Source organism: Lepus europaeus, chromosome 15 (genome assembly GCF_033115175.1).
Source record: "Lepus europaeus isolate LE1 chromosome 15, mLepTim1.pri, whole genome shotgun sequence".
Lineage (NCBI taxonomy): Eukaryota > Metazoa > Chordata > Mammalia > Lagomorpha > Leporidae > Lepus > Lepus europaeus.
The window spans coordinates 60549410-60837767 of record NC_084841.1 but is presented as its reverse complement, the minus strand read 5'-3'; the positions used below and the strand labels follow the sequence as shown (position 1 = coordinate 60837767).

General features: G+C 40.5%; 5 protein-coding genes, 1 non-coding gene and 1 pseudogene across 9 annotated transcripts; 3 read left to right on the top strand and 4 right to left on the bottom strand.

Moving 5' to 3' along the window:
- Window positions 1–9023: 9023 nt before the first annotated feature.
- LOC133774301 (mothers against decapentaplegic homolog 5-like) lies at window positions 9024–48072 on the bottom strand (annotated as a pseudogene).
- LOC133774745 (small nucleolar RNA ACA64) lies at window positions 45610–45740 on the top strand. Its single transcript, XR_009868141.1, has one exon. It is a non-coding gene; the product is annotated as a small nucleolar RNA ACA64 (small nucleolar RNA).
- An 8722-nt stretch (window positions 48073–56794) lies between the features above and the next one.
- Window positions 56795–142011, top strand: FAM169A (family with sequence similarity 169 member A). Its single transcript, XM_062212047.1, has 13 exons — window positions 56795–56859; window positions 85424–85558; window positions 86930–87029; window positions 87329–87414; window positions 91151–91322; window positions 113963–114142; window positions 117965–118093; window positions 118855–118967; window positions 123083–123122; window positions 123551–123701; window positions 127470–127626; window positions 139112–139315; window positions 141411–142011. The coding sequence occupies exons 2-13, from the start codon at window positions 85427–85429 to the stop codon at window positions 141957–141959; spliced, it is 2013 nt and encodes a 670-aa protein (XP_062068031.1). The 5' UTR covers window positions 56795–56859; window positions 85424–85426; the 3' UTR covers window positions 141960–142011.
- On the bottom strand, window positions 105592–105723 carry LOC133774636 (large ribosomal subunit protein eL39-like). The gene has a single exon (XM_062212511.1). It carries the CDS (start codon window positions 105721–105723, stop codon window positions 105592–105594), a length of 132 nt encoding a protein of 43 aa, XP_062068495.1.
- A 4305-nt stretch (window positions 142012–146316) lies between the features above and the next one.
- On the bottom strand, window positions 146317–153276 carry NSA2 (NSA2 ribosome biogenesis factor). The gene is made up of 6 exons (XM_062212255.1): window positions 153152–153276; window positions 151667–151854; window positions 151420–151570; window positions 150438–150617; window positions 147988–148180; window positions 146317–146608 (listed from the first exon to the last, which is right to left on the bottom strand). Exons 1-6 carry the CDS (start codon window positions 153152–153154, stop codon window positions 146541–146543), a joined length of 783 nt encoding a protein of 260 aa, XP_062068239.1. The 5' UTR covers window positions 153155–153276; the 3' UTR covers window positions 146317–146540.
- Window positions 153277–153383: 107 nt separating this feature from the next.
- On the top strand, window positions 153384–216537 carry GFM2 (GTP dependent ribosome recycling factor mitochondrial 2). 4 transcript variants are annotated; one of them, XM_062212252.1, is made up of 21 exons: window positions 153384–153573; window positions 158388–158474; window positions 161358–161442; window positions 162967–163024; window positions 163376–163473; window positions 166212–166337; window positions 168208–168296; window positions 171883–171971; window positions 173962–174022; window positions 174279–174323; window positions 185844–185924; window positions 187116–187264; window positions 189712–189852; window positions 189934–190033; window positions 191227–191413; window positions 200876–200952; window positions 205129–205267; window positions 208926–209105; window positions 209296–209411; window positions 214977–215159; window positions 216400–216537. In XM_062212252.1, the coding sequence occupies exons 2-21, from the start codon at window positions 158412–158414 to the stop codon at window positions 216535–216537; spliced, it is 2205 nt and encodes a 734-aa protein (XP_062068236.1). In that variant the 5' UTR covers window positions 153384–153573; window positions 158388–158411. The 4 variants fall into 4 exon arrangements, with proteins under 4 accessions (XP_062068236.1, XP_062068233.1, XP_062068235.1 ...); XM_062212249.1 differs by having other exon boundaries at window positions 174279–174458; XM_062212250.1 differs by lacking the exon at window positions 153384–153573 and adding an exon at window positions 158739–158820 and having other exon boundaries at window positions 158387–158474; window positions 174279–174458.
- Window positions 216349–242044, bottom strand: HEXB (hexosaminidase subunit beta). Its single transcript, XM_062212253.1, has 14 exons — window positions 241696–242044; window positions 238565–238710; window positions 235931–235996; window positions 234376–234422; window positions 234020–234130; window positions 228387–228488; window positions 226005–226134; window positions 222034–222214; window positions 221391–221477; window positions 219789–219861; window positions 219095–219269; window positions 218027–218117; window positions 217421–217525; window positions 216349–217061 (listed from the first exon to the last, which is right to left on the bottom strand). The coding sequence occupies exons 1-14, from the start codon at window positions 241917–241919 to the stop codon at window positions 217001–217003; spliced, it is 1599 nt and encodes a 532-aa protein (XP_062068237.1). The 5' UTR covers window positions 241920–242044; the 3' UTR covers window positions 216349–217000.
- Between the last annotated feature and the right edge of the window lie 46314 nt (window positions 242045–288358).

The following is a 288358-nucleotide window of genomic DNA, read 5'->3' as shown; positions in this document are numbered from 1 at the left end:
TTTCACATTTTAGGATCTTTTCTTTGTGTTTCACTGTGGTGAGTTTGATTACAACGTGTCGTGGTGAGGATCTCTTTTGATCATGTTTATTAGGGGTTCTATGAGCTTCCTGTACTAGGATGTCTCTGTGCTTCTCCAAACCTGGGAAATTTTCTGCTAGTATCTCACTAAAAAGGCCTTCTAATCCTTTCTCTCTCTCCATGCCTTCAGGAACTCCTAGAACCCGAATGTTGGGTTTTTTAATAGTATCCTGTAGATTCCTGACAGTATTTTTTAGATTTCTGATTTCTTCTTCTTTTCTTTGATTTGACTGTTTCCTTTCCTGTTCTCTGTCTTCTAAGTCCGATATTCTCTCTTCTGCTTCACCCATTCTGTTTTTAAGGCTCTCTAATGTGTTTGCCATTTGATTTATTGAGTTCTTCATTTCATTGTGGTTTTTGGTCACTATCTCAGTTTCCTGTTCTACTAGTTGTTTCATTTCATTTTGATTCTTCCTTAATATTTCATTTTTACGAGAGAGATTTTCTATCTTGTCCATTAAGGATTTCTGTAGTTCAAGAATTTGTTTTTGAGAACTTCTTAATGTTCTTATCAATTTTTTGAGATCTGATTCTTGCATTTCCTCTATCTCTTCATCTTCATAATCTTGCATTGTCGTGTCTTGTTCATTTGGAGGCATCATAGTGTCTTCCTTGCTCTTGTTACCTCGGCTTCTATGTTTGTTGTTTGGCATGTTGGAGATAATTTATGGTTTTTTTTTTTTTTTTTTTTTGCTGTGGTGTTTTTCTTCTCGTTATACTATGCCTCTAAGTGGGCTGTCTGCTTTGTTGGATCCTTAGGGGCTGTGATGGGTGTGGCCAGAGATCTCTGCTTGATTCTTCAGGTTTAAGGCTGTGCAAAGAGTGACTCTCCCAGATTGCTCACTCCCTTGCTCCTTGCTGGCTCTCTCTCTCTCTCTCTCTCTCTCTCTCTTTTTTTTTTTTTTTGACTCAGTTGGGAGTGGAGTTGAGGGTAGTTGAAATCTGGCCTCTGTGAGTATTCGTTTGATCTACCCCTGGGACCACACAAAGAGTTTATGCAGCCCTCAATGTGTTCTCGAGTTTCGCTAAAGTTACTGAGTTTGGCTGCACTTTACATATGTAAAATCGCGATGCTCTTTGTTTTGCTTGGTGAGTGAAGGGAGAGGCCTCTGTTCCCCCCCCCCCCCAATGTCTCGGGTTTCTGAGGTTTTTGTCTTACCCTCCTCCATTGGTTCCCGCGCTGGCGAGATTCTGTGGCTCTGGGTCGTCTCCCGCTGCTCGGCTCGTCTCGGTTGGTTTTCCACGCGGTGGGCTCCCTGTAAGTTCTCTGTGTCACATCCACTAGATCCGGAAGCGTTTCCTCTGCAGTTTTTTTCTTGAGTCTTTTCCTGAGGCTACAGTAATTCCACTTTTATGAAACTTTATTTTCCCAAACTAAGGCGCATGTCCTCACTATCCGCCATCTTGGCTCCGCCCCCGTGAAAATGAATCTTGATGTGAATGGAATGAGAGAGGGAACGGGAAATGGAAGGGTTGTGGGTGGGAAGGAAGTTATGGGGGGTGAAGCCATTGTAATCCATAAACTGTACTTTGGAAATTTATATTTACTAAATAAAAGTTTTTTTAAAAATCATTCTTGCTGGCTTATTGGGCAGAAAGAGCACATTTGATAGAGAGATCTTTCTCCAAAATGCTTTTGGAAATAAACTCATTCCTCTTACCAGTACTCATCTCTGCTGAATTGGCTATCCAGGCAGTGAGCAGAAAAGGCCTGATTATTTGTACAGTAACAGTGAGTTTAGTCTTTAAGTTTGGATATGAACTTCAGATGCTGGTATTTGGAGAATGTGAATTGGATCTGACCAATACACCAGGCTGCAGAGTTAACTACATACTAAATCTAAAGTTCTTATAATTACCTGATGCTGAGATATAAACTTTGCATGATCTCTCATTCTGTTGTGGGCTAGATTGGGGTCTAAACCTCTATTCCAGGCTCTCATCTCTTACTTATGAAATCAGGGACCTTTGCTCAAAATTTTGAGGGTTCTTGCCACATAGTTAGATAAGAATTCTAAATATCAGCTGCTTACAAATAAACAGGCAACATGGTACATTTTTTAGTATTTATTCAATGAGAGAAATATGCAGGAAAGTGAGGGCTTTATTTAGGGGAGATAGAAGCCTAAAGTGAGGAGTTTATCTGGGGGAGAAAGAAGTCTAGAAACTAAGTTGGGTCCATAGCAGGCCAGGAGCCATGTGAAGCAAGCATGCAGGCAGGAAATCAGAGGCAGAGCAGTGGCCCAAAGGCCATTCACCTGAAGATGCAGGACAACAAGGGAATGCCCACTGTGAATGCCCACTTCTGAAGGAGCATAGTTACATACTCTGATTGGCAGGTGGTATACAGGTGAAGTCAGACATGGGCATGAGATCATGAAAGGGGGCAGGGAGAAGGCATGGTTTTGAGTTCACAAATCTAATCAATTTACTCCAATATGCCTGCCTATATCACTTAGAGAAGCATTCTACATACAGGCACAAATACAATGGACAAAATGATAAAATTTATTTAAAAGGTGAGGAAAACACACACACATGTAAGCACTGTTCAGAAAGAGTGGGCCAGGCAAGGAAAAGAATAGGGGAGAGGAAGAAGGTATTTCATTACCCTGACTCCTCTGATTCCATGGAAACACAGAGAGAACATGTGCCCTTGAGAGCTTCTTAAAGGGAGCAATTACATGGCACTGTCCGCAGGTCAGGAGAAGTACATCCTGGGAAAGGGTCATTTGATAGACAGGTGGGCAGATAAGGTTACATGGAGCAAGAGGATTATGCCTTCCAGTTCATGATCCTCATATTTGCTTTATCCCATTTCTATGCCTTCAGAGATATCCATCCAGATTTAAAACTAGAAGACACGATATATTCCAACATGGAAAAGATATACAATACAAAGAGGGGCCACTGGAGGGGGAGGGGAATGTTGTGGTACAGCAGGCTAAGCCACTACTTGCAATACTGACATCCCATGTGGGCACAGGTTTTAATCATGGGAGTTCCACTTCCAATCAGGCTCACTTGCTTTCTCACTCTCTCTCAGGGTGTGTGTGTGTGGGTGTCTGTGCCTGTGTGTCTTTCTTTCCCTCTCTTTCTGTAACTCTGCCTTTCCAATAAAGAAAAATTTTTAAAGTAGTGGGCTAGTGTTTATGGAAGTAGGACAAACAACAATCTCAGCACTATGTGAAAAGAAGCCAAGGTTATTTGCATTAATAAACTTGAGTTTATATCTGCCATTCTTTTATGAAAGTCTCTCATTGTCACATAAATTACCTTATCTGGCTCCAAAGGGTTCTAGGCTTGCCTGTAATTGAGAGCTCATTCAGGAATGATGAAAAAACTATGGCTAAAGTTTTAGAGGATTTGGGAATAGGAGCTTTGTTTTTAAAAATGCTTTTCTGGCTAAACAGAAATTGCAACAAAGGCAATTATGTCAAAATTTGATTGTGAACATCCCAAATGTGTGTGGTTAAGTAATATAATTAATTCAACCTAAGTTTTTGTTTGGAAATGTAATTTAGGAACTGATATTTAGGGATTGTGAATTGCATCTGGCAAAGCATCAGGTTGTAGATTTGGCCAAGTAAGGAGGCCAAAGTTAAGTTCTTACAACCTCCAGCTGAGGAGATGTAAACATTTTCAAAATCTTTCTGCTGGAGATATCCACATCAAACCACAAATGGAGACTAATTCCTAACTTCCTAATGAGAACAGCTTTAAAATGAGGTAAAGACTAGATGTATTTCAGCATTCAAAGGAGTGGGCAGGCACTGATGGCAGTAGGACAAATAAAGAGTGCAGCCCTCTATGTAGAGAAACAAACTGCACTTTCTTTGGGTCATTTTTGCCATTCCACCATCTGAATGCAATAGCCCTGTCTGCATTTCAGGCATGGAAAGCCAAGACATAGTGGCAAAAATGGTTCTGCATGAAAGATCTCTGTGAGTGAGACCCCAGTGGAAAGAAGGGGCAATCAAAGAAAGATGTACTTTTCTCTGAAGGGAGGAGAGAACTTTCGTTTTTATTATGGCCCTGTCTAAAAACAGAGTTTGTGGACTCAAAAGGCTTCCATAGCCTTGGCAGCTCATTTCAAGAGTCTTGGATGATCATTGATGTCATAAATAAGAGTGTCAGTTATTAAATCAACAACAGGAGTCACTGTGCACTTGCTCCCCATGTTGGGCCTCTGTCCTTAATGTCCTATGAGAATTAACAGTAAAACTTTCCTTCAAACTGTACTTTATAATCTGTGTGTCTGTGTGGTTGCAAATAGTTGAAATCTTTACTTAGTATAGAGTTGGTATTCTGTATGTAAAGTCAATTAAAAATGAATCTTAATGGAAAATGGAATGGGAGAGGGAGTGGGAAGTAGGATGGGAGTGGGGGCGGGAGGGCAGGAATGGGGGGGAAGGAACACTATATCCCTAAAAGCTGTTCATATGAAATTTGTATTCATTAAATAAAAGCCTTCAGAGAGAGAGATCAAGAGAGAGACTGACAGAAATAGTGAGAGATCAGGAAACAGCAAGAGTGAATGAGAGAAAAGAGAGAAGAAAAAAAGATTAAGCAAAGGCAGAGATAATGAGATATTTATCCCTAGGAAAAAGTAAGTAAAGAGACAAGGATTATATTGGTATCTGAGAGAAAAAGGCAATAAAACTTTATGTGTGTTATAAAAGAAAAGAAAGGAAAGGAAAAGAAAAGAAAAAGAGAAAAGAAAAGAAAAGGAGAGAAAAAAGCTTCAATAGGTACCATGAAAAACACCTGGGGCTGGACACTAACACCTCAAGCCCACTGAAGTTTTTGAGAATGTAGGGACAGAGATGTTTCTTTTACAAAGTTTCCTGGCTGAGCATCATATGCCAGTGTAGAAAATTAAATCAAAGTTCATGAGATCAGTGATGTCTCCTGAAATATCCAGTAGAATCAATACAGGTTGTGCTTGTGTTATAAAACGAGCTTTACAAGTTGATCTCTGGAAAAATGTGAATTGTATACAGCTGGGAGGCCAGGTTGCAGAAATGGCCAAGTTATAGAGCCAAGGTAAGTTTTCTACCAGCTGAGAAGATGAATATTGTGCCCAACACACCTTCTGCTGGAGAACCCCATATCAATCACAAAGGGAGACTAATCCATGATTTCGTATTCTCCCTGTGAGAGTAGATTTAGAAGTAGCTAGTTTCCAGACGTATCTAAGCATGTAAGAGGATCTTCAAACAAAAATGTGAACACTGAAGAGGTAGACTTTTAACCCTAATTTTACTGAGGTAGTTGTGCTAAGTTGCACCTGGTAAGGTCCCTTCCATTTACGCTGCAACTGATCTGAAGAGGATCTTTCTATGAATGGCTTGCTCAGGAATTTCTAATATTGGAGCTTCTTTGAAAAGCTCTTTAATTCTTTGGAATATCTTTTGTAGCTCCCCTGTCCAGCACAGTACATCTGTGTTAGGGCCTTTTAAAGCTTTATACAATAGCTTGGAATCCAAATCTTGTATATTCCACAAGAATCTGCCATGCCCAGAAATGTCTTTAGCTATTTTTTAGTCAGTGGTGACCCTATAAATAGAATAGGTTCCTTACTCTTGCCTGAAAGAGCATGCTTTCTTGGGGTTAGAACATACCCAGGTAATCTGCCTCTTGTTTAAAACCCTGAGCTTTTGTTAGGGAAATTCTGTATTCTCACTTTCTCAGATTCTTGGTTTAGTGGGATGTAGAAGAAATTATCCCCTAGGTGAAGGATTAACACACAATAAGATGCATTGAAACAACTGTCTAATTAAAAGCCCTGAGGCCTTGAACCCTTCTGTACTTTTCATCTGACTTTGTTAAAACATATGAATATCACAGGGAGACAAGGATCCAAGAGTACAAGTTTGAGGCAATTAACTTTGAAGAAGCACCTAAGAATGCAGGCGATGGAGTTGGACACTTAGACATAATGAAAACTCATGATACATAAGAATATAACACACTAGAACAAAGTAAATTTTGGGGAACAAGGGTTTTTTTTATTTTTTTATTTTTATTTTTTTTGACAGGCTGAGTGGATAGAGAGAGAGAGACAGAAAGAAAGGTCTTCCTTTGCCGTTGGTTCACCCTCCAATGGCCGCCGTGGCTGGCGCGCTGCGGCCGGCACACCACGCTGATCCGAAGGCAGGAGCCAGGTGCTTCTCCTGGTCTACCATGGGGTGCAGGGCCCAAGCACTTGGGCCATCCTCCACTGCACTCCCTGGCCACAGCAGAGAGCTGGCCTGGAAAAGGGGCAACCGGGACAGAATCCGGCGCCCCGACCGGGACTAGAACCTGGTGTGCCGGCGCCGCAAGGCGGAGGATTAGCCTTGTGAGCCGCGGCGCAAGCCTGGGAAACAAGTTTTATCATTAATTCTAATTCTGTAACTCTTTGAGAACAGAGGTCCTGCACTATTGTTAATTTAACAATTAACGCTCATATATATGATGTCAGTGATCACCCAATGCTCTTGACATAAGCTACCTAGGCTATGGAAGCATTTTGAAACACAAACTCTATCAGTATTTAGACAAGGCCATAAACAACGTGGAAGTTCTCTCCTCTCTTCAGAGAGAAGTATATCCTTCTTTGATGACCACGTCTTTCTATTGGGGTCTCACCCAGGGAGATCCTCCATGCATGGACGCTTTCACATGAGTGTCCTGGCTTTCCATGCCTGAAATGCTCTCATGGTGTAAGGACAGATTTTTAGGATGAAGAGGCTTGTATCTAGGTTTGGCTCTGGCAAACAAGTAACTTGTCCACTGAAAGACCTTCTCCTGCTCCTTGGGAGCCTGGGAGGAGGATAAAGGAATGTTTTTGATAAACATATGGACATGCTTCACGTCTCAGCTCTCTGGCCAAGATCCGAGACAGGACACACTGCTTGCCAAGAATCTTGGCAATGAGACACCTTTGTCCTTGGGGGCTTCAAGTGGGAGCCAAACGAAGAGCTGGTTTTTTGAAAAAATAAACAAAACTGACAACACCATTGGCCCAAATAACTAAAAAAAGAAGAGAAAGGACTAAAATCAATACAATCAGAGATGAAAAAGGGAATGTAACAACAGACACCACAAAAATAAAAAGATACATTAGAAATTACTACAAGGACTTGTATGCCAGCAAATAGGGAAATCTGTCAGAAATGGATAGATTCCTGGACACTTGCAACCTACCTAAATTGAACCATGAAGACATAGAAAACCTAAGCAGACCCATAACCAAGAGAGAAATCGAATCAGTAATAAAGTCCCTCCCAACAAAGAAAAGCCCAGGACCGGATGGATTCACTGCTGAGTTCTACCAGACATTTAGAGAAGAACTAACTCCAATTCTTCTCAAACTATTCAGAACAATCAAAAAAGTGGGAATCCTCCCAAATTCTTTCTATGAAGCCAGCATCACCTTAATCCCTAAGCCAGAAAAAGATGCAGCATTGAAAGAAAATTACAGATGAATTTCCCTGATGAACATAAGCAAAAATCCTCAATAAAATTCTGGCCAATAGAATGCAACAACACCTCAGAAAGATCATCCACCCAGACCAAGTGGGATTTATCCCTGGTATGCAGGGATGGTTCAATGTTCGCAAAACAATCAACGTGATACACCACATCAACAAACTGCAGAAGAAAAACCATATGATTATCTCAATAGATGCAGAGAAAGCATTTGATAAAATACAACACCCTTTCATGATGAAAACTCTAAGCAAATTGGGTATAGAAGGAACATTCCTCAACACAATCAAGGCAATTTATGAAAAACCCACAGCCAGCATCCTATTGCATGGGGAAAAGTAGGAAGTATTTTCACTGAGATCTGGTACCAGACAGGGATGCCCACGCTCATCACTGCTATCCAATATAGTTCTGGAAGTTCTTGACAGAGCCATTAGGTAATAAAGTGACATTAAAGGAATACAAATTGGGAAGGAAGAAGTCAAACTATCCCTCTTTACAGATGATATGATTCTTTATTTAGGGGACCCAAAGAACTCTACTAAGAGACTATTGGAACTCATAGAAGAGTTTGGCAAAGTATCAGGTGCACAAAAATCAACAGCCTTTCTATACACAGGCCATGCCATGGGTGAGAAAGAACTTCTAAGATCATTCCCTTCACAATAGCTACAAAAACAATCAAATACCTTGGAATAAACTTAACCAAGGACATCAAAGATCACTATGATCAGAATTAAAAATCTTAAAAAAGAAATAGAAGAAGATACCAAAAAATGGGAAAATATTCCATGCTCATGGATTGGAAGAACCAATATCCTCAAAATCAAAATACTAAAGACATTCTTCTCAGATCTGTAAAAATGATGCTGAAATTCATATGGAAGCACAGGAGACCTCAAATAGCTAAAGCAATCTTGTACAACAAAAACAAAGCCAGAGGCATCACAATACCAGATTTCAGGACATAATACAGGGCACTATGTCCCCTACCTGCTGCTGGAACCCTGCCTTGACTGCCATCCCAAAGACATCCCTTTTCAGCATGAAGCTTTTAGAGCAGTCATCACCCAGTTTTCCAACAGAAGTTAGGGTCTGTTCTGGGGGAAGGAATGTGAGGAGTCAGGTAGGTTAATAGGCAGTCAGGTTGGTCCCACTGGAAATTTAGGGCACAAAATGCTTGTTTTCCCCAAAAAATTATCTTCAGCAAAATCAAAACTGCCTACCATACTTCCTTAGGAATCTCCAATCTTCTCATGAGAATATCAAGGGAGTGGTGACTCCTTCTGAGCTCCCAGTTTACTGTAAAGCAAATTAGGGATCCAATACTTCTTTTTTTTTTTCTTTTTTTTTTCTTTTTTTTTTTTTTCTTTTCGACAAACCCTTGTGTCGAGGGCTGACTTTCAATAGATCACAGCGAGGGAGCTGCTCTGCTATGTACGAAACCCCGACCCAGAAGCAGGTCGTCTATGAATGGTTTAGCGCCCGGTTCCCCACGAACGTGCGGTGCGTGACGGGCAAGAGGGCGGCCCCCTTTCCTGCCACGCCCCATTTCCCGGGACGAAGGGCTCTCAACACCGGACCCCGGTCCCGACGTGCGGCGGGGGGATCCCATACTTCTAATAGTTCTTTTTGTTTTATCATGAACAAGCCAGACAAGGTAAAACATTGCAAATCAGATTGTAAATGAGTTTTGTCTCCTCCTTGTAAGTGAATGTCTATCTGATTATCAAGTTTTTATTTCCAAAATTGTGCTTATAAACCCCACTACCACCAGCTCCTTTGGGTTTTGCTTCTCTTGGAGCCCCTCTCCATGCCACTATGGCTGGTGGTCTCTGACTCTAACAAATCTTGCTTTTAAATCTCAAAAAAAAAAGAAAAAAATGAAAATAATCTGTCACAACCTGGCCAGCCTTACAAATGATACTTAAGGATGTACTACACACAGAAACAAAGAAAGGTAATCAGTATCACAAAAGAATGTGAAAGCAGAAAACCTCCTAGTATTAACAAAGGAGAGTGAAAACAATTTAGCCAGAAGCTGTATCTTTACCATGATGTTCATCTGGAAGAGTCCACAGACATATTGTGTTCTGCTCCTGAGAACCAAGCCAAAGTCATCAAGAAGAAATTATGGAGAAGGGGAATTTATTTTAATATAAACACAATTTATTTATATCTAGCACAAAGTTTGTCTCCTGAAGAAAGTTATTTATGATTGAGAAAAATGCCTTAATAAATCAAATTTTTGTTAGATGGATTCATGGATCAGGAATATTGGAGGGCATTATAAGAATAGAGGATATGAGTGAAACTTCTTTCAAAGGGCAAGGGGAGGAATTTGTTTTGTTCCTGAGATGGAAGAGTGAACAAAAAGGAGAGAGGAAATAAGGAAATCAAGAAATGGGAACCTGAGGGAAGGGTCATAAGCAGGCAGATCAGGGGTGAATTTAAAGGATTTATGACAGAAACATCTCTTCACTCACTCATTTATCAATATATATTCTTGAGCTCCTATACTTCTGTGCTAGGAGCTTTGGTAGTCAGTAAAGATAAGTTCCTGTTTTCATGGGATGCACAATCTAGTGAGGAGAGAGATGATCAGTTATTACATGAATAAATTTATAAAATGTCCATTCCCAGTGTCATGAGAAAAACAGAGCCAAGCAATGGAATGATAGGTTTGTAGGTAAGAGTGCCTGTGAGATGAAATGATGATGTAGAGAATTGGATGCAGTGGAGGGCTGAGGCTTGGAAATATATGAAGGGAATTCCTTCAGGGGAAAGTAAGTGAAGTTTATGTGACTGGTGCAGAATTTTAACATACATTAAAATTATGCTTATTTGGAACAATGGTAAATAGATCTTTCAGGTGAAAGGGAATCCCACTTAAATCTTATCAACAAAACATGCAATGTTCTCCATAGAGGGTTCTCATGGGTATATTGAGATTTGTATTAAGGCTCTTGGAGAAGGGTTATTGTGTTGGTGAGATGTTCAACTAGTCCTTATATATGGCTTGATATTAGAATCACCTGGAAATTACTTTTAAAATAATAGGTTTTTGGGGCCAGCACTGTAGAACAGTGGGTTAAGCCACTGTCTTCAGACCCAACATCCCATATGGGTGCCAGTTCAAGTCCAGGCTGCTCCATTTCTGATTCAGTGATCTGCAAATACACCTCAGAAAGCAATGGAAGATGTCCCAAGTCCTTGGATCCTTGTGCCCACATGGGGAGACCTGGAAGAAACTCTTGGCTCCTGGCTTTAGCCTGTCCAGTCCTGGCCATTGCATCCATTTGGGGAGTGAAGCAGAGGATGGAAGTTTTTCCTTGTCTCCCCTTCTCTCTGTAATTTCTACCTTTCAAATAAATAAATAAATATTCAAAAAATTTTAAAAATAAAAATATATGCTTCTTGGTTGTTATTACAGAAACTCTAAATGAGAATTTCTGGAAAATGTGGACAAGGAATCCATATTTTAAAAAAGAAGTTCCCTGCAGCTCTTTTTTTTTAAAAAAAAATGAAAACATGAGGAGTTGTTTTATTTTATTTTATTTTATTTTATTTTATTTTATTTTATTTTTGGACAGGCAGAGTGGATAGTGAGAGAGACAGAGAGAAAGGTCTTCCTTTTTGCTGTTGGTTCACCCTCCAATGGCCGCTGCGGCCGGCGCATCGTGCTGATCCGAAGCCAGGAGCCAGGTGCTTCTCCTGGTCTCCCATGCGGGTGCAGGGCCCAAGGACTTGGGCCATCCTCCACTGCCTTCCCGGGCCATAGCAGAGAGCTGGCCTGGAAGAGGGGCAACCGGGATAGAATCCGGCGCCCCAACCGGGACTAGAACCCGGTGTGCCGGCGCCGTAAGGAGGAGGATTAGCCTGTTAAGCCACAGCGCCGGCCCCCTGCAGCTCTTAATGCAATTAAAATACAAACCAACATTTGTAGACTACTAAATTAATTGACTTTTAAAGTTCCCTTCAGTTTGGACTTTTTGATGGGATAAAATGCCAGCCTCCTAGAGAGATCCAGGATGGCAGAATAGAGAGACTCTGCTCATCTATACCACTGAGAACCACAAAGAAGGACTGCTTCCAAGAGGTTGACTGAAGGAAACTGCAGTATGAAAGTGATGAGAACTCCAAATAGCAGAGACTGAGAAAGTCAGAATAGAAAAAGGAACAAAATACACTACATATCATACCCCAGATTCCTGGTCGTGGGGATCTGGCACCCATATAGGATGCTGGCGCTGCAGGCAGTGACTTAACTCACTGTGCCACAGTGCTGGGCCCAGGAGCCCATATTTTTTTTGACAGGAAGAGTACACAGTGAAAGAGAGACAGAAAGGTCTTCCTTTTGCTGTTGGTTCGCCCTCCAATGGCCATTGTGGCTGGCACTCTGCGGCCGGCACATCGCGCTGACCCAAAGCCAGGAGCCAGGTACTTCCTCCTGGTCTCCCATGCGGGTGCAGGGCCCAAGGACTTGGGCCATCCTCCACTGCACTCCTGGGCCACAGCAGAGAGCTGGCCTGGAAGAGGGGCAACCAGAACAGAATCTGGCACCCCAACCAGGACTGGAACCTGGTGTGCCGGTGCCGCAGGTGGAGGATTAGCCTATTGAGCCGCGGCGCTGGCCTAGAAGCCTATATTTTTAAAGCAAGTTCCAGGTGATTCTAATACCAAGCCACGTATAAAAATTAGTTCAACATCTCACTTAACACAATAACCCTTCTCCAAGAGCCATGATACAAATCTCAATATACTCATGAGAATCCTCTATGGAGAACATTGCATGTTTCACTGATAAGATTTAAGTAGGATTCCCTTTTACTTGAAAGGTCTATTTAAGACTGTTCCAAATCTTCATAATTTTAAGGCATGTTAAAGTTCTGAACCAGTTATCTTCCCAGAAAAATGTAAGTGGAAAAATTCATGACTCCCACCATCACTGAGACTGGCAACACCAACTACAGGAGAATGCCACAGTTCTCAATGGCTTTTTTTAAAGAAAAAAGATTTTTTTATTCAAAAGGCAGAGTTACAGAGAGAAAGGGAAAGACAGAGATAAGGTTCATTCCCCAGATGGCTGCAATGGCCACAGCTGGGTCAATCCAAAGCCAGAAGTCCAGGAGCTTCATCCAGGTCACCCACGTGGGTGCAAGAATCCAAGGACTTGGGCCATCCTCCACTGCTTTCCAGGCCATTAACAGGGAGCTGAATTGGAAGGGAAATGGAACAATTGGAATTCAAACTGGCACCCACATGGGATGTCAAGCGCCACAGACAGAGGCTTAACTTAATAAGCCACAGCCCTGCCCCTCTACTGGCTTTAGATCCAGTCTAAAGATACAACAGGGGTCTAGGAAACTGCTTTGCTCCAAAAATGGAACCCACATTGTCTCCCACCAAAGCCCCAGCAACACAGTCTCTGTTAACTTCCATTCTAATTTTTTTGAGACAAAGAGAGAAGCAGAGTTACAGACAGAGAGAAGGAGAGATAGAGATAAAGGTATTTCATCCACTGGTTCACTCCCCAGATGGCTGCAATGGCCTGAGCTAAGCCGATTCGAAGCCAAGAGCCAGGAGCTTCCTCTGGGTGTCCCACATGGTTGCGGGGTCCAAAGAACTTGGGCCATCTTCTACTGCTTTCCCAGGCCATAGCAGAGAGCTGGATTGGAAGTGGAGCAGCCTGGACTAGAACCAGCATCCATATGGGATGCTAGCACCACAGGCAGAGGCTTAGTCCAGTACACCACAGCGCCAGCCCCTCTCCATTTTATCTTAAGGAAAAGCTGGCAGCTCCACCACCAAGAGCTTAAAGCCAGAGTCAGGGAAATTCACAGATCAATGAGAAGGCACCTCTGCATCCTGCAGTTTTGAGAATATTGGGCACAGGCCTAAAGCCATGCTTATTCAGTGTGCACATGCTAGGGAAGTTCCCCTCTGCCTCTTGAGGTTCAATGCCAACAGCAACTGATACACAAGTGCAGAAAGCTAGACCTCAGGAAGCCCCCTTATATATTTGTTAGCTTAGGATTCTGTATGTGCAGATCACAGTCTCCAGTATCACTCCTGGATGTCATGTGGGAACTAATGGCAGTCCATTCTCTATCCTACACTTCTAGGGCTATGCCTGTTACTGCTGCTACAATACCTGGAGTGGCTCACACTCACAGGTGAGTCCCACCTTTATTCTGCTGCTTCATTTTGGCTGCCAGTCCCCAATCTCCAGCATAACTTTCACTAACCTTGTGAGACCTTGGTAAGGACTACAATACCTCCTTCAGCACTGAGTCTAAGGCTGTTGTCTAAGTCTCAGGGACTTGAACTCATACTGTGGGGCCTGGGAAGGCTGTATCTACATCCCACTGATCTAGTCTTGCACCTGCTAGCACACAATGCCCAGCATAAACTATGCTAACCATGTGGAATGTGGGTAAGTTATCCCCAGAGTCCTGCAGCTCTGGACCCAAGACTGTTGAAGCTGTATTGCACAGGATCAACTAAGTTCATCCTGTGGAAATTTAGGGGAACCATATCTGCATTCAACTACTCCAGATACACGCTTGAGAGTGCACAGTTCCCAGAACAGCCTCTGCATGAAACATGGGAACTGGGTGGAGTTTCCACCACATCCTGTAGCTCTAGGAGGGTGACTGTTGGCTCTATAAGTCCTTGGAATACCTGTTCTTTCCCTGTGAGACCTAAGGAAAGCTCTACCTCCATCCCACTGATAAGAGCCTATGGCTGTCAGCACACAATCCCCAGCATAACCTGTGCTTTCCCCATGGGACTTGGGAAACATACAATTGCTGTTCTGTAGCACCAGAACTGTTACTGTTGGTACTGTGTTATTCAGATTCACCTGAACCCACCCTCTGAAATGTAGGGAAGACTCTACTTGCATTCTATTTCAAGCCCATACCTTCTTTTTTTAAGATTTTATTTATTTATTTGAAAGTCAGAGTTACAGAGAGAGAGAGAGAGAGAGAGAGAGAAGTCTTCCTTCTGTTGGTTCACTCCCCAAATGGCCGCCAAGGCCGGCGCTGTGCCGATCTGAAGCCAGGAGCCAGGTGCTTCCTCCTGGTCTCCCATGCAGGTGCAGGGGCCCAAGCACCTGGGCCATCCTCCACTGTCTTCCCAGACCACAGCAGAGAGCTGGACTGGAAGAGGAGCAACCGGGACCAGAACCCGGTGCCCATATGGGATGCTGGCACCACAGGCAGAGGATTAACCAAGTGAGCCATGGCACCAGCCCCTCAAGCCCATCTAATACACAATACACAGTACCATCTTTATTTACCCCATGGTACCTGAGCAAGGTCCACTTCACATCCCCCAGCATGGTAACTGGGACACTGGGTACTATAAGTCCAAGTGATATGGCCAAGTGATATGGCATTTTCAATGTAGGTTCTTGCCTCACACAGAGATAAGAATTCAAACCAGAGGTATCCATATTATATTATATCCATATAAATAAATGACAGCAGGATTTACTTAAAAGAGAATAAACATACATTCAAACATGAGTGAGGGCCATCCTACATACAGAAATACCCATCACAAGTGGTCCACAGAGTTGCCAAAAGAGACATAGAGAAAATACCAGAACAGTATCACCAACCATGGTCAAGGGAAAAACAAAGAGAGCTCTCCCCCATCCTCAGGTGGCGATGCATTAACAGATATGAAGCCATCTGGGAATTTTATGGCACCTCCATATGGAGTTTAATATGTGCATATTCATCATAGCATCTCCCTTTCCTAATCCCAGATGAGACACAGGGTCATCTTGGGAAGGTGGAAATTTTTGACTGACAGGTAAAGAGGTAACATTATATGTAGGACTAAAACAATTTCAGGTCATTTGAATCTAACTAGTTTTCTGCCTATTCATACCAAATCAACAGAATCAGTTACATCCACTCAACAGGACCTGAGGAAAACTCCATCCACATCCTGTGGTCCAATATTGGCACCACCAGCCCAAACATCACTCAGACTTGCTGTGGGGGACAAAAGGACTGCCCCCTATATGTCCAACAGCACCAGGGACAGCAACTGCCATCAAAAACCACAGGGTGATTGACACCCAGTGCCCTGGGGCCCAAAGACACCTACTTTGGAAGGCCATATCCACTTCAAAGCCATATTAGTACCTCCATGAATGGCTGCAGACTAGAAAACTGTGGCACTAATGAGACTTCTGACATTGATTACAGCTGAAAAAATTACTCAGGTCACAATTATGGCTTCACTTAGAACCAAAGCCAAAGAAACTGAACGACTGAGGCCTTGTATTCCATATGAACAAAAAAGCCTTCCAATGAAATACACTCAATAAAGAAGAAGAAGGGGGGCCAGCATTGACACAGCAGGCTAAGCCACTGTGACCCATATAGGCACAGGTTCCAGTGACCATATAGGTACAGGTTCCAGTCCTGGTTGCTCCACTTTGATCCAACTCTCCGCTCCTTGGCAAGCAGCAGAAGATAGCCCAAGTGCTTGGACTCCTGTGGGAGACCAAGATGGTCCATGCTCCTGGTTTTGGACTGGCCCAGTCCCAGTTGTTGTGGCCATTTGGGAAGTGAATGAATGGATGGATGTCTCCCCCAATCTGTAATTCTGTCTTTCAAATAAATAAATCTTTTTTTAAAAATAAAGAAGAAGGAAGTATTGGACATCAATATAGGGATACAGGAAACATGAAAAATCAAGGAAAAGGGCCAGCATCATGGCTTACTTGGTTAATCCTCCGCCTGCGGCGCCAGCATCCCATATGGGTGCCAGTTCTAGTCCCAGTTGCTCCTCTTCCAGTCCAGCTCTCTGCTGTGGCCCAGGGGGGCAGTAGAGGATGGCCCAAGTGCTTGGGCCCTGCACCCGCATGGGAGACCAGGAGGAAGCACCTGGCTCCTGGCTTTGGATCAGCGCAGCACCAGCCATGGTGGCCATTTGGGGAGTGAAACAATGGAAGGAAGACCTTTTTCTTTCTGTCTCTCTGTCTCACTGTCTATAACTCTACATGTCAATAAAAAAAAAATTAAGGAAGCACGCCAGCTCTAAAGGAACATAATAGTTCTTTAGAAATGGATCCTTATTTGAAGGAAATCTATGAAATGCCTAAAAATAATTCAAAATAGTGATCTTAAGGACTCAATGAGATGCAAGAGAATATAGATAAACAATTCAAAGTAATGGGGGAGACAATTCATTTTATGAATGAGAAACTCAACAAAGAGATTTAAAAAATCAGAAGTTTTGGAACTAAAAATCTCAATGAAATGAAAAGTACAACTGAAAGCATCAACAGAATATGCCAAGCATAAAAAAGAATGTCTGATCTTGAGGACAAGTGTTTATAAATATTCCAGTCAGACAAAAATAAAGAGAAAAGAATGGAAAAAATTTAAGAAAGTCTATGAGATACCAATAAGTGAACAACTATTTGGATTATAGTGATAGTTCAAGGTGAAGAGAAAGAAAAAAGCATTGGGAACCTGTTTAATGAAATAATAGTTGAACACTTCCCCAAGTCTTGACAGAGACAGAGAAGTTCAAATACAGAAGGTAAAAGGACCTCAACCAGGCTCAACCTAAAAAGACCTTCTCTAATGCATATTATAGTCAAACTGTCAAAGTTAAGGACAAGGAGAGCACCTTAAAGACAAGGAGAGAAAGGCACCAAGTAATATATAAAGGAAAACCCATTAGACTAAGAGAAGGCTTCTTAGCATAAACCCTACAAGCCAAAAGAGAATAGGTTAATGTATTGAAGGTCTTAAAAGAAAAATACTCCTGGCAAAGAATATTATATCCAACAAACCTATCCTTTAAAAGTGAATGATAAATATTTTCTAGACAAGCAAGACTGAGAATCCATCACCACCCTACCAGCCCTACAAGAGACTCTGAAGGGAGTCCTACATTAGAACTAACTATCATGAAAACCTACAATAGCAAGAAGTGCACTAACAAAGAAAATACATGAGGGCTGGTATTTGTGGCATAGCAGTTTTGCAAGAGTGGAAATTCAGTACTATATACTACCTTGGTCACTTGATTATTTACTTCGTGTCTCTTGAGAAGGGCAGATAGGGCAGGGTTGTGCCAAATAATAACAAAACAATGCCATTAAAATGAACACTTCAGGGGATAGGTGTTTGGACTAGTGGTTTAGAATCCCACATTCCATATTAGAGTACCTGGTTTGATAACCGCCTCCATATCCCAAATCCAGTTGCCTGCCAGTGCAGGCCCTGAAAGGGAGCAAGTGATGGTCCAAGTAGTAGGGTTCCTGCCACTCATGTGGGGGACCTAGATGAGCTCCTCCTGGCTCCTGGGTTCAGCCTTTCTCAGTCCCAACTATTTCATGAATTGGGGAATGAACCAGCAAAATGAGCTCACTCTCTCTCTCTTTCTCTTTCTAAATCTTGGTTTAAAAAAAAATGTTAAGGCTGGCGCCACGGCTCACTAGGCTAATCCTCCACCTGCAGCGCCAGCACCCCAGGTTCTAGTCCTGGTTGGGGCACCAGATTCTGTCCCGGTTGCTCCTCTTCCGATCCAGCTCTCTGCTGTGGCCAGGGAGTGCAGTGGAGGATGGCCAGGAGGAAGCACCTGGCTCCTGGCTTCGGATCTGCACAGCACACCAGCCGTAGTGGCCATTTGGGAGGTGAACCAATGGAAAGGAAGACCTTTCTCTCTCTCTCTCTCTCTCTCTCTCTCTCTCTCTCTATAGCTCTGCCTGTCAAAAAAAACTGTTAAAAGTAGGGCCAGCATTGTGCCATAGTTGGTAAAGCCACAGTCTGCAGCACTGGGATCCTATATTGGCACCAGACGGAGACCTGAGTGCTCCACTTCTGATCCAGCTCCCTCCAAATGGCTTGGGAAAAGCAGCAGAAGATGACCCAAGTGTTCAAGTGTTTGGGCCGCTGACACCCATGTGGGAGACCCCAAAGAAGCTGTTGGCTTCAGCCTGGCCCACCCCTTGTTGCAGCCATCTGGAGAGTGAACCAGTGGATGAACAATCTCTCTCTCTTTCTCTCTCTCTCTTCCTCCTCCCTCCCTCCCTTTCTATGTAACTCTGACTTCCAAATAACTAAATAACTAAATAAATAAGGCTTTAAAACAACTCTTAAAAAGAAAAATGAATGCCTCAAAATGAACTTCGGTATACAGTATCCCCCCTACCCCTTACCACAGGGGATACATATCAAGACTCCTAGATGGTACCAGCCATAAGGTTTTATTCTCATATAATTATTCATTCCTATACATACATACCTATAATAAACTTTTACATTTTCACTTTTTTTGGCTCACCTTGAAAGAATTATAGCATATATGTTTTGGCTATCTTGTGTTTGAATATCCTCATCTAATCTTAACATGCATTCATATTGTGGATAAAGCTTTCTTTGTAGATTTTTATAATAACTTATGTATGTATTCTCCAAGATATCTTGTACAAGATTTAACTCTATGTTGTTTAAAGGTACTCAGTTTAGTAATGACATGCATGGTCTAAAAGTGAAAATGTAGGAAAAGATATTCCATGCAATAGGAACTTGAGCAAAGCAGGGATCATACTTGGATCACACTTATTCACATTTGTGATATCTTCAGAAATTTCATGGAAAATACTCCCATAGTATAAAAAACTATGGGAGCCTGTATTGTGGTGTAGCAGGTAAAGCCACCACCTGCAATGCCAGCCTCCCATATGGGTGCCAGTTTGAATACCAGCCACTCCACTTCTGATCTAACTCTCTGTTAATGTGCCTGGGAAAGCAATGAAGGATGGCCCAAGTATTTGGGCCACTGTACTCATGTGGGAGACCTGGAGAAGCTCCTTGTTTCTGGCTTCTGACCAGCCCAGCTCTGCCTATTATGGCCATTTGGGGAATGAGACAGTGGATGGAAGATTCTCTCCTTCTCTCTGTAACTCTGCCTTTCAAATAAATAAATAAATAAATAAATAAATAAACTTTTAAAAAACTATGCATAAATTTCAAAATTTTGCACCAAAATAAACTATTCCATTTTCTACAAACTTTTTGAAATATCCTTGAATGTCTTTTCATTGGTGTGTTTGATCTGTTTACATTTAAAGTAAGTACTGGGGGATGTATTAAACCTGAAGACTAAGCCAATTGTGATGCCCATATCTCATATTGGAGTGCCTGGGATTGAGCCCTGGTTCTGATCTCAATTACAGCTTCTTGCTGAGCAGACCCTGGGAGGCAGTGGTGATAGCTCAAGTTGTTGAGTCTCTGACACCAATGTGGAAGGCAGGGATTGAGTTTCCAGTTCCTGGCTTTCATATGGTGCAGTACCTGCTGTTGAAGGCACTTGGGGAATGAACCAGCAAATGGAGGCACTCATACTCTCTTTCTCTTTCTGGCTATCTCTGTCCCCCACTCCTTTGTATAAGCTTTAATTAAATACTTTTAAATTCTCCAACTTCTAGCTTTCCACAGCACAATACATGTTTTGTTACAAGTTGTGGTCATACTTATCTAGGTTTATACAGCCTTCTCTTTTAAGGAACTCATTTATATGTTTCAGGCTCCTCCAAAAGTGAGCCTGGATGAGGTGCAAGAGATTTTATCAAAGTAGTCATGGACAGAGATGGGAATGAGTATCCTGCTCTCCAGTTGTTTTTCCCCAGATCTCACTAGAAATATATGTTAGATATAGCTACTGTATATAATGTGTATATTCTTGTCACAGAAGAAATAGCTGATCTCAACATACTTCTCATATCATCTGTTGTAGGAAAAGAAATTTTCCCTAACAGGAGGTATCTGAAACTGAACTGATAGAAATATATACATTTTCAGCTTAAAATAGTGATTATTTTTCTAAACTACAAATTCATACTCATTTTTGTGAATCTGAACTTTAAATGCTTGCTAGTTTTAGAATAATGTGCATGGATAGTATGGTTTTAAGTAAAATTGTTCTCCTTTCTGCCTCTCCCTTCCTTACCTCCCTCATTCTCTCCATCCCTCCATCCTTCCTTCCTTCTCTCTGCCATATGTATGTGTGTGTGTGTTTGTTTGTATGCAAGGCAACTTCAAAAAGTTCATGAAAAATGGAATTAAAAGATAAATTTATTTTTTAAGATTTATTTATTTGCTTGAAAGGCAGAGTTACAGAGAGGCAGAGGCAGAGAGAGAGAGAGAAAGGTCTTTTATCTGCTGGTTCACTCCCTAGGTGGCCTCAACAGTTGGAGCTGCACCAATCCAAAGCTAGGAGCCAGGAGCTTCCTGCAGGTATTCCAAACAGGTGCAGGGGCCCAAGCACCTGGGCCATCTTCTACTGCTTTCCCAAGCCATAGCAGAGAGCTTGATCAGAAATGGGGCAGCTGGGACTAAAACCAGCACCTATATGGGAATCTGACACTGCAGGCTGCAGCTTTACCCACTATGCCACAGCACTGGCCCCAATAAATTTATTTTTGATGCAAACATATTTTGAAATCTATGCATAATTTTTTGTAATATGTAAATATGCATTTCCACAAACTTTTAGAAAGCTTCTTGTGTGCATGAGTTCTTCATATTTTATAAGTATTCTTTTTATCAAATGCTTTCTCTGCGTCTATTGAGAGAATCATAGGGTTTTTCTTCTGGAGTCTGTTAATGTGGTGTATCACGTTGATTGTTTTGCGAACATTGAACCATCCCTGCATAGCAGGGATAAATCCCACTTGGTCTGGGTGGATGATATTTCTAATGTGATGTTGCATTCTATTGGCCAGAATTTTATTGAGGATTTTTGCATCTATGTTCATCAGGGAAATTCATCTGTAATTTTCTTTCAATGCTGCATCTTTTTCCATCTTAGGAATTAAGGTGATGCTGGCTTCAATAGGAAGAATTTGGGAGGATTCCCTCTTTTTTGATTGCTCTGAATAGTTTGAGAAGAATTGGAGTTAATTCTTCTTTAAATGTCTGGTAGAATTCAGCAGTGAATCCATCTGGTCCTGGGCTTTTCTTTGTTGGGAGGGCCTTTATTACTGTTTCAATTTCTGTGTCAGTTATGGGTCTGTTTAGGTTTTCTATGTCTTCCTGGCTCAATTTAGGTAGGTTGTATGTGTCCAAGAATCTGCCCATTTCTGATAGATTTCCCTGTTTGCTGGCATACAAGTCCTTGTAGTAATTTCTGATGATTCTTTTTATTTCTGTGGTGTCTGTTGTTATGTTTCCTTTTTCATCTCTGATTGTATTGATTTGGGACTTTTCTCTTCTTTTTTTAGTTAGTTGGGCCAATGGGGTGTCAATTTTGTTTATTTTTTCAACAAACCATCTCCTTGTTTGGCTGATGTTTTGTAATTTTTTTATTCAATCCTGTTGATTTCTTCTTTGATTTTAATTATTTCTCTTCTCCTACTAGCTTTGGGTTTGGTTTGCTGAAGATTTTCTAGATCCTTGAGATGACTTGAAAGCTCATCTATTTGGTGCCTTTCCAATTTCTTGATATAGGCACCTATTGATATAAACTTTCCTCTTAACACTGCTTTTGCTATATCCCATTGGTTTTGGTATGATGTGCTGTTATCCTCATTTACTTCCAGAAAATTTTTGATTTCTCTTTTAATTTCTTCTATGACCCATTGTTCATTCAGGATCATGTTGTTCAATCTCCATGTGTTTGCACGTGCTCTAGAGATTCCCGAGAAGCTAATTTCCAATTTCATTCCTTTGTGGTCTGAGAAGCTGCATGGTATGATTCTAATTCTTTTGAATTTGCTGAGACTTGCTTTATGGCCTAGTATGTGGTCAATCCTAGAGAAGGTTCCATGTACTGCTGAGAAGAATGTAAAATTCTTTCTGTGTAGGATGAAAAGTTCTGTAGATATCTGTTAGGTCTATTTGAGCTATAGTGTCATTTAAATCTACTGTCTCTTTGTTGATCTTCTGTCCTGTTGATCTGTCTATCTCTGAGAGTGGAGTACTGAAGTCCTCCAGAACTATTGTATTGGTGTCTAAGTCTCCCTTTAAGTCCCTTAACAAGTCTTTCAAATAAACTGGTGCCCTGTAATTAGGTCCATATACATTGATAATCATTACATCTTCCTGTTGAATGGATCCCTTAATCATTATATAGTGCCCCTCTTTGTCTCTCCTGACAGTTTTTGTGGTAAAGTTTATGTTATCTGATATTAAGATGGCTACGCCCACTCTTTTTTCATTTCTGTTGGCATGGTATATCTTTTTCCAGCCTTTCACTTTCAGTCTGTATGGATCATTGTTGGAAAGATGTGTTTCTTGTAAGCAGCAAAAAGATGGGTTTTGTTCCATAGCCCAATCAGCCAATCGGTGTCTTTTAACTGGATTGTTCAGGCCTTTAACGTTTAATGTGACTATCGATAAGTAGTAACTTTGCCCTACCATTTTTTGGTTTCCTGTGATCTTTTGCTGTGAGGTTTCCTTCCTTTACCTTCTTTCATATTGGTTACTGTGTTTCTGTGTTTCTGTGTGTAACACATCTTTCAGCATCTTTTGCAGGGCTGGATGAGTGGCGACAAATTCTTTCAATTTCTGTTTGCTGTGAAAGGTCTTTATTTCACCTTCATTCACAAATGAGAGCTTTGCAGGATATAATATTCTGGGCTGGCAGTTTTTCTCTCTTAGTACCTGGGCTATATCTCGCCATTCTCTCCTAGCTTGTAAGGTTTCTGATGAGAAGTCAGCTGTGAGTCTAATTGGAGATCCTCTGAGAGTAATCTGGCATTTCTCTCTTGCACATTTTAGAATCTTTTCTTTATGTTTTACTGTGGTGAGTTTGATTACAATGTGTTCTGGTGAGGATCTCTTTTTGTCATGTTTATTAGGGGTTCTATGAGCTTCCTGTACTAAGATGTCTCTGTCCTTCTCCAAACCTGGGAAATTTTCTGCTAGTATCTCACTAATAAGGCCTTCTAATCTTTTCTCCCTCTCCATGCCTTCAGGAACTCCTAGAACCCGAATGTTGGGTTTTTTTTTTAGTATCCTGTAGATTCCCGATAATATTTTTTAGATTTCTAATTTCCTCTTCTTTTCTTTGATTTGACTGTTTCCTTTCCTGTTCTCTGTCTTCTAAGTCCGATATTCTCTCTTCTGCTTCACCCATTCTGTTTTTTAGGCTCTCTAATGTGTTTGTCATTTGATCTATTGAGTTCTTCATTTCATGGTTTCTCATCACTATCACAGTTTCTTGTTCTATTAGTTGTTTCATTTCATTTTGATTCCTCCTTAATATTTCATTTTCACGAGAGAGATTTTCTATCTTGTCCATTAAGGATTTCTGTATTCAAGAATTTGTTTTTGAGAGCTTCTTAATGATCTTACCAATTTTTTGAGATCCGCTTCTTGCATTTCTTCTATCTCATCATCTTCATAATCTTGAATTGGTGTGTCTTTTTCATTTGGGGCGTCATAGTGTCTTCCTTGCTCTTGTTACCTTGGTTTCTACTTTTGTTTGGCATCTTGGAGGTGTTCTTTGTTTCCTTCGCTGTGGTGTTTTATCTCATTATACTATGACTCTATAGTATGTGGACTGCCTGCTTTTGATGGATCCTTAGAGGCTATGCTGGGTGTGGCCAAAGAGCTCTGCTTGGTTCTTCAGGGTTAAGAGTGTGCCCAAGGTGACTCACCCAGATTGTTCTCTGGCTTGCCTTCTTGCTCTCTCTCTCTCACTTTTTTTTTTTTGGACTCAATTGGGAAGAAATTCCACAGAGCTCACCAGGTTGCCTAGGTTACGGAGTTTGTTTTACATATGTAAAATGGTGCCTGCTCCTTGTCTTGCTCCTCTTTGTAGGGTGAGTGGAGAGAAAGGCTAGTGGCCCTGCCGGTTCCCCCTATTTATTCACCTTTTTTTTCTCTCCTCCAGTCAGCCTGTCGCTTTGTGCTTTGTTTATCTTATTGTCCACTGAGATTTTCACGAACGCTGAATATGCAAGGTAAAGAGTAGAACTGAGACTCGAGAAAATCTAGGCCAAGGCTCTGCATTGCACAGCAGGTGGACAGTCTGGGCAGGAGAGGAAGTGATCCTCTTGGAGATCAATTGCAGCATGTCCTGGAACAGCAGAGGCTTCCCATTGTCTGCCACACTCTTTTGAAAGAATGGATTGTTGGAAGCACAGAAATCCACAGTATCCATGAACAGAGAGACAAAGGTGCATGTCAGCAGTCTTCCACTGGACATCTCTGAGTTATCCCTCACTCTCTGAGAAGAACTACTTCTTCCTTTCTTTGGCTCCTCCACTCTTACTGACAGTGACTTGTTAACCTTTTAGTGTCTGCATTTTACCACTTCCTAATGTTGGACCTCTCAGTTGCAGAGATGCCCACTTGCTCGGGAGGACGCCCAAAGATCCAGACTCCAGACCAGTTGATGCAAAAAGCACGAGGTTTTTATTGAACGTTTGCGCAAACGGGCCCCTACCTCAGGTGGTGAGGAGCCCTGAGCAGCAGTTTCACACAGGTTATATAGGCAACGAATTAGCATATTCCTAATGCGCACGCGTAGGATTGGTCAGTTCAGAGGGACCATTAGCATATGGGAGAACACTGGTGAAGAATGCTGGTGGAAAGTGCTGGTGGAGAATGCAGAGGTGTTACAGGATTGGTTGGTTCGGAGGGACAACCAATACCGGAGAGTGCTGAGGGAGAGTGCTGAGGTGTTACAGGATTGGCCGGTCACAGTGACATCATAAGTGAGCACCTAGAGACTCTCCGAAGGGGAGGGGCAGTTCTGCTCTGGGCGCCTAGAGATTCTCTGAAGGGGATTGACTTTTCCTTCCCAGAGAACATCCTGCCCGCTAGACTCTGGGGAACATCTAACCTCTTAAGAAGTCCCTGATATTTGCCCAGGTCTAGTTTCTTGTCCCTCCCCCTGTAAGGGTCCTTCACTAAGGACACTTGGGTGCTATGAATGTTAACACAGTCCATAGTGTGGGATTAGTGTGCCCAGCTCATCACACCTTTTTGTGGACTCTCCCAGTCTGAACACTGAGACATGAAAATTGCCCCCAGACAGTTAGTTTCCTCTGAAGCTATCCCACTTACACCTTGATCATCAGCAAGCCTGCTTACTGCTTTGTATTGTGTACCTGTAGTAGGGTTTCTTTGTTTTGAAAGGAACTTTGCTGGGGCTCAAATGATGAACCTTTGGTAATAGGAAGCAGTCTGGTTTCAACCAAAAAAATGCACCCATTTAACTTCAAAGTGGACCAGCTCCATCAGTGAGACCTGGAAAGCAGAATGTAAGAAATCATATTTTTTATGCTAGAGACACATTTAGAGGCCAGGTCAACAAACCTAAATAATTATAGAATATAAGAGCTTAAATTTTAAAATGTGTTTGAAGTACAAATGAAAGGAAAACTTACATGTAATCTGTGAGCTGAAATTTGCTCTGATTTTTTTTGAGCATCTACTACATGCAAAATATTGTACCCAAGGCTTGATAGGTGAAAGATACAGAACCTAGTACTTGACCTTGAGGAGCTCAATCTTGGAAGCAGGATAAGAGAAGCTAATTTTTATTGAGTCTTGTCTCAGTATGTTTTGAGCTGTTACAATAAAATACTTGATCCTGGGTACTTCATAGATGTTTATTTTGACTCACGGTTTTATATGCTAAAAAATTCTAGCTTAGGCAGCCACATTTATAAGTACCTCAGATTGCATTACAACATGTAGATGGCATCTAGGAGGTGAAAAGTGCAGAAGAGGCCAAATACATGCAATGGCCTCACTTAACAAGAAGCCAATCTTGCATTCAGTATTCAATCCCTTGAGAACTGCCCACTCCCATGAGGACAGTAATCTCTTCCAAGATGTAATTCACCTCTCCTGTGCCCCATATGTGCATATGCATTTACTATAGTCACATCTTCCTGTTGAATTGATCCCTTAATCATTACAGAATGCCCTTCTTTTCACTCTTTTAACATTTTTTTGTGTTAAAGTCTATTTTCTCAGGTATCATGATGGCTACTCTTGCTCAGTTAGTGCAGAATATCTTTTTCGACCCTTTCACTTTTATTCTGTGTATATCCTTGCTGGTGAGGTGTTTCTTGCAGGCAGCATATATGAGTCTTGTTTTTTAATCTATTTAGCCAGCCTGTATCCTTTAACTGGAGAATTTAGGCCATTTACCTTGAAGGTTATTATTGATAACTAATGACTTTGTCCTACTATTTTTCCATAAATATTACTATTGCTTGTTTTGGATTTCCTTTGTACTTTTACTAGATTTTCTGTCTTCACATTCTTTCATGATGCTGACAATCTTTCACTGTGTCTGTGTGCAGCATATCCTTAAGTATTATTTGTTGGGCTGAATGAGTGGTGACATTTTTTCAATCTGTTTGTTTTGGAAGGTCTTTATTTCACCTTCCTTTATAAATGAAAGCCTTCTGTAGAGCCCATGAGAGTATTTTAGGCATGGAAAGCCAAGACATTCTAGAAAAAAAACCTATATGAAAGATTTCTGCGAATGAGATCCCAGTGGAAAGAACAGGTCATCAAAGAAGCAGGTACCTTTATCTGAAGGGAGGAAAGAACTTCCACTTTGACTATTACCTTTTCTAAATAAGATCAGAGTCAGCGAACTCAAAAGGCCTCCATAGCCTTGGCAACTCATGACAAGAGCCTAGGGTGATTACTGACTCCATAAACAAGAGTGTCAATTTGTTAAGTCAACAACAGAAGTCACTGTGCACTTACTCATCATGTAGGATCTCTGTCCTAATTGTGCTGTACATTGTGATTTAATGCTATAACTAGTACTCAAACAGTATTTTACCCTTTGTGTTTCTGTGTGGGTACAAACTGTTGAAATCTTTACTTACTATATTCTAAATTGATCTTCTGTATATAAAGAGAATTGAAAATGAATCTTGATGTGAATGGAAGGGGAGAGGAAGCGGGAGAAGGGAGGGTTGCAGGTGGGAGGGAAGTTATGGGGGGGGCAAAGCCATTGTAATCCATAAGCTGTATTTTGGAAATTTATATGCATTAAATAAAAGTTAAAAAATAAACAAATAAATGAAAGCCTTGCATGGTACACTACTCAGATGACAGTTTTTTCTTTTAGGACTTGGACTATGTCTCTCAGTTCTCTCCCAGCCTATAGGGTTTTGGATGAGAAATCATCTGTCAATCTAATTGAAAATCCTTTAACTGTAATCTGGCATTTCTCTTGTGAACACTTTAGAATCTTTTCTTTATGTTTTACTTTTGAAAGTTTGACTACAATGATTATGTCTATTAGGAGTTTTATGTGCTTTTTGTATTTGGTTGCCCCTATCATTCTCCAAATAAGGGAAGTTTTCTGCTATTATTTCATGGAATAGGCCTCATAACCCATTCTCTCTTTCCACACCTTCAAAGAAACATAAGACATGTATATTTGGTTATTTAGTAGTATCCCATAAATCTCTCATTTTTTTCTAATTTTTTCTTCCTTTTTTGTCTGAGGTATTTCCAAAGATTTGTCTTCTAGCTTGGATATTCTTTCTTCTGCCTCAGCAAGGTTTTCCATTGTATTTTTTAATTTGATATATCAATTTTTTTATTTCCAATATTTCAGTTTGATGTCTCTGCAATATCTCTATCTCCTGGAAGAACTTCTCATCCATGTCATGTATGAATTTCTTTAACTCATTATTTGCATTCTGGCTTTTGTAATCTTATGATCATTCTCTTGAATTCCTTTTCAGGAATTTCATCAGTCTCTTCATCATCACATTCTAATATTGAAGTTCTGTTGTGCTCCTTTTGAGGAGTCATATTGTTTTCCTTGTTCATGTTTCTTGTATTTGTACATTTATTTTTTGGAATTGTGGAAACACTTGTTGGCTTTCTCCTCTAAAGTTTGATGTCTTTTATCTTTGAAATATGCCTCTGTGTTTCACTTCACCCCGGTGAGAATGGCTCACATTCAGAAATCCAACAACAACAGATGTTGGCGAGGATGTGGGGAAAAAGGGACACTAACCCACTGTTGGTGGGAATGCAAACTGGTTAAGCCACTATGGAAGTCAGTCTGGAGATTCCTCAGAAACCTGAATATAACCCTACCATTCAACCCAGCCATCCCACTCCTTGGAATTTACCCAGAGGAAATTAAATTGGCAAATAAAAAGCTGTCTGCACATTAATGTTTATTGCTGTTCAATTCACAATAGCTAAGACCTGGAATCAACCTAAATGCCCATCAACAGTAGACTGGATAAAGAAACTATGGGATATGTACTCTATAGAATACTATACAGCAGTAAAAAACAATGAAATCCGGTCTTTGCAACAAAATGGAGCAATCTAGAAAACATTATGCTAAGTGAAATAAGCCAGTCCCAAAGGGACAAATATTATATGTTCTCCCTGATAGGTGACAACTAACCGAGCACCAAAAAGGAAACCTGTTATAGTGAAATTGACACTATGAGAAATGGTGACTTGATCAGCTCTTACCCTGACTGTTGATGAACAACTTAATATGTTATCCCTCTTAGTATTTTTTTGTCTGCTCTACTTAATACTATTGGTTGAATTCTGTAATTAATACACAGTTATTCTTAAGTGTTGAAACCTAACTGAAAAGTGATCCCTGTTAAATATAAGAGTGGGAATAAGAGAGGGAAGAGATCTCAATTTGGGACATGCTCAAGCTGACTTGCCCCAAACAGTAGAGTTAAAAACATACCAGGGGATTCCAATTCAATCCCATCAAGTTTGCATGTACCAGTGCCATCTCACTAGTCCATTTGATCAATTTCTGTTCACAATTGATCATAATGATAGGACTAAGAGTCAAAGGGATCACATAAACAAGACTAGTGTCTGAAAATACTAACTAATACAATAAAAAAGGGAGAGAATGATCCAACATGGGAAGTGGGATACACAGCAGACTCATAGAATGGCGGATGTCCTAAACAGCACTCTGGCCTCAGAATCAGCCCTTAAGGCATTCGGATCCGGCTGAAAAGCCCATGAGAGTATTTCAGGCATGGAAAGCCAAGACACTCTGTCAAAAAAAATGATCTAAATGAAAGATCCCAGTGGAAAGAACAGGTCATCAAAGAAGGAGGTACCTTTCTCTGAAGGGAGGAGAGAACTTCCACTTTGACTATGACCTTGTCTAAATATGATCAGAGTCGGTGAACTTGGAAGGCTTCCATAGCTTTGGCAACTCATGACAAGAGCCATAAACAAGAGTGTCAATTTGTTAAGTCAACGACAGAAGTCACTGTGCACTTACTCCTCATGTAGGATCTCTGTCCTTAATGTGCTGTACATTGTGATTTAACACTATAACTAGTACTCAAACAGTATTTTTCACTTTGTGTTTCTATGTGGGTGCAAACTGTTGAAATCTTTACTTAATATATACTAACTGATCTTCTGTATATAAAAAGAATTGAAAATGAATCTTGATGTGAATGGAAGGGGAGAGGGAGCAGGAAAGGGGAGGGTTGTGGGTGGGAGAGAAGTTATGGGGGGGAAAGCCATTGTAATCCATAAGCTGTGTTTTGGAAATTTATATGCATTAAATAAAAGTTTTTTAAAAAAAAAAAAAAAAGAAATATGCCTCTGTGGCTCAGTGGAGTATCTGCACCTTCAGCAAATATCCAGAGGGGTGGGAGGGGCCAGGGAGCTCTGGCCAGTACTCAAATGTGGGACAAGAGTTCAGAACGACACCCAAGTTGGATGAGGAGGATATCCTCTATCTTGGCAGGGGGAAGGGTATTATTGCATGGGCCGTCCTGATCATAGCTTCAGCCCCTCTCTGCCAATGTGAAGAAACTGACCAGGGTGTGTCCATGGAAGCTATGCAACCTACTCATGCAGGCACATAAACAGCACAAAGGATCTGTGCATTAAACCCTCTATGATGACTCATCCCAGGCACTCAGGGAATGTTGAGATTCTGAAGCCAGACACAATGATTGACCAAAGACCCAGCTATGCCACACATCATATGGCACAGTCACATAATTCCCACAGTCACAGTGCACAGATCCCCACAGTCACAGGGAGCAGAGGCTCTACTCAGCTCTGTGAGCCTCCCCTGCCCGAAGAGATAAGCCATGGCATTCCAAGAGCAGCTGTCTGCCTGATAGAAGTTGGTTGGTGCTCTGCTTTGGAAAACTGAGTTCAGGTTCCTTGATAGAGTAAGGGGAGGGGAGTGTTTCACAGGCCTAAACAGGCACCCTGCCCCCCCCAACCCTAGGCCAGAGTCAAATTCAGTGGGAACCATGGATTTATCACTCCAATAAAATCCTTTAGTTGCACACAGGCTGCAGCAGCCTCTACTTGCCTTATAGAAATGGTGCTTCTTCCCTGCTAGTCATCAGATGCCTGGTTCCAAGAAGATAGCACCCCTCCCACCACCAACTGCTGGAGCTGTAGCGTCCCATTTGCTGCTGCATAATTGTACCACTACCACTGCTCCACAGTGTCTCTCTTTTTTCTGTAGAATTTGTACTACAATCTTCTCTCCAACTGTCCCTCCCCTTTATTTCTGTCATCTTCCCATAGTCAAAATCAGCATGTCTTTTCCCTGATCAGCCATCTTGGATCCTCTGTTATAACTCTTAACTCCAAATTCCAAATCTAAATCAATCATTTACTTACGTTAAATTGGAGTTGCAAAACTAATTCAATAGAATCCTCTAATTTGCCAAAGCTTCTTAAACATCACAAATACTTTACACAAGATACATACAGACTGTTCCTTGGGGATGACAGATCCTAAAGTGAGTCCCAATGAGTCCTGTCTCTTGGTGTCCATGCTTTCATTTAATCTCCTCCCCTTGAGTGTGAGCAGGTCCTGTATCCTGCTTCTAACCAACAGAATAAGGTAAGGATAAAGCAAAGTCACTGCTTCGATTAGCTTGTGTTTTATGGAAAAGGTGATGTGATGTCATGCCTGTGTTATGTTATGTCGTGTAAGATTCTGTTTTAGCAGACTCAAGTAAGAAATCCTCCTCTGAGCTTGATGAAGTGATGGACAGACCCATGAGGCAAGCAACTGTGTACTGCTCTAGAAATAGAAGATGCTTCTAGAACCCAAGGAGGTCATCCAGCTGACAGCCAGCCAAGAGCCAGGGTCCTCAGTCATGCCAAATAAGGAAATACTTTTGCCAATTATCTGAATGAGCTTGGAAATGGGTGTTTTCTCAGCCAGGTATTAGATGAAAATGCAGATGGCCATCCCTTTCCAGGCCCTCAGCTTCAAAGCTCCAGCATAGACTCCTGATCCTCAGAAGTTATCAGATAATGAATGTACATTATCTAAAGCCACTATGTTTGTGCTAATTGGTTATACAACATTAGAAAATTAGTATTTTTAATTTTAATACAGAATACTAATATCATGAATGTGGTTTACATTGTTTTTCTTTTTTTAAGATTTATTTATTTATTTGAAAGTCAGAGTTAGAGAGAGAGACAGAGAGAAAGAGAGGCTGCAATGGCCAGAGCTGTGCAGATCCGAAGCCAGGAGCCTAGAGCTTCCTCCAGGTCTCCCACATGGGTGCAGAGGCCCAAGCACTTAGGCCATCTTTCACTGCTTTCCCAGGCCATAGCAGGGAGCTGGATCAGAAGTGGAGCAGCTGAGTCTCAAACCAGCACCCATATGGGATGCTGGCACTGCAGGCAGCGACCTCACCTGCTACACCACAGTGCCGGCCCCAATCTACTTTATTTTTCAATAAACTCTAATTTCCTATAATTAAAAAGTATTAATAAAATAATGATATCATCCAAGCAAACAGGTTCTTATCTCAGCCAATTGAGGTTGCATATCAAATAGAGAGGTTTTTTTTTTTAAGTTATTTATTTGAATGACAGCATGACACAGAGAAAAGGAAAGACAGTGAAAAACATTCATCTGCTGGTTCACTTCCACAAATGAGCACAACAGCCACAGCTGGGCCAGGAGCCAGAAGCCAGGAACTCCATCCATATCTTTTACACGGGTGGCAGGAGCTCATGTACATGGACCATCATCCACTGCCTCCCAGGTGCATTAGCAGGGAGCTGGATCAGTTGCATAAAGTAGCTGGGATTCAAATTAACACTGTGGTATACGATGTAGGAATCTCAGACAGTCACTCAACGAGCTGTTAACACAGGGCCTGCCCCAACCAGAAAGATTTTTGTTTAGCTGAAATTTATGGTTTGATTTTTCTACAACTTACAACTGTTGAATTATGAATCTTTCAAATAGAGCTCTGTAGACTGGCATTGTGTCTCAGCATGTTAAATCACCACCTACAACACTGGCATCCCATATGGCTGCCTCACTTCTGATTCAGCTGCCTGTAACACACTTGGGAAGACAGTGGAAGATGGCCCAAGTATTTGGGCCCCTGAACCCACGTGAGAGACTTGGGTGAACCTTCTGGATCCCAGATTTGGCTTGGCCCAGCCCTGGTTGTTGTGGCCATTTTGGGAGTGAACCAAGGGATGGAAGTTCTCTCTTTCTGTCTCCCTGTATTTATATCTAATTCTGTCTTTCAAATAACTACAATAAATCTTTAAAAAAAATAGGAATGATCTGAGGCTAACACATTACCTAGATTCAGGTCACACATTACCTAAAATTCTGTCCAATTTGCATCAACTACCCCACCTCACTCTCCACATGGGTACATAAGTCATAGCTTGTTTTTTGTTTCTTGTTTCAGTGTTTCATTTATCTGACTTTATCAAGAACTGTAATTGTCTTTCTTCATGACTCAAAAGTTATTTTAATGACATTCCATAGGACTTTTCCCACTATTGGAACTCAGAAAAAAGATATCTCAAAGTATGACATTTTAGTGTACTGAGTAGTTTTTTTTTTGTTTTTTTGTTTTGTTTTGTTTTTTACAGGCAGAGTGGACAGTGAGAGAGAGAGAGACAGAGAGAAAGGTCTTCCTTTTGCCGTTGGTTCACCCTCCAATGGCCGCTGCGACCGGCGCGCTGTGGCTGGCTCACCGCACTGATCCAAAGCCAGGAGCCAGGAGCTTCTCCTGGTCTCCCATGGGGTGCAGGGCCCAAGGACTTGGGCCATCCTCCACCGCACTCCAGGGCCATAGCAGAGAGTGGGCCTGGAAGAGGGGTGACTGGGACAGATTCCGGCACCCCAACCGGGACTGGAACCCGGTGTGCTGGCGCCGCAGGCAGATTAGCCTAGTGAGCCACGGCGCCAGCCTTTTTTTTTTTTTTTTTTTACCTAAAGGACACTGGAAGAGCCTCAGAAGCAGAGCCTCTGACCTTCCTCTTCCCTTCTGTATCCTGCTCACCTTTCCACCTGAAGTCAAGCCATAGAAACTAGAATTTCTCTTTATCATGGTAGATCATAGACACTTGAATCCCTATCCCACAAAGACAGCCATAAAACCTAGAAATAGTACTCTAATCTTCCCCTGCTTTAATGTGTAAGAGCTGGCCATGAAGAAATTCTCTAATCTGCATGCCCAATAGTAGATCATATGACTCTTATTTCAGAAGGGGCCCTGCCCCAACACCCAGGAATGCTACCCAGAGAGACCAAGAAGAATCTGAAAGAAAGATCTTTCAGGCCTTCCCTTTGAGCCCATTACCATCTATTACCACTAGGTTTTACCCATTTAGTTCAATCACATCTACACGGCTGTCCATTCTTCATTGCCCCTAAGTATAAAAACAGAGTTTTCCTTGAGTCTTTAAGTTTTCAGTTCTGAAGGCTCCCATGTCCTGTGAATCTCCAATTAAATAACTCAAGTCTTTCTCCTGTTAACCTATCTTTTGTTACAGGAGTGTCAGCTGTGGCCTTTATGATAGAAATAGAAGGCTATCATTCTTTTCCTACTCTTTCACCACACATACATATATTATTCCTAATAAGCTTCTTTGGCTCAATTATTTGGTATCCTTTCATTTGTTATCTGTTTTTCAGGTCATTATCCAAAAAGACATTTACATGGTATCTGGGGCATGCTGCAAACAAAAAACATTTGATAAGAAGCTTCCAACATGAAAATATAGACAAAGCAAACACAAAAATAAACCTGATGACAGCTAGATACTCAAACAGTACCTTACACTTTGTGTTTCTATGTGGGTGCAAACTGTTGAAATCTTTACTTAATATATACTAAATCGATCTTCTGTATATAAAGATAATTGAAAATGAATCTTGATGTGAATGGAATGGGAGAGGGAGTGGGAGATGGAAGGGTTGTGGGTGGGAGAGAAGTTATGGGGGGGAAAGCCACTGTAATCCAAAAGCTGTACTTTGGAAATTTATATTTATTAATGAAAGTTAAAGAAAGCAAACTAGAACAGATTAAAACAAAACCAAACAATAAATATCCTTGAGAAAATAACAGAAAAAGGTGTTTCCATAAAACAAAGATAAGGTATTAAGAAAAATCAACAAAGACCAAGAAAGAACAATTGAAAATTTTAAAATACAAAAGTAGAAATTACATATTTTTATGGAAGAGTTGGGAAGTCAAGTCAAGATTATCTTGTAGCAAATATAACAGAGAGATGAAAAAAACAGAAAGAGGCTGATTACATGAAAACAGAGGATTAAACCAGTAAATTAGGAATCATGAAATAAATAAAGAAAATGAAAAAGAAACCCAAGAAAATGTTGCAGGATCTCCTGACTGAAAAAGCCTATCTAAATGTCTAGCATCATGATGAGAGTATTTAAAGAGCAGATGGACCACTTGGGAAAATATTGAAGATAAGTACATAGAAAACAGAGTTTTTAAAATTATTAATTCCAGGGAAATACAAATTTGTAAGAATATGATATATAATTAATAGGATCATCACTAAAACCTACTTACATAGATTTATCCAATATTTTTATAGTGAGAGAAGAAGAGTAGAAGTTTGAGCAGTAATATACAAGACTAAGTCATCATCTACCTGAAAGGAAATTAATATCTGTTTGATAAATCAAGAAATAGCATTAATTTATTTATAAATATGAATATAGATGCCAGGATTTTTAAAAAGCTAAATTAGCTCAAAATAGTCACCACTGAAGAATAGGGGACAGATATTTTAAGATATTTCAGTATTGTTTTGAACCCTACTATATGCCAAGCATATATCTCCCTATCCCCAACATCCATACCATCAGAGCCAGCCCCCTCACCAAGAGATAAACAACAATCCCTCTTCTGTCTTCTCCAAGGCCCTGTTCTGTCTGCTATAGCTTCTCACATTTCCAACAGTCAATCTCTACCTTTCTACTGGCTTCTTTCCCTTAGTTAGCCTCATCCAAGAATCCCCAGCTCAGGAAACCTATCAGCTAACTTTGGCTTCATCTCCCAGATTCTGATCTCACTTCTTGGCATAGAGTAGGGTTGGAATGCTATCCACTACTTATGAGTCCTCTTTGGGCACAACTCCAGGACTTCCCACATAAGGTTACTTGTTGGGTACTCTGTCTACAACAAAGCTTGTATAACACATAAAGCCAGTCTTAACTGCAAGCGATGGGCATTTAGGAGTCAGAAGAACAATAACTGAAAATAATTTGAAGCAAGAAAAAGGAGAAGGAAAACTGAAGAGAAAGTGACAGAAATACCTGAAATTCACATCTTCCTAATCAAATGATCCCAGAAATAGAAGTACAGATACTCCAGCTTTCTTGCCACTGATCCGGATTGTTCTAAGGCATGAATGTCTGCAGAATTCCCTTGGAGAATTGTTTAAATTATCCTACTGTTGTTTGGACTTGATTTGAGTGTCCCCCACAGTTTCATGTGCTGGAAGCTTGATTCCAGTATAATTTTATCAAAAGGTGTTAGGACAATAAGAGGTGGAGTCTCTTGGGAGATAATTGGGTTTTAACTGTCCTTGTGAAGGAATTAATGCTGGTCTCAAGAGTGGGTTAGTCTCACTTTCACATATATCTTCATCACAGGGTCTGCTTCCAGGAAGTCCATCCTAAGACAGTGTTGTAGTCACTAATGCTGATTATTAATTTTTTTTTGTAGATACATGGTAAGGTTGTAATTCTGGCCTTTTCTGGGTGATGGGGCTAAGTAATTAGGTCTAGTAGAGTGATACATGTCACTTGTGGACTGAGCATCAAATTGCCAAAATGAAACTCTTTAGAGCTATTTTTGCTCTCTGCGGTGACCAAAAATGTTGCACAACCTGGCCACTCTGTGGCCCTGGATCTTAGAATCTGTTTGACAAACTGTAGCAGAGCCCCCAGCCCTAGCTCAATAATCAGAGTGAAAATAAATTCCTGCCAGGAGTTGTTTATTCCTGAGGGGTTGTCTGTTACTCTGACATAACCTAGTATATCTGAACAACACAGAGGGTGAGACAAAGAGAATTAAAGACAATTAAAATGTCCAACTTAGACTATTGGACAGATGGCACTGATATTCTTTCAGGGCAGGTAAAACAGAGGAAGAAGGGAATTTTTTTTTAATTGAGGTGGTGAACTAAGTGAAGTTTTAGATGTTTTGAGTTTCAGATTCTTGTGGATATCCAAGTGGAGATGTTGAGGAGACCACTGGTAAGTGGTTCTGAATATCTGAAGAGTAATCAGGGCTGGAGGCTGACATTTGGGACATAAATAAACTAGGAAAATAGAGATAGAAAATTACTAGCAAGAGGAAAATAAGCCGGCGCCACGGCTCAATAGGCTAATCCTCCGCCTAGCGGCGCCGGCACACCGGGTTCTAGTCCCGGTCGGGGCACCGGATTCTGTCCCGGTTGCCCCTCTTCCAAGCCAGCTCTCTGCTGTGGCCAGGGAGTGCAGTGGAGGATGGCCCAAGTACTTGGGTCCTGCACCCCATGGGAGACCAGGATAAGCACCTGGCTCCTGCCATCGGATCGGCGCGGTGCGCCGGCCGCGGCGCACCAGCCACGGCGGCCATTGGAGGGTGAACTAATGGCAAAGGAAGACTTTCTCTCTGTCTCTCTCTCTCACTGTCCACTCTGCCTGTCAAAAATACAAAAAAAAAAAAAAGAGGAAAGTAAGTACACAGTGTAATGCCAAACAGAGATACTATGACTGAATTCTTACTTTTTTGGAAGATCTGCTTATGTATTTGAAAGGCAGAGAGAGAAAGAGTAAGAGAGAGAGAGAGAGAGAGAAATCTTCCATGTATTGGTTCATTCCCCAAATAGCCATAGCAGTCAGGGATGGGACAGGCTGAGACCAGGAGTCTGGAACTCCATCCAGGTCTCCCTCATGGGTGCAGAGGCTCAAGCACTTAGCCCATTTTCTGCTGTTTTGCTATGTGAGTTAGCAGGAAGCTAGATCATAAGTGGAGCAGCTGGGACTCAAATTAGCACTCATATGGGATGCTGGCCTCACAGGTGGTGGTTTAACTCACGTACTCTATGATTGAACTGCAAGCTGGACATTGATTACCCTGGCCAGGGAAACAGGGATACACAGCATAATACACTCATGGAAAGAAAAAAGTGTACCAGTTGCTTAAAGAAACTGAGTTCTCAATGTCCTGCTGTCACTTCAACCAGAGTAACTTCTAATAATATTGTCTTAAAGTAGGGATTTCTTGACCAAAAGAACTTATTTTACACAATTATAGGTTAGGTGGGCATTTGGCACAGCAGTTAAGATACCACTTGAGACTCCCACATGCCACATCAAGAGTGCATGTTTAGGGGCCAGCATTGTGACATAGCAGGTAAAGCTGCTGCCTGGGATACCAGCATCCCATATGGGCTCCAGGTCTTGGCTGCAATACTTCTGATCCAGCTCCAGGCTAATGTGCCTGAGAAATCAGCGGAAGATGGCCCAAGTGCTTGGGCTCCTGCACCCATGTGGGAAACTTGGAAGAAGCTCCTGGGTCCTGGTTGTGGTCTGGCCCATCTCTGGCTGTTGTGGCCATTCGGGGAATGAAACAGTGGATGGATCACTGTGTCTCTCCCTGTCTCTCTCTCTCTCTCTCTCTCTCTCTCTCTCTCTCTCTGTAACTCTGCCTTTAAAATAAATAAATCTTTAAAAGAAAAAAACGACTGCATGGTTGGAGTCCCAGATCTGCTTCTGAACAAGTTTCCTGCAGCTGTGAATATTAAGAAGAAAATAGATGGCGGCCAAACTACTTGGGTTCCTGCCACTAATGTGGGAGACTTAGATGGAGTCCCTGACCCTTGGATTTGGCCTAGCCCAGCCCTTACTGTTGCAGGCATTTGCAGAGTAAAACCAGTGGCTAGAAGATATGTTTGTCTTTCTTTCATATAAAATGAAAATAATTTTTTAAAAATTAGAAAAAAACCATAGGTTATATATAAATATATTAAACCATAGGTTTTATATATATATATGTGTGTGTGTGTGTGTGTGTGTATATGTATATATATATAAACCATAGGTTATATTCCTCTGGGGTAGATTTATTATGTAAATGCCAGAAAATTCAATATATATTTTCTGAAGAGGTCTTGGAGTGCAAGCATTCCACTTTGTAAATCCCAAGAAGGTGGTAATGTAGACAACTAATCATGAAAGTTTAAGTGCTTAATCAACATTCTCATCTGGGGAGAAGACTACTGGAACTTCATATAGAAGAGAGTCCCAGATATATCAAGGCCACGGAACTTTCCTCTAGGAAGCTTTGAAAGTTTCTCAGCATTTCATTGAGCTCTCACTGCTATCCTATGAAGTTCTGTGGCTTATACCCCATCCTGATCTCTATGAGTTTGGACAGGGCTGCTCTGTATTTACCAGCACTTACACTGAATACTGATTACTATTGCTTTTGTAGCCATGAAATATTCTCAACAGGTATTACAATGTCTTCGATAGAGCAAAAGGGAGCAGACAACAGAGAGGCCTGGAAGTGATATCAATCACTGAGAATGACATTGGAAACTTGGCTAATGTGATGGTTAGGTGTTATTTCACAGAATAACAAATCAACTCAGGTAACGGAACAGATATGGTCCTTGGTAAAACTTTCATTTGCTTGCAATAGTGTCTAGTAAGATTTATGATAGTGAAAGAATAATTCTGGTATATATGTGAAATACTAGCATTTGGGGGAAAAGCAATCATAGGAAAGAAAGTGGGAATCTTCCACAGAAAAAAATAAAAATGTATAATGCACACAAGAATCACAAAGATATGTTTAATAAGAAAACATGATTGAAAGGGGGGAACCTTGTTCAATTATTAATTAAATTAGGATTAAGATGGCAGAGTAGGGAAGGAGCTTACTGCTCTAGTCTAGGAGAAAATAGTTTTTTAAAAGGTAGAGAGACAGAATCAGCCCTTAAGGCATTCAGATCCAGCTAAAAAGCCCATGAGAGTTTCTCAGGCATGGAAAGCCAAGACCCTGTGCCAAAAAAATGACCTAAATGAAAGATTTCTGTGAGTGAGATCCCAGTGGAAAGAACAGGCCATCAAAGGAGGTACCTTTCTCTGAAGGAGGAGAGAATTTCCATTTTGATTATGGCTCTATCTAAATAAGGTCGGAGTTTGTGAACTCAGGAGGCCTCCATAGCCTTGGCAGCTCATGACAAGAGCCTCGGGTAATTACTGACATCATAAATAAGAGTGTCAATTGTTAAATCAACAATTGGCATCACTGTGCACTTACTCCCCTGTAGGATCTCTGTCCTTAATGTGTTGGACTATGCAAATTAATGGTAAAACTAGTACTCAAACAGTACTTTGTACTTTGTGTTATCTGTGCGGGTGCAAACTGTTGAAATCTTTACATAGTATATACTAAATTGATCTTCTATATATAAAGATAATTGAAAATGAATCATAATGAAGAATGGGATGGGAGAGGGAGTGGGTGATGGGATAGTTGCGGGTGGGAGGGAGGTTATGGGGGGAAAAGCTGCTATAATCTGAAAGTTATACTTTTGAAATTTATATTTATTAAATAAAAGTATAAAAAAAAAAAACGGTGGAGAGAGTGCAGTACCAGAGAAGAGTTAGGGAGAAAACTGGCAGAGGAAACTCCTTGCAAATTAGAGGGACACAATGAACCTACATAGAGGGAGTAGACACACACAAATCAGAACCCCAGCAGCTGAGAGTCTCCGCACAAGCTTTGGAAGGTGAGGTGAGACCAGGCTGCAGCAGCCCAAGCCACTGGCAACAAAGCTGCTGCAAGAAGAGCCTGTAGGGAATCAGGCTTGGAGCTCTATGGGGGATAGTGTACCTGCCAAACTAGAGGAGAAAAGAAAGGGGGGGCATGTTTCAGTCTCCCTGATCACCCTGTAACAACATCCTGCAACAAGCCAATAGAGATCAGGCATCATTTTGGAAATGTAATAGCAGATAGCTCATGTTCATGCCCAGTAACCAGTAGAGCAGAGAATCCTGGGTCTGGTGATGAGAACTGAAAGGGGGCTGGGTGCTTGGGCTGTAGGAGACTTGAGTGCCAGGACTGTGAAAACACAAAGGCTGCGGGACTGTGAAAACATGGAGGCTGTGTGGGAGGGCTCAGGGTGTGGTTAGGACTTTGGGCACTGTGTGAGGCTCCACATGCTCAGGGTTCCCCAGTTCCCTAGAGAGGGACATTGCTGGGAAATCTGTGCTTACGCCAAGGACTGCACAGACCCTTTTTATGGTTCTTGTGGCAGCATGGGCAAATATTATACCCACTGGAGCTAGTGCCCAGGCATGGTGTCCATTGAGGAGAGCAGGTGAGCTGAGTCTATGCTAACAGAGCAGAACAAACTCTCCCCTGATTAAAAAAAAAAAGAGATTTCCCATGGCCAACCTGGGTGTCATGTTAGATACTGCCTTCATCCTGGAGCACTGAACAGAGCTCCCTAGTCACACCCACCACATGCCTCTAGGTATTCACTGAAAAAAATAGACACTCCAATAACCCACATAGTCCAAAGATAAAAAGCCACCACAGAAAAAAAAAAAAGAAACCAACAAGTATCTCCACAAATGCTGAATAATAAATGTACCAATTCAAGACACAAGAATAAGGAACACAAAAACAATATGATGCCCCAAAAAGAATACAACACTTCAATACTGGACTGTGAAGCTAAAGAGACTGAAGAAATGCCAGAAATGGAATTCAAAAAATTGATCATAGGCTTACTTAGAAATCAAAAGGAAATGCACAAACTGATAAAATATGTACATGACATGAAATGTCTCCCATGAAATTGAGATCTTAAAGAGAAGCAAAATGAAATCTTGGAAATGAAGAATTCAATAAACAAATAAAACATGCAGTGGAAAGCCTTAACAACAGAATCTGTGGAGCAGAAGAAAGAATATCTGACTTAGAAAACAAATTGCAGGAAATTATACAGCTAGACCAAACACAAGAAGAAGAAATCAGAAAATTAAAAAAACACTGTTGGGAATCTATGGGATACTACCCAATGACCCAAAACACATGTCCTAGGAGTTCCTGAAGGCATTGAAAGAGAGAAAGGATTAGAAGGCCTCTTTAATAAAATAATAAGAGAAAACTTCCCTATTTTGGAGAAAGAGACATCCAAAAACAGGAAGCACATAGAACTCCTAATAGACATGCTCAGAAAAGATCTTGACTATGACACATTGTAGTCAAACCCTCCACAGTGAAACATAAAGATTCTAAAATTTGCAAAGGAGAAATGCCAGATTACTTTCAGAGGATATCCAATTAGACTCATAGCTTACTTCTCATCAGAAACCCTACAAGCTAGGAGAGAATTGTGAGATATATTCCAAGTCTTTTTTTTAAATTTTTTATTTGACAGATAGAATTATAGACAGTAAGAGAGAGACAGAGAGAAAGGTGTTCCTTCCATTGGTTCACCCCCCAAATGGCCGCCATGGCTGGAGCTACACCAATCTGAAGCCAGGAGCCAGGTGCTTCCTCCCAGTCTCCCACATGGGTGCAGGGGCCCAAGGACTTGGGCCATCCTCCACTGCCTTCCCTGGCCACAGCAGAGAGCTGGACTAGAAGAGGAGCAGCTGGAATGAGAACCCTGTGCACATATGGGATACTGGCACTGCAGGCGAAGGATTAACCAAGTGAGCCATGGCACCAACACCAATATATTCCAAGTCTTAAGAGAAACTGTCAACTCAGAATACTGTACCCTGCAAAGCTCTCATTTATGAATGAAGGTGAAATAAAGACCTTCTATAACAAACAGAAATTGAAAGAATTTGTCACCACTTGTCCAGCCTTACAAAAGATGCTTAATGATGTGCTACACACAGAAACACAGAAACATGGTCATCACTATGAAAGCAGGTGAATGCAGAAAATCTCCCGGTAAAAGTAAAATGGAAATCCAGTGTAAACGATCGGAATATTTATGGGAAAATGGCAAGGCAAGTTGATACTTATCAACAGTCATCTTGAATGTAAATTGCCTCGACTCTCCAGTTAAAAGATACAGACAGGCAGAATAGATTAAAAACAAAACCCATCTATTTGCTGCTTACAAGAAACACATCTCACCAACAAAGATACATGCAGACTGAAAGGGAAGAATGGGAAAAAAATATTCCATGCTAATAGCCATTCTAATAGCAGATAAGAGACTTTAACACAAAAATTGTTAACAGAGACATAGAGGGGCACTATGTAATGATTAAGGGATCAATTCAACAGGAAGATATAACTATTATAAATGTATAAGCACCTAATTACAGGGCATCTGGTTATTTAAAATAATGTTAAAGGATCTAAAGGGAGATGTAGACTCCAATACAATGTAATAGGGGAATCCAATACCCAACTTTCAGCAATGGACAGATCAACCAGACAGAAAATCAACAAACAACAGTTAATCAACACTATATCAAATGGACCTAATGGATATCCACAGAACTTTTCAATGCACAGTTGCAGAATACACATTCTTGTCACCAGTGCATGGAACTTTCTCTAGGATAGACCACAGGTTAGGCCATAAAGCAAGTCTTTGCAAATTCAAAAATATTGAAATCATACCATGCATCTTCTCTGACCACAATGAAATGAAGCTGGAAATCAACAACTCAAGAATCTCCAGAACATATTCAAACACATGGAGACCCGAACAACATGCTCCTGAATAAACAGTGGGTCATTGAAAAAATCAAAAGAGAAATCAAAAAACTTGAGGAACAGTTTTCTTTTCATATTATTTGTTTAACTCTTTACTTAGTATAATCTTCTGTGTATAAAGTTAATTGAAAATAGATTTTAGTAAAAACTAAGAATGGGAATAGGAGGGAGAGGACGAAAAAGGGTGAGAGAGTGGGTGGGAGGACTGGTATGGTGGGAAGAATCACTATGTTCCTAATGTTATATTTATCAAATACATGAAGTTTGTATGCCTTAAATAAAATGTTTCTGGAAAAAATTAAAAAATGGAAAGCTATACATATATGAGGATGTTTCAGAAAATGTGTGGCAAAATAAAATTAAAAGATAAGTTTATTTTGGTGTAAAAATTTTGAAATCCATGAATTTTTTTCATAATACTCATATTCTATGAACTTTTTGAAGACTCCAAGTATAAGTATATATATGTATGGTATATATTATATATAAGTGTATTATATATGTATGTGTGCACTTACTATACATAATACTGTAGACATAGAGAAACAGAGATGAAAAAACTGGATGGATACTTCCCTAATTATCAAATGTGGTTATCTCTGAATGCTGGATTGAAAGGGAGACTATCAATTACTGTTTCACATTCTCTGGTTTTGCTTGAATTTGATTTAAGAGCAACATTAGGCCAGCGCCTTTGGCTCAACAGGCTAATCCTCTGCCTTGCGGCGCCGGCACACCGGCTTCTAGTCCCGGTTGGGGCGTCGGATTCTATCCCGGTTGCCCCTCTTCCAGTCCAGCTCTCTGCTATGGCCAGGGAAGGCAGTGGAGGATGGCTCAAGTCCTTGGGCCCTGCACCCGCATGGGAGACCAGGAGAAGCACCTGGCTCCTGCCTTCGGATCAGCGCAATGCGCCGGCCGCGGCGTCCATTGGAGGGTGAACCAATGGCAAAAAGGAAGACCTTTCTCTCTGTCTCTCTCTCTCACTATCCACTCTGCCTGTCAAAAAAAAAAAAAAGAGCAACATTAATTTTGTAATATAAAAATATCAAGAGCAGAAAAATTTGAAGATTGTCATATAGATTCAGGCTAACAAATTTGCAGTCTTGATGAAATATCCCTTGTCCTGTGAATATACAGGAGCTGCAGCAGCACTGGGGGTAAAGGGATAGCAGGCAAGAGCTGGATGTAGGAGGGAGGTGCAGGGTAGAACGCTCAATCTGGATGTGGGAAAGGTCAGCAGGAAATTTGGGAGAAAACTGCATCTGAATTAGACACACTCTTTCATTGCTGATACTTTGTGCTTGTAGTTCTCCAAACCTGAAATCTGCCCTTCATTCCTACTTTTCTACCTACTGAAATACTGCTCAGCCTTCAAGGCTTAGCTCAAATCCTGCTTTCTCCATAAAGCCTCCCCATTCCCCATTCCTCCCCATTCTTTTTACTGTTCCTGTAACATTGTTTAAAATTAAGTTTTTAAATGCTTATTTATTTATTTTCATCAGCTTGAAAGGCAGAGTTATTCTGCCTTTTAAATAAATAGCTAAATTTTAAAAGAAAAAACTGTCATTTTCTAAATTGGTTTTATGAGGTGCTTTCTTGTTGTTGGTCAGAGTTTCATTTAGTTTTTTCTTCCTAGCAGGTTTTTTATTTTCTATGTATAGACACATGGGCATCCTTAGGGATTAGAAAGCAGTTGGAAAAAATAAAATTTTCACTTCAAGTCCACAAGTGTGGGGTTGACAAATTTTAGTAAATACCAAAGGTTTAAATGAAACTCTTTAGCAGTTAATAGCTTCATAAAGCACCCCTTAGAGAAAACAAAGACTAGGCCAATCATGTAAAATCCTGCTAACTAAAACTGATGATCACAAACAAAAATTACGCAATAATTTCTACTAACTTTAGAGCCCACTGGAATTGATGACATCATCTGTCATTCAACTTGAATGATTTTTTCTCCTATGGATTTGTTCCAAATATAGTGCCATGTACCTGGCAGGTAAAAGAATGATGAAAATACCTAAGTCCTATGGTGTTGATCGAAAATCTGCCCAGCTTTGGCCATGGCTGTGGGTGAGATTCGGCACCCAAAGCTACCAGCAGCCACAGCTCACCTCACGCTGCTTGTGGTTGGGGGTGGAGATAAAACCCAGGCCCCGATAGAAGGCAGAAAAAAGAAAGAGAGGAAGGAAAGAAGGTAGGACAAAATTACCTAAGTTCTAATTCTATAAGCAAAACTCTCGCAGGTGGCTGACACAGCTGTGGGACATTCGGAATACAGGCCATGTGATACTTATGTGTAAGTCTCAAGTGGCCGTCACCAATTAGACCTTCTACCTAGGACAGTGAGCTGGAACACAAATTGCATTTCATCTGAAAGAACTAAAACCGTCCATTGGTTACACTTTAAATGCAATAAATAATGACACAGAAAACAATAGGAACTGCATTATCCTTTTCTCAAAAATGTACTTTTTAGGCAGGTGCCGCAGCTCCTCAATAGGCTAATCCTCTGCCTGCGGCGCCAGCACACAGTGTTCTAGTCCCGGTCCGGGCGCCAGATTCTGTCCCGGTTGCTCCTCTTCCAGGCCAGCTCTCTGCTATGGCCCAGGAGTGCAGTGGAGGATGTCCCAAGTGCTTGGGCCCTGCACCCCATTGGAGACCAGGAGAAGCACCTGGCTCCTGGCTTCAGATCAGCGCGATGCGCCAGCCGCAGCACGCCGGCCGTGGCGGCCATTGGAGGGTGAACCAACGGCAAAAGGAAGACCTTTCTCTCTGTCTCTCTCTCTCTCTCACTGTCCACTCTGCCTGTCAAAAAAAAAATGTACTTTTTTTCCATAAAATCAGAAACAGCAAAGTAGAAAGTCAAACTGAATTGAGATTTTAAAGCATGACAAGGCTCCATCTGCTTTCAAAAGGCACCAGAAAACAAAGCTTCTTGTGTCTGGGTAAATTAGGTCATTTTCTTCCAAAATAATTTCTTCATTCTAATGCCATAATTAGGTAGCCATTCAACTACATCCTAGAATAAAATGATCAAAACGTTTTTTATTTAATAAACATTTTAGAGTTCTCATGTATTTTCTATTGGAAGATTATATTCTGGGAGTGTAACACTGATGTTGAAATTAAAAACTGGAAAACTACAGAGCACTGATGGTGAGAGAATAGTGTCTGTGTTCTCTGATATGTGAAGTTTTAAAATCAGCTATCCCAACACTCACTGCTGATTCATGTGAGTGCTACACCAATATCCTCAGACTTAGGCCTACTGTAAGGACCTCTTAAGACTATGGTGCACAGGTTCCCACATGAGCAGACTGACAGAAGAGCAACTGCATTAAGTACATGGTTTTCCAACATAAATAACATGCAGGAAACTGTAGAAAACTTAAGCTAGAACTACAGAGTAACAGTCTTATAACCTAAATTAAAAATATAAAAAAGTACCTAAAAAAAGTCTAACTCCCACAACTGTAGTATAAAAGTTGCAGTGTTTGTTAATACAAAAGGGGTAACCAAGAAAGTAAGGACAAGTATCTAGGTCCAAGTCATTTGAATGTATTTTACCAAAGATAACACTAAAAGCTGTTACCCATCAAAGTGCAAAATGAAAGATTAAAGCATGTAAAAATCAGAGTTCTTGCAACATTGGCCAAAAACAGCAAACAGAATTGAAAAGATAGATTTTTGTTAAAAAATAAATTTATCTATTCAAAAGACAGAGTTACAGAGATAGAGACAGATCTTCCATCTGCTGGTTTGTTCCCCAAATAGCTTCAATGGCCAGGTCTAGGCCAGGACTCTGGAACACCATCTGGGTTTCCTACATGGGTTGCAGGGGCCCAAGCACTTGGACCATCTTCTGTTGCTTTCCCAGGTACATCAGAAGAGAGCTACATCGGAAGTGGAGCAGGCAGGACTAGAACCAGCACTCATTTGTGATAACAGTGTTTTAGGCAGTGGCTTAATCCACTGTGCCACAACACCAGCCCTGAAAAAATACTTCTACACCATGAAATAGAAGATAGAGGATTCTGAGGAGAGTTCATCTGAGCAATGAGTTTGTCCAGCCAATGAAGAGGCCCATGAAGATGAATGTCAATCCAACATGGGGTGCTGGTAACATCCTGCCAGTGATATTCTGCTCCCCAGCCCTTGACAAAACTCATTCTAATGGTGCCCATTTTGAAGAGCTCATATACTGCCTCAAACTCATAACTGAAAAACTGAACCAGAACGTTTGTTAAAAATTTGGAGGCTGTAGCTACTAAGAATCTTACAGAAAGTGGTGGGATGAAACTTGCAGTTCCTACTCTACAGATGCGCCATTGTCACTGAAACACTCTGCATACACTTCCCCTCAAACATAGTTCAGATAAACACCTTTTCCAATATTTCATCTGGTGTTTTCAACTGTCAAACTGATTAAAATTTGACAACTCGAAACAGAATCTACCTGTGCTATTGAAAGTCTGTGAATCCGTCTACTAACATACTAGCAGAAAATGCATAAAAGTCTCCCTAGTAGGATTGTTTAATTCATAGCAAGACAACTGAACACCAACATTTGGGCTCCTCACGGGAACAGGCTGAACATCTCTGCTGGATGTACTGGGTATAATCAGAGGAATCATATTAGTGCTTTTATCAATAGGCTGGAAATTATCTTGACCCAATTGATTATCAAGTGGCACATAAACAGAAACAGCCATAACTGCTGGAAGCACACGGGATGTGTGCTGCTAGCAGAGGGCCATGTTGTGAACTGAATTCATTAAGATGAGGCACTAATACTGGAAGTAAAACTAGACTCTCTCTTATAGTGATATGAGTTGATACAAACTTCTTTTTGTTTGTTTGTGAAATTCACAAATATCCAATGGCTTTAACTCATGATGACTCTGCAAATCAGGCCAGCACCAAACATAACATGAGCCTTGTCTGTGAGAAATCTGCATGTATCCATCTAAAAATCTGGGGATAATGCCACATTTACTTGTCCTGCACTGCTCAAGCCTTTTTCCAGTTCATCCATGGCACCTTTTTTCTTTTTTAGCCTTTTCACCAAATGATTGATTGCCTTTCCTGCCCATTTCTCTGCCTCCAGCTGAGCCAAGGCTGAAGCTGGGAGCTGTAAACTCAATTCAGGTCTCGCATGTGAATAGCAGAAACCCAGTTACTGGAGCCATCACCTCTGCCTCCCAGAGTCCACATTAGCAGGAAGCTGGAATTAGGCACCAAAGGCAGATATCAAATCCAGGCACTCTACTATGGGACATGGCATCTTAACCACTAGGCCAAATGCATGCCCCATCAAATTAAACTTTTTTTTAAAGATTTATTTATTTATTTGAAAGTTAGAGTTACACAGAGAGAAGGAGAGGCAGAGAGAAAGTCTTTCATCTGCTGGTTCACAATGGACAGAGCTGTGCTGACACGAAGCCAGGAGCCAGGAGCTTCTTCCAGGTCTTCCACGCAAGTGCAGGAGCCCAGGACTTGGGCCATCTTCTACTGCTTTCCCAGGCCACAGCAGAGAAAGCTGGATCAGAAGAAGAGCAGCCAGGACTCAAACTGGTGCCCATATGGGATGTGGGCACTGCAGGCAGTGGCTTTACCCACTACGCCACAGCAACGGCCCCTCAAATTAGACTTTAATACAAAAACATTACTAAAGACAAGTATATTTTTAATAATAAAAGAGTCAATTTATTAGGAAAGTAAAACAATTATTCTCAAACGTTTGTCTAAAACTGAGGTTTGGGGCTGGTGCTGGAGCATAGAAGATTAAGCCAATGTGTGCAGTGCTGGCATCCCATATAGGCTCAGGTTTGCATCCCAGCTGCGCCATTTCTTATTCAGCTTTCTGCTAATGTGTGGGGAAAGCAGTGCAGGATACCCTAAGTCCTTGGGTGTGGTGGAATGAGAAAGCCATGCCAAGATGGCCTCTGGCAACAGAAACTGCCTGGCAACAGGCTGTGATTGGATGACTACGGAAACCACATGACAACGGAGCCTGACTGACAACAGGTCATGATTGAAAGGCTTCGGAAACCACATGACAACAGGCTATGATTGGATGGTTTCAGAAACTGCCTGGCAACAGAGCCTGACTGGCAACAGGCTGTGACTGGATGGCTTCGGAAACTGCCTAGCAACGGGGTGTGATTGGTTAGGGCATAGACCACCCATTGACCAGATTGGCTGTCTTGACTATATAAGCTGCTGTAGCAACTGAAATAAATGAGTCTGCAGGCTGCTCACCTCTGGCCTGCTTTCATCCGACTCCTGGGGTCTATGTGGTGACTCCGCACCTCTTGCCCACACCACGCTCCTCCTCTCAGAACGAATCCACAGCAACACTTGGACCTGCAACCTGCACCTATGTGGGACACCTGGAAGAAGCTCCAGGCTCTTGGCTTTGTCCTGGCCCAGACGGGCCACTGCAGTTATCTGGAGAGTGAACCAGTGGACAGAAGATCTCTTTCCCCCTCCTCTCTCTCTCTGTATCTCTATCTTTCAAATAAATCAATAAATCTTAAAACAAAAACAAAACAAAGCCTTTACATGAGCAAAATCTGACAGAACTGAAAGGAGAAATAGACAGTTGGACAATAATAATAGTTGGATTTAAATAATTCACATTCAATAATGGATTATAAAATTAAATGAAAATCAGCAAGGAAATAGAAGATTTGAATAATGCTGATCAACTAGATCTAACCCCACCCAGTGGACAACAGAACTCAAGTGCATTTGGAATATTCTCCAGGATAAATCATAGGCCATAAAACAAGTTTCAATAAGTTTTAAAATATTAAAATCATGCAAAATATGTCTCTGATGACAATGGAATAAAATTAGACATTAATAACATAAGTAAATTTGGAAAATTCACAAATATATAAAGATGAAACAGCATATTCCTAAGTAAATGATGAATCAATGAAGAAATCTCAAAATAAATTTTAAAATGCTTTGAAGTGAATGAAAAGAAGACTATAACATACCAAAACTTATAGAATTTGGCAAAAATAGTGCCCAGTAGGAAATATGTACCAGTAATCACCTACATTTAAAAAAGACCTCAAATCCATACTCTAACTTCCATGCAGGAAACTAGAAAAAGAACAAATTAAATCCAAAGTATGAATAAAGAAGTAAACAAAAAGAAAAATAAAAAACAATAAAGATGGACAAAGCCCAAAGTTTCTCAGACAAGATCAACAAAATATGAGAAGCATTTAGACAGAGTGATCAAGACAAAAAGAAGTCTTCACAAAAGTTGAAGAGAGGGGCCGGTACTGTGGCTGACTTGGCTAATCCTCCGCCTGCAGTGCTGGCATCCCATATGGGCACCGGGTTCTAGTCCCAGCTGCTCCTCTTCCAGCCCTGCTCTCTACTGTGGCCAGGGAAGGCAGTGGAGGATGGCCCAAGTGCTTGGGTGCCTGCACCTGCGTGGGAGACCAGGAGGAAGCACCTGGCCCCTGGCTTCTGATCAGCCGGCGTAGCTCCGACCGAAGCAGCCATTTGGGGGGTGAACCAACGGAAGGTAGACCTTTCTCTTTGTCTCTCTCTCTCTCTCACTGTCTAACTCTGTCAAATTAAAAAAAAAATTGAAGAGAAACATCATTGACTTCACAGAAATAAAAAAGACATGAGAATACTATGAACAATTGTATACCAATAAATTAGATAACCTAGATAAAATAGACAAGTTCTTAAATACACACAAATTATCAAAACTGAATCAAGAAAACCTGAATAGACCTATAAAGACAAATAGTATTAGAATGTTACACTACCATCATTTGAATGATCTCTGATTACTTTAAAATTTACTATAGAAGAGTGAAATGGTCATTTTTCCATTCAGTTATTGTTTATAGCCATTGTCTGTATTCCCATTATACTAGGATGTTTTTGCTTTTTACCTGTTAAATTTGGTGAGGTATTAAGCCTTTTTACTATAATGTAATTTTAAAATATGCTATCTCAAAAAAATATAAAAATAAATGGAGAAGGAAAGAGGGTAAGAGGGAGAGAAGGGGAAGGAAGAAAGGAAAGAGGGAGGAAGGAAAGGAATATCATAATGTTCATAGAATTGCATCTACAATTTACACTAAATCTGTTAAAAACTAATTAAAAATTAAAATAAAAAATAAAAGAATTAGTAATTAAAAACTACACACACACACACACAAAGTTCAGGTATTGCTGAATTCTACCAAACATTTAAAGAATTATTAACACTAATTTTTCACAAATTCTGCCAAAATTAGAAAAAGAAATGCTTTCTGAATCATTTTCTCAAACCAATATTAACCTTGTAGCAAAACCAAACAAAGACATCACAAGAATATAAAACTAGAAACCAACATTCTTTGGAAACAGATGCAAAGATTTCTCAACAAATACTAGAAAACCAAACTAAATATCATATTACCAAGTAGGATTTATCTTACAAATGCAAGGCTTGTTCAACATACAAAAGTTAATCATTGTAATACACCATATTAATAGAGTAAAAGAAAACTATAGGTCATCTCAACAGACAATGGAAAAACAATTGACAAAATGCAACATTATTTCATAATAAAACACCACATGTAATAGAAGGGAATTTCTTCATCTGATAAAGGTCATTTATGAAAACTCACAGCAAACATAATTAATGGTACCAGACAGGAACCATTGTGTGTATTTGGGGTGTGAACAGGCCAATGGGAGCTCTCTAAGTCTTTTTATCTAAAGAAAAAAAAGAGAGAGAGAGAAAGAGAAATAGATCTAAATCAATGGAAAGACATGCAGCGTTCATGTATGGGAAGACTTAATATTGTAATAAACAACACTGCTCAAATTGATCTACAGATTCAATATAATTTCCATCAAACATGAAAATGAGTGGGCATTTGGCCTACTGGTTATGTCATCAGCTGGGATCCTCACATCCCTTACATGTTGGAGTACCTAGGTTCAAATCTCGGCTGTTCTGGGAATATGGGGAGTGAAATAGCATATGGGAGCTCTCTGCAATCCAGTGTGTGTGTGTGTGTGTGTGTGTGTATGAAATAACTAAAAGAAATTTAAAAAAAAAATAAAAATATAAACTTTTTTGGTAGAAACATCAAGGATATTGTATAAAAATGTTTCAACATATAAATTTGAAGGACACACATTCAGTCCATGGTAGTTATCAAGGTGTCTACATCTTAACAGCTTATTGAATGTGGACATAATACTAGAGACTTTATGTACTTTCCTATAAATTTTATGTAAGACCACACCAAAAAGTTTATGGAAAATAAAAGATAAGCCTAGTTTGGGTGTAAAAAAATGAAATCTGGGGGCCAGCACCGTGAAGCACCAGACCCCATATGTGTGCCAGTTCTAGTCCCAGCTGCTCCTCTTCCAATGCAGCTCTCTTCTATGGCCTGGGAAAGCAGTGGAAGATGGACCAAGTCCTTGGGCCTCTGCACTCACGTGGGAGACTCAGAAGAAGCTCCTGGCTCCTGGCTTCAAATCAGTGCAGCTCCGGCCGTTGTGGCCATCTTGGGAGTGAACCAGCAGATGCAAGACCTCTCTCTCTGTCTCTATCTCTTTCTGTAACTCTGTCTTTCAAATAAATAAAATAAATCTTTAAAAAAAAAAAAAAAAAAACATGAGGGGCCGGTGCTGTGGCATAGTGGATAAAGCTGCTGCCTGCAGTGCCAGCATCCCATATGTGCACCAGTTTGAGTCCCAGCTGCTCCACTTCTGATCCAGCTCTCTGCTATGGCCTGGGAAAGCAGTAGAAGACAGCCCAAGTCCTTGGGCCCCCACACTCACATGGGAGACCCAGAAGAAGCTCCTGGCTCCTGGCTTCGGGTCCGCGCAGCTCCAGCCATTGTGGCCAACTGGGGAGTGAACCAGCGGATGGAAGACCTCTCTCTCTCTCTCTGCCTCTCCTTCTCTGTGTGTAACTCTTTCAAGTAAATAAACAAATTCTTTTAAAAAATGAAATCTGTGCATAGTTTTTCGCAATATACATTTCCATGAACTTTTTGAAGATTCCTCATACCTTAATCTGAAAGAAAAAATCAGAGGTTTAAATTCCTTCACTTTGTGAAAGACATACAAACTTTTTTTTTTTTTTTGCCAGGCAGAGTTAGACAATGAGAGAACAGAGAGTTATAGACAGTGAGAGAGAGAGAGAGACAGAGAGAAAGGTCTTCCTTTCCGTTGGTTCACCCCCCAAATGGCCACCAAGGCCAGCACAATGCGCTGATCGGAAGCCAGGAACCAGGTGCTTCCTCCTGGTCTCCCATGCGGGTGCAGGGCCCAAGCACTTTGGCCATCCTCCACTGCCTTCCTGGGCCACAGCAGAGAGCTCAACTGGAAGAGGAGCAACCAGGACAGAATCCAGCGCCCCGACTGGGACTAGAACCTGGTGTGCCGGCGCCGCAGGTGGAGGATTAGACTAGTGAGCCATGGCAATGGCCTGCAACCTTCTTTCTTAGTCTCTCACTACCCACAGAGCTTTGTTAAACATAATGCCCACAGTGCTTATTAAAACGCAGATTCTGGGGCCAGAGCTGTGGTATAGAGGGCTAAGCCTCTGCTGCAGTGCAGGCATCCCATATGTGTGCCGGTTCAATTCCTGGCTGCTCTGTTTCCAATGCAACTCCCTGCTACTGCACCTGGGAAAGCAGTGAAAGATGGCCCAAGTACTTGGGCCCCTGTGCCCAGGTGGGAGACCCAGAAGATGCTCCCGGCTCCTGGCTTCCACCTGGCCCAGCCCCAGCCATTGGATCTATTTTGGGAGTGAACTAGCGGATGGAAGATCTCTCCCTCTCTCTCCCCTTCTCTCTATCTCTGCCTTTCAAATACATGAGTAAATCTTTTTTAATGAAAATACAGATTCTTTGGTCCCATTCTATATCTCACTGGACTCTACCAAGGGTGGAAGCCAGAGAGCCACTGCAACACAGAGCATAAGGAAGCTGACCCCACACTGAAGGCCTCTTTTCACCCATCCCCCACCCCAGCTCTAATTTTAATTCTACTGTGGCATTTTCACACCAAGGCCAGGCTGAAAAAATGGAACATTGTATATTGTTTCAGGTTTGATGTGGGGGAAGCAGAAGACTGTCCTTTCTCTCAGCCTTGGCAGGACATGCCTTTCCCAGTGGGATCCACGGACCTTTGTGTTGAAAACTCATCTCTGTTCCGGTCTTTTTTGCTCCTTTCCAATATAAAAGAAGCCAAGTATTTCTCTTGCTATTTTTTATTTTCCTATTCAAGCTTGAGCACTCAGAGGTTTGTGTTTGATTTTTGTTTTTTTTTTTTTTCAATTTGCTTTATAGTTTTCTTGATTAAAGAGCCTATTGTTTCTATATGCAAATTTTAACCTTGAAATCCTTTTTCATGCCAACGTTATCTATAAGAAAGACTTTAGCTGTCCATCCAAATTGCTTGGTCTGGTAACTAAGCTGACACTTAACATGCTTTACGACACTGACACATAAAACTCAGAAAGCCAAGCAGTAATGTTGATGAATTCTGCTTTGCAATAATTTTCTAAATCAGTAAGTGAAGCAAGAGGAACTGTAGGGCTTTGAGGGGTGGGTAGAGGATAAATAGGTGTGTTGGGGTGGGATTACAATGCCTGCCTAACTTTAGAATTTATTTACAGGTGTAAGTACTATTAATGTATTGGTTAATAAGAGTGTTTTCTTAACAGTGTTCCCAATGTGTGGGATATGTCACCAAAACAAAAATAATGCACTGAAATTAGTTTTCAATTAAAAGGAGTTAGGTCTTGTGCCTAAATACGATCCCAAATTATGTGGGATCCACTTCTAAAGTTAAAGATACCTGACCTAACACAATGAGGGTCACCTTAGCGCACAAGGGGACTTTGAAGAGAAAAAAGGCTCTCCCTCAGGTAAGACAAATTACAAAAAGCCATCCCTCCTATGGCTGATAAAACATAAAGGCACTGGGTAGGAAAGCACGGCCTGGGCAGGATTTCAGCCTTTTCTTAAGCCCTCCTCTGGTGTAGGACCTCGTGCAAGGCCCAGGTGTACGTGGAAGCCACAGAACAATATGGCTTCCCTGCATCACTTTCATCCACAGGTTGACCCTGCTGGAGCACTGGGCCAGAGACTTACTGATTCCATGGCTGTCTGGGCAGAGGTGTTTGCACAGCTGTGCAGGAGGAGGTCCTTCTCAGCCAGTCCTCGCTCTGTCTTAAGAGTATTTAATCACAATACTGTTTCTCAATACTTAAATAAATACATGTAAGCTATTGCATGCATTAGTTCAAGAATAAGATACCATACTTTATAATAAATGTTGAGAGCTTGGATTTCTTCAGGGGCAGTGTATTCTGCGCTGGACTTTGAGGCGGACGAAGTGAGTTGGGGGGAAAGCAGAGGCAAGTGGGGAGGAGTCCTTGGGTCTTCTGGATCTGGGTTACTTTGATTACATTCTGCAAAGGAAAGGTCAAGATGAAATGCGGGGTGTAGGGCCTCTCCAGATTGTGCATTGAGCCCAGCGTTGCTAAGGTGGCACAGCTTTCAGAAGGGTGGTAGGGCTGGGACTCGCGGTCCTCACCTGCTCGCTGAGAGCATCCCTATCCCCAGGAGAGGAGAGCATGGCCGCGCCCGCCCTGGGTAAACATCAGGAAGGCCTGATCCGGGCTGAGATCCTGATCAGGGGATGTGCAAATGGGATTCTGCGAACGTTGACATTAAAGGAATAAGCAAATTCAGAGTCGTAGCCCCCGCGGCTTATCCGCATCTATTTTTATAGCTAAGCCAAGGTCACTCTTTAATACCGGGCAGTAGCCCTGAGCTGGGTGTCGCGCTGCCTGGTGACGGCGGTCGCGACAGCGAGAGGGAGCACGAGTGGCGCCCCGGGGCTGGCCGAACGCGTACCTGCCCGGCAGGCGCCTGCGGCCGGGCCCGGAGCGAGGCAGGGCGGCGTCCCCGGCGCCGAGGAGGGGCCGCACGGCGCGGGCGGGGGGATTCGCGGTGGGCGCGGGCGCGGCGCGGCTGCAAAGGCTGGAGGCGCTGCGGCGCGAGTGCGTCACGCCGGCGGAGGGCACGGTGGGCTGCGGCCGACCCGCAACCAGGAACCCGGCGTCCAGGACGAGGGGGAGGCGGCCGCACGCGCCAGGCAGCCGCGAACGGCGCTGCCCGGGACAGGCCGGAGGTCGCCAGTCCGCAGCCGCTGGCTCCATTCATTCGCGCGGCTCCGCCTCCTTTCCCGAGCTTCGTCTGCTCACGGGGCGCGTCCGAGGTGAGTGCGCTGCTCGTCCTGGCGGGGGCCGCGGTGCCAGGCCCAGGGTGCTGCGTCCGGGACCTGGCCGCTGCTGGCTGCGTCCTGGCGGCCTCCCCCGGGCGAAGACGCGGATGGCCGGCGGCAGGAGGCCCCTGCAGACTCGGGCCGCGCAGGCCCCCGCGGGCCCTACGGGCCTGGGGCGCGCGTCCAGCTGGCGGCGGCCGGCAGGGGCCCGCCGAGGCGTGTGGCGCCCCCAGGTGCGCCGGCCTCCGCGTCAGCGCCACCATTTTGTGTGAGGGAATGCCTGCTTCTCCTTCCCCGCTCGCTTCAGTTGCCTTCCGCCTCGCAGTTGCCGCCTACGGAGCCCCTCCTCTCTCTTTGCCCACCCGGGGGCCGTGGGTTTTCGCTGAGTGCCCTGAAGGCGTGGAAGGCGGACCTGGTGAGGTGTGGAACTTAAGCCTCGGGGCCAGCCAAGCAGGTGGTCCCCATAGAGATGCTCTGAGCGTTCCCGTAACTACTTTTGGAATCGGTACTGTACAGATTCTCCCTCTTCTAGAATTGCAGTTTTGTTCTCTCTCTCTTTTTTTAATCTGACCGTTATGAAGCTTTTCAGGGGCCCCTGCCTCTGGAGATGGAAGGGTGAAGCCTTGAGCCCTGGATGGTCTGGGTCTGGGTTACATTTATTCCCATTGTTGTCCTCGCCTTTCAGCTTTTGGAAATGTTGATGTTGGTGTTGGTGCCTGACAAGGAGTGGATCCTAAGATAACCACCTGATGCAGGTCCCGTTCCCTCTTTGGGAGACCCTCTCAAAACCCAAATTAATACGGTCATGTGTGAGGATTGTGGATGAGAGGGACATGTTGCTAAAAGATTACCCAAAGGAAAAGTTTTAATTGTGATTCTGTCGGAACTGTTACACAGTTTGTCATTTTCAATGTTCCTGACTGGTAATTCCTCTTTTAATTTGTTGGCTGCTCGCAAATGTGTAAGCGCGGAATGCATTATACCCATGTCGTTTGTATTTTATCCCTGCACCACAGATGGGGATTAACATCTGGAATGGGGGCTGTTGCGTAATACATTTAGGCTGCAGGAGAGTGGTGTTGCCATGCTTTTTTATTTTGAGTTTTTTTTTTTGAACATCATAGGTTGCACCAGTCATCTTTGAGCACTGTATCTTGTTATCCTACTAGGAAGTGTTTACAAAAGGAAAGATTTTTAATGACTAGTATGGACTACACTCAAGTTTTTTTTAACCTTTGCTGTTTTGTTGAGGGGAGGGTGGGAAATGAGATGGTGAGAAGCACCTGGGAAAAGACCATTTGTAATGACTTCAGTACAAGCAAAGGTGAACCCCGATAGTCTCTCTCTCTCAGAGAGCTTATAGTTTTTATAATGGGTTCTTCTCTCGGATGAGGACCAGTTTGAGGAGCTTAGAAATAGCTTATGTGACTAGCAACATCAGTCTTTGTGTGAGTGATCACAAGTTAAGTTGTTTTACCCGTGGACATTAGGTTTGGACAGATTTCAGTCTAACCTTTGAAATAGTATTAAAGTCTTTACAAATGGTATCTTTTCTTTAATAAAGCTGCAGTACTTGTTTAAAGAGGAGAACCATGATTTGGAGAAAAGAATATATTTAATAATTAAATGCTTTTTGAGAGTGAACATTCCATGGCACTCTCCTGAGTCGAACACAACTGTTAACACCTTTACATTAATTCTGTGGATGTGAAAGTTGAAGAAATTAGTCACTAAATTAGTACAGTTGTATTTAATTGGCCCAAGATTGGACGTGATTGTGGTGTGCTTTTTATCTTTAAGGTAGTTTGAAAATTTGAGCATTATTTTTACCAGTGGTTGAAAAATTGGAGAAAAAACAGGATCTAATACTTTTCTGCAGTAGCTCCTACTTAAATAGCCATTTTAAAGCCTTATGTGTATTATTTTACGGCATCTACCTAAAAACACAAAAAGAACTACTTCTTAAAAAATAATTAGAATATAAGAGAATTGAGTGTTCAGTTAGAGGTTCAAAAACTATCTCTCATGGATTGTGTAGCAAGCCACGATTGTTGATTGGGTAGGAAGTTAAAACCTTCATGTTCCTTTCCATCTCTAAGAGTCTGTGATCTAAACTGAGAAAAGGAATGTTGTGATTATTGTGTTTAAGATGATGGATGATGTTCTCTTCACAACCATTAGGCTTCTTTCTCAAGTAAAAGGTTTGTCGATTTAAAGATAATCGAAGAATAGCTAATAATATACCAAAAAGACATCATAAAGTAATTATACTCGTGTATGATACTTGTTATATATTAATGTTAGCCGTCACAAAACACACCTAACGCCGGAGTAAGGGAAAAGGTTTATTGGGGAACACCCAACAGACCGGAGGGGTGGGGCGGCGAAGGAAAAAGAGAGTGTAAGAGAGAGGAGAGGAGCTAGTGAGGAGAGAAGATAGAGCAGAAAGAGCCAAGAGAGAGAGCCAACAGAGACACATGTGCAAGAACAGGCCCTTTTAAAACTTTGTCTGAGGGTGGGCAGGGAAGCAGGAGCAGTGAATCCCATTAGGATGGGGGTGGAGCTTGACAACAGAGGTTGGGCCATGTGGCCACCTACCTTCCAGCAATGGCGGCAGGGGCTAGAGCTTGGGATGTAAATCAGGGTATAGATCGCACCATAGATAAAACTGTGCCAGTTTCCTAACAATACTCAGGAGTCTTATAGCTGGTACCTTAAGATGTATAGGGAATTACTCATCTAACCTGATCTGTTCTTTCGTCTAAAGAGTTTGTGACTTAGCTAGGTTTCACTTTTTTTTTTTTTTAAAGAATATTCTTTGGTTACTATCTGTTCCAATAAGGTGTTAGTTTTAGGTTAAACCAAGAGTAGCTCTCAGCAAATATTGGGCGTTTGTTGTGTGTTGTAGGGCACAAAGAAACAGGTAAGCCCTATCCTCCTGAAGTCTATAGAGAACTGTGTGGATTAAAATGTTAAAGATTCCTTAAAGTCTAAATGTGCCAAGATTTTTTGGAAATACAAATTGGAAAGAAATCAGTTTAATAAACTGCATTTTTTAAAAACACCAAATTCTGTGTCATCACACTTTATTGCTAAGTTCTAAAGTAAGGAATAATTTAGAAAATTCATTTTCCAGCAAACACTTATAAGTTGAGGGATGTACTCTTAATCTGGGACAAAAACATGAATGTATAATCTAGAAGTTGGGTTTTATAGGTGGGACAGACAGTAAACACTGTCCTGTGAATGAACAGAAGAAGGTAATGTGGGACATCCAGAAGAAGGGTGCATTAATTCTGTCTGAATGAGACCAAAAGGGCTTTACAGAACAGTTGAATTTGAACAATAGACAACTGATAATTTGCCAGAGATCCTTAGAGGTGTGGGACACAACAAACAGTCCTACCAAACACTACAGCGCAGAGTTTACTGACAAAGTGACGTCAGTTGAGCTGGCTGAAGTCCTAAAGTGGTTTGGGGTCTGGTTGTGAATGGAGGCGTATGTGTTTTGCTCCCTGGTAATGGGATCTAGAAGGAAAGAGTGGACAGGCTGAGGTGTTCCCTCTCTCCCTCTCCTTCTTCTTCTCTTCCCCTCTCCCTCTCTGTTTCCCCCTCTTTCTCCCTCCTTCTGTCTCTGTTTTTGTTTGGGGGGAATATCATTCTGTTGTCGGTTTAAAGGCCAGATTGAGATAAAGAAATGTTAGGAGCCCTTATGAAGATCTAGCAAGGCTCTGAAGCAAGGCAGTGGCAGTGGAGGCAACAAAGAAGGGGCTGGATTTGAGAGAAATTTGCTGGGCCAGCGCCCCGGCTCACTAGGCTAATCCTCCGCCTGTGGTGCCGGCACACCGGGTTCTAGTCCCAGTCGGGGCACCGGATTCTGTCCCAGTTGCCCCTCTTCCAGGCCAGCTCTCTGCTGTGGCCTGGGAAGGCAGTGCAGGATGCAGTGAAGCATGGGAGACCAGGAGAAGCACCTGGCTCCTGGCTTCGATCAGCGCAGTGCGCCAGCCGCGGCAGCCATTGGAGGGTGAACCAACGGAAAAGGAAGACCTTTCTCTCTGTCTCTCTCTCTCACTATCCACTCTGCCTGTCAAAAAAAAAAAAAAAAAGAAAAAGAAATTTGCTGAAGTAGAAAGGAAGCATTTGTGGTGGAAAGATGTGTAAATTTGAGATAGTTCTTAAGCTTCTCTTAGTCCTGGCTTCTTCAGCTGTAAAAGAGTTTAAGATGTACTTTGAAAGCATATGGGTGACTTCAAAATGTTCATGGGAAGATGGAAGTAAAAGATAAGTTTACCTTGGTACCAAACCATTTTGAAATGCTTGCAGTTTTTTTAAAATAAAAATACAGTTTTCATGAGCTTTTTGAAGACCCTATGATATACATGAATTTCAAAAAATTTTTGCACCAAAACTTACCTGTTAATTCCATTTTCCATGAACTTTAGGCAGGGTGACAGAGAGAGAGAGAGATCTTCCATCTGTTGGTTTGCTTCCTAGATGGCTGCAGCAGCTGAGGCTAGGGCAAAGTTGAAGCCAGGAGCCAGGAATTCCATTTGGGTTTCCCAACTGGGTCACAGGAACTTCAGTCATTACCTGCTGCCTCCCAGGTGCCTTAGCAGGGGCTTGGATTGGAAGTGGAGTAGCCAGGACTCAAAACTCTGATATAGGATGTAGGTATCCCAAGTGACTGCCTAACCAGCTGTGCCTTGACACCCACCTCATTTTTCACAGACTTTCTTAAAGCTCATTCTCTGACCTTTGATGTGCTTGATAACATCATCAAATTCTGTTATGATGGTGAATGGTTGAGGTGATAAGGGAGAGGAATGACTGTAGGATGATTTCTTTAGATCTTGGTGTATAGCTGGGTTGATGATTGCTTTAACGATAGATTGTGAAAAGAAGAAAAATAGCCATGCAGAGGGAGAGAAGTTAACTTTGGGCATGTTTTATTTAATTTTGTTTTTATTTTTTATTTTTTTTGAGGGAAAATCCAGGTAGAGATATTGAGTGAACTGTTGGAAATACGCATCTGTCCTTCTGCAGAGAAATCTAGGCAGATAATATAGATTTGGAACCTACCAGTGTATATAGTTGGTAAATGGAGCTATCTGGTATGATTCTTAAGTTAAAAAAAGAAATGTGGAGCAGACAAGGTTTATCATTATGTGAAGTATTGTAGATTAAAATGTTAAAGTTCCTTGAAGTCTAAATGCATAGTTTTGAAAATATGAATAGGAAACAGATCATTTTAGTGGATTACATTTTTTTAAAGATTTATTTATTTATTTTGAAGGCAGAGTTTGGAGAGGGAGAGACAGAACGAGAGCGAGATATCTTCTGTCTGCTGGTTCACTCCCAAGATGGTTGCAACAGCCAGGGCTGGGCCAAGCCGAAGTCAGGAGCTTCATCCAGGTCTCCCATGTATATTCAGGGGCCCTTCCACTGCTTTTTGTAGGACATTAGCATAGAGCTGGATCAGAAATGGAACAGCCAGGACTCATATGGGATGCTGGTGTCGCAGGCAGTGGCCTTACCTGCCTCGCCTCATCCTCAGTTCCAGTAGCTTGCATTTTTTAAGTGCCAAATTACATGTAGGGGGATCCCTGAATTTAAGGGTTGTGCAGAGGAAATGGTGCAGTTGCTGAAAAGAACAGCAAGGAAAGAAACTAAAAAAGAACAGGAATTTGGAGAGAGTATTGTCCTGGGTGTGAAGGAAGGAGAGAAACTTAAGTGGCTGAAGGTGGTCAAGTGAGTCTGGTTTGTCATAAGGTCAAAAAGAATGAGTACGAACATAAGTTTGGGGTTGGAAGTTTATTGGAGGTCTAAAGAGGAGTAATATAATGATAAAGATAGAAGCCAATTTAGGAATAACTAGGAGTGAGGAAAAAAGTTAATGAGTTTGATTTGTTACTCAAGGGAGAATTTTATAGTCTAAAATCTCATATACAAGTGCTTGCAAGTCTGGATTGAATCCCCCTCCCCCATAGACCAGATTAATTTATTCTGATACTTAAGTTAACAATAGTTATTAATCAATATAGTTTTACAATTTAAGTCAGGCTTAGGTTTGAATCCTGACTTTGCTGTTTCTAATTGCATGACTTGATAAGATACTTATCGCTCTGTGCCTCATTTTTCTCAACTGTGGGAGAGTGGTTAGAACCTCTCTGAAAATGTGTTGACAGAATTAAATGTGGTGAAATATCTAAAGGTGAGCTATGAATACCTCCTGTATGACACTTTGTTGAGGTACATTTTAAAAGCAAACATTTACTTCCTCATTTTAAAAATTAATTGCGGTTTATATAACACTTGTTGGAGCTTTTGATCTATATATGATAAAATATAATAATAGTTTGAGTTGATAAAATTCTAGTTCAAAATTAAGAAAACCTTTGATTTTTTTTTTTCCTTAAGAGTACTCCCCACTTATCACAGAGGATACATTCCAGGACCCCAGTAGGTGCCTGGAGCCATGGATAGTGGCGGTCTTTGTTTTTCCTGTATCTACGTATCTATTCTAAGATTTAATTTATAAGTTAAGCACAGTAAGAGCTTGACAACAGTAAATAGAAATAAAATAGAATGCTTACAATGATATACTGTAATAAAGGTTACTTAAAACTTACACTTTTTTTTTCATTTATTAAACTTTTATTTAATGAATATAAATATCCAAAGTACAGCTATGGGTTACAATGGCTTCCCCCCTCCCATAACTTCCCTCCCACCCGCAACCCTCCCCTTTCCCGCTCCCTCTCCCCTTCCAATCACATCATGATTCATTTTCAATTCTCTTTATATACAGAAGATCAGTTTAGTATATATTAGGTAAAGATTTCAACAGTTTGCCCCCATATAGCAACACAAAGTGAAAAAAATACTATTGGAGTACTAGTTATAGCATTAAATAACAGTGTACAGCACATTAAGGACAGAGATCCTACATGATATTTTTTTAAAGATTAATTAATTTTCCATGCCATTTCCAATTTAACACCAGGTTTGTTTTTTTTTTTTCATTTCCAATTATCTTTATATACAGAAGATCGATTCAGTATATAATTAGTAAAGATCTCATCAGATTGTACCCACACAGAAACACAAAGTGTAAAAATACTGTTTCAGTACAAGTTATGGCATCACTGCACATTAGACAACACATTAAGGACAGATCCCACATGGGATGTAAGTACACAGTGACTTCTGTTGCTGACTTAACAATTTGACACTCCTGTTCATGGCGTCAGTAATCTCCCTAGGCTCTAGTCATGAGTTGCCAGGGCTATGGAAGCCTTTAGAGTTCGCTGACTTTGATCTTATTCCGATAGGGTCATAGTCAAAGTGGAAGTTCTCTCCTCCCTTCATGTACCAATGCCATCTCACTAGTCCAAATGATCAATTTCAGTTCACAATTGATGGCTCTGATAGGTCTAAGAGTCAAAGGGATCACACAAACAAGACAAGTGTCTGCTAATACTAACTGATAGAATCAAAAAGGGAGAGAAGGATCCAACATGGGAAGCGGGATACACAGCAGACTCATAGAGTGGCAGATGTCCTAAACAACACTCTGGCCTCAGAATCAGCCCTTAAGGCATTCGGATCTGGCTGAAGAGCCCATGGGAGTATTGTAGGCATGGAAAGCCAAGATACCATGGAAAAGAAAAAAAGAAGAAGACCTAAATGAAAGATCTCTATGAATGAGATCCCAGTGGAAAGAACAGGGCCATCAAAGAAGGAGATACCTTACACATTTTTTTATTTCTGGAATTTGCTATTCAGTATTTTCAGACTGCAAATGACTGTGGGTAGCTCAAAGTGTAAAAAGTGAAAATGTGGGTAAAGGGGACTGCCAGTTTATTGAAGTACAGAGAAATGTTTATTTTTGAAAAGTTAAAATAATTCATATTGGGGGCCAGTATTGTGGTATAGCAGATGAAATTGTTGCCTATGATTCCAGCATCCCATATGAGTACCAGTTCATGGGCTGGCTGCTACACCTCCCATCCAGCTCCCTGATGTCCTAGGAAAAGTAGTGGAAGATGGCCCAAGTGTTTGGGCCTCTGCCACCACATAGGAGACCTATAAGAAGCTCCTGGCTCTTGGCTTTGGCTTGGCCCAGCCCACACTATAGCGGCCACTTGAGAAGTGAACCTGCAGAAGGAAGGTCTCTCTCTGTCTCTCCCTCTCTCTCTATAACTTTGACTTCTGAATAAGATAAAATTTAAAAAAAAAAATTCGTGTCAGCCCCCTTTGTAGCTACTGTAGATACCAGACTAAAAGCCTGTCTTCTAGTTTTAGAAGTCTTGGTTATTTATATTCATGAGTGGAAAATGTAGCTAAGTTGAGTAAAAAGCACCCAAATTTTAGACATCTTGCTGTTTGGCTTTGGAATGTAAATCTCTCTTGAAATTCATTTCAAACCTTGAAAAAAAAAAAAAAAGAAGTGGTTCTAAATAATTTTGTTGGGAGAATACTAATTTCTATTTTAGCTAGATAACTTCTAAGAATGGAAAAAGGTACAGTTCTAAAGTAATTCATATTGTTTTACAGTTTCACATACAAGTGACCACTCAGTTGAAGTTTATATATTCTCAGCCTCCTTTCCTCAACTCTGATACTGGATTGGATGGAGTTACAGGAAGTTCTTGTGTCTATGAAGAGCACCTATGGTGAAGCAGAGACATACCAGCTGTAACTAACAGTGACTGGTCTATAGAACTTATTGTTGGAAAGTCCTAGTTCTTTTATCCTTTAGAGATATGCAGGGCAAGCCTTAAGTTTTCATCTGCATATTGATTCTACAAACTTTTGAAGGGTAGCTTCCTTGCCTCCCTCCCCAAGCTAGGTTTATTTTTCCAAATACATGTCTCATCTGTAAATGAATTTTGAGATATTTTTTCATCCTGTTGTTCTCCATTGGAGGCAGTACATTTTTTAAGTTTGACATTTCTTGAAATGTGCCCATTGGAATAGAATAAAATATTGCAGATGCTGTTTATCCAGAAAATATGTAAGGATACTTTTCTTCTTTCTCCTCCTCCTCTTCTTCCTTCCTTCCTTCCTTCCTTCCTTCCTTCCTTCCTTCCTTCCTTCCTTCTTTCTTTCTTTCTTTCTTTCTTTCTCTCTCTCTCTCTCTCTCTCTCTCTCTCTCTCTCTCTCTTTCTCTCTCTCTTTCTCTTTCTCTTTTTCTCTCTTTCTTTCCTCCTCCTCCTCCTCTTCTTCTCTTCTTCTTTCTCCTCCTCCTCCTGGCTTCTTCTTCCTCTTCTTGATTTATCTATTTGAGAGGCAGAGAGAAAGATCTTCCATCTGTTCGTTCACTCCTCAATTGACCACATAGGCTGGAGCTGGGCCAATCCAAGCCAGGAGCCTCTTCCAGGGAGCCCCCCAGATGTGGATGCAGGGGCCCAAGCACTAAAGCCATCTTCTTATTTCCCAGGCCATAGCAGAAAGCTGGATGGGAAGTGGAGCAGCCTCGAACCAGCACCCACATGCTATACCACAGCACCTGCCCCAAGGATACTTTTCTATCACTGGATCTGGGCAGTTGTAACCCTCATGAGGAACTCCTATTCTGGAGTCATTTTGCCTTAACTCCCAAGAATCTTAGCTATGATTCATTTTGAATTTAGTATCATCTAAATCTCAAGGTCGTCTTATTTGTGTCTGTCTTTCAGCAATGGATAATTTTAAAACTATAATGCAACTTAGTGAATTTTATTTTTCCCTTAGCTCTGTTTTTGAGTAACTCATTAAAAAATTGGTAAGCATTTTGCCTTGCCAATTTGATTTCCTATTTATTTCTCTGTTTTTGAGTAACTCATTAAAAGAAATTGGTAAGCATTTTGCTTTGCCAATTTTGTTTCCTATTTATTTCTCAGTTTCAACTTTAAAACACATGATTTTGTTTTTATTGTTTAGTGACTACTTAAAAATTCTTAAAAAGATGGATCATAATGATTAGGGTAGATATAGAAAGAACCTATATTTTAAAGTTTTCAAAAAAAAATCTCCCGGGGCCAGTGTTGTGGCAGAGTAGATTAAGCATCTGCCTGCAGCACCGGCATCCCTTATGGGCATCGGTTAGAGTCCCTGCTGCTCCACTTCCAATCCATTTCCCTGCTGATGGCCTGGGAAGGTAGTGGAAGATGGCTCAAGTCCCTGGGCCCTGCACCTGCGTGGGAGACCTGAAAGGAGCTCCTGGCTCCTGTAACTGTGCCTCTCACTCTCAAGTAAATAAATAAATAAATCTTAAAAAAATAACTCCTAAGAATGAGTAAACAATGTTATATTCTGTAATAGTTGTGTTGCACTTAGATACGTCATGGGTTGTAGTGGCTTTTTGTCTTGACCTGGGAACCTGGCCACCACATTAAACAGATTGCCTACGTTCAGAGCCTGACTCGGCCACTTTCTCTCTGTGCCTAAGGGTCCTCATTCAGAAAATGTGTCCAGGAATAACTGCCTCATAGGGTCATATTGAGGGACACATGAGATGAATGTGTACGATATTTAGCACGAAACCTAGTGCAATGTAAGCACTCATTAATAAGTGGTCTCTTGTCATCAGCATCAGAAAACATAAAAAAAAATTATACATGAAATTCTGAGGATTATATACCTCTTTGTGAATTAAGACTTCTCTTCATAGCTTCTAATGCCAGTTAAGCTGTAAGTGCTTTGAAGAAAGGAATTAAGTGTAGACCTGTAACTAACTAAGGACATCAGAGATTATTTGACTCCTCCCCACTTTTCATTTTTATTTATTTATTTTTAAAGATATATTTATTATTTATTTGAAAGTCAGAGTTACAGAGAGGCAGAGGCAGAGAGAGAGAGAGCTTCCATCTGCTGGTTCACTCCCCAAATGACTGCAACAGCCGGAGCTGGGTTGATCTGAAGCCAGTAGCCTGGAGCTTCTTCTAGGTCTCCTAGGTGGGTGCAGGGGCTCAAGGACTTGGGCCATCCTCTGCTGCTTTCCCAGGCACATTAGCAGGGAGCTGGATCAGAAATGGAGCAGCCAGGACTCAAACCGGTGCCCATATGGGATGCCAGTACTGCAGGTGGCAGCTTTACCCACTACACTACAGTGCTGTCTCCTATTTTTATTTATTTTAATTTTTTAAAAAGGTTTTATTTATTTATTTCAAAGGTAGAGTTACAGACAGAGGGAGAGACAGAAACGTCTTCCATCCGCTGGTTGACTTTCCAAATGGCTGCAATGGCCAGAGCTGGGCTTTTCCGAAGCCAGGAGCTTCTTCCCAGTCTTCCTCATGGGTGCAGGGGGCCCAGGCACTTAAGCCGTCTTCTACTGATTTCCCAGGCCATAGGGAACTGGATTGGAAGTGGAACAGCCGGAACACGAACCAGTGCCCATATGTGATCCCAGTGCTGCAGGCAGAGGTTTTGCCTACTACGCCACAACATTGCCCCCCCCCCCCATTTTTATTTTTTAAAAATTATTTATTTGATAGAGTAACAGAGCAAGAGAGTGAGCTTCCATCCTCTGGTTCACTTCCAAAATGGCTGCAAACCAAATAAAGTCCAAATTATTTAATCTGGTGTTACTGGCCTGTTGTGTTCGGTCTGGGATTTATTTTCCTGGCATTTCTGCCACCATTTGTCTTTATGTACTTTAACTCCCTGGATAAACCCAATTACTCACCATTCTCAGTGTGCTTTTGGTTTCATTTAACATGATTTCTCTTTCTAGAGGGTCTTCTCCTCTATCTCTGCCTGTTGAATGACTGTTTTTTGTTTGTTTGTTTGTTTGTTTGTTTTTTGTCTATAAGAAGGTCTTTGACTAATCGCCTGTGGCAGTTCTTCCTCCTAACACCAGCATAGTTTATTTATCCAAACTTTTATTGAGCCACTTATTTATTTAATAAACATGTATTGAAATTAGAAAGCCTATATATCTCTTACATCTCCTTCACATCCTGAAATGAAACTGAGAGGTAAAAGAAGAATTTTGAATTTTTTAAAGATTTTTTATTTATTTGAAAAACAGTTAAAGAAGATGGAGAGATTATAGAGCAAGTGAGCTTCTATCCAGTGGTTCATTTCTGAAATGTCTCCTCTGGTTGGGGCTGGGCCAGGCCAAAGCCAGGAGCCTCGAACTTAATCAATATATGCCATGTGGGTTGCAGGGGCCAAAGTACTTGGGCCATCTTTTGCTGCCTTTCCAGGCACATTAACAGGTAGCTGGATAATGAGTGGAGCATCTGGGGTCTCAAAAAGGCATTGATAGGAGATGCCAGTGTAGCGTTGACTGGTGACTCACTCTGTCACAAATTGATCCCTGAGAAGTGTTTTTAATTTGGGTAAGCAAGCCCAAGTTTACAGGAGAGTAGCAAGAGCAGGTACATGGAACCACGGCTCCAAGTATACAATTGAAGAGGTCTAGAAAGGAAAGAGAATGGCTAGGCTGTGGTTAAAAGGTTGCTGTTTTGCCAAATTGGTGTAATACTCTGCAGATAGTGGAACCCTTGGTTACAATTCTTAGTTATCTAGTGAGAATATTGGGGAATAGGGCTGGGAGGTGGTGGTGCTTGTGATTTATGATATTTCATAAATACTATGCTAAAATTAAGCACCAAGTTTTGTTTTGTTGTTCATTTTTTTTTTTTGGAGGGAAATGGGCATTATTTCCTTTAAATTTTAAACATCAGTCTCTTCCTGATTCTAAGTGAGATGAATCTGTGCTTATGTTAAAGATGCCTGCAACAGTGAGTATATAAACTCCTGTTTTAAAAAAAAATTGTGTCTTTGAAATTTCTGTGCCAAATCCCTGTTAACTTTAATAAAGCCCTGTAAAATCAGATATATGGTAAAGATGCCAGGTAGAAAAGAAAAAACTTTAGATTGTCTAATACTGAAATGGGCAAAGTTTTATGGCACTAATTTAAATAGTTCTTATATTGTCTTTCCTGAACTTTGTAAATTGCTTTTGTGAGACTAAACGGTGTTCAGTAGTCTGCATCATGAGGTACTAGAGTTGTTGCAGGTTCTAGAAACAAGTGTATTATTTCCTTTACCACAGTATACTATGTTTCTGCTTCTTTCTCTCTTAAAAAGATAATCTATTAATTTATTGTTAGACTTTTGCAAATGTATCTGAGGAGTGTAAGTGGCATTCTCTATTTCCTGCTCTTAGTATATGAATAGTAATATAAGAACTTAGCATCTATTTCTGTGTGGGATAATTTAGTATTTGTGTTCTATTGGGCACCTTTTAAATATTATTTTTTTCTGGATGGTATTTTAGCCATATGAGTACTGTTTTGTTTCCCCCAAGTAGAACTCAAAAGAATTCAGGTCTGCCTGTCTTGGAGTTAAGATGTAGGAATGTAACCTAGATTTTGCCTGTTAAATGCATCTGTGAGAGATTGCACCGCAAAGTGAGCCCCTACAGAAAGGAGGCTCTGAATGGAGGTGTACATTCTTCCCTGTGTCTCTTCCCTTGGAGCCCTCCCCTTCTTCCTGTACCAGGAACAACTGCTGATAACAATATAATTGTATGTTTTTACAGGCTTATCTGTACAAATACACAATAGTTTTATTTGTAAGTGAATTTGTTTTAAAAATATATGAAAGTGAGCTGGTGCCGCCGTGGCTCACTAGGCTAATCCTCCACCTGCAGCGCCGGCACACCGGGTTCTAGTCCCAGTCAGGGTGCCGGATTCTGTCCCAGTTGCTCCTCTTCCAGTCCAGCTCTCTGCTGTGGCCCGGGAAGGCAGTGGAGGATGGCCCAAGTGCTTGGGCCCTGCACCCCATGGGAGACCAGGAGAAGCACCTGGCTCCTGGCTTCGGATCAGCGCGGTACGCCGGCCTCAGCAGCCAATAAGGGATGAACTAACAGAAAAAGGAAATCCTTTCTCTCTGTCTCTCTCACTCACTGTCCACTCTGCCTGTCCAAAAAAAAAAAAAAAAATGAAAGTGGACTTCTTAAAAAATTCTAAATGAGTTTTTCCTGTTTTATGAGTGATCTATTCATGCTCTTTATTTGCATTTTAGCTTTAAAAAATGCATTATTTGTCTATAGTAAGATGTTAGTTTCTGTGGGTTATACAGGTTATAATTTGTTTGTTATATAGTTATTTTTTTTTATTTAATAAATGTGAATTTACAAAGTGCAACTTTAGTATTGTTGTGGCTTCCCTCACTCCAACCTCCCTCCCTCCCGTGGCCCTCCCCTCTCCCACTCCCTCTCCCATCCCGCCCTTCATCAAGTTTCATTTTCAATTACTTTCATATACTGAAGATCAACTAGTATATACTAAGCAAGGATTTCAACAGGCTGCACTCACACAACCGCACAAGGTATAGGGTATTGTTTGACTAGTAGTGTTTTTAAGTTTCATAGTAAAACACATTAAGGACAGAGATCCTACGTGGGGAGCATGTACCCAGTGACTCCCGTTGTTGATTTAACAATTGGCACTCTTATTTATGACGTCAGCAATCACCCGAGACTCTTGCTATGAGCTGTCTAGGCAATGGAAGCCCCTTGAGTTCACCAACTCTGAACTTGTTTAGTCAAGGCCATATCACAGTGGAGGTTCCTTCCTCCCTTCAGAGAAAGGCGTCTCTCTCCTTGATGGCTTGCTCCTTCTGCTGGGGTCTTGTTCACCAGGATCTTTCATTTAGATTGTTTTTTGCCACCGTGTCATGGCTTTCCATGCATGTGAGACTCTCATGGACCTTTTAGCCAGATCCGAATGTCCCAAGGGTTGATTCTGAGGCAGGAGTGCTATTTTGGGCGTTTGCCATTCTATGAGTCTGCTGTGTGTCCTGCTTCCCCCGCAGGATCATTCTCTCCCTTTTAATTCTATCCTTCATTATTTGCTTACACTGGTCTTATTTGTGAAATCTCTTCGACACATACCCTATCTTTTTGATCAGTTGTGTATTTATACTTATCACTTTACCAAGTGTGCTGGCATTGGTACCTGCCTCCTTGGTAAGATTGAGTTGAAATCCCCTGGCACATTTCTAGTTCCACCATTGGAGGTAAGTCCGAGTGACCATGTGCCAACCTATATATCTCCTCCCTCTCTTATTCCCACTCCTATGTTTAACAGAGATCACTTTTCTGTTAATTTTAAATGCCTAAGAATGATTGTGCATTGATTACAGAGTTCAACCAGTGGTCTTATGTAGAACAAACAGAGCAACAACAACAACAACAAAAATACTAAAAGGAATAAAATAGTAAGTTGTTCCTCAACAGTCTAGACAAGGGCTGATCATGTCATTGTCTCTCATAGTGTCCATTTCACTTCAGTGGGTATCATTTTAGATGCTCGTTTAGTTGCCATCGATCAGGGAGAACATATGATATTTGTCCCTTTTGGACTGGCTTATTTCACTCAGCATGATGTTTTCCAGCTTCCTCCATTTTGTTATAAATGCCTGGATTTCATTGTTTTTTACTGCTGTAAAGTGTTCCATAGAGTACGTATCCCAGAGTTTCTTTATCCAGTCATCCGTTGATGGACATTTAGGTTGATTCCATGTCTTAGCTATTGTGAACTGAGCTGCAACAAATATTGAGGTGCAAATGGCTCTTTTTTTCTCCCCTTTAATTCCATTTGGGTAAATTCCAAGGAGTGGGATGGCTGGGTCCTGTGGTAGTGCTATATTCAGGTTTCTGAGGACTCTCCAAACTGTCTTCCATAGTGGCTTTACCAGTTTGCATTCCCACCAACAGTGGATTAGTGTCCCTTTTTCCCCACATCCTCGCCAGCATCTGTTGTTGGTTGATTTCTGCATGTAAGCCAATCTAACCGGAGTGAGGTGAAAACTCATTGTGATTTTGATCTGCATTTCTCTGATGGCTAGGGATCCTGAGCATTTTTTCATGTGTCTGCTGGCCATTTGGATTTCCTCTTTTGAAAAATATCTGTTAAGGTCCTTGGCCCATTTTTTTATTGGGTTGTTTGTTTTGATTTTGTGGTGTTTTTTGATCATTTTATAGATTCTAGTTTTTAATCCTTTATCTGTTGTATAGTTTGCAGATAACATCTCCCATTCTGTTGGTTGCCTCTTCACTTTCCTGACTGTTTCCTTTGGTGTAAAGAAACTCTTCAATTTGAGGTAATCCCATTTGTTTATTTTATCTTGATTACCCGTGCCTCTGGGGTCTTCTCCAGGAATTCTTCACCTGTTCCAATATCTTGAAGGGTTTCCCCTGTGCTCTCAATTAGTTTCATGGTGTCATAGCACATCTCTAGTTCTTTGATCCATGTCGAGTGGATTTTTGTATAAGGTGTAAGGTAGGGGTTTTGCTTCATACTTCGACATGTGGACATCCAGTTTTCCCAGCACCATTTGTTGAAGAGGCTGTCCTTGTTCCAGGGGTTGGTTTTAAGTTCTTTGTCGAATATGACTTGGTTATAGACGTTTGGATTGATCTCCGGTGTTTCTATTCTGTTCCATTGGTCTATCCAACTGTTTTTGTACCAGTAACAGGCTGTTTTGATTATAACTGCCCTGTAATATGTCTTGAAGTCTGGAATTGTGATGCTTCTGGCCTTGTTTTTATTGTAAAGGATTGCTTTAGCTATTCTCGGTCTCCTGTTTCTCCATATGAATTTCAGCATCGTTTTTTCTAGGTCTTTGAAGAATGGCTTTGGTATTTTGATTGGTATTGCATTGAACTTGTAAATTGCTTTTGGGAGAATGGACATTTTGATAATATTGATTCTTCCAATCCATGAGCATGGCAGGTTTTTCCATTTTTTGTGTGTCACCTTCTATTTCTTTCTTTAGTGTTTTGTAATTTTCATTATAGAGGTCTTTGACATCCTTGGTTAAATTTATTCCAAGGTACTTTATTGTTTTTGTGGCTATCGTGAATGGGATTGATCTTAGAAGTTCTTCCTCGGCCCTGGCATTATCTGTGTATACAAAGGCTGTTGATTTCTGAGCACTGACTTTGTATCCTGCTACTTTACCAAACTCTTCTATGAGTTCCAATAGTCTCTTATAGGAGTTTATGTGGTCCCCTATATATAGTATCATGTCATCTGCAAATAGGGATAGTTTAACTTCCTCCTTTCCCATTTGTATCCCTTTAATTTCTTTTTCTTGCCTGATGGCCCTGGCTAACACTTCTAGGACTATACTGAATAGCAGTGGTGAGAGTGGGCATCCCTGTCTGGTGCTAGTTTTCAATGGAAATGCCTCCAACTTTTCCCCATTCAATATGATGCTGGCCATTAGTTTATCATAGACTGCCTTAATTGTGTTGAGGAATGTTCCTTCTAACCCCAATTTGCTTAGGGTTTTCATCATGAAAGGGTGTTGTATTTTGTCAGATGCTTTCTCTGCATCTATTGAGATAATCATATGATTTTTGTTTCTCAATTTATTAATGTGATGTATTACATTGATTGACTTTCGAATATTGAACCATCCCTGCATACCAGGGAATAACCCCACTTGGTCCGGGTGAATGATCTTTCTGATGTGCAGTTGGATTCAGTTTGCCAGAATTTTGTTGAGTATTTTTGCATCTATGTTCATCAGGGAGATAGATCTGTAGTTTTCTTTCTCTGTTGTGTCTTTTCCAGGCTTAGGAATTAAGGTGATATTGGCTTCGTAGAAAGAATTTGGGAGGATTCCCTCCCTTCCAGTTGTTTTGAATAACTTGAGAAGAACTGGGGTTAGTTGTTCTCTAAAAATTACTTGTAGCTTAGACAGCACCTTTCTTAGCTTCTCTAATAATGACTCTGTCTTTTGTTCTAAACCCTGTCTAGTGCACTTGGGCCTCATACCTTTGTAATCATAACCTCTACTCTACCTCCAATGGCTCTACTCCCAACCTGTGTGTACTGATGGTCCTCTTCCCCACTTAATGCTGTATAATTGTTCAAACCTGGTAAATGCCACTCTTAGGATCATTGGTTACTATCCTCACTCTGTCTTTTATGACCTTGTCTAAATATGATCAGAGACGGTAAACTTGGAAGGCTTCCATAGCCTTGGCAACTCATGACGACAGCCTAGGATGGTTACTGGCGCCATAAACTAGAGTATCAATTTGTTGGGTCAACAACAGGAGCCACTGTGCACTTGCTCCTCATGTGGGATCTCTGTCCTTAATGTGCTGTACATTGTGATTTAATGCTATAACTAGTACTCAAACAGTATGTTTCACTTTGTGTTTCTATGTGGGTGCAAACTGTTGAAATCTTTATACTAAATTGATCTTCTGTATATAAAGAGAATTGAAAATGAATCTTGATGCAAATGGAAGGGGAGAGGGAGCGGGAGAGGGGAGGGTTGCGGGTGGGAGGGAAGTTATGGGAGGGGGGAAGCCATTGTAATCCATAAGCTGTACACTGGAAATTTATATTCATTAAATAAAAGTTAAAAAAAAAAATTCAGCGGTGAAGCCATCCGGTCCAATTTGTTTTTGATTTTTCATTTTCACATTTAAAAATTTTAATATATTTTTAGTTATCAGCAGCAACTTATTCCTCAACCAGGGATTATTTTCCTCTATATATTTTGTGTTCAAATAATTTGCCCTTGGGTAACACAGCTAGTTATCTTGTCACTTTTGCTGAAAAGTATACTCCTTTATACAGTATTTTTTTAAGAATTTATTTATTTGAAGCCGGCGCCGCGGCTCACTAGGCTAATCCTCCGCCTTGGGGCGCCGGCACACCGGGTTCTAGTCCCGGTCGGGGCACCGATCCTGTCCCGGTTGCCCCTCTTCCAGGACAGCTCTCTGCTGTGGCCAGGGAGTGCAGTGGAGGATGGCCCAAGTCTTTGGGCCCTGCTCCCCATGGGAGACCAGGAGAAGCACCTGGCTCCTGGCTTCGGATCAGCGTGGTGCGCCGGCTGCAGCGCACCTACCGCGGCGGCCATTGGAGGGTGAACCAACGGCAAAAGGAAGACCTTTCTCTCTGTCTCTCTCTCACTGTCCACTCTGCCTGTCAAAAATTAAAAAAAAAAAAAATTATTTATTTATTTGAAAGGTAGAATAACAGAGATAAGGAGAGATAAATCTTCCATCTGCTGATACACTCCCCCAGTTGACGGTAATGGCTGGGGCTGGGCCAAGCCAAAGCCAAGAGCCAGAAGCTCCATCCCAGTCTACTGCATGCTTTGCAAGGGCTCAGGTTCTTGGACCATCTTTCACTGCTTTCATAGACAAATGAGGAGGGAACTGGATTGGTAACAGAGCAGCTGGGACTTGAATCGGCACTCCAGCGTGAAAAAACTGGCGTTGCAAGCTGCAATTTAACCTGCTGTGCCACAATAATGCTCATAAATAATATTTTGTACCACCCTTATCCACACAGAAAATCTTGTGCCATGAGTGGGTTTTTCTTTTTTCTTAGTTTTTTTTTAATTAATTGTCAGCATAAACAACTCAATATATAATCACAATCAATATTAGTGAGATATTTTACCTTTTTAATGTAAGTTACAAAAATTCTGACTTGCTGCATTTCAAGTCCTTTAGACTCTCATTTGACAAAATATATAATGTGCACATTAGGAGCCAAAAAGCTAAACCAGGGCTCCAGAACATTTAAAGCCTGCAAAATCATTTGGTCCAGCCCTGCCAAGGCAACTACAGGTGGGACTCGAAGTTCAGTAAAACTATATAGCAGGCTAATTTTTAAATTGATAATTTAGTATGTCTCACGAATGATGATATAAATATCCAAATGGCCCTTGGCAGATAAAAGGTTTCCAACCTCTGCATCTCCTAGTTAAGTTAGTTTTTAAATTCTCAAATTTGGTGATGAAGGAAGGTTAATAAACAGCCCAAATGCAACAAATATTTTTATAGAGATTAAGTGTAACAAGGACATATATGGGACGATAAAGCTTTACAATAGCAAAATATTTAGTTTTTAAAAGTGCTTCTTCAATTAAAAAGAAAGATTTTAAATAACTGTTAAGAATACCTGAAGGTCATTAAAAAGTTATAAAATATTTTAAATCATTTTATTTTTGTATTTATCAACCTTTATTAAACAAAAGGGTCACCTAGAAAGACTTACTAAAAATGTGCCTGTCTTTGCTCTGCTTATAAAAATTCTGATTTTAGTAGGTCTTATGTGAATCTGGGAAATGGTATGCATATATTAGAAATCTCCATTGTTATTGATATAAGTGGCCCATACACTATCTTGAAAAATACTGTTATAGTGTCTACAGTGATTTAATTTTTCCTTTAGGCAGTAGTCTTGTTTTTCTTTTAACATTAGCCTTCTGAAGAAGTTAAAATTATGAAAATCTTCTATGGGTTCTGTATCTTCAGGGTTGGGGAACCTTTTTTCTGGTAAGGGCCATATAGATATTTATATCATAATCCGTGGGCTATACAAAATTATCAACTTAAAAATTAGCCTACTGGAGCCAGTATTGTGGCACAGCCTGTTGCGCTGCCACCTGCAGTGGCATCCCATGTGATCACTGGTTCAAGTCCCAGGTGCTCTACTGCAGATCCAGCTCCCTGCTAATGGCCTGGGAAACAGTGGAAGACGGCCTAAGTGCTTGGGCCCTGCCATTTACATGGGAGACTTGGATGAAGCCATTGGTTCATGTCTTGGGTCTAGCAAAACCCTGATCTTTGCAGCCATTGGGGAGTGAACCAGCAAATGGAAGATAATCTCTTTGTGTTTCTTTCTCTGTCTTTGTAACTCTGCCTTCCAAATAAATAAATCTTTAAAAAAAAAAATAGCGTGCCATAGATTTACAGAAATTAGTCCCACCTGTGGTAGCCTTGTTAGGCCAGACCAAATGATTTTCTGGGCTTTACATTGCTCCTGGGCCAGATTCTACCTCCCATATATATTGATCTATCTTGTCAACTTATTTATTATTTTTAAACATTTATTTACTTATTTGAAAGAGCTACAGAGAGAGCAAGAGATATCTTTGAAGATCATGCTCTGGTTTACTCCCCAGGTGACCACAAAGACCAGGACTGAGCCAGGCCTAAGCCAGAAACCCAGAATTTCATCTGGGTCTCCCATGTGGCTACAGGGGCCCAAGCACTTGGGCCATCTTCCGCTGCTTTCCCAAGGCTATTTGCAAGGAGCTCGATCAGAAATGGAGCAGCCAGGACTTGAACCCATGCCCAAATGGGATGCTCATTTCACAAATTGTGACTTTACCTGCTACAACACAATTCTGTCCACATCAATTTATTTTTTAACTATAAAAAATTAATATTTAATTTTTAATATTTTTGCTGGTTCCTTTTTCTTTCTGTATGTTTTTAATTTCCAGCTTTGATGTGTTTATTTATAATTTTAAGTATTTATTACTTTTGCAATAGCATTGAATTTTTCTTTTGAAGTCCTAAACCATACCAAATACTCAGTACCTTCATGTGTAAGCAGTTCCTAATGTAGAAGTATTTTCTTGTACGTGAAAAGTAAATTAAACTTTTGGTTAGGATGAACTCTTATAAGACTTTTCTATAGTAAGCAATCTTTTTTTTTCTCTTTTTTTAAACTTTTATTTAATGAATATAAATTTCCAATGTACAGCTTATGGATTACAATGGCTTCCCCCTCCCATAACTTCCCTCCCACCCACAACCCTCCCCTCTCCTGCTCCCTCTCCCCTTCCATTCACATCAAGATTCATTTTCAATTCTCTTTATATACAGAAGATCAATGTAGTATATATTAAGTAAAGATTTCAACAGTTTGCACCCACATAGAAACACAAAGTGAAACATACTGTTTGAGTACTAGTTATAGCATTAAATCACAATGTACAGCACATTAAGGACAGAGATCCCACATGAGGAGCAAGTGCACAGTGACTCCTGTTGTTGACCCAACAAATTCATGCTCTAGTTTATGGCACCAGTAACCACCCTAGGCTATCGTCATGAGTTGCCAAGGCTATGGAAGCCTTCCAAGTTTGCCGACTCTGATCATATTTAGACAAGGTCATAAAAGACAGGGTGAAGATAGTAACCAATGATCCTAAGAGTGGCATTTACCAGGTTTGAACAATTATACAGCATTAAGTGAGGAAGAGGACCATCAGTACACACAGGTTGGGAGTAGAGCCATTGGAGGTAGAGTAGAGGCTATGATTACAAAGGAATGAGGCCCAAGTGCACTAGACAGGGTTTAGAACAAAGGACGGAGTCATTATTAGAGGAGCTAAGAAAGGTGCTGTCTAAGCTACAATTAAGTTTTCTGATTGAGAGGCAAATAGAACCTGACAGAAGGGGCTTGATAATAATCTGTTGGGCTTTAGGCCTTGTAAGTTAAGAGGCCCAGACCTATCTATCTCTTCACATGGAGTACATCCTAAGGGAGGTGTGAACCTCCTGGGGGAAGGCACCCTGTTGACTTTCATTACTTAGCTGGCCTGGGAGGAGAGCTGGCCAGGTAAAGGCAGGTGGCATCTCTAACAAGAAATTTACAGTTCTGCCTTCAATGTTGCTGACCCTACTTGGCCATCCCCTCAGCTTTGGAAGTTGGGCCGAGTGAAGGGCTTTTCAGCTTAGAGCCAATAAGATCTGTGGCTCTGACCTGGGCATCCTTCGACTCCAGGGCAGGTCCATTTCCAGTGATCCAACTCTTGGCAGAGCTGCCAGGGCTCTTCGCAAGTTGACTTCTGCTGAAGCCCAGGCTTACCACATTGAAAGCCACTGCAGTAGACTGGCCTGTTGGGTCTCCTTGAGGGCAGATCACTGTACAGATCAGCCATTAATAGGCCTGCCACCCATTGTATAGTAAGCAATCTTTAACCATTTTAGGACTACCTAAGATGCTGTGCTTTCACACATACCATTGTGATGAATGGAATGGACATTGGAGGCAGTTTTTGCTGCTTGCTAGTCATGTTCCATTGTTTAACTCAAGTGATTTGTTTTATTTTTCTCATCTGCCAAGTGAAGATAAAGTACTCCTCTCTTGGGTTTTTGATAAAGGCTGAAGATATTGTAGGAAAGAATTTAGTCATGTGCAGCATAATTGTTGTGAGCTAGGTTGGGCCTAAATTTTCCAGATTCTTGCCTTTTACTTAGAGAAGAATTTTAAGTACTGGTGCAAACATGGCATGCAATGTGATAAACTTTATTTACAAGGTGAGAAAAAATACACAGGCGCATTAGGGCTTTATTTAGGGAGAGTGGGCCAGGGATTAGCATACCCTGCTCTGCTTGTCCTGAGTCCATGAGGAGGAGAGAGCAAGCTTCCGTTCTACCTGGCTTTTTATGAGCTTAGTCCACCATTAGATTAGTGATTTTTATTTCAAAAGATAGTTTTGCTTTCTACTCAAAAAGAGGCACAAGTATCAATCTCAATTAACTTCCTGCTTCACTATCTACAGATTTATAGGCAGTCCTCATGTACCGTTAATCCAGTTTCATTTCTTAGAGGATAGAAAAGAATTGTTGAGCAGAGATGAGACCTGTTTGAGATTTGGGTATCATTATTTCATTAATGTTGCACTCAAAAACTCACCTGTCAGAGTTAAGGTAATGGTTGGATGAATCTGGGATTTAGGACCTTGTCTAGGGCAGGAGGGAATAGAAGAAAAAGTCAATTTGATTATTGATCTGATGGGTACAGGGTAGGTAGGTAGGAAAGAAATGATTTTATTAAGAAAAGGGAGAAATCAGGAGAACAATCATAGGGTTCAGAAACTGGCTTGCTGTATAAAAGTTGAGTACATTGATGATTACATTGCTTGAATACCTAACTTTTTCTCAGTCTTGGAGACACAATCATGAAATATTCTCATGAACTTGGTTTGGTTGAAAGGGTCATTATTTTCTCACTGAGAATTCTTTAAGCTCTAAACTGTCCATACTTCTTTTTTAATCTGGTCCCCTCTGTAAAGCCCTAAAAGTAGCAATAAAGACTCTTGAAATTGAAATGGCTGTTTAGTGGTTAAGATGCCTATGTTCCACATCAAAATGTGTGGGTTCCATTCCTGGCTGTAGCTTCTGACTCTGCCTTTCCACCAATGCAGAGCCTGGGAGGTTGCCGTGATGGCTGAAGTAATTGGGTTACTGCTATTCATGTGGGAAACCTGGATTGCATTCATGGCTTCTGGCTCCTGACTACCAGCTATGGTACTTGCTCAGCCATAGCATTTTGCATTAAGCAGTGGATGGGAGCTGTCCTTCCCTGTCTCTGCCTCTCAAAAGAAAAGAAGAATCATGAAATACTTTAGGAACTGAATTTATGTTTCCATTTTTAGAGGGTATAGTTGACATCCAGGAATCAATAAACAAGGAAAAGTCACATTAACAGGGATTTGTTTTCCAAATGTTTTTCATGTATTTTGTTGTTGTTAAGAGCAGTCATTCTTTCAAATAGTTATTTAAAAAAAAAAAGGGATAGCAATAAAAGATGGATACAATGCAGCTGATGCTGATGGGCCTCTTAGAGCTCTTATATAAGCAGTCTGAATATTATGTCTTTGTACAGGTTAGCCAGGATTGATGAACATACTCATTTGCTTAATTTATAAATTATTCTGGACACTTTTTACACTTCACTGTCCATTCTGTGTCAGTTTTTTTGATGAGTTAGTTTGCTTGAGGCTGTGCTAAGCTTCCTCATTCATGTAGAAGCTATTTAGGCTTTTTAGTTTATCGCATGGGTAGAGCATAAAGTGCTTGACAAAATTTGATCTGACAGCTTTACAATTATGTAACATAGAACAGAAGCTTAAAAACAACAAAGAAGAGGAGGGGGAACCAAGAGATTTATCCTAACCTGTATTTCTCTCTGGAACCTTACCACTCTATTCTTGCCTTTCTAAATTGTCATATCTGCCAAAAGGCTAGTAGTCTAAAATTCACCAAGATTTTAAAAAACAATTATAAGCATTTAGAAGTTGAAAGGTCTTCAGAATTATCCTGTCCAGTTGTGGCCCTTATTTCCATGGGTAAGTATTTTGCCTGTAGTCAGAAAGCTTGTTAGTGTCAGAACTGACCCAGGAACCAAGGTCACAGATTCCCAATCGCAGTACTCATTCTAGTATAGTACGTGCATAGAATATTTAATAATAAAGTAACTATTATAGTATTTTATAGAAGGAAATTTTATAGAACTGCAACAAATACTATGATACTTGGTTTTCATATTGAGTAATGGTAATTATATTGGTATGTGTATCTGATTGCCTGGGTTCCTAGTCTAGCTCCAGTAGTGATGTAACGTTAGACATGTCTCTTAAACTCTAAAGCTGTTTCTTTCTCAGTAGTGGAGCCGGTATAAATACTTTGTTATATGTGAATATTAAATATGACATTGTCGTTAAAGCCTAGTACATGGATGACACTTCTCAGTAATTGTTAACTGCTACTCTTACTGAATTATAGTAATCTCTGGTTTATTTCCTCTAAGTTCTGATAAAATTTAGCATTGTGAGGAACTGGTAATAAAAAAAATGGATTTAAGAGCAGATTTGCAAACAAAAATGTTTTAGAATGTGTGTTTTTGTGTATATGAATTAGGCCTTTGGAATTAGAGAAATATTTTCTATTTTTTTCATAGTAAAACTTACAATAAATATACTTGTTTATTTAATCACAACTTCTAATTAAGTGGGGTTTTATTCTGTATGCAAATTTTAGAGTATCTTAATTGTCAGACTCAGGGAAAAATTATTTTGTATTTAAGTAAAATTTTGTATATAAATAAAGGTATAATCTGGCTAAAAATAAAAATAAGCCCAGAAGTTATTATTTTGCATTTAAAAGCCTCAATTTAAAAATGTTTAAGAATGAAATGTGATGACTTTATGTTTCCACACTTTAGTCATTTTCTATTTGGCTTTGATCTGTAGTGAAGTCTTCTTGTGATAAACAACCCCATACTATAGTACAATGTTGTCTAACATGTGCCGGCATACCTAAAGTGATTTAAGAGATATTTTTACTTCTTATTTGAGAGAGAGGGAAGGAAAGTGGAGGAGGGAGGGAGGGAAAAAAAGTGAAGGAGAGAGAGAGAGAAAGAGAAAGAAACAAGTACTCATCCCCTGCACTCTCTCAATTACCCACAACTGCTGAGGCTTGGCCAGGGCCAGAGCCAGAGCCAGGAGGATTCCCACCATGAATAACAGGAAACCAATTAATTGAGCCATCATTTCTGCCTTTCAAGTTTTTAGTCGTACATATTTTCTGTTTGGGATAACTAAAAATTTCTGGAAATGGATAGTGGTACCATGTGGTTGCCCAACATTTAGAATTTACTGCTACTGAACTGTACAGTTAAAATAGTACATTTTATTATGTATTTTTTACTACAATTTCAAGAAATTGAGTAGGAATGGGATGAGAGAAATGTGTGATTTTTAAAAAAATAAATTGAGAAAAGTATTCACTAATGGTTTACACTGTTGACACAGAAAAAAATGTTGCTGGTGGTATGCAAATTATTGAAGTTTAGGACAGATCGATGATTGTGCCATTTACTGCTTTCTCTCATCCAGTTGCATTGGCCAGTGCCTGCATAACATCGAGTAGTACTTGGAGACTTACTTATTTTTCTTCATTTTAGTGGGAAAGCCTTTAATGTTTCTGTGTTAAAGTGCTGGCTGTTTTATATTTTTAAACACACACACACCAGAGGGGCTTTAAAAAGCTCCTAGGAAATTTGCTTATCTCTTAATTCCATTTTTCCACAAATTTTTAGAAGCCTCACCCCGTGTATGTATATGAAACAAAATTTACATACTACAAGATTCACCTGTTGAAACGTTACAATTCAATGTGTATTTCTCTTGTTTTAAATGTTTATTTTTATCTAGTTGAAAGGATGGAGGGGGAGAGAGATCTATCCATCCATCTTTTGGTTCACTTCCCAGATGTCTGCAACAGCTGGGGCTGGGCAAGGCAAAAGAGGGGAACCTATAACTCCATCTGGGTCTCCTACATGGATAGCAGGGGCCCATGCACTTGAACCATCACCCACCTGGCCTTGATTTTTTTATTTAGTAAATTTATAGAGTTGTACAACCTTTACCAGTTTTATGACAGTTTTAATCATTTAAAAATCATTATGGTGACTCTTATGTTAAAGATTATATAAGAATATATTTATGTATATTTTGTGTATATGTGCATATATATATATGTCCTATACCTTTATAAATATTTTTACCAACAATGAGTAATTCATTAATTCTGGTTTTATTGCCTGTTTTTAATACAAATGAATAATGTTTGAAAGTTTCTTTTTGACAAACATGGTTCAATTGGCAGGCTTAATTGTCTGTTTTCCTACAATGAATTTTAGAAGTACCTTTTAATAAAATATGATAAGGCTGGCATTGTGCCATGGAAAGGTAAGCCACTGCTTCAGATGCTAGCTGCCTATATTGGAGTGCCGGATCCAGTCACAGCTGCTCTCCTTCAGTTCCAGATCCCTGCTAATGTGCCTAGGAAAGCTTGTGCTCCTGCCACCTACACAGGAGACCAAGGTGCAGTTCTCAGCTTCTGGCTTCAGCCTGGTATAGCAGGATTTGTGAACAGAGATGAGACACCAAGTCCTTTAACAGGAAGTACTTTTTTTTTTTTCAAGATTTATTTATTTATTTATTTGAAAGGCAGAGTTACAGAGAGGCAGAAGCAGAGAGAAAGTCTTTCCATCCGCTGGTTCACTCCCCAGATGTCCACAATGGCCGGAGCTGGGCCTATCCGAAGGTAGGAGCCAGGAGCTTCTTCCAGGTCTTCCACACAGGTGAGGGGCCTAAGGACTTGGGCCATCCTCCGTTGCTCTCCCAGGCCAGAGCAGAGAGCTGGATTGGGAAATGGAACAGCCAGGACTCCTACCTGCACTCATATGGGATGCCAGTACTGCAGGTGGTAGCTTTACCCTCTATGCCACAGCGCCAGACCCGGAAGTAGTATTTTTTAAATTATTGTTATTATTGTGGTTGTTATCTTTATGCCAGCATAAGGCTTAGTTGGATTTTTATCCAAAAGCCTGAGCCTTGAAAAAGAGGGGTGTTTCTTTATATATGGTTTTAGCTTCTTTGTCTTTGTATGGTTACATGCATACATTTGATTGGATATTCTGATGTTACATGGCAACTAGAGGAACTGATACACTACTGCTCCTGCACACATATTCACTGATATGTTTCTTTTACACAGGTACTGAGCTGTATGCTGTCTAGCAAGGGTTAACACCACCGCTTCGGGCTAACAAGCAAGAACTCAAGCAGATAGTAATTTCACAGTCAAGTAGATAATAACTGCGTTTCATTCCCAAGACAGGTTCTTCCCTTTTTTTCTTCTTCTGACCTTGAGAAGGTCTCTACCACAACTTTAATCATGTTAGAAACAAGTTTAATTAAAACACGAAGGCCTCTAACACACCAGTTGTTGACCTTTTGGGGAGTGAGCTAGTGGATGAAAAATGGATCTCTCTCTCTCTCTGTCTCTGTCTCTCTTTCCCTCTCTGTTACTCTGCCTTTCAAATAAATAAATAAAATCATACAATAAAATATGGCAATATTGAGTAAAATTTTTCTGAGTACAGACAGGTAGTATTTCGTATTGTGAAATGTTTTGTTTCATGTTGTTTTGTTAAAGAGAATGGCATTCCCTGTGGATATGCTGGATAATTGCAGTCATGAGGAACTGGAAACTGCTGCTGAAGATTACATGTCAGATTTAAGGTGTGGGGATCCTGAAAATCCAGAGAGCTTTTCTCTTCTCAATGTTACGGTAAGGCATTCTGCAATGATTTTTATCCTTTCATGCCCATTTTTGTACATGAAATCAGTATCCTCTTACTTTCATTTTAAAGTGTTAATCATTCACTTTTAAAATGCTTTTCAGAAATTGATTCAGAAAAAATCATATATTAGTTAATAAAGCACCATGATCAGTTTTTAAGAAGATAAATTCCACAGGTTATTGATAATAGTTATCTTTTTTGCCTTTAAAATTATACCTAAGAAGTGTATCAGTTTTGGTAAGGCTTCTTGCCATACTTGCGCAAACTGATGTTTAGATTTGGAATTTTTCCGGCACCGCGGCTCAATAGGCTAATCCTCCGCCTTGCGGCGCCGGCACACCGGGTTCTAGTCCCGGTCGGGGCACCGATCCTGTCCCGGTTGCCCCTCTTCCAGGCCAGCTCTTTCCTGTGGCCAGGGAGTGCAATGGAGGATGGCCCAAGTCTTTGGGCCCTGCACCCCATGGGAGACCAGGAGAAGCTCCTGGCTTCGGATCAGCGTGGTGTGCCGGCCGCAGCGCACCTACCGCGGCGGCCATTGGAGGGTGAACCAACGGCAAAAGGAAGACCTTTCTCTCTGTCTCTCTCTCTCACTGTCCACTCTGCCTGTCAAAAAAAAAAAAAAAAAGATTTGGAATTTTTGAGTTTAGGAATTTCTTCAGAAATTTAAAAAATAACAGCAAAACTGCACATTTTTGTGTCATGAATCTTGTTTCTTTTTCTACAGTGGTGAAATCACACCTTTTGGTCAGTAAGCCATGATAGAGTATGATGGATCAGTAGACTTGAGATCACTAGAGTTCCACTGAGAACTGAGGTTGCGAATTCTGTACCCTTTCTAGGCCTCGGGTTTTTCTTCTGCAAATTATGTCAGGTTAAAGATGCTTAAAAAGATTTCTTTAGCACCACTGTTTTGTAATTCTCTAAACTGTAGCAATGTCTCTAAATGGGGAATTACTGTTGGATTAATGAAGGCAGAAAAATGTTAAAAGTATTGAATGTATCTTACTGGGAAAAAAAAATGACCTAACATTCACCAGAAAATGGAATATACTCCTTGTGTAGTCTAAGTAAGGGATTACAAATTATTGCTTGTTTTTCTAGTGACTCTGTGAGCCATGCCATGGCTTTTGCTTTTACTCATTTTTCACCTAAAAGATCAAATTCCTCCAAAAGGGAAGTCTACTTGATTTACACCCCCCCCCCCTTTTTTAAAGAAATTAGAAATGTCATCTCCTATGAGTAAAGCTACATAATTAAAATTTATGTAGGAAAAGTTTCGTCCTTTGGTAAATGATTGGTGTTTTTGTTATGTTTTCCTGACAGACTCTTCACTAATCTTTAATCAATTGTCATTTCAGATTCCTATTAGCCTGTCAAATGTAGGCTTCGTGCCTCTTTATGGTGGAGATCAGACTCAGAAAATTCTTGCTCTCTTTGCTCCTGAGGATTCACTCACAGGTCTCTTTTTTTCTTGCTTAATTTTTGTAAATTGAGAACCGTTTTTTCCAAACTGTTAGAAATTCATTAAAAAGATAGCTACATGAAGGAATTTGTTCTTTAAAAACTTACTTCATTTATTTCAGGAAAATCTGATTCTCAGTTGCATATAGTTAAATGTTTAATGGATGAAATGAAAATGTTATAAATGGGGCTACATTATAGAGTATAAGATGTAGGCGTATTTAAAAGTGTAGATAGTCACAATAATATTGTATACTTTAAGACTTAAATGTTAATGATCACTCATTCTCTTTTAGCTGTGGCACTTTACCTTGCTGATCAGTGGTGGGCAATTGATGATATTGTGAAAACATCTATCCCTTCAAGAGAAGGGCTCAAGAAGGTAACAACATCCTGTGGTTTTTAACAGAAATATTTCTTATGAGGCCATCTCAAGTGAGAACTCTTGATGTTGTCGACCTGTTCCCCATTTCAGTATAATCAGGTTAAATTAAATTCCAAAAATTTCATTCTGATGAAACTGGCTGTTGGGTTGGACTTCCCCAATTTTATGTGATTCTAAAGATATCTGAGAATTGGGTGAGGAACAGTGTCTGCTTTTTATATATTTTAGCTTTTAGTTTCCTTATTTCAGTAAAGAAAAAGCTGGTTCTATCACTGTGGTTGCTTATCTGTCCCCAGGAGAGACTGACCGGGAAAGTTTTGTCTGTTAGCAAGGCCTCCTCAGATGTCTACACAGTGTTCTGAACAATATAGTGACCAGGTTGTTCAGAGAGCAAGCTTCCACCCTTTGCAGGGTGTAATAGAACTCAGCCAATGCTGAACAGTGTTGTAGACTTTTTGTTTTAGGGTTGGAAAGAATAGAAAACTTATCAAAATATATAAATACTAGCATAGCTAAAAAGGAGGTATTTTGGTTTTTATGCTAGAGGCGAAAAGGTATAAGAGACATCTCTGGTGTTTTCGTTGTTAGAGGATAAATAGGACACGATGGGGAGATCTGTAGAAATGAAGAAAATATTTCAAGAGGCAGGGAAGGATAATAAATTGTTGACATATTTAGCAACTGTAAGAATGATTTACAGTAACATGGAGGGATAAGAGTTTTGACTTGCTAGAAGTATATTAGACTCGTGAGACTACAAACTTTTTGGAAAAAGACTACTACTCATTCATAGGTGCAGGGATCCTTGCTGAGGGGGGTAGAATTAACAGAAATATATATCTCAGTAGTCTTTTTTAGAATATTTCTAAGATAGGCCAAACATTTAATAACTTGTAAAATCTGCTAGGTGCCAGCTGTGACAGTTCATTATTGTGGGACACTTGACTCAGAAGAAACAAGGAAAGCATGTCAAGAAATGTTGACATCCAGTATAGAAAACTGAGAAACTTTCAAGTTACAGGGGTATTTTCATTTCTTCCTTTTGTGTCTGGAAGTCTTTCAAAGTTCCAAGTGCAAAGGAAGGAAATGATCTGAGGAGAATATTACAGTTACCACAGTTACTTCTGGGTACCACATTCATTCTCAGATGTTTCTTAAGATTGCAGGCTAGTGAGCTCATTGCCTAAGGACTAGGAAAATGTGTACACCTGGTTATCTGCAGATCTGATACAGAACTCTATAAACTAAAAATAAAAGGGAGGAGGGAATTTAAAAATCTGCATAAAACCATAAAATTGGAGGATTAGATAGCATAGAGGAATAGAATTTGTCCTTAGAAACAGTTCTGGTAGATAGCAAAAGGAAGTATCTATTTCAAGAAAGTAAACACTCCAAAGTACTTAAATGTGACTGAGGTTTGCTCACCATAGACGACATTTGAATGTGAAGGTTAAAGGAGACATCTTTTTTTTTTTTTTGACAGACAGAGTGGACAGTGAGAGAGAGAGACAGAGAGAAAGGTCTTCTTTTCCGTTGGTTCACCCTCCAATGGCTGCCGCGGCCGGCGCGCTACAGCCGGCGCACCGCGCTGATCCAATGGCAAGAGCCAGGTGCTTCTCTTGGTCTCCCATGGGGTGCAGGGCCCAAGTACTTGGGCCATCCTCCACTGCACTCCTGCGCCACAGCAGAGAGCTGGCCTGGAAGAGGGGCAACCAGGACAGAATCCGGCGCCCCAACCGGGACTAGAACCTGGTGTGCCGGCACCGCTAGACGGAGGATTAGCCTATTGAGCCACGGCGCCGGCCAAAGGAGACATCTTACTATGATAATATATTGTATCCTGTCCTCAACTGAGAAGGGAGAAGGCTTCAAAACCAAAAATAGCTATTTGGACTTCTGCTGTGAGGTCTTCCTCAGCTTCAATGCCTTTGTGGCTGTACCACCTTTTGAGAAGTAGAGGAATCAGTGAAGGGAGGACTTATTTTAGTCAAATCCTGGTTAACAAGGAAAAAAATGGCTGATTAAGCTACAGAAGAGAGCAACCATTCTATTTAACAAACACATGACTTTGAGAAAGTGATTTTATTTTTATAAACCTTATTCCTCCTGTTCACATGTTGTGGTGAAAATGAAGCAAGGTGATAAGGATCATAACCCTGTGCCTGAAACATACTGCCCAGTTGAATGGAAGGGACGTCTTTAATAGCAGAACTCTGTCCTTTTTTTTTTTCCTGTTCTGGTCACCAGGTTATCTGCTACTTAAAGGAGAACATAGAGGACGGACTTATCAGTCTTGCATACCACAGTGCTGAATGGGGAAACAAATCTGTGGAAAACAGAATTAAGAAACAGAGGATCTAACATAAAATTAAATAAGGATATTTAAAATTAAATAAGGATAACATGATACGAATAGGTTCAAAAAGATTAATTTTATGTGAGCGCCATGAAAACCAACCTGAAACAGCATATACAAAAAGACTTAGGCTTTGCTTAATTAGAAGTAAAATGAATGTAGGTACAATTAATAAAAATGTTAAGTTTATATGGAAAGCCTCTTTCTCCCAGCAGTGTCTTCAGTGCTTCTTATCATAATGTCTTGAGTGCCAAACATGAAGAGAAGTATTAGGGATCTGGAGCGATTTCAAGGGAGAAGACTGGAATGGCAAGAGCACCCTAGATTGCATTAGATTAGCCTTTTCCTTCTATTGTTCTCTATCTCAGGTTTAAAAATTAAGGTAACATCATGGCTGTCTTCAGATGTGTTTGAATGCTGTGTTGTGGCACAGTCTTTGGGAGATTGATTTCAGCTCAGTATGAGGAAGGACTCAGTGCAGAGCTATACTGGGAAGGAAGGAGTTGTAAGCTGGTGGTTCCTTGTCACTTGCTGTGTTGTTTGATAAGGGATATCTCCTGCTAAGGGTATTTTTGAGAGTACTGTGTGTATGTGAATCCATTTTTCCTCCACTAATCTAATCAAAGGGCCAACTTGGCTTCCTTTATGGTAACTTGAGGAAAATAGACTTTATGGACAGGACTCTTGGTTTTAGCAGTGGGAAACTTACTCCTTGATGTTAGATTTGATGTGGTTGGCCCAAGTGTATTTCACTAGCTCTGCCTCTCTCTAGTAGTGTCTTCTGTTACTTGATCTAGGGGAGTGGGAAAGAGAGAGTGGGGATTTCTCCCAGGGTCATCGACAGAGGGCAGGGCGGCTAAATGAACGTTTTACCTGGAAAAGATGAGACAGATTCCTTTCCCAAGAGCATAATATGACTGCCCTCATCAACTGAAGGAATTATTCTTTTACATCTTTAGGGGATAACACCAAGATTTTTTTTTTAATGTGAAGTCAAGCATAGGGTAAAAATGAGTTAAGACAGTATACAGAGGGGCTGCAGTTGGGGTTGGAAGACCTTGAATCTGGGCAGCTGGAAGCAGGAAGGAGACTTGGTGCTGAAAGAGATGCTGGGTGATCCATGCATTGGGAACTTGTTTTTCCTCTTTTTCCACTGAGAAGCAGTGTTCAGTGCAAAAATGTCTATGGAAAGGAATTGCTATTGATATGAATGATTTGTCTCATATCTGTGTTAATCCAGTACTTTAGAAATGATTTTGAATTTAGTCGAAGTATCTTGAATGCTAGTATAAGGTGTCGGAGCATGGAGCAAGGTAAATAGCATCTTCTAACTGATGCATGTTATAACTTGTGTCTGGTGTTTGACTCTCTTTGTAGGTGAGCACTCTTGGGGAGAGAGTGGTTCTATATGTTCTGAATCGAATTATTTATAGAAAACAGGAAATGGAGAGAAATGAGATCCCATTTCTGTGTCATAGCCGTACTGATTATGCTAAGATTCTGTGGAAGAAAGGAGAGGCCATTGGGTTTTATTCAGTTAAACCAACAGGTGAGTCTTCAAAAGTTATCTAAACTATGTTATGGAACTCTCCATTTTAGACCCCAACTCTATCAATGTTTCTTTTAAATTATATCTGTGGAGTGCAAATTGGGGTGATTTCGAGTTAGTATTTTTTTTTAAGATTTTGTTTATGTATTTGAGAGGTAGAGCCACAGATGGAGGGAGGGAGAGACATATCTTCCATCCACTGGTTTACTCCCCAGATGACTGCAATGGCCAGAGCTGAGCCTATCCAAAGCCAGGAGCCAAGATTTTCTTCTGGGTTTCCCATGCTGGTGCAGGATCCCAAGCACTTGGGCCATCCTCTGCTGCTTTCCCAGGCCATAGCAGAGAGCTAGATTGGAAGTGGAGCATCTGGGACACGAACCAGTGCCAATATGAGATCCCGGCACTGCAGATGGAGGCTTAGCCCACTACACCAAAGTGCTGGCCCTAGTTAGTATTTCTTAGGAGTACTTTGATTCTACCATCCTATAAAAGTGAGGATTGCAAGGAAAGTCTTTTGAATGAAACAAAACAAGAATCAACATTTGATCCATATATATGGAGAGAGGGTCTGTACATTAAACATTGATTTTGTCTTGTCTTTCTGTCCCCTTCCTTCCTTTTATTTAAAGTGGTTGTTTACTTTGATTTCTTCCTGCTGTTACTATTACTGTCTCCTTCTAAGACCCCAGTCCACCTGTGGCCCACATGTATAACCCTTTTCTACTTAGAAAAGTGCTTGAACCTTGATTGAACCTAACATTTTATTTATTTTTTAAAAGATTTTGTTTATTTATTTATTTATTTGAGAGGTAGAGTTACAGACAGAGAGAGGAAGAGACAGAAACAAAGGCCTTCTGCCTGCTTGTTCACTCCCCAAGTCAGGAGCTTCTTCCGAGTGTCCCACACGGGTGCAGGGCCCCAAGTGCTTGGGTCATCATCCACTGCTTTCCCAGGCCATGGCAGAGAGCTGGATCAGAAGAAGAGCAGCCGGGACTGGAACTGGCGCCCATATATGAGATACCAGCGCTGCAGGTGGAGGATTAACCTGCGCCACAGCACCAGCACCAAAGCTAACATTTTAAGGACAACATAGCTAAGAAAAAGTGCTTAATGCATTTTTTTACTTTTTGAGTAAAAGTCCTTTAATATATTTAAAAACATAAACAACTTTGTAGTTGTTAATTTAAAATTTGAGTTTCTGGATCCTAAAAATTATCTCTACCCTGTTAATGACTAGTGCAGTTTCATATGAGATATTTCAAAAAGTTTGGGGGAAAATGGACGTAAAAATATGTTTATCTTTGGAGCAGAAAATTTAAATCTATGCATAATTTTTTCACAATATGAATTTTCTATCTCTTTTTAAAGATTTATTTATTTGTTTGAAAGGCACAGTTACAGAGGGAGAAACAGGGAGAGATCTTCCAGCCGATGGTTCACTCTGCAAATGACTACAAGGACCAGAGCTGGGCCAGTTCAAAGCCAGGAGCTTCATCTGGTTCTCCCTCATGGGCAGCAGGGTCAGCCTCTTGGACTATCTTCCGCTGCTTTCCCAGGTCATCAGTAGGGAACTGGATCAGAAGTAGAGCAGCTGGGACATGAGTGGTGCCCAAATAGGATGCTGGCATTGCAGGTGGCAACTTAACCTGCTGCACCATGATGCTCGCCCCTATTTTGTTTTTTAAAGATTTGTTATTTATTTTAAAGGCAAAATAACATGGGGCAGGACGAGGGCAGGGAGAGATCTTCATCTGCTGATTTACTCCCCAAATGGCCACAATGGCCTGCGTTGGGCCAGGCCGAAGCCAGAAGCCTAGAATTCTATCCAGGTTTCTCAAATGGATGCAGGGGCCCAAGGATGTGGGCCATCCTCTGCTGCTTTCCCAGGTACATTATTAGGGAGCTGGATTGGAAGTAAAACAGCCAAATACAAACTGGTGCACATATGAGATGCTGGAATCACGGGCTGTGGCTTAACCTGCCACACCACAATGCTGGCCCTCATCATATGTGTTTTCTGTGAAATTTTTGACGATCCATTGTATTTGTTTTACCCTTCATTCAGCTCATTGGAGCAGGAAGAGCCAACCTACCTCCTCTGTTGTGCACAGGCACCCTACACCTTGTCATCACCACAGAACAAAGGCTTCCCTGATCTGCACCTTGACCAAAAGACGTTTCATGCAGACTATATGTTAACTTTTTTTTTTTTTCGATCTCAAATATCCAAAACGTAGCTCTCCTGGTCAGATCCAGTATAACAATCACACTAAACTCACTGTTGATTTGAAGAACATTTGTGACTGATACTGGAATCTCATAATTAGAACACATGTGTGATGAGAGTTTGTGCATAGATTAAATAAAAAGAAGACATTTTTTCCCCAAAATAAAAATTGTGATATATTTAAAATGGTTTTGTTTTGGGGCTGGCACTGTGGCGTAGCAGGTAAAGACACAACCTTCAGTGCCAGCATCTCATATGGGTGCCAGTTCAAGTCCCAGTTGCTCCACTTCCAATCCAGCTCTCTGCTATGGCCTTGGAAAGCAATAGAAAATGGCCCAAATGCTTGGGCCCCTGCACCCACTTGGGAGACCCGGAAGAAGCTCCTGGCTTTGGATCAATGCAGCACCAGCCGTTGCAGCCAATTGGAGAATGAATCAGTGGATGGAAGACATTCTCTCTCTCTCCTTCTCTCCCTCTCTCCCTCTCTCCCTCTCCCCCTCACCCCTCTCCCCCTCTCCCCCCTCCCCCTCTCCCCCTCCCTCTCCTTCTCTCTCTGTGTAACTTTGAATTAATTTCAAATAAATAAATAGATCTTTAAAAAAATTTTTTTTAAATGGTTTTGTTTAATAGTAAATTTTTTTTTTGTGGTCTGTAGTATGCCACTTTAGTATAAATTTGAAATAGAACTAATGATTTATTTAACTCCAGAAAGATATTATTTATACCTGGGGAGAAAAAGACATTTTCATTGGACATTGAGTGCTGTATTGCATAATGGGCAGCACATTGTTGGTTTTAAGTGTTTTAGTGTTTGGAATTGAGGTGTGATTTAATTACTTCATGCTCTATTTTGTATGACATTGTTCCTATGGGAGTTGAGGGCTTTTTGCTTCTCATTCTGGTTCCAGGGGAGTTTTCTACCTGAAGCTAATTCCTAGATACTTGGAGTACACTTTACTTTATACCTTCTCACTGGGGCCTTACTTCCTAGGAAAGACATAGCATATTAAAAGGCATATAGTTAAATTAAAAGGCACAGCATTCCATCTTCCTATTTCTGATGATTTTTTGACTCTAGGAGTGTTTTATGTGCCTCCTGATCTCCTGGCCCTGGCCTCTAGTTTTGCATATTCTGTATTTACCTTGGTTTTATGTCCTTGAGATTTCTACCACTTTTAGTATCTCCCATACTTCTCTACTAATTGCTTTACATCCTCGCTATTTATTTCAGTTCTTTTCTGGCTCTCAGCTGTCAGATAACAGAGAAATTAAGTATGTAATCAGTAACCATTTAATTCAGCCTGAAAGTGTGTTTTGTATAAAGACCCAGACATAATTAAAATATTTTGGAAGAATTGTCCAAAACAAATACTAACATACTTTGTGATAGATTTTTTCCTGATATAAAAGTTACACTCAAAACAAAAAGATAAAAGCTTCATTAAACAGATTTGTAACTGAATGAAGCTCTTGTGAAGTCATTATTTATGATATTTTTATTAAATAGCAAATCAGTTAATAGGGCTAATAAGGCATGAAATATACCTGATGTGTGAAAGTGAGGCTTTGTTTATGAAGGCAAATCTTATTTACAGTACAGTAAAATTCAAGAAACTGTATAAATTTATTTTTGCTGAAATAGATCACTATTAGGGACTTAACAGTTTGTTTGCTTTTTGGGTCAGGTTGTTATGTTACAAAGGTATTTTTGGTTTTTAATTTTTTTCTACCCTATTTTAATGTAATGAGCTCACTAATTTATGCCTTTAATAAAGGCATATTTCAGTTTTCCTTGTTTGCTAGAGCATTTATATTTCTGAAAATCTCTACCAAAGCATGGTATTTCAAAGTAGTCTTTCTGATAATGTAAATTTCTGGTTTTTTTCTTTTTCTTTTTTTTTTTCAAATAAAGTAGTGTTTATTTTGCAGTTGAAGAAGGGCTTCGGAAAATAGTTGCTTGGTGATCCTGAGTTTATTATATTATACCGATGGTCAGCACTGGTTGCTTAATGTAACTATTTTTTTTTTAACTTTTATTTAATGAATATTTCCAGTGTACAGCTTATGGATTACAATGGCTCCCCCCCCCCCCATAACTTACCTCCCACCCGCAACCTTCCCATCTCCCGCTCCCTCTCCCCTTCCATTCACATCAGGATTCATTTTCAATTCTCTTTATATACAGAAGATCAATTTATCATATATTAAGTAAAGATTTCATCAGTTTGCACCCACACAGAAACACAAAGGGTAAAATACTGTTTGAGTGCTAGTTATAGCATTAAATCACAATGTACAACACATTAAGGACAGAGATCCTACATGAGGAGTAAGTGCACAGTGACTCCTGTTGTTGACTTAACAAACTGACACTCTTGTTTATGGCATCAGTAATCACCCTAGGCTCTTTCTTTTTTATCCTTGGTGATACATTCCTTTTTTTATTATTATTATTATTAATGTGAATTTACAAAGTGCAACTTTTGTATTGTTGTGGCTTTCCCCCTCCCGCGGCCCTCCCCTCTCCCACTCCCTCTCCCATCCCACCCTTCACTGAGTTTCATTTTCAATTACCTTCATATACAGAAGATCAACTTAGTATATACTAAGCAAGGATTTCAACAGGCTGCACTCACACAACCGCACAAGGTATAGGGTATTTTTCTACTAGTAGTGTTGTCTTTAAGTTTCATAGTAAAACACTTAATGTAACTACTTCTTTCATCAAGTATTTTTGACAGAGAATCTAAGAGGGGGCCAACATTTGATCCTATGGTTAAGCTACCACTGTTGATACCCTCCTCCCATATTGGAGTGCCTGAGTTGGAGTCCTTGCTCTTCTGTCCATTCCAGCTTCCTGCTAATACACACCCTGGGAAGCAGTGAGTGATGGCTCAAGTAGTTGGGTCCTTGATAATTCCTGGCTCCTGCTGCCACCTGGCCCAGTCCAAACTGTTGTGGGCATTTGAATAATAAACAGCTGATAAAAAATCTCTCTGTCTGCTTGTCTCTTTCTCTCTGCTCTTCAAACAAAATAAAGGAATAATTCTGGATCTCCTGTTCCTATCTTGTAGCATCTTTAGTTATAATGACTGGCTCAAATCTATGTTTAAGCTCTAGGGAGGTGTGGGTACAAAGAGAAGCAAAGTGTTTTATAATCTAAACAAGTACCACACCCATCACAAGCCCAAGAAAGTGAAAGCATTCATTAGAAATTTAGAAATATCATGAATATTCCCTATTCTTTTTTTCTTTACAAATATCCCAAGTCTGCTGATGAATCTGAACTTGAAGAAATTACCAGTGATTTAGTAGGAGCAGTTTATTCAACCAGACCCTTTTATTGTTTGAAATTCCACTACTCTTTAGCATACTGTAGAATTCAGAAGTTATCTTCAAAAATCAAGACATAATAACATATAGAAGATTTGAGATTTGGGGTTTAGTTATAATGTTACCTTAATTTGTAAGGTTTTCTTCAAGATTTATTTACTTATTTGAAAGGCAGAGTGAAAGAAACAGGGAGATACAGATACAGAAAGAGCTCTTCCATCTGTTAATTTATTCCCTAAATGGCTGAGCCAGGGTGAAGCCAAGAGCTGGGATCTCCATCCAGGTTTCCCAGGTGGATGGCAGGAGCCCAAGCACTTGGGCCATCTTCACTGTTTTCTCACATTCATTAGCAGGGAGTTGGATCAGAAGCACAGTAGCCAGGACTCAAAAAGCCCTCCAATGTGGGATGCCAGCATTGCAGGCGGCCCCTTAACGCCTGCTTAACCCACTGTGCCACCAATGCCAGCTACTCTAATTTGAAAGTTTTTTAACAATTTCTTTGGTTTTCATTCTTCCTTAATACAGAGTGAGTTAGGTTTGACCAACTGATCACTGAGACTTCTGGCTCTGGAGTTTTCTGAATATGCAGCCAGAAGTCAAAGTTTACATGGACAGAAATCCATGATCTCAAGACTGAGTTTAAATGAGAGGGTTGAATGTAAGAGAAACTTAGATCTTAAAGTTGCAAGATTGTGATAGTAAAGAAAAATTTCTTTCCTGCTGTCTTGGGAAGAGAACACTCAACAAAAGTACACGTATAGAGAGTGTTTTATAACCTAAACCTCAGAGCCTGACCATAGGTCATTATTCTATACACATGAAGATTATTTTTCAATAGATACAGTTATAAATTCCATCTCAAAATTCTCTAGCAATCCACTTATCTATTTATACTTAAGGTCAATTGCTTTTATGGCAAATCATACTTTGTATTTTATTTTCAGTAAATTAAAGTCTTTCTTAGAAATTATTATCTATGTTTCAAATTTTGGCATCATCTTCTTTTTATTCCCTCTAGAAACAGTCTGTGAAGCTTGGATCCCATGATTAAGAAAAAAGAAACGTGAACTATATAGTCGTAGTGATAGGTGCATCATTGGTATCAAACTGGGATGTAGACAGTTTGTTGAAATAATGTTTCAAAGTTTTTTTTTTTAAAATAACATGTCTACTTATTATGTTTCCTAATAATAAACAGCTATTTTCATGTATTTCTCATAATCTTCCATCCATTTCCCTTACAGTCCACTAGGATAGTATTTTTTTCTGTAGTTGTCCTTTCTACTTATTTGGATATATCACATCTTCACATAATTGATAGTTACTAGTCACCTCAGGCTGTCAAGTTTGGTTTTCATTGCACGTGTCATTTTGTGTGGACTTCTAGCAATAAATCATGAATAGAAATAAAAGACATTTGTTGAGCACATCATGATGGGCACCGAGGAGTTACGCTTTCTTCTTTTTTATATTTGTTTTACAGTGATCTGTATTTTGAAGTCAAGTTACACTGTAGCTATTCTACTATAAGAGCTTCTTTTTCTTTTCTCATGTTATTCTGTGAGAGAGATTCTGATCTGGTAAATTTTTCTGATATTGTGCTTCTTCACTTTTTCTGATGACTCAGTAGATTAACCAGATTGATATAACATTATTCCTGATATTAGAACCCTTATAAGTGCTGCCTCCATCAGACTTAAATTACAAAGTGATCTTTATTTTCCATAGTTCTTAAGGCTGGCAAACGTCTTATGTAATTGCAAAGGAATTAATTCTTTCCTTTCAGGTATTATCAGATTTTAACGCATAATTTTTTAGTAGAAGATTGCTGTAGTATTACAGGAGCAGTGATTGACTAGCTCATTAATGTCTATGTTTGGCCCTTTTAGGCTGATTTTAATAAAGTTGTGGTGTTGTAGAAGCTATAATGCCATAGAATCCCACCATCTTCTTACTTGTTATCAGTGTGAAATTTTGTCATGTGCCCAAGTTTCCCGAACCAGGTCATGATAGACAAGTGTTTATTATCAGTGTTAAACCCAACACTGTTGATTCCTTTGGTCTTAGAATAGGTTCTGATAGGGGTCTCCTTAAAACTGGAATGTAGAAGGAACTATTCCTTATCAGTCACAGATAGTGATTTATCAGGGCAAGTTAACTATGAAATACAGCAATTAGCGAGGAAAGTCTATGTGTGAGCTTCAAATTTATGGTTCCTAGATACCTCAGGCAGATTTTAGTTTTCTGTAACTGAAACTATGTACAGAGACTTGACTTACTACTCTGGGACTGAAGTTGAGTAATCTTATTTTGAAATCTTTATTTTAAAACATTTATTATCAGGGCCAGCACTATGGCATAGCAGGTTGAGCCATTGTCTGCAGCACTGGCATCCCATTTGGGCACCAGTTGAGTCCCAGCTGCTCCTCATCTGATCCAGCTCCCAGCTAATTGCCTGGGAAAGAAGCAGAGGATTGCCCAAGTGCTTGGGTCTCTGCACCCATGTGGGAGACCCGGATGAAGCTCCTGGCTTCGGACTGGTCCAGCCCTGGTCTTTGCAGCCATTTGGGGAGTAAACCAGCAAATGGAAGATCTTTCTCCTCTCCCTTTATGTCTCTCCCTCTCTTGCTGTAACTGACTTTCAGATTAAAAAAAAATATTATCAAAATAAACATATTTGGAATTGGTTATATTGAAACTTAAAATTATATTTTGTGATTTAAATTCTTAGAAATATTATATTCTTGATAACAATTATGTGCTCAGAACTTTTGTTTACTAAATAATTATTTTAGCAATAATAATGTTTTAGGGCATATATGTTGCCAGTAGAGTGAATGGCCTCATTTTCTGAATTTCTAGATATTTCACATTATAACATCCTTGACATTCATAAATTAATATTTTTCTGTTGCAACCTATTATTTTTGTTAACTTTTTAAGTATAATTCCAAACTAAGTATGTACATAATATGCCTTATAATTTCCAATACCAAATTTTTATAAGTTAATTATGGGTATTTACATAAAAGTTGTACCTAAGGAGCAACCCAGAATTTAATTTAAAATTATTTAGAACTAATAAAAACTTATTAAGAAAAAATAAGAAGAGTTAGATTATGAAAACAGAGACCATTGCTTTATTTAACAAAGTTTTACTACTTATTGAGTTTATTTTTCTTCTGGAGATTCAGAAGGAAAAATAGTCTATCTCTCCTATAACTATTGGTCACAACATCTGAGTGGAAAGTTAGGAAAATAAATACATAAAAATGGGAAATAGACTATAATAAACAAGTGAATCTTTGAATTATTTGGCTTTGTTTTCTCAAATATAAATATACTTGGAAACTACCTAACTACAATTTTCTCCCTTAATTCCTTTTATGTAAGAATTGTAGTCCAAATTTAAAGAAAATAATGGTTTGGTAGACAAGTCTCTGGGTATTTCATTTATATTTTAGCACAAAATTAACCAACTCTTTATCATTGTATTTCAATCTTTAATTTTCTTTAGTAGATTAAATATATTAGGAATATATTTTAGTCATCTTTTGTTGCAGTGAATTATAGATCTCACAAATAGAATGAATTATAGTATTTCTTTTGTTCTTTTTAAAAATTGTATTTATTCGAAAGTCAAAGCAATAGAGAGAGGGAGAAACAGAGATCTTCCTTCCACTGGTTCCTTCCCCAGATGGCTACAATAGCCAGGGTTGGGCCAGGCCAAAGCCAGGAACCAGAATTCTATCCTGGTCTCCAGCGTGGGTAGCAGGAGCTAGTTGGGCCATCCTCTGCTGCCTTCCCAGCACATTAGCAAGAAGTTGCATTGGAAGCAGAACAGCTGGGACTTGAACCAGCACTCTGTGGCTAAACCCACTAAACCACAACAGGGGTCCCTATTTTATTTAAAACAACAACAACAAAAAAAAAAAAAAACCAGACTGCTCTTCAGTAGCATTTTACCTTGGAAAGATGCCTGGCACTGCCATTTTCTTTTTTCAGATAAATAAATTAGTTAACATCTTTTAAATGTCAAATTTTACCTGTTATAGTAGAATATCTTCTTGAGTAAAGAAAGGCACCTCCTCTTCCACCCTTAGGAAACCATTATTTCCAGGTGAAGAGTAACAAAATCATATTCTCTACATTGCAAATCAAGTGTTGAAAAAACTACATGCAGACTAACTTGAGCTTTTAACCCACTTATCTTTTAGATGAAAATCTTGATAAGGATTCACGAATCTTTAAAAATACTTCACTTCAAAATATTAGCAAAGTTTACATTCCAGAAAGCTGCACTTTGTGGAAATCATATTTTCTCCAGGTTTTTAAGGGATCATGACTTTTCCTTTGTCTGTCTAGATCCCTTATGAGTTTGTTTTATGCTTACCGTTTAAAAGTCATTTTTATTTTCTATTCATTTGAGGAAGTAAATGGCACTTTTATGGTTTTTGCACATGTATATAAATTCATAAAATGTGGGCTTGACAACAAATAGGGGACAGATCTGTTTCTTAGAAGAATTGCAAATTACTTCCTGTCTTGGAACACAGATGCTAATTCCATAAATGTCTTTGTGATGGCAAAGCAGTAAAGGTCTAAAGGACAGCACTTGATGAAAGATAATTAAAAACTTTAAAAATTGCAAAATCAGGTATTTGATAGTCTTTTCATAGGAGGACTCTGTGTATAATGAAAAACTTATTTATAAAATCAGCTCACAAAAGGATGAAAATTTCAGAGAAAAGCTTCTTGTGACACAAAAGAGAGCATAAAAGAATTAAGAATTGTTTTAAGCCAAGAGTTTACAATAACTGCTATACTGAGTATTATATTTTTAGATCATTCGTGACACTATTCAGGAATTTGTTCACCTCAGACATAGAACTTTGTATCCAAAGTCTGCCTACAAGTTTCATTCGTAACTGAGGATTCAGTCACATCTGTCCTTTTGCAGATTTTACCCAGAATTTGATAATAAAATTTGGATGGCACATAGAGGAGCTTAGTTTGGCAGGGAAGTGAGTCAGGCCATGGCCACAACACAGATGCTTTGGTTAAAGATGGAGAGCCAAATGCAGGCACCAGCCTCTACTCCCACTTGTAACACTACCAAAATGACAGCAGAGACATTTTTTAAAACACAAATCCAAAATGACAAGCAAATAAGAGGAGAGGTAAGAGGAACACATGTTTTTTTTTTTTTTTAATCTGGAAAAAGGGTCGATGTGTGGTAACTAAATTCTAAGAGGTGCTCATGTGGGAGACTGTTCATATTAGAGAACCTCAAAAGATTCAGTTATTCTGACACCGGTGCTTTGGGAGGTGGGCTATAAAGGAGGAAGACTGATTGCAAGTTCCTTTTCTAGTGCAGCACAGCTGAACATCTGCCCCAGGCTTGTCCTGGGAACAGGCATGCTCCTGAAGATACCTAAGACTTTCAGGTCACAAAGTTTGGCCCAGGGGAGTAAATTACCTTCTTTCTCCCACTTTACAAAATGAAAATATATCTCATGCAACCTTAGGCCTACCATGGTTTAAGTCATCTGGAGACAGGATCTCTAAATAGTTTTGTAGTGGTGAAGAAAGTGACTTAATGTAATGATTAGATAATATCCTTTGGCAAGTCAGGTGGTTTCAATTTATTTGCTTAAAAAAAAAAAAAAATGAAAGGGGATAGTGTGCCTGAACAGTCATCAGCAAGATGGCTGCAGCATCAGTTATCCTCTGGCTGCTGTGCTTGCCCTGGGGCACACAGGGCTTGGGGTGCAAGCATCCACAGAGAAGGTCACACACACCGGTCAAGTTCATGATGATAAAGAATACAGGAAAATTCAGCTTGTGGATTGTCAGAAAGAGGTGAATGCAAACTGTGCCACAGATGTGATAGCAGAGCAGCCTGTGAGTAGTGTGGAAAGTCTTGTGATTGCCTGTGATCATAGCGGTCTGGCTCTTGGGCACCCGGAGGTGTACTTCAAGTTAGAGGAACAAGAACTGGGACTCGGGTCCCAATGGCACCATCACCAGGGCCGGAACTCTGCACAGGAGCACCATGTTGGGGATGGAGTTTCTCAAGACCATGGTTCTGTGTGGGATCCAGTTGTTAATGTAAAAAAAAAAAAAAGTTTTTAATTGAGTTATCAGATGCTAGGTTATTAAAAAGTTTTTTTCAAATAGATCACTGTGTGACTGATAGGTGGCATATAACTAAGGATGCTCACAGAATTTAGTAATACTGCTATAACAAGGTTTTTTATTCTCATATTTGGTTCTTAAGCATTTAAGTCTATAAAAATGAATGATTAATGTTGAACCCTGAATTTCTGGTATTCTTAAACAATATTTTGTTTTAAAAAATAACGTCCATTTCATTAAGAGATATTTTTAGTAAAAAGTTTTACTTAATAGCTTTTTTCTTCAATTAATTTATTTTTATTTATTTGAAAGACAGCTGGGACTGGACCAGCTGAAGTCAAGAGCCAAGAGGAGTTTCATCCAAGTCTCCCACTAGTGTAGCAGGGCCCCAAGCACTTGGATCATCTGCTGCTGCTTTCTTAAGCACATTAGTAGGGAGGTAGATCTTAAGTAGAGCAGCTAAGACTAGAACTGGCACTCAGGATGCTGGCAGCTTAGCCCCCTATGGTACAATGCCAGCCCCAATAGTTTTCCAAATATATAATGTTTTGATTCATTTTGTGCTCATAATGAAAGTCAAGAATTTCTTTTGGAATAATACTTAAAACATTAAAGTCACAAGAAACTTAAAAATACCTAGTTTGGTTTGAGGTGTTTAACTAGGCGGGGGGGGGGGGGGGGGGGGAGCCTCAGCCAGATCATCCTACTGGGAAGCTAATGGTCAGCAATTCCCACCAGGTACAGAGATCTTCTAATGACACTTTACTGTCTCATTCTCAACTATGAATAGATATCCACAGAGAAGGAAAGCTGATTTAAAATGGAGATTAAAACATAAAGAATAAAAAGCTATTTGAAGGAGACAGACAGTGCAAAAATGACAAAAGTCTTGATATTTTTGGAAAGATAAAAGTAGTTATTGTGTTTGTGAAATGAGAACAAATATTGTAAAAGAATGTTCATAGAGCACTTGGAAACTAAAAATTCAATATAAGGAAGATAAAGTTGAAGAAATTGTTCAGAAAGGAGAACGAAAATAAACTCTTCAAGTGATGGAAGATAGGGGGTCAGTCTAAAAATATATTTCAGATAGAACAGAAAAAGTGGAGGGTAAGACATTACCAATGAAATAGTTCAAGAAGAATTCTCAGAGCTGTACAATATGCCTTTCCAGATTGAGCATTCTGTGCATTGAATTAAAAAAAAAAAAACCACATAACAAGGTAGATTATTGTGAAATTCCAAATATCCATATCTCACCTTCCCTGGGTGAGAGAAAGATTTGTACAGTAGGACTAGAGTCAGAATGATAATAGATTTCTTTGGAAAATAACACTTTAAGATGCTGTGGAAAAATTATTTCCAATGTAATACTGTGTCCAAGTTGTCAATGAAGTAAGTAAGTAAAAGAAGGAACTCTCTGGATGGTATATTCCAAAACAGTTCAGCCCTAATGTACTCTTTTTAGGAAGCAGGAAACTTAAGTAACTAAATTGAGAAAAGTGTTGGATCAGGGTACTACAAAAGGAGGAAAAAGGAGATACCCAAAATTAATCGCTGTGCCATCATTCTGGAGCTGTTGCCTCAAGTATGGTAGCCACTAGCTTTATGTGGCTATGTAAGTTAAAATTGAATAAAAACTTGAAATCTAGTTTCGAATACTGACCACATTTTAAATTCTCAGTAGCCAAATGTGGCTCCGGGCTACCTCATTGGACAGAGTAGATATAGAGTATTTTCTTCATTATGTTAAGTTCTTTTAATACTTTCTAGAGATTGGTCTAGAGTGCGTTAGGAAAGAAGACTCTAGGACATTGATTCAGGAAAATGAAATTGATAGAATACTTGAATGTTTGATCTTATCAAGATAAGATTTGCACGGCCATAGAAGACTATGGGGAATACGTTAGAAATAAATAGTAAGGCAAATCAAAAAGCAGTGAAGGAAAGAAGAAATAATTGTATACTCTGTAGCTCAGATATCAAAAGTGTTTACATAGTCATGAAAGTTGATCTAACCAAAATTACGAATTACTGTTTTGGAGTGATCCAGGGAGATCTGTGTAGGAAGTGTGTTTATGGTACAGTTGGTTGGGGATGTTGAATGTAAGAATTAAATTCTCATCTTCTATATCAGGAAATCACCTCTAAAATGGAAAAATCAAGAAGTAGACAGTTATTTAGAGATGTAGAAATAAGTGCTAAGAAAATCTGTTAAGTGGTTTCAGAGTAGTTGCTTGTGGGGTGAGGAATGTGCGTTAGTGTGTGTAGACTAGGGAAGTGGTCATGGAACTGTCTTCTTTCCACAAGTCCTTTGAGACTATTATACTCTAAACAGTGTACATGTGTAATTTGGATTAAAAACAAAAAAATAAGCATTTTCTTTTATTTTTTTCAAAAGGGCTCACATATTTATTACTGAACCAGCCCACTGGTCACAGCCCTAATCAAACATCTCCAGCTGTCCAGATGATGGTGGCGTCTTCAGCTTGATGTGGGGATAGTGACATTGAGACAGAAGAAATGCGCACGCCATTCAAGTGCAATTCCTTATAGACCCAGCTTGGTTCTTCAATATCTCCTCTTGGAGTTATACCTGATTTTATTACTAGTTTTCATCCAAATCCATTGCAGAATGGGGCGGTTTTGTTTTTGTTTTTTGGCCAGGAACCTCTTGATTCTGAAGGTCGTGTGGGAAGACATGGCGAGGAAGAGTTAGGGACACCCACCAAAAATAAGCATTTTCTAAAAATGGAACTGTGTCCAGAGTCTGATCAGTGTCTACCTCAAAACTAGCTGGTCTTTACAAGTCATCGTGAGACCATAATGATCAGGGTCTTTTGTTGAAAGGGCTGTGCTGGGGCTGGTGCTGTGGCGTGGCAGGTAGAGCCACCACTGCCTCACTTCCAATCCAGCTCCCTGCTAATGGCCTGGAAAAGTAGCGGAGGATGGCCAAAGTACTTGGGACCCTGCACCCACGTGGGAGACCCAGAAGAAGCTCCTGGCTTCGGATTGGCTCAGCTATGGCAGTTGTAGACATTTGGGGAGTGAACCAGTAGAAAAAAAATTCTAACTCTGCCCTTCAGATAAATAAAAAAATAAAGAAAAGTCTATGCTAATTAGAACACTAATGAAAAAATTTCTTACAACTGTTTAAAAAATCCCATAACACCACTGCTTAATTCAGTGGAAGTTTTGTGACTTTTTGCCCAATGTTAAAAATAGTAAATATATAAATTTATATAAATCAGATACCTTATTTTAATTGAACAATCTGAGAGGAAAAAGCAAATTGAGGATACCTTTATTAGCTATTATTTGGGAAAACCTGTTCTTATTTGTCTTCAACTGTCAACCACCTTCATCCAATTTGAAGACCCATATTTTGAAGAAGCATGATCTAGTCAATAGCTAAGTGGAAATTCGGCTCATAAGGGATTTATTGTCCAGTGCTCGGGCTTGTAATTCTCCTTTTTGTATTTCTGTAATAGTCTATTATAGAATTTTTTTTTCTTCCTTACTGATCAGGTTTGTTAATGAGTTTCAGTTCTTTTATTGGGAGCTATATTCATGCATTAACATCCATGATTGTCCCTACTTTTTTTTGGATAGATCATTCACTAAAATTTAGACTACTCACCCTTCCCTTTTGTTTTAAGGAACAGCAAGCACAAAGGTATAAAATAAGGATTGATAGCTTAACTAAAAATAAAACATAGTTGAAGTTTTTGTTGGAGGACTGAAGTTAATGTTTTAGGGACCTGAGTCTGTTCAAGGCAATGAGCAGAGGTATGTGGTAATTCCCTACTACTGTGGCCTGAGTGAGTCACTGGGGAGTAAGAACAAAGTAACCCTTCCCAATAAGGGCTCTGTTACTCCTTGGAGACAGACATGACTGCCAGGACATGGGGTTTAGTCCTCAAAGCACGGAAAATGCAGCGGTTGAGACAAAAAGCTGCAGTTGGTAAATATCCTGTGGTATTCAGTTTAATAATTAACATACTTGACAAATCAACAATAGTAGTCATTGAAGAGTGAGCACTTAGTTTGCCTGAAGAAAGGTATTGAGTAAGTGATCCGTGACTTGTCAGTAGTCAGAGAATTGAGGGAGGGCGAGAGCATTCTTCAAAAGCACATAAATGGAATGAAGGAAGGCACAGTCATGAAAGTTCAGGGTGTATGTGGGCTACACTCTGAATAAGCTGGTGGTGCTAAAAGTAGGACTTGTGAAAATGGAGGTCCCATTGTGAAGAGTGGCATGTTGTTGTCCAGGAAGCTCAAAGAATGTTATGTAGGAGTAGTGTGAATAAATATTTTAGGAAGATAATTCTGTAGCATTTGGGTGATGGGTAGGAAAATTGTATTTTGAAGTCAAGGAAGACAATTTAAAAAGCTGTTTTTGTAGTCCCTGTGAAAGGAGGACCAAAACTGGGAAGGCAGCAGTAGGAACAGAAAAGGAAACAGAGTTGAGGGAGGTTTTTAGGGAGATAGAATGTGATGACTCCTTTGTACTGAGAAAGGGCAGGAACCAGCAATGCATCTGGATGGTTTGGTGTGTAGGTATTGTTGGAAGTATGGAAGGAGAAGTGGATTTGGTAGTCCTTGTGTTCAGTTTTGACAAAGGAAATTCAGTGTTCCTGTGGGTTATGTAAGTAGAGATTACACAGTTGGAAATGTAAGTGGGGCACATGGAAAAGCTGTGGATATTTATGTGGAACCCGAAAATCAGCGTAACTTTATGCTGTAGACAAGGTCAGTCAAAAACATTGTGTAAAGTGATTCTGTGTATTTGTGAATAATAGCGTGAGGGTAAGACTTACAAAAACATCCCTGGATGTTTTGCATGGAGCAAAATGTACTTTCTCCTGAGATGTGATCACTGATTTCCTGAAAGTTGAAAAAGAAATGTTCATCTCCCAGGAGGTAAGAGAATGAGGGAAGTCAGCCAAGGCTGGTAGTTACCACCACATATCTGTGTTGGTTTTTCTTTTTTCTGTTTTTTCTAAAGATCTATTTTATTTATTTGAAAGACAGAAAGAGTGGGAGAGAAAGAGAGATCTTCATCTGCTGGTCTACTTCCCAAGTGGCCACAACGGCCAGTGCTGGGCCAGACCAAAGCCAAGAACCAGGAGCTTCTTCCAGGTCTCCCAAAGGGTACAGGAGCCCAAGGACTTCGGTCATTCTCTGCTGTTTTCCTCAGGCACATTAGCAAGGAGCTGGATTGGAAGTAGAGCCACCGAAACTAAAACCAGCGCCCATATGGGATGCCAGCATCACAGGCGGTGGCTTTACACACTACGCCACAACGCCAGCCCTGTAACTTGGTTTTTCTCTATTCTAGTCATTGATCAGCAGTTGCTAGTCATGGATTGTATTTTTATCACTGTTAAAACTACATAAGGCTGGGTGACTAGTTCTCCCCAAAGTAGTTGAAGAAGTGTGTGGGGTGGACATTTTGTGTAGTGGTTAAGACTCCATTTGGAAAGCCCACATTCTGTATTGGAGTGCCTGCTCAAATTGGAGTCCCAGCTGTACTTCTGATTGCAGCTTCCTGCAAAGCACACCCTAAGAGGCAGCAGGTGAGGAGTCCCTGACACCTATATGGGAAATTCAAAATGAGATCTGGGTTCCCAGCTTTTGCCTGACAGAGACCCTGGCTGCTGTATTTAAAGAGTGAACCATGGATGGAGGATCTCTCTCTCTCTCCCTCTCTCCCTCTCTCCCTCTCTCCCTCTCTCCCTCTCTCCCTCTCTCCCTCTCTCCCTCTCTCCCTCTCTCCCTCTCCCTCTTCCTCTCTCTCTCTCTCTCTGTGTGTGTGTGTGTGTATGTGCCTTTCAAAGAAATAAAATTGATAAAAAATTTTTAAAACCAGATTAGTGAGAGAAAATCATGGTAAAAAAAAAAAGTGATGTGTGTGAGGCTTTGAGGCAGGGTGGTTGTGATGCATTCTTTTTTCTTTATCTGTCTACTGAATGCAGAGGATCTGGGGAGTAGAGAATGAGGCTGCCATAAAATGGAACTAACCTGGGTTCCTGTGGTAGTCTGTTTCATTGGTGGTCTCCAGTTGAACCACACTTCTCAGTATTCATATCCTTGTATAGCCTGCTTGATTCTGGAGTGGCCCCATAACTTCATTTAACCTGGACTTGAAGTGGTGTGACACAGTACTAACCCTTAAGACTGGCAGTTTTGGCCGACGCTGCAGCTCACTTGGCTAATCATCCGCCTGCAGCGGGTTCTAGTCCCGGTTGGGGCATCGGATTCTGTCCCAGTTGCTCATCTTCCAGTCCAGCTCTCTGCTGTGGCCCGGAAAGGCAGTGGAGGGTGGCCCAAGTGCTTGGGCCCTGTACCCGCATGGGAGACCAGGAGGAAGCACCCGGCTCCTGGCTTCAGATAGGCGCAGCATAGCGGCCCTTTTGGGGGTGAACCAATGGAAGGAAGACCTTTCTCTCTGTCTCTCTCTCACTGTCTAACTCTGCCTGTCAAAAAAAAAAAAAAAAGTTTCCACTTTGGTGCTGTCAGAAACTAGTCATCTTATAATAAATAGAACTGGGGTGGGTGTTGTGGCTTAGCAAGTAAAACTGCCACGTGTAACGCTGGTATCCCATAGGAGCATTGATTCGAGACCTGGCTGTTCCACTTTGATCCAGCTCCCTCATAATGCAGCTAGGAAAGCCACAGAAGTTGGTCCAAGTGCTTCTACCCTTGTATCCATGTACAAGACCCAGAAGAAACTCGGCTTCTGACTTCAACCCAGCCCAGCTCTGGCTGTTGGAGCCATCTGGGGAGTGAACCAGCAGATAGATGATCTCTTTCAAATAAAATCTTCAAAAAAAGAAAAGAAAAAGGAAGAAAATAGAACTATATCACTCCTCACTATGTGGTAAGGAAGTTTGTGCAGCTATGTTAATGAGAACTGAGGCTCTACTGACAAACTGGTACTCCTGGTCAACAGCCTAGTACACAAACCTGCAGGGTAGAACACCATGTGCACCTTTAGCTGTTGATGCCTCAGTTGATAGTGTGGGAGAGTTGTGATAAACGGTAAATAATGAGCCATTGAAGGGCTTTCAGGGTGGGAGTAACATGATCTAATTTTAATTTGCCTTTTAAAAAGTTAACTGCTATATACAAAACAGAGTACAAGGGTGCGGGGTTGTAGGGGGCGGTAATTAAGCCTTAAGTTTGTTAAGGATTGTTGTAGAAGCCCTAGTGAAAGGTGGTGATGGTGGGCCCAAGGGAGACAGAGTAACAATGGTGAGAAGTGCTCTTACTTGAGATAAGTTATCAAGCTACTTCGAGGGATTTCTGATGGTTAGTATATGGGTTGTGAAGGGAAAGAGACGAGAATGGGTTCTAGGACATTTGTTCTGAGTACCTGGGCAAATGGTGGAGAGTTACTGATAAACTGGGAAAGGAGCAGTTTTGAGGACTTGTCTTTTAAAAATCTGATTATAAATGGTTTTTTGGAGTCATATATATACATTTTTTGTTTCGTTTACATTTAAAAAGCTTGAGATATTCCAGTTGTCCCACCACTATTCATTGAGAAGACTATTTTTCCCCAAAGAATGGTTGTGGCACCCCTGTCAAAAATCAGTTGATCATAACCCTCAGTTCTGTTCCATTGTTCTCTGTACTTAATTCTGCCCATTACATACTATTTTTATTACTGCAGTTTTATAGTCAGGTTTTTAAAGTGAGAACTCCCTTATGTGGTCAGATGCCAGAGAGTGTGGTTTTTAATTTTAAATTCATTTTCACTTTCCTTGAAAGGCAGAGAGAAGCAGAGATTTTCTGTATGTTGGTTTCCTCCCCAAATACCCACAATAGCTAGGACTGGGCCAGGCTGAAGCCAGGAGCCAGGATCTTCCAGGTCTACTGTGTAGGTGCAGGGGCCCAAGCCTTCAGGCTATCTTCGCTGCTTTCCCAGGCAATTAGGAGGGAGCTGGATCAGAAGTGGAGCAGCTAGGATATGAACTGTGCTCATGTGGGATGTATCACAGGTGACACTTACCCCTATTACTCCACAAAGCTGGCCCCTTGGTTCTTTTGATTTCCTTATGAAATTTAAGATGAGTTTCTCACTGGGATTTTGAATCTGTGTATCATTGACATTTTAACAATATAGGACCACAGGATATCTTTCCATTTACTTAGTAGTTCTTAATTTCATTTAACAGTATAGTTTTCAGTGTGCAAGTTTTACATTTCTGTTAAATTTATTCTTAATTTTTTATGTTATTTTAAATAGAGCTGTTTTCTTAATTTCGTTTTGGAGTTGTTCTTAGCAGATGCATTGAAATACAATTAAGTTTTGTGTATTGGTCTAGTGTCTTCGGCCTTACTGAACTTTGGATTAGTTTTAATAGGTTTTTAGGGGATTCCTTGATTTTCCATATACAAGATCATGTCATCTGCAAATAGAATTTTGCTTTGTGCTCTCCCATCTGGATGCTTTTTATTTATTTTTCTTGCCTAATTGCCCTGACTAGAACCTCCAGTGATGAGAGTGAGCATTCTTTTCTTGTTCCTGCTTTTTATGTATAATGTTGACTGTGGGTGTTTTGTAGATGCCCTTTATCAGATTGAGGAAGTTGGTTACTTTTTATCATGAAAGGTGTTGAGTTTTGTCAGATCTTTTTTTCTCCTATGTTGAGATGATCCTTTCCTGGCTTTTATTACATTTGAATGAGCACTCTCCTTCTGATCTTGGAGTAATTATGCATTACAGAGGTTAAGGATAGACATCAGTAGTCATCAGCATTTGTAAAAATGGTAGAGGTCTTGGGAATAAATAGGATTGCCCAGAAAGAGCATATACAAAGAAAAGAAGTCCAGAGATGGAACTTTGAGGAATATATTCACTTTATCATGTGCAATGCTACATTTAATGTAATTTGAGTTAATCAAGTTAATGAAACTTCACGTAAGGCAGCAGGTTGTAATTCTGCTTTGTTAGTTTATTGTGCTGCTGTTTGTAGCTGTTGATGTGTCTTAAGACTGGTGGGGGCTATCATTGTAGTGTACTGGATTAAGCTGCCATCTATAATACTGGCATCCCACATGGGTGCTGATTTGAGGCCCAGCTGCTCCACTTCTGATCCAGCTCCCTGCTAATGTTCCTGGGAAAGCAGCAGATGATGGCTCAAGTACTTGGACCCCTGCACCCACGTGGAAGACCTGGAAGAGGCTCCTGGCTTCAGCCTGGCCCTGTCCCAGTTATTACGGCCATTAAGGGAGTGAAAAGGGTGGAAAATAGGTCTCTTTCTGTCTGTCTTTCAAAAAAAAAAAAAAAGACTGGTGATTGGGAAGGTTTTCTGCCCTTTATTTGATTGCATTTGTATGAAAGTTGGACTCTGAACAGCGGAAGTATTTAAAATTCAGGCAAAGGAAGGAAGAGAACCAGCATGATTTTTTGAAGTGCATGGCAAGTAAATAGAACCTTAAACTTCATGGATGCTATTCCAAAAATTGACCATTTTAATACCACTCTTAGATGTTAGAATTTACCTTTTCTTTATTAGGAGGAAATTTTGTGGGAAAACAGGAAAAGTGCTGATTTATAGGAAATTTTTTCATGTAATTAGAATTATTTTTTAAAGATTTGTTGATTGTTTTGAAAGACACAGTGACAGGGAAGGAGAAACGGAGAGAGAGAGAAATCTTCCATCTACTAGTTTACTCCCCACATGCCTGCAACAGGTAGGCCAAATCCATCAACCAGGAATTCTTTCTGTGTCTCCCACATGGGTGGCAGGAACTTACACACATTCGCAGGCAGCTGGATCAGAAGTTGAGACTAGCTGGGACTCTGATTTGGGATGCAGGCATCCCAAGTAGTGACTTGATCTGCTGTACCACAATACCCACCCCAGTTGGTATTCTTTTATAAGAAACCCAAGCAAGCACCATAGTCAACAGCAATAGATCTTCAGACTGTGTTAGTACTGGAACTAGAACCCAGTGTTCTTTAAAGAAAAATCAGCATAGTGTCTAATAAGATACATATTTAGATACTACAAATTATTTCTCCTCTTTAACATTAAACGTAGAAAATATATTTAGAGTTATATCTATAGCAAAAAGTTTGCTGACTTGGCCATTTCTGAAGCAAATGTTTCTAATTAGTCCTAATCCTTAGTCCTTAGAAAATGGAGAACTATTTCACATTTTTTTTACCATCATCAAGTAAATAAAAATGATTTTATACTCAGTAGGGGGAAAGTAAAGGGAAGTGAAAGTAAAAGGTAGTAAGATTGCAATTAAATACTTCATGTCTTTATAAATTATATACACTCATCAAATATTATTTGAGAATTTTTACAGTTGATGAGTTTCGAAACTGTGTAGGCCTATAGACAATATACAAAATACATATAGTTGAATTTGTATTTCAGATGATGGCAGTGAGCTATTTATCCTATATTAAATAATACTGTTGCCAAACAGTAAATACAAAGCTCTTCTCATTATTGTGTACTTGCGTTATACCTAATAGCAGGAAAATATAACATTTATACATTTAACATTCTTTTTCAAAATTTTTATTCATTTTCACTTTATTTAAAGGCAGAGAGCTTCCATCCTCTGGTTCACTCCCCAAATGCCTGCAACAGCTGGATATAGGCTAGGCAAAAACCAGGAGCAGGGAACTCCATTAGGGTCTCACATATGGGTGGCAGAGACCCTGTATTTGAATCATTACCTGCTGCCTACTAGGATGTGCATTAGCAGGAAGCTGGAATCAGAAGCCAAATAGGAACTTGTGCTTGGGCCCTCTGTTAGAGGACACAGGCATCCCAAGTGGAATTGCATTAAACACTCCCATTCTTCATAATGTATGGAGAGAAGCCTTCTTTTATAAAGATTGTTTACTCATGTTTGCTAAATGTATATATATTTTAATGTGAAAAATTGGTTTCTGTTCTCATTACTGCAGGAAGCATATGTGCCTCATTTCTTACCCAAAGTTACCAACTGCCAGTTCTTGATACAATGTTTGTAAGAAAGAAGTTTAGAGGAAAAGATTTTGGGCTTCATATGCTGGAGGATTTTGTTGATTCCTTTACAGAAGATGCACTTGGCTTGAGGTACCCACTGTCTTCTCTTATGTACACAGGTAAATGGACTAAGTTAAAAAAATGTTAAACTTATCTTGTGACTTACTTCTCCAGAATATTGTAAACATGTGTGTGTGTGTGTATAAAAGAGTATATGTGTGTGTGTGTGTGTATATATATATATATATATATATATATAAAAGAGTAACCTTTACCTTGCTTTTGTCAATGTGCTCTTACCTCAACTATATGGCGTTTTTTGGGATATTGTAGCCTTTAAAAAAAAATTCGATATAATTCACATGTTATAACATTGAGCCTGTTAAAATTACAATTCCGTAGTTTTTAGTGTAATCCTAGTTGTGTTACCATAACCACTAATTCCAGAACATTTTTCTCATTCCATAAAGGAACCCTGTACCAATTAACAGTCACTTTCCTTTTCTCTTCCTTCACTATCCTCTGGTAACTGTTAATCTGTTTCCTGTATCTAGACATTTCATAAAAATGAAATCATACAGTGTGTAGCTTTTTGGGCCTGACTTTTTCACTTGATGTAATGCTCTCAGGGTTCACCCATGTTGTGGCATAAATTAGATCTTCATTTTTTATGGTTGAATAATATTCTACTCTGAAGACATACCACATTTTGTTCCTGCATGATCGCTTTATTTTACGTTCCCGGAAGCAACATATCCCTTCCAAGTAGCATCACATTGTAGATTTGTTTTGGATTCAATGTAGAGCATCTTTTCCTGAATTTATTGGCCATTTCTATATCATCTTTGGGTAAACGAGAGAGGAAGAGACAGAGAGATCTTCCATTTCCTGGTTCACTCCTCAAATGGCTGCTTGGCCAGGACTGGGCCAAGAGCTTCTTCTGGGTCTCCCACATGCGTGCAGGAGCCCAAGCACCTGAGCCATTTCCTGCTGCTTTCCCAGGCCATAGCAGAGAGCTGGATTGGAAGAGGAGCAACCTGGACACAAACCGACACCTATATGGCATGACAGTACAGCAGGCAGAGATCCAGCCTAAGCCAAAGCACCAGTACCACAATTTGATTTCTTAATTCATCTTTATGTTTGTAAAATTTCTTGTATGTGGATTCATGTGAATATGTTTACTTTCATTGCTGTTTATTATTCCATTGTATGGATATATGATTGGGTGACTTTTTAGCAACCACCAGTATGTTTATTTTTCCATTTATATAAAGTAAATATACCTATTTTTTCTTCATGAAGTAAAAAAAGTAATTGGATATTTTTATAAAATATATTTTACTGTTCCTATCTAAAATCAGATGTTTATTTCCTTTGAAAACATGTTTTTATTCTGGATCCTTCCCTCTTTAGCATAAAAAACTATCCACAAAACAAGACCAAGTATGACATACTGATCTTGAGTCATACTTTCTCTATAAGTCTATATATTAGAGTGAAATACTGTAATTACTGCTTTACTGAATTTAGGGAGGAATACAAAGCCATCTGCTGAAGGCAGAATGCCTTAAGACTGTTCTAGGGGCTGGTGCTATGGAATAGCCAGTAAAGCCGCCACCTGCAGTGCTGGCATCCCCTGTGGGCACCAGTTCAAGTCCCGGCTGCTCCACTTCCAATCCTGCTGTCTGCTATGGCCTGGGAAAGCAGTACAAGATGGCCCAAGTCCTTAGGCCCCTGCTCCCACGTGGGAGACCCAGAAGAAGCTCCAGGCTCCTGGCTTCGAATCAACCCAGCTCTGGAGTTGAACCCATGGATGGAAGACCTCTCTCTCTCTCTCTGCCTCTCCTTCTCTCTGTGTGTAACTTTCAAATAAATAAATAAATCTTAAAAAAAAAAAAAAGACTGTTCTAGGAATCTAATGATAAATAAATTTAGTGCCAAATGAATTACATGTAAGTATCAGCTGCTTTCTTTCTGCATAAATGATCGATGGGCTTGAATTCTTTGCCTTTCAATCTTGATGGGAGTTTCCCTGACAATATCTTATTGATAGTATTATAATGTATAATTTTGTAAGACTCTGAAGTGTAAAACTAATTTTAGAACTATATTGAGGTGGGCATTGTGACACAGTGGGTTAAGCCACTGCATGTGATGCCGGTTCCCATATTGGATTGCTGGTTTGAGTCCTAGCTCTTCTGCTTTCAATCCAGCTTCCTGTGAATGCACTGGGAAGGCAGTAAATCATGGCACATCTTGTCTCTGCCATCCACAGGGAGACACAGATGTAGTTCCAGGCCCTGGCTTCCATCTAGCTCAATCCTGGCTATTGTAGGCATTTAGGGAGTGAATGGAAGATCTCCTTCTCTCTGTCAGTCTGCCTTTCAATCATTTTTAATAAAAGAAATACATTGAGAACAGAAATTTTAATAGTCCTATTTCAGAACATGTGACCTCTCCATCACTTTCTGCTTATAACTTTGCCTAGCTCTCTTGGAAGAGTATAATGCTAGATACATTTGATGGCTTGGATTCAATATTTTTTTTTTTGGACAGGCAGAGTAGATAGATACAGAGAGAAAGGTCTTCCTTTTTGCCGTTGGTTCACCCTCCAATGGCCGCCACGGCTGGCGCATCTCGCTGATCCGAAGCCAGGAGCCAGGTGCTTCTCCTGGTCTCCCATGCGGGTGCAGGGCCCAAGGACCTGGACCATCCTCCACTGCCTTCCCGTGCCACAGCAGAGAGCTGGCCTGGAAGAGGGGCAACCGGGATAGAATCCGGCGCCCCAACCGGGACTAGAACCCGGTGTGCTGGCACCGCAAGGCGGAGGATTAGCCTGTTACGCCACGGCGCTGGCCTTTACTGAGCATTTTAAAATAATTTATCAGTGTTGATTTAGGTAGATGTAATTCATTTGTTTTAACTGCTGTATAGTATTTTACTGTGTACCTAATGACCTCTCACTGATAGACACTTAACTGGTATCTTCCACCCCTGTTGAAGAACAGTCCTGGTACCAGTGCTGTGGCATGGTAGGCTAAGCCTCTGCCTGTGGCACCAGCATCCCATATGGGCACTGGTTCGTGTCCCGGCTGCTCATCTCCCAATCCAGCTCTCTGCGTGTGGCCTGGAAAACAGTGGAAAATGGCCCAAGTGCTTGCACCCCATACCAGCATAGGAGGCCTAGAATAAGCTCCTGGCTCCTGGCTTCAGATTGGCTCAGCTCTGGTCATTGCGGCCATTTTAGGAGTGAACCTGCAGATGGAAGATCTTTCTTTGTCTCTCCCTCTCTCTATCTGTAACTCTGTGTCTCAAATAAATAAAATATTTAAAAAAAAATCAGTCCTATAATAAACATTATGATTGTCTTGTGCATAAGTTCAGGGTATTAGAGTATATACCTAGAAATAGAATTGGATCATAAAGTGATTCTTCAGTTTTACGATTAGAGAATTGTTCTCCCATCAACAGACTACAGGAGTTTTCATTTCTCTTATCCTTCCTGATGCTTGTTATTGTCCATGGTTGTGAAAATGGTATCTTATTTCCTCAGTGACTAGTGAGGTTTATCATCTCTTATTATTGTGTATATTTGAATTTTATTATGTGTGATTTTCCTGTTCATAACCTCTGCCAGTTTTTCTCTGGGACAATTTTGACTCTCAAATTCAATTTTGGAAATTCTTTATATGCTCTGAGTACCAATCCTTTGTTTTATACTAAGTATCTTCTGATTTACATCATTATGGCATCATTTTCAAATAAAACCATGTAGTCAAACAGAGTACCCCAACTTAATTTTGAAAGAAGTTTAATTAAAATTAAATAAAAGTACAAGTTCATTTCCTCAGTAGATACTTGTGGCAGTTTCCATCTTTCTGATTTTCAGAACAGTTGGTAATCTGAGATTTGTAGAAAATTATAAATATCTTTTTCAGCTTGCAAACAGTACTTTGAAAAGTACCCAGGAGACCATGAACTCCTTTGGGAAGTTGAGGGTGTTGGACACTGGTACCAGCGAATACCAGTTACCAGAGCATTACAGAGAGAAGCGCTTAAAAATACAGGTAAGAATGTTATCAGTTTGAACACAAGTCCAGTTTGAAAAGCAGTGCCTAATAATCATTATGTCTTATAGTCCAGATGTATTATAATCTTTATAGTAAAAGACCCCCTAGTCTAAAGTTTGAATTTGTTTTATTTGTTGACTTTTGAGTTTCTAATACAAGAACTTAGAAGAGCTCAGCTGAGTGTTAACAGCATGGTTAGAAATAGAGACAGATGTGGGCCAACACTGTGGCATAGCATCTGAAGCCACCATCTACAATTCCTGCATCCCATATGGGTGCCAATTTGAGTCCTGGCCGCTCCACTTCTGATCCAGCTCCCTGCTAATGCACCTAGGAAAGCAGCAGCAGATAGCTCAAATGTTTGGGCCCATGCACCCATGTGGGAGACCCGGAAGAAGCTCCTGGATTCGCCTGGTCCAGTTCTGGCCATTGCAGCCATTTGGTGCATGAACCAGTGAATGGAAGTTCTCTGTAGCTCTGCCTTTCAATAAATAAATAAATAAATAAATAAATAAATCTTTAAAAAAGAAGAAACCCAGATTACTGCAATGACATGAAATAGGCATCAGGGTATTAAAGGTAGCCCCATATACTTAAAATAACTATGGAAGGCTCTGTATAATTGCAAGATTTCCTCTTCAGATCTTGAGGAAGGGAGCATCAGTACCCTCTTGAGAACATTTATGAAAACCAGTACAAACAATATTACAGTTAATCAAATATTGATTAAGTTTCAATTTTTAAAATTCTGTACAAAGCAGTTTCTCAGAATGAAGCTAAGAGACCTATATCTGGAGACTGTGGTCTTGCATCTGTTCCAGAATATGAAGCAAGCACTGAAGACCCTCATACCAGTGAGATGCAGCTAACGGTAGGTATACTGTATGTTTATTTTAGAGCGTAATTTTCTGTTTCTTTAAAATAGATTCAGTTAGCATTTTAAACTTAAATGTTGTAATTCAGGTAATTTCAGCTGTGTTAGTTTTGTATCTTCTGTTAATTGATTACTAAGGACTTAATTTTCTTTGAAAAATAATTCTAATGATGTTGATAGTATTACAAATTAACTAAAGGTAATCTAGAAGATACATAAAATAATACAGAAGAAAATGAAAATCTATAACCCTACTACTCAGATTTAGCCACTGTTAAAACTTTTATATATGTATTTTAATATTGTGAAGCATGTATTTGTATACATTTTATTTTTGCTTTTATTCTGTTATGCTGCATTTAATTGCTTTTTTTTTCTGTAAATAAATTTTGTAAGCATTTTCCATGCCATTATAGTTTTAAAGCATAGTTGCTAAGTAGCAGCATGCTATTCTATTTTTTTCTATATGTATTCTGTTAATAGGTTGATACCACCATTTATTTCTTTAACATAGGATACTTAAGTTTTTCCATTTTTGAAGTGCCCCAGGAAAAACATATTTATACATGAATTACTGTGCATTTGTAATTATTTCCTTGCACATGTAATTAGTAATAGCTCAAGGATTATGATGTTTGAAGCTGTTTGTGCTAGGTTTCTGTAGAATCTAATGCAGTTTGCGAAAATATCAGGTATTCTGAAAATAGGAGGACAGATCCCAGTGTTGTAGGAGTTACAAGGTAATGGTCCCCACCTGGATTTATTCAAAGTTCTTGTCTCAGAATGAGAGATGAATTTGAAGCAGAGACAGAAAAAGTGCAAGAATGGGAGCAATATTTTTATTTAAAGGAGATTTTAAAGATACTACACATTGAGAGGTGAATATGGGCAACCTTGTGAGGGAGTGTTGTACCCACCCCAGTTCATTTACTCCCTTTGTAGGGTAGGAAGTGGTGCCTAATTGAATATTCAGATAGCATGAGGTTTGGGGGAGGAGGTTGGTGGTGTGTGTGGTAATGCCTAGGAAGGTTTCTTGATGTCTGCACATGGAACTTAGCATACATGTATTTATCAAGGTGTCTTCTGCATGGTGGAGAAGTGAGGCCCAGGTGCACCAAGAGAAAGTGGATATGCCAAATAGGCATGGAAGGGAGTGGGGTTTTTAGCAGTGCTAGGCTACAGCAAGGGTCTCCTAGCTCCTTTGTGCACTGGTTTCCCTACCTAGCTCATGTCGCTATTACTGAACTCTTCAGAATTTACCAGGTCCTTTTCTGGAACTGATGTTTTTGCTTCTTGATATTATTTAAAATATGGTCCTATTGATACATTCTAGAAGTCGGTTTTTTAGGCAGAATTTTGTTATGATGGCATTTATTATGGTTATATATTATATATGCAAATACTTTTTAATATATGTTGAATATATGTATATAAATACATACACATGTCAGAGAAAAGTGCTTTGGGGGAATTATTTGTGCTTCTTATTTCCTGTCTTAATTAGCAGAATTGACTATGTTTGAGTGAAAACATTTTAAACATTTTTAAGGTTAACATAATATGTATATTATATATGTATTATATATGACTATATGTAAAATTTTAGTTTTTTTCCTACATTTGGAACTTCAAATTTTAATATTAGCTCCTGTTAATATGTCATTTGAGTGAGAATATGTTTTTACTAATCTCATGTTATAACAGTGATAGCATAAACTAGATTTTCTTTCATTTTGGAAGTTCATATTCTCTGTAATACTTTTATGGTTTAATTAGTTAAAGGAAAATATTTCTCACATTAAGGTATTTGTCTATCAGCAACATAAGGAAGTAGTTTTGTATTTCAATATGACTTGTTCTATAGGTGATGGTTTTTGTGTTTTCCTATTTTTGTACATAAAATATTTCATGTATTTCTCAAGTACTTTTATACTTCTTACTGTTTTTCATTTTTATCTACATCTTAACCTTTTTTAGTTTAACTACAAACTTCTTGAAAACAAGATTTTTATGTCACAGTTGCTTCTTTTTTATGTTCTATAAAGAGACTAATTTTAGTTGACATATAATTATTCATATTGGGTACAATTTATATATTTTTTTTTTGCAAAGATTTATTTATTTATTTATTTGAGAGTCAGAGTTACACAGAGAGAGGAAAGGCAGAGAGAGAGAGAGAGCTTCCATCCGATAGTTCACTCCCCAATTGGCTGCAATGGCTGGAGCTGTGCCGATCCGAAGCCAGGAGCTTCTTCCAGGTCTTCCACGCGGGTGCAGGGGTGCGAGGACTTGGCCCATCTCCTACTGCTATCCCAGGCCACAGCAGAGAGCTGGATCGGAAGTGGAGCAGCCGGATCTCAAGCCAGTGCCCATATGGGATGCCAGCACTTCAGGCCAGGGCATTAACCCACTGTGCCACAGCGCCAGCCCATGGGGTACAATATATTTCAGCCCATGTATACAGTGTATAGTGATCAGATTGGGGTAATATATCCATCACCTCAAAAATTTATTATTTCTTCATTTTAGTAGCTTTCAGAATCCTCTCTACTAGCTATCTTGAAATATACAATAAATTGTTGTAAACCATCTTTTAAATTAGACCTTCTTGGAGTCTGTGTGCCCACTGTATTGCAGGGCTTCAGTGAATGTATGGGGGATGAATGCATAGTGGTATAAAGTACTGCAACAAGCACTGAACATCCTAATAACAATTGTCATGTTCATGGGGAAACCAGATGGTCATTGTTGGTAAATGAATATATTACAGGATAATAATTGCCTTAATTATTAAAGCAAGTGATTAGAAGTATACAGCAGGCCGGCACCATGGCTCAACAGGCTAATCCTCCGCCTTACGGCACCGGCACACCGGGTTCTAGTCCCGGTTGGGGCGCCGGATTCTATTCCGGTTGCCCCTCTTCCAGGCCAGCTCTCTGCTATGGCACGGGAAGGCAGTGGAGGATGGCCCAGGTCCTTGGGCCCTGCACCCGCATGGGAGACCAGGAGAAGCACCTGGCTCCTGGCTTTGGATCAGCGCAATGCGCCGGCCGCAGCGGCCATTGAAGGGTGAACCAACGGCAAAAAGGAAGACCTTTCTCTCTGTCTCTCTCTCTCTCACTATCCACTCTGCCTGTCAAAAAAAAAAAAAAAAAAAAAGAAGTATACAGCAAAGGCTGAATGGGTGTTCTGTAAAGGATTGTTAGGGCATTCAAGAGGGTAGCATATAAGAAAAACCATAGAGGAGAGAAACATGTTTGGTATGGAAAAGGTATTTGGTATTGAAGAGGTTGAGATTTGGAAGCAATAATAAAGCATTAAAGTTTTTTTTTTCTATTTTGAAACAAAGAAGTGGCACAATTTATGATTAGGAAGCACCATTCTGTCATCATGGTGGGTAGAATTAAGCTGGATGTGATTTGAGCAGGGCATACCAGTAAAGGGGCTGTTGGCAGAATTCAGGTTGAAGATATTAAGGGCCTGAACTAAATGGTAAGACAAAAGATGGGGCAGTTTTGACATCTTCTTGAGTTAAAATTGATAGGTTTTCTGACATCTGAATGAGAGATAGGAAGAAATAGATACCATCTAACAGGTTAATGGCTAGAATGACTGAATTTTTATTGCCAGTAACTTAAATAGGAAATAATATTGTAGAAAGATACAGTTCTGTTGGGGACAGGCTGGATGGGAAATTGAATGGGATATCCACTGGGAAGTGTTTCATTGGAAATTGAGCTTCAGAAATCAGGAAGGAAGTTGGAACTTAAATTGTATATTTGGATTCACTAGCAACTATCTGCAGATGCTGAAGTAAAGCTAGTAGGTAAAAGTAAAGGAAGAGCCCTTGGACTTAAGAAGGCACGTGGCTGGGAAAAGAAGAGCAGGCAGCTTCGGTGTGTATCACTGTAACATATGTGGCTTGTGTAAGTTCTCAGACTCATTGTCTGGGGGTATAACATTGCATTTTTATTCTTAAAGTAAATTTTCTTAATACAAATTTTATTTGAAAACATTTAAAAGTTTTTCTTTGAAGCTGTGAATAAAATACATGCATAGGGAGAGAAAATGCAGTCTAAAACTTAGGGTTTTAACCTCTATCTCCATTTTAGATTGATTCTCTAAAAGATACCTTTGCAAGCACTTCTGAAGGTAAGAAATTCAGCTAATCTATCAATAAGTATTTGAGACCCTTAGAATCAAGTGTGTGTGTGTGTTTGTACATGCACACACACATGTTTGTGTCACTCAGAATAAGTGAAGACTTATTCAACTATAAAGTCTAGATCTGGGCTCCTGTGTCACCACTACCACTGATGTTGCTATGTCATCACTGAGTAAGCAAGTTGTTGTACCTCTTTTTCTTACTCGTAAAAATAGGGATAATAATATCTACATTTGGTATTTAGAAAACGATGCTGACTTTGTTTTCTTAAATTGACTAAGTGAGGCAAGGGCAAACCTTTATAATGCAGGGGGGTGGGGTAGTGGCTAAACTAGCATTGTTCTTGCATTTCTGTGGATTATAATTGGTGGTCCTTTAAATACATAATTAAATGCAGTGTGTTGTTTTCCCTCAGGTCATGATAAAACATCTGTTTCCACACGTACTCGGAGTAGTCATCTGAAGCGGCCCAAGATTGGGAAACGGTTTCAGGATTCTGAATTGACTAGTTCGCTAGGTGAAGATGAAAAGACTCCTCAGACTTTACCTACAGCTTCAATAAACAAGTAAAATGTTGTCTGTTTTACTTACCTATTTTGTTTCTTCTTTTATATTATTATTATTATATTATTATTACTTAGTATTTAAGGTAGAAGCTATTGTGTCATTGTTTGTATAGTGAATGACTTTGATGTAGAAATTTATGTTTAGGCCGGCGCTGCGGCTCACTAGGCTAATCCTCCGCCTTGCGGCGCCGGCACACTGGGTTCTAGTCCCGGTCGGGGCACCGATCCTGTCCCGGTTGCCCCTCTTCCAGGCCAGCTCTCTGCTGTGGCCAGGGAGTGCAGTGGAGGATGGCCCAAGTGCTTGGGCCCTGCATCCCATGGGAGACCAGGATAAGCACCTGGCTCCTGCCATTGGATCAGCGTGGTGTGCCGGTCGCAGCGCGCTACCGCGGCGGCCATTGGAGGGTGAACCAAGGGCAAAAAGGAAGACCTTTCTCTCTGTCTCTCTCTCACTGTCCACTCTGCCTGTCAAAAAAAAAAAAAATTTATGTTTGAATTATTCTCCAGCATTATTGATTATGCTTACCAGTTATGTTAACTTTGATAGAGTTATAGTGATCAATTGCTAATATAAGGGTGAGATAAGCTATTTAATGTGTCATTTGAAAATCTGCTAAAATATTCTACTGATTATGTTATCCCATGTGAGTCATCATTGCCAATTTTGAATTTGGTAATGTAGTTTGTAGTAATGCTGAGGGTTTAGTCAGTGCTTAAAGACCTCAATTTTACTTGATAACATTCATTTTTCTGAGCCGTTGGAAAGAAGTTATCAATTAGTAATACCATTAGTACTTCGGTCAGTTCCTCCAGGAACTTTGTAATCAATTAAATCAACAGAATATGTGGGTCAAAACTTTATCCTCTGTCTTACTTTGAATTTTGAAGATCGATTTTAAATTTTTCAACAAAATCAGACTTTTTTCCCTAATTTCCCAACTGTTCCTGAGACAATCATTTAGTTAATTCACAGTTTTGCCATTTTTATCTGTCAAATTATTTTACTCAAAGATTCTGCAGCTATACTATTTTCATTAAGTAATTTTAAATTTTGATAATATATAAATAATTTTTGTAGAGAATTCATAATGGTAATAGTTAATAAGAATAAATATTTACATCTAGCAAATTATAAAAAGAATAACCATTAATAGCTGTGGGTTGTCTCACTGAGTGGTATTTTGATGTAGTATCCTTTTTAGAAGGAAAATAACATCCCTGAATTCTTTTGGAATTTTGTTTTTCATAAATAGAACAATAACAGGTTAAGTGCTTGAATGCTTCCTCAGACACTCAGAAAAGCAAAGCATCATTCTTGTCCTTTGAAAATCAGCCACCTAGTGGTAAAAACAGACATATTCACAGTGAAGAACACTGCCGTCTGTCAGATTGTGGTAGTACAGTAGAAGTGCAGAATGCTGCCAGTGCAGAGGAGAGAGAAGGAATGGAGAAATTTGGCATTCGGGTCAGGGCTTCAAAAAAGTTGAAATTCAACAAGCAGAACTGGAGAAGACTTTCTAGACCACCAACTATGGATTACAAGCCACATCTGGCCTGCCACCAGTTTTTGCAAATAATATCTATTGTAAGACATCTGTGCTCTTTAGGTTTATGTGTATGTGTGTGTGTGTGTGTGTGTTTAAAAAGATTTATTTATTCAAATGAGAGAAAGGGAGAGACAGATTGTTTGGTCTGTTGGTTCATTTCTCACATGGCCACAACAGCCAGGACTGGTCCAGGCTAAAACCAGGAGCCTAGAACTCCATCCTCCTCTGCCATGTTGGTGGCAGGGGCCCAAATACTTTAGCTGTCACCTGTTGCTTTCCCAGGCATTAAATTAGCAGAGAGCTGGATTGAAAATGCAGCAGCCAGGGACTCCATTGGCATGCCTATATGGGATGCTAGCATCACCAGCTGTGGCTTAACAACCCACTGTGCCACAACACTGGTACCAGGTTTATGTAAATTTTTTGTTGTTATTGTTTTTGTAGTACAATGGCAAAGTTGAGTAGTTGGGACACAGATTGTCTGGGTCACAAAGCCTGGTTGAAAACTTTGCTGACCCCTGAACTAACCTGGCTGTCCAGTAGAGTTTTGTGTAATAGTGGATGTGTTCTGTATTTCACAGTGCCAGTCTGGTAGCCACTATCCAGTGTGCCCACCAAGCATTTGAAGTGTGCTATTGAACATGAAGAAGTGAAATTTTTATTTGATTTGATTTACTTAGTTTAAATATGAAATAGGGTGAAATAAGATTAAAATATGCATCTTGTGGCTTCTATATTAGTACAGCTGTAGTGCTGTGGGATGAAATTAAGAGGAATGTTTATAAGGATAACTGATATATAAGGTAAGTGGTAGTAGCATCTAGTAGAAAATAAAAATGTAAAAGGCTATTTATGTTAGATCTTGAATTGAGGTGAGTTACAGAAAAACATCAGAAGTTTTTGAGCTGGGCTGTCGCATATATGTGTGTGTGTGTGTGTGTGTGGTGTAGTTAGTGGAGACAGCTTGAAAACCTTAATGAAGCATGGATGGGCATAGAGGTGGAACAGGGGAGGGTGTTATAGGATGGGGTGTATTTGACCTGATAGCTAAGATGCTGGTTGGGATGTAAACATCCCACACTGGAGTACCTAGATTTGATTACCAGCTCTAGTTCCTGCTAGTGCATTCCTGGAGGCAGTAGTGATTGCCCATATGACTAGGTTCCTGCCATCCACGTAGGAGACCCAGATTGAGTTTGCAGCTCCCAGTGGACTTTTGGGAAGTGGGAAGTGAACCAGTGGGGAGCTTATGCATTCTTGCTTTTTCTCTCTGATTTTCAATAAAAGAAAAGAAAGAAAGGAATGCACTAAAAATATGAAGATAAGGTGAGAAAAAGTTACAGCAGTACAAAGAAAATTCATAGCAGGGCTATGAAAATAGGAATAGAAAATTAGAGGTTTATTTGAAAGGCATTTTAGAGACAAAAATAATTTATTGTCCAACCTGGAGTTTTTGAGGATGGAAAGCGCATTATTAATAATGATGCCAGTGTTCATAGCTGTTGGCAAAAGCTGTAAACTGAGACTGGGATATATATTCATTCTAACAGAAAAGGATCAAACAAAATGTAGATAAAAGAAGGGCCTGGTTTGTAGCATTGAGAGATAATGATGTCAATAACTGAACTAGAGAACAAGGTGGGAAAGAGAATGTAAGAGGATGAAAAAATTGGCTTTGAACCTATGAAATCTGAAGTTACTGAGTTTTTTAAATCAACTTATTTGATTCTCTAAATTGATACTTTAAAAAATGCTTTTAAATTTATTTTCACTTTATTTGAAAAGTAGACAAAGAGATCTTCCATGTAGTAGTTTAATACCCAAATGTCTCTAACAGCTGGAGGTGGGGCAGCCTGAAACCAAAAGCCTGGAACTCTGTCCAGGTCCCACATGTGGCTGGCAGGGACCCAAGTAAATAGGGTACTGAGAACCTGCTGCTTCCCAGGTTATTAACAGGAAGATGGATTGGAAACGGAGCAGGAACTGGAACCCAAGCACTCTGGTGTCTTAATCACTACACCAAATGCCCACCCTAAAATATCACTTTATTAAGAAAGAATTCCTTTCACTGGTTCATAGTCCAAATGCACTCTCCCTCTCCTTCCCTGCCTCTCTTTCTGCCTTTCACACAGATAAAAATAAATTTAAAAATTATTTTAAAGAATTCCTGAACATTTATATGTATCCTTAATAAAACAAATAAGAATATTTTGTTTTCTAGATTGGACGCTTCTGCACGCACATCAGAGAGCTCAGAAGAATTCCTGGAAGAAGAACCAGAGCAGAGAGTGATTGAATTTGAGGATGAAAGCAGCGATAAAGATGCCAGGCCAGTGCTGGAAACCCAGCCACGCCTGGAGAAGCAAGATGGTGAAAAGGTATGAAGTCTTGTATAAGTGACAGTGCATAAGAGTAAATTAAATCTTTTTCATTTAATATCTATTTTTTAAAATAAATATTTTAGAGTCTTAGTAGAAATTATCTTTAGTGTTTAAAAGCATATATTAGGGGCTGGCACCGCGGCTCATTAGGCTAATCCTCCACCTGCGGTGCCGGCACCCCGGGTTCTAGACCAGGTTGGGGCGCCGGATTCTGTCCCAGCTGTTCCTCTTCCAGTCCAGCTCTCTGCTGTGGCCCAGGAGGGCAGTGGAGGATGGCCCAGGTGCTTGGGCCCTGCACCCACATGGGAGACCAGGAGGAAGCGCCTGGCTCCTGGCTTCGGATCAGCGCAGCGCACCAGCTGCAATGTGCCAGCCATAGCAGCCACTTGGGGCCTGAACCAACGGAAAAAGGAAGACCTTTCTCTCTGTCTGTCTCTCTCTCATTGTCTAACTCTGCCTGTCCAAAACATAAATAAATAATAAATAAATAAAACATATATTAGGGGCCAGCATTATGGTATAGGGGATGAAGCTGCTTCCTGAGATGCCGGCATACTATACAGGCACCAATTTGTATTCCGGCTGCTTCACTTTTGATCCAGCTCTCTGCTATGGCCTGGGAAAAGCAGCAGAAAATGGCCCAAGTGTTTGGGCCCCTGCACCCATGTGGGAGACCTGAAGGAAGCTCCTGGCTCCTGGCTTTGGCCTGGCCCTGGATGTTGTGAACATCTGAGGAGTGAGCCAGCAGATGAAAGATCTCTCTCTTTGTGTCTCTCCCTCTCTCTCTGTAACTCTTTCAAATAAATTAGTCTTTTAACAAAAAGAAAGAAAGAAAAGTTAGCTTCTATTTGTTAATTTAAAAAAATCTGTATTAAGCAAAATCAGGCACTAGCACTCAGGAGAGGATTAAGTTACACATATAATACTGATTTTATATTTCAAACTAACTCATACTGAAGATAAAATAGGTTTGAATAGTAGGATAACTCAATGTATTTAAAATATGAATTAATTTGTAGAATCAGTCACTTTTTTTTTTTTTTTGACAGAGTGGACAGAGAGAAAGGTCTTCCTTTTGCCGTTGGTTCACCCTCCAATGGCTGCCGCGGCTGGCACACTGCGGCCGGCGCACCGCGCTGATCCAATGGCAGGAGCCAGGTGCCTCTCCTGGTTTCCCATGGGGTGCAAGGCCCAAGCACTTGGGCCATCCTCCACTGCACTCTCTGGCCACAGCAGAGAGCTGGCCTGGAAGAGGGGCAGCCGGGACAGAATCCGGCGCCCCAACTGGGACTAGAACCCGGTGTGCCGGCGCTGCAAGGCGGAGGATTAGCCTAGTGAGCCGCGGCACCGGCCCCAAAATCAGACACTCTTAAAAAGTACCCAACTTATATGAACTTATAGAGGCAATTAGAATGCCTTTTTTGGTTTTATTTATTTATTTACTTGTTTTTTATTGATTATTGATCATTTATTGATAAGTAATTTTGACCATTACCTCTTTTAGAATGTAATGAAACAAGGAAAATACAAATAACTCTGGAAAAAAAGTGAAATGTGCAAAGAATCAGCCTTCTGTATTAGAAATACAAGTATAAAGAGTCTCAAAAATTTGGCATCAAAATAAACTTATTTTTTCCTGATGGCTAGTGATGTGGAGAATTTTTTTATGTCTCTGTTGGCTATTGGAATTTCATCCTTTGAAAAATGCCTGTTCAAGTTCTTTTGCTGATTTCTTAACTGGATTGTTTTGTTGTGTAGTTTCTTGAGCTCTTTATAGATTCTGGATATTAAATGTCTATCAGTTGCATTGTTTGCAAATATTTTCTCCCATTCCTTCAGTTTCCTCTTAACTTTGATTAGTGCCTCCTTTGCAGTGCTGAAACTTCTCAGCTTGATGTAATCCCATTTGTCTATTTTTGTTTTCATTGCCTGTTCCTCTGGGGTCATTTCCAATCTGTGCCTATGCCAGGGTCTTGCAGAGTTTCTCTGATGTTTTCCTCTAGAAATTTGATGGTCTCAGGTCATAGATTTAGGTCTTTGATCTATTTTGTGTTGATTTTTGTATAAGGTGTAAGGTAGGAGTCTTGTTTCATACTTCTGCATGAGAAGAACCAATTTTCCCAGCACCATTTGTTTAAGAGACTGCCCTTTCTCCAGGGATTTATTTTAATTCATTTTCAAAGATTAGTCGGTTATACATTCATGGATTAATTTCTGGGGTTTCCGTTCTGTTCCATTGTTCTGCATGTCTATATTTATGCCAGTACTCCATTGTTTTGATTAAAACTGCCCTGTAGTATGTCTTGAAATCTGGTACTGTGATGCCTCCAGCTTTGTTTTTGTTGTTTAGGAATGCTTTAGCTATTCTAGGTGTCTTGTGTTTCCGTATGAATTTTAGCATCATTTTTTTTCTGTAGTATTTTGATATTATTTGGTATTTTGATTGCCACTGCATTGAATCTGTAAATTGCTTTAGGTAGTATGAATATTTTGATGTTATTAATTCTCCCAATCCTTGAACAGAGAAGATTTTTCAATTTTTTTTGTTTTCTTCTATTTCTCTCTGTAATGTTTTGTAATTTTCATTATAGATCTTTCACATCCTTAATCAGATTTATTCCAAAGTATTTAATTTTTTTTTAAAGATCCATCCATTTATTTGAGCTACAGAGAGACAGAGAGAGACAGACAGAAAGTTCTTCCATCTGCTGGTTCACTCCACAAATGGCCAAAATAGCCAGAGTTTGGCTGATCCAAAGCCAGACCCAGGAGCTTCTTCTGGGTGTCCCATATGGATACAGAGGTCTAAGTACTTTGGGCTGTCCTCCAGTGCTTTTCCAGGCCACAGCAGAGAGCTGGATCTGAAGAGGAGTAGCCGGGACATGAACTAGTGCCAATATGGGATGCTGATGCTGCAGACAGAAGTTTATTTAGCCCACTACACCTTAGTGCCAGCCACTAAGGTACTTACATTTTTTGGTAGCTATTGTGAATCATGCTGATCTTATAAGTTCTTTCTCAGCTATGACATTGCCCATGTATACAAAGGCTATTCATTTTTGTGTATTGATTTTATATCCTGCCAGTTTATCAAACTCTCTTATAAGTTCCAGTAGTCTCTTAGTGGAATCTTTTGGTTTTCTTTTATATATGATCTGCAAAGTGGGATAATTTGACTTTTCCTTTCCATTTTGTTTCCCTTTGATTTCTTTTTCTTGCCTAATGGCTCTGGCTAAAACATCCAGAGCTATATTGAATAGCAGTGGTGAGTGGGCATCCTTGACTGGTTCTGGATCTTAGTGGAAATGCTTCCAACATTTTCCCATCAATATGATGCTGGCTGCGGGTTTGTCCTATATTGTCTTGACTGGTTAAGGAATGTTTCTTCTATATCCAATAATCTTAAGGTTTCTGTCATGATAGGATATAATATTTTATTAAATGCTTCCTTTGCATCTATTGAGATAATCATATGGTTTCCATTCTTAAACTTGTTAATGTGATGTATCAGATTTATTGATTTGGGTATGTTGAACCATGACTGCATCCTAGGGAAAAATCCCACTTGGTCCAAATAAATGAACTTTCTGATGTGTTGTTAGATTTGATTAGCTAGTATTTTGTTGAAGATTTTTGCATCTGTATTCATCAGGCATATTGATCTGTAGTTCTCTTTCTTTGTTGTATATTTTTCTGGTTTTGGAATTAAGGTAATGCTAGACTCAGAGAATGAGTAGGGGGGGATTCCATCCCTTTCAACTTTTTTGAATAGTTTGAGAAGAATTGGAATTAATTCTTCTTTAAAAGTTTGATAGAATTCAGCAGTGAAGCCTTCCAGTCCTCAGCTTTCCTTTTTCAGGAGGGTCTTTATTACTGATTCAATCCCCATCTTGGTTATTGGTCTACTTCTGTTTCCTATGTCTTCGTGACATAGGAAGTTTTGGTAGATTGTATGTGTCCAGAAATCTATCTATTCTGGATTTTCCACTCTATTGGCATATAAATGTTTGTAATAATTCCTGATGATTCTTTTTATTTCTGTGGTATCCATTGTGTAACATCCTCTTGTTCATCTTTGCTTTTTTTGCTTTTTTTTTTTTTTAATTTGGGTCTTTTTTTATTTTGGTCAGTTGGGACAATGGTATATCAATTTTTTTTTTTAAACAGTTCTTCATTTCACTAATCTTTTATATCTTTTTTGAGGTTTCAATTTTATTTCTTTTTTAATTTAATTATTTGTTTCCTCTTATTAATTTTGGATTTGGTCTGCTCCTGTTTTTACAGGCCCTTGAGATGCACTGTTAGATTGTTTATTTAATGCCTTTCCAATTTCTTAATGTAAACACTGATTACTATAAACTTCCCTCTTTTTTAAAAAAGGATTTATTTATTTATTTGAAAGGCAGAGATACAGAGAGAAAAGGGGGCAGGTAGAGAGAGAGAGAAAGATTTTCCATTTACTGATTCACTCCCCAGGTGTCCACAATGGCTAGGACTGGGCCTGGCAAATGCTGGAAGCTTCTTCTGGTTCTCCCACGTGGATGCAGGGGCCCAAGCACTTGGGCCATCCTCTGCTGCCTTCACAGGCACATTAGCAGGGAGCTGGATAGGAATTGGAGCAGCCAGGACTTAAACCGGCACTCATATGGGAAGCTGGCACTGCAGGCAGAGGCTTAACTTTCAGTGCCATGGCTCTGGCCCCTAAACTTCTGTCTCAATACAGCTTTTTCTGTATCCTGTAAGTTTTGATATTTGTGTTTTCATGTTCATTCATTGCAGGAATTTTTTTATTTCCCGCTGATTTCTTCTGTGCCTCACTGTTCTTCAGGAGCATGTTTTGTTCAGTCTCCTTTTGTCTGCCTATTTTCTAGAGTGTTGTTAAGTTGTTAATTTCCAGCTTCATTCCATTGTGGTCAGAAAAGACACGTGGTATGATTCCAATTTTTTTGAATTTGTTGAGACTTCTTTTATAGCCTAGTGGTATCCTAGAGAAAGTTTCATTCACTGGTGAATAGAACGTGTATTCTGTAGCTGTGGGATGAAATGTTCTGTAGATATCAGGTCCATTTGATCTGTAGTGTGAATTAGCTCTGTTGTTTCTTTGTGGATTTTTTTGTCTAGTTGATCTGTCCATTGATGAAAGTGGAATGTTGAAGTTCTCCTTTATTATTGTATTGGAGTCTATGTCTCCCTTTAGATCATTAACATTTGTTTTATTTATTTTTTTGAAGATTTTTTTTTTTATTTGAGAGGTAGAGTTACAGTTAGAGGGATAGACAGAGAGAAAGGTCTTCCATCCACTGGTTCACTTCCCAAATGGCCACAATGGCCAAAGCTGAGCCGATCAGAAGCCAGGAACCAGGAGCTTTTTCTGGGTCTCCCACGTGGGTGCAGAGGCCCAAGTGCTTTCCCAGGCCACAGCAGAGAGCTGGATCAGAGGAGGAACAGTCGGGACTAGAATCGTGCCTATGTGGGATGCCGGCACTGCATGCTGAGGCTTAACCTACTGTGCCACAGTGCTTGCCCCAATCTGTATCTTTTATCTGGAGAATTTAGGCCACTTACAGGTCAAGGTTATTGTTGATAAATAATGTCTTGGTCCTGCCATTTTTCCATAAATATTCCTGTTGTTTGCTTTGGATTTCTCTTTTAGTTTTACTAGATTTTCTGCCTTCACATTCTTTTATAATGATGGCTGTCTTTGTTTTTGTGTGTAGCATGTCCTTAAGTATCATCTGTAAGGCTGGACAAGTGGTGACAAATTCTGTCAATTTCTCTCTCTCTTTTTTTTTTTTTTTTTTTTTTGGAAACTCTTTATTTCACCTTCATTTGTAAATGAGAGCTTTGCAGGGTACAGTATTCTGAGTTGACAGGTTTTTTTTCTTTTAGAATTTAGAGTATGTCTCTCCATTTTCTACTAGCCTGTAGGGTTTCTGAAGAGAAATCTGCTGTTATTCTAATTGGAGATCCTCTGAAGTTAATCCGGCATTTCTCTTGTACACATTTTCTTTATATTTTACTGTTAAAACTTGAGTATAATGTGTAATAATGAAGATCTTTTCCGATCATGTCTATTAGGAGTTCTATGTGCTTCTTGTGTTTGGATATCCCTTTCTTTTTCCAAATTAAGGAAGTGTTCTGTAATTATTTCAGTGAATAGACCTTTTAATCTATTCTGTCTTGCCGTACCTTCAAGAACTCCTCAGACCCCCAAGTTAGGTCATTTGATAGTAGCCCATAAATCTCAAACACTGTTTTCAGTTTTTCTAATTTTTCTTTGTCTTCTTTTTTTTTAATTTAACATACTGAATTCCTCATTTCTAATATATCAGACTGATTTCTCTTCAGTATATCTTTCTCTTGACAAAATTTTTCATCCATGTCATGTATGGATTTATCTAACTCATGAAGTTGCATCTCAGTGTTTTTGAGTAATCTTACAGTCATTCTTTTGAATTTCTTCTCAGGCATTTCATTTATCTCTCTGTTTTCACATTATAATATTGAAGTGTTGTGTTTCCTTGGGGGAGTCATATTGTCTTCCTTGTTTCTATTTCTATGTTTATCTTTTGGCATTTGTGGAACCAGTTGTTGGTTTTCTCCTTTGATGCCTTTTATCTTTGAAATATGTGACTATGGCTTAGTAGAGTGTCTGCTCCTTCAGTGGATATTCAGAGGCATGTGCTGGGCGTGGCCAGGGAGCTCCAGTCAGTGCTCAGGAGTGGTACAAGAGTCCAGGGTGACACCGAAATTGGGTGTGGTAGATCTCTATTTCAGAGGTGAAATCATTGCCTCACCTCCTGTCTGCCAAGGTGAGAGCCTGCAGTGCCTATACACCCCATACACACAGGCAATTGAATATCACAAATGATCTGTGTGGTTCTCAGTGTGAGCACAGAACCCTCTGTGATGTCCCACCCCAAGCATTCAGCGAACTCTGTCTCAGAACCCAGATACAGTGATTGCTCAGAGACTCAGCTACATCCTATGCCCTATCATGCAGTCACAGAATTCCCAGAATCATAGTGCACAGGGTTCCCACAGGCACAGAAAGCAGGGAATCCACTCCTTGCCCCATAAGCCTGCTCTGTCCACGGAGAGCAGAGGTGTTTCCAGAGCCTTCTGTTCTACCTTGAGTATTTGAGTACAGTTGCACATGATAGAATGAGGCAAGAGGAGTGCCTCACTTGCTTATTTGGGCATCCAGCCCCTGCCTACTCTTCAGGCCAGACTCGGAGTCACTAGGGACCGTGGATTTATCCCTCAGATAAGATCCCCTACTTAAACATGCAGGAGCTATGGCAGCCTGCACTCAGCATATCAGGATGGTGCCTCATCCCTGCTAGTCGCTGGGAGCCCTTGTTGGGGGATGGGAAGCAGGCAATGTGCTCTCCCTTCACGGGGTTAGGTGGGCACCCTGCCCCCTGCTAGCAATCCAAGCTGGATTCAAAGTCAGTGTGAACCACAGGGTTCTTCTCCAAGCAGTATCAGCAGTGACACAGGTTGCTGCAGACTTCTTTCACTTCTCTCTAAGGAGGTGTTGTCTCCTGATGCTGATTCTGAAGCTGGTCAGAGCAGAACAGGGGCACACTACCTGAGTTTTCACTGCCAAGCATGGCACTCTGTGGGAGTGAGGAGGGGAAGGAAGCAAGGCAGCTTCTCTGCTCCAAGCCTGGCAGTTGCTCAGACCCTAGTCAGCTTCCCAGGCTGAAGCAAAAGTCAGTGGGTGACTGTGGAATTCCCTCTCGGCTAAAACTGTGGGCAGCAAGACACTCAGCAGTTTCTTCCTGCTTTGACATGATGAGATGGTGGCTCACAGCTAGCAGGCGATGTGCTGCATGGCTGGCTGCATTGGTGTCTCTACTCTCCTCTTGTCTCAAGGAATCGTCATTGTTTTTTCATTTCTTTGCCGAAAATGTCATCAGTCGGACTCCTGGAAACATGATCCTTCCTTTGTTCTTTTCATATTCCAGAGTAGCTGAAGTTATTGTGTCTATATGCTATTCAGCCATCGTGGAAGTCAGTCCTGTTTTATTTATTTAAAAGAGAGGGGATGGGGGTGAGGGAGGGAGAGAGAGAGAGAGAGAGAGAGAGAGAAGAGAGAGATCTTCCACTTGCTGGTTCCACAAATGCCTGCAACAGCTGGGCCATATCTCCCGTGTGGGAACAGGAACCCAAGTACTTGAACCATCATCTGCTGCCTCTCAGGTGCATTAGCAAGGAACTAGATCAAAAACAGAAATGGAACTTGATGCCAGGCACTCTGATATGGGATGTGGTTATCCCAAGCAACCTAACTCCCTGCACTACAACACCTACTTAGAATATCTTCAGGTCTGGCAAGCCCTCAGTTTTACTCCTGTTTTGGTTAGCAGGATACAAATCAGTGCTGAAGAAAAAAAAAACTTTTTTTTTAATGTTTATTTCTTTGAAAGGCAGATTTAGAGGGAGAGGGAGAAGGGAAAAGATGAGATTTTCCATTTGCTGATTCACTCTCCAGCTGTCTGCAACAACTGGGCCAGGCCAAAGCTCGGAGCCAAGAACTCCATCTGAGTCTACCCCGTAGGAGGCAAGGACCCAGGTACTTGAACCATCATCTGCTGTTCTCCAAGGCACATTAGCAGGGAGCTGGGTGGAAAGCAGACCAGCTAGGACTCAAACCATCTCTGTCTGATACAGGATGCCGACTTTTCAAGTGGCAGCCTAATATGCTGTGCCACAATGCTAATCCTCAGCAAAATAATGTTTTGATCACAATGGATCCTACAAATTCCAGGAATCTGAACTCATTTAAAAACAAACAAACAAACAAAAAAACTAGAAAACAAATAGGCAAACATCTTGTGACTCAGTAAACTCTTCTGGTTTGATTTCTGTAGCTCCTCAACTATTTATCCTTGTTTTCTCTTTTTCTGCTAGTTCCTGTCCTCCTCTAGTCCCATATCACTTGCCTGCTAAATATTTCTATTTAGATAAATTTTTCTATCACATGAAATTTAGGAAAAACTGTATTACTTCTGTACTGATTCTGTTTTCTTGTTTCTTTTATCCTGTTCTCAAACCTAAAACTTGAAGGACTAACCTTTTCTGTTCCCTCATTTCTCACTTTTGGTTAGCTATTCATCAGAATTTTAAGCTTCTACTGTATCTTTCTTATTTTCTTCCTTTTAACATTGCTCTTTTTTATGAATTTTACTGTAATTTCCTTCTGTGTATAATTCACTTTGTATATCATCTGGCTTAATATTTCTTTTCTTTATAATAGTAAAATTACCAAGCAATTGTATTATATTTATCTTAGAAAAATATAATTAAAGTTTCTGATCTTTTTTTAAGACTTTATTTATTTATTTGAGAAGTAGAGCTACAGACAGAGAGAGGGAGAGACAGAGATAGGTCTTCCATCTGCTGGTTCACTCCCCAAATGGCCACAAGGGCCGGAGCTGAGCTGATCTAGAGCCAGGAGCTTTCCCCCAGGTCTCCCACTTGAGTGCAGGGTTGCAAGCACTTGGGCCATCCTCTGCTGCCCTCCCAGAAACATTAGCAGGGAACTGGATCAGAAGAGGAGTAGTTGGGACACAAACTGGTGCCCATATGGGATGCTGGAGCCGCAGGTGGAAGCTTAGCCTACCGCACTACAGCATGGGCCCCAAGTCTCTGATCTTAACATCTGTTTTGGAAAATTCTTTCATATACTTTCAATACCCTATATAATCCAACCAAATCTATTTCTGAACACTTAAATGCATCAGTTTTCTAATTTTTACAGTAGTAATGAAATTCCCTCTTTATTAAAATGTCACTAGGATTAATTATAAGTATTTGACATTGAATAGATGTAAATTTACAATCATTGGAAGAAGAGTTTGAGAAATTGGAGGATATTATAAGATCTCATTGCCATATTTTAGTAATGTGATACAGTAAGCAGGAGTATTCAGAAATGTCCGTGGATTGGCTACAATGAGCTAGCTGACTGGGAATGGCTTTTCCCAGCAAGAAGCAGCACCTAAATTCAGTTTTCCATGAGAATGGTAACTGCTTCCTCCTTCTGCCAAAGTAAACTAACTTCCCACAGGCCTCAAAGATTCCCGTTGCTGAAGAGCTGGTGTATTGTAAAGAATTTGCATCAAATCTGGATCCTCTCTTGTACCTTTTGACTGAAAATCTTCCTCCTGTGATTGCTCTATAAGAAGGTTGAGCAAAGGGCTGGCATTCTGCACAGTGGTTACAATGTAGCTTGCGACACCCACATCCAATATTGGAATGCCTGGGTTTGACCTCTGCCTGTGCTTCTGATCCTGTTTCCTGCTGATGCACACCCTGGGAGGCAGCTCAGGTGCTTGGATCCCTCTAACACAGGGGAGGCTCTGATTGAGTTCTGGACTCGACTTCAGCCTGGCCCAGCCCTGGCTGTTGCAGGCAATTGGAGAGTGAATCAGTGATTGGATGATCTTTCTATCTGCCTTTAAAATAAAATGAGAGTAAATTTAAACAAACTTTTAAAAAGGACATGTAATAAGAGGCGGGGTCTTTGCCTAAGGTTCAGAACTACTGTCTGTTATTTGTTATTTGCAGAGCATCCTGGTCCTGGCCCATTTCTCAATAATAGCTTGTATATGGGATACTCATGGATTTTTTTATTTTGCTGACCCTGCCTGATAAGTTTCCCTTTTCCCTGAGTAAGACTAATGTTTAACTTATATCCTATGATTTGTTTTTTTTTTTTTTTTCTTTTGACAGGCAGAGTGGATAGTGAGAGAGAGAGACAGAGAGAAAGGTCTTCCTTTTTGCTGCTGGTTCACCCTCCAATGGCCGCTGCGGCCGGTGCATCTCGCTGATCCCGAAGCCAGGAGCCAGGTGCCTCTCCTGGTCTCCCATGCGGGTGCAGGGCCCAAAGACTTGGGCCATCTTCCACCGCCTTCCCAGGCCATAGCAGAGAGCTGGCCTGGAAGAGGGGCAACCGGGATAGAATCCGGCGCCCCAACCGGGAATAGAACCCAGTGTGCTGGTGCCGCAAGGCAGAGGATTAGCCCGTTAAGCCACGGCGCCGGCCCCTATGATTTGTTTTTAAAAAAAGACAGAGATCTTCCATCCTCTGGTTTACTCCCCAGATGGCCACAGTGGCCCCAGGCTAGGCCAAGCTAAAGCCAAGAGTCTGGATCTCCTTTCTGGGTCTTCCATGTGGGTGGCAGGGCCCAAGCACTTGGGCCATCTTCCACTGCTTTTCCAGGTACATTAGAAGGGACCTGCATCAGAAGCAGAGCAGCTGAGGCTCAAAATGACACTTACATGGGATGCCAGTGTTGTAGGTGGCAGCTTAACCCATTGGGCCACAATGCTCTCCCTGTAATTTGTATCATAATGTTCTAAATTCATTGTGAGTACTGGTTGATGACAAACAGGCTGAGAAGGGATCAGTCTTGTATAGCAGTTTAGTTTTAATCATGTCCTAACTTCTCCCCACTGTTCCATGGTGTAGGAATCTGAATTAGAGCCTATGAATGGTGAGATAATGGATGATGCCCTTAAGACCTCACTTGTAACTGAAGAGGAGGACTCCACTAGTGAAGGTTTAGATGAAGAATTGAAATTGCAGTCTTTTAATTCCAGCGAAGATTCTACAAATCTTGTTCCACTGGTGACTGAATCTTCAAAACCCCCTGAGACTGTTGCAGCAGATAAGGTAAGGAGGAAATAACCTATTTTTTTTTTTAGATTTATTTTATTTATTTGAAAGACAGAGTTACAGAGAGAGATAGAGACAGAGAGAGAGGTCTTCCATCCACTGGTTCACTTCCCAGATGGCCACAACGGAGCTGTGCTGATCCGAAGCCTGAAGCTAGGAGCTTCTTCCAGGTCTCCCACATGGGTGCAGGGGTCCAAGGACTTGGGCCATCTTCTACTGCTTTTCCCAAGCCATAGCAGAGAGCTGGATCAAAAGTGGAGCAGCCGGGACTAGAACCGGCGTCCATATGGGATGCCGGCGCTTCAGGCCAGGGCTTTAACCTACTGCACCATAGGGCCGGCCCCAAATTTTTTATTAAAGTAGACAAATATTGGTAATATTGAGGTGGAGGGATATATATGTTTTTTCTTCTTCTTCCAGATTAACATGTATAGTCCTTCAGGAAAATTAACTCTTATTCTAGATTTAATATAAGAAAATAGGATCAGTAATATTCCATAAATTCAAATCTTTGTAACCTTATTCATATCTAACTTATGGTAGCAAAATGAGTTTTATTGTTATAGACATAGAGAAATACTTAGAAAAATGGATAAAACTTGTGGCCAGGGAGTACAGTAGAGGATGGCCCAAGTGCTTGGGCCCTGCACCCCATGGAAGAGCAGGATAAGCACCTGGCTCCTGCCTTCAGATCAGCGCGGTGCCGCAGCGGCCATTGGAGGGTGAACCAACAGCAAAGGAAGACCTTTCTCTCTGTCTCTCTCTCTCACTGTCCACTCTGCCTGTCAAAAAAAAAAAAAAAGAAAGAAAGAAAAAGAAAAATGGATAAAACTTTATTTACCAAATATTTGGGTTCATAGTCTATGACCAATGCGATGATTTTGATTTGCTTTATACCTGCAGACTAGATTAACAGAAAAACATCTTGATAGGGGGTATTTTAAAAAAGATTTATGTATTTATTTGAAAGGCAGCATTACAAAGAGGGGGAGAGATAGAGACAAAAAAAATGAATGAATCTTCCACCCAATGGTTCACTGCTGACCCAGGTTCAGACCATCTTTTGCTGAATTCTCAGGCACATTAGTAGGGAGCTTGATCTGCAGCAGAGCAGCTGGGACTCGAACTGGCACTCATGGGATGCCGGTGGCAAAAGCAGTGGCTTAGCCGGCGCCGCGGCTCAATAGGCTAATCCTCCACCTTGCGGCGCCGGCACACCGGGTTCTAGTCCCGGTCGGGGCACCGATCCTGTCCCGGTTGCCCCTCTTCCAGGCCAGCTCTCTGCTGTGGCCCGGGAGTGCAGTGGAGGATGGCCCAAGTGCTTGGGCCCTGCACCCCATGGGAGACCAGGAGAAGCACCTGGCTCCTGCCATCGGATTGGCGCAGTGCGCAGGCTGCAGCGCACCTACCGCGGCGGCCATTGGAGGGTGAACCAACGGCAAAAGGAAGACCTTTCTCTCTGTCTCTCTCTCTCACTGTCCACTCTGCCTGTAAAAAAAAAAAAAAAAAAAAAAAAAAAAAAAAGAAAAAAAGAAAAAAGCAGTGGCTTAACCCACTGCACCAAAACACCAGCCCCTGGTATGGAGTGTTTTAAAAGACAATGTTACTTTTGAATATTTTAATTGAAGGCTAACAAAACCATTGTGTAGCATTATTTAATTAGTGTCTCACCTAAATAAGGGAATTAAAACTCCGTTGTCCTTTCCTGTCATCTAATAGAACCATTGTCAAACTTAATGGGATGAGACAGTGTCATGTCCCAATGGATTCTTGGTTCTGACTCCAGTAACACCAAGAAATGAAAAACTTTTTAAGTTTTCCATGATTTTCAAGAACCTTAATCTGTTTAAGGTGCCTGAAGTAGTATTTGAGGTAATAATTGCTTTTATATATCTTTAAAGTAAGAACTCAGTGTATCAAAATGATGTGAGACACTTTTAAAGAAATTGGGGTGTGTTTAGAATGGTACATACAATTGACAAAAGTAATGATGACTGAATTCTTTAAATTGTATTTCATTGTCATTGAAAATAGTGTCTAAAATAATTTATGCTACATTATAAAATTTCATTTGTTGACTTGTTATTTTCAGATTCCACATATAACTGACTCAGATATGTTGATAGACCAAGGCCCATCTGATGAAAAGGGGCACACTGAAGAGAAACTGTCCCTCATTCCCAAAAAGAAAGCACATTTTGGGAGTTCAGACAGTGTTGCTACTCTCTCAAATGAAGAACGATCAGACAGTGGTTTTCCAAACTCTGTGACACCTGAATTTTCTGAAGAACCGGTCTCTGAGAATTTATCACCCAACACCACTTCCTCATTGGAAGACCAGGGCGAGGAGGGGGTAACTGAGCCCCAGGAAACATCTACTGCTCTTCCCCAGAGTTCTCTGATAGAGGTAGAACTTGAAGATGTGCCATTTTCACAGAATGCAGGACAGAAAAACCAGTCTGAGGAGCAGTCTGAAGCATCTTCTGAGCAATTGGATCAGTTTACACAATCTGCAGAAAAAGCTGTGGATAGCAGTTCTGAAGAAATAGAGGTGGAAGTGCCTGTGGTAGACAGGCGGAATTTAAGAAGAAAGGCCAAAGGGCACAAAGGACCTGCTAAGAAGAAAGCCAAGCTGACCTGAAGAAGTACAGATGACAAATCCCCTTCTTTGTAACATAATTGTTGTTTTTAAAATAGGGTAATAAGCAGCATGGGGCACAGGACAAAAATTTCCAAAGTTACACTTTGAACTTGTTTATGATGCAGTTTTTCTCTTCACTTTAGGACCTAGAATTCACAATTCTTTTAAATTTTCAGGCTGTTTTGTGTAAATACAATTTTTTATTTTTATTAACCATGTTTCAATTTTGGGAAACCAGATCATATTATATATTGTTTAGTGGTGGGACATCTGACCATTAATGTTTCAAAAAATGCAAGCTAAAAAACTGAAAGTTTAGGCTTTCCATTACCTGTAAGGGTCACAGAAATCTTTATTATAAGGATTTTAATTGTAAAACTTGCTGAGGGTCCTAGGAGTTTTATCTTCAATATCATAATCAGGATTTTTTTAAATGTAGGCATGCCTAAACAAAAATAAGTGTCAATAAATTAGAATAAACATAACTTCAAGTATATGAGAGCACAAAATCAGAAACTTAAGTCAAAGTTTATGAAGGTGATATTTTGGTTTTAGCCATGTAATTTTAGTCACACATGCAGTTTCTTCCTTAAATTCACTGTCTGTGGAAAGGTATACACAAAATCTTGTTTCTCTTACATAACATTTGATATTAAAAGTACTGCTAGGGATTTAATTGTGGCATATAGGCACTAATTATTCAAACTTTCTTTGCTCTTTTTTTCTCTGCATTTTTACAGATGTTTACAAGCTTAAAGAGTATGCATTTACATTTAATCAGGTAAACATCCCAATATTATATTATATTAGAGATACAGTTTAACTTGGGCTATCTGGTCCCTGTTAGAAATAAGTCAGTTAAACTGGAGACTGTACTGTTGTGCCCACTCAAGTTAACATCTGTACTTTCAGAAGTATAAAGTTTCTTTCTTAACTGCTGGTCCAAATGGACTTCCCTTAAATTCCCTTCCTCAGACTTCTGCCACAGCTGTCATTCTAGAATCTTATTTACATTCCCATCCCCCACTTCCCCAGCTTTTCATCCACCTCTCTTAAATAACTCTTGGGATGATTTCCCCAAGTCAGAAAACCTACTGCCTTGCCTGCCTTTTTAGCTTACACCCTTGCTGTCCATATTTTGGTAGATTTAGAACTGCAAAATCCCACAATTTTAGACCTAAATGGCAGGAGTAAAGTTGCCCTCAGACTGTAGTTACAAGAACTTCAGTCAAATTGGAGATGTAAGTTAGCCTTTTGATCTTGCCCACTCTTGTTTTTTCTGTGAATACTGGTTGCAAGCTAGCCTGTTATGTGTACTTCGTGTTGAGTAGAAAAATTTGGGGGAAAGATACCTCTCAACTATTAATTGTTGCATGGTAATTAAAAATGAAAATGGGTATTTGTTGACTCTAAAGACAATCTCAAAACAGGCCTGCTATTTGGAGGTATTACAAATTTGTACTTAAGTTGATGAGCATTTTGAGACTAGATTGTTTTTAAAAACAGCTTGCTCTTGATCCTTCTGTGAAACACATTATGACTTTCATGTTACTGAGGTACAGAAGATTGATGTTAAAGTTCTTTAAGTCTTCAGTCAGGTGATGTCATATTGTACTTTATTTGGGGATGTTACTATTTTAGAAAGACCTAATTAGTTAAAATCTGAATGCAAGCAAAATAGTAAACTCTCCCATTCATGTAAGACCTTGAACACTTACATCCTTTATATTTAGTTATTGGGTCAGAAGTAAGACAGATTCTTTCATTCTCAAAATTGGCCATTTGTTTTCTCAATAAATGCTAATAAGGTGAAAGAATGGCTGAAACTAGTGAGTAAAACCTACCGGTCATGCTGTTTTACACATTTTATGAGAAACTTCTATTTAATATCACAATTAGGGAAATAACTAAAGATTCTGTTAAGATCCAGGAAGTTCTTAATGTTTCCATTTTTCATGTCTTAAAGAGATTTAAAAACAGTACTTTGATATTTTACTCCTGAAGATTGAGCTGACAACTCCATGTATGAATATAATTTGAGTTCACAACACAGAAACAGTTATTCATATAAAATCACTGGAGACTGATGGTATAAGCTTATACTTGTTAACAGCAAATGGATTTTCAAGTTTCAAAACTTTCTTCAACATACCAAAAACAATTTACATATTATCCCTTGGTAGTTAGAAAATGTTATTTGGGTTGCTAAAGCGTAAAGGAGAAGTGAGGTAGATGGGAGAACCTTTCACATTGAGTAACTTAAAAATTTATAACAAAAATTACCCTCAACAGTCTGAATAATAAACTTAGATATTTGTAGTTTTTCTAAGGCAGTAGAAGAAAATCTTCAGAACTAAGGACTGAAATGTGATTTCAGCCAGCAGTCTAATTGTTACATAGTTCTTTGTGAACTTACTTGTTTAGAAGTTGTTTATGAAGGGAGTTCACTTTTTGTGTATATACATATATACTTCCTTGTATAATATAAAGCAGATGGTTATTACAAAAATTTTAGTTCTCCTTTCAAGTTTAAATTATTCAATTACTAGGCATCACAGAAATTAGTCTAAATTTTTATTACAAAACTCCTCTGCAACTTTTAAAGGTGAGAAGTTCTATTGCAGTTTTTTTTTTTTAATATAAAATCAAAACAGCATGACTTAAGATGTCTTCTGCTTAAAATGTGTTTATATTTATGGTGTTTTCATACATTGAGATGGTAATAACATCTAATATAATGGTTTACTTTTTGAAGATTACCAGAATACTACCTAAAACGGTTTCATAACTTTAGGAAACATCCAGAAGGCTTATTGCATACAATTGAGCCTTTACCTAATATCTAAGTATCTGCATCTTATGTTCTACTTTATCTTTGGAATTACCTTCTAAGGTTTGAGTACACCAGCAAACTGAAACAGATCTCAATGTAAATAAGAATTTATACTAACATTGCTCATCTGTGTAACAGTACTTTGGAGACAAATTTCTGCTTTGTCCACTAGTAGCAATATGGTGTTCAGGTATAATCGTCTTTCATGGTTGTGATTAGTTACAGATGTTATGCTTATGTTTGCGTACTTACATTATATAAAGCTTCCTTTGTACCTCACAAAATACTCATTTACTTCATTCTGACTTCTAAAAAATAAGCAAACCTCATTTCTGCAGTATCCAGTGATTACCTGAAGTTAATTTCATTCTTTTACCTCCAGAAGTTGTCATTCATACTTTGCCAATTTTTATTAATGGTAAAGTCATTTGTTAAAATCTTAACTGTAAGAAAAGTTCAGCTCTGTCATCAAGTGACTGTATCATACTAGGTCATCATTTCCAAGGAAACTAGCTTTTCATGTCTGTGTTCTAAAACTTCTGTCTATGGAACTTAAGAAAAGATGTTACATCATTCAGAATAGCAAATCTTACTGAGTACTTATATTTGTTTTCTTTATAGTTTTTTTAAAGGTGAAAAGTAGTAATTAAATCTATATTTTGTGGTCTGTTTTTCAAAATTTTTTCCTTCATTTGTCCCTAAATTCATTTATTAAGATGTACTTAGATACTGAATTTGTTAAGATGTGGAATGATTTTTATTAAAGGAACAATTAATCACACTGGATGTACTCTGAAGACAGACATTAAAAAAATAAATACTTTAAAACAAGTGGTGACTATAGATTAATGTAGTACAGACACCCTAGTGCTTAATGCCTCATAGTTCAGATCACAAAAGTGCTCTGACCAAGTTATAACCCTAAAACATGACTTTTTACAAGTGTATTACCTAAGTAACTGCAAATAAATTTCAGGGCATCAGTGCAGGCTATTTCCTTTTAAAACTAAGCTGAAATTAAATCAATTTTTAGTACCACTTGGAAGGTAAAAATACATTATGCTACATTTAGAATATATAAAACAGGTAAAAACATAAAGGCATTTTAGTTTTTCATCTTTTTCATGTTTCAAGTAGAAAATGTAGTTCCAATTATACAATATGAGAAAAAGTTTAAATACCCTTACTAAACAAAGAAATTAAAGACTAATTCTAGTTGATCTTTTGAGTTTTGAACTTTTTCTACTTACTGCAGTGTGCCTTTTCTATGTACTCTTTAGTATTTTATAAACTTGAGCATTACCATTTCTTAATGCTACATGTATTAGATGTAATGATGAAAAGTGAGATGGAAGAGACTTAATGTCTTAGACATAACAAAGTTTCCTAGCCCAGGTTCCCATTTGAAGTATGCAGTAACCTTTATGAAGTGTTTGCAATAATTCTGGTGCTTTTTCTAGTAAAGACAAATCTGCATGCTGAATACCAAATCATTAATGCAGATAAATGATGAAGCAGGACATCTTTTTGCTTTAATTGTTCACATTTTATTAACTTGTAAACCTTAAGCAGACTCCAATAAAGAACAGTCAGTAAAAGTGTATCTTTTTAATGTTTTTTACACCTTAAAATAATTCTCTTGCTGACTGCAGACATGAAGGCTGTTTGGCAGTATTCAGAAAAATCGTAGTAAAGACAGTTTTCCCACTTAGTTTGTAGTCTTCAATAATGATTAGAAGTTACTGTTATCAAACAAGTAAGACTGCATTTATGCATCCATCATTTTCAGGATTGTTGGTAACCTGGGCATATTTCCCTAAAGAAAACAGAAAAAAGGAAAAGGAAAGGGATGTTATCTAATAAAAATTTTAAAGAATATAATCTTTGCCTAAAATATTTCTAATTAGCAGTCTTAGGAAATAGAACTGTAGAGGAAGAGATTTCACAAAATTAAGTAATTCAAGACCAAACTTAATGCAATTTTTATGATTTTACAAATGGTAGCCCGCTGCATTCTATTGGGACATTTTCTTAATAGGCCTCTAATTCCCCACGTAATTTTTACTGAAAAATGCCAACAGGTTTTAAATGAGTTCAAAATCAACTATTTTAAAATTAGGGTCAGCCAACATGAAGTTTAGAGCCAAATTACAGATTGTATTCTTCCTCTCAAAGACCAAAGATTAGGGAAAATCTGGGCACTAAAAGCAGAAAATGAACAATGAGGAATTTGTTTTAATTATTACTGAAAGACTGTAGTTATGTTTGGTGTGTGTCTCCCTTCTCATGGTTAATTGTGTTTTCTTCCAATTTTTTTAGTAACAATTTTTATTTAAAAAGCATCAAGATCTAACACCTTATATAATTACAACCAGTAAGCCAAATTTTAAAAAGGAATATATTCATAACTACTTTTTCTACCAAAAATGTTCCTAAAAATTCACATATGATTTACATTAAGTTTTTATTTACTTGTGTATTTGAGAGGCAGGCAGGCAGACAGAGCTCCTATCTGCTAGATCACTTAATTGCTGATACAAGGCAAGACAGAAGCCAGGAGCTGGGAACTTAATCTAACTACTTACTAATAACTACTTGAGCCATTACTGCTGCCTCTCATGGTGCCCATCAGCAGAAGATGGAATCAGAAGCAAAGCTAAGACTCAAACCAGGCACTCCGATAGGAACTGTGGACATCCTAACATCTGCATCAAATGCCTGCCCCTGATTTACAGTAAGTTCTAACTTAGCTCTTACACATTAAAAATTTTTTTTGCTGCATATTTTCTATCAACTTGAAAAGTAATTCTGTGGCCGGCGCCATGGCTTAATAGGCTAATCCTCCGCCTTGCGGCACCGGCACACCGGGTTCTAGTCCTGGTTGGAGCGCCGGATTCTATCCTGGTTGCCCCTCTTCCAGGCCAGCTCTCTGCTATGGCCCGGGAAGGCAGTGGAGGATGGCCCAAGTGCTTGGGCCCTGCACCTGCATGGGAGACCAGGAGAAGCACCTGGCTCCTGGCTTCAGATCAGCATGATGCGCTGGCCGCAGCGGCCATTAGAAGGTGAACCAACGGCAAAAAAAGGAAGACCTTTCTGTCTCTCTCTCTCACTATCCACTCTGCCTGTCAAAAAAAAAAAGTAATTTTGGTTAAGACTACAGAACAGCAATAGCCCCATATTCAAATATTTACTTACCCCAAATAACCTTGCCTCCTTGCGTTACAAGGCCCAGCTCACTCACATTCACTTCAATGACAGTACCTTTAGTAATTACACCCAAAGTTGTGTATAATGGGGATGATGGATTCTTTTTTACACCAAGTATTGGCAGACAGAAGGTGGCTTTCAGTTCTGGATGTGTTACATGGGCCTTCTTAAAACGTAAGCCCTAATAAATCAAACACAATATATAAAATGTTCACAACAATGAGTAGTATGCTCCATACTTAATTTTTCCAATCATTTCCAAAAAACCATGGGTAGAAAAACACCAAGTCTTAAATAAATACCAGCAATTCTACAGACTAAAAACCTGACAGAGGATAAATAGGTGGGAGGAAAATACACACATGTTCTCTCCAGAATTTTACCATGTAACAGCTACCTACCAATATACTCAGATTCTTATTTTATCCTTACTGAGGACTTGCTACATTCCAGGCACTCTAGTAGCCCTCACAACTGGCTCATTTAAATACTATAACCTTAAAACACAGCCCACCCCCAACTTCTGTTGAATGAGCAAGCAAGGATCACCGAGTTAAATGACTTGTTTCCAAATTAAATGTTGTGCAACATGAAATCCAACCATTCTAAGTCGTCATAGTCCTGCACCTTAGCTGCCTTTCACAATGCAAACAGAAGTGCATGGTCAGTTTTCTGTATTAATAGTAATACTGGTCAAAGACTGGAGATACCACAGAGGGGTCTTTGTCTTCAGAAACCAGTTATGGAGCCTTCTAGTCACCTAGATAAGGCCTTGTGGGGTATATTTACTTCAGGCTGTTACTAACTTAAAAAGTTTACTTGAAAGGCAGGGACAGATATCTTCCAGCTGCTGGTTCACTCCCTAAATGCCTGCAACAGCTGGGCTGGGCCAGTCTGAAGCCAAGAGACAGAAAGCTCAGGTCTCCCACATGGATAGTGGGACCCATGCACTTGAGCCTTCAATTGCTGCCTCCTAGGGTTCTCATTAGCTAGAAGTGGAAGCCGAGCCAGGACTCAAACCTGGTATTCTGATAGGAGATGCCATAGCCCCAAGCAACATCCTAACCATTGTGGCAAATGCGCACCCCCTGGGCTATCGTATTTAAAATGTCTTATCTGAAGTACCTGGGGTTTTTTTTGTACTTATTTGAAGTATCTTATTTTTTGCCTGTATGGGGGCTGGAGGAAAATAACACTAAATCAAGTTATTACTTATGAATCAAACTTGAATAACAGCCTGATTCGTATTTCTTGTAGAACTGATAGAATTACCAAAGATTCAGAAAATCTGAAGTAGGAAATCACAACAAAGTCCATGATACAATCCAGGAATGGGTACATGTTTTCTGTAAAGAACCAAAGCAGAGGCCATGTGGCCTCTTGCAACTACTCTGTGGGGTGGGGTAAGGGGAACAGCCACAGGCAATAAGTAGATGAATGGACATAGCTGTGTCAAAATTCTTTTTAGAAACAGGCTGTTTGCTAATATCCATTAAAAATTACTCAGGACAGTAGGGTTAACACTATCAGCTTTCCCCATTTTTGTTTTCTAAAGAATAGATATCTGAAAGGCAAAGTGACAGGGAGAGAGAAAAATCAATAGCTTAACAGCCAAGCTGGGGCAGCCCAAATCCAGGAGCCAGGTACCCCATCCTGATCTCCCACATGGGTGACAAAGGCCCAAGTACTTGAGCTTCCCAGCACATTGAGCAGGAAACTGGATTAGAAGCACAGCAGCAGGAATTTCAACTCACCCCATAGGGGATGCTTGGCATTGCAAGCTGTGGCTTAACCCACAGCACCACAATGCTGGCCCCTTCTGTTTTTCTAAGCAGGATGACCATCTAGTTGGGAAAGTAATTTAGTCTAAGAAGATTTTGCAAATACAAATATTATCTCTCTCAGAGGAGAGCTGAGAGGTGGTGGGATCAGTTTGAGGGCATATTATTATCATGACTACAACAGGAATTAAGCTACTTTTATACTGCCCCCTTTAAAAAATGATTGTATAGTCAACATTTTCAAAAGCATTAAGATACTTTCCTTACTAAATCAGAACCAACTTTTGACAAAGCAGTCCTATTCAAGTTTTCTAACTGTTCTCAAAGACAAGTGTTTGATGCCTAGCACAGAGTCAGGTATTCCAGTAGACTAATTGCTGAATGAGTAAATGTGACTTTGAGTAGAAAATGAAGATTCCAATATGTAATCTTTAAAAGTGAGAATTCATTAAAAATGCCTACTATTATTTTTAATTTAAAATCTCTTATGAAGCAGAAAACAAGATTTTCAACTGCAGTGGGAAAAGTGCTAAAGAATCACTACAAATAACGAAAAGCATAAAAACATCTTTCACTTTGTTTTTCCTATCATTTTTGGAAATTTCAGGAAACTATAATGTACTTTAGTCAGTCACTGCACTCTTGCAAAGAACTTACCATTGGTCTAATGAATCTTTCATATTTAGGTGGTTTTCTTGTAAAGCCATCTCCAACAAAGCAGACTTTGGTAACCATCCTCTTCCATGCCTTCTTTTTTCTTTTCCCTGTCCGAATAACTTTTAATACTTCTGTTTCTCCCTGGGCACGAACTTTAGGCAGAGGGACTTCCCATTTTCCCTAAAAATAGAACACAGTTATAACTTACATTGTTAGTAAAGAACATTGAGAATGACAACAAAAATATGTTTTAGTCATATACAGTATTAGAGTCTTTGTTTTCTTAACCATTCACATTTTTGGCTTAACTGTTATCTATAAGTCTAAACTGTCTCTTCACAAGCTACAAATTAGGCAGAAATAACTAAGTTTATATATTTTGGGTACATTAAATAAATGGTTTGCTTAAAAAATCTCAATGCTTGTTTTGGGCAAAAAAAAAAATAGTACCTGTAGTGAGGCAGTGACTTCCATAAGTAGTAGATGTGCTTACTACCAGTTAGATAGAAATACAATTTAGAGGTATTTAGGAAAAACCAAACTGCTGAATTCTTATTTTTATGTAAGTTAAATCACTTAAGAAGTTTCTCACTATTCCAGTTTTTAATCAATTTGGGCACTGCAAGGCAGCAAACCCAAGAAACAGTTGGATTTTTCTTCACAACTGCACAGCATTACCAATTGTGGGAAGTATGGGAAATAATTAAATTCTGAATATGAAATTCACTATTTACATATAACACTCTTATTTAACTTTCTTAAAACTGAAGATGTGTGACATTCTTAGAAATTTTTAAAAGTTAAATTATAAAACCTTCTGGTGATGAGAATGCAAGTTTTTACAAAATGTACAGACTTTAACATCTAAATAATGGGAATAATATTTAAAATTAAATTGAAGAAACAAAGAACCTCAAATCTGAATTTAAGCAATTTTAATTCTTTAACAACAAAGAAATAAAAACTAATTTTCTTTGCTTACCGCCTTCTCTTTTCGTTTTTGTTTAATCATGTTGGAAAGTACTTTAGCTCGGGACTGTCCTTCTCTGTCTAGCAGATAGGCAGGCACTGCTCCCTTGGGAGTCTTTTCATCATTCTTTTGTTTGGTGTTTCTCTTCTCATGCATCTTGATACTACCAAGAAGAAAAAAAAAAATCAAGATTATCTATTTTAATAGTTATTACTCAAAGGATATTAACTTGCTATGACAAATAAATGGGATCACTTACGTCTTTTTCATCTGTATTTTCTCAGCATGACGCTGCTTATGGTAGAGCTTGGCCTTCAGGCCAATCATCTTTTTTGCTTTCTTCGAACGTTCATGAGCCTCCCGACTTTCCTTTTTTCTCTTTTTCTCATGGTAATCCAAACGGTACCCATAGCGTTTACGGTGTAATTCAATATATTCATTTTGTGGCTATGACGATTAAGAGATGTTACTTTGATTTTTAAAAGTACTGTCAGAATACTCTAAAATACTTCCTTTTATACAGCACATAAAGTAGACAAGACCATACAACATCCACAAATCCCCTTAAAATGATTCTAGCAATATTAATAATAAGCTACTCACGTGATGTAAATAAATTCTGATCCTGGATGATATGAACCATCAGAGTTTACCTCTGTAATAATGTCACTGAAAGTTATTGTTCATTGAAGGGACTTGTCCAAACCCACTGGACCACTAACAGGATAAGCTGATTGATTACAGGATCTATTTTTTCTCCTGGCATAAGGTAATTTTTTCTTTAATAACACCATTGTTACATCCCACTTTTTATTTTTAAATATTAAGTCAGTTTTACTTAACTATAATTTACTTACCCATTTTAGGTGTAGGCATATAGTTCTAAGTTTTGAGTGACTATACGGTTGTGTAACAACCACAATCAAGACACAGTGTTTAAAAACATGCAGCCGGGTCTATCTGTATTTTAAGACTGAAAAATAAGAGCAGGCATTTGGTCCAGCAGTTAGGCTGTGGCTTGGGACCCTGCAACCCATATGGCAATGTCTGGGTTCCAGTGCCAGTTCTGCTTTCTAGTCCAGCTTTCTGCTAATGGACACCCTGAAAGGCAGTGGTGATGGCCAACCACATGGGAGACTCAGGTGAGTTCTGGGCTCCTGGTTTCAGCCTCATCCAGTCCCGAATGCTGTAGGCATTTAAGGAATGAACCAGCCAGTGGAAGATCTCTATTTATCTTTCAAGTAAAACGTTAAAATAACTTTTTAAGACTCCCAAAGTAAAACAGTGCAAAGCAAACTCCATCACAGTAAACAATGCTTAGGAACGGTAACAGGTGTGGAGTTTTCAATGGCTACCACATAGACTTTGCAGCAACCAGAAGCAAGGGGCGTGAAGTGTCAGAGCAGAAACATAGAGTGAAGATAGGGATCTGGTAGGTACACCTGGGCCGCTTGGGCCGGCTTGGCAGTTCAATAGCCACCTGGTCTTTGGCAAGTTTCCTCCGTAAAACGAAGTGGCGAGATTAAGGCCTAAAGTAAAGCGTTATCACAAGGCGCTGGCACTGATGACCACTGTGGCGAATCCAGGACCTTCACAGTGAAATCTGTCTTGCTCCAAAGCGAATACCCGACTCTACGTCCCACTCCACGGAGTCAACCATCTTCCCTCCAGTACCTGAGCCGAGCCCTGGACCCCAACTATCTCAGAAGTCCTACGTCCCAAGCGCCCCGGGCAGCCTTCTTACCATGGTGACGGCCTTAGGACCGCCAGGTGCAGCGTCCTGGGTGCGAACAAGCTCCCAACTTTCAGGGCTCAGAGACCCACGAGACAACTCCCGGAAGCTCGCGACAGGAAATGCTCATTTTCTCTAACCGCCGAGTGAAGAGGAAGCGCGATGCAAACGTTCCGTGTTTCTGTTCTCCCTCTCGCCTACCATGGCGGAAGTTGCTGGTAGGCAGCATTTGATCGGTGCACTTCCGGAAGTGAGGACCTGTAGCTGCCAGAAGAGACAGCGCGTGAGACTCCGGTTTTTTTAGGCAGATTCCCCAGCTTTCGCCGAGGTGGTCTGCGGAAAGGTGAGCTTGCGGACTTTCGTGGGGCCAGTGCCACGTATTCGCTGCAGTCCGGAGGGAAGAAATCAGCGTCGGATATAAGAACGAATGCCAGGTGAGTACTGCGCTGCACAGTATCTGTGACCCTGCTGGGCGGCACTGACCTTCCTGCCTGCGACTGCTGCAGCTAGCCGCGGAGGGAGACGACGGCCTCAGGCCCTGCCCCCTTGGTGCCCGCTCGGTTTTGGACATTTCTTACATCCTTCGGCGAGGATGGCCGTGCTTTGTGCCGTAATGTGTGTAGTTGGAGACGCAGAGGAATTACTATACACACACACACACACACTATTCAGAACTACTTCCAGTAATTCCTGAGGTCCTTTGGTGCAGTGGACCAAGTGCTGAGTGGACTTGCACGTTGAGGAGCAGCCCTCTAGTGCCGCAAAAGGAATAATTCACTTCAAGAAAGTACATTGGTTTAACACTGCTCGTTTTACTGTACAAGCACAAAAGTTCCCTTCATGCCCCCACAGTGTGGAACTTGATTCGGTTGTAATGACCGCAAAAAATCGTACCGTAAGGAAGACTTAATAAAGTCTTAGTGCTTGAATTTGGATTAGTTTTTAAGATTGCTGAGACCTTTGAGGGGTCAGAGCTATTTTCATCATCACAGTACTAAGATATTATTTACCTTTTTCAGTTTGTGACATTTGCACTGAATGTCACTGAAGCGTGAGACAGCTGTCACCTTTGCAGGAATCTAGGCAGTGGAAGCAAATAATGATACAAATAAACAGAAAGAATTCATGGACTATTAAAAATCAGTGGACTGCCATGCCAGAAGGTGTAGAACACAAAAATAAGAATCATGGGGCACTTAAAGAAATCACAAAGTATTTCAGTATGCAAGTAAAGATGTTGCTAAGGATCAAGTCATGTGGGAAATGAGAGCCTAAAACATCCAGTTAAAATAGCCCGTTTGCATTGGGATTTGTTACTGTGTGTTAACTTCTAAATTGGGAACCTTACTTCAGAGTTGTGTTACAGCTAATGTTTATTAGGAAAGTATCTGGCGCCAGCGTTTAGGCACAGCAGGTTAAGCTGTCTCCTGCAACACTGACTTTCCATTTGGGTGCCTGTTGCTCCCAGCTACTCCACTTCTGACCCAGCTCCCTGCTAAGCACCTGGGAAAGCAGCAGAAGAAATACTTAGACCCCTTACACCTAAGTGGGAGTACCTGGATGAAGCTCCTGGCTCCTGGCCCAGCTCTGGCTGTTATGGCCGTTTGGGGAGAAAACCAGCAGATGGAAGATCATTCTCTTTCTCTCTCTCTAACTCTATCTTTCAGATAAGTAAAATAAGTATTTTTTTAAAAAAAAATCAAGTTTGAATTGGAGCAACATACTCATTATTGACTAATATCAATCCGTAATAACACTTTTGCTTTTTTCATCTCTTCACATTGAATATATCATCTTAGCAATCTAAATGCTTGTTTTTATTATAAAATTTATTTCTGGCACAAATAAGCTAGTCTGTATTTTTAAAAATAGTTTTAGGGGCCGCCACCGTGGCTCACTTGGTTAATCCTCTGCCTGCGACGCCGGCATCCCATATGGGCACCTGGTTCTAGTCCCGGTTGCTCCTCTTCCAGTCCAGCTCTCTGCTGTGGCCCAGGAGGGCAGTGGAGGATAGCCCAAGTGCTTGGGCCCTTGCACCCACATGGGAGACCAGGAAGAAACACCTGGCTGCTGGCTTCAGATCGGCACAGCTCCAGCAGTAGCGGCCATTTGCAGGGTGAACCAACAGAAGGAAGAACTTTCTCTCTGTCTCTCTCTCTCACTGTCCAACTCTGCCTGAAAAAAAAAAAAAAAAAAAAAACCCTCAGTTGTTAAAGATATTCTAAATTTAGATCAACTGGACTTAATAAAGCAGCTTCCCATTCCCTTGAACATGTAACTTTTATTGGAAAAATGCAAGAACCTGGTTGTTATAGAAATAGAAAAATGAGTAACACATGCTCTTCAATGTGAAAAAAAGATTAAAATTCCAGTCCATTTCTACTGGAATTTCTACTACAATGCTTCATTCATAATACCTTTTGCATTTTGCAAAGTTCTTATTACTGTGCCTGTTCCTTCTCTTTAACATAAACTTTATACTTTAACCATATACAATCAACTTATAAAGTAGCTCCCAGTTCTCCTCATCACTTCTCTCCTTATCTGTACAAATAAATACAATCTAAAGTATCATCCAGATCAGAGTAATGTAATTTTTATGCTTCCTATTGCCAAATGCAAAAACTGGATTCCTCATACTTGGGGATTCTTCCAAAAGTTCACAAAAAAATGCATGTTTTGAAAAAAAAAAAAGTGCATGGATTTCACTTTTTTCCCCACCAAAAACCTTTTAATTCCATTTTCTCATGAACTTTTGAAGTACTCTTGTGTACACTTGGAGTAAATTCAGCAAAGTAGTGATGATACCCTGTTTGGCTACCGACCGATATATAAGAAGTCATTTTCTGTGAGCTTTTTATTGGTATTGATTTATTTAGTCCTTTTTTTTTTTAAATCCCATAATAACTGCTGAAAGTAAAATAAATAACATAGCCAACCACTTTACCACTTTATTTTATATAAAGTGTGATCATTGCTTGATCTTGAAAACATCACTTATTTTCTCTCCCAGATTCATAAGAAAAAAAATGAGTGGTTTTAGGAATTTCAAATAAAATAAATATTAATATAAGTTCCCAACTTATTAAAATTTTCCATAAACTGGAAGAATTACAACAGGAATTTAGGATAACTCAAAGAGAAGCAGCCAACACAAGAGTTCCTCCCATTTGATTTCAATTATATAAATTATGAACAAGCAAAACTAATCTGTTCTCTTATCACTCAGGACAATGCCCTGTTTTCTTCAGATTTATTTTATTTGAGAGAGTTAGAGATTGGAAAAGACAAAGAGAAGCTTCCATTATTTGCTGGTTCACTCCCTAAATGTGCCAGACCGAGGCCAGGATCCAGGAGCATCTTCCAGGTCTCCCACATTGGTATAGGGGCCCAAAAACATGGGCCATCTTTTGCTACTTTCCCAGCGATTAGCAGGGAGTAGGATTGGAAATGGAGTAGCCAGGACTCGAATAGGTGCCCATATGGGATACCAGCATCACAGGTGCCAACTTAACCCGTTACACCTCAGTGCCGGCCCTAGGACAGTGTTTATATCATGGCAGTACTAGTGACTGCAGAGAGGCATGAGGAAGTCTTCTAGGGTATGTACAGGTTAATGCAATTTCTTGAATTTGGTGCTGAACCTTCAAGGGGCCACAGATCACAACTTGAGAATAATTAGGGTGCAGCATTCCTCAGTGTCAGCACAGTTGGTATTGTGGGCCTGATAATTGTTTTGTGTTGAAGGGCTACTCTGGACTGTAGAATATTCAGCAGCATCCTTGCCTTTACCTACTAGATGCCATTAGTACACTGTAGTCATGACGATCAGAATCATTACCAGATGTCTTCTTCTCAGGAGACAGATGGGTAGGGGTGCAAATCACGCCTTGTTAACATCCATTGCGTTACTTACCAAGACAAATATCTGTTTACAGTAGTAACTACAGGGAGATGATTATTTTATGATCATAAAATGAAAGGATTTGTTGACTTCCTAAATAAGGTTAGTAAATGATTCTGTCATTGATATGAATATCCAGAAAGGTTCAGATGTAGGAAGAATAATTCTCTCTCCTTTTTTTTTTCTTTTTTTTTTAGGATTTATTTACTTATTTGAAAGGCAGAGTTAGAGATATCTTTCATCCACATATATACCCCCCCCCCAAATGGCCAAAACAGTCAGGGATGGCCCAGGAGCCTGGAACTCCATCTGGGTCTCCCATGTGGATGACAGAGACCCAAGGACTTGGGTCATCCTCCACTGTTTTCCCAAATTACCAGGGAGCTGGATCTGAATTATAGCAGCTGGGACTCAAATCAGTGCCTACATGGGTTGCTGGCATCATAGGCAGCAGCTTAACCTGCTGTGCCACAACACCAGTGCCCAGAGAATAATAGTTTTAACAAGGCTTTTTACGTAACATGCAGAGTGGCTTGATACTATCTTTGATATTGTACTTGGAACATAGTGAGTTTTTAGTAAATCTTTTTAAAATAAAAATACTTAGTTCCTGTAGTCATGGAGGGAAGAGGACTTAATTTTGCATATATTGTACCTGATTTTATTTTTACATATTTATGATAGGAAAATCAAAATACACTTTTAAGCCAGTAAATTTTACTGCATGTAACAAATTACTAAGTTAATGTGTGAATTTTTACCTTTCTATACATAATTCTATTTCTTTTTCTTAAGATTTATTTATTTATTTGAAAACAGAGTTACAAAGAGGGAGAGACAGAGATCTTCCATTTCCTGGTTCATTCTCCAAATGGCAGCAACAGCCAAGCTGGGCAAAACTGAAGCCAGGAGCTTCATCTAGGTCACCCTCATGGGTACAGTGGCCCAAGAACTTGGGCCATCTTCTGCTGCTTTCCCAGGTGCATTAGCAAGAAGTTGGATTGAAAGTGGAGTAGTCAGAACTCGAACCAGCATCCATATGGAATTTCAGCATTGCAGGCAGCTGAAATGCTGTTATGCCATGACACCAGCCTCAATGTAATTCTATTTCTGCAGTATTTATACATCTCAAGAATGAAAGTGTGTTGAAAAAATAAGGGGCATTTTAAGCCTGAGAACCATATTTCTCAAATTTAGTGAGAATTTTCATTTTCTGAATGTGTCAAGGATTTGATAGAACTATTATACCTACTTTTTTAAATCAATGTATTTTTACCTTGCATATTTTATGCCTTATTGACATATTAAATTTAGTTTTATAATTTTATGTATTTATTTTTTCAGAGAAAAACAATTTAGAAGATCAAGATGTTGATGAACTTTAGGATATTTACAGTGAATCATCACAAAATATCCAGTTTGCACATGAATGTAAGCTTTTCTTATAAATTAAATGTACTTGGGTAACCTCAGTTACTTTACTCCCAGAAGGCCTCGTATATGTCATAAGCTTTTGACGCCAAACCTAATTTAGTCTTAACATTTAGTTACCCTCATTTCAGAATAACTTGAGAGAAATTTTTTGTCTAAATTTATTAAGAAATTACCTTAATTAAAAAACAACAGATAATGCTAACTGCTAGTCTCATGGAGTACAAAAGTGACAGGTTTGGTTTTTTTGTTTTTTTGAGGAAGATGGTGCAAACGTGCTTCATACTCCTAAGTATCTACAGGTTGAGAGTCCAGTGAATGAAACTTCTCTTAAATTAATGTCAAGGTATAATATCTAATTGTACAGTTATTGATGCAATAAATAAAAGTTTTGGCTTACTTTTGCAGAGCTGTTCAGGGCCAACTTCTTGGGCAATCTGATATTTGGCTCTTATTTGAAGAATGTAATTTTAGTCTCTAAGGTCTGGTCTGACTTAGGAATCTCCTTCAAAACACTAAATTATTTTGTAAGAAACTGTCATCTCTTCAGCATACTTTGGAGACATTAATCCTCATATGAAGCCATGCCCTTTATTATGTGTCTACAATTAAGTGAAAGATGATCTTCAGATTTGTCTAGGTCATTTCTGTTTATCTTCAACAGTGACTTAATGGGGAATGTTGAGAACCTGTAACCCATAAGAAGCATACTTTATCACGAATCTATAAATTCATCTTTGCTACTTTTTTTTTTTATTTAATGAATATAAATTTCCAAAGTACAGCTTATGGGCTACAATGGCTTCCCCCCTCCCATATCTTCCCTCCCACCCGCAATCCTCCCCCTTCCCGCTCCCTTTCCCCCTCCATTCACATCAAGATTCATTTTCAATTCTCTTTATATACAGAAGATCAGTTTAGTATATATTAGGTAAAGATTTCAACAGTTTGCCCCCATATAGCAACACAAAGTGAAAAAAAATACTGTTGGAGTACTAGTTATAGCATTAAATAACAGTATACAGCACATTAAAGACAGCGATCCTACATATTTTTTTTTAAATTAATTAATTTTCTATGCCATTTCCAATTTAACACCAGGTTTTTTTTTTTTCATTTCCAATTCTCTTTATATACAGAAGATCGATTCAGTATATAATTAGTAAAGATCTCATCAGTTTGTACCCACACAGAAACACAAAGTGTAAAAATACTGTTTCAGTACTAGTTATAGCATCACTGCACATTAGACAACACATTAAGGACAGATCCCACATGGGATATAAGTACACAGTGACTCCTGTTGCTGACTTAACAATTTGATACTCCTGTTCATGGCGTCAGTAATCTCCCTAGGCTCTAGTCATGAGTTGCCAGGGCTATGGAAGCCTTTAGAGTTCGTCGACTTTGATCTTATTCCGATAGGGTCATAGTCAAAGTAAAATCATGCTTGTAGCATTTTGAAGAATCTGTATTTCTGTATTACATTTTTGGTGTTACTAAGTGCCCAAGGAGTAGTTTTCAAAATTTGAGTTTCATTGCTGGCACTTTCAGACTAGTCACCTTGTGATGGTTATATGCTGAGTCTTATCCTGGTCTTTATGCAGTATGCAGTAGAAATTTAAATAGCTTTAAGGCTCTACTCTTCAAATATTTTCTTAAGATAATAGCGTAGTGTTGCCACTTGATAACTAATGTAAAAATAATGTGGAGCACACAGACACAGATTCCATACTGTCATAAAAAGCAGATTGTGGAAGCCCAAAATCATTACAGTCTTAAATAACAATTCCATATATAATGGCAGCCATTAAATATGTGTTGATGTTGTAGGGGTAAGAAGGATGAAGAATGTTCAATCTCTACCTGAGAACATTAGTAGAGGAAGCAGCTAGAAAGGAGGGTAGACTTGGCCTTAAGCAGACCAGTTCTAACTCAGTGACTCTCAGCCATAATACTGCTTAAGAGACACCTGGGAGCATTTTAAAATGCCACTGCCCCCCCCCCCCCGTCTTCTTTCTCCTACCCTGACATTTTTGAGAAGCATTCAGGTTCTAACATGTTAACTACTGCTGTAAGTCCTGAAAACAGCTTATGGTTTTAGAGTTCCTGCCCTTTACAAGCTTGTAGCAGTTATAGAAAATAGCCAGAGTGAGATGCCTTATGTAACCCTTCTGACTGTCATGTCATAGCTCATGGTTCTCACACTTGTAGCTGTTGAAATCACCTGGAGGGCTGGGTTTACCTGCAAGTCTGATTCTGTTGTTCGGGAGGAGCCTGCATTTCTAGCTCCCCACTGCATGTTAATACTGGAGGTCTAGGAGAAATGTTTTAAAGTTAGCTCAAAATAACAAGTCATGGTCACTTATTATTTATTATTATGTGGTATAAATTGGGATTCTCTTTTTTTAAAAAAAGAAAAGATTTATTTTATTTATTTGAAAGCCAGAGTTACACAGAGAGTGAAGGGGAGGCAGAGATAGAGAGAGGTCTTCCATTCGCTGGTTCAGATGGCCGCAACGGCCAGAGCTGTGCTGATCTGAAGCCAGGAGCCAGGAACTTATTCTGGGTCTCCCATGTGGGTGCAGGGGCCCAAGGACTTGAACCATCATCTGCGGTTTTCCCTTGCCATAGCAGACAGCTGGATTGGAAGAGGAGCAGCCGGGACTAGAACCGGCGCCCATATGGGATGCAGGCGCTTCAGGCCAGGGCTTTAACCCACTGCGCCACAGCACCGGCCCCAAGAATTCTCATTTTTTTCCATGAGAATTTTTTAAAGGGATGCAAAATATTTTACCTTCTGACAAAACATGTTATAACATTCAAATTACTGTCATAAGCCATGCTGAAATGAAATTAATGTTTCCTTTTTATCCTTCCCAGAATATGTGCTGCTGTAAAATAATAGCAAGTTTAAAAAGATTAAAGCCACATATACCTGTTGGAAGAAATTATGGTTCCTTACCAGGTACAAATGTTAGAGTCTTCTCATTTTACTTAAACTGCTTGCTGCTTCTCTTTTCTTCTTGTTTGCCACAACCTCTCTTTTTAGGGGTTTCCAACCATGTTTTACTTCTTGGCTATTTCCTTAAGTTGATTGGTGTAGGGATATTCTAATAACTGCCAGGAAGCCATAGCAGTAGAATTGTGCCCCTCCTCTGGATGCACTGGTGAACTGAGCAGAGGGAAGTTTGGTGGCTTTTAGTAGCTGGTTCAGTTGTTTAACATCTGTGTCTCCTTTTACATGATTTTGTGGTAAAATATTTTCTAGTTATGTTTTTTATTCAAAAGTGTTTTCTGTCCATAGAGGTTTACTAGACTAACTTAAAGATTCTTCATAATAGTTTGGTTAAATATTTATCTGGGATGGTTGAATTAGACAGTGGCTTTTTTTTTTTTTTTTTTTTTGACAGGCAGAGTGGACAGTGAGAGAGACAGAGAGAAAGGTCTTCCTTTTTACCGTTGGTTCATCCTCCAATGGCCGCTGTGGCTGGCGCACCGCACTGATCCGAAGCCAGGAGCCAGGTGCCTTTCCTGGTCTCCCATGCAGGTGCAGGGCCCAAGCACTTGGGCCATCCTCCACTGCCTTCCTGGGCCATAGCAGAGAGCTGGCCTGGAAGAGGGGCAACTGGGACAGAGTCCAGCGCCCCGACCGGGACTAGAACCCAGTGTGCCGGTGCCGCAGGTGGAGGATTAGCCTATTGAGCCGTGGCGCCGGCCGACAGTGACTATTGAAAGAGGGAAGACTGAATGCCCTTCCTGTGTTTGAAGTCAGGTAGCATGTGGTAGACCTGATGAAACTAGCTTAATTCTGTTTGGAAGAACTAGTTTAAATAGCAGCAAGGTAGAGATTAAATTTACATATGTAACTACATTGTTGCTTGAATATTATGTATTAATAAAATTTATGGTAAGTATGAAATAAGTCATTATGAACTTTTATAACATTAAGAAACACTATTTGGCATTTTATTATTTATTATTATATTTATTAGATTATTGTCTCCCAAGCCTCTTTAAAGGTATTATGGGATTGCTGAGGGAAGGTAGGTTCCAAATTGTACAAGAATTCATTATTTGCTGATATAAGGATTACTCTCAGCTTTTCAAGCCCTGTAAAATGCAGTGTTAAAGTTTTTCTTTGATTCAGGATAATAGAACCTTAAGATTGTCATTAGGAACATTAATTCTGAGTCTACATTTCTATAAATTATAGGAGTAGGAAGTGGCAGAGATTGGAGTAAATCTGTAGTTTCTCTAAGGATGTGATCTGGACATGGATGTTTAAAAGCTTTTACCTTGTTTTATCATTAGCCATAGCTTTTTCCTTTTAGATTGTAGGGAAATAGATTTTAGATAAATGAGTTTTACTTGGCTTGGACTTTACTTTGGAATTACAGTATTTGATTAACATTATTTTAAAGTTTTTTACTTGTGAATTAAGGAAAATTTCATAAATTTACCACTTCAATTTTAATCCTCCTTCTATTAGGATTAATAGAAAATGATATCAAATCGCTTCGTTCCATCATCAATCCTCCTATAGCTAAGTAAGTACTATCATTGATTTTTCTTTCCACAAATTTATAAATTTTCTCTGATAGGCATTATTAGTAAATGCTACAGTTTCTATGACTGTATGCCCTACCTAATTATAAAAAAAAGTTGGTATTTAGTTAATTTGTTAGCTGTTTTGTCAAAGTAATGTAGTAGGATATACTGAAATATGTTTTTCATTTTTGTTATTTTGTCAGAAATGTTTTTCATTTTTCTGGTTTTCACATAATTATATAAATTACAGAAATACTAACCAGATTTAAAATTTGCACAGGATTATTATTATTTTTTTTTACAATTTCAGTAATGTCCACCTCATAATGATTCTTTTTTCTTTTACATAGAATCCGTAATATTGGAATTATGGCTCATATAGATGCCGGCAAAACTACCACTACTGAAAGAATATTATACTATTCTGGATACACACGATCACTAGGAGGTGAGAATAGATTCTTCTTTCCCCATTTCCCAGTAGCAAAAGCCATCACTAGAAAAATTTTGATTACGAAGTCAGCCTAGAGACCTTCAGTGCCTGCAAGCACTGATGTCTATGCCACACATACATATAAGGTAGTTGCCATATCCGCAAAAGTGTCTTCTTAGAGTCAACCAAATAATTAGACTTACAAAATTGTCATTGGCCCCATTGGGCACTTCTCTGCTTGGCTGTCTGTAGGATTGGAACCATACCATACCAGCAGGTCAGCATTAGATATTTCTTCCTAAAGGAGTTAACAGTAGCTTTGAAGACTCATGCCCTAAAGGAATGATTATCTCTGCTTACAACTCCATAGGAATAGCTCCCAGATTCCACAAATGAGACTTGCCATATCCCACTCACAGAAGCCCAAAGATGTGTATCCCAGTCATATGCTTATAGTTCTTCCCAATTCATATTGAGTTTACCATTCAGACATTTTTTTCCCATGAAATATGTTGCCTAGCAACATGCAAGGGGTTTTCAAATAGTTCATGGTAAGTATATTATGAAACTGCATGGATTTGAAAATTTTTTGGGACAAAATACTCTTGTCTTTTAATTCCATTTTTAAAGTTCCCTCTTATGACCACTTAGATTTCTCAAAGGATTACTGTGTGTAAATGGGATTATGACAGCACAAGGAGCAATTTTAGGCTTCCTCTATTTTGTCACAAATCTGATAATAATCTTTCCCTTATAGCCTCAGTTTATGTACCTGAAGTGAGTGTCAGATGAGGTGACCCAGACAACTTTAAAATTTTCTTTTTAATTGTGGTAAAATCAAACAAACAAATCATCTCAACCATTTCAGTAGTGTTGAATATATTCATATTGTTGTGAAACCAATCTCTAGAATGTTTGTATCTTGAGCACATGGTTCACCCGTATTACGGTAAATATCAGAGTTTCCTACCTGTTTAAGGTTGAATAATATTCCGTGTATGTATATTCAAGTTCTCCTCTGAAGTCCTCTTTTAGTTTAGGCTGTAGCCCTGGAAAGTATTCAAATTGTTTTAGAACTTACTGATCCAAAGCTAATTTTATTAGTCATATGAGTAATCATAGAAATAAATTGAAATAAAGATCTTTATTGTGGAAAATTTTATTCTCATATAAATGTTTTAAAAATCTAGTGCCACATTTAGGACTTTTGGTTAATTATGTGGTCTCTGTATCCTTAATGATGTTTGATTGTGTGGTTGTTATATTGTAAATAATTGGCAACACTAATGCAACTCATAGATACTAAGACGGATATTTGGAGTTCCTGGTAACCATATTTTTCTTTCTATTGCCTCCTCTGTTCTTGCTTTAAGTGTGTATGTGTGTGTATGAGTATAAATATGCACATTTATACATGCATTTGGGAAAATGAACTACCATTTAGGAGTTTTATGCTGACATTCATGGTAGTATTTGATAAAGCTATAATATATTCTTGAATCTTAAATGATAAATATCAACTGTTTTCATTACTTATTTCAAATCATAATGTTTATAGATTTTTTTGAAAGATTATTTATTTTATTCGAAAGGCAGAGTTACAGAGACAGAGGGAAAGACAGAGACTGAGAGATTTTCTATCTGCTTATTCATTTCCCAAATGGCCACAACAGCCAGAGCTGGGCCAATCCAAAGCCTGGAGCCAGGAGCTTCTTCCGAGTCTCCCATGTGGGTGCAGGAGTCCAAGCACTTAAGCCATCCTCCACTGCTTTCCCAGGCCAACTGCAGTGAGCTGTATTAGAAGTGGAACAGCCAGGACTCGAGAGAACACCCATATGAGAAGCCGGTGCCACAGGCAGAGGCTTAACCTACTGCACCACAGCACCAGAGCGTTTATAGATTTAATCATGGTAAAATGTACACTTGAATTTTACTGCAGAGGAATTTGAGTGAAGTATTTGGGAGTCAGGATAAAGTTTATCCAAGACTTTATGTTGTTCCTTAAAAAAATAATTTAAAAAAGAAAAAAAGTAACCAAATTAAAAATAAAACCAAAAAAGACTTTATGTTGTAGAAATTGTACCAAGACATTATTTGCACTTATAAAAATAAAATGCCTTTTCTTTGAAAATTTAATGATGAGAAGGTTTTATAAAGAATTATTTAATTTTGGAAGAATTTTTTTCTCTAACTTGTTCCAAGTACCTAACAGTTAATCATCTACTAGACAACCTACTTCATTTATTGCCTAATTTTACTTTTATAGCAACTCAGCAAAGGTAGTTTTATTAGCCTTATTTCATAAACTTGGTTAAATAACTTAAGATCATGGGGAGTAAGTGGTTAAATCAGGTTTGGGCTCTTTCATTCCACTATTCTTACCTCCTACCAAGGACACCATAGGGAGAAACATCAAATAAAGGAGGAATAATTAAAATATGGCTAAGAAAAAAGTGGAAAATATATGTGGCTGAGTTAAATTACGTGGATCTTAACCTTACTTGTAAAAGAAAAAGAAAAATTAATTTTATGGCACATTTACTAATCTTACTGAAATAGCTTCTCTAGAATGAAAATTTACTTAAAGGAAGAGTAAGGGCTGTAAATATTAAACCATATATTTTTGGAGAGATTTTGCTTAAAGTAAATTCAACTGTAATAGGTAGATATCAAGTACAAATAGAATATACTTGCTATTAAGATAGATCTGTAAAAACAGAAAAAAATCACTGTGACATCTTTTTCCTGATTAGATGTTGATGATGGAGACACGGTGACAGATTTCATGGCTCAAGAACGAGAAAGAGGCATTACTATTCAATCAGCTGCTGTTACTTTTGATTGGAAAGGGTATAGAATCAATCTAATTGATACACCAGGTATGGTACTGTTCTAACACTACAGCGATACTGCATCAGTTTTTTATTTGCTTGTTTGTATGTTTTCTTATCTTTTTTTTAAATAGTGCAAATTTTTTTTAAGATTTATTTATTTATTTGAAAGGCAGAATTAGAGAGAGAGTGATGGTGGGAACAGTGCAGGGAGTCAGAGAATCTTCCACCCACTGGTTCACTCCCCAAATGGCCACATTGGTCATGACTGGGCCAGTCAAAGCCAGGAGCCAAGAGCCTCCTCCAGGCCCCCAGTGTGGGTACAGAGACGAAAGCACCTGAGCCATCCTCCACTACCTTCCCAGGCCACCAGCAGGGAGCTGGATTGAAAGTGGAAAAGCCGGCCGGCGCCGCGGCTCACTAGGCTAATCCTCCACCTTGCGGCGCCGGCACACCGGGTTCTAGTCCCGGTCGGGGCACCAATCCTGTCCCGGTTGCCCCTCTTCCAGGCCAGCTCTCTGCTGTGGCCCGGGAGTGCAGTGGAGGATGGCCCAAGTGCTTGGGCCCTGCACCCCATGGGAGACCAGGAGAAGCACCTGGCTCCTGCCATTGGATCAGCGCGGTGCGCCGGCCGCAGCGCGCTACCGCGGCGGCCATTGGAGGGTGAACCAACGGCAAAAAGGAAGACCTTTCTCTCTGTCTCTCTCTCTCTCACTGTCCACTCTGCCTGTCAAAAATAAAAAAAAAATAAAAAAAAGAAAGTGGAAAAGCCGAGACTTGAACCAGTGCCCATATGGGATACCAGTGCTGCAGACAGCGGCTTACCTGCTACACCACAACACTGGCCCCTGTATGGGTTTTTCAGTTGTGGTAAAAAGCACATCCTAAAGTTTACCATTTTAGTTATTTTTAAGTATACACTTCAGTAGTGTTAGGTATATTCACATTGTTATGAAATGGATCTCCAGAACTTTTTCATTGCAAAACTGAGTTTCAGAGAGAGGCAGAGTTTCAGAGAGGGGGAGAGACTCAGAGAGACAGATCTTCCATCTGCTGATTCACTTCCCAGATGGCTACAACAGCAAGGGCTGTATAAGGCCAAAGCTTCTTCCAGGTCACCTTTGTGGGTCCCAGGGCCAAGTACTTGGGCTTTTCTCCACTGATTTCTCAGACACATTAGCAAGAAGCTGGACTGGTAGTGGAGCAGCTAGGACTTGAAGCAGTGCCCATATGGGATGTCAGTGTCTCAAGCCTTGGCTTAACCTGCTACAGCACAACACTGGCCCCTAGGAAAAGGTTTTCAAAGTTTATCCATGCTGTATCATGTGACAGATTGCTTTTTACGGCTGTATAGCACTCCATTTATGCCTCTATCATATTTTGTTTATCCATTTTTCCATTGGTGCACATAGTAGATGTTACCAAGAACATGAGTGTGCAAATATCTCTTCAAGATCCTGCTTTCAATATTTTGAGGTATATGCTCAGAAATGGGTTGTCAGATCATATGACTATTTGTTGAGGAGGATTCATTCTGAGAGGAGGAGCATGGTGTGGGCAAGAGGCGCGGAGTCACCACACAGACCCTGGGAGTCGGGTGAAAGCAGGCCAGAGGCGAGCAGCCTGCAGATTCGTTTATTTCAGTTGGTATAACAGCTTATATAGCCAAGGCAGCCAATCTGGTCAAAGGGCGGTCTATGCCCTAACCAATCACAGCCTGTTGCCAGGCAGTATCCGAACCCATCCAATCACAGCCTGTTGCCAGGCAGGCTCCATTGCCAAGTGGGTTTCAAAGCCATTCCTGAGTAACTGACGCTTGCTTGCCAGTGGCCATCTTGGCATGGCCTTCTCATTCCACCACAACTATTTTCTTTCTTTTAGTATTTTAAGCAATATATTTCTAATCTTTTTTTCTTAGGTCATGTTGACTTCACCTTGGAGGTTGAGCGCTGCCTAAGAGTTTTGGATGGTGCAGTGGCTGTATTTGATGCCTCTGCTGGTGTAGAGGTAAAAAATATTGCCAAAGTAAAGTGAAAATAGAAATTTTTTAAAAGGTAGAATAAATAAGATTTAGTTAACTATGACCTTTTATCATGTAAGTTAATATAAATCAAATTATGATTAAAGTTGGAATTTAATATTGACAGTCTATATATGATCTTAGATGTTTCATAGTAAAATTTGCTTTTCTCTAGCAGATATGATAGTGTCAAGAACTACCTTACTTTCAAGCTAACAAGTTAACCTGCCATAGTTTTGTAGATCCTGACAGAAAATAAGACTCCTGGGTCAGAGACAAAGGACTACGTTAGTCACAGAAATAACAATATCTCACATATACAGCATTTTACTATACTAGTTCCCCAAATCCCAATTTCTGTGGGATGATATGAAGGGATTCAGATGACAACTGCATATATGTTGGATTGAGAGAAACCCTGTGTTTAAATAATGGAAATATTTTATAATGTGCAGTAACCATACCTGCCCTTTATTCTGAGAGAAAGCATCATCTTCCAAGGTTGTAAGCAAACCTGCCTTTTGTTCTACAGAAAGACATTGTCTCTTTCAGGGCTGTTCACTGAACAATCAGGTTATTGAATATGTTTTGAAAATGGATTTATATTAAATTTATTACTTACAGGGTTAGCAGTATCTTCCTTATAGGTGGTATTGCCTTCATCTTATAGTCTCAAGATTGGCATTATATTGCATATAGAACCCATATTTGTTCTTCCAACCTTAAAATTACTAAATGTGATACTATCTTAAGTAATTATCATTAACATTCCCTGTAATGGGACAAACTGGTATAGTGAACTTCCTGGTTTGCATTGAAAAGGATACAATATCACCTGTGTTGTATTCCTGCCAGAAATCTTTCATCCAAGTTCAATTTTTAGAAAACAGAAATCTAAGTGAAAAAAATTCTGCAAGAAAATTGCTGTAACTTTGTAAGTTGAATTTTTTGTTCTTACTGTGCCATGAATGATTTTGGGAAAAAGCTAGAGAGCACTCTTTCTAGATTAAAGGCTTTTAAAGAGACAAAAGTAAATGTAATATGTGATCCTGGATTGGATCTTATATCAAAAAACATTAGAGGACAACATTGGGAAAACTCGGAAAAATTTTTTTAAAAGATTTATTCTATTTATTTAAAAGAGCTACAGAGAGAGGTAGAGACAGAGAAAGAGGTCCTCCATCGGCTGGTTCACTCCCCAGATGGCCGCAGCAGCCAGACCTGTGCTGATTCGAAGCCAGGAGCCAGGAGCTTCTTCCAGATCTTCCATGTGGGTGCAGGGGCCCAAGGACCTGGGCTGTCCTCCACTGCTATCCCAGGCTGTAGCAGAGAGCTAGATCGGAAGAGGAGCAGCCGGGACTCAAACCGGCGTCCACATGGGATGCTGGCGCTTAAGGCCAGGGCCTTTAACCCGCTGCGCCACAGTGCTGGCCCTGGAAAATTTTGAATATGACATTAACATATCATGTCAACTTGACAGATCCTGAACATGATAATTATAGTTGTTCATTTGGGAGAAGGTCCTTATTTTTTTGGAAATACATAACTGAAGTATTTAGTGTTGGAATGTCATGATAATCTGCAACTTTGCTTTCATGATTCTGCCTCCAACCACTTACCCACCTGATGTTTGGGTCCTTCAGTAAGTAGACGTCAACCTGGGGTATGGTGAATGGCAGATTAACTGGGGGACATACTGTGAAGAAAATTGATTCATTGAACATTATCAAAATTATATCTGTTTATTAAAAATAATTTACAAGTTGAAAGAGAGACAGTGGAAATGAGGAAGGGATGGAGGGTATGGTAGGACGTATCATTATGCTCTTAAAACCGTATATATGAAATTTGTTCCCTTTATGTAATTTTTTAAAAGTTGGAAAAAAATTGAAACAGCAAGCCAAAGAGAAGACATTTGTAATGTAAAATGGAAGTATTACATGAAGTTTAAATTTCCTGAATGCCCTAATGGTATTGGTTATTTAGGATACTATTTCACTGGTCTTGAGAAATATGTGCTGAAATTCTTATAGTATACACAAATGTGTATGACAGTGGACTTACGTCTGGAATATTTGAAGAATTATAAATCATTAATAAAAACAAAACCTCCGAAAAGGTTGAATGGACTCTACAAAAGTAGGCATTTCAGTCTGCAATAGGCACTTGAAATGATGCACAATATCATGAGTTATCAGGAAAATGCAGACTAAAATCACAAAAAGATGCCATTTTGTACCCACAAGAATTAATAAAATATAAAAGTTTGATTACAAATATTGTTGAGGATGTGAAGCAACTGTAACTCTTATATTGTTGGTAGGGCTTCCAAATAATAATACTTGGGAAGATTACTTGGCGGTTTCTTATAAACTTAAATTTACACCCACCTGCAAGTCTACTCCCTTTATCCAAGGGAAAGAAAACATTTCTCCAAAGACTGGTTCAAAATTTTTTTAGTAGCCAAATTCATAATAACCCCAAACCAGAATCAACCCAAGTGTACATCCACAGTTGGATAGAAAAATGAGCTGATACATTTATACAAAGAATTATGGCATTAAAACAGGAAAGACCCACTACACCCAACAACTTGGATGAATGTCAAAAACATTGTGTTGAGCCCAAGTACCCATGCTATTTATAGGAGGTACAAGAATATGCAGAATGAATCTTTGTGACAGAATTCAGAAGAGGTTGTTTATGGAGTCAGTAATGTGGGTGTGTAGGTCAAGAGAACAATTTCTGGAGTGTTCTATGTCCTGACTAGGGCAGTAGTTACACAAGCATATACTTTTATCAAAATTTATTATATATGAATTTTGCCTAAGTGAATAACAACCTGGTTTCTATTCTAAATAATGTCAGCACATTAGCTTTTTATGGTTTGCTTCTGGATTGTTGGACTATATAAGGCAAAAATTGTTTAATTCTCTCAAACTGTTTAATATGTACAAAAAAGAAAAGAAGTTAAATAGAAAACCATATGAGAGTTTCAACTTAAAAATATAGGCATTGGTTTCTTCCCTGTCCTCTTTAGTTTATGTTAACATTCAAAAATGCACAATAAAATGTTTTTGTCATGAAAGCATTTTTATACTACACTTCTATTTGTTCCTTTTACCACTTAGAAACCATCTAAATGAATAATGGCAAAAGTTTATATGTCACAGGTCAGAAATCTGACATAAAATGAGTTTGATATTGTGGCAAATACTGCTGGGGAGAAGTTTTAAAAAAATGTCATTCTTCTGTTTAATGCAGCCAAGTTTTTTTTTTCATGACTTGGTACCTCATGGGTTAATTCTCTTTATGTGATAACCTAAATAGTATTATCAAATAGTTGCATGCATATTTTTCATCACAATCATATCCCCAGCTGTGTTATCCTGAGAGCAAAAGAATAATCCTAAAAATGGCAGAAGTCTACTACAGTGGCATTAATTCAGTGTCAAAATAGGACTCACTATGTTACTGTAGATTCTTTGGCTCTATTCATTCCTTGTCTGGTGACATGGTTGTTTTTGTTTTTGTTTTTGCCAATGTATAGATTTTTCCTCATCTTTGCTTTAGGCCCAGACTCTCACTGTATGGAGGCAAGCTGATAAACACAAGATACCTCGAATCTGTTTTTTAAACAAGATGGACAAAACTGGAGCAAGGTATTTAAAATCTATTTATTTGTCTTATCAAAAGAGAATAATATAGTTTGAGTGTTAATGGACTACACTTAAAGTTAGAAATAGGTGTTATTCCCTGTTGGGTGTAAATATGCTGTAGAATCCCAGTTCATTCTTATTTAAGAAAGAATTGTGGCGCCTGCTCTGTGGCATAGTGGGTAAAGCTACCAACTGCAGCATCAACATCCCATATGGGCGCCAGTTCGAGTTCCAGCCACTCCACTCTGATCCAGCCCTGCTTATGTGCCTGAGAAAGCAGCAGATGGCCGAAGTCCTGGGGTCCCAGCATCCTTGTGGGAAACCTGGAGAAAGTTTCTGGCTTTGGATTGGCCCAGCCCTGGCTGTCGTGGCCATTTGGCAGGTGAACCAGTGAGTGCAAGACCTCTCTGTCTGCCTCTTTGCCTTTCCAATAAATAAATAAATAAATATCTCAGAAGAAAAGAAAAAAATTCAAAGCCATGAATTCTTAGGTTAACAATTTGGGAAACTGATGTGTTTTTTTTGTTTTGTTTTTTGTAATTTAAAGATTTATTTATTTATTTATTTGAAAGTCAGAGTTACACAGAGAAAGGAGAGGCAGAGAGAGAGAGAAAGGTCTTCATCCTATGGTTCACTCCCCAATTGGCCATAACAGCCTGAGCTGCACCGATCCGGAGCCAGGAGCTTCTTCCAGGTCTCCCACGTGGGTGCAGGGGCCCAAGGACTTGGGCCATCTTCTTCTGCTATCCCAGGCCATAGCAGAGAGCTGGATTGGAAGAGGAGCAGCCAGGACTAGAACCAGTGCCCATGTGGGATGCCGTCCCTCCAGGCCAGGGTGTTAACCCTCTGTGCCACAGCGCCAGCCCCGGCCCAGTGTATTTTCTGTTATCTTGACAAAGTGGTATCGTATGATTCTGTTCTCTTTAGAACTATTTATAGCATTGTTCCTATGAAGGTTAGTGTACTCCCCATCATTGCTGAAAATAGAGTATTGTATTCTGTAGTTGTCTTAGAGGATGGTGTTCTTTCTTGTTCCCTGCTTTTCTTTAACTACTGGGTCGTAGGCTTTCAATAAAAAGGAACTGGGAAGGGAGAATGTACTTGCTGTAAGACCAGCAGAGAGGGCAAAAAAAAGTTAATTTTGAAGTGCAGCACTCATGCTTGGAGATTTACAATGCATGCATTGATCTACGAGTATAATTCAGAGAATCTAAAAACAATTTGGAAAAATATAAAGGATGGGAGAGATCCTAGGCTATGGTAAGAGAGTAGCAAAAACAAAGCATGAACTATCCCTTCCCTAAACTACATGGCAGTAATTTTAATGTTGCTTCTCAAAGGACTCTTGTCTTGATTAATAATAGCACAGCAACTTCTAGAAATTCTGACTTTTTCTCTTCAGAGTTCCTACCGCTAGGTGGAAGTCCTCGTTTGCTGACAGACCATACTTGTGGGGATCAGAATGATTTATATGTATGTGAAAACCAGACCATATGCCAAAGATGACAAAGATGTGTGCCACATGGATAGCCAGCCTCAGTGTTAGTATAGTATATGATATTAAGAATGTCTTAAAATAAAAGGATAGAAAAATTAATTTGGTTCTTGGAAGAAAGCTAGTAGTTTGATATGGTAGCAACCCTAGTTGTAGAGGAAAGAATCAGTGACTTGTAATCACAAAGCTTGTATTTGGATCCTAACGGCCTTTTTTTTTTTTAAGGTTGTCTTAACTTGATGAATTCATTTAGTGTTAACCTGAGAGTTTAGTTGTCTGAAACTTAGAATAATATCCTAAACACCTTTTTGGTAAGATTATGGTAGGTTCTCAGTCACAATTATTGGCAATTGATATTAAGTTTGATGAAAAATAGTTCTACATGAAACTGTTAAATGATATTAAAGAGAATTAAAGGATTATTTTAGAGAACATTTTTAAACCTGTGTTAAGAGTCTTTAACTTTTTTTTTTTTTTTTTTTTTTTTGCTTTCCACAGTTTTAACTACTCAGTTGAAACCATCAGAGAGAAGTTGAAGGCAAAGCCTTTACTTTTACAGGTAACTTTGTTAAATAGAATAGATTCCTTCTCAGTTTCCTTATCAGTTTATATTATTATGACATACAGATTTCTGATGCTAGCTGACATCTTATTTTGTTGGAGAAGTTGGGCTATACATAAAGATAGTTAAATATTATGATAATGATAATAGATATTTTGGAGAAAATGATACAGTACAGCTAGCTAAGTTTTAGAACTGATTCAATTCTAAGTGCCTTATCACTTTGTAATATTAATCTCACTCTGTCCTACAGTTACCAGTTGGTGAAGCCAAAACTTTCAGAGGAGTAGTGGATGTAGTAAGTAAAGAAAAACTTATTTGGAATCCCAATTCAGATGATGGAAAAGACTTTGAGAGAAAACCCCTCTTGGAAATGAACGATCCTGAATTACTGAAGAAGACAATTGAAGCAAGGAATACCTTAATTGAACAAGTAAAATAAAATTGCATAGGAACTTTGAAACTTTGAAAAATATTTTATTGTGGAATTTTATATGAAACTATTTAATATGTAAAGTATGCAGAATAATAAAATGAATGCCAATTTGTGCACCATTCAGCTTAAGGATTCAAGTATTAGCAATTCCCTTAAATCTCTGTGTGCCACTTCCTGTTTGTAACTCTCTCCCTTCTACTAGTCATTACCTGCCCTAATAACCAGCATATATCTAGCATTATTCATTGCCTTTTCTTTATAATTTGCTATAAATTTATATATCTAAAGAAATTACTGTTACATGTATTGAGCTTTACATAAGTGGAATGCCACTGTTTGTGTTTTATTACATTGTTCCATATTATATTAGATATCCATGTGGCTATATGCAGTTATAGTTTATTCATTTTCAGTTTTGTTTTTTTTTTTAAGATTTATTTATTTGAAAGGCAGAGTTATACAAAGAGAGAAGAGGCAGAGAGAAATGTCTTCCATCCAATGGTTCACTCCCCAGTTGGCTGCCATGGCCGGAGCTGAGCACCAATCCAAAGCCAGGAGCCAGGAGCTTCTTCCAGGTCTCCCACATGGGTGCAGGGGCCCAAGGACTTGGGCCATCTTCTGCTGCTTTCCCAGGCCATAGCAGAGAGCTGCATTGGAAGAGGAGCAGCCGGGACTTGAACTGGTGCCCACATGGGATGCCTGTGCTACCCGCTGTACCACAGTGCTGGCCCCCGATTTTCAGTCTTATATAATATTCCCATATATGATTATACCACAATGTATTGTCTATCTCCTATGGTTAAACCTTAAGGGTGCTTCTCTTTTTGGCTATTGGAAACAATGTTGTTGTGAACATCTTTGTATCTCCTTGTATACAAATACAAGATTTCATTAAGGTTAAACTTAGAATTGCTGAACCAAATGATATGTTCATCTTTTACTTTACCATATGTCAAATTATTTAGTGTATTTTAAAACCATCAATTTTATAGTTAATATTCAGCTCTGGATCTTACCCACCCTCAAAGTTTTAATAGAAAATATTAATATTCTGTTGTGTTTATTTTTGCAATATTACATGGTTAGTCTATAGGATAATAAGTAAAACATACCCTAAATAAATGAATCTATGAATCCTATGGTAGAGAAAAACCTTTGAATGTGAGCCTTTTGATTTTTAATTTCTAAATTGAATTGGTCCGTGAAGCAGCTTTGTGGTACAGTGGATTAAGCCACCAACGCTTGCATGCCATTCCGAGTGTTGGTTCAACTCCCAGCCATTCCACTTTAAAAAAAAAAAAAAAATTATATGTTGTATAGGTGAAGCCTCATTGTGCTATTTATTTGCATTTCCCTGATGGCTAGTGACCCTGAGAATTTTTTCATGTGTCTGTTGGCCATTTAAATTTCATCCTTTGAAAAATGTTTGTCCAAGGCCTTTGCCCATTTCTTAACTGGACTTTTTGTTGTTGTTGTGGCGTTTCTTGAGCTCTTTATAGATTCTGAATATTAATCCTTTATCAGTTGCATTGTTTGAAAATATTTTCTCCCAAATATATTCTGTCCATTGCCTCTTCACTTTGTTGATTGCTTCCTTTGCAGTGCAGAAACTTCTCTACTTGATATAATCCTATTTGTCTATTTTTGTTTTTATTGTCTGTTCCTCTGAGGTCTTTTCCAAGAACTCTTTTGCCTATGCCAGTGTGTTGCAGGGTTTCCCAGATATTTTCCTGATGGTATCAGGTGTCAGATCATAGATTTTGATCTTCCATCCATTGTGAGTTGATTTTTATATAAGGTGTAAAGTAGGGGTCTTGTTTCATACTTCTACATGCATAGATCCAATTTTCCCATTACCGTTTGTTGAAGACACTGTCCTTTCTCCAGGATTGATTTTAGCTCATTTATCAAAAAGTATTTGGTTATGGATGTGTAGATTAGTTTCTGGGGGTTCTATTTTGTTCCATTCATCTACATGTCTGTTTTTGTGCCAGTACCATACTGTTTTGATTATAACTCCCCTGTAGTATGTCTTGCAGAGTGGTATTATGATGCCTCTAGCTTGGTTTTTATTGTTTAAGATTGATTTAGCTATTTGGGATTTCTTCTGTTCCCATATGAATTTTAGCATCGTGTTTTTCTAGATCTTAGAAGAATGTTATTGTTATTTTGGTAGGGATTGCATAGAATCTGTAAATTGCTTTGGGTAGTATGAACATTTTGATAATATTAACTCTTCCAGTCCACAAACATGGAAGATATTTTGCATTTTTTTCAATCTTCTATTTCTTTCCATAATACTTTGTAAGTTTCGTTGTAGAGATTTTTTTTTTTTTTTTTTTTTTTTTGACAGAGTGGATAGTGAGAGAGAGACAGAGAGAAAGGTCTTCCTTTTTGCCGTTGGTTCACTCTCCAATGGCCGCTGCGGCCAGCGCATAGCGCTGATCCGAAGCCAGGAGCCAGGTGCTTCTCCTGGTCTCCCATGCAGGTGCAGGGCCCAAGCACTTGGGCCATCCTCCACTGCCTTCCCAGGCCATAGCAGAGAGCTGGCCTGGAAGAAGGGCAACCGGGATAGAATCCGGCGCCCCAACTGGGACTAGAACCCCGTGTGCCGGCACCACAAGGTAGAGGATTAGCCTGTTGAGCCACGGCTCCGGCCTGTAGAGATCTTTCACATCCTTAATCAGGTTTTTCCCAAGGTATTTAAATTTATTGTAGCTGTTATAAATGGAACTGATCTTACAAGTTCTTTCTCAGGTTTGGCATTGTCTGCATATACAAAGGCTGTTGATTTTTGTGTGTTGATTTTATATCCTCCAACTTTAGCAAACTCTCTTATGAGTTCCAATAGTCTGTTAGTGGAGTCTTTTGTTGTCCCTATTTATAGAATTATGTCATCTGCAAACAGGGATAATTTGACTTTTTCCTTTCTAATTTGTATCCCTTTGATTTCTTTTTCTTGCCTAAAGGCTCTGGCTACAACTTCCAGAATTATATTGAATAGCAGTGATGAGAGAGGACATCCTTGTCTGGTTCTGGATCTTAGTGAAAATGCTTCCAACATTTCCCCATTCAATATGCTAGCTGTGGGTTTGTCTAGCATATATTGCCTTGATTAGTTAAGGAATATTCCTTTTATACCCAATTTGTTAAAAGTTTCTGTTATGAAAGGTTGTTGTATTTTATCAAATGCTTCCTCTGCATCTATTGATATAATCATATAGTTTTCATTCTTAAATTTCTTAATGTGATGTATCACATTTATTGATTTGTGTATGTTGAACCATCCCTCTTTGGTCCAGGTGAATCAACTTTCTGATGTATTATTGGATTTGATTAGCTAGTATTTTGTTGAAGATTTTTGCATCTGTGTTCAACAGGCATATTGGTGTGTAGTTCTTTCTTTGTTGTATCTTTTATTGGTTGGGGGTTAAGATGATACTGGCCTCATTGAAGGAGTCTTGAGAGGATGCTCCGTTTCAGTTGTTATCAATAATTTGAAAAGAATTGGAATTAGTTCTTTAAAAGTCTGGTAGAATTCAGCAGTGAAGCCATCCAGTCTTGGGCTTTTCTTTGTCAAGAGGGTCTTTAATTACTGATTCAATCCCTGTCTTGGTTATTGGTCTATTTAGGTTTTCTATGTTCATGACACAATTTTGGTAGATTGTGTGTGTCCAGGAATCTATCCATTTCTTCTGCATTTTTTAATTTGTTGGCATATAGCTGATTATAGTAATCCAGATGATTCTTTTTATTTTTGTGGTATCCATTGTAATATCTCCTTCATCCTCTCTGATTTTATTAATTTATATGCTTTCTCTTTGTTTTTGGTTAGTTGGATCATTGGTACATTAACTTCACTTATTTAAAAAAAAAAAACAGCTCTTCATTTCACTAATCCTTTGTATCTTTTTTTGGGTTCAATTGTCTTTTTTCTCATAATTATTTATTTCCTCTTACTAATTCTTAGTTTGGGTTGTTCTTGCTTTTCTAGGTCGAGATACATTATTAGATTATTTATTTTATGCCTTTCTTATTTCCTGATGTAGGCACTGGCTGCTATGAATTTTCCTTTTAACGTTGCTTTTATTATTTATTTGAAAGGCAGAGCTACAGAGGCAGACAGAGGGGGGCTCTCCATCCACTGGTTCACTCCCCAAATGGTCGCAATGGCCAGAGCTGAGCCAATTTGAAGCCAGAAGCCAGCTTCCTCCAGGTGTCCCATGCTAGGTGCAGGGGCCCAAGAACTCGGGCCATCCTCCACTGCCCTCCCATACCACAGCAGACAGTCAGATGGGAAGAGGAGTAATAAAGACATGAACCAGCATACATATGGGATGCCAGCACAGTAGGTGGTGGCTCCACTTGCTACATGACAGTGCCAGCCCCATCTAAGTTTGTTTTTGGTTTTTGGTTTTTTGCAGTTACAAACTTCACATACTTCATAATTACAACTTTAGGAACATGGTGATTCTTCCCACCATGCCCGCCCTCCAACCCAGACTCCCACTCCTCTTCTTCTTCCCTCTCTTATTCCCACTCTTATTTTTTACTTAGATCTGTTTTCAATTGACTATACACATATGTTTAACTCTGTGTTAAGTAAGGAGTGCAATAAATAGTATAAAAAAGAAAACCATTTCTCAACAATCAAGACAAAGGCTGTTCAAGTCATTGCTTCTCAAAGTGTAAATTCCACTTCTACAGATTGCCTTTTAGGTGCTCTATTAGTTATCACAGGTCAGGGAACACATATGGTATTTTGTCCCTTTGGGACTGGCTTATGTCATTAAGTATGATGTTTTCCAGATTCATCCATTTTGTTGTAAATACTGGATTTCATTTTTTTTAACCTCTGTATAGTATTCCATAGTGTACATATCCCATAATTTCTTTATCCAGGCTTCAGTTGACAGGCATTTGGGTTGATTCCATGTCTAAGCTATTGTGAACTGGCTACAGTAAACATAGGGGTGCAGCTCTTTCATATGCCGATTTCATTTCCCTTGGGTCAATTCCCAGGAGTGGGATGGCTGGGTTATATGATAGGTCTATATTCAGATTGCTGGGGTATCTCCATAGTGGCTGTACCAGGTCCCACCAACAGTGGATTAGGGTACCTTTTTCCCCACATCCTCGCCAGCGTTTGTTGTTTGTTGATTTAGGTATGAAGGCTATTCTGACTGGAGTGAAACCTCATTGTAGTTTTGATTTGCATTCCCCTGATGGCTAGTGATCCTGATCATTTTTTCATGTGTCTGCTGGCCATTTGGATTTCCTCTTTTGAAAAATGTTTAAGTCCCTGGCTTATTTCTTCACTGGGTTTGTTTTGTTGTTGTGGAGTTTCTTGATCTCTTTATATATTCTAGTTATTAATCCTATATCAGTTGTATAGTTTGCAAATAATTTCTCCCATTCTGTCAGTAGCCTCATCACTTTCCTGAGTGCTTTTTTTTTTTTTTTTTTTTTTTTTGCAGTACAGAACTTTCTCAGTTTGATGTAATCCCATTTGTCAATTTTGGCTTTCATTGCCTGTGTCTCTGGGGTTTTTTCTAAGAACTGTTTGCCTATGCTAATGTCTTGAAGGGTTTCCCCAATGTTGTCTAATAATTTGATGGTATCAGGTCATAGATTTAGGTCTTTAATCCATTTTGAGTAGATTTTCATATAAGGTGTAAGGTAGGGGTCTTGCTTCATACTTTTGAATGTAAAAATTCAGTTTTCCCAGCACCATTTGTTGAAGAGACCATTCTTACTCCAGCAGTTGATTTTAGCTCCTTGGTCAAATGTAAGTTGGTTGTAAATGATTTGATTTATTTCTGGTGTATCTATTCTGTTCCATTGGTCTATCCATCTGTTTTTGTATCAGTACCACACTGTTTTGATTATAACTGCCCTGTAGTATGTCTTGAAATCTGGGACTGTGATGAGTTTGGTTTTGTTTTTGTTGTATAAGATTGCTTTAGCTATTCGGGGTCTCCTGTGTTTCCATATGAATTTCAGCATCATTTTTTCTATATCTATGTCCTTGGTATTTTGATTGATATCGCATTCAATCTGTAAATTGCTTTTGGAAATATGGACATTTTGATGATATTGATTGATTCTTCCAATCCTTGAAAATGGTGCCTTTCCAATTTCTTGATGTAGGCACAAATTGCTAAAAACTTTCCTCTTAACATTGCTTTTGCTATATCCCATAAGTTTTTTTTTGTTTTGTTTTGTTTTGTTTTTGACAGGCAGAGTGGATAGTGAGAGAGAGAGAGACAGAAAGAAAGGTCTTTCTTTGCTGTTGGTTCACCCTCCAATGACCGCTGTGGCCGGCGCATTGCGCTGATCCGAAGCCAGGAGCCAGGTGCCTCTCTTGGTCTCCCATGCGGGTGCAGGGCCCAAGCACTTGGGCCATCCTCCACTGCCTTCCCAGGCCATAGCAGAGAGCTGGCCTGGAAAAGGGGCAACCGGGATAGAATCCAGCATCCCAACTGAGACTAGAACCCGGTGTGCCGGCACCGCAAGGCAGAGGATTAGCCTGTTAAGCCACGGCGCCGGCCATCCCATAAGTTTTGATAAGTTGTATTATCTTCTTCATTTGTTTCCAGAAATGTTTTGATTTCTCTTTTGATTTCTTTAATGACCCACTGTTCATTCAGGAGCATGTTGTTCAGTCTCCATGTGTTTGCATATGTTCTAAAGATTACTGAGTTGCTGTTTTCCAGCTTCCTTCCATTGTGGTCTGAGAAGATGCATGGAATGATTTTGATTTGTTTTAAATTTGTTGAGACTTGCTTGATGGCCTAGCATGTGGTCAATCCTAGAGAAAGTTACAAAGTTCTATGCACTGGTGAGAATGTGTATTTTGTGGCTATAGGATGCAGGTTCTGTAGATATGTTGGGTCCATTTGGTCTATAGTGTCTATTAACTCTTTTTACTTTGCTGATTTTCTGTCTACTTGATCTGTCCATTGCTGAAAGTGGGGTATTGAAGTCCTCTATTACTATTGTATGGGAGTCTATGTCTCTCTTTAGGAGCATTAACATTTCTTTTAAATAGCCAGGTGCCCTATAATTATACATTTATTATAGTCTCATCTTCCTGTTGTATTGATCTCTTAATCATTATATAATGCCCTTCTTTGTCTCTTTTAACACTTTCAATGTTAAAGTCTTTTCTCTGCTGCTAGGATGACTACACCAGCTCTTTTTTGGTTTCTGTTAGCATGGAATATCTTTTTCCATCCTTTCACTTTCAGTCTGCGTTCTTTTGGGGGCTTCATGTTGTTTGCTTATTCTTACTCTTGTTTCTTGAATTGGTGTGTTTTTTATTTGGCATTTATGGAGATATTCGTTTGTTTCTTTTTTCTTTCTTTTTTTTTTTTTTTTTTTTTTTTTAGCTGTCATGGCTTTTATCTTTGGACTATGTATGGATTAGTGGAATGTCTGCTTCAGGGAATACCTGGAGATATGTGATGTGTGTGTCCAGAGAGCTCTGCTGTTCAGTGCTGTAGGGTGAAGGGAGTGTTAAGGTGACACCCAGGTTGGTTGTGGTAAATCTCCTCTTTTTTTTTTTTTTTTTTTTTAAATCAGAGGGGACATTCGTTCTACTCTGTTGGTATTGACTAAGTTCACTTCTCCTCAAAGGACACCAGTGCCTGGACGCTAGCACCTGTGGATCTAATATTCATCTACACTTCCACAAGGACCACACAAAGGATCTGTGCAGTCCTCAGTGTAAGCATAGATTCCCCAGCAATGTCCCTTACCAGGGAGCCCTGAATGTGTGGTGCCTTCCACAAAAAATGACTACCAAAGTCCAAGCCACACCCTGAGCCTTCCTACACAGCCTCAGTGTTTGTTTTCACAGTCTTGCAGCCTCAGTGTTTTCACAGTCCCAGCACACAAGCCTCCCACAATCACCTGCACTGAGCCCCCTGTCAGTTCTCCCCACCAGACTCGGGCATCTCTGCTCAGCTGATTGCTGAGCAGGGACATATGCTGGTGTGTCTGTTACATGTGTCCAAAATGGCACCTGCTATGTATCTACTTGTTGGTATAGGACTCTTGCAGGTGATGAGGAGAAGGAAAGGTGCCTACCCCCTTTTTTTTTCTCCTCTAGTTTGGCAGGTACATTATCCTCCACAGGGCTACAAGCATATTCCCCCCAGGCTTTTCCTGCAGCTTTATCACAGTGGCTTTATCACAGTGCTACAGTCTGATATCACCTCACCCTCCAAAGCTGGTTTGCCGGCTCTCAGCTGCTGGGGTCCTGATTTGTGCTTGTCTGCACCTTCCGTGTAGGTCCCTCTTATTTGCATGGAGTTTCCTCTGCTGTTTTCATCCTAACTCTTCCCTAGTACTGCACTTTCTCCACCTTTTTTAAACTATCTTCTCTTACACATGAGCAGTAAGCTCCCTCCTTACTTTGCTATCTTAATCCAATCTCCATAGGTTATGATATGTTATGTTGTCATCTTCATTTGTTTCCAGGATTTTTTTTATTCCCTTTTGATTTCTCCTCTGACCCACTTACTGCTCATTCAGGTGTATATTGTTCAGTCTCCATGTGTTCGTATATTTTCCAGAGTTTCTGAAGTTGATAATTTCCAGCTTCATTTCTTTGTGGTCAGAAATGATGCATACTATGATTTTAAGTTTTTGAATTTGTTGAGCTTTATTTAATGGCCTAGCATATGGTCTCCCCTAGAGAAAGTTCTGTTCACTGATAAAAAGAATGTGTATTCTGCAGCTTTTGGATGAAAAATTCTGTGGATATCAATTTGGTCCATAGTGTCAATTAGCTCTATTGTTTCTGTTGATTTTTGTTTTGTTTTTAATCTATTCAGCCAGCCTGTACCCTTTAGTTGAAGAATTTCTGCCATTTATCTTCAAGGTTATTATTGTTAAGTAACATCTTGGTCCTGCCATGTTTCCATAAATATTCCTATTCTTTGCTTTGGATTTCATTTGTAGTTTTACTGGGAGATTTTCTTACCTTTACATTCTTTCATATTAATGACTATCCTTCGCTGTTTCTGTGTGTAGCACATCCTTAGCTATCATTTGTAAGGCTGGACAAGTGGTGACAAATTCTGTTATTTTCTGTTTGTTTTGGAAGATCTGTTTCACCTTCATTTATAAATGAGAGCTTTGCAGGTTTTCTGGGTTGACGGTTTTCTTTTAGGACTTGGACTATCTTTCCATTCTCTCCTAGCCTGGAGGGTTTCTGATGAGAAATCAGCTGTCATTCTAATTGGAGATCCTCTGAAGGCTACTCCACTTGATCCAGCATCCTGCTAATGTGTCTGGAACAGCAACAAAATATGGGCCAAATACTTGGGTATCTATCATCCAAGTGGGAGACCAGAATGGAGTTCCTAACTCCTGTCCTTGGCCTGGTCCAACCCTGGCTATTTCAGGCATTTGGGGAGTTAACTAGCAATTGGAAGCATGTTTCTCTCTTTCTCTCTGTCTGTCTCTCTCTCTGTCTCTGTCTCTCTTTACCTTTCAAATTAATACAAAAGAATACAAAAGAGTGGCATAACTGGTTGCTCCTTGAAGGTTTTTTGTATTGTTTATTGTATTACAAAAAAGCTGTAGGAATAAGCTGAAGGGAGATCTTGTAATCTATTCCAAAAGCCAATACATATCTGCATATACATATTTCATACTCATTAGTACATGATATTATGTGGTAGAAATAAAAAGAAAACTTGAAGCTATCAGTAGCTAATAAGATGTTAATTATAAGAATTCTGTCTGTAATATAAAATTTAGAGAATAAGACTACATCACACCCATTAAGATGTCTACTATCAAAAACCTAGAAAATAAAGTTTAGTAATAATGTAGAGAATGTGCACTGTTGGTAGGAATGTAATTGGTGCCAGAGAATTGAAAATATAGAATTATCATATGATCCAGAAATTCTACATTTGGGTATTACACCCAAAGAAATTGAAATCAGAATCTTAAAGAGGTTTGCACATCGATGTTTACAACAGCATTATTCATAATAGCCAAAAGATGGAAGCAACCAAGTGCCCAGTAAAAGAATAAATAAATAAAATGTGGTATATACATATGGTAAACTTTTGGTCTTTTTTAATTTTTTTTTAAGATTTGTTTTTTATTTATTTGAAGGACAGTGTTAACAGAGGAGGAGAGACAGAGATCTTCTATTTGCTGGTTCACTCCCTAAATGGTTGCAATGGCAAGGTCTGAGCCAGGCCAAAGCAAGGAGCCAGGAGCGTCTTTCAGCAGAGGCTTAACCTGCTACAGCACAACACCAGTCCTGAGTATTAGTCTTAAAAAGGAAAGACATGGGACTGGCACTGTTGCATAGTGGATAAGGCCTGGATGCTGGCATCCCATATGGGTGCTGGTTCAAATCCTGGCTGCTCCATTTCCTGTCCCTGCTGGTGACCTGGGAAAAGAGGAAGGGAAGAATTAGAGTTCAGGTTCCAGCTCTACTTTCTATTCCAGCTTTCTGCTAATGCACACCCTGGGAGGCAGCAGGGGATGGCTCAAGTAGTTGGGTCTCTGTCCCCTCCCAGTAGACCTAAATGGTGTTCCTAGCTCCTGGCTTCACCCTGATCCTGTTCTGGCTGTTGCAGACCTCTGTGAGATGAAGCAGTGGATGGAAGATTCTGTCTCCTTTGTTCCTGTTCTGTTTCTCTGCCTTTCAAATAAATTTTAAAATTTTTTAAAGATTTATTTATTTATTTGAGAGGCAGAGTTACAGACAGAGAGGGAGAGACAGAGAAAGGGATTCATCTGCTGGTTCACTCTCCAAATGACCAAAACAACCAGAGCTGGGCAGATCCAAAGCCAGGAGCCAGGAGCTTCTTCCAAGTCTCCCACCCAGGTGCGGGGGCCTAAGTACTTAGGCTATCTTCTGCTGTTTTTCTAGGCCATAGCAGAGAGCTGGATCAAAAGTGGAGCAGCTGGGACTCAAACCAGCACCCATATGGGATCTCAGCAACGCAGGCAGAAGCTTTACCTGCTACACCACAGCACTGTCCCCAATAGAAATTTTTTAAAAACAAGAAAGCTACAGTCCACTATATGTATTATGATTGATTGTAAAGTATGTATTTTTCTTTGATTTCTTTTGAGCACTCTGAGTGAGATACTCTTTTATCAGACATTAGCTTCCTGTGAATTTAGAAAATTCATAATAGCATGTCTTAATTTTCAGTTTCCTGTTCCTTGGAAGAAAAACTCATTTTATCTCTCGAGAAAATGTGAAGAGTTTCTTGGCCTGCATAAGGCAGACATGTAGCTTTCTCATTATGCTTGAATGTTGCAGGTTAAAAATAGTGTTAAGGCAAGTGAATAGCTGTGAAAGTAAATGCAGAGCTGTAGAATTAAAGCCTTTCTTGATAGGTTGCAGATTTGGATGATGAATTTGCTGGCTTCGTTTTAGAAGAATTTAGTGAAAATTTTGATTCACTACCAGCTGAAAAGGTAAATCTTATTAAATTGCTCTGACAAAATTTTACTAATTGGATATAATTTTATTATTCTATATTGAGTGTATTTTTTAAAAGATTTTCAGACCATTAGGAAGTGTTGACTTAAAAATTAGTAAATAATAGGGTAAAGCCACTACTAATACAGGTACTTAAACAAGTATAGTGATTTTTAGTACCTTCAGATGTACTTTACAAATTTAGAAATTGTGTCTTTTTCTACTGTTATAAAGTCAAGATTAGTTAATTCCTCATTCTCTGCAGCCTTTACTCTGATTATTGTTCAAAAGATTTTTTTAGGTAAATCACAAGTGAAAGTTTGTTTTTAGAACTTACAGGTTTTTCAAGCCTATAATGATCATTTTTCTAAGAACATTTTTTGGGGGATCTTCCAATTTTTAGTGGAAACTCACTAGTTTTTGTCTTTTTTCTTTTGACACACATTAAACCAGAGAATAGGCAAATAAAATTCTCATAGTAATTTAATTTTGACAGATTTCTTCAAGAAATCTGCCAGGGACCCACCCCCATGAGTTTGGCGAATTTATTGTTTATTTTCTATTATGAAACATAAGAGTTGGGGCTAGCACTATTGCACAGTGGGTTAAAGCCCTGGCCTCTAGGACCAGCATCCCATAAGTCCTGGCTGCTCCACTTCTGGCCCCTGCATGTGGGAAAGCCAGAAGAAGCTCCTGGCTCCTGGCTTTAGATCAGTTCAGGTCTGGCCATTGCTGGCATTTGCGGAGTGAACCAGCAGATGCAAGACTTCTGTCTCTACTTCTCTCTGTAACTCTTTCAAATAAATAAAATAAATCTTAAAAAGAAAAAAGAAACATAAGAGTTACAAAATAACAGTCAAAGAAAGAGGCAGAGATAGAGAGAGGTCTTCCATCTGCTGGCTCACTCCCCAAATGGCGCCAACAGCCAGAGCTGAACAGATCCAAAGCCAGGAGCCAGGAGTTTCCTCCAGGTCTCCCACGCGAGTGCAGGGGCCCAAGCACTTGGGCCATCCTCCACTATAGTGATTAGTAGTATAAAGAAGGATAAAACCATTAAGAAAGATGGAGGTATGGTTAGAAGCTGTTTTAAATGGGTGTTTAGGGGAGGCCTGTAATTCTAAGAGATTGCAGCAAAGACCAGTATAATGTAAACAAAATAAATGTTCATTTATATCTCTGCATTGTAGCTACAGACTGCAATACACAGAGTCACACTGGCTCAGACAGCAGTGCCTGTACTTTGTGGAAGTGCTCTGAAAAACAAGGGTGTACAGCCATTATTAGATGCTATTACTATGTACTTGCCTTCACCTGAAGAGCGCAACTATGAATTTCTGTAAGTATGCAATTACATGGATTAAAATCCTACAGTAGGGGCTGGTGGCTGGTGCTTGACCTAGCAATTAAGATACTTGCATCCCATTTCAGAGTACATGGGTTTGATAGCTGGCTACAGCTTCTGACTCCAGCTTCCTGTTAATGTAGACCTGGGAAGCAATGGTGATGGCTCAACTTACTGGGTTCCTGCCCCCTATGTGGGAGACCTGAATGGATTTTGGATCTCCCAACTTTGGCCAGCCCAGCCCCAGCTGTTACAGGCATTTGGGAAGTGAACCTGTGGATAGAAGAAGCTCACTCCCTCTCTGTCTTCCTTTATCTGTTTCATAAAAAGTAACCAACCTATAGCCTTGAAAAAGTATGTAGTCTTTGTTGCATAAAAATTAATGAAGTCACCATTTTTAATAGTGAAGAATATCATCATAAATAATAAAAATTGGACCTTAATAATTTTTCATCTTCTCTTACAACCTGCCATGTTTACAGATGGAGTTAAGTAGCTTTTCTTTTGTAAAAGTCTTAAGTGCTCACCTTACCATGTTGGGTTTTTTTTAATAACATGTCTTGGTATCTTGTTAATTATTATGTGCATATATTTGTTTAAGGTGTCTTGTCAATTATTTGAATATATAGAATATATTATGTAGATAAATATGTTTTACATTTATCTAGACTTGAGGGTTTTTCATAAGCTCAAAATATTATCAGGCTGTAAAGAAAAGGTCCTTGTTTTACTCTGTTGTTATTATCAGCTTTGCAGTTAAATAATAAATTCTTTAAAATCTGAATGAGCATCAGGCAAGGTAGCAGAGAAGTGGACTTCAATTTCACTAACTAGGACATTACTGACTTTTTATATCTAATTGGAGAGGCATTCTGGTGAAGTGATTATTAGCCTGGGCTTTGTACTATTATATTTAAAAATCCTAGCTCTTTTAAGTTGCTAAATATCTCATCTATAAAATGCAGAGAATAGGATCTATTTCACAAGGTTATTAGAAGACTTCTACTAGTTCATGTTTGTTTGTTTGTTTGTTTAGACAGGCAGAGTGGATAGAGAGCAAGAAAGGGAGAAAGGTCTTCCTTTTCCGTTGGTGGCCGCTGCGGCTGGCACACTGCGCTAATCCAAAGCCAGGAGCCAGGTGCTTCTCCTGGTCTACCATGCGGGTGCAGGGCCCAAGCACCTGGGCCATCCTCCACTGCCCTCCTGGGCCACAGCAGAGAGCTAGACTGGAAGAGGAGCAACCAGGACAGAATCCAGCGCCCCGACCAGGACTAGAACCCGGTGTGCCGGCGCTGCAGGCGGAGGATTAGCCTATTGAGTTGCGGCGCCGGCCCCCAAGAAGACTTATACTAGTTAATGCTTATTAGGCATGAGGAATAGTACCTGGTACTGTATTAATATTTGTTAAAGTTAAATATTGGAAGGAACAGGAGTAAGAAATGGAAAATTCTAGGTAGAAATGTTTAACCTACTTCTGAGTCATGGGCTCCTTTGAGAGCCTCTTCTCAGGGAGACGCACCTATAAGAAAAAGTTTGGCAATTTCAGGAAAACTCCAACTTTCTAAAACCTATAAATTAATGTCAATTTAGGAACATTTTATAAGAATGTTAGTTGTGTAAAGAAGTTAAGGTTGAGCGGATAAAGCAGCCACCTGCAATGCCAGCATCCCATATGGACACCATTTCAAGTTTTGGGTGTTCCACTTCCAATCCTGCTCTCTGCTAATGTGCCTAGGAAAACAGCATAAGATGGCCTGAGTGCTTGGGTTCCTGCACTTACATGTGAGACGCAGAAGAAGCCCCTGACTTCAGCCTGGCTCAGCCCTGGCCGTTGTGACCATTCAGAGAGTGAACCAGCAGATGGAATCTCAGTCAATCAATCAGTCTGTCTCTGTCTTTCTGTCTTCCTCTCTGTAACTCTCCCATTCAAATACATAAATAAATCTTTAAAAAATATAAAGCACATGTAAAGTGTATTTAAAAAAAAAAGAAGAAAAGATTGATATTGTAGTTCTGTGGTTATGCAACCATAGTTATATAGTGCATAGAGTGGAAAAGGGAGGAGAAAGTGAAAACAATTAGTAGAAAGTACCTTTCTGTTTACTTTCTGCAGATTTCTTGAGAAGTAGTGTGATGTTCCTGGAATATTTTCTTGAGGAGAGGGCTGTTTGCAATGAAATAATTTGAAAGTTGAGGTAACATTTGGAAGAGAATCTCTTGCTTTTAGTTTTGAAGAATTAATGGTCAGATTCCTTAAAGAATTTAGTCAGTGGAAGAAAAGAGGTACATATGATACTACTTAATGGGCTCAGGTAATTCTACTACAAGGTATGAGAGAATTTTGGAGGACATTAAGTGTCTGCAGTGTTTCTGATTAATCTCTATAGATAAATGGAAAGTATTTTATAGGCCTTTCTGGAATGTCTCCTTTATTTTCACAGGCAGTGGTATAAGGATGACTTATGTGCACTGGCATTTAAAGTTCTCCATGACAAGCAGCGAGGACCACTGGTTTTTATGCGCATTTACTCAGGCACAATAAAACCCCAATTGGCTATCCATAATATTAATGGAAACTACACGTAAGTGGAAGGAGGTTATTTTCTTAAACTGCACTCATCACTTTAAAAATACCTTTACTAATATAAATTATGCTTTTACAGGGAGAGAATAAGTCGTCTGCTTTTACCCTTTGCTGACCAACATATAGAAATCCCTTCACTGACTGCTGGTAACATTGCTTTGACTGTTGGACTTAAACGTGTAAGTAACCAAATGATTTCTCTAGGAAATAACAATTTAAACTCTCGGTTACAGGTAGATGTTATACTATCTGTGGATCCATGTGATGTGTTTTATGTTTATATATAATATTATTTTATTCCCATTAGGCTTTTTTTCTCTGTATTGGTCATTGCAGAAACCTTTTCATATTATAATTTAGAAATAACTAAAGATATTTGGCAGTGAAAGCTCAATGAGTAGAAAGATTTTTGTCTTTTGTTCACTGCTGTATCCTCAATCCATGGATCTGTGCTTGCATGCACTCTGTAGACATTTGTAGGGTGAGTGGATGAAAATACCTGATACTGTATCTACTTTTGGTGGGTTAAAACTAAGAACATTTTCTTTATATTGATTAAGTCAAGTATGTTTTCTCTTTAAACTTTGGTGCATTTGACATTTAAGACTAACATTGTTACTTTTATTGTGACATTAATGACAAACATTACTTTTATAGTTTTTACGTCTTTGTGATTAATTGAACTTTCAAGATCCTTTAATAGAAAATTTCTATAGTTTGGGTATTCATATACTTCTGGCATTGAAGCATCCCCTCTGTCTACCCAAATGCAGGAGCTCCTTGAACATGTTTGAAGAAGTCAGAAGTCCATTTGGATCATTACTTTAGTAGGACTGTCTTTTCAGAGAAGGAATCTGGTCAGAACTTCATGATATAAAAGTGTAGAAATGTAATTGCAGTTTTAAATAACTGGCTTATACATAAGAAGCCATCAATTCTGCATGCTCAAGAGTATTCTGGTTAATTGTGTATTTTAGTTGATAGGGGATTTTCTATAAAATGGCATTAAATTCTTGCTGGTTGGTAAAACATTATAATGGACTTCTACTTAACCTGTTTTGTCATGATCAAAATTTAGGAAGGTACATTAATTTTGGCAAGTGAATGTTGGATGTATATTGCAAATATGTGTATTTGCTTTATTGTGTATGTGTTGGAATTTATTATAACAGAATTTTAGATAGAATTCATATACAAATTAAATGAGCTTTGTTTACTCAGTATTATAAAGAGGTTTATGGATTTATTTCTCATTAAAGTTCTGATGAGAAGACAGTACAGCATTAAAATTTTTCTTTTCTCTTGGTTCTTGATAGAAGATGATTGCCAAGCAAGAGCCCACTTTGTTCCAGATTATCTTGTTTGCTTGCAGACTGTCACTGGGGACACCATTGTCTCATCAAAATCCAGTGCATTAGCTGCAGCACGGCGAGCCAAGCGGAAAGGAGAAAAGGATAGAAAAAACCGTGAAGTGGAGACACTTTTATTGGCTGGAGTAGAGGTTCCAGAACCTGTTTTCTTCTGTACGATAGAGCCCCCATCAGTGGCCAAGCAGCCAGGTAAAAATGGTTTGATATCAAATAATTAGTGGTCTGATGATATATATAAAATAATCATACCCTCAAAAGAGTTTTTAAGTGATTGAGTTAGATTTTATCTGAATTTATTGGTAAGATTTTTTTGTGGTTCAGCTCATTTTTTTAATTACTGTATTTTGACTTTTACAAACTCCTTTTTTTCCCTTTTCTTATATCTTACCCATTTTTCTCATATCATGTTCTTAATGTGCTAAGTAGTTGCCTTATACCTGTCCTTCTAGTATTATTAGATGGTAACTGTTTCATAACCAGTTATTTCTCATGGAAAATGCTGTTTTATTTTCTAATTCAATCTCTAGAACTCATTTGAAAATATGTATACACTATGGTAATATCATTTGGCTATTTGAAAGCTATAAAGCTATATAGTTTTTTGCTTTTTTTTTTCTTTTTAAGTTTGTTTCCTTCCACTGGTTCACTCCTCAAATGCCTCCAGTAGCCAAGGATGGGCCAGACCCAAACCAAGAGCCAGAAGCTCCATCTGGGTCTCTTGCATGGGTGACAGGGACCCAAGTACTTTAGCTATCATCTGCTCCATCCCAGGGTGTGCATTAGCAGGAAGCTATATCAGAAATAGAGCCAGTACTCAAACTCAGGCACTCTAATGTGCAATGTGGAAGTCCTTGGCAGCAACTAACCCATTGTGCCTCAACAGACTCACCCCTTTATACCCTTTTTGCATTGCTGGTTTGTTTTTGTTTTGTTTTAAGATTTTATTTATTTATTTATTTATTTGAGAGGTTGAGCTATAGACAGAGAAGGAGAGAGAGAGAGGTCTTCCATCCACTAGTTCACTTCCCAAATGGCTAACATAGCTGGAGATTTGCCAGTCCAAAGCCAGGAGTCTCTTCCAGGTCTCCCGCGTGGGTGCAGGGGACCCAAGCACTTGGGCTGTCTTCCACAGCTTCCCCAGGCCATATGCAGAGAGCTGGGTTGGAAGAGGAATAGCAGGGACATGAACTGGCTCCCATGTGTGATGCCAGTGCTGCAGGTGGAGGCTTAGCCTACTACACCACAGTCCCAGCCCCTTGTATTGCTATTTCTTTTCATTAGCTCTGTCTTGCATTATAATGGAATCCCCTTTTCTGCCTTTAAACAGTTACTTTTTATTTAGGTCTCAGTTCAAACATGACCTCTGGAAGCTATTGTTGAATTCCTATATTAAACTAGATAAGGACGTGGGGCCAGTGTCATCTAACAGCAGGCTAGGCTGCCGCCTGCAACACCAGCATCCATATGATGCCAGTTTGAGTCCTAACTAACTGCTCCACTTCTTCTGATCCAACTTCCTGCTAAGACACCTGGGAAAGCAGTAGATGATGACCTAAGTACTGCCACACATGTGAGAGACCTGGATGGAGTCCCAGGCTTCTGGCTTCTGCCTGGCCCAGCCCCAGCCATTGTGGCCATCTGGAGAGTAAACCAGCAGATGGAAGATCTGTCTCTGCCTGTCTCTCTCTAACTCTGCCTTTTAAATAGGTAAAATAAATCTTAAAAAAAAAAAAAAAAAAAAGAACTGTATAAAGACAAAAGTTCTAGTTCTAGAGGTGGAGCAAGAAGGCTTTTTTTTTTCCCATGAACATGTTGGACTCACAGATTATGAAAGAAAAAAAACAATCTTTATTTCCTCCTCATGTCTCCCTGAGGACCTGGGAAAGAAAGAAGAAGATCCCTAGCAAGAAGATATTCTAGTTCCTCAACTCCCCACGTGGAGTTCACATTAAGGGAAGTGAGCACCGATGTAAGACAGCCCCCAAATACTAAAAGAAACTGGATCTTTTCCAGTTGGTAAACAAAAAACATTTACCTTAATATGGCCTCAGGCAAGTAGGTGTAGTCTGCACTCTGAAAAAGAAGGCTCAGGTGGTGATGAATCTGGCAGCCCAGTTAGATCAGAATTGACCAAGTTAGTTGTATCTGGACTGACCAGGCACTTAAAGGCAGCTTGAGGTGCCCAAAGTAACCCTTGAGTTCTTTTAATATATTTGAAAGTCATTTCATATTTCAGATGTTATGTGAGCACCTACATTCAAATTATGGAATTGCATGCAGCTAAGTTGCACCAGACAATTTTACATTGGAAAACACAAGGCTTTACCTGCTTTTGGTAAGAAGTTGATATCCAAAGAAAGTTTCATTAATCGGCATTCACTTTGAGGTCTTAGACTGTTAAGGAGAGGGACTTCCAAAGCTCCCTTACATAGATTTCTTTTAAGTGGATATGTTTCTTTTTCTGTGTTTCTGTTTTGTTTACACTATAGTCCTGTTATATAGCACTTGACATTTGATGTCATACCACTGTGCATTTACCCCATTAAAACTGAAGGGTAGTCTTTACAATATTTTTAATTTATTTATTTTATTATAAAACTTTTTTTAATTTTATTTTATTCGAATGGCAAAGTTAGAGAAAGAAGCAGAGAGAGAGAAGAGATCTTCCATCCACTGGTTCACTCCCCAAATGGCCCCAACAGCTGAGAGTTGGGCCAGACTCAAGCCAGGAGCCAGGAGCCAGGAGCTTCTTCCCAGTCTCCCATGTGGGTGCAGGGACCCAAGTGCCTAGACCATCTTCAACTGCTTTCTCAGGCACATTAGCAGGAAACTGGATCAGAAGCAGAGCAGCCAGGACTTGAACCAGCACTGCAGGCAGTGGCTTTACCTGCTGTGCTATAGTGCTGGCCTCTATAATAAAATGGGAAACTTTTTATTCCAAAAGCGTATGTGTTGGGCATTGCCTAAAATCTCCATTACAACATGGTGCCTGGCGGATGTTCGAGGGGCGTATCTGCGGCTGCCACGGTTAAGCTACGTAAGATCAGACCACCATCAGGGATAGGTCCGCTTTAGATCCAGACACATGGACAGTGCGTGATCCCTATACTTTACGTAAGGTGCCCCTGTGCATGGTCCACCTATGCCTGCGTGACCTTTTCTCTGATTGGCTCCCCTACTGTGCATGTCCTTTATAAGCTTTATAAGACTGTACACTTCCTCAATAAAGCAGTTCCTGCTTCAACAGAACTCAAGGGTGCTTGTGGTGTGTTCATCACCCGTCGACCTTACCTCTCCCATTTGCCTTGTTGGGGAGTGCTTGTGCTGCCCCTGCTGGTCTGGGGCTAGCATCGGGCTTGAGACCCCAACACATATGGTGCTTCATGCATAGTTACTCTGAGTTAAATGTAGATGCTTAAAAATAAAATACCTGAATTAGACTCATCACTTGCATGCCCTTGAGCTGAGGCCAGGTGTGCTCTCTCACTTCCTCTTTTGACATGCAGTCAGCTGAGCTGGGGCATGTGCCGGGAATACCTTGGCTGCTCTATTACCCGCCATGGTGCCCACTACATGGAAGGCCACTGGAGTGGTAATTTTCCTTCATTGATTGGTAGACACTGGGCATGGATGGGCAAAAGCCTTTATAGATATCAGAAATTCACATATCAAATGTATCTGCCTACGTGTTCCAGTTATGCTTGCTGCATTAAATATTAACATGACTATGCCTTTTTGATTTGATATTGGACTTTCACCAAACTCTTAGGAGGGCAAACTTGGAATTAAACATGTAGCAGAAAATGTAAAGGCTTTGAGGTGAAGAATGGCGTTCTTTCTAACAGAATTATTTTGGTAGAATTTCCCTAGGGAGGAGCTTCATCTTTATATATTGATCTTACCATGCAGCAGAAAGTTGCAGGTGTCACTGTGCTCAAGTGCTACCTTCATTCCAGGCTTCATTTCCACAGGGTCCTATCAGTGATGCTAACAGAGATATTTCTGTCCTCCAGTGCCATGGACATTGTGACCCATTAGTTACACTAATGTTTGGCTCTCTTACTAAGAAAAAATAAAAACATTGGTAAATCCAGCCAATGTCACCTATGAAGGCATGATACACAGTCATGTCACCAGGAAATGATGGATGTTAAGCGAATCATTTGATAAACTCCTACCTCCAGTTGACTGACATCATTAAAAGACATTGTGTAGAAGTACAGAAGCATCATTGCAGTAGAGTATAAACCTTTTCCTATGCCCAGTCTTAAAGCTTCTAATGCTTGTGTTGTTAAAACGTTTTGCAGTTACACACCAACGACACAGACTAAACAATATCTGCTCATAGAAAATTTACGACCTTCCTTTTTGTATATGTGTATTTGTATAATATCCACAATATGTTTTTTCTAAAACAGGTGAAACAGCTAGCTTCTTTTTCTTAACTGTAATTTAGCAAAATAATAAAATACTGCAGTCAGATTTTTTAATTAAATTATTTGAAAGTTAATATTTAAGGAAAATTTGTTCAAGTATGAATGAGCAGATAAGATATAAAAGATTTATGCATATTGTGACTTAGTTTATGGGTGTGCTCCCGAGTTGCTTAGTCACCATGCACTGTCTTTATTTAAATATATGTATTCATATGTAATGATTATAGTACAAAAGAATGAGACGGTACATTATTCCTAATACTAAGGATAGTGCTTTTAAGTGTCAAAGGGTAATATTGCTCTCTTCAAAAAATGACTCTTTTATTTTGGGATCCAGACTTTTCTGTGATAACATTTCTATTTAATATATTTTTCTCCTCTCAAGAAGAAAAAACATGTTCTTTCTTGATTGTCCCTTTTAGCAGACCAAATATTGCCTCTCTGCCATAGATATCTACTATCAATAATACTATAATTTGACATTCTGAATCATAGACCTATGATTTTTAAAATCTACTTATTCTTTGAAAGAAAACAACCATTACTTAAAATTTCCTGTATAACTTATTTCAGATAATTTTATATTAGTTTAAACTTAGACATGCTTAGTGATTAGAATCTTCAATCCAGGTAACACATAATTCTGTTTTTATTTTTCTGTATGCAACTAAAAAAGTAATTGGGTGATATTCTAGTATGTTCAGAAGTAGTTAATTTTTTTTTTGACAGAGTGGACAGAGAGAGAGACAGAGAGAAAGGTCTTCCTTCCGTTGGTTCACCCTCCAATGGCAGCGTGCTGTGGCCGGCGCACCGCTCTGATCCGAAGCCAGGAGCCAGGTGCTTCTCCTGGTCTCTCATGCGGGTGCAGGGCCCAAGCACCTGGGCCATCCTCCACTGCCCTCCCTGGCCACAGCAGAGAGCTGGCCTGGAAGAGGAGCAACCAGGACAGAATCCGGCGCCCCGACTGGGACTAGAACCCGGGGTGCTGGCGCCGCAGGCGGAGGATTAGCCTAGTGAGCTGCAGCATCGGCCAGAAGTAGTTTTTTTGTTTTTTGGTTTTTTTTTTTTTTTTTTTTTTTTTTTTTTTTTTTTTTGACAGGCAGAGTGGATAGTGAGAGAGAGAGAAAGGTCTTCCTTTTTGCCGTTGGTTCACCCTCCAATGGCCGCTGCGGCCCGCGCAGAAGTAGTTAATTTTAAAAACTAATTTCTGAAATGATTTAGTCTCCTGAGAGCATAGAGTTTGTTTTCTGTACATTTGTTTCAAACCAGCTACTGTAGATGAGCAATCCATTCTTGGTTTTTATTTGCCATGAACTTACTAAGTTTTCATTTAGTCAAATGATTTTTAATGATGAGTTTTCTATGCAGACATTAAAATAGCAATCATTTCATTGTAAATAGTCAAAATTTCCAGATTACTGACAAATTTTTGGAAACAAATCTATGGGTAATAAATGTTAATTAGAACCGTGTACTGTGGTGTAGTTATCACACAGTTTAAACAGGTAGCAAAAATAGATGCTTGATATTTCTGAATTGTGTTAATTTTTCTGCTGTATTCCAACTGACCAATATTAAGAATGCATCTTTTATAAATGGGTGCTAATTGGTAATGAAAATAATTTAGTAATGGATTATATAGGATGTTGATAATGAAGCCATATGTTTTTGCCTGGATTTTTTAAATGTTTTTTCTTTTAACATTCATTTATTTACTTAAAAGTCAGAGTTACAGAGAGAGAGAGATTGATCCTATATACACTGATTCACTCCCTAGATGGCTGTAACAGCCAGGGCAAGGCTGGTCCAGGCAGAAGCCAGGAGCCAGGAGCTTCATCAAGGTATTCCTTGTGGGTGGCAGGGGCCCAAACGCTTGGGTTATATTCCACTGCTTTTCCTAGATCATCAGCAGGGAGCTTGATTGGAAATCGAGCAGTCAGGACAAAAACCGGTGCCCATAAGGGATGCCAGCGAACACAGGTGGCAGCTTTACCCACTGTGCAACAACTCTAGCTCCTGGATTTAAAAATTTATAAGTCATTTTGTTTTACTTTAAACAACATAAACCATTGTTTCAGTTATATAAATCACAAAGCCGTGTTGTGGCATAGCATAATAAGCCTCTGCCCGCAACACCAGCATCCGTTATGGGAGTCATTTTGAGATCCAGTTGCTCTACTTCCAATCCAGCTCCCTGCTGTGTGCCAGGGAAAGCAACAGAGGATGGCCCACGTGCTTGGGCCCCTGCACCTATGTGGGAGACCCAGAAGAATCTCCAGGTTCCTGGCTTCAGCCTGGGCCAGCCCTGGCCATTGTGGCCATTTGGGGAGTGAACCAGCAGATGAAGATCTCTGCCTCTCCTCTCACTGCAACTCTGCTTTTCAAATTAAAAATAAATTAAAAGTAATATAAATCAGCAAGATCTTATTTATGGCAAGAAATATCCTATTAAAATGTTGTGCTGTAACATAGTAAAATGTAAATGTTTTCCCATAGTTTTTTATCATTGTGAAATAAAACTGTATTATGACTTTAAAAAAGAAATTATCTAAATTGATGCATTTTATCCTTGAATATGAATATCTCTTGAAATTCTCATTAAAATTTAGGTTCTGACTCAGTAGATCTAGAACCTAAGATACTGCAGGCTCCAGGTGAAGCTAGTGTTATTGGCCCTTAGAACCCCACTTTGGCCGGCGCCCTGGTTTACTAGGCTAATCCTCCACCTGCAGCGCCAGCACCCCAGGTTCTAGTCCCGGTTGGGGCACCGGATTCTGTCCCGATTGCTCCTCTTCCAGTCCAGCTCTCTGCTGTGGCCCAGGAAGGCAGTGGAGGATGGCCCAAGTGCTTGGGCTCTGCACCCCATGGGAGACCAGGAGGAAGCACCTGGCTCCTGGCTTAGGATCGGCGCAGCACATCAGCCGCAGAGTGCCAGCCATAACAACCATTTGTGGGGGGTGAACCAACAGAAGGAAGACCTTTCTCTCTCTCTCTCACTGTCTAACTCTGCCTGTCAAAAAAAAAAAAAAAAAAAGGACCCCACTGTGAGGTATGGCTCGAGAATGACTTTGTCTGTTAGAAATATAACGTGATCCACATGTGTAATTTAAAATTTTCTTAAACCCCTATTACAAAATGGAAAGAAACTAATGAGATTAATTTTAATAATAAATTTCACTTAACCTGGTATAACAAAATATTATTTCGATGTGAAATCATACAAAAATGTGTTAATGAGGAGCAGCATTTAGCTTCTCATTTAAGATACCTAAATAGCACATTGGAGTACCTAGGTTCTATCCTTGGCTCTGGCTCTGGACTCCGGCTTCCTGTTTATGTATACCCTGGGAACCAGCAGTGATAGCTCAAGTTATTGGGCTCCTGTCGCCCACTGTAGACCAGGACTGCATTCCTGGCTCCCAGTTTTGGTCCTGCCAATTATGGGCATTTGAGGAATGAATCAGTGGATGGAAGTACTTTCTCTGTCTCAATCAACCATAAAAAATATATTAAGTATAAATTGTTACCGGAGAAACTGCAGGGTTCTTGTCTTCGTGCAAGAAAGAATTCAGGCGTGAGACAGAGTAGTGGAAAGTAAAAGTAGCAAAGTTTATTAGGGAAGGGACATCCATAAGAACGGATGGGCACCTCTCCAGACAGGACCTAAGAGAGAATGCCCAGTCGCTCGGACTGGGGGTTGGGGGGAAGGAACGAGGTTACATGGTTGGGTGGAGAGATTACACCTGGCCAGACCAGGAGGGCGGCTCAGCAGAGAGGCAGAGGGCTCAGCGTGCAGTCCGGTTGGGGGTGGGGGGTGGGGGGTGGATTTAAGGAGATGGGTCTTGCCTCCCCACCTCTGCTCCTCTTGGAACAAAGGGTTTTTTGGATGTAAATAGAAAAACTTCTATCTGAGTTTTCTCTCAAAGGACTTTATGGATGCAAACACTATCAGACAGGAGGAAGGGTGAGCAGGACCCCCTAGAGAATTGGGATCTGGAGCAGGGTGTTTGAAATGCAGATACTGGGCTGCACCTGGGAGATTGTGGAAGATTGTCAGGCAGAAGGGGTAGAGACCTCCACCTGGCAGGTTATCAGGTAGAAGGGGGCAGGGCAGGGCAGGATGTGAATACCAGGCTGCCCCTGAAACACCATCAGGATGACTTTGAGATGCAGCATATCCTGGACATAGATGTCTTCTCTTTAGGCCTTTATGTCACACACACATAAGCTCATAACTGACTTCCTACCTAACAAAATGAGATATTTTACATTCATTTATTCATATATAGTCTTTAAAAACCTGAGGCATGTATTTTAAATTTGTAGCATGTGTCACTTCAGACTAGTAACACCTACAAATGGCTACCATTTGGACTGCACAGGTATATCTAAGAATACTGCACATAAGACTATAAGTTTGGCTCATTAAATATTAGCTAGTTCTTTTTTCAACTATTCTTATGTCTATAGAACTTCTGATATCTTTTTTAAAGGGTGATTATCCTTAGTAATAAATTTGAATATCACTTTACTATAGATGTATATGGTACAGATAATACATTCCTATTCTGTAGTTGTGATAATTCATCATTGAATGATTGTTTTAGTATCTTTATTCACCGTGTAATTCTCACCTCCTTTTGCCATTTTCTCATTATTACCTGTGTTTCTGAAGAGATTTTGCTTTTTTATCAACTCCTAGATTGATCTTTGCAAAATATAATCAGATTGATGCCTCTATTAAAAACTTCAGTGGTTTCCCAGTGCAAATTCAAACTGAATCACCATGGTTTATAAGAGCTTCCACAATATGATCCCTGCCACACATCCTCCCTCATCTGTTGCTACCCTTTCTGCCTTTTGCACTCTAGTCTTTAGCTACTAGCCTTCTTGTAGTTTTTCCAGCAGTTTTTGCAAATTGTTTCTTGCACAGCCATTCCCTTAATCTGGAATTATTTTCTTTAGGATTGGGCTTACAGGTTTCTTTTCATTTGTGTCTTACACCCAAATCATGATGGAAAGGACTTCCCATATCACTCATTCTCAAGTAGTCTCTATCACTTTTGTATCACTTTTTTTTCTTCTCTATGAGGCATTTATAGCTATATTAAATTTTGCTTTGCAAAATTTGCTTGTTCAACTGTTTTCCCCACTAGAACTTAAAGTAAGTTACTTGAAAAATGAAATGTAAATAATGATGTTTTTTATCACATAGATTTGGATCATGCATTGAAATGTCTTCAACGTGAAGATCCCAGTTTGAAAGTGAGACTAGATCCTGACTCTGGACAAGTAGGAATTTATGACTTTATTTAGCTTTTCTATATTGTGTTTGTGTATGTATGTGTGTGTGCATATAACTAAAACATTGATTGGTCTGTGCCCCTAAACAAAACATTCTTTTTGATCTTTCATAATATAAATTTGTGATTATTTATGTTGATTCCCAAGCTAAATAGATAAATTCCTCTTACTTCTTGTTAGGAAGAGTTGAAGATTGGTGCCACCCCAAATGGGGCACCAAAATGTTAGGAAAAGAGTCGCAGAATAGAAAGGACACAGTGTACAACTTCATAAAGGTGGGTGACCAGCTACCCACATGCACATTGATGGAACATGTGGCTGAAGGCCCAGACCCCCAGGGGCCGGGCCTTTTTAAGGAGGGCTAGGGCTGGTGTGGGGATAGGGGGCCGCAGTGGGAGGGGAATTCCTGGGACAGGGCTGGCCCTTGGGAACCTGGAAAAGAATGCAGGGTCCGATGTGAGACCCAATTGAGATTCAAGGGCAAGGAATACATTCCAATGTTTATCTGTCTTTTGGGCAATGAGCAAGAATGGGTGAAGCATATGTCTTTGTTCCATCACTTCCCTATTATAATAATTATACTTCACATATATAAACTACTCCTCAACATTTTCCACCTTCCATTAGAGACTTATGAAATACTAAGATGAGGTTTAACCCTTTAAGGCTTTTATGCTTACAGAAGAAGCACAGTAGAGGGAGGATTGGAAGATGCTGCTAATGTTAGTAACATACTTAAAAAGATAAGAAATGATAGATTGTTAGCCGGCGCCGCGGCTCACTAGGCTAATCCTCCGCCTTGCGGCGCCGGCACACCGGGTTCTAGTCCCGGTCGGGGCACCGATCCTGTCCCGGTTGCCCCTCTTCCAGGCCAGCTCTCTGCTGTGGCCAGGGAGTGCAGTGGAGGATGGCCCAGGTCCTTGGGCCCTGCACCCCATGGGAGACCAGGATAAGCACCTGGCTCCTGCCATCGGATCAGCGCGGTGCGCCGGCCGCAGCGCGCTACCGCGGCGGCCATTGGAGGGTGAACCAACGGCAAAAGGAAGACCTTTCTCTCTGTCTCTCTCTCGCTGTCCACTCTGCCTATCAAAAAAAATAAAATAAAATAAAAATAAAATAAAATAAAAAAAAAGAAATGATAGATTGTAGTCTAACAATGTGATAGGAAGTAAAAGATTGGAGAGTAGGTGCTATGGTATAAAGCACAGTAGAAGAACAGACATTTTCAAGAAAAGATTAAATTAGCTGGCATTGTGGCTCAGCTGGTTAAGCCACTGCTTGCAACTCTCGCATCCCATGTTAGAGTGCCACTTCAAGTCCTCGTTATTCTGCTTCTGATCCAGCTCCCTGCTAATAAACCTGGGAAGGCAGTGGAAGATGGCTCAAGTGCATGCCCCTGCCACCCATGTGAGCCTGGCCCAGCCCTGGCTGTTTCAGCCAAATTTTGGGGAGTAAACCAGCAAATAGAAAAAAAATTATTAAATTACATTCTGCCTTCTCTTTTAGAAGGGCAGAGTATATTATACAAAAGACTTTAGAAAGAATTCCTTAAAACCAAAATTGTCTTTAAAAGAATAAACTGATTTAGTTTATCAGGAAAATATAGAATACTCAGTTTTCCAAAATGGAAGCTAAGTGAGGGGGTAGTGATTAATTTAATTGATCATGATGGCTACGATGACAGTAAGTAAAATCAAACTTTTTTTTTTTTAAGATTTATTTATTTGAAAGGCAGAGTTACAGAGAGGTCCAGACAGAGAGAGAGAGTGAAAGAGAGGTTTTCCATCTGCCTGTTCACTCCCCAAATGGCTGCAATGGCTAGAGCGGGGCCGATCTGAAGCCAGTAGAAGGAGCTTCAAAGAATTTGGACCATCCTCTACTGCTTTCTCAGGCCATAGCAGATCAGAAGTAGAGCAGCTGGGACTCAAAACAGCACCCATATGGGATGCCAGCACTGCAGGCAGAGGCTTTAACCACTACACCACAGCGCCAGCCCCCAAAACTTTATATAAAAAAACTTTTATTTTAAAAGTGACAGTTTTTTTAAAAAATAGCAAATATAGAAATAAAAAAGTAAAGAATTATAGTCCTTTTTTCTGTCCCTTATCCCATTCTATGAAGATTAATATGAAAACTTGGTAAATAGCCTTCTACACATTTTTTTTTTAAATATCTGTTCTTATTTGCTATACAGAAAGTGTTTTTCTGGATATATAAACCATTTTATCTGTTACTTTACAATTTGCTTTTTGCCCCCAAATAATTCACTTAAAAAAAAAAGATTTGGGGCTATTGCTGCGGTGCAGCAGGTTAACGCCCTGGCCTGGGGCGCTGGCATCCCATGTGGTCGCCAGTTCTAGTCCAGGCTGCTTCTCTTCCAATCCAGCTCTCTGCTGTGGCCAGGGAAAGCAGTACAAGATGGCCCAAATCCTTGGCCCCCTGTACCCACATGGGAGACCCAGAGGAAGCTCTTGGCTCCTGGCTTCAGATCGGCGCAGCTCTGGCCATTGTGGCCAGTTGGGGAGTGACCAGCAGATGAAGGACCTCTCTCTCTCTCTCTGCCTCTCTCTCTCTCTCTGCCTCTCCTTTCTCTATGTAACTCTAACTTTAAAATAAATATTTTTTTTTAAAAAAAGGTTGATTTATTATTTTAAGGCAGAGAGATGGAGAGACAGAGAGATATTCCAGTCTGCTGTTTTTACTCCCCAAATGGCCACAAAGGCTGGGGCTGAACCAAGCTGAAGCCAGAAGCCTAGAACTCATCCAGATTTCCCACATCCCCTACCTTCCCAAATGTATTAACAGGGTTGGATTGGAAGTGAAGCAGCTGAGACTGTAAATGGCACTCCAGTATAGGATGTTAGCACCACAGGGGGTGACTTAACAGTGTACCACAATGCTGCCCATGCACACAAATAATTCACTTTTTAACTATATTAACAAAGTTAGCAATCATATGCCAAGTAATTTCTTCTTTTTAAAATATTAGGATTTTTATGACAGCAAAAAGATACAAATTAAAAGCAGCCAAAGGAAGAGAAAACATAGGGCAAAACCTGGGAGGGTTCCATATGCAAATCCTTCTTCATCCTTTGGAACATGTTATCCTCTGGCAAAGATCAGAGAAGCTCAGCTGAGCCATTAGTGTCCAGAGTTTTTATTGTGACTTGATCAGATACTGGTCATGTGTTTGACCTTTGGTCTCTAGCCTCCCTGCATGTTTTGGGCTAATGCTTTTAGTGTCCAGTTCAGAGGTTAACTGGTGTGCTCTAAAGTCCATGTCATAAATTTCATTAGTAAACAATGTGGACAAAGCCAGTAGGCAAACAAAGGCACTTCTATCAGGAAGGACATTTCAAGGGCCTTGAAATTTCTCTCAGTAGCTAAGAGCAAAGGCCATATCTTTCTTTGGATTAAGTTAATTCATCACCAAACAGAAGGCATATGAATAAGAAAGAGCAAATATGTCCACCTTGCCCTATGCTCTTTCTCATACACAAGCATCTTGTTTAGGTATAACCATTGATGCTAAAAAGAAATAGATATCTCTTTGGCTTTAGTGAAAATTTGATGGTTCTTGCAAAGACCCAAAACAACATTGGCTCGAAACAAGTAAAAATCAGCGTCCATCTTACATGAAGGATCAAGTTAGTGTGGAGGTTTAAAGCTATAAAGTGCCAAAATGGGTAGGAAGTGCCCATATGGTTGGGAAATGTTTTGTCATCCCCCATTCAAAGGCGTTACCCTCATCTACTTGTTTCAAGACAGTTGCCTATGTCTTCTTTGAGAAAAGAGCTTTACCTTTCTCAAGTGCACAGTTCAGAAGTTGTCAGCATCAGTTAATTCATGTTATTTTGGCCAGAATTTACCTTTCTAGTTGAAGAGTGTAATCTAAGCTCTGTGCCACCCATCCAACTAATAATTGAACTGTCATGGAAAGAGAAAATAGCTAAGTAGTTCTCTTGTAATAATGTATTATTCCAGTCAGAAAAGTAAAAAACAGTGTTTTGGTGAAAGAACCTTCACCCTCACCAAAGAAAAAACTGCAAAAGAAATTCAATTCATAATTAATTTAAAAGATAATATTTGTCAACACCATACCTTTATATATTATTTTGTGACAAATGTAATTTTTTTCTTAATCTCTTATTTTCTTATAACCAGACTGTTCTGTGTGGGATGGGGGAGTTACATATTGAGATTATTCATGACCGAATCAAGAGGGAATATGGACTGGACACCTATCTAGGGCCTCTCCAGGTGGCGTACCGAGAGACCATCCTAAGTGCAGTTCGTGCCACAGGTAAAATGTAAAACATTTAGTGCTGTTGCTGTTTTTGTTTCTTTCTGTTTATGTGTTTAAAGTAGGGTTCACAGTCACTAACCTAGTATCTTCTAGAAGAGGAGAAAGTCTTTGTATTTTTTTTTTTTTTTTGGTTGTTGTTTATTAGGACTTTTTGCTTGTTATAATGGCAGAATGCCCTATCCCATTTCCACCCATAACATCTGCTGGATGAGTAATGCGTCAGACAATGTGATCTTCAGTGGTCATGGGATGTAGTAAGTCATTGAACTAGATGTCTTGTCCCAATCGTCACTGCTAGAACAAGTAGAAGAATTTTAATTCAGTGTTATTTTTACACTATAAAGTGAGTGAAAATCAATTCCAATATTTAATAGATATAATCCTATTCTGCTGGAATTCTTCAAAAAGTGTGGTTTTTGCATTTCTATTCATAATTGTGAGAACTTACACTTTTTTTTAACATAATTTGGTTCCCTTAACTAAACTAACATAACAACAATTACTCTTCCTCACCTCTAAAGGAGAAAATATTAGTAGGTTTATAAAATAGTGTAGAAAAAGATGTTTAGGGTAACCAGGTGTTTTTAAGTACAACAATTTGTAAAAAGTCTTACAATTTACTGAAGCTTAAAAAATTAAACAAGTAGAATATAGGAACAAAGGACATAAAGAGGCTGGCGCCGCGGCTCAATAGGCTAATCCTCCGCCTGCGGCACCGGCACACCGGATTCTGTCCCGGGTGCTCCTCTTCCAGGCCAGCTCTCTGCTGTGGCCTGGGAGTGCAGTGGAGGATGGCCCAAGTGCTTGGGCCCTGCACCTGCATGGGAGACCAGGAGAAGCACCTGGCTCCTGTCTTCGGATCAGCGCAATGCGCCATCCATGGCAGCCATTGGAGGGTGAACCAACGGCAAAGGAAGACCTTTCTCTCTGTCTCTCTCACTGTCCACTCTGCCTGTCAAAAAAAAAGGACATGAAGAGTTCTGTTATTTGTATTTGTATATCTGTTAAAACTAAAAATTCTAGGAAAATATGAAATATTGTACATTAATATCTGAGCTAGTTAGAATGTAATAGAAATTTCTAGTGATCAAAAAGGAACTAGGTGCATGATTCTAGAAAAACAAGACAGCCATGACTATAGCCTTTTTGAATATAACAGCCATCTTTGCCCTTCTGACAGTTATTGCAAACTTTATGGAATAAAGGAAGTCATTAGATACATGGAAGTCATTAGATACATGGAACCCTGGAATATCCCTTTCCTATTGCTTGAAATGTTAACATTTCTTGAGAAACTGCTGGTGCACTTAGGTTAGCCGTGGACCACCTTTGTGTTAACATACAAACCCCCTAGTACTAACAGGTAGTACAGACAGCCGTATGTCTTATAGCCAACTGTGACCACACTTCTGTGCGTAAGTCCTTCCAGTAAGTGATCCTCTTGTAATCTTGCGTTTGTCCTCTTTCTTCAGTCTCACCGCACTTTTTACTTTTATTCATGGTTCTCATAAAACAGGTTTTTCTGAAACAATAAATATTCTGCAGGATTCTATACTTATCTCTGACTCCACACTTTAGGGCCACAGCTCCACGGAAAGAGCTGGGAAAAGTCTTCTGCACGAAAGCAGAGAGCAAGGAAACTTGTCTGGATATAAGGGCAGGGAGAAATCTCTGAGAATTTACAAGTATAGTCTTCTAATAAAGGCTTTTAGCTTAAATTCATAGAACCCGTATGACCCAAAAAACTCCAAAGCAAGAAGAGTTTAGTGTATAGTACTTATAGATTGTTAGTATCCCAAGGAACCCTGAAAAAAGAGAGGGCCTCTCCAGACAAATTATCTTCAACCCAGGTCTACAGGAAATTCTACAAATAAGGAATATGAACTCAGAGTTAATTTTCTCTTAGATTACAGAAACATGAAAAAAAGCAGTTAGCAAAATGTCAATAGGAACAACAAATATCAGACAGATCCCAAAGCTTCAAATAATGGAATTATGAGATGCAATGCAGAATCTAAAATAAGTATATTTGTTATTTTTGAAGATACAAAAGGGGATAGAAAGTATTAGTAAGAAACAAAAGACTTGGGCCTGGTGTTGGAGTGTAGTGGGTAAAGCTGTCACCTAGCACCGCTGGCATCCCATTTGGATGCTGTTTCATATCCCAGCTGCTCCACTTCCTATCCAGCTCTCTGCTAGTGGTCTGGGAAAAATAGTAGAAGATGGCCCAAGTGCTTGGGCCTCTGCACCCTCGTGGGAGACCTGGATAAAGCTCCTGGCTTCTGCCTTGCCAATCCCCAATCATTGTGGCCATCTGGAGAGTGAACCAGAGAATAGACGATTTCTCTGTCTCTCCCTCTGCGATTCTTTCAAATAAATAGGTTTAAAAAAGAAAGAAAGAAAGAAACAGAAGACTATCAGAGTAACCAGGCAATGTAAAATGGGACATGAAAAAGAAAGGAAATGCTTAAACTAACAATGAGGGCTTAAGGACACAGGTTCACCTTGAAGTAGCTCTACTGCCAAACTTGAAAGTCAAGATAATTAAGAGTGATAACTACAGACCACTGAGAAAAAACAGGAATTCACAAGTCTATAGTGACAATACATTGATAAAGAACAGGAAGAAGGAGAAAGGTTCTTCCTCATAGTGGAATGCCAAATGCTGACTCAGATACCAACGAAGAGGGCTGGAAACAGAAAATGACCAGATGACTCTCAAACATATGGAACAAAAAAAGCAAGCTGCAGACTATATATACTATAATAACAAATTCAAAATGAAGCAGAAATAAACTATGTTGTTTAATGAAACATGCATGTTTGATGTAGCTCTAAAGAAATTTAGCAGAGTGATTATGTAAAAAATAATTGTTGCTTCAGAAGACTTTTAGGTACTGGTCATCTGTTTCTTTAGTAGTTTCAGATTTCATGAGTGTTCATTTTATTTTTATCTTATGCATATATGTTACAAAACATTTTGTAGTATAAAAATGAGTACAAAAAGGAATTGTGAAGAATTGTAGACAACTATTTGTTGTTTTGAATTTGAGTCATGAATCATTGTCATGTGGCCAGTCACATAAACACAACAGTTTTGTTTTAGTAAAATATTGGGGATTGCTAATAGCTGTTGCTGGTTAGCAAACTGGGGCTATTGTTTTCAGTTTTACAAACAAAACAAAACATGGTACTAGCTTTGTAGGAAAGAAATCATAAACATTAAGGATGTAAAATATTACTGGAAGTGTGTACTAAATACAAGTTTCTGGGTTAGCAGGGTTAAAGGCCTTTTCATTAGCTAGCCTTTTGTACTCTTGAAATGTTTTATCATTTGATATATTTTAATAAAGTTTCTAATTAAAAGAATTTCTGTCACATGAGACGTTTTGAAAAATTCAAAAGCATGATCTTCATATGTGTCTTAACACATGTTAACACTAAAGCAATATTAATAGGTGATTAAGAACAGGTTTTTAGCATCGGTAAACATGGAAACAGATGCTTTGTTGATAGAACTACTTGCTTTAATCTTTTTTATACTATATTTAATGTTAATTTCTCCTCTGCTTTGTCTTCTATGAGACCTTGAGTTATTGATTTTGCTAAACTTCCAGAATAAATCTCGGACGTACCATAAGTAATTTGTTTTTAGATACCTTAGATAAAACTTTAGGAGACAAACGGCATCTCGTGACTGTAGACCTGGAAGTAAAGCCAACTCAGTCATCATCTGTTACACCAGTGATTGAGTATGCTGAGGATATTAGTGAAGATATTTTGAAGACCTCCCAGGAGGCCATTGAAAATGGAATTCACATGGCATGCCTTCAAGGTATAGTACTCAAGTAAGAGTAAACATAGTATCATACTCAACCATTTATCATTCCTTGCATTACAGAGTATTTGTCTTTTCCTTTGTTACTGTTTTCTCCCAATTTTTTTGCACTTTCAGCACTTCCTCACTATATATTGACATGGTGAGGAATAATACAATTAATATGCTTTTGTTCTCCCCTGCCTAGGCCCACTGCTCGGATCCCCAATTCAAGATGTGACAGTTACTTTACATTCACTGATAACTCATCCTGGTACTTCCACAACTATGATTTCTGCCTGTGTCTCAAGATGTATACAAAAGGTATAGAACTATCCTAATCTCTTTTGCTTTGACTACTGAGTGTAATTACCACTGGTCTCACAGACAGCTGTGCTTACAGAGCCTGACTTTGTATCTTTGCCTCCTAAGGCTTTTAGGCAGTAAGAGTTCTTACTGTGGAGAATCTTTATTTCTTTTAATTTTATTTATTTCTTGAGAGGCAGAGAGAGCTACCATCTGCTGGTTTACTCCCCACATACTCATAAGTGGCCAGGGCTGACTAAGGCTGAAGCCAAGAGCAGGGCACTCAATCCAGGTCTCCTACATAGTTGGCAGGAATCTAATTACCTAAGCTATCACCACTGCCTCTCAGGGCCTGTATTAGCAAGAAGCTAGAATCAGGAGCTGAGCTGAGAATCAGAACCAGGTATTCTGATATGAGACATGTCTTTGATTTCTTAATCATCAGATTTTTATCTAAAATGGTGTGGGGTTTTTTTTGTTTGTGTTTTTTACTTCTTTCTTTATTTGAGAGAGAGCACTCTCATCTACTGGTTCACTCCCCAGATGCCAGTGTTTGTAACAGCCCAGGCTATGGGCTGAAGCAAAGAGCCTGAACTCAATCCAGGTCGTCCACATGGATGGCAGGAACACAATCACTTGGGCTGTCACCTACATTAGTAGGTAGCTAGTCAAGAGCTGCCATTAGGAGCTGAACCGAGGCACTCTGGTAAGGGGTGCGAGTGTCTTAACTACAAGGCTAACTGCCCACCCCTGAAAAGAGGATCTTTGGAAATTACTGTGTAACACAGATCACTATTAAAATATCCTCTGATTTTGGCAAAGGGACATATCTCCTTAAGTGGTATGTATGCTTTCCCCGTTTCAGACACACAGATATTAGAGGCAAACTTGGTAGGGTTAAGGACAGATCTGGAGTTAGCTTGACCCAAAACAGACTACAAAGGATAGTGAAGACTTTTTTTTTTTTTTTTTTTTTTTTGACAGGCAGAGTGGACAATGAGAGAAAGAGACAGAGAGGAAGGTCTTCCTTTTTGCCGTTGGTTCACCCTCCAATGGCCGCTGCGGTCAGCGCATCTCGCTGATCCGAAGCCAGGAGCCAGGTGCTTCTCCTGGTCTCCCATGCAGGTGCAGGGCCCAAGCACTTGGGCCATCCTCCACTGCCTTCCCGGGCCATAGCAGAGAGCTGGCCTGGAAGAGGGACAACCGGGATAGAACCCGGTGTGCCGGCGCCGCAAGGCAGAGGATTAGCCTGTTAAGCTACGGCGCCAGCCTAGGATAGTGAAGATCTAATGTTGATTACAACTTTGTTTATTCAAGTAAGATTGCTTTAATCAAGGACCATTGAAAACAAGTTAGTCCCACTAAATAACAGGTTCAGTATAAGTATCATCCCTTCTCAGAGCATGAAGAAATGTGATTTTCTTGATGTAGTTACTTGGGGGAATGTCCTTGAGTGCTGCAGTCCCCTGGATTAACTCCCAGAAGTGTGGTGTGCTGCATGCTAATTCCATGTGTTCTTAGTGTTGAAATACCCTAGTTTTTTAGGTAACTGATTTTGCATTATAACTCTTGGATTTATTATCATTTTTCTGATACTTAAACTATGTTTAAGTCCTAATTTCCTTTTTTGTTTTTGTGTTTTTTTCTTTTTTGGAAGATTTATTTATTTGAAAGGCAGTGTTAAGGTGAGACAGAGAGCTTCCATCCACTGGTTCATTCCCCAGATGACTGCAGTGGCTAAAGCTGGACCAGACCAAAGCCAGGACCCTGGAACTCCATCCAGGTCTCCCATGGGAATGGCAGGGGCCCAAGTATTGGGGCCATCTTCTGTGCTTTCCCAGGCACATGATCGGGGAGTTGGATTGGAAGTGGAGCAGCCAGGACTTGTACCCGTGTTGCCATAGCTTCCCGCTGTGCCACCACAGCAACCCCGAGACCTAATTTTCTATAGACTTATTTGAATTCATAATTATAAAGTCACTTTTTAAAGATTTATTTATATATTTATTTATTTGAAAGTCAGAATTACAGAGAGAGAGGGGGAGACAGAGAGAAAAAGATCTCCCATCACTGGTTCTCCCCAGCTGGCCACAATGGCCACGGCTGTGCAAAATCAAAGCCAGGAGATTCACTAGGCTCTCCCACATGGGTGACTGGGGCCCAAACACTTGGGTCATCTTCCACTGCTTTTCCCAGGCCATTAACAGGGAGCTGGATTGGAAATAGAAAAACCAGGACATGAACTGTTACCCTTATGGGATGCTGGCATCACAGGCAGTTGCTTTACCCACTGGCCCTTGAAAAGTCAATTTAGATACTCAAAGCCCCTGACTTCAGAAGGCTGAACTTAATGTCTTTCATGAGTTCAAATGCATACTTTAAAAACTTTTTGATTGAAACAAAACCAAAAAGCTTTGCTTTGAAAAAATAAGATTGAAACTGTGTTCACCTAAGAGTACAGGTAGAAATACCACCTGTTGGGGGCTGGCACATTGCATACTGTACTAAGCCTCCACCTGCAACGCCAGCATCCCACATGGGTGCCAATTCATGTCCCGGCTGCTCCTCTTGTTTTTTTTGTTGTTGTTGTTTGTTTGTTTCTTTATTTGAAAGTCAGAGTTACACAGAGAGAGAAGGAGAAGCAGAGAGAGAGAGAGGTCCTCCATCCGCTAGTTCACTCCCCAACTGGCTGCAATGGCTGGAGCTGAGCCGACTGAAGCCAGGAGCCAGGAGCCTCGAGCCTCCTACAGGTCTCCCATGTGGATGCAGGATCCCAAAGAATTGGGCCATTTTCCACTGCCTTCTCAGGCCATAGCAGAGAGCTAGATCAGAAGTGGAGTAGCCGGGACTAGAACTGGCACCCACATGGGATGCCAGCACTGCAGGCAGTGGCTTTACCTGCCATGCCACAGCGCCAGCCCTGTGGCTGCTCCTCTTCTGATCCAGCTCCCTAACAGCCTGGGAAAGCAGTTGACAATAGCCCAAGTGCTTGGGCCCCTGCACCTGCATGGGAGATGCAGAGGAAGCTCCTAGCTTCGGATTGGCCCAGCTCTGGCCGTTGTGGCCATCTGGGGAGTGAACCAGAAATCAGAATACCTTTCTCTCTCTCTCTCTCTCTCTCTCTCTCTCTCTCTCTCTCTAACTCTGCCTTTGAAATAAAGAACTAAAATCTTTTTTTTTTTTTAAACACCTGTAAAGTAGACATGATTATAATGGGGAGAACATTCACCTTCAAGTAGTTTTTTAAAGTTTCTCCTGAAATGATTTTACTATTGGAATAGTAATCTAGATGTTTCCCAATTAATGCCAAGCCCATCCTTCAAAATGTAAAATGCCTTCCAAAAATATCTCAGTTGATTAGCTTTTTAAGTAAGATTGTACTAGAGAACAGAAAACAACTTTAAGGGGGGCTTACCTCAAGTCTTTAGTTTGAATTCATTACTTTAAATTCCTAACAGAAGTGTTACCCTTGGCAATCTTCATCTAATGGGAAATCTCCTTCTGTCTGCTTTTGAGAAATTAATGTTGCTTCATACTTTTAATGAGACATTTGTATAGTGCATACAGTTCTTTGACCATTGAGAAGAGCACAAATAGGATGATTATATTTTGACTTTGTGATTTTAGTCAGGGAGTTAGAATATAGCCAAATATCCAAAGTATTAGAATGGATGGAGTATCATAAAATCTGGAAAGCAGGGAATTAGGGAGGACCCTTGGGAAGAAGTCGTTTGACCTGTTATGATTTTAGAGGATGTGTCCATGATAGGAGATATTCCAGACAGAGGAATAAAATAATCCATTTATATGTAAGATCAGATGAAGGAGGAGAGTACTAGAAAAATTGTGTTGAAAAAATAAAATGAAGTTGAGACTATAAATTTGCATTAAAGTATTTGAACTTTATTCTGACAATAGTGGGGAAGTGATTGGAGGAGTGAAGAAGTAATCTAGGATGGGAAATGGACTAGGTCTGACTTAGGATACAAGCAGTAGGAATGGAAATCTATTATTTTTATTTCAAAAGATATTTAAGGAGATGTCAGAGAAGGATAGAGATATTCTGTCCACTGGTTTGCTCCCCAGATTGTTGCAAAGGCCAGGGCTGGGCCAGGAACTCCATCTGGGTCTCCCACACGATTGACAGGGACCCAACTACTTGGGGCATTCTCACATGGTTTCTGAAGTGAATTAGCAGGGAGCTATACGGGCAGCACGTGAGCCAGGACTCAAATCAGCACTTTAGTATGGGATGCTGGCATTACAAACTGTGGCTTATTAGCCCACTGCACCACCATGCACCAGTCTCAGGAATAGAAATCTTACAGCCAACTTGAGGAGAAGTAAAAAGTCAAAGATGCATGTCTAAGTGAACTGAAGACTAGTAATGCCATCCAAAAGGGGAAAGCAGAGGCAAGTGGGAAAGAAAATAGTGAGCTCAGTTTGAGTCATGCTGGGGGGGCTAAAGGATATTCAGACACTATCCTGAAGCCAAAAGAGTACATTACTGGAGCACCCTGAGAGTGTGAGCTGGCCAGTATTAGGGGGAAGCTAGGTAGAAGGTATTTTTAAGGCTTTGCATTTAGGTAATATTGCCAAGGAAGATTGTGAAAAGAAAAAAGGTTAGCAGCAGTTCTGTGATCATAGTTACATGCCCTCTTTAGTTACACATAATGCAGTCCTTTCCTTAATTGTAGCATTTTTTCTCTTACTTTTACCTTTTACAACTTCATTTATTATGAAAGACATTTTTAGTTTTCATGTTTTCTTTATGTACATGTTTTTCTTAGCCTTTGAAGTCTAAGATTCTAAAGAGATTGTTAAATAAAAAATAGATAATGTGGGGCAGGTGATTGGCACAGTGGTTAAAATACTAATTGCAATGCCTGCATCCCATATTGGAGTGCCTGGTTTGAATATCTTGGCTTCTCTGCTTCCGGTCCAACTTCCTGCTAATATGTACCCTGGAAGGCAGCAGGTACTAGGATCCTTGACACCCTTGTGGGAGACCCAGATAAAGATCTGAGATCCTGGCTTCAGCCTGGCCCAGCCCTAGCTATTGTGGACATTTGGGGAATAAATCAGCAGATGAAGTCTGTCTCTCTGCCTTTCAAATAAATAAATAAAATTTAAAAGTATATATAAAGGAATAGATGGTATATTTCTTTTACTTTGCTGTGTTGAGTTTTTTTTATCCTCCCCCCACCCCCCAATATTTGTCTCCTTGATTACTGTCTTTGGCATGGCGCATGAACTATAACTTAAATGTCAAGAAAAATGACAAAAATAAGAGGTTTAAGTAGGAAGAAATCATTCAAAAAGGTGGACTGCTTCTGTGATGCTTGCACATGTTCACAGGTGTTCTGTTAATCAAAGTGGACATGCTGCTTTCAGTATATAAGCAAATTTTGAAGTTCTTGACTTATAAAATGTTGTCTTTTTAGAGAGTTAAAGCAAGCAAACTTGCTAAAGCCCTAGATTTAAAAGTTTGAGTGGTATGAGTAAGTTTTTATTAATCATTTTTAAATAGAAGTTTTGTTTTTGACTGATGAAAAGGGAATTAACATTCTTTAATTTCTTTAGGCTCTAAAGAAAGCTGATAAGCAAGTTTTAGAGCCTCTGATGAACCTTGAGGTTACTGTAACTAGAGAGTACCTCAGCCCTGTCCTGGCAGATCTGGCGCAAAGAAGAGGAAACATCCGAGAAATTCAGACTCGCCAGGATAACAGAGTTGTCATTGGATTTGTTCCCTTAGCAGAAATTATGGTAAGTGCTCCGTGACTGAAAAGTACATACTCTCTGTAATACAGAGTCTATATAGGACAAGTAAACATAGAAAATCAAAATACCTGAAAGAAGCATCAGGATTTTGAGTTAGAGAATGCATGTTAAATTTCAACCATGAGGAAGAATTAGAACTTTGGATTTAAATTATTGGAAAAATCCAGGAACTACAGCACTTCAAGGACCACAAAGATTGAGGCGCACTGTACCAAAGTATGGCTTAAGTCTAAATGACAGTTTTCCCTTGCAGGCATTTATCTTATGCTGCCATTGTCAGTTTAAGACAAGTATTGTTCTCTCCTGCTTTGCCTCTTCTGTTCTAGGACAGGCACCTGAGTGCTTGCCAAATAGGAAGGGCAGAGTTATCTTACCAAATGCCAATACCATAGAATCTCTGCATTACAGCCTACACTATGTTTTCTACCATCAATATTTTTTTTAAAAGCTTTTTTTTTTTAAAAGATTTTATTTATTTGAGAGAGTTACAGACAGTGAGAGGGAGAGGCAGAGAAAGGTCTTCCGTTTGCTGGTTCACTCCCCATATGGCCTCAACGGCCAGAGCTGCGCCGATCCAAAGCTAGGAGCCTTGAGCCTCCTTTCGGTCTCCCATGTGGGTGCAGGGGTCCAAGGACTTGAGCCATCTTCTACTGCTTTCCCAGGCCATAGCAGAGAGCTGGATGGGAATAGGAGCAGCCAGGACTAGAACCAGCGTCTGTATGGAATGCCGGCACCACTGGCGGAGGATTAACCTGTGCCACAACGCTGGCCCCAAAAGCTTTTTTTTTTTTTTTTTTTTAATATTTATTCATTTGAAAGATTTACAGAGAGAGAGAGAGAGAGACCTTCCATCGCTAGTTTGCTCCCCAAATGGCCACAACAGCCAGTGCTACACCAGTCTGAAACCAGGAGCTACATTTGGGTTTCTCACGTGGATGCAGGAGCCCAAGTACTTGGGCCATCTTCCACTGCCTTCCCAGGAGCATTAGCAGGGAGCTGGATTGGAAATGGAGCAGCTGGGACTCAAACCATGGCTCTGATATGGGATGCTGGTGTTGCAGGCAGTGGCTTAACCCTCAATATTTTTCTGACCAGTATTTCCTGAAAAATTGGTAAAATGATTTGTAATAACATCACTTTTCCCTGATAACAGTCAAAACAGAAACAAAAGGAATAGAAAATTGAAGGCTTAAATTTAATAACCAATTTAAATCACTTTGATTAGGGTTACTCAACTGTGCTTCGAACACTAACATCAGGCTCAGCTACTTTTGCCTTAGAATTATCTACTTACCAAGCCATGAATCCTCAAGATCAGCGTACACTGCTCAACCAGAGAAGTGGTTCAACCAAAGTGTTTTAGCCCATTGGAAATTAAGAGAAAATCAGGAGCATCTCCCTGCTGTCCTCATTTTCAGAAGGAACAATTTTTTTTGGACAAATCAATTACTGTTTCAGCAGATGTAACAGGAAAACTGGTAATGGCACTGGAGCTGTTCATGATAATTTATACAATGACATGTGCACTTCGATATTTATAGTAAATGTTTCTCCGTGGTGATGTTCATCTATGAAGTTAGAATTGTTAATAGTAGAGACTCAACCCTTTGTGATATATTGAGTAGTAGCAGATAGGTCTTATTTTTGTTTTTTAAGCTTCTCTCACAAGAAAGATACCAGTCTTTTATGTGAACCTGTGTCTTATTTTATATTATAATCAATAAAATGATATACTTTATTTCAAGAACAATGTAGCAAATTTGATTCACATGATTTCCAAATCAGTTGATTGTGGTACAGATTGCTGAGGCCTTTTCCGCCCACTGTTAGATTTTGTTCTCATTCTCACAATATCCAGTAAAAAGAGGTTCTGCAGCTATTCCACGTCTGTTGACAGATAGCATAAAGAGATGTTTTAGATTGATTTAACACCTCTATCTTCTTAAAGAACTTAGCGCTTAAACTAGAATCATTTAAGTCACAGTATTAATATGAAAAAAACATTCAGTATTGTAAAGTGATTCAGGATGGAGTTGTAAGTTACACCAAAATTTCACATATCTATAAATATTTCTAAGTGCAAATATATATCTTCTTACAGGTATTATTGTCTTACCTACAAGAAATAATTCCCACTTTTCCCTAATTAAATCACAACTTATTTGGTAGCAAAGACAAAACAAAAGCAAACAAAAAGCTAATACTGAATAAGAAAGCATCATAATCTTGAAAAATGTTTGCCATACCTGACCATTCTGCAGCGGTGCCTTGTTAGTCTGTCATAGGCCCCATTCATACTTCTGACAGTTTTTTGACTCCAGAGTCTTTCACCAACAGCACTTGCCCGAGGCCTAAAATACAAACCACACATCCACCTAAGCAGCTGAAATTCATGTTTTCTTTTCTTTAAGACTTATTTATTTATTTGAAAGGCAGAGTTAGAGAGGGAAGTCTTCTGTCTGCTGGTTCACTCCCCAGGTGACTGCAATGGCAATGGTTAGGGCTGGGCCAGGCCAAAGCTAGGAGCCCAGAACTCTATATGGGTCTCCCAGAAGGGTACCAGGGGCCCAGACACTTGGGGCATCTTCCTCTGCCTTCCCAGGTACATTAGTGAGGAGCTGGATCAGAAGCAGGGCAGCTGGGATTCAAACGGGTGCTGATATGGGATGCCAGCATCACAGGAGGTGGCTTAACGTGCTGTACCACAACACCAGCCCCTAAATTCATATTTTCTCAAATAAATACGTAAAACTTATTGCTTGGGGAAACTCCTAGAGCTTCCTACTTAGATGGAGAAGGAAAGCTAAGGCATCATAATTCTTAACCCAAATGTTAACAGTTAAATTCCATACCATAATCTTGGAGTAAGGTTGGTTGCATCCACATACTCTCCCCATAGGCAAGCTTCTCCACCAATTAACAGGTTTTTCTGTTGCGAAGAAGCTACATTAAAATCATTGAATTAGTATAGTATAAGTTAAGCAGTTCAAGGCTTATATACAGAGGCATTGCTGGTTTCTTCTATCTTTATTTATGACACCACTTTTTTCCTACAGTCAGTAGGACCTTGAGAGATATTTGGATTTGTGACACAAAAATACTGCTAAATATTATTCCCACTTCTGATCTGTGGTTTACAGTGCTTGTAACCATGCAGGGACTAATGTGAGCCAACATTAAACAAAGATACTGTTTTATGCAAATTTATTTGAACACTAGGAAACCACTTTTTCCCCCGGTTGCCCAGGAGATTCCCAGTAATACAAGTTGGAATTCTAGTTTTTGTTTTCTTTTTAATGGGGTGTGACCACCATGCATTCCTTCAATTTCTACCTCTTGGAAGAGAAATAAAAGGTATTGATTACCTAATGCTTTTTTTTAACAGTAATTATGGCTTTTTGATGCTCATAAAATGTTTTCTAAAAGTTAATTCTTAATAGACATACAATTCTGAAAAACTTTTTACAGCAAATCCTTTCTCTGAGTAAATTTTATACTACAGTCTGATATACAGAACCAGACAGAGTAGAACTGTTCATGAAAGGATCTAAGAGAATGAAGCTCCACCACCCAGACATCCCCTCCCAGTGACTCCATACCCCCAAGGATGCCTACTCCTCAGAACCCCAATAGCACACACACACTGAAGTCAACCCCAGCTTTGCTCAGGTGTTTTGCACTGGAGGGGCAGTTCAGAAGAGGTTACATGAGCAGTCAGATGTCTCAAGTGTAGAGAGTGAGTGATTAGACTCATCAATGAAAATGGAGATAAAAATTTAAGGGGAGCTACTTATAAAGTTATTTAGGCAAGTATATGATTTCTTTCACAGAGTTTAAAATGAGATGACATTGAGGTTTTTTTTATTGTTTTAAGTCAAGGATAAAACATAAAAGTAAGTAGGTAATATCAGGTTAATTACCAGGAAAGTTAAGAGGTTCCACTTGATAGTATGTTCTCCAGTCTTGTCCATAACTAATCACATCTAAGTACCAAGGAGCAGAAAGGATTACAGGGAAGCCAGCAGCTATGATTTGACTTAATTCTTTATTGTACATATCTTCTTTCCACACTTGAACTACTGTGCCTGGTTGAAGCTATTAAAGACACAAATACAGTACATATTTTTAGCTCCATCAAATACTGTAAGATGAATATCCAAGGCATTATGGTTAGGAACAAACATCTGTTTTCTACTTTCCCCTTTTCTCAGATTTAGTGCCATACACTATTCATAGTACGGACTTAAAATTAGAAGTTTTCATCAATCTTCAGGTTGCATATTTAATTTTTGCCTTTATATGATACCATTTAGATGCAATGAACTAAGATAGAAATTTGCATGTAGTCCCATTTCTAGCACACTGAGGTTTTATTTATTTTGAAACTATGAGAATGTAAGTATATATCGACAGTTTTACTACTACAAAGCTACCTTAATAGCAATAAAGTTCATTTGTTCATGTCTGTTTATTCTGCCCTTCTGAATAAAAAGGGAACTTAATTCAAACTACTTCAGTTCGTGCTTAATAATGGATGGTGAGGGATGAGGGGAGAGAGAGAGAAAATGATCAAGTTTCATATTACGAGAATCATGTGGATTTCACAATTCTCACCTTAGCTCCAATATCAAAAACCTCTTGCCAAACAATAGAGCTCTTATTTGTGCTTGCAATAATATCCAAAAGCCTAGCATTGAAAAAAATAACAGTTATTTCATATCACGACTAAACAATATATTTAAAATATGTACATTTTCTACCAAGTGCCTTTTAGTGTAACAACTTCATAGTGAAACCAGCTAAAAATTGGGTAGAGAAATAAGTAGTTTCTCTCTACTTAGCACATTGCAAGGAACCTACCATAGTATAGGTTAATAGTAATTTGCTAAATTAATGAACAATGCCCCTAAATAGGAAGAAGGGGCCTAAGAGTAAATTGGTAGACAACTCAAGAAACTATCAACAGTGTTCTCTCTGGTAATTTTATGGGTATTTTAGAATAAAGGAAATCATAATCTAGCCTGCCATATTACCTAAATAACATTCTAACACTTGCTGAAATCAGTCCACAAATCAGTAGAACTATTTAGACAACCTGGGTGCTCCGAAGAATAAACAAAGTTAGAATGTATCACCAAAAAAGCTGAATAGGAAAAGGCTGGAACCTAGGCTTGTCGAATGTATGGTGTAGAACAAAGGTTGACAGACTATACCCTGTAGCCTATTTTTATATAAAAATAACTGAGAATGGTGTTTACATTTATTAAGCATTGTTTAAAATAAAAGGGCAGGATATACAACTGTGGTGGCCCATTAAGCCTCCAAAAAAATTTTAAAAGATTTATTTATTTGAAAGGCAGAATTAGGGAAAGATAATTCTTCCATCCACTGGCTCACTCCCCAAATGGCTGCAATAGCCATGGCTGGGACAGGCCAAATTTAGGAGCCAGGAGCTTCTTTGGGGTCTCCCACTTGGGTGCAAGTGCCCAAGCACTTGGGCCTTTTTCTGCTGCTTTCCCAGGTGCATTAGCAGGGAGCTGGATCAGGAGTGAGGCAGCCAGGACTCCAACCAGCACCTATGTGAGACGCTGGTGTTGTCAGGCACTGGCTTAACCTGTATGCTTCAACACTGGCATCAAGCCTAAAATATTTTAAAAGTTTGGTGATTCCTACTATAGAGCAGTGTTGTCCAGTGAACCTTTCTGCAATGAGAATTTTCTATATCTGCCCTTTTAAATATAGCAGCTGTTAGTTTCATTTGGCTATGGAATACATGAATCATTACTGATGTACTTAGGGAACTGAATTTGTAATGTTTAGTTTTAATAAATACAGACAGCCACATATGAGTATGTACTGGTGTTGCACAGCACAGACACAGAGCAAAAAGAAATGCTTCTGGAACTGACAAAAGGGAATGGATTCAGGGGCTGGATGGTAAAGACTCGGCCAGGGTAGCCAGGGTTGTAAGGTGACTTCCTAGAACAGGGGACTGCATTCCTTTGCTTCGGCAGTTACTGAAAAATACTTGAGTTACCCTGTTAGTGATTTAACGAAAGAAGTAGATATTGCTTCCTTTTAAAGAGATTTTTCACAGCATGTATACTTTGGCATGGAGTAGAGAGTACATGAAAAAATAAAGCATGGTACTGAATAATAGCTTAAATTTTAAAAATCATTGATAAAATATACAGGTAGGTTTTCAAAAAAACTTACTTGTGGGTATAAAAACATTCTAGCTGTTTAAAATCTTTGCCAAACCCTTTTTCCTTCATGAACTTTTCGATGTCTGGGTTTGATGCCCTTAAACAAAAATGGTGATTAAAATTTCATTAAAAGCTTTATATGCTGAATCTATTATTTAAACCAACACATATCCCTGACATCATTCCTGCATACTTGAAACTTGAGGGAGGAAATAAAGGAAGCCTAAAATATTAAATACAATTTATCTTAACTTTCTTCTGTGCATATTTTTTTTCCAGTAGCTGATTTCTCATAAAAATGGCTTTCCTTACTACTATATCTATCTCCTCCATTTATGGCTATTTGCAGAGGATTTTTATTTGAAAATTCTCTCCCATTTAATAACTGCCTTCATTCACTAAAAGGGAAAACAATAATTTTCATTCATTATAGTCCTTTTTTTTTTTTTTTTTTTTTTGAGTCTCCATTTTCTTCTGCATCTTGATTCTCCTTCTTAGGAAATGTACATCCTAAAAGAATCTTCTGTCTCAGGAATTGTGTTGCCCAGTGTAAGCCCCTTCAGAGATGTTATCCCAAATCCCTTTCCATGTGGAGCCCTCTACATCTAATGCAAAGGCAGTAGTTCAGTGAGGGGTTTAATGAATCACCATACCAACACCAGTATTCCACTTCATCTCCTCCCAGATGAACGTATTTATCTGGAAACACCTTACTGATTTCTTTGAAAAATTTAGTAAGGAAGCTGTAAGTTGTATTCAGAATAGGGTTTATAGGCCCAAAACTATTTTGCTGGGTCGGGTCCTTGAGACATGGAGTCAGGAGGTCTTTCTGACCTAGAAGAAAACACAGTGATTCTTTACAGAGAAGTGTATTAATTGCAACTTTATACACAACTGTACTACAGGTGCTCAACTTATAATGGGGTTACATCCCAATAAATCCTATCAGAAGCTGAAAATATCTTAGATCAAAATGCATTTGATGCAATGTACTAACCTACCAAATGCAGAGGAAACTCAAGAAACTCATGGAAATGGAATTAAAAGATAAGTTTGGAGAGTATGTTTAATAAAATGATTAGGATGATATTTGAAACACCCACATCCCATTTCAGAGTACCTGGGTTCGAATCTCAGCTCTGCCTCTGATCCAACTCCCTGCTAATGCTAACCTGGGAGGCAGCAGATGATGACTCAAGTACTTGGATCCCTGCCACCCATTTGGGAGACCCAGATGGAGTTTCGGGCTCCTGGCTTTAGCCTGGCCCAGCTCCTGCTATTGCATGCATTTGGGGAATGAACCAGAGGATAGAAGATCTATTAGTCTGTTTCTGTCCTTCTCCTTCTCTCTTTCAAATAAATTAACAGTAATTAATACAAGATAAGTTTATTTAGGTATAGAAATTTTTGAAATCTGCAAATGCAAGGTCTTCAAAAAGTCTATGGAAAATGGATATCATGAAAAACTTGCATGAATTTTAAAATTCGCACTAAAATAAACATTTTAATTCCATTTTTCCTAGGTTTTTGTTTTGTTTTTTGTTTTTTTTGCAGTACCCTTTTGTCATAGCTTAGTCACACAGTATCCTGTAGGGTATCAGTTCTTCCCCTTTGTGATTGTTGACTAGGAGCTGCAGCTGTTGCTGCCACTACCAGAATTTCAATAGTATCATACCACCAGCTTGGAAAAGATCAAAATTCAAAATACAGTTTCTATATAATGTGTATTGCCTTCATCCAATCATAAAATTGAAATGTTTTAAGTCGAGCCAGCCTAAGCCAAGATTCATCTGTATTTTGTTGAAACTGAAAGAATTTTTAGGAAGATTGATTGATTGATTATTTGAAAGGCAGAGGGAGAGAGAGAGAGCAAGATCTTCCATGTACTTGTTTATTCCCCAAGTGGCCACATTAGCATGGCTGGGCCAGGCTAAACTCAGTAGCCAAGACCTCTACCCCAATCTCCCACATGGGTGGCAGAGACCCAAGTACTTGGGCTACCTTCTGCTGTTTTCTCAGGCACATGAACAGGCAGCTGGATCAGAAGCAGACAGCAAAGACTCAAACAGGCACTCTAATATGGAATGCTGGAGTCTCAAGTTGTGACTTACCCTGCTGCACCTCCATGCTGGTCCCAAAACTAAGATTTCTTTTTAAGATTTATTTGTTTACTTGAAAGAGTTTTGGAGCGAGGGAGAAGAAAGAGAAAGAGGTCTTCCATCTCTTGGTTCACCCCCCAAATGCCCAAAATAGCCAGGTCAGGGCCAAGGAGAAACCAAAAGCCTGGAACTCAATCTGGATCTCCTACCTGGGGAGCTCAGTCCCAAGTACTTGAGCCATCACCTTCTATCTCTCATTGTTTGAACTGGCAGGAAGCTGCTTCCAAAGTGGAGGAGCCTGGACTTGAAACAGGCACTCTGATACAGCATACAGGCATGGCAAGCAGAGATCTCACCACTATGCCAAGTGCTTGTCCCTAGAGCTGGGATTCTAATCTAGGCACTCCAATATTGGGTGCAGGCATCTTAATCAGTATCTCACTTAGGTCAAACACCGGCCCTATTAGTAAAATTTTTTAAGGTTTCAGGAGCTGGAAATGCTAACTAACCTCATCGGTTCATTACACATTTTGAATATATATATCAAATCATCACACTGTACCCCACAAATATGTACAATTAGATTTTTAATGTGAAATCATTTATGTAATTTTCCTACTGAGTTATAACAATATAAAATAAAGGTATATTTTTTTTTTTTGACAGGCAGAGTGGACAGTGAGAGAGAGAGAGACACAGAGAGAAAGGTCTTCCTTTGCTGTTGGTTCACCCTCCAATGGCCGCTGCGGCCAGCGTGCTGCGCCCAGCGCACCGCGCTGATCCGAAGGCAGGAGCCAGGTGCTTCTCCTGGTCTCCCATGCGGGTGCAGGGCCCAAGCACTTGGGCCATCCTCCACTGTACTCCCGGGCCATAGCAGAGAGCTGGCCTGGAAGAGGGGCAACCGGGACAGAATCTGATACCCAACCGGGACTAGAACCCGGTGTGCCGGTGCTGCAAGGCGGAGGATTAGCCTGTTCAGCCACGGTGCCGGCCAAGGTATATGTTATTTAAAAGTCCCATTTTAGGCCAGTGTCGTGGCTCACTAGGCTAATTCTCTGCCTGCGGCGCCAGCACCCTGGGGTTCTAGTCCCTGTTAAGGCGCCGGATTCTGTCCAGGTTGCTCCTCTTCCAGTCCAGCTCTCTGCTGTGGCCCAGGAGGGCAGTGGAGGATGGCCCAAGTGCTTGGGTCCTGCACTCACATGGGAGACCAGGAGGAAGGACCTGGCGCCTGGCTTCGGATGCCGACCATAGCAGCCATTTGGGGGGTGAACCAATGGAAGGAAGGCCTTTCTCTCTGTCTCTCACTGTCTAACTCTGCCTGTCAAAAAAAATTTTAAAAAAAAGTCTCATTTTAGGGATGTGGAACCTGAAGATGAGATATTTCATAACTTATCCAAAGTCACTCCGTTTATAAATGGCAGAAGCAGGATTCAACCCCAAGTAGTCTGGCTCCGGAGCCAACATTCCAATCACCACCCTATCATGTCTATTACTCTTTGCCAGATCCTAGAAGAACTAAATACTTGTCAGACATGTCTTACCCTTTTTGCATTGCCTTTCCCCATGCCGTTCCCTCTACCAGAAACATGAATATATCCTTTGAAGTCTCAGAAGCTTTTTAAGTGTTTCCTCATTCATGATACTTTTTTTCTTTTTCCTGTTTAACAATTTATTTGAAAGAGAGTCACAGAGAAAGGGGGTGATCTTCCAACCATGGATTCACTCCCCAGATGGCTGCAATGGCCAGGTCTGAACCAGGGCTAAGACAGGAGCTTCGTCCACATCTCCCACATGGGTGGCAGGGGCCGGCCCAAACACTTGGACCACCTTCTGCTGCTTTTCCCAGGCCATTAGCAGGGAGCTAGATCAGAAATAGAGAATCCGGGACACGAACTGGTGCCCATTTGGGATGCCAGCATCACAGGCAGTGGCTTGACCCACTACACCACAACGCCAGCCTCTCATGAAACTATTTCTTGAATTCACTTACTGTGTTCTACTTTTTATAATCATTTTTTTTATATATTCCTTTCTCCTTGTTGTTTATTTATTTATTTTTGACAGGCAGAGTTAGTGAGAGAGAGAGAAAGGTCTTCCTACCATTGGTTCACCCCCAAAATGGCTGCCATGGCCGGTGCACTGCGCCAATCTGAAGCCAGGAGCCAGGTGCTTCCTCCTGGTCTCCCTTGCAGGTGCAGGACCCAAGCACTTGGGCCATCCTCCACTGCCTTCCCGGGCCAGAGCAGAGAGCTGGACTGGAAGAGGAGCAACCAGGACAGAATCCAGAACCCCGACTGGGGCTAGAACCCGGGGTGCCGACGCCGCAGGCAGAGGATTAGCCTAGTGAGCTGCAGCGCCGGCCTCTCCCTGGTTTTTATACTTAGATGATACCTAGAAATAGTGACTTGCTTACAGACATAATGTTAATCATATGTGTCAATAGTGCTAGAATTAGATAAACCACAAGAACAAAATGAGCAAAAACCAAGTCATATATGAAAGCTGTAGGACCTCGAACTCCTTACCTTTGCCCCAAGACTGTGTATGTCCAGGAGTATCAAATTCTGGTATGACTCGAATCCCTCGCATTCGGGCATATTCAATCACCATACGTACATCATTCGGTGTATAGACATGAGAAAAAGAATAGCTTCCCTGTAACAGCCACATTTATTCAGGTTAAAATGAACAAAGTGGTTGGTTCTTAACAATCCTGTTTATATTTGATAGTTATGGTTTTCACCATCAGAGTGTATGTGATATTGAATGACACATTTAAAAATAACATACCACCATAGCTTCAGGAATAGGAAATCTACAGGAAAGAGAGAAATTTTCTACTAAAGCACACATACCCAAAGGATGATAACCACTGAGGGACTTCTGTCAAATCATGTGTTTACTAGATGTCATCAATAAATTCTCTGTACACTTCAGGTTAATCCCAGATTTACTGATAAAGATCTCTGTCTCCACTAGTACCTCCTGCTTCAAGAACATAATGTTTCAGTTTCATGTGACCATACAACAAAGCAGAAATGAAATGCTGGCCCCCAAAGTGAAACAGCTGAATCAACAGCTCATCAATTTTAGAATCAAAATCCATACATTATTACAAAGCATAGCTGTTGTCTTTCAAAGTCACTTTAAGTGTTGCCAGCTTTAATAATTCTCTTATAAACTCTAACTTGATTTTTTTTTTTTTTTTTTTTTTTTTTTGGACAGGCAGAGTTAGACAGTGAGAGACAGAGAGAAAGGTCTTCCTTTTTCCGTTGGTTCACTCCCCAAGTGGCCGCTACAGCCGGCGTGTTGCGGCCAGCGCACTGCACCAATCTGAAGCCAGGAGCCAGGTGCTTCCTCCTGGTCTCCCATGCAGGTGCAGGGCCCAAGGACCTGGGCCATCCTCCACTGCTCTCCCGGGCCACAGCAGAGAGCGCAACTAAAAAAGGAGCAACCAGGACAGAATCCGACGCCCCAACCAGGACTAGAACCCGGGGTGCCGGCACTGCAGGTGGAGGATTAGCCTAGTGAGCCATGGCGCCGGCCTAACTTGATGGTTTTTAAAGATTGCCTCATTCCTTTCACTGGAAAAATTAAAAGTTCAATATTAATTGCAATTAAAGATAAGTCTATTAAAGATATTGCTTAGCAGGCTTCTCAAATTATCAACTATACCTGCTCAACTTCTAAAAAGTAATCTTGTCCCACAGCCCTCCAGATCAAATCTGTATCTAATCAAGACCCCATCTTTCAGTTTACAATAAATACAGGGGACATGTTAATTGATACTATGGGGACACAGAACCCAGACCATGGAAAACTGACTCATTTTCTTCAACAACAAATTACAAGCCAAAAGGGAGACTGAGGTAGGAGGTGGGAATCTAACGATAAAAACACAGTAGACATATTAACAGACCACAAGGTGTGGGACTTATTTGCATCTCAATTATAATAAAATGTTTAATAAAGCAAAAACTGAATACTAACTGGTTATCTAAATTGCTGTTAATTTTTTAGTTCCAATAATGTATTGTGGTTATTTAAAAAAAATGTTATCAATGAAATAAAATGTTTGGGGTTGATTGACAACATGGGGGGAAGAGGATATCTGCAGGACAGCCTGAGATTGGCGTGTGTGAACTGCTGCAGCTGAGTGATGAGAACATGGAAATTCATGAAACATTTCCATCTGCGCTTGAAAATTTCCATAATGAAAGTAAAACAAAAGCATAGGTGCTGCTAACATTTCAGCCTGAACTGTAATAGTGGGGAAAGTTTGAAATTGTAACCAGAGTACAGAATGTAGAGTCTTGACTGGGACCCTTCCTAACTGCAACTATAGACAAAGCACAGAGCTTCTCTGGATGCCACTTACTCAGTGTAATGAAATTAAACGAGGTCCCTCTATGGATCGCCCCCAGCCCCACTGCTCTACAAGGCAGTCTGCTTGGGCACCTCCCACCAAGACTTGTAGCCAAGAGCCCACCTCTCTAAAATTCCCTGCTTAGTGTAACTTTTTAAAAAAGGACAAATACAGATTTCCAAATTCTGTTTAAAGCAAATAATACAATTAGTCCCCTTGATAAATATATCTTAGCTGTAAGTTATTTGGGAATTATTTAGGTCTTCTAAATCGTTTTTTAAATTTTACTTGTAGTGTCCATAGAGTTTATTTACATGTATGCTGGCATAACATTTATAATAACAATTATAGTAGCATTTATAACATAACAAAGACATAACAGTTTTGTGGATCTAAAAGCTAAGTAGTAGACTAAAAAACAAAACTGTGACTATTTTGGATTCAATTTCAATTCTATTCAGAAAACATTTTCACTACAAAATTCTAGTGAAGCTATTCCAAAGATTTTTGGAGACAGACAACAATAACATGAATTACTCACTTTATCGCTTAACTGAGGGAAAGTGACGCTCTGATAAGGGAAAGACTGATCGTCAACTATGTGCCAGTGGAGAACATTAAACTTATTAAAAGCCATGGCATCCTGCAAGCAAAATGTGGCAGAAATTACATACTGTACAGAAAACACACAATTCATACTACAGATGTACATTTGGGATTACTGCTATAAAGTCTGATTCCTTTCAAAATGTCTTTTTAAACTAATGAAAAGCAATGTAGAAGAAATAAATTCATTATGCATGCTTTACATTGGCATATAACTATGCAAAAAGCCTGTAGACTTCATATTTATCCTAGACAACTTTGCTCTGTGGGAGGAAAACAAGCTTATAAATTCCCAGTGTTCAGAGACATGCCAAAAATGGAAAAGAGCCCCTGCTACATGCAACTGTGTTTGGGAATGGAGCAGAGAAAAAAATGACACAATCATTTCAGTATCAAAGCTTACAAGTTTCATCTATTGGTTCTGAAATTTGAGTGCTGACTTTTATAAATAAAATAAATTCACTACAAACTCAATACAATTCCCAACAATGTTTTTTAACAGTTTTATTTATTTATTTGAAAGGCAAAGTAACAGAGACGGAGAGACAGAGATCTTCCACCCACTGGTTCACTCCCCAAATGCTTACAACAGCAGAGGGTAGGCCAGGCTGAAGCCAGGAGCCATCCATGTACTTGAGGCATCAGGTGTTGCCTCCCAGGAGCATTAGACAGAGATCTTCCACCCACTGGTTCACTCCCCAAATGCTTACAACAGCAGAGGGTAGGCCAGGCTGAAGCCAGGAGCCATCCATGTACTTGAGGCATCAGGTGTTGCCTCCCAGGAGCATTAGCAGGGAGCTGGATTGGAAGCAGAGCAGCTGGGACTCAAATCAGCACTCTGATTTGGGACACCGGCACCCCAAGCAATGATTTAACCCCCTGTGGCAAATGCCTGCCCCATCCCATCAAATTTTGCAGAGGAAGTTTTGAGCAAATGGACACAACAATTTTATGTAGACTATGGAGGAATAAACAATACTTAGTATTTATATAAAAATATAAGTAGATTTTTGAAAGTGATTTTAAAAAACCTGTATGGGGGAGATTTGCTCTGCCAGATAATCAAGACTTGAAGCCTCCCTTCATGGTGCTGAGAAGCAGCTTCCAGACAAGAGGCTGTGCAAACAAATGAGTATATTGAGGATAACAGGACATTGTTAGAGAAGGACATTACACATATGGATGGTTTTTAATATGGACCAAGTATTGACAAAGTGAGAGCCACTAGGAAATATTTTGGCTTTTAGAGCCATACAGTTTCAGTTGCAACTACTCTACTCTGTAATGGAAAAGGACAATATGTAAACAAAAGTATGTGGCTGTACTACAGTAAAACTATTTGCAGAAAAAGTGCAGAACAGGATTTGGCCCTTGGGCTGTAGTTTGCCAGCTTTTGATATAAAACACCTATAGGAAAAGATGGGTGTGTTCATATAAATGTATGTGTGCACAGAAGAGAGATCTTCAAAAAGGTCACAGAAAATGTATATTCTGAAAAAACTGGATTTCAGTTTTAGAGATACCAAATTATTTTAATTTTATTTCCATGAGCTGTCTGAAGTCTTCTCCTATTTTCTACTCTGTGTGCTGACAGGGCCTGGAAGCAGTTGTCACTTGTACAGTCAATTCCAACTAACACCCTCACTTATACCTTCCTTCTCTGACTGAAAACTATCTTATTATCCTCAGTATAGTTATTTATCTTATTTATTTATTTATACTTATTTATATGCACAATCCACTTTTCTGTGAGCTATTTTCCAATTGCATCATGAAGAGGACAGTGAAGCTTTAGCCTTGATTACCTGGCAGTGAGCATACCTATAGCCCAAACTTAAAAATAAAAATAAAATAAAATAAAATAAAAAAACTTTATTTATTTGAAAGGCAGAGTGACAGAGGAAAAAAATTAGAGACAGATCTTCCATCCACTGATTGACTCGTCAAATGGCTGCACCAGCCTGGGCAAGGCCACGCCGAAGCCAGAAGCTGGGGTGTCTACCTTGTTCTCCCATGTGGGTGGCAGTAACTCAAGTACTTGGGCCATCATCTGCATTTGCAGGATGCTGGATTAGAATCATAGAGTAGCTGAGTCTCAAACCAGGCACTCAGATATGGGGTGGGTGGGCGTCCAGAGTGGGAGCTTAACCCACCATAGCACAACACATACTCCTCCTATAGCCCAAACTGAATTAGAAACATTCATCATTGAAAGAGTTCCTTGAAGAAAAGCCTTAATCCAGCCTGGAACAACCAAAGGTAAGGGTGGAACATCACATGCCAAAAAAGCAAGAAAGTACCCAAGGGTTGAAATGTAGAAGAAATAAATTCATTATATTGACTGATTTTCCAAAAAGATAGCAAATATGTGCCACATTGTTGGCCAAGCATACATGGTCATGACCTGTCTAGAAGGCAGTCAACAGTATTTACAAAAGTTAAGCTGTCCCAAAAGACAAAAACTGCATTTTTAAGCCCAGAAATTCACTTCTAAGAATTTACCTTCAAAAAATAAGCTTGCAAGTGTGCAAATACATATGTTTATCAGGTTCTATTTGCCTCTCAATCAGAAAACTTAATTGGAGCTTAGACAGCACCTTTCTTAGCTCCTCTAATAATGACTCTGTCCTTTGTTCTAGACCCTGTCTAGCACACTTGGGCCTCATTCCTTTGTAATCATAACCCCTACTCTACCACCAATGGCTCTACTCCCAACCTGTATGTACTGATGGTCCTCTTCCCCACTTAATGCTGTATAATTGTTCAAACCTGGTAAATGCCATTCTTAGGAGCATTGGTTACTATCCTCACTCTGTCTTTTATGACCTTGTCTAAATATGATCAGAGTCGGCAAACTTGGAAGGCTTCCATAGCCTTGGCAATTCATGACGACAGCCTAGGGTGGTTACTGGCGCCATAAACTAGAGTGTTAATTTGTTGGGTCAACAACAAGAGCCACTGTGCACTTGCTCCTCATGTGGGATCTCTGTCCTTAATGTGCTGTACATTGTGATTTAATGCTATAACTAGTACTCAAACAGTATGTTTCACTTTGTGTTTCTATGTGGGTGCAAACTGTTGAAATCTTTAAACTAAATTGATCTTCTGTATATAAAGAGAATTGAAAATGAATCTTGATGTGAATGGAAGGGGAGAGGGAGCGGGAGAGGGGAGGGTTGTGGGTGGGAGGGAAATTATGGGAGGGGGAAGTCATTGTAATCCATAAGCTGTACACTGGAAATTTATATTCATTAAATGAAAGTTAAAAAAAAAAAAAAAGAGTCAAAGGGATCACATAAACAAGACTAGTGTCTGTTTAAGAATGCTTTCTCTGCAGAACTATTTATAATAGTTGTCCATCCACATGAGATGGGTTAATTATATCATGGTACATAAAGCAAAACATTCAACTGTTTAAAAGGCAGCAGAAGTTCAGTCTTTTTTTTTTTTTTTAAATTATTGACAGGTAGAGTTATAGACAGTGAGAGAGACAGAGAGAAAGGTCTTCCTTCCATTGATTGGTTCACCCCCGAAATGGCCGCCATGGCCGGCACTGTGCTGATCAGAAGCCAGGAGCCAGGTGCATCTTCCTGGTCTCCCATGCTGGTGCAGGAGCCCAAGCACCTGGGCCATCCTCCACTGCCCTCCTGGGCCACAGCAGAGAGCTGGACTGGAAGAGGAGCAGCCGGGACTAGAACCAGGCGCCCATATGGGATGCCGCTGCCACAGACAGAGGATTAACCAAGTGAGCCATGGCACTGGCCCCAGAAGTACAGTCTTATGTGAGTTTCTAAAAAAGTCACATTGTAGGTATTAATATATTCTTTTTTTAAAAAGATTTTTTTTTGTTTTGTTTTGTTTTATTTTGTTTTGTTTTTTTGACAGGCAGAGTGGATAGTGAGAGAGAGAGACAGAGAGAAAGGTCTTCCTTTTTGCCGTTGGTTCACCCTCCAATGGCCGCTGCGGTCGTCGCATTGTGCTGATCCGAAGGCAGGAGCCAGGTGCTTCTCCTGGTCTCCCATGCGGGTGCAGAGCCCAAGCACTTGGGCCATCCTCCACTGCACTCCCGGGCCATAGCAGAGAGCTGGCCTGGAAGAGGGGCAACCAGGATAGAATCCGGTGCCCGAACCGGGACTAGAACCCGGTGTGCCGGTGCCACAAGGTGGAGGATTAGCCTATTAAGCCACAGCGCTGGCCAATATATTCATTTTTAGGGACATTTAAGTTAACCTTTGGTAAATGGAATTATGAGATGACTGCTTATTTTCTGCATATCTATATTGCTTAAATGTTTCACACTAAATTTTTTTCATAAAAGTCATAAAAATTTCTTAAGAGAAACAAAATGAAGATATTAATGTAGATGTAAAACAGTTTTGTAGTGGCAGGGGATCTTCATAAATGACTCAGTGAAGGAACAGAAAGGCATGTAAGGAAACCTTTTCAAACTCCTGCCACATCAGTGAACAGGGAGGTGATGGTAGGGATGAACCAGTAAAAACCCCTTAAGAGAAAACAGTTAATGTCACCCTCCTAACTCCTACCACCCTGTGGTTACATAGTGCCTTGGAACATTTCCCTGGAATAAAGCAACTCAGACCGCTTTCTGTGCCACTTAAAAAAGAGTGAAAATGGGATGGACATTTAGCCTAGTAGTTAGGTTGCCCACGTCCCACATCAGAGTGCCTGTGTTTAATTTCCAGCTGTGGCTCCTGACTCTAGCTTCCTGCTAAGGCAAAGAGTGATAGCTCACGTAACTGGGTTCCTGCCACCCACGTGAGAATCCTGGATTGTGTTCCCAGCTCCTGGGTCTAATCCTGGCCCAGCCCCAGCTGTTGCAGGCATCTGGGGTGAGAACCAATGGATGTCAGTGTTCGTGTTTGTGTGTGTGCACCTCCCAAGTAAACCAACAGAATTCAAATGAAGGTCATAAAATTAAAGGACACTAACCAGAAGTATGGTAGCCATTGTATTGCTAACTGAAAGGCAAAATACATGATTTAACCTTGGGAGAAGAATAAAGGGCCACTGGTTAGTGTTAAAACTGTCTTTCTCTCTCTCCTTTTTTTTTTTTTTTTTTTTTTTTTTTTGACACGCAGAGTGGACCGTGAGAGAGAGAGACAGAGAGAAAGGTCTTCCTTTTGCCGTTGGTTCACCCTCCAATGGCCGCCGCGGCCGGCGTACTGCGCTGATCCGAAGGCAGGAGCCAGGTGCTTCTCCTGGTCTCCCATGGGGTGCAGGGCCCAAGCACTTGGGCCATCCTCCACTGCACTCCTGGGCCATAGCAGAGAGCTGGCCTGGAAGAGGGGCAACCGGGACAGAATCCGATGCCCCGTCAGGGACTAGAACCCAGTGTGCTGGCGCCGCAAGGTGGAGGATTAGCCTGTTGAGCCACAGCGCTGGCCAAAACTGTCTTTCTCTTAACAGCCTAAATACCTTGGAATGTGAGAGAGCGTGAAGCCCAATTCCCTCTGCCCCACCATCCAACCTACACAGCAATGTCAGTAACAACTCACAGGGGGCACATCTTCAAAATAGACACTGGATTCAAATACAGTAATTACTTACCAGAGTTCTTAAAATAGTCTTCACTGGCAGGTAGTGCCTGGATGTATCAATCAAAATTCCTCTATGAGGAAACCTTGGGTAGTCAGTGATGGTGGACTCATTGATGGTGAACTGTAAGACAAAATTTGATTTTGTTGTAGAATTTCTCTTCATTTTAGCTCAGTTAAGACTACATCTATCCAAATGAGTACCAGATCAAAGATGAGAACAACAACAGTAAGTGAAATTTACATTTACCAGCTAAGATAAATGTTTGGGGAAAAGAAGCCTTTAGAAAGCCTTAGCCAAACAGCTGTCATTTTCCTAGAAGTAATGGTCTATTCAACAGTTTTTTATAACATAAAAGCCATACTTACAGTCCCATAAGAATCTTGATAAACTAACTGGCTAAAGGTCTCTAAACCTAAGAAAAGTAAAATGTATTGCATTAATTTACAAAACAGCAAGTTGAGATAATAACAGTGGTATTTATCCAAACACAGACTCATAACCAGATAAGGCAAATGAAACATGTCAGTCCCACACTCTAACATATTTTCTAAAATCAAAGCTGGATTTTTAAAAAAATCTCTGTCTCTCTATTCATCTAATAACTGTGCTATAATTCATTGTATCCATTCCATGGGTTTTACTTGAATGTTAAACACACAAAAAAAAAAAGAATAGTGGTTAAATAAAATGCCAGTTTCCTAATAAATCTATAACATTATGAGTTTTTAATAATTAAATATTAAAGTCACAGAAGTTATTTAGGGGTTGGCATTGTGGCATAGTGGGTAAATCCACTGCCTGCGATGACAGCATCCCATATAGGCACAAGTTCGAGTCACGGCTACTCCACTTCTGATCCAGCTCCCTGCTATTCTGCCTGAGAAAGCAATGGAAGATGGCCAAAGTGCTTGGGCCCCTGCATGCACATGTGCACATGGGAGAATTGGAAGAAGCTCCTGGTTCCTGGCTTTGACCTGGCCCAAACCTGGCTGGTGCAGCCATTTGGGAACTGAATTAGCAGATGGAAGATTCTCTCTCTCTCTCTCTCTCTCTCTGTCCTTCTTTCTCTTTATAATTCTACCTTTCAAATAAATAATTCTTTAAAAAAAAAAGGCTATTTAAATTTAGCAAAGGGAAAAAGCTCAAAAACCTATGAAACTATAAATAATGGCCCAGTTTACAACTTAGAGTGTTTTAATTGTAGCTGCAAAGACTATCTCCTGAACATTTTTTATTCAAGTGGCTCATTCCCTTAATATACTAAATTATAGGTGCATTACTCTGACTGGCCTTGACTTTATCAGGATTCATCATCTAGCTGACCGGGTATATATCCTGGGAAATAAGAACCATACAAAGTCATTTTGTCATGCTTTCCTCTCTTCCCACCCTCCTCAAACACAGGTTCATGCTAGGAAGAATAACTTGAAGATTTTCTGTTCAGTGGCAATACACACTCAATTATCAGTTTATAGTACATCACTTTGAAAGCCTGATGTTAAAGAGAAAATAAGGACATCTTGTGTTAGAATCTGGTTACTGCATTTTCTTGAAAGTTCTTCATTTTGGCATGGTCAGGACAAACATCAGTAAGGTTCTATTCTCCCTAGCAGACCCTGAAAACATAGTCAATCAGACGTAATAAAAGCTTAGAACTGCTTAACATTATATATAAATAGCTCAGATAATGGTGAGTGCATTACATTTATAGTAAAATCTGTAAATATTTTCATATTCTGTTTTGAAATGGTATTACAATTATACCATTCTGTGGCTATAAAGTATAGCCTAACATGCTTTTAAGTACATTTCACGGGAACCACTTTGGAGCTCCTCCTTTAAGGCAGCAAAATTGTGCTGTGCTTCAACAACAAAGCACTAACTACGGCCAAACCAACAATGAAACTGCATGCAACTTGCCTCGTAATGCTCCCCAAACTTTGTTGGCCTTGAGCAAAGCCAGTGGTTCTTTCACAATTAAGGAATCTGTGTGGAGGGGGAGAAAACACACTTTTGTTAATCCCTTATTGACACACAATATATTTCCTAAAAATATCCAGTATTTCTAGATCACTCCTCTCCAGCAGCCTCTCCACTTCAGTGTCCTGTAGAAAACAGCCCTTTCCTCCTCCTTCTCCATGACACGCCAAGCTGGGTCTCATTTCAGGGAGTCTCAGCACCCCTGTCTTCTCAGTTGAGTTGCTCAAGACAGGAACCTGGGAATCATCTCCAAAATTCTTCATTTTCCCAGTTATTCTCTCTAGTTGTCTCTAAACATAGTGAATCCTAGTTAAATCAAGATTTCAAGTAAAAGCAAACTTTCCTGAGTGCCCACAATTCCTTGATAACCTTCAGGTGTCACTCAAATCTTCTACTCTCCTTAAGGCCAGGGAGTTATCTCCACTATTTTCCCTTCAGTTTTGTTTTTCCTCCAACTTGCCCTGCATTCACCCTCCCTCAGTATCACCTGAAATCTGCTGTAAGTCTTACTCCCTAACTCCTGGTAGCTTAGTTCAGCTTTGTCCCACTCAATTAAATGTGCACATCCATCTGGAATGTAGCTCTAGTTGACTGCTTATACACAAGAGGGAGCTGATTGCCCAGGCTTTGACACTGCCCTCTGCCTAGGCTTGGCCCAACAATCATGTTAGTAGTTTTAGAGAGACCTGGGCCACATCAACCACAGAGAAAAGAAAACGCAAAAGAGCACAGAGATTGAAAGCTATGTAGACTTTGCTTCAGTGAAGACACTCAAGGACTCGAGGTTAATGATTTAATACTGTGTGATCTCAACTAGATCCTCCACTGCCACCAGCCAGGCTGTCATAGGATGGTTGCCTGTAGGTAGGGATAAAAAGCCCTATCAATCATGTGACTGTCTCATGTGACAATCTTCTGACAAGACAGCCTTTTCCATTAGAAGACTAGTGATGAGTTAGCAAAATACTACACTAGGCACTACTTTAAACTTAAAACTAGTTTATCCTTCAATCATAAAATTTCACAATCATCTTCTCTCGATGGGCTTCCCTTTTGATATAAAGAGGGTTGCAGAATGGATTGGAAGTTAAGCTATGACCCTTCAGACTCAAAACAATGTATTTCCTAGAATTAACAATATGTATTTCTTAGGCTGACAGCAAAGATTTCTTGGCAACTTAATTGCCATTTCTATCTCTACTCAGATTGCAAAAGCTAATTTATCTAGTGTCTGAGTATCTCTGAAATCCCATGGTAAATTATCTCATTTCTCTTCTATGACCGGCTACAGAACTGAAACTATTCTTCAAAGGGAAGTACTATAAAATCTCACCTAACACCAGGAGGATGAAAACATGTCTAAGGACAAAGAATTTGCTCTATTCTATAAATATGTAGCATTTTTCTATCCTTATACTCAATTCTCCAGTCTGCTTTCCCTTGCATTGGTCATCTATTACACACGTCCTCATATATCCCCTCTCTCATTCTCTGATGCAATTCCATATTATTCCCAGCTAGCACACACCCCATAGAAGAGACCTGACCCATTGGTTATTCCTTTCAAAACAATTTGGGAAAAGCCAGTCAAAACTTTATATAACTGAATGTTGATTATATTATCAAATGAAACAGCTCTTCCCATCCCCATCCTCCAGTGCTGCACTTTATCTTTATTTAAAGTTAGATTATAGAGACCATGTATACAAGCACAGACATGTCTTTAAAGATAAAAGGTGTTAAGAAATTGCCTAGGTGTTCAAAACTAAGATTGGCTGACCAAGTTCATCCACATAGTGGCAAAACATTATTCAGCTATTAAAAATGATGTCAGGACAGGTGGTGTGATATGGCAGGTTAAGTCACCACTTGGGACACCTGCATCCATATAGCAGTGATGGTTGAAGTCCAGCTGCTCTAATTCCAATCCAGCTTCTTGCTAATGTATCCTGGGATGCAGCAGATGATGGCTTAAATTCGTGGGCTCCTGCCAAGAAGACCCTATTCCAGGCTTCTGGCTTTGGCTTGTCTCAGCCCTGGCTGTTGCAGGCATTTGGGGAATGAAGCAGCAGATAGAAAGTCTCTCTGTCTCTCTCTCTCTCTCTCTCTCTCTCTCTCTCTCTTAGGTATATGGAAATAAACTTTTTTTAATAAAATGATGTAAAAGAAGAAAAGTGAAATTTTCAAATGTTTACAATGTATTATACCAAAAGCAGAATACAAAGAAGCAAAAAGCAGAATACACAAATACAAAATTACCCACATTTCATGTCTGTTACATCTAAAAAATATGTATATACCTGAAATAGCAGTGATTAATTCTATCTCAGTACTGGGGTTATGAGTGATTTATTTCTTCCTCTTATTCACTTATTATACTTACAAATTTTCTAAAATGTCTATGTACATTATTACTATATAATCAGACTTTACAGGTTATTCTTTGAATAGAATTTAGAAACTCATACTGGCCAAGAACTCACAATGATTCCTGGCATGGAGCCCGATTCTGGCTCTGAAGTCTGTTCATGAACAGCTCTGAACACAGTGTACCCATGTCACACAGACACTTACAAGATTCATCAGAATCCAGGCTGGGGAAGGCATTACACTCCGACTCAAGGACAATAGAAACCAGAAGTTGCTGTAATTGTGTTCCATCCTGAAATTTAGCAGGGTGATGGTGCCACTTGTGGAAACCAAAAATATATTCATAATATCTGCATGAGAAATAAGTTCAAACAAATTGAAAAGCATGTTAGTCAAATCTTAAATATTTATATGCCGATGGACATTGTCATGACTCCTCAAATCCATGGCACCCACTATTAGTCCAACTAGAACTTCTCACCACAAGCTGTATGTTCACAATCTCTTGGAGAGCTTTTTGAAAAGCTTCACATCTAGACCTACAGAACCAAAATCTCTGAGAATGGGATCCAGACATGGACATTTTAAAAGCTGCTCCCACACTCCCAAGTTATATGCAGCCCCTGTTAAGAACCAGGAATTAAACTCATCATAGTAATCCATCACTCTTAGGTGTCAAAGCCAATTCTAGATAGCAAGTGTGTGTATGTGTGTGTACGCGCGCGTGTGTTGGAAAGCTCCTTTCTTAACCAAATGGCAAGAAAATGTTGCTTCTCTTTATGTGATGCTAAGTTCAGTTGCAGCTACACTCAAGGCAGAGATGAAAATAATATGGATCCCCAGTGACCCTGTTGAGCTTCTTAGGCAACTACCTTTAAATTATTTCCTGGTTTTGGACTTCTCAATGTGTAAGTTAGTAAGTTTACTTATTGCTTAACCCAAACTGGGCCAGAATACCCGTTTCCTTCCAACCAAAGTGTCCTAGCTGATACATAAACCTCACAAGGAAGGTCACTGACTCATAGAATTCTCATGAGAATGTTTAAAATTCACCATCTTTGGGTCTCAAATATCAGAGGGAAAATAATATTAAAATTGAAAGAGCAACTGCTTAAATAATATTTTATAGACTCTCATAAGCCTAGAGGTCATATATGCCACTTATGTAAAGGAACATCTTGTGCTTTTCCAGGAAAATAAGGAGAAGTAGGAAATTTCCATGGGTTAGGAAGTATATGGAAGTTAACCAGTGAGAGAATGGAATAGATGAAAATCTCAGGAGCCTTTCTCACAGGAAAACTTGGGCAGATTTAAAGGAAGTTAAAACTACTGAAGTAGATACTTAAAAATGATTATGATGAAAATGTTATGTGTATTTTACTAAAAATAATAAAATAAAATAAAATAAATGTAAAATGATAGCAAATGAAGCACTAGTTTGTTCCAAATAAGGAAAACCATGGCCCTGGATAGCAAAATTCTAACAGCAAATTCAAAAGGTTCTGAAGTAATAATGCCCAAAGTACTGGGTTAATTTAGCCTTCCAGGAAATGAAGGAGTCAAGTTATTCATTCATTTAAAAAAAAAAAAATGACTGGCTGGCAAGTGAGGGACCTGTTCTAGAAGCTGAAGAGGCAGCCACGCACCTAACAGCCCCACACTCTGCCTGCAAAAAAGCACACTGCTTCCAAGCACAGTTTGTGATAGCGTGGGCGCCACACTGGCAGAAGTCACGTGACTCTCAACCATGTGGACCCTGTGTGTTCCCCACCTAGAGCTTTCTGAACACCCCCAGAGCTCCAAATCCTCCCAACCCACTGTGCTTTCATTCCGAGAGCCACGCTGCCCTTGTCAGTTCCTCGAATGCTCACTAGCATGCTTTCAAGTCTTAGCGATAAGTGCTGACAGGTTTTATACTCTGTTGCCCAACAACAATGCCAGGTGTAGTTACTAAGTGCTTCCCACCCAGGCCTTGTTTTCAAACCATCCCACAACTGACTCAAGTCCTGGTTACCTACATATTATTAACTTATGTCACCCATGCTGTCCTGCCATATTCACATCACTCAAGCAGGCTCTTGTTTCCTTTTATATGAAGCAAAGAGAAAATCCAATTTTACAAGCTGAGTGACAAGGCAAACATAGTAAAGGTGGTTTTTATTTTTTCCCCTAAAGATTTGCGACTGTAGTCATGAACTTGAGACCTTCAAGTAAATTTCCACTCAATTCTATCACAAGGCAGTCGAGTGCTTTCGTTTTACATCTTCACCCCAGCTCTAACCACACAGCACTCCTACCTGTTAGCAGGTGGCAGAGGATGCCCTATCTCTGCCATCAATGAAGGGTCTTCTGCCCAAGCCTAAGCTCCAGGCGTTCTGGGATCAGAACCCGATAGGCTAGTGTTGTATTTTCCCAGCAGCTGTTTGGTGCCCTGTAGGCACCAATAAGTGGTGACTCTATCCATCAGAAAGCATCTGGGGGTAGAGGGAAGTGGCACATCTGGCACCAAATGAAAATCTTCAGGGACTACACACCTTCGGGGCTGTCCTGCTTACACAGGCCTCACACCTATGGCACAGCTTGTGGCAAGCCCAAACTTCCACAAAGCAACCTGACTTGTCCACAGTGTAGTTAGCTGAGCAGGCTCTGAGCGGGCTGCCTCCCATTCTCTCTATGGCCAAAGGGGTTGGAGAGATGAGAGAGCTCTGGAAGCCTGCATTGCTAAATAAGTGACTCAAAGGTTTTAGAGGCTGCAAAAGAGGAAGCAGAAAGAGCAAACCCATGACCGATGTTGAGAATCACGAAGACAAACAGATCCTGCCCAAGCACTGGCCACCGATTTGGGAAGAGAATGGGAGTTTGAAGGCAGGGTACCCACATCAGGACTCTTGCCATCCCTCCTGGGACCAGGAGACATGCGGAGCAGGAAGGGACGGGTGTGAGACCAGCTTATAAACGAGTCAATTTTGGGGAACCCTTGGTCCCTCAAAATCCCTTTCAAACAGGAAGCTGTCACGTCCTTCCCAGGCTCCGGCGTCTCCATCGCATGTTTTCTGAGCTTTTGTAATCAATCTGCTCCTTCCACTGCAGATCTTACACCGAAAACAGGGAGCTGAGCACCCCAGCCGTACCCCTAAGAGGCAGGAGGGAGGCGAAGAGCTTGGCTCTCACTCCGCGTGGGTTTGAACCGGCCCCGCCATCTCTAAACCCGCGACCTGGATAGGGTCGCTAACCTGCTCGGAGACCGTGCGAGGGTCCGCCCAGCCCCCCGGGTCGCCCGCCACACGCAGCCTGGATCCCCGTCCCCTCCCGGATGTCGCAGCTGGAGCGCTCACCGCCGAAAGGCCTCCTGCAGTAGGGAGCAGGAGGGGCCCGCCGTGGAGTTGGGACCGTGGCGAATGTAGAAGTTCCCGGGGTCGAGGTGTAGCGCGCTCGGGGACACCTGCACTGACACTGGCAAGGGCCACAGCGGCGGATCGCCCCCAGCCAAGGCCGTGGGGGCTTGCGTACCCAGCGCCAGCAGCAGCAGCGTGCACAGCATCCACAGCGGGCGTTCCATGGCCGCTTGCCTGCTGTCTGCTGGGTCTACCCGGCCTCGGCCCCGGCCCCGGCCCCAAGTGACTGCCAATAGTGCCCGTAGGAGGAAGCGCGGGGGCCGGAGAGCCACAGAGTCAGCTGACCGCGCGCCCCGCCCCGGACTCCGCCTCCGACCTCGGGAGGAACCGCCCCAGGGACCGCGACCCCGCCACTCCCCGGGACGGCCTCCTGCGTGCTCTGGGTGGAAGCGGAGGCGGAACTGCAGCCTCGAATACCGGGCGGTCAGAGCCCTCCCGCTTCTGCGCGCACCCGCCGCAGCTGGCTCTCCTGGGGGTCCTACTCAAGCCCTTGGGCTCCCTGGTTCTCCCGCGGCGCACGCCAGGCCGCCAAGAGCGTCGTTTAATTCATTTGCTCGTTAAACGTAGACTTTTCCGCTGTCATGAACACGCCCTTCCTGTCTGCCCGAGGCAGAGATCTGAACATATAGTAAATAACGATGACGGGAGAAGGGCTGTGGCGTCAGGACACGGAGAGGACGCCGAGGACCACGCCGATGTTAGCGTATATTTGTAATGCGGGATTAGTATTGCCGAAGTTTAATTTTTAGAAAAGCTTAAAACATGATTGTTGTGAAATAGAATGAAAATGCATCAGATGTTTATTGAACATTTGTATTAACAAATAATTATACATATTTATGAGAAACAGTGTGACTAGAAGTGTATCAAAACTTGTAAGATTTAGAGATCGGCACTATGGCATACCCGGTAAAGCGTTGCATTTCCCTGATGGCTAGTGATCCTGAATATTTTATGTACCTGTTGGCCATTTGTATTTCTTCCTTTGAAAAGTGCTAGTTATATCCTTTGCCCATTTCTGGTGTTGTGGTTTTGTTTGTTTTTTTGTTGTTGTTGTTTTGTTTTGTTTTGTTTTTTGTTTTGTTTTGTTTTAAGATTTATTTAGAGATAGAGGGAAAGACGGAAAGAGTGAGAGAGATCTTCCATTTGCTGATTCACTGCCCCAGATGGCTGCATTGGCCCGGACTGGGCCAGGCTAAAGCTTAGGAGCCTCATCAGGGTCTCTCACGTGAATGGCAGAGCACCAAGAATTTGAACTATCTTCTGCTGCTTTTCCAGGCACATTAGCAGGGAGCTGGATCAGAAGTGAAGCAACCAGGACTTGAATCGGTGCCCATAAGAAATGTTAACACTGCAGGCAGTGGCTTAACCATCTGTGCCACTGGGCCAGCCCTGACATGATTACATAGGGGAACCAAAAGACTGTACCAAGAGACTACTGGAACTGATAGCAAACTCAATCGCAGTTGCAGAATACAAAATCAACACACAAAAATCAATAGCATTCATATTCAACAAGAATGATTTGATTGAGAAAGAACTTATAAAAACAATTCCATTCACATGGCTACAAAACAACTTAAAAACCTTGGGATAAATTTAAGCATGTGAAAAATCTCTACAATGAAAATTGCAAAGCATTAATGAAAGAAGTAGGAGAAGAAGACACCAAAATTGGAAAAATCTTACATGGTTATGGATTGGAATAATTCATATTATAAAAATATCAATATCAACCAAAACAGTTTACAGATGCCATGCAATCTCCATAAAAATTCCAATGACAAACTTCACAGAACTAAAAAATACAAATCTTAAATTCATATGGAAACACAGAAGACCCAGAATAGCCGAAAGATTTATTTAGTTTATTTGAAAGAGTCACAGAGAAGGAGAGGCAGAGGTAGAGAAAGCTTCCATCTGCTGGTTCACTCCCAAATGGCCACAACAGATAGAGCTGGACCAGGCTGAAGCTAGGAGCCAGGAGCTTCATTTGTGTCTCCCATGTGGGTGCAGAGGACCCACACGGGAAAGCATTTTCCAGTGCTTTCTCAGGCCTTTAGAAGGGAACTGGACCAGAAGTGGAGGAGTCAGTACTCAAGCCGGTACCCATACGGGATGCAGGTGCTGCAGGTGGCAGCTTAACCCACTGCCATATGCCAGCCCTCAAAGCAGTCTTAAACAGAAGCAGGAATCATCATAAAATCAAGACATAGTACAGGGTTATTATAACCAAAACAGCATGGTATTGGCTTACAAATAGACATGTAGACCAATGGCACAGAATAAACCCTATAAATAAATCCATACATCTCCAATCAACTAGTACTTTGGTAACTATGCTGAAACCATTCCCTAAAGAAAATATAGTCTCTTCAACAAATGGTGTTAGGAAAATTGGATTTCCACATGCAGAAGTTTGAGACAAGACCCCCTACCTTACACCCTATACAAAAATCAACTCAAAATGGATCAAGGACCTAAGACCTAAAACTCTCAAACTACTAGAGGTAAAAACACAGGGGAAGCACTTCAAGACTTGGCCTAAGCAAAGACATTTTGGGTAAGACCTCAAAAGCAAAATCAATAAAAGCAAATATAGACAAATGAGATTATATCAAGCTAAAAAGCTTTTGCACAGGAAAAGAAGCAATTAGCAAAATAAAGAGACAACTGAAGGAATGGGAGAAAATATTTGCAAACCACAATCTGATAAGGATTATTATTTAGAATATATAAGGAGCTCAAAAAACTCAACAACAACAACAAAAAAACAAACAATTGAGTTAAGAAATGGGCAAAATAGAGGTCAGCATTGTGACATAGCAGGCAAAGCTGCTGCTTGTGATGTCAATTTTGATTTTTTAAATTTGTTGAGACTTGTCTTATAGCCTACTATATGGATATCCTAGACAATGCTCCATACACTGGTGAAAAGAATATGTGCCCTGAGCTGTGGGATGGAATGGTGTGTTAAGTCCATTTGGCCTATATTGTAGTTTAGTTTTGTTGTTTCTTTGTTGATTTTTTTTGACTGTTTGATCTGTACATTGATAAAACCTGGGTGGTAAACTCCCTCAGTACCATTGCATTGGAGCTTATGTCTCCCTTTAGATCAATTAATATTCTTTGTATAAAACTGGGCACCCTAGCATTATGAGCATATACATTTATAATCTCTTATCTTCTTGTTGAATTGTTCATCACAAAGTGACCTTTTTTTTTTTTTAACAGTTTTTGTCTTAAAGTCTCTCTGTTTTTTAAGATTTATTCTGTTTATTTGAAAGATGGGATTTCTGAGTGAGAAAGGGAGAGATCTTTCCCCACTGGTTCACTCCCCAAATGGCCACAACAGTCAAAGCAGGAACCTGGAACACCACTCAGGTTTCTCATATGGGTGGCAAGGGCCCAGGTACCTGGGCCATCTTCCACTGGATGGAAAGTGGAGCAGCTGGAACTCGAACCCAAGCTCATATGGGATGCTGGCATCACTAGCAGTAAAACCTACTGCACTATAATGCTTGCCCCTTACAGCCTTTTTTTGTCTGACATAAGTATAGCTACTCCTGCTTGTTTTTGATTTTCATTTGTGTAGAATGTCTTTTCTCATCCTTTCACTTTCAGTCTGTGTGTCTCTTTACTGGTGAAATTCTGTTTTTTGTAGGCAGCACAGAGTTGTGTCTTGTTTTTTTCATCCATTCAGTCCTTCTTTTTATTTATTTATTTATTTATTTATTTATTTATTTATTTATTTGAAAGTCAGATTTACAGAGATTGAGAGAGGTCTTCTATCTGCTGGTTCACTCCCCAGATGGCTGCAATGGCCAGGGCTGGGCTAGGCTGAAGCTAGGAGCCAGCAGCTTCTTCTGGATCTCCCACCTGGGTTGCAGGGGCCCAAGCACTTGGACCATCTTCCACTGATTTCCCAGGCCATTAATGGAGAGCTGGATTGGAAATAGAGCAGCTGAAACCAGTGCTCATATAGGATGCCAGCGTCATAGGCAGTAGCTTAATCCACTATACCACAGTATAGGCCCCAAGTCTTTTTATCTTAATTGGGAAATTTAGTACATTTATATTCAAGGTTATTACTGATAATTTTTTCAATAACAATTACTATTGTTTGAGTATCCTTTGTTCTTTTATTAGTAGGTTTCTTACTTTCACATTCTTTTATTGTACAAATTGGCTTTCTTTCTGTGCGTAGTAAATCCTTTAATATCATTGTAAGGTTGGTCAAATAGTAATGAATTCCTTTCATTTTAGCTTGTCTTAGAAAGTCTTTATTCACCTTCATTTACAGATATAAGCTTCTCTGGGTAAAATATTCTGGGTTAGCAGCTTTTTCCTTTCAGAATTTGGACTGTATCTCTCTGTGCTCTCCTGACCCAAAGGGTTTCTGTTGAAAAATCTGTCAATATATTGGGAAGTTCTTTCAAAGTGACATGGCACTTTTCAATGGCAAATTTCAAGGTACTTTCTTTATGTTTTACTTTTGAAAGCTTCAATGTAATGTGTTGTGGGAAAGATCTTTTCTGATCATGTCTACTTCAAAGATTCATATATTAGATAGTTCATATATTAGGTAGTTCAAAGGTATCCCAGAGATCCCAGAAACTGTGTCATTCTTTTACATTTTTTCTACTTTTATCTTTTTGTCTAAATGGAATATGTCAGAAGACCTGTCTTCTTCATTAGATATTCTTTCTCATATCCCATCTAGTCTGTTGTTAAGGCTTTTCACTGTATTTTTTATTTGACTTACTGAATTCTTCATTTATAATACTTGGTTCTTTTTTTTTTTTTTTTTTTTTTTTTGACAGGCAGAGTGGACAGTGACAGAGAGAGACAGAAAGGTCTTCCTTTGCTGTTGGTTCATCCTCCAATGGCCGCCGCGGCCGGCACGCTGCGACCAGTGCACTGCACTGATCTGAAGGCAGGAGCCAGGTGCTTCTCCTGGTCTCCCATGGGGTGCAGGGCCCAAGGACTTGGGCCATCGGTTCTTTTTCAATATCTCTATCTCTTTATCAAATTTCTCATCCAGGTTATGTACTAATTCCCTAATTTCATTTAACTGTTTATTGTCATTTTTTAAAATTCTTTCTCAGGAATTTCACCAATCTCCCTTTCTTCACAGTCTGATATTAATGCATTATTGTGTAAGTTTGGGCAAGTTGTGTTGCCTTCCTTTTTCATATTTCTTGTGTTTCCATGTTAATTTTTGTACATCTGGGGTTCATTTGTTTCTATGAGTTTTGGAGGGTGGGTTTTTGTTGATTGAAGGCTTTTTCCTGAAGATGAGCCTCTGGGTACTTGGTAGATTGCTTTATCTTTAGTTCTGGTTAGATTTTGTAGTACAGTCACCCTATGCCTTTATTTGCTATAGTTGATGATAGCCAAAGTAAGGACCTGGGCTGCGTCTGTGGCTCAGTGTGGTCACTGAAATCCCCACTACAGAGGTCCCCAGCTGTCTCCTAAGGAAGGGACTAGGAAAAGAGCTGCTAGGTGTTAGGAACGGGCCTTGCTAGGGCTGTAGGTGCATGTGGCACATACACCTCCAGCCAATATCAAGTCAGGAGCTGGAGCTGTGAGAGCAGTGCTGGTTCCAGGAACCAAATGGTTTTATGAAGTTCTAGCCAGTACCCATCTCGGGAGTTCCAAGATCCACACTAATGCTTGGAGGAAGAGAAGGCTGTTTGCCACAGGCTGTGTGAAAAGGGGGCTGGATCTGTGAGAGTTACAAGTGAGCAGCAGCACCTAAAATCTGGCAGCTTCTAGGGGAAGAGCTGGCACCCTGAATCCCATGCTGTAGCTGAGCAGAATACAGAATCTCTGAGTCAGAGACCCCAGCAAATAGGATGAATATGCGGTTTGGCAGGGCATGGAGAGTCCACTTCCAAATTCCAGCCAGCAAAATGTTGCTGGACTAGGCAGCTCACATAAGGTGGGGCAGAATGCTCTAAGCACTGTTTGTGTATGGGACAGGAACACAAAATGACACCCAAGATGAGCATGGTGCGGCACCTCTGGATACTGTCAGTGGGATGTGGTAGGGGAAGTGCCTAAAGCCTACTGTGTGGAGTTTAGTTCTTCAGCCCATCACTGCGCCAGTGGGTGCAGGCTGATACACTGTTCAGAGTGATCACATGTTCCCAGTGGTGTTCATCTGCCCAGATGTGTACACCATCCAGAGCACCAGCACACCCTTTAGTGCATACCCAAACCCTACTGCAAAATCCATCCTTAGTGCCTAGGGAGCTCTGAGCCTCTATATGAACCTCTGTAGGCAGATTGGATGGGTGCACAGGAACCCTGACTGAGTCCCTGTATGCACAGCTTCCCACTGCAACTGCAATATTTCCAGTGGTCAGGGAAGGAGAGGCAGTGTAGAAGAGGGAGGTCCCTGATTCTGATGGAGCAGATCCCCTATTTCCAAAGCTGTAGGGACTTGTTATTCCACTGCTCTGTTCACACTGTCTTTCAAGGTGCAGTGCACTATTTGGGCTGAAGTGCTGGGTTCACTGTTGCTCTATTGGGTTCAGTGGATCTGCGGGGCTCAGTCTGCCTTTCTAGAATGCATGAATGTCCTAGGGGGCCTAGGAAGAAGATAAGTAAGGGTTTCTGATTCCTAGACCAGATTATACTATGACAGTGTCTCCCCTGTCAAGATGGCACTTCACTGCCACAGCCCTTGGTCTGAGAGTTTGGAGAGTGGGCAACGTGAGTTACTGTCTGAGGTAAAGGAGCTGTGAGTTTTCTAGGGAGCTCTCCTTACTGAGCTGCTGGTCTGTGGTGGCTGTGTTCTCTGGGTAGGGTAGGCTGTGTAAGGATTCACACGGACAGACTCTGCTGGTTCTCTCCTGCTCACCCTTTCCCCTGCAACAGGGGCATGGGGCTGGGGTTTTGGACACTGCCTTGACTTTGTCCCTCTTTCTCCTCTCTCTACACTGCTATGCCTTCAAAAGATATCCCACTGTGTTTCCACTGTTTCTTACTGCATTCAGGTGCTATTCCTCAGCATTTACCTCCAGAAGTATCTCCTTTGGCTTCTCTATATGGACATCTTGAATCCCCCCCACCAAGATTTTACTCAATTCACTAATTAGAGAGTTATTGCAATTAATCTGGTTCAAAGACAATTTAATAAAATGGTGTTAGAGGAAGATTACTACACTGATTAAAAATTGGGTCATGTACTATGTGAACACAGTCTTTTGAACTGGAAACCCATCACCAACCATCCCTAACCCAGAAAAAGGAAGAAAGGAAATGTTCATAATCAATTCCTGAAACTAACTTAGATAACTTAAATTTGTTACATGCCTCTATATATAGTATTTGGAGATAAAGTAGATCCAGATGCATGCAGAACAATGTTGCTAGATAGAGTGTGGTAGATTTAAGTGTCATCTCACTCACTGTCTGCCTCCACCTGCTACCTCCACTCCTCACTCCTTGTCTAGTTCTTTCTAATCATCTTCTCCCTGTATTACCTTCATTCTCAGGCTGATTCTCTCCTGGCTTAGGTATCTTGGCAGCCCCAGGGCAGCAAGGACAATTCCTCAAGAAAGCTTATGTCCTTCACTCATCCATGTTGGTTCTGATAAATTGGCAAGCTTGATTTCATACCCACCCCTAAGTAGAGCTGGTGAAGACAACATGACAAACACGGAGCAGAAGTTTGAACATTCCCAAAAAGAGAAAAAGTATCCTAGAAAAGGGATGTTAGTAGACCAAGACCATAGATCTACCACAGTAAGTAACGTGAAAATGTTGGTGAAAAGCTGCAAGGGAAGATTTCAAAGAAATGTTATGGTTCATTCTTAACGCTCTTCCATACAATATGCCTCAGGGTCACACCATTCCCCCCTTTTCTTACAATTAAATAAATTTCATTTGCATTGTCCATCCTCATTGCCACTTTTTTACTGTCAACTGAAAGTTAACATAAGCATAATGTTTCCAAACATCCATCTCTAATTCATGTTGTTGCAATGACCATAAGGGCACAATGGCAATTTTACTTTGTATATTAGTTACCTATAGTTGTGTAACAAATTACTTCAGAACTTAAAACAATGAATAACAATAAATAATAAGATAAGAAGATTTCACATTTTTGCAGGTTGGGAATTCAGGAATCCTGAATGGGTGATGACTCTGACTTAGACTCTATCATGAGGTTGCAGTCATCTGAAGTTTATTTCTCAAAGTCTGGCTAGTGCCAGAGGATCTTCTTCTAAGCTAATCTGTGGCTCTTACCAAGACACTTTTGTTCCTTGCTGGCTGTTGGCTGCTGGTCTCAGTTATTTGCCATATGAACCTCTCCATAGAAGCTCTTGAATATACTTACAACATGGCAGCCCAAGTGAAAGGGAGAAGGAGGTAAGAGGAAGCACAATGCCTTTATGTGATTTCATCTTGTATGTGACATGCAGCACTTCTACCACATTTTGTTCCTTAGAAGTGAGTCACTAAACTCAGCCCACATTCCAGGGGAGGAAAATAAGTCTCCACCTTTTGAAGAGAGGAGTCTGCTTTCTGACAAAAAGATTTTTCCACATGGGAAACATTCCCTTCCTTCCAAGAGCACCCAAAGTCTCATCTCTTTAGAACATCAGCATAAAATCCAGAATGTTAATGTAAAAATTCATGCAGGTGTGGGTGAGACTCCTTGGACATAGTTTCTTAAATTGAGCATCCCAAGACCAGTTTCTTTTAATCTGAAGACCTATGAGTAAAAACAATAAGTAATTACTCCTGCATACTCAAAATACAATGGTAGAACAGGCAAAGCAAAACCACCACAGATATTCATGTTCAAAAGAGGAGGAGTGAAGACACAAAGGTATCTGTAGCAATTTCAAAATGCAGACAGCCAAACATAGGAGGCTCCTTGGTTAGGATGCAGTGCCTGGAAATAATTCCCTTTGGCTCTTGACTCCACCCTGTAGGCAATTCTACCTGCTGAGTCATCCTTGCTTTTTTAGGGAAGATCATATGTGCTCACAGTGGAATAGATAATAATAAAAAATAATAAATAAATTTCTTAGCTTACTTGCTACTTGTAATACTATGGAGATTCAGAAACTTCTCTTGGTAGTAACCGGCTCCTTTCCGTTCAAGGTCACAGTGTTTCTGCCAATACAATGTTATAAGAAATTTTGTTGGTTCCTTGTTCTTACTGAGTTCTTACGGGTTCTTACTGAGTTTTACTATTAGACCAGAAGCCACATCCACAACTCTCCTTATGGATTTCCATATTATTTGAGGGATCTGCCAGGAATACTCTTAGAATATTTAGGTGACTTTTTGTCTAATTGGAAGCTATTCTGAGGCATCTGAAAGATCTTTCTATTAAGGGATTTCATAATCAAAACTTGGGTTTCATGTTTAACCATGCTTTTCTGAGAGTGCCTGAACTTGGTCTTTATCTGAACACCATGTCTTTATTTTAGTGAAGTTGGCTGTCTGAAGTTTGGAAATTTTTAAAGAACCATCAAATCCTGGTTCTCCTATGTTAAATTGTCTTTCCTTTAGCTCTTCTTGCTTTTCTCACATTTCAGTATAACATAAAGGCATAAAATAGTTTTAATTTTTTTAAAAAAGAAGATTCATTCATTTATTTGAAAGGTAGAGTTACAGAGAGAGGAGAATAGAGAGAGCAAGATCACCCATCCACAGATTTCCTCCCAGGATGGCCACAAGGGCCATGGAGGGGTGGGCCAAACCAAAGCCAGGAGCCCAGAACTCCCTCTGGGTCTCCCATGGAGGTGGCAGGAGACCGAGCACTTGGGCCATCCTGTGCTGCTTTCCAGGCAAATTAGCAGGGATCTGGATCAGAAGCAGAGCAGCTGCACAAACTGGCACCCATATGGGATGCAGGCCTCACTGGCCCCTGTTTTTGATATCTGTCAATCTTCATTTTATGGCTTTGGGATTTGTTGAGTTAGGATTTAAAGATTATAAGATTTCCCCTATTTTTTTTTCTATTACCTTTATAGTTTTGCTTTTGAATTGGATACTTGACTGCAGATTATCTTTATTTTAGTGCACAGTTGAAGTAAAGCTCTCATTTTTCCCCAAAGAGTTAGCTCAGCATCAAAATGCCATAAAAGGAATGGATGGTTCTTTCTTTACTGATTTAAAATGCTTTGTATACTTTATTGCAAAATCTCACAAAGCTGTATAGCTCTTTTGTAGCTCTTTATTCTGTTCTCTTTGTTTGCCTCTCTCTTCCTGGGCCAGTTGCTGTGCTGCAACTGTTTAAATCATAATTATTTCAAATTATGCTTTGATTTCTTGAAAGGAATGCACATGCATTATGCTGGTATTCATAAGATTTTTTGGTGCTTATATAATTTTTCCTTTCACATCAACTTGACTGCCAATACCCAAAAATACTGTTAGCTGTTAGTTGGGATTGCATTGACATTGATTCAATTCAGAGAGAACTGACATCTTTGTCACAGTAGGTCTTCCCACTTGGAAATACTTTCTCTTATTTTAGAGATTTATTTTATTTGTTTGAAAGCCGGGGGGGGGGGGGGCGGTGGCTCAAGAGAGAAGAGAAAGAAATCTTCCATCCACTGGTTCATTCTCCAAATGGTTGCAATGCTTGGGGTCTGGGCCAGGCCAAGCCATGGGCCAGAAACTCTATCTGAGTCTCCCACATGGGTGCCGGAGCCTAAGAACCTGAACCTGCCGGCGCCGCGGCTCAGTAGGCTAATCCTCCGCCTTGCGGCGCCGGCACACCGGGTTCTAGTCCCGGTCGGGGCACCGATCCTGTCCCGGTTGCCCCTCTTCCAGGCCAGCTCTCTGCTGTGGCCAGGGAGTGCAGTGGAGGATGGCCCAAGTGCTTGGGCCCTGCACCCCATGGGAGACCAGGAGAAGCACCTGGCTCCTGCCATCGGATCAGCGCGGTGCGCCGGCCGCAGCGCGCTACCGCGGCGGCCATTGGAGGGTGAACCAACGGCAAAAGGAAGACCTTTCTCTCTGTCTCTCTCTCACTGTCCACTCTGCCTGTCAAAAAAAAAAAAAAAAAAAAAAAAAAAAAAAAACCTGAACCATGTTCTGCTGCTTTCTCAGGCACATTAGCAGGGAGCTGGGTCAGAAGCAGAGTAGCTGGGACACTAACTGGGGCTCTGATGTGGGTGCCAGCGTCACTAAAGGCAGCTTAACCTGCTGTGCCAATCCAGAATAATTTTTTCCTTAACACAGCTCATTTAAACATTATTTGGGGAGAAAAGACATTAGGAAATGTATCAGATTTCTAGCTCAGTTTATAGGTAGATAAGTTATCAGTCATTGAAGGATGAGTTGAAAAGAATAAAACTTGGCCGGCGCCGTGGCTCAATAGGCTAATCCTTCAGGCCTGCGGCACGCCGGCCACAGCAGCCATTGAAGGATGAACTAACGGTAAAAGGAAGACCTTTCTCTCTGTGTCTCTATCTCACTGTCCACTCTGCCTATAAAAAAACAAAAACAAAAACAAAAAAAAACTTGTTACAGCTCATTTTAGTAGAAATTAATTAACTACAGGATATAAAATGGCTCATAGAATCTTTGTGAGAGCTGAAAAACTTGACTCATGGCTGAAACTTCTGTCTTGACCAGGAAGCCACATGTTGGATGGAGGAAGCTTTGCTTGCTGTAGCCGCTAACACTAGAATCATACCACTTTTGCTCCAATCCGCCCTCTGTCTCTACTTAACTCCCTTCTGAATTCAAGTCTTCTGTGATTGCATCTGGAGAGCCAGCACTAAAGAACAGGAAACCCTGGCAGCAAGGGGTTCTGGGAATTGTAGTTTCCAGCCTCTGCTCTACAGGATAACACAGGAGGAGGTGAGATGGATGGATGCTGAGTGAGCCCATTCACTGACATAATGGAAGGTGATACAATTATTTGAGATGGGTGGACAGCCTAAGAGCTGGTCAAACAAGTGATCCAGCCTAACTTCTGAGGAAGGGAGGACTGTCTGGTGAGGAAGGAACTACTCCTGATACTGTAGTCGTATTTTCCCTCTGATATGTTGTCTCCTAGAATAGCCATCGCCATCTGGAAAAATGAGTGAGTTCTGTCACTGCAATCATGAAAACCAAAACTGAGTCCCCTTTGGGATGGGAGTGCTAAACTGGGCTCTCCCATAAGAGAAGAAAAGAGTGTACAGGTAAATATACTCTGGCGATAGGTAAGCATTTCTTCTTGCTTTGCTACAATTAGCTATGGAAGCAGCTCTCCCTTGGTTCTATTAAACATTGCCACCTTGTGGGAATCCATGTGCTATTATTCTCCAACACTTTGCCTTCCTCTATGGGTGAAGAGTGCTTACATAATTTGGAGTATTCATTTGATCTATTAATGTAGACTGAGCATCAAGATGTAAAGAAGAAAAACATTTGAATCCACCTGGGACAATATTGGTGACCAAAGGTTGCTGTGATGCTGCAGAATATAAAGATCCAGAAGAGGCCGGCACCACAGCTCAATAGGTTAATCCTCTGCCTGCAGCACCGGCACCCCAGGTTCTAGTCCCGGTCGGGGTGCCGGATTCTGTCCCTGTTGCTCCTCTTCCAGTCCAGCTCTCTGCTATGGCCCAGGAGTGCAGTAGAGGATGGCCCAAGTCCTTTGGCCCTGCACCCGCATGGGAGACCAGGAGAAGCACCTGGCTCCTGGCTTCAGATCAGCGAAGTGCACCGGCCGCAGTGGCATTGGAGGGTGAACCAACGGAATAAAAGGGAAGACCTTTCTCTCTGTCTCTCTCTCACTGTCCACTCCGTCAAAAGAATTAAAAAAAAAAAAAAAAGATCCAGAAGAAACCTAATTTCTAAGACTTCAAATAACAAAACTCTAGACCAGGGGCAAAGTTCATGCTGGTAACTGTGTATCTCCTACCCTTCCTAAGAATGTCCCTTCCTTCATCAAGCTCCTTCCCTCCTCATTTTGCCTGGAGGGCAGGGGGTGGTAGAGGAAGCTGACCTGGGAGGAACTGGGGGCTTAATCGGATTGCATCAATGGACAAGGGAGTATAAGAGGACACCCCTCAGGTGGGTAGAAATGCACTAGAGACACGGTCCCAGTGCAGGGTGTGCTAAGAGGGCATTGCTGTCCGACCTGCATGTCCACCTGCCCTGCTCTTTCGCTGGAAGAGGGCCACAGGGAGGTGGGAGGTTTGTGTTCTTGAGGGGAGCGTAGTTTAGGAGAGATCAGGAGTTGGCATTCAGTTCTGTTCACTGTCAGAGACATTGAGAAATTAGGAGCAGCAAGAGATTTCCTTACAAAATGTGAGCTTGACTCCATGTCACAGAATGAGTGTTCACTTCCTGCCAGCACTTGCAGGTGGCAGGCACGGTCCAAGTGCCCTGGGTAATGTTCGCATGATGATCTGTGGTGTGCAGTGGACCAGCTAGCTCAGCTGGAGGCCTTCAGGAAGGAAGAGGAGCTGCTTTCTTTTTGCTGAAGATGTGCCAATAGCAGAGGGAGCCCCACTGGAGCTGGTGTGCATACCCTAAAGGGCCTGCAGCTTGTGCCACAAGCAAGGAGGTGAGGGGGGGACATGGTGAGGGTTTAGCAAATCCTGAGGCCAGAGAGAAGTAGGGCTGGGGGGTATTGCTAGAGAATATGTCTCACTTTCATCAGGATAGCAGAAGCCTGGATCAGTCAGCAGCCTTGGCAGAAGCAAACCACATGAACCTCATCAGCCCAAACCCCATGAGCCAGGGAAACAGGAAGAACTACCAACAAAGAAATGGTCACTTCCTATTCTCACCAAGTTACCAGACTGTATGTGAGCAGAAAATTCATTCCTAGAATTTGCCAAGGAATCTTACAGTAGAAAAAAATAGATGAGGCCTGGACTGTGGTGCAGCAGTTAAGCCCCAGCCTGTGAGGCCAGCATCCTATATGGGCACTGGGTTAAGGTCCCAGCTGCTCCACCTCCAATACAGTGCCTTTCTAATGGGCCTGGGAAAGCAGCAGATGATAGCCTGAGTGCTTGGGCACCTGTACCCATGTGGGAGTCCCGGATGAAGCTCATGGTTCCTGGCTTCAGCCTGGCCCAGCCCTAGCTGTTGTGGCCAGGAGTGAACCTGCAGTGGAAGCGCTCGCTCTCTCTCTCTCTCTCTCTCTCTCTCTCTCTCCCTCTAACTTGCAAATAAATAAATAAATCTTAAAGAAAGAAAAAGAATCTGAAAACCTGGAAGCATCTCAGCTCTCACTAGGTCCAGGGGTTTTTAGTTTTTAACCTCTTTGTGCATCAGACTCACCTTAGGAGTTTCATCAAAAATATCACTGCCTGGGTTCTAGCCTGGATCTATGAAGAATCAGCAAGTGCAAGGCAAGGATTTATTAATATTGTTACTGTAGTTGTGTTCAGTACAACTGACATCCCACACACTGCATCTATTTAAACTCGACAAATTGGTAAGGTTTATGCATATACCAGAGGAATCCTTAGCAAAACCAAAATAATGGGCATATCCATCACCCTCCCCCGACAATGTTTCTCTGGGTCTGCTCCCAAACCCTCTCTCACACCCTTCCCTCCCCTCCCTGCTGTATCCCACTAGCCTCACCTCCCATCCAGACAACTGTGGATCTGCTGTATCACCATAGGTCAGTTTGCATTTTCTGAAATTTTATAGAGCTAGAATCACAGTGTGTTCTCTTTTCTTGGTCTGGTTTCTTTTACTTAGCAAAACTGTTCTGAAATTCATGCATGTTGTGGTGTGATCAATGGCCCACTCCTGTTTATTGCTGAGTGGTGTTTCTTGTATGGAATTCATTTGCTCTTTTACCCATGGACAGCCACTGGGGCTGGAGCAGTACTCCAGGGGTTCAGTGAGATGAGACCACATCTGGACCAGATGGATGAGGAAATGCCTGTTTCTACTGCTCCTGGGGCACTGCTGTGGTGATGCTCTTGTGGCACAGCTTATCCTTTGTTATAGCTGCTATCTTGCCATCACTGTTTCTGTGTACCACCCTAGCCCTTGAGGACAGCAAAAATGTGTCTTCTAGATTTTTATTTCTTATAGTATTGCACACAGGCAGTTCTTGTTAACTGGACTCTGACATTGCAACCCTGGCCACCTTCCCATTCTTCTTTTCCCCAGTCCTTTTCTTATTTGCCCAAGTTAAATGAGTTATCTACTGTTAATTTTTTTTTTAAGATTTATTTATTGGGGCCGTTGCTGTGGCATAGCAGGTAAAGCTTCCACCTGCAGTGCCAGTACCTCATATGGGTGCCGGTTCGAGTCCTGGCTGCTCCACTTCTGATCTAGCTCTCTGCTAAGGCCTGGGAAAGCAGTGGGAGATGCCCCAAATCCTTGGGCCCTGGCACCTGCGTGGGAGGCCCGGAAGAAGCTTCTGGCTGCTGGCTTCAGATCGCACATCTACAGCCGTCACGGCCTTCTGGGGAGTGAACCAGCAGATGGAAGACCTCTCTCTTTGCCTCTGCCTCTCTGTGACTCTGCTTTCCAAATAAATAAATAAATATTTTGAAAAATAAATCTTTTTTGAAAAAAAGATTCATTTATTTATTTATTTGAAAGTCAGAGTTACAGAGAGAGGGAGAGACAGAGAGATCTTCCATCCGCTGGTTCACTTCCCAAACAGCCACAACAGCCAGGGCTTTAACTGCTATACCACAACACCGGATCCCTTCACTGTCTTACGAAGCCTCAAGCTTACCCCTGGCCCTGTTGGTGCTGAGGCCATACTGCCTTCCCTGGAGGTCCTCCCTGTCTGCCCTGCAGCTTCGTTGGCACTCCCCATCTCCAGCTCTTCCTATCAACATCTGTCAGTGTGGTGCTGGTTCAAGGAGAGGCAAACAGATCAATGGCATAGAATTATTAGTCTTGATAGAAACCCTATTAGATGTATGAATTTAATTTATACTGGAAGAGACACCATCAGTCATGGAGTTAGAGAAGGATTGTCAATAAATGGAATAAGAATAATTGATGAGCTCCTTGAGAAGAAATCAATTTAGATAATCATCTCAGTCATCCCAAAATTAATTCCAGATTGGTTGATAGAGTAATGTTCTTAAAAACCTAGAAGAAATTGCGAGTAAACATTTATTAAATCATTGGTATAAGGAGGATTGTCTCCTTCCGAGCTTAAATTTGGATGATGTTCATAAAAGGAAAAAATACAACAGATTTTTAAAAAATATATGTTAAATTCTGCATATCAAAAAAGTAATTCAAATTAAAATATACTTTCAACTTAAAAACTATTGAGGCAAATACAGCTAGCAACGCCATAATATATTTACTGTATAAAGTGCTAACATGGAGGATGTGCACCCAAATAAGGAAACATAATTGGTTAACAAACATATGGACAAATGCACAACTTTACTTTCTACACTTAAATATGCATCCAATTAAAATAAGAGTAAAATTCAATCCTTTGTAGATTAAATCACACAAAATTAAAACCAATGAGGTCACTTAATAAATTATATTATGGTTACCTATGCTTGATCATAACTTTTGCAAATTCATATTTCTGTTTTTAAAGTTTTAAAAATTTATTTGAAAGGCAGAGAAATAGAAAGAGAAGGAGACATGCATACATGCACACACACACACAGAAAGGGAGGGGGAGAGAGAGAAACCTTCCATTTGCTGGTTGAGTCCTCAAATATCCACAAATATCCTCAAAAGATCCCTATCTCTTGGTCTGTCTATCTGTCTCTCTCTCTCTCTCTCTCTAAATCTGCTTTTTATTTATTTGAAAAGCAGAGAGAGAGAGAGAGAGAGAGAGAGAGAGAGATCTTCCATCCACTGTTTCACTCCCCAAACAGCTACATCAACCAGGGATGGTCTGGGCCAAGGTGAAGCCAGGAGCCAGGAGCTTCATCTAGGTCTCCCACATGGGTGCAGGGGCCTAGGGACTTATGTCATCTTCTGCTGCTTTCCCTAGCGCAGTAACCGGGTGCTGGTCAGGAAATGAAGCAGCCGGGACTCGACCAGGCACCCAAATGAGATGCTGGCACCACAGGCAGTAGCTAAGCCACAGCACCAGCCCCAATAAAATTTTTTAAAAATATTTATTAGTTTATTTGAAAGAGTTACAGAGAGAGGGAGAGAGATCTTCCATCCACTGGTTCACTCCCCAGAAGGCCCCAGTGGCCAATTCTGGGCCAGGCCAAAGCTGGGAGCTTCATCTGGGTCTCCCATGTGAGTGTCAGGGGCCCAAACACTTGGGCCATCTTTTCCTGCTTTTCCCAGGCCATTATCAGGGAGCTGGATCAGAAGCAGAGCAGCCGAGACACAAACCGGTGCCCATATTGGATGCCAGTGTCACAGGGAGTGGCTTTACTCATTATGCCACAACTCCAGCCTCAAATTTTAAAAAAAATTCAATACACATAAAAATTATATATACTTGAGGGGTTACTCTGTGATGTTTTGTTACACGTATGCATGTGTAATGCCCAATTAGGGTAAATATATTTATTCACTCAACATTTAATATTTCTATGTTAGAAACATCCAAAATCCTATTTTCTAGTTTTTATAATAGAGAAATATACACTATCTTAACAGTACATATAGTCACCCTTCTGTGTAATAGAACACCAGATCTTCTTCCTCCTACCTAGCTATTACCTAGTACCTGTCAGTCACTCAATCTCTGTCCCTCTCATCCCAGTTCCCTCCCCAGCTTCTGGTAGCCACCATTATATTTTTAACTAGAAGTAGGCATTTGAGCATTTTTTTGAGTTTTCAAACAGTAGCAACACAGTTGGCTAACTAGCATAAGGACTGATTGAAAGGGTTGGTGAAACGCAAGTTGAAATCTATGGCTGACTGGAAAAATTGTAGTGGTTCTATTGCCCTCACACAAGCCAATATGGGACTCCAACATACTCAGCTCAAGCCTTTGGAGCAACATCTGATCATCCAAGGCTCAGTTAATCACGTCTTCCTTCTGTCTGCCTTCTGTCCACTGGTTGAACTATAAATTTGGCTAATCTAGTCATCAGAATATTGTTCCTCCTTGGAATGAATGCTCAGGCAAAGAACTGGAATGCCTGAAGGAAGACAGGTCTTTTCCCGCACTTTTAGCATTGGTCTGTGTACTATTTTTAAAAAGATTTATTCATTTGAAAGGCAAAATTATAGAGAGGGGAAGACAGAGGGAGAGAAAAGAATCTTCCATCTGCTGGGTCACTCCCCAGATGGCCACATGGTTGGCACTAGGCAAAGCCAAAGGCAGGAGCCAGGTCTCCCACATGAGTGGCAGGGGCCCAAGCACTTGAACCATCTCCTGCTGCTTTTTCAGGCCATTAACAGGGAGCTGAATTGGATGGAGAACAGCTGGGACACGAACCTGTGTCCATATGGGATGCCAGTGTCACAGGCAGCAGCTTTACCCACTAAGCCGCAACGCCGGAACATGTATGACCATTTATATACTTGCTCATTAATAAATATTGTCCTTTTTGGCAGAATTTGGTCTTAGACTGTTTTGTATGGTTATTTAAGGAGGCTTCAGAAAGCTCATGGAAAAAGGGAACTAAAAGATAATGCATATTTTCCATGAACTTCTTAAAATGTTTATTTGTTTTTATTTGAAAGGCAGACAGACAGAGATCTTCCACTCACTGATTCCCTCCCCAGAGACCCACACTGCCAGGCCTGGGTCAGGCTAAAGCCAGGAGTCTAGAATTCTACCCAGGTCTTCCACATGGGTGGTAGGGCCCTAATACTTGAGCTGTCCCCTGTTGCTTCCCATGGTGAACATTAGAAGTAAGCTAGAATCAAGAATGGAGCCAGGACTCTAATTCAGACACTCTGACATAGGATGCAGGCATCCCAACTGAGATATTACCCACTGCACCAAATGCATGCCTCTTCGTAAGCTTTTTTTAAGGCCCCTCAAATACACAACCTGATTGGCAAAGTTGTCGTGGAGATAATGTACAGATTCCACAGTTTTTAATGCCCAAGGCTATCAGCATTTACAAGAATAACAAAAACAACAGAAAATAAGTTATCAAATGCTTGGTTTAGACAGAGATTTAGACAGGTTTGCAGTGTGGTCCTTGTAGCTTGAAAACACATCTCCATCACACCCTGAGAGCTTTTTCTACACAACACATGTGAAGCAAAGACAGACACACTAACTTCACAGAAGTGAAGCTGAAAAAGATCCCACTATCCCTAAAACCTGTACCAACTGCTGTTCTGAGCAAGTTGATTGACAGTTGGAGAGTATTAGCCACAGTGAGGTGCCTTTTAATTAGCATCAGTGACTGTGCCTGCCAGGGACAGCTCTGCTAATGCCTGACAGTGGCTATTGTGAAATGCAGGCAGTCTATTAGGACTTTGATTGCAGAGGGGCACACTGGGGGAGGAGAGCAACTTATGAGTTGGGGTGGAGGAAGCAGCACCTGCTCCTGTTGAACCTGATCCTATTGTCATTATGAGGAGGGAGACTTCCAACTGGTCCAAGTAAGAATTTTGCTGGCTTGTAGACAATGAGAACCAGGCCTCCAATCACAGCCAACATAGGCCGATTTCAATGTCACTGCCAACTTGACCTACTATTATGAAAATTGCTCCAATTACAGTACCTACACATTTGCATTTGAAATATCAACTAAGTGCTTGCCTAAGAGGCAATTTTTGCAAATGAAGCTGGGAGTTACTAAAATAGGGTGTTTTGCCCTGTGTTGGGATTATCTGTGGCCCAGTGAGCTGACATCCCTACTCAAGCATTGCCTTGTGGCCTGTTGTAAATTACTTGTCCTTCAAATGTTTCCTATGGCTTGCAGAGGAGCCCCTTGAAATAAGTGGGCTTCAATCACCAATTTCAACAATTTTCCTGACTCCATGTAATAAAACATCTGGAAAATTGGGCTAAATGGATAAAACAGTTCTCTGTAATAAGTATCTGGCATTCGTACAACTCTGTATAATGCATTTTTAAATGAACAGATGTGGTACTTCTGTGTTATGAAAAACAGAGGCATGTCTAGTCATGCTTTTGACTGCATTTAAAATGCAAGGTATATTTTCATAGCTCCCTGGAGAAATGCTATCCCACTGATTGAGAATTGTTGATGTGCTGTTTTACAAACTTGAAAAGTAAGCAAACCATTCAGAAAATTGAAGATATAATTTTAGCAGTCATTAAACTGGACACTCACAGGGAACTGGCTTCAGAGAAACAATTCAGAATATAAAATTTTCCTCCTCTCCTAGTGAATTTGTTGCATAGAGAGTCCTTGATCTTGTAGTCATTTATGTTCTTATCTGTCTTCTGTAATATTGACATCTTTATGAAGAAATGATTTCATCAAACTTACCACTTACTTCTCGATTTCTCATTAAGAAAGCTTAGCTGGCAACCCACCTGTGCAGTCTCGATTTTTATAGACCCTTGTGGGATTCCAACAAGATGTGGGTAATGTGTATGTTTTGGGAAGGGAATAGGAGATGCCTAGAACACTATCCACTGGTCTGCTTTTTCACAATACTAAGTGTGTGCATGCACACACACAATTTATTTAGAAAATTTAGAAACACAGAAAATTACAAAGAGAAAAAATGTAAGAACCATTTGTAATTGTATCCAGTTATAACCACTGTTACATATAGACTTTTCACTTTATAAAATTGTAATAATTTCCTCTTTAAATTTTTAAATTTATTTTAATTTTATTTTGAATGCAGACAGAAAGAAAGACAGAGACAAAGACAGATAGACAAAGAGAGGACAGAGCTTTCTGTAAAAGCGAGGGCTGGACCAGGACAAAGCCAGGAGCCCAGAACCCAATCTAAGTCTCCCATGTGAGTGGTAGGGATCCAACTGCTTGAGTATCACCTGCTATCTCCCAGAGTATGTATTAGCAGGAAGCAGAAGTGAAGTAGCTGGAACTTGAGCCAGGAACTCTGATATAGCATATTGGATATCCCAAATGGTGTATTAACTGCTGTGCCAAATACCTTCCCCTAATCACTGGATTTTATCACTTCAAGTACTGTGAACATTTTTCTTTTTATGAAATATTCCTTTAAGGCATGAGTCTAAATGGATTGATTTTTATTGAGGTACTTTCTTACTTGAAGAAATTTTAAATTTTCTGAAGTGCTCACTACTACAAACTACGGTAGATATGAGGGCACTTCAATAAATTCATGAAAAATGCAAATTATGAAAAAACCACACATGGATTTTGAAATCTTTTCTGAACCAAAATAAACTTACCTTTGAGTTCCACTTCCCACATTCTTTTGGAAATCCCCTTGTATCTTTGTGTAACAATCTTTTTGTACATCACTGGTTCTCTCTCTGGACTGAAGGGTATGAGCTCCTAATTTGAGATTCTGTTTTTGTCCATGCTGTCCCCAGTGTTCTTTACAAAGGATGTAACGATGTGTGCTGTTCCTTCCCAAGGTGAGCGTGGGTGTCTCTGGCTCTCCTGCAGGTCATGTTCCAGGTCCCACAGCACCACGGCAAAGACGGCAGTCCTTCCTCGCCAATACATTGCAATCGTTTCCTTGGCTTGATATTTGCCTTTTATTTGATGATAAGCTGGAAAATTTTGTTTTGCCGAATTTTTCTCCTAAGCCCTCCCCCATCCTTGTTTAGATATTTAAAAATCTTTCAATCTTTCTCTTTATGTATTTCTTTTTTTGCTTTCATGTTTTCTCAGTTTGACATCAGATTATTAATTTAGGCTTTTCTTACTTTTTTTTCTTAATGATTTATTTTATTTAATTGAAAGGTAGAGTTACAGAGAGAAAGACGGAGAGACAGAGAAAGATCTTTAATTCACTGATTCACTCCCCAAATGACCGTAATGGCCAGGCTGGGCCAAGTCAAAGCCAGGAGCCAGGCGCTTCTTCCAGGTCTCCCATGTGCATGCAAGGGTCCAAAGATTTGTGCCATTTTTTTCCAGGCACTTAGCATGGGGCTGGATCAGAAGCAGAGCAGCCAGGACTTAAAGTGGCACCCACATGGGATGCCAGCACTGCAGACAGTGGCTTAACCCATTGTGCCACAACATAGGCCATGAAAATTTGTTTTGTCTAGTACACATGTGACACACTGATTTTGCATCAGAACTGATTTTTCTGTATTGGATGAAGTGGGAGAAATGATTCTGCTCGTTTCCAAGTGGTGAACAAGTATTCAATATCCAATTTTAAAATTATCTTAAAAATTAAAAGCAGAGTTTGTGTTATTTCTCTTTCTTAAATGTGTTTATTCTGGCAGATAATTCACTGATTACGGTTTTTCCTTGGTTAGCCTTGTTAGAACCCATGAGGCCATCGAGGCCTGATGGAACCCATTAGGTCACTGGGCTGGAAGCCCCAGGCCCCATGAAACTGGGCACAGAGAATCTACAGGCTGGCGGGATGTTTATAGCTTGGGAAGGCCCAGCACCTGGGACATTTCAAACTGCTGAGACAACACACTGTAAACCTCACCAAGGAGCCTTCCTGCACCTTCCCCACCCGTCAGCGTCCATGCGGCTCTCTGCACCTGCCCCAACAAGCAGCTTAAGAAGGGACTCTGCCTGTTGTGCAAGCAGAATGAAGCCTGTCTTCAAGCCCCCTGCTCTGTCTCGGTAGGCTCAGCCTCCACTCTCTCTTTACCTTCCCCCATTCTTTCCCCTCTAAAATAAAGTCTTCTCTACTTTAACTTGCTGCCTCCTCACCTTCTTCAAACCCTAAAATCCTAAAACCTGACATAATGGCACTGAAGACTTGCGGCGACAGGTCCACGTTGATTTCTCTCCTTTACTGCCACTTCTGGCTGAGTGCCTCTCCCCTGGAGTACACTCCTTGGAGTGACTCTGGTCAGAGTGACTCTGGCAGGCTTGGGACACGCCTCTCCAGAACTCCCTCAATGAGTTGAAAACCACCTTGGTTTCTCAAGTCCTCATCCCGCACTTATGCTTTCTGGTCTCTGTGCGGGTTCACAGCCAGAGGCATTCTGTTGGATCTCTCCTCTGCATGCAATGTCGGATCTGATTTTCAGCCCATGGGACTGGTAAGTCAGTCTCCATCTCCTCAAAGCATACTGGAGAAGAGGGGCCAGTGCCTCCTGCCTCCAGGAGGTCTAGGGTAGACTTTGGCCCCATTCCCCCTTTCCTTTTGTTCCAGAAACAGGAGGAGAGCTCCAGGAGGTCCAACATGAGGGGAACTCATCCCAGTTTCAAACAGGCATGCCTGTCCTGCAAGTCGCTATCACTCTTCTCCAGAAGATTCCAGTTGCATGAAGCTCCTTAGGTGATGCACTAATGGGGATAGTGTACCTGCCAAACTAGAGGTGAAAAAACAAGGGGAGGCGTGTTTCTCTCTCCCCAATCACCCTGCAATAGTGTCTGGTAACAAGCTGATAGAGAGCAGGTGCCATTTTGAACATAGGTAACAGCTGTGCCAGCTTGTGTCCTCACCCAGCAACTAGCAAAGCTGACTCCCGAGTCTGGTGGGGAGAACAGTTGGGGCTGAGTGCTCGTGACTGTGGGATGCATGTGTTCCAGGACTGTGAAAACACTGAGGGTGCATAGGAGGACTCAGTGTGTGACTGGGGGTTTGGGCAATCACTGTGGAAGGTTCCACATGCTCAGAGCTCCTTGATTACCTGGTAAGGGACATTGCTGGGGAATTTGAGCTTACACTGAGGACTGCACAGACCCTTTGTGTGGTCCTTGTGACAGAGCAGATGAATAATATATCCACTGTGGCTAGCACCCAGGCACTTGTCTCCTTTGAGGAGACGAGCTCAGCCGAGTCTACAACAACAGACAAGAACAAACCTGCCTTCTGATGAGAGAGAGAGAGAGAGAGAGAGAGATTGAGAGAGAGATTTACCAAACCTGGATGTGTCACATCAGACACACCCTTCACCTTGGAGAACTGAGCAGAGCCCCCTGGCCACTCCCACATGCTTCTAGGTATTCAATGAAAGCAGGCACTCCTCACATATACAGAGGCATAGTACAAAGCTAAAAACCACCATAGCGAAAAAAAAGAAGAAAAAAAACGAGTATCTCCACAAATGCCAAATAACAATCACATCAATCCAAGAAACAAGAATAAGAAAGACAATATGACATCCCCAAAAGAGTATGACACTTCAATACTAGATTGGGAAGATGATGAGATAGAAGAAATGGAATACAAAAAATTGATCATAGGATTGCTTAGAAGTAATCAGAAGCAAATGCACAAACTAATGAAATCCATACATGACACAAAGAAAATTTCTCCCAAGAAATTGAGAAATCAAAATGAAATCCTGGAAATGAATAATTCAACATAACAAATAAAAAATGCAGTGGAAAGCCTTAACAACAGAATTGGTGAAGCAGAAGGAAGAATATCCAACTTAGAAAACAAAGCACAGGAAATTATACAATCAGACCAAACACACAAAGAAGAAATTAGAAAACTGAAAAACACTATTGGGAATATACAGGATACTATTAAACGGTCCAACATATGGGTTCTAGGAGTACCTGAAGGTGTGGAAAGAGAGAAAGGATTAGAAGGCCTTTCTAGTAAAATAATAACAAAAATTTTCCCTAATTTGGAGAAAGAAAGGGACATCCAAGTACAGAACGCACATAGAACTAACAGATATGACCAGAAAAAATCTTCACTATGACACATTGTAATCAAACTCACCACAGTGAAACATAAAGAAAAGATTTTAAACTGTGCATGAGAGAAATGCCAGATTACTTTCAGAGGATCTCCAATTAGACTCACAGAAGACTTCTCATCAGAAACCCTGCAGGCTAGAAGAGAATGGTGAGATATATTCCAAGTCTTGAGAGAAAAGAACTGTCAGTCCAAAATACTATATCCTGCAAAGCTCTCATTTATGAACAAAGGTGAAATAAAGAACTTCCTTGACAAACAGCAATTGAAAGAAGATGCTTAAGGATATATTGCACACAGAAACACAGAAACATGATAATCAATATGAAAGAATGTAAAGAAAGAAAATCTCCCACAAAAATAATCCAAAGTAAAAAATCAAACCTTTTTCTCAGTCCCCTTCTTCTTCCCCTCACCCTTCTCACCTCTCTATGACCCATTTTTGCTCTCAACAACTGCCCCAGCTGCTCTCTTCCCCCAGCGGCCCCCATCTTCCCTGTCTGTGAAGCAGCTGAGGCTGATCTGTGCCACTGCTGCTCTCAGCCTTAACTGAGATGCCCACATGGTCTATCAGGTGTAGGAATTGCTGTCTCTTCACTTTTTCCAATAAACTACAATGACGTCACCTTATTGTCTGCTCAATCAGCAACCCCAGACTTCATCAACCATAGAACAAGTTCCTGGGGTTCGAATCACTGGTTATGTCTTGGTGCCTGGCCAGGAAACGTCCTCAACTGCGTCAACAGTGAGGATGCAAAGGCCATCACCCTCAGCTATTTTTCCTTTTCCTGGCATCTCCCATTTCCTTTCAGGACAAAGCTCTGGATGTACGTGGCTGGAGGAAATTGGAAAGAGGACTGAAGGAGCATTCAGGCCAAGGCAACTCTTTGGTGGCACCCGAAAGCCTTCTGAGGGAACCCAGCCACCAACTGTCATTCAGGGTATCCCAGAGCGAAGTCCCCTTTTCCTGTCTGATTGTGCATCTCTCCTTGGTGGAGGGAAGCTGAAACCCTGAAGTTCCCCTGGAGTATCTGCCCCTTGGATGACTCGAGTGGCCTTCAGAGGAGCCCTTCCAGAACCCCAAAAAGCATTAAGAACAACACTGGCCTCTCTCTGCACCTCTTCTCTACCACTTTGAGGGTTTTAGGAAAGAAGGCATTAAAGGGGGATCGCCCCGCTAAACCCCGCACTCGGCTCACAGCTCCAGCCCTGGCTTCTGTTAAAAGCCTGCCTTGCGAACTCAAAAGGCTTCCATAGCCTTGGCAACTCATGACAAGAGCCTAGGGAGATTACTGACACCATAAACAAGAGTGTCAATTTGTTAAGTCAACAACAGGAGTCACTGTGCACTTTCTCCTCATGTAGGATCTCTGTCCTTAATGTGTTGTCCAATGTGAATTAATGCTATAACTAGTACTGAAACAGTATTTTACACTTTGTGTTTCTGTGTGGGTGCAAACTGATGAAATCTTTACTTTAGTATATACTGAATCGATCTTCTGTATATAAAGATAATTGAAAATAAATCTTGATGTGAATGGAATGGGAGAGGGAGCAGGAGATGAGAGGGTTGTGGGTGGGAGGGAAGTTATAAGGGGGAAAAAGCCAACGTAATCCATAAGCTGTACTTTGGAAATTTATATGCATTAAATACAAGTTTAAAAAAAAAAAAAAAGCCTGCCTTGTAGACACAAGTGGAATGCTCCTTCTCCATTCACGTGTTTCCTTTTCTGGGAGATGGTGGTGGGATTCATTTTAGACAAGTGCTTTTCATGGCCCACTTTTAGAGCTGGCTAGCTGGGAAGATTTGTGCCATCATCTTGCACTCCTTAGCACTTTGTAAACTATAATACCATATTACAATTGGATCTTTTTTTTTTTTTTAACAGATAGAGTTATAGACAGAGAGAGAGACAGAGAAAGGTTTTCCTTCCGTTGGTTCACTCCCCTAATAGCCACTACGGCCGGCGCTGTGCCAATCCGAAGCCAGGAGCCAGGTGCTTCTTCCTGGTCTCCCATGCGGGTGCAGGGGCCCAAGTACTTGGCCCATCCTCCACTGCCCTCCCAGGCCACAGCAGAGAGCTAGACTGGAAGAGGAGCAACCGGGACTAGAACTCAGCGTCCATATGGGATGCCAGTGCCTCAGGCGGAGGATTAACTAACTGAGCCACGGCGCCGGCCCACAATTGGATCTTATGGGAGACTGAGGTCATTTCACTCTTTTTCAAACTCTACTTAGCCTCTCTTGCCCTACTCATCTTGTCTGACCAGCCCAAGGTCTGTTCACTGCCCCTTCTGCTTTACCTCAAACGTGGAGGACTGGGACAAATGCCACTTTTACTCAGCAGCCAAGGCCCTGTACCTGGTTTCAGGAGGCTTTCCTTGCTGAAGGATACCACATGGCTCACTCTTTACAAGTCAATGGGCCAGAGAGCTGCCTCTATGGACAACTGCCCCTTACCCCTTTAAATAAGCCAGGTCCTTTCGGCAGGAGCTTCTCAGTCATTTCTTCCATAGGCTGCCAGAAGAACTGCTCCCCCAGTATTACTCTCTGGGGCCTAAAGGAGGGTAACACCCTTCCCTTCTCATTCTCTAACACTGGTCAAAGGGACATCTTTTATGCATACTCTTCCTGTGTACAAAAAGTTAAGCCAGGTGACAATCTCCTGGGCAGGTGCCAAGACATCCCAGGGACACAGATGAGTGGAGGCTGAGTGTAGATAAACTTATCTACTTCCACCTGCCGACCTCTCCCTCACTGTGGGCTTGGTGATGTGATGCTCCCACAGCCCAGGGATAGCAAGGAAGATACTCATAGCAGCCCTCCTATCTTGATCTAAAGATCAACCCAAGGAGCAACCAGGGGAACTGAGTCTTCAGGAAATTGTCCTTTAAAATGTTAAAATGACTAATGACTATCTCATGATTTTTTTTTTAAATCTACTTATTTAATTGAAAGGCAGAGTAAGAGAGAGAGAGAGAGAGAGAGAGAGAGGTCTTCCATCCACAAGTTCAGTCCCCAAATGGCCACAACAGCCGGAGCTGGGCCAATCCGAAGCCAGGGGCCAGAAACTTCTTCTGGGTCTCCCATGTGAGTACAGGGGCCCAAGCACTTGGCCCATCTTCTGCTGCTTTTCCCGTCACATTAGCAGTAAGCTAGATCAGAAGTGGACCAGCCGGAACTCGAACTGGCACCATGTGGGATGTTGACACCACAGATGGCAGCTTTACCCACTACGTCACAACACTGGCCCCTTAAGATGACTATTTTAACTCTAAACTGAATCTCTGACCTTGGTACTTCCAGCTGAATCCCTGGAACTCTCAGAAAATGAGGATCTCAGTCAGGAGATAACAACTGTCTAAATTAATTCAAACTGTATAAAATACATTGTTGGGTTATAAAAGGATGCCAAAGTTTTACTCACTGGTGTTAATCACTGTTAATGGGATGCATTTACAGAGTGGACTCATCCCCGAAGCTTGTCCTACATGTTGTGTTGGTTGTGTTATGGTGATTGGTAAAGGGTCACTCTCTCCCTTATCCCCGACTTCTGACCATGGCTGTATCAGCACTGGGACAGGGACTTGGCTAAACCCCCTAGTCACATTTCCATACTTGCTTGCAATCTTTGCCTCAGCCTCTTTTTAGGCAGCCAACACCAGTTAAAAAAAAAAAAAGTTACAGAGACACTTTTCCTCCTGCCTAAAACTGTCAGCCACTTTTCCTGATTAGAAAATTAGCCTTCAGCCCCAAGTAGATAGATAGATGGTACGAAGTGACATGTTTGACCTATCTGAAAGGATTAACAGCTGTTTTATGTTGTGATTTGACATCAAGGAGACCCAAGTAGGCCAGTCCACCCCCAAAATAGCACCTGTTTTTGATGCAAAAAGCCAGGGCATTGAACAAACAGCTGCCGTGACAGAGGCTGGCTTCCAAGGAAGCTGCCCCTCCCCTCCTCTACCAAAAACCCTGTCCTCTGGAAGTGAGGCGCCCACCGAGAGTGGAAGGACCCTTAGCTCAGAATCACAAAGCCTGTGGGCCCTTCTCTGCAGAAGCTCTTGACTCAGCTTGGCAGCGCTATTGAGGGTGATGGCCCAGGGGAGCATCCTAGGTAGAAGTGCAACGTTCTGTACCCTCCTATTAGTAGCCTTTATGTGCAAGAAGAAATGGAAACTCCAGGTGGTTAAATGACCAAAAGCCTTGCCCTTACCTTGTCAAGGTGGGTTCCAGCCCTCTGCCTGGGGGCAGCCTGAGAGAATCCACGTCTCTTCACTTCTCTGTTATTCCAGAAGACTCTAAAGAGATATCCTTGAGATCCCGCATGTCTGATCTTGGACAGTCCCATGATCTTGTCCAGACCACTCTCAAAACTGCCACCCCCACATCCAATCAGACCAAAACTGTTCACTTTCCCATAGGATGGTTTCCTCCCAGGAAGCGGCTTAAAAAGGGAACTCTGTCCACTGCTCAAAAGGAATGAAGCTTGGCTTCAACCCCCACACTCTCTCATTTTTTTTTTTTTAAGGTAAGACTATGAAGCTTTTAGTAGATAATACAGGAGAATATCTTCAAGACCTTGGGGTACAGAAGAATTTCTTAAACAAGACACAAGATACAGTATTCGTAAACAAAAAGAAAATGAGAAGACAAGCCAGCAATGAAGGAGATTCTTTGCAAAACATATAGGAACGGGGATATTTGCAATAATTATAATGGACCAATTACTAAAATCTACAGTGTATAAAGAACTTTTAAAAGTCAGTAAAAGAAGACAGACACTCAATAGCAAAGTGGAACGGATTTGAACAGGAATTTTGCAGAAAAAAATATGTGGCCAATAAGCACATAAAAAGGTGATGAAGGTCAAAGAAATGAAAATCAAAACCACAATGCAGCATCACCCTACATCCATAAGCAGCAAAATTGAAAATTGTGACGAAACAATGTTGAAGGATATGGAGCAACAAAGACTCTTATATATTGGAACAAACACTTGGGGAGACCATTTGAAATACCCATATTCCATGATCCAGCAATTGTACAGCTAGGTATACCCTAGAAAGTCCTAACATATATGAATACAAGAAGGTTCATATAGGCATTGTTGATATTAGCCAAAAACTGAAAACAACTGAAATATCCATCAACAGTTGAAAGAATAAATTGTGGCATAGTCATCCAATGGAATAGTGCAATGAAATGAAAAGGAATGAATAAGAATCATTCAAACACAATGTTGAGTGAAAGATACAAGACACAACAGATTATATGCAGCATGATTTCATTTAGATAAATTTTTAAAATAGGCAATACTAAATTATGCTATTTAGCAGTACTCATATACACAGATGATGCTGCTATCAAGAAAAGCAACAAAGTCAGCATAACAGAAGTCAGGAAAGTAGTTACCTGGAGAGGGATGGGAGGGCTCAGGATCTAGGAGGGACACGCCGAGTGCTGGATGAGTTTTGTTTCTCAACCCAAGTGGTAGTTACACGGATGTTCACTTTATAATTACTTATTAAACTCTACACATGACTTGGGCAATTTTCTGTACCCATGCTAATGAAACTCAGACTGAATCACATGTGTTGCTAAGCAGTAAAAACTTTTTTTGAGAAGCTTGATTCTACCACAAAGGAGACAAGGTAGCAGAGATAGGAGAATTCAGGATGAAAGGAATCTCGGCAGTTTGAAAAATTTGTAGAAAATGGAATTCAGGGGCTGGCATTGTGGTGCAGTGAGCAAAGCTTCCCCCTGTGGCACACGCATCCCATATCAGAATACAGGTTCAAGCTCCAGCTGCTCCATTTCAGGTCAGAAGGCCCTGCTAATGTGCCTGGGGAGGCAACAGATGATGGCCAAAGTGCTTGAGCCGCTGCCACCCATGTGGGAGACGTAGATGGAATTCCAGGCTCCTGGGTTCAGCTTGGCCCAGAATGGGCTGCTGTAGCCATTTGGAGAGTGAACAGTGGATAGAAGAGCTCCTTCTGGGAGAGGGAGCGGGAGAGGGGAGGGTTGCGGGTGGGAGGGAAGTTATGGGAGGGGGAAGCCATTGTAATCCATAAGCTGTACACTGGAAATTCATATTCATTAAATAAAAGTTAAAAAAAAAAAAAAGAAGAGCTCCTTCTGTCTCTCCCCTTCTCTCTTTCATTCCCTTTTTAGATGATCTTCAGCTTTGGTTTTTTTCTGCCTTTCTGACCTAGCAAGGTCTACTAGATGCAGCTTGGAGCGAAAGCTACTACTCTGGTCATTTTTCTTTCTTTGCTCTATGGAGATCGTAAAGGTGGCATGAGAGGGAGAAAACTGGGAGTTCATGGCTGTGGAGTTCAGTCCTGCAGTTGTTGCCCTGCTCCAGACAGGAAACGTATCCAGTGCAACCAACACAGTCTTCCCTGTGAGCCCTACAGTCTTTATGCCTTCCTTGGAATCTTCCCATATATATTTCACAGCCTTTCTCACGAGATGGGCACAGTAGATCCAAAATTTCTTCATCATAAATCTCCAAGTAAGACACTTTCAGAGTCAATTCAAAGTCACTCTTTTTCATCCATTTCTTTGAAGAGCAGGTGTATTACCCTGGGAACGACTCCAGCTGTAGATGCAACCTCCCATGGACTGTGTTTTTCAGAGCCAGTCTGCCCATAGGCTAGGACAGTTGCATTGAATCTTTTAAAGACGCCTTTTATGGTGGTGTCACTGCTATATGGAAGACCTCTTCCTGTTCAGTAAAATAAGCAAACACAAAATTGTAGGTAAAGGATTGACCAGCACCAGCTACCGCCTGAGGCTCCCCGGGCACGGAGGAAAGGCACATCTGGCAGCCCACGACAGTCGCCTTGGGGACCAGAGGGCGACAGCGCAGGGCCGCCGCTACGGGAATGCCCTTCGCCTCTTTTCCCATGATCCTACCTCGGCACAGTCTCTGCAGGGGGAATTAAGAGTGGGCTTGCTGATGAATTTTGGTGGGTCCGACTGGGGTTAGGAGGTCATTCTCCTCGGTTCCGGCGGAGGATGAGGAGGGTTACGGAACTCAGCCGTAAAGGTGGCAACCTGCGCTCCCAGCGACATGGCTGCCTCCAGAGATTCACACTTCTGTAGGTTTGGCTAGGACGGACAGCCAGTCAGCCTGACACTGCAGAGTCAAGTGACATCAAACTAAATGTCCCTTTCTGGATTTACCCTGGTCTCTCCCTCCACTCTCTCTTTTTACGCTTACCCTAATCTGTTCCCCCTAAAATAAAGTCTTCTCTAATAGCTGCTTCCTTGCCTTCTTTGAACCCCAACATCCTAAAACCTGCCAAGCCTCTCTTGCCTGAAATAGCATGGATATATTTTCATGGAGTGCATGCCACAGCTCTGCCTCACTGCACTGTCAATTTCCAGCACTTCTATAGAAATCAATTCTCAGTTTCCCGTTAGCTTGTCTGTTATGTGTCAGCACAGCGTGAGTCTGCATCACTGTAGACATCTGAAGTCCTAAGTCCGAGGGAAGTCAGGGGCCCACATTTAGAAACAGGTGTCTTTCTAGGAGCCACTTGACTGCAAGTCTGTGACAGATGCCCAGGGGAGTCTCTGAGCCTCAGTTTACTGGAATGTGAATGAGAAGAGAAGCTATGAGCTTAAAGTATGTACTTTGAAAAGACTTATTTCATTAATACTGCTGATAGACTTGAGGAGTTAAAACCAATGTGGTAGCAGGCAAGGGATTACTTAGATAAGCTTCCAAAAACCTGAGCTAGCGTCACCACTTGGCCATTTTAACAATTGTGGAGCCTTGGGGAAATGATTTAAATTTTGCCAGCTTTTGTTTCCCTGGCAGCATAATGAGGTTAGTTTCTGTTTTAGGACCAAATCCTTCCCCCCAAATGAAGAATAGCTGATTAATAAAATTTCAAAAAGATGTTCAACCTCAGAGATAATCAAAGCTCCATAAACTAATACAATAGAATATTTTTAAATAGTATGAAAAATGCTCACTCCCTGCTGGTGGGGTGTTACCAGACGGGCACTTTGAGAGTGCAGATGGTACACATGTTTGCAGTCAGGCACCTTAAAAAAAATTCATTCTTTTGGACCAGTGATTTAACCCTTAAAAAATTACCTTAGCTTTACAAGAAGATTTGTAGGTAAAGATGCTGATCAGGGAGCTATTGGGAGGAGGAAAACTGAACAACAGGGAAAATGATTAACTTGGTAGATTTTGTCATGCCATAGTTCATTTACATGTTTGCTCAAATGATGCTGATAGCTTATCCAAAGCAAAAGGGACAAATAAGTATTTCAATTATCTGAAGGAATTAAGTAAGTTGTGCTGTGAATTCATGAAAAATAGCATTAAAAATAGCTGAATATCCTGAAAAATCTTCATGTTCTAATGGTAGGCATAAAAAGAAAATAAAATTGCCTAATCAGAATTATCGTGCCTGTGGAAAAGTAACAGGCAATGAGTAAAGATGAAAAGAGAAGCTTAACATCTTGGTGCTTTTCTTTGGAATATTGAAGCGTTTCATCCCTTCTTTCTATGTTTTGTATTTCCCAGCTTTATGCAACAAATACATAAATGTACTGCAAAATGTTTGTGGAAAATGGAATTTAAAGATGTGTTTATTTAGGTGTAAAAACATTTTGAACCCCATGCAGATTCTTAAATTTTATACACAACTAGAAATGAACCTCTTTTAAAGATGAATATTTGTCATTTGAACAAAAACATGGTTATAGAAGGACCTGTTACTCTCATAGTCATAGCTTGTCAAAAGTATCAGATAGAATTGTCCTGAGGTCACGCAGGTAGTTTTGTGGACTGTGAAGCACTTTACGTGGGAAGGTGTTATTATGACTGCATGGACATGCTGCCAAAGAAGTCTGCTTAATTCACATCTTGGAGAGTACTAGGAAGTACTAGAAAGACCCATTTGATGAAGAAACCCTGCAGTATGTAAAATGAATGTGGATATGATATTGTGAGTGATCTTTCCATTTGTTTTGCAGGTATGGATTTTTTATATTCTATGTCAATTAAGTAGAACTCAGTTTCAAAGTATGCCATGCTGTTCAGAATTAAAAGAGAAAGCAATTCTCTTGAGGAATATTTGAGTCCTCAGGATCTGTCTGGAGCCTCTTTCTTTTTCTGATTTTCTTCCCCACCCTTAGGCATTGCTGTTGAGTTCTCCCCATTCTTATTCTTATTCTCATGCAGAGGATAACTCTTGGGGTCAAGAGTTATGGGGTCAACTTATGTTCAGCTTCCAGAACATTTTGGGAATCTAATGACTGCTTAATACAAATTCCACTTGTATGTGCTATAGCTCTGGGCTTGTGACCCTGGGAGCCAGTCAGAGCACCTCTCAGTGGACCCTAACCAACACCAACAGAACCAATGGCCCCTGTGGGCAATCTGTTGCTGTCCGACATGCAGCCATGCAGACACAAATTTTCCCTCTACCCAGGGATGCTGGGAATGCCAGCTGCCCTTTGATTTCTCCTGTTCTTGCTTTCTTGAGTCAACCTTTAACTCCGGATTGATGCCTTGTCTCTTAATCTGACTGTAATTGATTCTCTGACTTAGTTCAACTCAAATTGACAATTGTGAATATTCAAGGATCGGAGGCCACTTTGATAGGAGTCAAGACAATTGTATAATACTTTGTGAAGTTTCTTCCAATATAACCTAAATATTATTTTGAAATTTATAAAGGTAAATGTCTTTTGTTGTGATAATTGAAAATGGAAGCATATCTTCTTGGAATATGAGTTTTCTATGGAGTTGCATTTAAATGCTGCCAGGAAGATCTGATATAATCAAGGGTGGCTGAAACCAAGAAGTGCTACTTTTTGTCATCTAACAAGAAGTGTGGAGGTGGGTAGCTTCTGGTTGCATTTAGTGGCTCAACGATGCCAGGGCTGGTGTCTTTGTAATTCTCTCATCTTTTCCCTTGTGGCTACAAGCTAGTTGCTGCTGCTCTAGGCATCATGGACTACACTGGAAGCAGGAAGAAAAGAGGTGGCATCAGCCATGCTACTCTCCCCTTCCTCATTTTTTCAAGGCTTATTTATTTATATATTTGAAAGGCAGAGTTTTAGAGAGAGAAGAGAGAGAGAGAGAGAGTGAGAGAATATCTTCCATCTGCTAGTTCACTCCCCAAATGACTGCAAAGACCAGAGCCGGGCCAGACCAAAGCCAGGAGCCAAGAGCTTATTCTGGGTCTCCCTTGTGGGTGGCAGGGTCCCAGAGACTTGGGCCATCTTCTGCTGCCCTCTCAGGTATATGAGCAGGGAGCTGGATTGGAAGTGGAGCAGCCAGGACTCTAACCGGCACCCATATGGTAGACTCCAACAGGCTCCACCTTCTGTGCCACAGTGCCAGCCCCTAGTAGTAGTCCCTTTTAACAGAAAAGGAAAAAGTTTCCTAGACAACTCCTAGCAGTCTCATTACTTTTTTTGGCACTGGGTCACATAAATACCAGCTAAGAGGCAGGCTAACTGACTGCTTGGTCAAGGAAACAGGATTTCTGTGGCTGGTCTAGACAAATTATGACTCATTATTTAGGGTTGACCACACATGGGTATTTCAAAATGTTCATGAAAAAATGGAATTCAAAGATATGTTTGTTATAGTACAAAAACTTTTTTGGAAGCCATTCAAAGATTTTTCATAATAGGCATTTTTCCTGAACATTTTGAAGATCCTCTCCTGTTATTTGAAATAAAATCAGGGTTTGGCTATCAGGGAAGAATAGTTGTTGAGCATGAGATGTGTGGGCTAAGGGAAGTTGAGGGCCTCTGCACCACAGTCTCTTCCTCTCCCTTCCTTTCCCAAACGCCCCCTTTGTGCCTTTCTACAATGAGCAGGGCTTCTCCTCTCCCTTTGCTTCTTGCCGCATTCCTCCTTGCTGTGGATGCCTCATCCCTCCACTACATTCCCTCAGCTACGGAGAGGAGCACTGTTCCTCGCCCTGCCCCCTTGCCCTCTGCCCTCAAAGTGGGAAAGAACATGAATGCTAAGCTAAGAGCTTTTTTGACTTCCCAAGGTATGATATGAAATTCTAAAAATGCATCAAATTTTTAAGGTTTAAATTTCATTTATTCTCATCAAAACCCAATGTCCTGGGTTGAGGAAGACCACCCATGCCCAGCTGACAATAAGGCAATATTTGGTTTTTTTGAAAGATTTATTTATTTATTTGAAAGTCAGATTAGAGAGAGAGAGACAGAGAGAGGAAGAGAGAAAGAGAGAGAGAGAGAGAGAGAGGTCTTCCATCCACTAGTTTACTCCCCAATTGGCCGCAAAGGCAGGAGCTGTGCCGATCCGAAGCCAGGAGCCAGGAGCTTCTTCTAGGTCTCCCACTGGGCGCAGTGAACCAAGGACTTGGGCCATCTCCACCACTTTCCCAGACCATAGCAGAGAGCTGGATTGGAAGTGGAGCAGCCAGTACTCGAACCGGCACCCACATGGGATGCCAGCACTGCAGGCAGCAGCTTTACCCACTACGCAACAGCGCCGGCCCCGATATTCATTTTCACTAAAGGTTGTGCTGGTGTTAAGTGTTGGCTGATTGAAAAGATAAAGGAGAAAGAATTAGCAAAATCCTTGCTTTTTGCCAGAGCAGGAATGAGCTGAGCTCATTCTCCAGCTCTCCTGCTTGCACATCTGCTGGACACCCCACCCCACTTCCTCTCCCAAGTGTCCTCCTTTGCACCCCCTTTTTCCCTTTCTACTTCTGTGTCTTCTGGTGACTGGACCCTGTGTTGCAACTCCTGATCCCTTTGAGTTCAGAATTGCCTGCGGCTTCCCTTTCATCATTTCTGATTTGCCTGAGGTAGACGAGCTGCTTCCTCCAGGTTCCGCTCACCACTCTGTGCTAGGGATGGTGAACTTTCCAGAGTGTTCTAGGGCTAATGTGTCCCTGGCCATGGGCCAGCTGAGAACTCAGGTATTGCATGTTCTGTTCTCAGCCTTGCTGTGAACATAGTGATGTCTGTGGCAGGTGACTTGGTTACGCTGAGAAAATCAATACTGCACCTGGATATAATGCTGAAATCCTTTTTTTTTTTTTAAGATTTATTTATTTGAAAGTCAGAGTTAGACAGACAGAAGGAGAGGCAGTGAAAGAGAGAAGTCTTCCATCCATTGGTTCACTCCCCAATTGGCCACAATGGCCAGAGCTGCACTGATCCGAAGCCAGGAGCCAGGAGCTTTTTCCAGGTCTCCCACGTGGGTGCAGGGGTCCAAGGGCTTGGGCCATCCTCTACTGCTTTCCCAGGCCATAACAGAGAGCTGGATTGGAAGTGAAGTGGCTGGGACTCAAAGCAGCATCCTTATGGGATGCCGGCACTGCAGGTGGTGGCTTTACCCTTTGTGCCACAACACCAGCCCCAGAAATTCAGCATTCTTAAAGTGCCTTGGAATTTACTGAATCAAGTACCGAAATATATGTTTTTTTTCCCCCTCTGGTTTTCAAAGTCCCTTTCCCCAAAAAAACTTTTAAATGTGATATAAAGAAGTAGTAGACATTAAAGTTATATATGTTGGGGGGAATTGAAGCACATGGAAGCTAAAGCTGCAGCCTGCTCATGGTGTGGGGATGCATGCAGAGCCGGCAGGGTTGTGAGGTTTGAGCTTCAGTACCCAAGACCACCCTTATGTGTTGGCATCCTCGTGTCACATGCCCCAGCAGCAGTATGGTACACCATATAAGAAGTGTCACTGACAAGGGAGCTTGCCTGAGCCTCACAGATGCACTTTGGATTGCCCGTCTGGGTGACCTCAGCCTTCTGCTCTGCCCTATGCAAAGACAGGCTAAGGGCAAAGGCCAGACCTCTCTGGGCAAGGCCAAATTCTGTACCACACAGGATGCTTGCTTTTTGCTCATTGTTGTCATCCGTGATGGTGCCTGCAGGAGGCGCTCATGGAGACGTCACTGGGGACATCCTGGAGGAAGCAGTTTCAAGCATAGTTTTTTCTGGGCCCATTTCCTTCTTGCCAGAAATGCCTTGAGGATTCTGGGAGGCACATGCGCTAAAGCCCCAACCCTGCCACTCAGGGCAGCTCACAGACGTCAGGGATGTCAGCAAGGCAATGGCCCAGAGCCTTCAGTGTTTCAAGACACCAGTCCTGGAGGCTCACAGACAGTGGAGATTTCTAGACGCTGATGAACTGCCATCAAGCAGGTCTGAGCATGTGAGATGGTAAATGCTCTGTAGAAACAGAAGCAGGGTGAAGGCCAGGAGAGAGAGGAAGCTGTTATCTTAGACCAGGAGCTCAGAGAAAGGCTCACTAACTAGAAGATGCCTGGGTAGAGATTGAAACAGAAGGAGGACCTGGTCACGTCACAATGTATGGAAAAGCATGCCAGGCAGGAGAGCGAGTGCAAAGGTCCAGCGACTGGAGAGTGCCTGGTATTTGGGGATGAGCAAGGGAGTTGGCTGGGATGGAGGTGAGGCCAGATGCTTGGGGTCTTGTAGTTGTTTGAAAGGGGATAGAAGCCACTGAAGGGTATGAATTGCAGATCTATGATACAGGGAAAAAGGTCACGCACATACACCCCTCCACCCTTCCCGTCTACAGCCTGGGCAGAAGCTGTTTTACCCAGTGGCCACTCTGGAACAGCCCCAGAGGGAGACAGAGGCCAAACTGAGACTATGGAAAGAAACGAAATCTGGAAGAGGCTGGGTTGGGGTCGGTCAGTGAAGAAGCCACAACGCAGTGGCTACTGAGATGAGGGAGACATGGAAGGGGGATTCTGGAATGTTGCCATGCAGTGTGTGCCCCTTTTCGCTACTTCTCCAGGGGACTTCCTGTATCAAGTTGCAAGGGGTTTTTGGAGTTGGATTCGTGTTTCACTGGGCTGCAGCACTCTGCTGAGACTGACCCAGCAGTGGTCTAGCTTTATTCAGGTTTCATTTCTGTGTGGAGTGTCCATGGAGTAATTGATGAACTTGCTAGTTAATGGCCTCTTCTAGTCGACTCTAAATACTGCCTTCTTCCTAAATCATCCAGTGCACTTTGGAATATTCACGCAGCTGTCACAGGTAACCCACCTGGCACCTCCCGTTAACTGTTGGCAGTCCTAATTAGCTCAAGCATGTCACCTGATTTTCTAAGAATTCTTATCTGCAAATGGAAATACGTTTTGAAAAATTCTACACAGAATTTTTGAGAATTAAATGACATTGCACATGCGAAAAATCATGCAAATGACAGTCATTATTTTGACTCATTATTCTTTCAGTTAGCAATCTGGTTAATCGATTGCTCACTGTGGCCAGCACTCTGATGTAGCTGGTAAAGCCGCTGCCTGGAGTGCTGGCATCCCATATGGGCATCAGCTGAAGTCCTGGCTGCTCCACTACCAATCCAGCTCTCTGCTGTGGCCTGGGAAAGCAGTGGAAAATGGCCCCTTGGGCCCCTGCTCCTTCATGGGAGACCTGGAAGAAGCTCCTGGCTCATGGATTGGCCCACTCTGGCCTTTGCGGCCATTTGGGGAGTGACCGAGCAGATGGAAGACCTCTCTCTCTTTCTCTCTCTCTGCCTCTGACTTTCAAATAAATAAATAAATAAATAAATCTTTTTTAAAAATTAGAGTGTTCACTATATATGGGAGAAAAAGTAGAAAGTTATTAAGCTAAATGATTCTGTACAGTGTCATGTTAGCTAGGCATATGTATCAGTAGTATATCCATTTGTCCAGGAAAGACAAAATGCGTAAATCAGAATAAAATAAATTTTATAAAATTGTTAGAATCTTCTTCCTGTGCTTTGATGACTCAAAAAGACATAGAGAACATGACTTCTGGGTAGGCATGGTGGCTCGGCAAGTTAGGCTGCCACTTGGGGTGCCCACATCCCACATCAGAGTCTCAGATGCTCAACTTTTGACTCAACTTCCTGCTAATGAATCCTAGGAAACAGTGAGTGATGCCCCAGTAATTGGGCTCCTGCCATCCCAGGAGCCTAGCTTCTGGTTTCAGCCTGGCCCAACCTCAGCTATTGTGGCCTTTTGGGGAGTGAACCAGTAGATGAAAGACTTTTCTCTTTCTCTCTCTGTCACTCATTCAAATAAATAAACCTATAAAAAATCTTATTTCTCTTTTATACTTCATAGTATGCAGCCTTTGAAATGAATTTCCTTTATTAAGGGTCAAAATAATTTCTTGCAAATTATAACTTATATACTGCAAGCTATCTAATTATTATTAAACTTACGACTTAAAAATAAGCACCAGTGGGGTGGGCTTTTGGCCTGGCAGTTAAGATGCTGGTTAGCATGCCTGAGTCCCACATTGAAGTGCCTTGGTTTGACTTGCAGCTCTCACTCCTGAACCCAGCTTCCTGAGCCTCTTGGACGCTGCCTGTTTTTGCTGCTGCTCCTGCCTGCACGGCTCCTCTGCGTGCGTCTGGCCTGTAGACTCCACCAGGTGGCCCCTGGCCTGCCCTCTGAGACCCTGGTAGGGAACTCCCAGTACGTTCTTTCTGACCCCCCACTCCCTTATAAAGCCTTTATGTTCCCATGCATTTCTCTCACTTCCCCAAATAAATTCCGAGCTTTCCCATGTTGCCTGTCTCGTTTGTGTCTGGGCTTAGAATGCTTCTCTAAGCTTGAGACAAGAACTCGAAATATTAATTCTGGCTTAAAGCTACCCAATAACACCACGCATCCACCCCAACTCTTGGGAAGTTTCTTTATGAGCCCGTGGTTGCTGCTGGCTTCTGTGGCGTCCGCACTCGAGTGTGGTCTGCAGACTGGCAGCCAGTAGTACCCGCAGCTTGTTAGCAACACAGAACCCCCGAGGCGGAATCTGGGGTTTGACAAGGTCCCCAGTTGATTCGTGTGCACATGAAAGTTTAAGCAGCGCTGGTGTACAGAAGTGCCTGCTAGGACACACAGCAGACTCAAGGAATGACAAATGCCCTTAACAGCACTCTGGCCTCAGAATCTGCCATTAAAGCATTTGGATCTGGCTAAAAAGCCCATGAGAGCATGTCAGGCATGGAAAGCAAAGACACTGTGGCAAAAAAATGACCTAAATGAAAGATCTCTGTGAGTGAGATCCCAGTGGAAAGAATGGGCCATCGGCCGACGCCGCAGCTAAATAGGCTAATCCTCTGCCTGCGGTGCTGGCACACCGGGTTCTAGTCCTGGTCAGGGCGCCGAATTCTGTCCCGGTTGCTCCTCTTCCAGTCCAGCTCTCTGCTGTGGCCCCGGAGTGCAGTGGAGGATGGCCCAAGTGCTTGGGCCCTGCACCCCATGGGAGACCAGGAAAAGCACCCGGCTCCTGGCTTCGGATCAGCGTGGTGCGCCGGCCGCAGAGGCCATTGGAGGGTGAATCAACAGTAAAGGTAGACCTTTCTCTCTGTCTCTCTCTCTCTCTCACTGTCCACTCTGCCTGTCAAAAAAAAAAAAAAAAAAAGAACAGGCCATCAAAGAAGGAGGTACCTTTCTCTGAGAGGAGGAGAGAACATCCACTTTGATTATGGCCTTGTCTAAATAATGTCAGTTTGTTAACTCAGAAGGCTTCCATAGCCTTGGTAGCTCATGACAAGAGCCTTGGGCAATCACTGACATCATAGATAAGAGTGTTGATTGTTAAATCAGCAACAGGAGTCACTGTGCACTTGCTCCCCATGTAGGATCTCTGACCTTAATGAACTGTATTATGAGAATTAATGGTAAAACTAGTCTTCAAACAGTACTTTATACTTTGTGTGTCTGTGTGGGTGCAAACTGTTGAAATCGTTACTATAGAATTGATCTTCTGTATATAAAGATAATTAAAATAAAGATAATTAAAAATAAATCTTAATGAAGAATGGGATGGAAGAAGGAGTAGGAGGTGGGAGAGTGGGGGTGGGAAAGCGGGTATGGGGGGGAAACTACTATATTCCAAAAACTGTACCTACAAAATTTATATTTATTAAATAAAAGCTTTCAAAAAAAAAAAAAAAGAAGAAGAAGAAGAAGTGCCTGCTTACTCTTGGGGATGGATGTTTGCAGTGAGCCGCAGTCCAGAGAGCTATTGGCTCCTCAGTTCACTTCTGGGCATCTCCTAGGAGTTGGCTGCACCTGGATCTCAAGCACGTGCCTGAGTGGGGCAAAGGAGAGAGCTGGGAGGACTCACTGTCTACACCCTGGGACCACTCAAGTTGGTGTCCATAGGCTCAAGGACATCTTTCTCTTTTGTTACCTAGGAAACAGCTGAGTTAGAGCCTTTAGACTAGAACATGCTAGCCTCTAAGCTCTGTCGGCCTCTGTGACCAGGCACAAATGTTTATTGCTGTATTTCAGGTTGTGTGCTGTCCAGTGTGCCTTTTTCTACCTCTCAGATCAGCATCAGATACAATCCTCTCTATTTTAACTGAAACAACTCAATGATACCAGCTGTACAATTCCAGAAACTTCATGAGGACTGAAGGTATCATTTGTGGCAAAAATTAGCCACAACGTCAATATCACCACTCCTATGGAAACTGTGATACTAGTAAACTGTGAATTTATAGCTGTACATTCAAGTAAACAGAGGGATGTGTTCAATGTTTCAGAATTGTGGTCCTGTGAAGATAATTTCTAAAACCTTGCCTTTTAAGGTTCCTTTTGGTTGCCTGATGATTCTACTGTTAAATATATGAGGTTTTAGTTATTTTGGGTACGAGGGTAAATCTGCTCCTTGTGAATTCATTTTGGCCAGAAGAGATGTTGCCCACTTTACTTACTCATTTTATATAGTATTTTTGCAGAGATTTAATATTCACTCAATTATCCAGGTCTGGGATTACTGTGTACATTGATGTACTGTGTACATCTTTTTTTGTTGTTGTTTTTGGAAGTTTAGCAAGAGTTGCTCTTCCAGTATGGAGATACCTCAGAAATCTGAGTATAGACCTACTATATAACCCAGCCATCCCACTCCTGGGAATTTACCCAAGGGAAATGGAATCAGCATATGAAAGAGTGATCTGTACCCCCATGTTTACTGCAGATCAATTCACAATAGCTAAGATATGGAATCAACCCAAATGCCTGTCAACTGAAGACTGGATAAAGAAATTATGGAAAATGTACACCATGGAATACCATAGCAGTAAAAAAAATCCTCTCATTTGCAACAAAATGGATGAAACTGGAAAACATCATACTTAGTGAAATAATCCAGTTCCAAAAGGATAAATGATATAAATTCTCCCTAACTTGTGATAATAGAGCACCTAAAAGGCAATTTATAGAAGTGAAATTGACAAGGGCAGTGGCTTGTCTTGACTGCTGAGGAACAGGTTTTTTTTTTTTTTTCATATTATTTTTGAACTCTTAACATAGAGTATAAAGTTAATTGAAAATAGATCTTAGTGAAAAATAAGAATGGGAATAGGAGGGGGAGAGAGTGGGTGGGAGGGCAGGTACAGTGGGAAGAATCACCATGTTCCTAAAGTTGTAATTATGAAATGCATGAAGTTTGTGTTCCTTAAATAAAAGGTTTCGAAAAAAAAGAAAAATAAATGGGCTGTTCGTGATATGTTAATGAATAGGCATGGCTGTATTCCAGTAAAACTTTATTTACAAAAACAAAAAAAGAGTTACTCTTCATTTTGTTAAAATTTTGTAAATAAGTTACTGATGTAATATGAGATGTGGCACTTGAACATGAACAGTATGAGTTCTTCAAAAATCCATGGGAAAAGTGTATTGTGAAAATGGTATGGGCATCAAACATTTTTGCACAAAAGTAAACTTACTAACACAATCTCTTTTGAAGTACCCTTGCATGTGGCTTCAATCTCCTTTAAAAAAAAATCGTATTGGCCAGCGCCGCGGCTCACTAGACTAATCCTCCGCCTGCAGCACCGGCACCCCGGGTTCTAGTCCTGGTCGAGCACCGGATTCTGTCCCGGTTGCCCCCCTTACAGTCCAGCTCTCTGCTGTGGCCCGGGAAGGCAGTGGAGGATGGCCCAAGTGCTTGGGCCCTGCACCCGGGTAGGAGACTGGGAGGAAGCACCTGGCTCCTGGCTTTGGATCAATGTAGCGGCCATTTTGGGGGTGAACCAATGGAAGGAAGAGCTTTCTCTCTGTCTATCTCACTGTCTAACTCTGCCTGTCAAAAAAAAAATTGTATTTATTTATTTGAGAGGCAGAGTTACAAACAGAAAGGAAAAGAAAGAGAGAACGGTCTTTCCTGTGTTGTTTCACTTCCCAAATGGCCACAACAGCCGGAAGAGTTTCTTCTTGGTCTTCCACGTGGCTGCAAGGGCCCAAGCACCTGAACCATCTTCTACTGCTTTCCCAGGCCACAGCAGAGAGCTGGATCGGAGTGGAGCAGTTGGCACACCTATGGGACGCCAACGCTACAGTGGAGGCTTAACCTACTATGCACAACGCGCGTCCCTTTATTTCTTCTTTTTAGCTGCATCTTCACATTGACTCCGCCCACGTGTGTGCACATCTGACTCCTATACAATGTCTTTCACCATGGGGCATTCACATTTTTCCTGCAATCTTTTTTTTTTTGCATCCATATATTTGAGCATATATGATTTTATTATAGTCTGTTTCTCCTTTATAGTACAGTTTAGGAATTTTATGGAGTTTTTTAAAGTTTTATTTGATAAATTATGCTGTCTATAATTTATATGAAATGTAAGGCAAACAGGCATTTTAAATGATTGCTGTAAAGAGGACTCTACCCCCTAGAGTAGCTGTGGACAGTTCCCTGAGAAGGAAGGGCTCTGCCCTGCTCCTTCAGAGATGGGCCTGGGACTTGGGCAAGACATCAGGGGGAGAGGCCTTGGAGTGCTGGCCCAAAAAGGGTCTTAGGCAAGAGTTTCCAACTCTTGACAAAAATCACACCTGGTGGCTGAGAAGGCCAGGGAAGCTGGAAAGACCAAGTGACTGCCTGCAGGGGAGGGGAAGGCTGACAGGTATGTTGGTGCTGGTGAGGGGAAGACCACCCCAGCCTCCATCTCCGATCTTGTGGCTCCTCAGAAGCATGCTGGAGGGATGGCACTGTGGTGCAGTGAGTTAAGTTGCTACTTACAATGCCAGCATCCCAAGCTGGAGTTGTGGCTCGAGTTCCAGCACCTCAGCACTTCTGTTTTTGATCCACTTCCTGGCTTAGTGCACCTGGGAAAGCAGCAGAAGATGACCAAAGTAACTTGGGGCCCTGCCATCCATCTGGGAAACGTGGATGGAGTTCCTGGTTCTTGGCTTCGACTTGGTCCAGCCACAGCCACTATGGCTGTTTGGGGAGTAAACCAGCAGATGGAAGATTCTGTCTCTCCTTCTCTCTCATTCTGCCTTTCAAATCAATAAATAATTTTTAAGCACCTTGGATTTTGGATGCAATCCTAGGAAAAGTAGGGGGCAAGAGAGGGAATTCTTAAATGACTGAAATTAAGTAACCACTCAACCAGCAGAGTAAGGGCTCATAATAAAAGTTCAGTTCTGGGGGCCAGCATTGTGGTGTAGCAGATAAAGCCACCACCTGCGGAGCCAGCATCCCATATGGGCACAGGTTCGAGTCCTGGCTGCTCCACTTCCAATCCCCCTCCCTGCTAATGCGCTGGGAAAGCACCAGAAGATGGCTCAAGTGCTTGGGCCCCTGCACCCACATGGGAGAACAGGAAGAAGCTCCTGGCTTCTGGCTTCTCTCTGGTCCAGCCCTGGCAGTTGCAGCCATTTGGGGAGCAAACCAGTGGATGGAAGACCTCTCTCTGTCTCTGATTCTCTCTCTCTCTGTGTGTGTGTGTGTGTGTGTATAACTCTGCCTTTCAAATAAATAAATCTTTTTAAAAAAGAAAAAAAAGTTACTTTGAAAAGAAAAAAAATTAAGTTTTGATCTAGAGAAATGTGGTTACATTTTGTAAACTTCAAAGTTAGTGTCCTAAGAGTCCAGTCAACACTCAACTGAAGAGTCCTTTGCAATGTAAGCAGTTTTGTGGGATGTGCCCAGAGAGGAGAGCGACAGGAACTTTAGGATCCATCCATTGAGAAAGTGCGTGAAGGCAAAAGCTACTGTGGCTTCAGGAGCAGCTTGGTTGCTGCACAAACTGGGAGAAAACGGGCTGTGGAGAAGGAAGACTGGGGTCTGGACTCTGCCATTACTAACTGGGTTCTTGGGCAAGTTCAAGTGCGTCAATTAGCCTGTTCCTTTTTGGCAAAACAGGCATAATGACAGTGTGTACCTCAAAGGTTTGTGGAAAGGATTCAACATGCTGCATCAACCATGGGGTGACTGCCAGACCTTATTATTGTTTACAGATAATCTCTGTTTATGTTGTCAAAGCTACTCCCATCAAAGAATTCATCAATTTCATTTCCATGTAGACTGCTCACCCCGGAGTTAAGTATTACACCAAGCAAAAGAATTTGGGTTAGATAATTCCTTGTTTGTCTGGCATAAGGGTAGTTCTCCTCACAGCTGGTGAGTAGACTGCTCGGGCGGGCTGGGGGAACATGGGCTGGCGATGCCGGAATTAATAACCCACTCCTTACCATGAGAACCTCTGCCACTGAGGGCATGTGCTCTGGTTTTCCATTACCTAAGTCTTATCATTTCTAGCACCAGGAAATACAGACCAATTAATCACCGAAGAGTAGAAAGAGCTTACCTCAGGCTTTGGGTGCCCTGTTCTTTGGCTGATGTAACACTTTTTATCTTGAGAGGAAATGCATAGAACTGCTGCTGGGCTTGGGGGGTAGGGTAGGGGCGGGGTGCACAGGTGCATTCATCAAACACCATTGTTGGAAGATTTGGGGGAACTTTCTTTTAAGCGACATCTCTGAAGAAGGTTCTGTTTCCTGGGACATCAATGAAGCTCTGATTAATCAAAATATTCCATAAATGAGGTCTTCCTGTTAACATAGGGAAAATCCATTTAAGGTTAGTCCAAGTTGAAAGTGCATTTAAGATATTTTGTTAGACTTCTTGCCTTAGCAAGTGTAGCAGTGAGCATATTTTTGGTATTTC

Excerpts from the sequence above, each read along its gene's own strand:
- FAM169A (XM_062212047.1), top strand. The coding sequence starts at position 85,427 with ATGGCATTCCCTGTGGATATGCTGGATAATTGCAGTCATGAGGAACTG. Across the intron at positions 114,143-117,964 it reads GTCTTCTCTTATGTACACAG|CTTGCAAACAGTACTTTGAA; the intron begins GTAAATGGACTA and ends TATCTTTTTCAG. Across the intron at positions 139,316-141,410 it reads AGACTGTTGCAGCAGATAAG|ATTCCACATATAACTGACTC; the intron begins GTAAGGAGGAAA and ends TGTTATTTTCAG.
- LOC133774636 (XM_062212511.1), bottom strand. The coding sequence starts at position 105,723 with ATGTCTTCCCACACGACCTTCAGAATCAAGAGGTTCCTGGCCAAAAAA.
- NSA2 (XM_062212255.1), bottom strand. Across the intron at positions 151,571-151,666 it reads AAAATACAGATGAAAAAGAC|TATCAAGATGCATGAGAAGA; the intron begins GTAAGTGATCCC and ends TCTTCTTGGTAG. Across the intron at positions 146,609-147,987 it reads AGGAGGCAAGGTTATTTGGG|GGAAATATGCCCAGGTTACC; the intron begins GTAAGTAAATAT and ends TGTTTTCTTTAG.
- GFM2 (XM_062212249.1), top strand. The coding sequence starts at position 158,412 with ATGTTGATGAACTTTAGGATATTTACAGTGAATCATCACAAAATATCC. Across the intron at positions 185,925-187,115 it reads ATTCACTACCAGCTGAAAAG|CTACAGACTGCAATACACAG; the intron begins GTAAATCTTATT and ends TCTGCATTGTAG. Across the intron at positions 205,268-208,925 it reads AAGTGCAGTTCGTGCCACAG|ATACCTTAGATAAAACTTTA; the intron begins GTAAAATGTAAA and ends ATTTGTTTTTAG.
- HEXB (XM_062212253.1), bottom strand. The coding sequence starts at position 241,919 with ATGGAACGCCCGCTGTGGATGCTGTGCACGCTGCTGCTGCTGGCGCTG. Across the intron at positions 219,270-219,788 it reads TTTTTGATATTGGAGCTAAG|CTTCAACCAGGCACAGTAGT; the intron begins GTGAGAATTGTG and ends TGTCTTTAATAG. Across the intron at positions 217,062-217,420 it reads CACCGCTGCAGAATGGTCAG|ACGTGGAATAGCTGCAGAAC; the intron begins GTATGGCAAACA and ends ATCTGTCAACAG.